Source organism: Artemia franciscana, chromosome 13 (assembly GCF_032884065.1).
Source record: "Artemia franciscana chromosome 13, ASM3288406v1, whole genome shotgun sequence".
Taxonomy (NCBI): domain Eukaryota; kingdom Metazoa; phylum Arthropoda; class Branchiopoda; order Anostraca; family Artemiidae; genus Artemia; species Artemia franciscana.
Genome location: NC_088875.1, coordinates 13,856,818 through 14,145,175, shown reverse-complemented (window position 1 = coordinate 14,145,175; position 288,358 = coordinate 13,856,818). Strand labels below are relative to the sequence as shown.

Here is a 288,358-nt window from a genome sequence, read left to right as displayed (position 1 = left end):
CAGTATAAAAATCTAATTCTTTTGTCGTATCTATTGGTATCAAAGTTCCAATTTTTAAAGTTTTGGTTAATAATGAGACGGGTCGCTCCTTAATTACAGTTCGTTACCACGAACTGTTTGAATACAGAATCAGCTCTAAGGAAGTAGAGACGTGAAGATATAAATTGATATTTAATTTCGCTTTTCTGGGAATGTTTGTGGTGTACGCTGTTACTATGAAAGTAAAGAGTAACATTAAGGCCAAAAAATAGTAGAATTTATTACCTATAGGATGGGGATGCCCCTCTCTCATCGCCAGCCATTAAGTCAAAAGTGATTTGAGACCAACCAGCCCCTGTCCTAAATCTGTTTTTGATATCTTGTCATTTTGTTGCCCCTTAGGACATCTGATCGACATTTTATTATCTATTTGTACTTTCTCTAATTTTGCGCGTGAGGGATTTTCCATCTGGGGAATTATCCGGGGCAATATTCTAAGGGGGATTTTCCCGGAGAGAATTTTCCTCAAGGGCGGGGGAGTTTTCCACAGGGATAATTTTTCTGAGAAATTTTCAAGGGGAAGGGAAATTTCCGGGGGAAGATTTTGCGAGGGGAAATGCTGGCTCCCCTTGAGGTATGCTCATTTGAGCTTTCGACTTTGTTGAATAAAATGAATATCTCAAAATCTTTATCGGATATCTTTGGAGTTTACGGGGGGGGGGGAGCTTAGTGGTAAAAAGGTAAAGGAGCAAGGGCGTAATTTAGTATGGGGCATGGGGAGCAACTGCCCCTCCCAGACCTTGGTTTGCAATTTTCAGCCTTATGCAAGCTATGATGGTAAAAGTTAAAGTTAGGTAAGATTATGTTAGTTTCGGTTGGGTTAGGTTAGATTAGGTTAAATTAGGTAAATTTAACATAACCCAACCTGACCTCACCTAACAAATCTAACCTAACCTGTCTTCATCAAACCGTGCGTTAAATTGAAAAAGTTGACTGGCAGCGCTGACTAAATCCACGGAAAAAAAAGTATTTCGGATATTCACCGGTGAATGTCGACATTCAACCATTTGCTGCCCTTCACGGTAACATATACTCTACATTGTAGGTATATCTTAATTAAATGTTTCAGTTTGTATTTTGGTTAGGTTAGATTTCAATAGCGACGAAGACCAAACTGCTTTTCCATCACAAACACCAAAAACAAGAAGAACAATAGGGAATTTTTTAAGACAGTGGGAAACAAATTAGAATGAATATTTCGGACCTATGTCCAAGGGCCGTCCTCAGCAATACAAATAAGGAAAAACAACTTACAAGAGGATAAAATCAATAAAACTAAAATAAAAAGTTTTTCAAGACCGTCCCAGCATCCTTACCTCAGCGAATTTCAACCAGGACTGATAAATAAATTGCGATGAAACGAGGCAATTCATTGAAATGAAAGAAAATGATTTAAAAATAAGTTTTTAGTTTTTAGCTTTTTTCACTGCTGATCTCACAGGTCTATTTGTGACAGGTTCTGTGTTAATATCTATTGGTTTTTTATAATATTAAATAAAAAAACTGGTTTTTTTAACTGAAAGTAAGGATCGACATTAAAACTTAAAACCAACAGAAATTACTCCGTATATGAAATGGGTTATCCCCTCCTCAACGCCTCGCTCTTTACGCTAAAGATTTTAATTGTTTTAAAAAGTAGAATTGTGGCAAAGAGTCAAACATTAGCGTAAAGACCAAAGGATTGCGGAGGGGACAACCCATTTCATATACGGAGTAATGTCTGTTCGTTTTAAGTTTTAATGTCGATCCTTACTTTCGGATAAAAAAAAAATTCTGAAAAACCTTCAGACATTAAATACAAAAAAAATAGCTTTTTTAACTGTAAGGAAGGAGCGACATTAAAACTTAAAACGAACAGCAATTACTCCGTATATGAAATGGGTTGTCCCCTCCTCAACGCCTCGCTCTTACTCTAAAGTTTGACTCTTCGCCACAATTCTACTTTTTAAAACAATTAAAAGCTTTAGCGTAAAGAGCGAGGCCTTGAGGAGGGGACAACCCATTTCATATACGGAGTAATTTCTGTTCGTTTTAAGTTTTAATGTCGGTCCATACTTACAGGTAAAAAAACTAGTTTTTTTTTTGTATTTAATTTCTGAACGTTTTTGAATTAATGCATGTTTGATTTTGGCTCTCCGCACATAAATTATTAAAATGAATTTTGCATATTAATTCTTTTTTTTGGCTAAATAGTTTTCTTAGTTTTGATCAGACGATTTTGAGAAATAAGGGGTGGTAAAGCAGGCCTAGTTGCCCTCCAATTTTTCGGTTACTTAAAAAGACGACTAGAACATTTAATTTTTAACGAACGTTTTTATTAGTAAAAAAATATACGTAACTTAAGAATTAACTTACGTAACAAACTTTTAGATTCTTATATTTTTGTTATGTATATGAGGGCGTTTGTACCCTCATTCATACCTCGCTCTTTGCACTAAATCATAAGTTTTGTCCCAATTCTGTAAGAATTACCCCTGAATAAGAAAGGCCGTAGAATAAATAGTTGAAATTACTAAAAATACTTTAGCATAAAGAGCGAGGTATTTATCTCCTCCTAAATACCTCGCTCTTTATGCTAAAGTATTTTTAGAACCCCTTATATGCGTAATAATCTCTGTTCGTTTTAAGTTTCAATGCTACTCCTTACTTTCAACTGAAAAAACTTTTACATGTTTATTTTTTCATTATTTTTTTTATAGCAATGCTAGAAAATCCTGCGCCCTTTTCATTGAATTTCTCTTCCCCCATGACATATTCCTCCAAGAAAAAATCCTCCCACATAGCCCCCTCCCCTCAACCCCACCCGCTGAACCAAAAAGATCCCCCTGAAAACGTCTGTACACTTCTCAATAACCATTACTGTATGTAAACACTGGTCAAAGTTTGTAACTTGCAGCCCTTCCCCCAGGGACTGTAGGGGAGTAAAGCATAACCAAAGACATAGTTATTATAGTTTTCGACTATGCGGAACAAAATGGCTATCTCAAAATTTTGATACGTTGACTTTGGGAAAAAAATTAGTTTGGGAGGGGGCCTAGGTGCCCTCCAATCTTTTTGCTCACTTAAAAAGGGCATTAGAACTGTTAATTTCCGTTAGAATGAGCCCTCTTGCGACATTCTAGGACCACTTGGTCGATACGATGATCCCTGGGAAAAAGAAAAAAACAAATAAACACGCACCCGGGATCTGTCTTCTGGCAAAAAATACGAAATTCCACATTTTTGTAGATAGGAGCTTGAAATTTTTTATACATGGTTCTCTGATACGCCGAAAGCGATGGTTTGATTTTCGTTATGACTTTTAGGGGGTGTTTCCACCTGTTTTCCAAAATAAGGCAAATTTTCTCAGGCTCGTAACTTTTGATGAGTAAGACTAAATTTGATAAGACTCATATATTCAAAATCATCATGAAAATCCGATTCTTTTGATGTATTTTTTAGCATCAAAATTCTGTTTTTTTTACAGTTTCGTTTACTATTGAGCCGGGTCGCTCCTTACTACAGTTCGGTACCACGAACTGTTTGATTTCGTAAGGTCGTGTTTAATTAAACTTGTGTATAGAGCATTCAGTGAATATTCTCCTAAATCCCTATTTAAGGAAATGTTATCAGACATCTTAAGTCTGATTTCAATTGCTTCTCGAACTACTCGCTTTATGTCTAGATCATTGCTAATAATGGCGGATTCTTCAAAAAGTATTTTGTGGCTAGGATTTTTGAAAACATGGCTGCTTAAAGCAGAATCAAAAGAAACGGAAGTAATATTAGAATTTAGAGCTTTGGTAATAACATCTTTATGTTGTTGTAGGCGTTTCTAGAAATTCTGGTGGGTTCCCCCTACATAGAATTTGTCACAGTCGCATGGTATTTGATAGACTCCTCTTTGGCGAGTAACTGGAGTCTTATCTTTACCAGAATTTAGGAGATTTATGATTTTCAAATTATTCTTAAGTACAACATACAGATTATTTTTTGCGCATACTTTTTTAAGATTTCTAGTAATTTTTGGGATATATGGGAGGTAAATTATGTTTTGGGGCTTATCGGGATTCTCACATGGTAAATTATCGTTGATTTTATGGAAGTGTCATTTTACTCTATGGGTAATTGTATTATTAATAAATAAAAGAGGATACCCATTTCCAAAAAGTATGTCCCTGATAAAGTCTAGTTCAGCTGTGATGAACTGCGATGAAATTGTTTAGAGTCATGAAACTATTGTTAATAGATGCATTTTGACTTTTGAACATCTTTTCTCTCTTGTAAAATTACCGCAAACTCACCATTATGGAATTATTATATGTTTGCACATTAGGGGGGGGGGGGGTAAAGCAGAGTATATATTAAATACAGCAATGGTTAGTTTACGCATTTGATATATGCTATGCTTTACCCCCACCCCCTTGATGTACAAATATATAGCCCAAATTTGCTTCTAAACTATTACAGATTCGCGATTTGAAATATCCGATCAACAAAACCGGAAATGATTGCAATTCTATATGTGTAAATACAGGATATTTGGGCCGGAATAACTCAGTAACGGTGAGTTTGCGGTAGTTTTGCAAGAGAGAAAAGATGTTCCAAAATTCAAAATCCATCTATTAACAATAGTTTCATGACCCTAAACAATTATTCAGGTAATAGGAACATTGACCCTGTGATGTAGGAATAAAAAAAATGTTTAGAGCACGATCGACGAGAGATATTACGACACCTCTTTTAACTTGTGGGGGGTGGTTTGATTCAAAATGTAAATATTTATTGTTCTGTGTTGGTTTTCTGTAAATAGTAAAATTCAGTTCATCTAAGTTACGAATAATTAGAAAATCTTGGAATTGCAATTCCAATTTCTAAGGTAAACTGTAAATTCCTATCATATGTATTAAGGTGATCTAAAAAACCCCTAAGTTCATTTTCCCCATAGTTCCAAAGTGAAATTACGTCATCCATGTAACGTCCCCAAAAGATATGTTTCAAAAAATATGAATTTAATGCCCAATTTTCAATATGCTCTACATAAATATTCGCCAGTAACCCGGAGAGAGGCGCATTTATTGTTGGCCATTTATTTGTTGGTAGAAAGAATTTTGGAATTGGAAATACATTGAATACTTGTTACAAAGTTTAACCAAGGTCATTAAAACGTCGCAATTTAATCCTGTTGCTGAAACTTCTATTAAGTTATAATTTTCATTTATTCTATTTTCTAATAATTTTTCGGATTCTGCTACATTAATATTTGTATACATAGACACAATGTCAAAGCTACTGATAATTATATTTTCTGAAATTTTTACGTTTTTGAGTTTTTCAACTTAATCAACCGAATTACACATATAAGATTTTTGAGAAAAAAGCGAAGGTTTGAAGACTGTAGATAACCATTTTCCAATGTTGGAGGCGGGGGCTTTCGTACAAGCTACAATTGGCCTTAAAGGAATGCCTAGCTTACGTAATTTTGGTAGACCATAAAATTTTGAAATAAAGCTGCCCCGGGGAAAAATTTATTATATAATTGTGGAGTAATTTTACCATTTTGTTTTAGATCTTTTAATTCTTTAATAATTTTGTTAGCACACTGATCAGTATGATCGTGGATTATAGTTTTATATGTATTTTTGTCATTTAGATGTGTATAAATTTTTGTGTCGTAATCTTTCGTATCCATGACGACCAAAGAATTGCTTTTATCTTTTTTAGTTATAGACAGAACCTGTCACAAATAGACCTATGAGATCAGCAGCGAAAAAAGCTAGGCTGGCATTAAAAACGTGTTTTTAAATCATTTTCTTTCATTTCAATGAATTGCTTCGTTTCATCACAATTTATTTATCAGTCTTGGCTGAATTTCGCTGAGGTAAGGATGCTGGTACTGTTTTGAAAAACTGTTCATTTTAGTTTTATTGATTTTATCCTCTTGTAAGTTGTTTTTTCTTATTTGTATTGCTGAGGACGGCCCTTGGACATAGGGCCGAAATATTCATTCTAATTTGTTTCCCACTGTCTTAAAAAAGTTCCCTATTGCTCTTCTTGTTTTTGTTGTTTGTTAGGTTAGATTATATTAGGTTTGATTAGATTAGATTAGTTTTGATTATAAGCCTTTTATATAATGCGTTCTGGGGGACCTAATTTCCAAAATTCTCTGCTGTTGTTTCCATAATTTTGTTGCTAAAGTATTTTATCTTCATCCTACTTAGTTATATTCCTTTAAGATTATTTTGGTCTTAAATTGTAAGGATTTCATTGATATTTCTAAAAATATATATCCATCAGAGCTTATTCTTGAGCCTAGTCATGGCGCTGGTCATGAAGATCATTTCTTAGATTTAAATATTAATATTTGTGATAATAATAAATTAAGTTTTAAAATGTATAATAAAACGGATGATTTTGATTTTGAAGTGATTAGTTTCCCATTCACTGAAAGTAATATACACTCAAATATCACATATTCAGCGTTTTTCTCACAGTTACTTCGTTATGCAAGGATTTGTAGTAATTATATTGATTTTAAAAATAGATGTAAAATCTTAAGCCAAAAATTGATATCAAGAGGTTTTTCTGCAAATAAATTAACTTGGCAATTTAAAAAATTTAGTTTTCATTATAACAAACTTTTAAATAAATATCAAAAGAATTATCTAGAAATACTTAAAGAAATTTTTAACTAATTTCGGAGGTTCGAGAAATGTTGTCACAGCGCCATTTATTTTGAATTGTGTTTCTAATTGAGCAGATTTTTTAAAAAATTAGCCACATGGTAAAGATGAATTCTATAATTGTTTAGTTCATTCAGGTTTTTTGCAATGTGTTAATATTTGTGATTTGGTAAAATTTATAATATTTAGTTTACCTATTGTTGCTAAAGAGAGGGATATATTAACAAGATAAGTTTGTTTTGGTTTTACTTGGTTGTTTTACATTTGCTGGTTTTTTTTTCATAGGCATGTATTTTGGGGGTGATACCTGACGCGGGGATGCCATGGATATTCTGTGGTAGCCACAACACTGTGCTGGGTAGAGAATTTAGAGTGGCGAAACCCTATATAGGCCAGTGTATTCTCCTGATGAGCCCTTATGTTGGGTGTTGCCTCTGAATTATTTGTCTATATTATTTTTTCTATTGTTCGGTAAATGACGACTTATACTTATTGACGACATGACTGCCTGTCCATGGATTATTCTTTATGGTTGATTGTGTGTGGCTATACTGTTTGACCTATGTGATTGTATGGATGAGTAGGGTTAAGGCCTCATTCAAGTGCTGGTCTATATTAATCACTAATTTAGGAAAACAGTCTTCCTTTTCTCCTTCTGTCTTTTTTTTTTTTTTTTTTTTTTTTTGTGTTTGTGCTGTAGCATTGGTGATTTCTCTTTTCATGATAAATTCACTTTTTAAGTGTTGTTGCTATAACAGATAAATGTTTTTTTTTCAGATAAATTGTTTTTTGTAAGCCCCCCCCAAAAAAAAATCATTTTTTACCCCCCCCCCCCCCCCCCCCCTGAAAAAATCCTGGATACGGCCCTGCCCTCCACCATCATTTTCCCATCGACTTTGAGCTCAAATAGCCAATTTATTGGACTCATTATTAAAAACATATGAGTTTGATGCATATATTGTTATTAAATTTATGGTTTTGTACTCATCGCTGATGGCTGATAGTTTTAGACTGGTGGCTGACTTATGGCTTTTCAGGTTTCTCCTGTAAAGGTTCGTATTTTACTTGCTTGTCATTACCTTAAACTATTTGAAAAGACTATTTTAACTTCTGTGCGTTTCTATAGCAGCCTACAGCATATCCACTCTGCCTATTTACTCACTACTCGTCTATGACATTAATTGAAAATCATCACATAAGCTAAATTTTTATTTACAATAATAAAAATTTTTCAGCTGATGTCACAAAACCTTTTTGGAATAATTAATTTAGAGCTTTTAAACGATTCAACCTTAAACTCAATTGAGCTTATCTTTACTAGTGGAATTATATATATATTCATTTTCATCAACTGATAGGGTCACATCCTCCACAACATCTTCCATGGTAATGCCAGACCCTTCTGTTAAGTTGTATAGCTCTTGCAAAACTTCCTCATAGCTACGAAGTACAGGAATAGAGTCATCAATAAAGCTTGATTTTTCAAAATCAACGGAAGTATCGTTTTCCAACTCAACTTTCGTTATATATGCAGTTTTATTGCTGTTTTTTATTGGGTTTACCATCTCCGTTTCATTTGTACTGATATTATCCGATTTAGTTATTATTTTTTCATCGCTATTGTTTCCGGCCATTTTTGGCATTCCTATCATCGATGCAGTGGCGTTTTCAGATTCAACCGCTATTTTGTCTTTGCTAATGTTTGTAGTTATTTTTGGCATATTCATCACTGATGCAGGGGCATTTTCAGAGGTAGCCACTATTATGTCACTACTGTTGGTTTTAATTCTGCTACTAAGTTGATAAGCATAGTCGAACACTTTAGTTATTTCGCTGTCATTAGCTGGCTTGTCTTTGAACTGCTTTTTCTTCTGGCAGTTTATTATATCTGCTTGTAGCACCTGTGGAAATTGAAAAGCATTAAAAGAGCATAATGGTTCACTCTAATTGCCGTTCATACTCCCAGAGAAGTTGATTTATAAGTCTTATCTAAATTTAATCTATCCACAAATCGTCTGTATAAAGACCCAAAGTGCTTATAAGCATTTTTAACCCTGGAAAAAGTAGAAAAAAACAACAAATTTTCGAAGGTAAGTAGGAAAAAGCATTTAGTATGGCTCAGTGACCAAAACGCCCACGGATAATCAAGGCCTGATCTGCCTTCTAAGGTCTACTAAATAAAAAAAAATAATTTTGAACTGAAAGCAAGGAGCGACATTAAAACATAAAGGAACAGAAATTATTCCGTATGTAAAAGGTGTTGCCCCCTCCTCAACGCCTCGCTCTTTACGCTAAAGTTTGACTCTTTCTCACAGCTCCAATTTTTAAAAAACTAAGAAAATTTAGCGTAAAGAGCGAGACGTCAACGAGGGAACAACCCCTTTCATATACAGAATAATTTCTGGTCGTTTTAAGTTTTAATGCCGGTCCTGTCAGTTGAAAAAGTTGTTTTCTATTTAATTTCTGGATATTTTTTAATTAATGTATGTTTTGATTTTAGCTCACCGCAAATGAATAATTAAAACAAAATTTGCATATAGTTTTTATTTGGCTAAATGGCTTTCTCATAGTTTTGATCGGACGATTTTGACAAAAAAAAGGGGTGGGAGAGGACGCCTGGTCGGACTCCAATTATTGGTTGCTTAAAAGGGCAACTAGAACTTCTATTTTTTTATCAACGTTTTTATTAGTAATAAATATAAATAACTTACGAATTAACTTAAGTAATCTATATATGTAAAAATAAGTTGTCTGTGTGTGGATCTGTGTGTGGATCAGGTGACGTCATGTTTGTCCGCATATGACGTCTGAATTATTTCACACTAATACAAAAGAAGAAAAAAACTAAAAAAGGTAAAAACTACAAAAAAACTAAAAAGAAAAAAAAACTAAAAAAGCTAAAAAACTAAAAAAAACTAAAAAAAGGTAAAAATCTAATAACTAAAAAAAAACTGAAAAAAATAAAAAAAGGCAAAAACTACAAAAAAAATAAAAACTAATAAAAAAACTAAAAAAGCTAAAAAACTAAAAAAACTAAAAAAAACTAAAAAAAGGTAAAAAACTAAAAAAAACTAAAAACTAAAAAAGAAAAAAACTAAAAAAAAGGAAAAAACTGAAAAATAAAAGAGAAAAAGAAAACTAAAAAAATATGAATAAATATATATAAAAATAAGTTGTTTGTGGGTTATGTCTGTCTGTCTGTCTGTCGAGTGACGTCGTGTTTGTCCGCATATGACGTCTGAATTATTTCACACTAATACAAAAGAAGAAAAAAAAAACTAAAAAAGGTAAAAACTACAAAAAAAACTAAAAGAAAAAAAATAAAAAAGCTAAAAAACTAAAAAAAACTAAAAAAAGGTAAAAAACTAAAAACTAAAAAAAACTGAAAAAACTAAAAAAAGGCAAAAACTAAAAAAAAACTAAAAACTAATAAAAAAACTAAAAAAGCTAAAAAACTAAAAAAACTAAAAAAACTAAAAAAAGGTAAAAAACAAAAAAAAACTAAAAACTAAAAAAGAAAAAACTAAAAAAAAGGAAAAAACTGAAAAATAAGAGAAAAAGAAAACTAAAAAAATATTAATAAATATAAAAAATATAAATATAAATATAATATAAATTAGCAATCAACAAAGCACCGAGACACAAATGACGACCGGGACACAGGGAGTATAAATGACGACCAGGACATAAGTAAAAAAAAAAAACTAAAAAAACTAAAAAAATGGTAAAAACTACAAAAAAACTAAAAACTAATAAAAAAACTAAAAAATCTAAAAATCTAAATAAACTAAAAAAGAAAAAAAAAGAAAAAAGGAAAAAAATAAAGGAGAAAAACAAAACTAAAAAACGAATGTATATACAGACCGGGACACCGGGATACAAATGACGACCGGGACACAGGGAATATAAATGACGACCGGGACACAGGGACATAACTACAAAGGGGACGCCGGGGTGCACAGGGGGATATATAAATGACGATGGCGACTCAGGGAATGGTCGATTAGCAATCACCATCAACAAAGCTCAAGGGCAATCATTAGAATCATGAGGTATAGATCTGAATACGGATTGTTTTCCCATGGACCATTATATGTTGCATGTTCAAGAGTCGGTAAACCTGACAATCTATTTATATGCACAGACAATGGGACAGCAAAGAATGTTGTATATTCGCAAGTTTTACGTAGTTAAAAACATATATATATATATATATATATATATATATATATATATATATATATATATATATATATATATATATATATATATATATATATATATATATATATATATATATATATATATATATATATATATATATATATATATATATCTATCTATATATATAAAAATAAGTTGTCTGTGTGTGGATCTGTGTGTGGATCAGGTGACGTCATGTTTGTCCGCATATGACGTCTGAATTATTTCACACTAATACAAAAGAAGAAAAAAACTAAAAAAGGTAAAAACTACAAAAAAAAACTAAAAAGAAAAAAAAACTAAAAAAGCTAAAAAACTAAAAAAAAACTAAAAAAGGTAAAAATCTAATAACTAAAAAAAAACTGAAAAAAATAAAAAAAGGCAAAAACTACAAAAAAAATAAAAACTAATAAAAAAACTAAAAAAGCTAAAAAACTAAAAAAACTAAAAAAAACTAAAAAAAGGAAAAAAACTAAAAAAAACTAAAAACTAAAAAAGAAAAAAACTAAAAAAAAGGAAAAAACTGAAAAATAAAAAAGAAAAAGAAAACTAAAAAAATATGAATAAATATATATAAAAATAAGTTGTTTGTGGGTTATGTCTGTCTGTCTGTCTGTCGAGTGACGTCGTGTTTGTCCACATATGACGTCTGAATTATTTCACACTAATACAAAAGAAGAAAAAAAACTAAAAAAGGTAAAAACTACAAAAAAAAACTAAAAAGAAAAAAAAATAAAAAAGCTAAAAAACTAAAAAAAACTAAAAAAAGGTAAAAAACTAAAAACTAAAAAAAACTGAAAAAACTAAAAAAAAGGCAAAAACTAAAAAAAAACTAAAAACTAATAAAAAAACTAAAAAAGCTAAAAAACTAAAAAAACTAAAAAAACTAAAAAAAGGTAAAAACAAAAAAAACTAAAAACTAAAAAAGAAAAAACTAAAAAAAAAGGAAAAAACTGAAAAATAAGAGAAAAAGAAAACTAAAAAAATATTAATAAATATAAAAAATATAAATATAAATATAATATAAATTAGCAATCAACAAAGCACCGAGACACAAATGACGACCGGGACACAGGGAGTATAAATGACGACCAGGACATAAGTAAAAAAAAAAAAAACTAAAAAAACTAAAAAAATGGTAAAAACTACAAAAAAACTAAATACTAATAAAAAAACTAAAAAATCTAAAAATCTAAATAAACTAAAAAAGAAAAAAAAGAAAAAAGGAAAAAAATAAAGGAGAAAAACAAAACTAAAAAACGAATGTATATACAGACCGGGACACCGGGATACAAATGCCGACCGGGACACAGGGAATATAAATGACGACCGGGACACCGGGACACAAGGAATATAAATGACGCCCGGGACACAGGGACATAACTACAAAGGGGACGCCAGGGTGCACAGGGGGATATATAAATGACGATGGCGACTCAGGGAATGGTCGATTAGCAATCACCATCAACAAAGCTCAAGGGCAATCATTAGAATCATGAGGTATAGATCTGAATACGGATTGTTTTCCCATGGACCATTATATGTTGCATGTTCAAGAGTCGGTAAACCTGACAATCTATTTATATGCACAGACAATGGGACAGCAAAGAATGTTGTATATTCGCAAGTTTTACGTAGTTAAAAACATATATATATATATATATATATATATATATATGTATATATATATATATATATATATATATATATATATATATATATATATATATATATCTATATTCACAGGTGGGACATAGGGACACAACTACAATGGCGCGTAACTAATATGGCGCGTAACGACTTACGCGCGCGGGGGGGCTTGGGGGGGGGGCGCGAAGCGCCCCCACCAACTAGGTGTTGGGGTGGCGCGAAGCGCCACCCCAACAGCTTGTGTACTTCTATATTTGTATATTGTTATTATTTATACAAGGGGGTTCACCCCCTCGTCAATACCTCGCTCTTTACACTAAAGCCTAATGTCTGTCCCAATTCCTTAAGAATGACCCTTGAATCACAGAGGCCGTAGAATTAATAGTTGAAATTACTAAAAATACTTTAGCGTAAAGAATGAAGTATTGTGGAGGAGACGAACCCCCTTATATACGTAACTATTTCTGTTTGTTTTGGGTTTTAATGCTGCTCCTTACTTCTTGATGAAAAAAACTTTTATTTATTTATTTTGCCATTGTTCTTTTAAATAATACTAGACAATCCTACAGCCCCTTCATGGAAATTTTCTTCCCTTGTGATAAATTCCAACATGGAAAGACCCTCCCACGTAAGCCAATCTTCTAACCCCCCCCATTAATGTGAAATAGTCCCCCTGAAAACGTCTATACACTTCCAAATAACCATTACTATATGTAAACAATGGTCAAAGTTTGCAACTTGCAGCCCCTCCCCCGAGGACTTTGGGGGATTTAGTCGCCTCGAAAGATATAATTATTAGTTTTTTGACTATGCTGAACAAAAAGAATACCTCAAAATTTTGATCCGGTGACTTTGGGAAAAAATGAGCGTGGGAGGGGGCCTTGGTGCCGTCCAGTTTTTTGGTCACTTAAAAAGGGAACTAGAAATTTTAATTTCCGCTAGAATGACACCTTTCGCAATATTCCAGGATCACTGGGTCGATGCAATCACCCCTGGAAAAAAAAACATCAAATAAACACGCATCCGTGAACTGTCTTCTGGCAAAAATACAAAATTCCACACTTTTGTAGATAGGATCTTGAAACTTCTACAGTGGTGTCCTCTGATATGCTGAATCTGATGGTGTGACTTTTGTTCAGATTCTATGACTTTTAGAGGGTATTTCCCGCTATTTTCTAAAATAAGGCAAATTTTCTCAGGCTTGTAAATTTTTGATGGGTTACTAAACTCGATGAAACTATATTTAGAATGAGCATAAAAATGCATTTCTTTTGATGTAACTATTGGTACCAAAATTCCATTTTTTAGAGTTTCGGTTACTATTGAGCCGGGTCGCTCCATACGTAATCAAGTCGTTCGTCCTTAAAATCAAGTCGTTCGTTGCCACGAACTGTTTGATTTTAGGCGTTTGGATGCCGAAACGACTAAGCAGGTAAAATAAATGGTGAAGAAATTTTCAGTTTCATTTTCAAGAAAGATTCATTTTTTCAGATTTTCAAGAAAGATTCATTTCTGGTGCAATAAAGAGCAAATGATAAGATAGTCTTTAGAGAATTTGGTGGTAGGGGGAGGGGTAGACTTTCTTTTATTTATGGTAATTTGTTTCTATTTAAATTTCAACTTAATTGTCCATTTTGATTGCTGTTAGTGTTAAGTTTGACTTGTTATACGACTTTATTTCTGCCCGTTTTATGCTTAATGCTGCTCATTTCCTGGCAAGGGGGCAGTTGCCTCCCAGTAATGTGGAGAAAAAAATTATATATCCCATGCTCTTTGACTATCCAGATATAGACCCCTCTTTCCCTCCCCCAACAAAAATGCTGGAGATTCGTCCCTGACTGTAGCTAATTTCAAACTCTTTGGTCCTGTAAAATTAAGTTGAGATCAATCCCACTGCTCCTCTATAGGACAAAAGCTATCAAACAGTTCGTGATAATGAACTGTAAGTAAGGAGCGATGCCGCTCAATAGTAACCGAAACTCTAAAAAATGTCTGATATCAATAGATATATCAAAAGAATTTCCTTATTTTGCTGATTTCACACATGTGAGATCAATTAGGTTTAAAATTAATCATCAAAAGCTATGAGCCTGGGAAAATTTGTCTGATTTTTGAAAAAGGGGGAAACACACCCTAAAAGTCAAAAAGTATTAATGAAAGTTATACAATCAGATGCAGCATATCTTACAACCCTGTTGTAGAAGTTTCAGGCTCCCGTCTGCAAAAATGTGGAGTTTTGTGTTTTTTGCCAGAAGGAAGATCACAGATGCGTGTTTGTCTGTTTTTTTCCCCAGAAGTGTTTTGTAAAGTGAAAATATTGGAGGGTAATTATCCCCCTCCCATCCCCTTTTTCCTCAGGGTCGTCCGGTCAAAATTTTGAAATAGTCATTTTGTTCAACATAGTCAAAAATTGTAATAACTATGCCTTTGGAGATAACATAACCCCTCTTAGCCCTTGGGAAAAGGTATGTAAGTACTAAGATTTTCCCTTTGGTAATGAATAGTTTTTTTTATTAGGAAGTATACCGATATTTTCCGGGGGTGAATTTTCCTGGGATACAAAATTTCCCGCGGGTACAAACATTTCATTGTGGGGGTGAATTTTCTACTGAGGGAAATTTCTATGAGGAGGGAAGTTTCCAGGAGATGAAATTTCCAGGTGAAATTCTACGCTGGGGGAGTTTGCCAGAATTCCGGTAAGAAATTTATTTTATTTGTTGTACTATCTAGGGGGAATATTCAGCTATAATAAAATTGTCTGGGGAGAATTTTTCTAGTGGGATGAAAGGGGATATTTTACATGAAAATTACTTTCTTTGGAGGGATTTTCCGTGGGGAAGGAATTTTTCATGGAGGGTGTGCCAGATTTCCGGCCTTATTAAAAAATGATCAACATCAAAACTTAAAACGAACAGAAATTATTATGCACACGATGTGGGTTGCCCCCTGATCAATACATCGCTCTTCATGCTAAATTTTGACTTCTGTTTCAATTATTTAAGAATGGCTCCTTAAACACAAGGGCCGTTTAATAAGAGCAACAAGCTTTTTTAAAAGTTATAAATAACTTTAGCGTAAAGAGTGAGGTATTGAGGAAGGGGTAATCCCCTTCACATACGTAATAATTTCTGTTCGTTTTAAGTTTCGATGTTACTCCTTACTTTCAATTGCAAAAACCTGTTTTTATTTAATCTTTAAAGAGACGTTTTTTTTACTATATAGATTAGGATTGATACTTCAGCTAAAGTTCAAAAAAGCTTAGATATAATGAAACTAGGTAACAAATCTAGATCCGTGCGTTTTGCAAACCAAAACGTTAATAATATTCACATCAAGAGATAAAAATTATATTCAAAATGTATTGTTTTTTTGTAAACATCTTTATAGACTACTATTTTGATAATCTGGCAACGTGAACCTTCTTTTGACTTACCTTGATGCTTAAATGTGAACAGATTCTAAGTTTTATAGCATCTAATGGTACCAAAACTATTAAGAACAGCCTCAGGCAAAGCATATTTAGCCCCCTCCACCAACGCAAAATTTAAAGTCCTCCTGCCTCTTCTCTTTCATTCTCCTACACTACCTGAAAGTCTTGACTCTATCCTCTGGGCCATTCTCTAGACGTTAAAAATATTGTATTTTGATAATCTGGATGTACATAGTCTCTTTTGATTTTCCTATGCCTTCTCCCCCAAGTCACAGCTCAACGTTCACTTGTTAACATTCCCCTTAACGTTCCCTAAAAGTTTCAAGTTGGTACTCAGAGCCGTCCTGGACATGCTTCCAAACAAGTGATTTTAATAATCTAACTGCACGTAGTTCTCTTTTGATACCCTGGCTAATTAACTCTGTATAGGTTATAGGTCCCATATGATGTTATAGTGTAAAACTTTTTGATGTATCAGAGATAAAAAAAATATTTAGCCCCTTTCACTCTTCCCCCCCCCAGGATGAAATTTGAAGTGTTGGTCTAACGAATGATTCCTAAGACCTTATCTATGAGACCTTGTCAGTGAATACTAGTCAACTTACATAGTTTTGGGCCATTGCTCATGGGGCTGGAGGGTTTACGATGACCTATGAGGCATACCTAATAGATCTAACAAAGTTTCAAAACAAAATAACTATCTCAAATTTGGATTCAATATCGTAGGACTTATAGGGATCTGGGTAGCAAAAAGGGCGTGAAAATGGGGCTGGTTGCCCCCAAATCGCCTTTCCATTTCCAATCAAACGAGTCCCCTCTCAAATCTTTATAACCACCCTTACATGAGAACTGACATGCAAAACAAGTTTTCGGCACCTTAATTGCCCTTTTTTAGGCCTGTTTTAGAGCCAGAAAGAGAAACACAGATGTATATTTCAAGGCAATCAGCAAAAAAAGGGTTTTTTGGTTCTTTTACAGACCCATTTCTCTCCTGAAGGGGTTTTTTAAACTAGATTGGTATTTCTAAGAGTGTTGGGATTATTTTAGTTTTAATGGGATTATTTTAGTGTTGATTAAATAAACTGTTGTCAATATTAGAATTTTGATGTCGAAGTTCCTTATCCTTTATAGGGCGAACAACAACTTTTACAATGAATTTAATACTAGTCCAGGTGCCAAGACCTAAGAATGTGACATCTCCATGACACATCTGTTTCACGCAATCTGAAAGCAGTTTATGGTCATATTAAACCCGCTGAATACGATTACAACTGGGAATAGCTACCTCCGAAGGGTGATTGACCCTTAAAAATGACCTGAAATATTAAATATTACTATCTAATGAGTTTTGCTTGTAGCTCATTACATTTTGGTCATTCTAGCTGCAGCTCAACCTTACTGAGCAGAAATGTAAGCCAGTTAGTAACAAAAAATCAAACAGTTCGTGGTAAAGAACTGTAGTAAGGAGCGACCCGGCTCAATAGTAACCAAAACTCTAAAAAATGGAATTATGATACCAATAGTTACATTAAAAGAATCTGATTTTTAAATATATAAGTTTCATCAAGATCAATTATACCCATCGAAAGTTACGAGCCTGGGAAAATTTGCCTTATCTTAGAAAATAGAGGGAAACACCCCCTAAAAATCATATAATCTTAACGAAAATCACACCATCAGATTCAGCGTATCAGAGAACCATACTGTAGAAGTTTCAAGTGCCTATCTACAAGAATGTGGAATTTCGCATTTTTTGCCAGAAGACAGATCACGGATTCGTGTTTATTTGTTTTTTGTTTGTTTTTTTGTTTTTTTTCCCAGGGGTGATCGTATCGACTGAGTGGTCCTAGAATATCGCAAGAGGGCTCATTATAACGGAAACGACAAGTTCTAGTGCCCTTTTCAACTGACCAAAAAATTGGAGGGCACCTAGGCCCCTTCCCACGCTCATTTTCCCCCAAAAAGTCACCTGATCAAAATTCTAAGATAGCCATTTTATTCACCATAGTCGAAAAACCTAATAACTATGTCTTAAGGGACGACTTACTCCCCCGCAGTCCTCGTGGGAGGGGCTGCAAGTTACAAACTTTGACCTCTGTTAAAACAGTTCTTGGTAACGAACTGTAGTAAGGAGCGACCCGGCTCAATAGTAAACGAAACTCTAAAAAACGGAATTTTGATACTAAAAGATACATCAAAAGAATTGGATTTTCATGCTGATTTTAAATATATAAGTTACATCAAATTTAGTCTTTGTCATCAAAAGTTACGAGCCTGAGAAAATTTGCCTTATTTTGGAAAATAGGGGGAAATGCCCCCTAAAACCCATAGAATCTTATGATCTTTTTTCCCAGGGGTCATCGTATCGACCAAGTGGTCCTAGAATGTAGCAAGAGGGCTCATTCTAACGGAAATGAAAAGTTCTAGTGCTCTTTTTAAGTGACCAAAAATCGAAGGGCACCTAGGCCCCCTCCCACGCTCATTTTTTTCCCAAAGTCAACGGATCAAAATTTTGAGATAGCCATTTTGTTCAGAATAGTCAAAAACCATAATAACTATGTCTTTGGGGATGACTTACTCCCCCAAAGTCCCTGGGGGAGGGGCTGCAAATTACAAACTTTGGCCATTGTTTACATACTGTAATGGTTATTGGGAAGTGTACGGACGTTTTCAGGGGGATTCTTTTGGGTTTGGGGGGGGTTAAGGGTAGGGGGCTATGTGGGAGGATATTTTCATGGAGGAATATGTCATGGGGGAAGAGAAATTCAATGAAAAGGGCGCAGGATGTTCTAGCATTACTAAACAAAAATGAAAAAATAAACATGAAAAAGTTTTTTTCAATTGAAAGTAAGGAGTAGCATTAAAACCTAAAACGAAAAGAGATCATTACGCATATAAGAGGTTCTTCTCCTCCTAAATACCTCGCTCTTTATGCTAAAGTATCCTTAGTAATTTTAATAATTTATTCTACGGCTTTTCTGATTCAGGGGTCATTTTTAAGGAATTGGGACAAAACTTAAGCTTTAGTGTAAAGAGCGAGGTATTAACGAGGGGACAAACCCCCTCATATACATAATAAAATTGTAAGAATATAGAAGTTTGTTACGTAAGTTAATTCTTAAGTTACTAATAAAAACGTTCGTTAAAAATTAAAAAGTTCTAGTTGCCTTTTTAAGTAACTGAAAAATTGGAGGAAAACTAGGCCTCCTTCCCCGCCCCTTATTTCTCAAAATCATCAGATCAAAACTAAGAGAAAGACATTTAGCCAAAAAAAAAAGAATTAATATGCAAATTTCACTTTAATAATTTATGTGCGGAGAGCCAAAATCAAACATGCATTAATTCAAAAACGTTCAGAAATTAAATAAAAAAAACTAGTTTTTTTTAACTGAAAGTAAGGAGCAACATTAAAACTTAAAACGAACAGAAATTACTCCGTATATGAAAGGGGCTGTTCCCTTCTCAACGCCCCGCTCTTTACGCTAAAGTTTTTTACTGTTTAATAAAGTAGAATTGAGAGAAAGAGTCAAACTTTAGCGTATGGAGCGGGACGTTGAGAAGGGAACAGCCCCTTTCATACACGGAGTAATTTCTGTTCGTTTTAAGTTTTAATGTCGCTCCTTACTTTCAGTTAAAAAAACTAATTTTTTTATTTAATAAATAATCAAAAATTAAAAAAAAATCACCTTTGTTGACTGAATGTTATTTTTATTTGGCAAATTGAATATAGTGTCAAAATGAGTCTATTGAAAAATCGTTTATAATTGTTATAATGTCTAATTATTTATAATCTACAAATGAACATTATAGCCAGGTTGCCAGATTCTGTATCGTGCACCCACCTATGCCTGAGGGTACAAAAAGGCTGAGGACTGATCCTAGGGTAGTTGACCATGCTGAAAACGAATATCGTAGGGCGCAGGTTTGCCGCTGGGGCGTTTCTGAGATATAGGCCAAAAACGTCAATTTAGCCTATAACTAAGTGTGACAATTCAGGATTTTTATCGCCTACCAATTTTCATCGTCCTAGCGTCCAGAAGCACCATACTCGCCAAAGCGCTGAACCCCACCACCTAACTCCCCCAAAGAGAGCGGATCTAGCCCGGTTACGTCAATCACGTATCTACGACATTTATAAGCGTTTTGCAAGATTCCTGGTTTCGCCATCCAACTCCCCCCAATCTCAACAGATCTAGTCGGGATTTGAAATTAGAGCTCTGAGACACGAGTTCCATCTAAATATCAAACTTCATTAAGATCCGGTCACCCGTTCTTAAGTTAAAAATACCTCGATTTTTCTAATTTTTCCAAATTAACAACCCTCAGCTCCCCCAAAGAGAACGGATCCGTACGAATTATGTCAATCTCGTATCTATAACTTGTGCTTATTCTTCCCATCAAGTTTGATCCCAATCTCTCCACTCTAAGCAGTTTCCAAGATTTCCGGTTTCCAAGATTTCTGTCTCCCCCCTCCAACCTTCTATGTCCTCGGATCCGATTCGAATTGAAAATGGAGCATCTGAGATTCTTCTATACATCAAGTTTCATTAAGATCCGATCACCCATTCGTAAGATACCTCGATTTTCACGTTTTCCAAGAATTCTGATCTCCCCCTTCAACTCCCTTCGATGTCACCGGAACTCGTCAGGATTTAAAATTGGAGTTGTAAAGCAAAATATCCTTCTAGATATCAAATTTCATTAAGATCGGATCACCCGTTCTTAAGTTACAAATACCTCATTTTTTCAAATTTTCCCAAATTGCTCCCCCCCCCCTCAACTCCACCAAAGAGATCGGATCCGATCCAGTTATGTCAGTCACCTATCTTGAACTTGTGCTTACTCTTTCCACCAAGTTTCATCCTGATCTCTCCGCTTTAAGCGCTTTCCAAGATTTCCACCCCCTCCCCCAAATGACACTAGATCCGGTCGGGATTTAAAATGAGAGGTCTCAGTTTCGAGGTCCTTTTAAATATGAAATTTCATTAAGATACGATGACTCTTTCGTAAGTTAAAAATACTTCATTTTTTTAATTTTATAGAATTAACCCTCTCCCCAACTCCCCCAAAGAGAGCAGATCCGCTTTGGTTATGTCAATCCCGTATCTAGGATTTGTGCTTATTTTTCCCACCAAGTTTCATCCCGATCCCTCCACTCTAAGCATTTTCCAAGATTTTAGGTCCCCTACCCCAACTTTTCCTTCACCGGATCCGGTCAGGATTTGAAATAAGAGCTATGAGACATAATATCCTTCCAAATATCAAATTTCACTAAGATTCGATCACTCACTCGTAAATTAAAAATGCCTATTTTTTATTTTTCAGAATTAAGCCTCCCACCCACCACCCCCCAAAGGGAGTGGATCTGTTTCGGTTATGTCAATCACGTATCTAGGACTTATGCTTATTTTTCCTACCAAGTTTCATCCCGATCCCTCCACTCTAAGCGTTTTCCAAGATTTTAGGTTCCCCCTCCAACTCCCCCCAATGACACTGGATCTGGTCGAGATTTAAAGTGAGAGCTCTTAGACATGATATCCTTCCAAACATCCAATTTCATTAAGATCTCATCACCCCTTCGTAAGTTAAAAATACTTCATTTTTCCTTTTTTTGAATTAACCGGCCCCCACTCCCCCCAGATGGTCAAATCGAGAAAAATACTATTTCTAATTTAATTTGGTCCGGTCCCTGATACACCTGACAAATTTTTTGTTCTTAGCTTTCCTGGAAGTGCCTAAAGTAGCAAAACCGGGACAGACCGACAGACCGACAGACCGACAGAATTTGCGATCGCTATGTCACTTGGTTAATACCAAATGCCATAAAAATATTGGTATTATTTCGCTATTTACTCAGCAAGCACTAGTTCGATTATTCTAACATAATTTAACATACTTTACCAGTTCAAATTTGTCATGCCTCCCGGCTTTGTTTATGTTTTTGATTATTATTATTATCATCAAAATCCGTTTTTGTACACGAATATTGGTATTATTTCGCTATTTACTCAGCAAGCACTAGTTCGATTATTCTAACATAATTTAACATACTTTACCAGTTCAAATTTGTCATGCCTCCCGGCTTTGTTTATGTTTTTGATTATTATTATTACTATCAATATCCCTTTTTGTACATGAATCCCCTTTATGCGATCCAAGAATTTGGAAATTCGAATTTGTGTTAAATTCAAAGCTGATAAAAAGTAGTTTTATGGCATAAAGTTCATTGTTTTCAAGACCGTTCTATATACGAATGATGTGCTATCGAATGTTTCTTACAACAAATTACGCTCTTTATTAAAAAAAAAAAATATTACAAAAGTACTACTTTCTTTTAGTTGTACTCTCAAATAAATATATAAAAAGGGACTAAGCAGCAAATAACTTTGCCTGTCGCTAAAAATTAAGTCCTTGACTTCCATGACATTAGTGTACTAATTTTGGTGAGAAATTATGAAAAACTGAATAAAGCTAAATCCCAATAAAGTGTTTTCTGTATAGCTAAGGCTGGAGGTCTCTGATTGATTGGCCTTAGATAAGTACAAAAAATCGATTAAGTATTACAGTCAAATGACGCTCTGATCTTTAAGGTTTTATGGGAAGAAGGCTTGTGTAAAAAGGTGCCACTTCTTATGACCTTTTTTATTTATTTTACTTATATTTTTTAGGATTATTTATCCATCTTATCTTTTAATCTGTTTCGATTATCAGTTTTATTCTGTTCCCTTTGCGTTTCCTCTATCTATTAATTCTAATTTGTATCAGTTTTAAGTTCAAGTTATTTTGCGAATTTATTTCTGCTCGCTTAGAAATTAATTTGACTCGTTACTTTTCTTTGAATTTTTTTTTGAAGACGTTTTATAACTTTGTAAAATTACCAAATGGATTATGTGGGGTATTGCTTATTATATCAGTCTCAATAAATATCTTGAAACTTTTTGTGCTGTTCAAATTTTTCACCATCTCTGTAGTGCTTTGATGGGTCAATACTTCAAAACTAATTAGTCTAGCAGAAAACTAATTAACAGGTTTTGGATTGGGGTAACAAAAACATGAACTGGTATAGGCTACCTAGTGAGTGTAGAGAGAAAATACTTACGAGAACCAACATCATGACAGAGAGTAAAGACATGTTCAGAGCAATTTGATCCACATTCAAAAAGACAACTGAAAAATTTAGAAGATGCTACTGCAATAGTTTTTCACCTTTAATTACCAAATCTAATCACGATTTTGATTTTGCGAATGAATTTTCGAGCAATGTACACCAAAAGCATTCCTAATTAGAAACAAAAGACTATGCTCAGGACATATCTTAAGTAATATACAGAAATTATACGAATAATGCCAAAAAGACAGAAATGGCATCAGAGCATTTCAAGAGGGGGAGAACAACTGGGTCATCTGTCTCGGGCGCAGCTCCTGCAAGGAGGGCTCTGCGGCTGGGGGTACCCACTTTGATCAAATTCTCACTTCGATTTGGCTTTTTTTTTAGCTTCTATTTGAATCAGAAGGGGGATCTTTAATTAATTAATCTTTCTCCGGGTGCCGCCAATCCTAGGAATGGCTTCGGATGGCATAGATCTTTATCCGTTAGGACCCAATGTGCCTAGAACATAACTTCATGCAGGTCGATGAGCTTGAACAGTGACGGCCTGAGATGGGAGGGGGATGATACCGATTATCCTTATACTTTAAAGTACTCTTGCAGTGTAGACTTTTTCTTTTTGCATTTTCAAGCAAATAAGAAGCTAATAAATCCCTTATCCAGCTCTCAAGGGTCCCGATATTGAGCTCCTTGCTGCTTCTTGAACGAACGTGGACTAACTTGAATTAAAAAAATGATAAATCTTTGTTTATGCCATTCATTCTGGGTTCCATTTTGACTATTATTTAAATAATAAACAAAAATATAAACTATTACAGATATAAATCACTACGCTAGGGAAAGTTGTAAATTTTGCCAACGCGTAGCGATTGACAACATAAAAACTCCTAAAGGCATCCTAAATAAATAATAATAATAATAATAAACCTACATAGATGTTCCTGGGAGCATCCTATCCTAATTAAAATAATAATGAAAAACAAAAAAAGAAAAAAGACAATCACCTTCTCTCAAACACCCCCATGGTAACAACTTTCGTCCAAACCATCCCTCATGAAAAATAAAAAACTAGACAAAAACTAGAAAAAATAATTCCCCTTTTAATCTTTTAATCTTTACTCTTTTAATCTTTTTTTACACTGTGGGAGTACTTTACACTCCCTAACGCTTACAGCAAGTGAATTCCATACAGAAAGGCCAAGATACTTAGAAGTAAAACAAGATCTTGCACTATTTGAATGTCCCCAACCAAGTTATCACATCTTCTTGCATCATGCTCATGAACAGAACTTCTAAAACAGTGAAACTCATTAAGAAATTTTGGGACTAGATTATGCACATAACACAACATAGCACTAACATCGCCGCTTGATAGTCCCTTATCTGTCCAGCATTGAGTAGCCTTAAAGACTTAAAGCATGCACTGATGACTTTAACATTTTTTGCGTACTTGCCCAATTATTCTTGCTGCTTTATTGTGTAGAATTTGCACACGCTTGTAATTAACACAAAAATTGCTGCTCTAAACTATACATCCGTATGATATATACAGGTAGATTATTGCGAAGAGTACATTCCGGCAGAATATACTTCGGTCTTCTGAGAATGCCAACTCAAAGTTCAATTTTGACGGAAATAATGTCGCTATGATGCTTCCACAAAAGATTGGGATCAATATGGAAGCCAAGGTACCGCAGTGATGTAACTTGTAGAATAGGCTTTTCATCTAATAGGATTTTACTACTTACATCAATACAATCACCCACTCTACAGAATGTCAGTAAAAACGTTTTCTTTACATTCACGCACAGCAAACTTAAACTTGTAAACACCTCTAATCTTTTGAGAGCATCATTAGCTTTTACTATTAAATCATCGACTGATTTCGCAAATACTGTTAGCGCATTGTCATCCGCAAAAGAAGTAATTCATAAATCCTGCAGATAAAAGCCTATCCTTTCCACGTAAACTAGATAAAATAAAGGGCCCAGCAAAGAGCCCTGAGGTACACCACACTTCAAAGGAATAGACGGTGAGACTACATCATTTAAAACTACTTCATGAGACCTACCGTAGAGATAGCTCTCATACCATCTTAGACATAATTCATTTATTTAAAACTTCTCATTCAATTGAGCAATAGTTGGTAGTCAACCGTGTCAAACGTTTTTTTAATGTCAATGAAAATAGACATAGGTACGTTACCTGAGTTTAATGCACAGTTAACACTTTGAACCAGGTGTTGTAAGGCGTGCGTCGTGGAATGAACCTTACGAAACCCAAACTCTGTCTGACTCAAAAGCCTATTCACCTAAAGTAAATTATAGAGCTGTTTATGTACCGCTTTCTCCAGTATTTTTGAAAAGATGGGTAGAATTGACATGGGTCTACAGTTTTCTGTATTTTACTCTCGACCACCTTTGCAAAATGGAATGACCGTTGCCACTTCAAACTGTACCGGAAAACTTCCCTTATTTAGAGAAGGATTAATGATAGAAACTAGACAGAGACCATCAACACCGGCAGAATTAGATTTAATTAACTGAACAACTTTACGCACTTCTTCACTCGTGCATGGCTGAAATTCCATATTTAAAGTCTCACCATGGACGTCATTAATAGTATTGCAGTTCATTTTATTATGTTTGTTGCTACCACTAGATTGCACCTCGGAGCCGATATTTGAAAAAAAATAGCAAGCTTATTTACAGTTTCAGTTGAATCATCAAGGTTACACCCATTCAATTAATATTTGATGTGGTCTCTTTTCCCTTAACACTCATGATCTCATTTAAAATATTTCACGTTTTCTTCATATTACCTTTACTTTCTTCCAGTTTATTTCCAGAATAATGTTGCTTTTCTCCTCACTTTATTCAACAGATTTCTTTGCTATGTAAATAAAATAAAAGACTCATCACTTTTGGAATCCAAATAAGTCTCATAAAGCTGATTTCTTAATTCTATTTGGTCAATTATCTCCCCTGTTATCCATGGTTTACGGGGAGCAAGCTCCTTTGATTTCAAAACTTTTACTGGACACATCCTTTCATAAATAGGGTAAATGACTTCCATCAGACAATCCAGAGCTTTAATAGGGTATTCATTCTCTTCAGATAATTGACTCCAGTCTATTACTCTCACTTCCCCTGAAAACTTTAAGAGATTTTCTTTTTTGTCGGTCGAAATTTTAGTTTTTTCTTCTGGACTCGTTTAACACTACAACAAATTTTAGCTTAGAATGGAAGATGTTCAGACACAGGAAACATGATTACATCGGAAAAACTTCGCTTCAAATTAATTGAACGAACAAATACATTGTCAATAATCGAACCAGATTCACTTTTGATTCTTGATGGAATATTGACGAGAGGATATGAATCATTTACTATCATAAAATTTAAGAAATCACCATTTTCACTTGATAAATCCAATAAATTAAAATTAAAATCCCCCATTACTATATGACTAAACACCATTTGGGACTTTATCAAGGAGCTCGTTAAATCCATCAGTAAACTCATCCAAGTAAGGGGTAGGAGGCTTATATATCATACTAATTAAAAGTATTTTTTGGTTATTGAGTTCAATATCTACTGAAAAAATTTCCACCTTACCTTCACTCCATATATTAAGACCATCCCTTATACGACTCCTAATCCCTTTCTTTACCAAAAGTGCGATACCACTTCAGCCTAGTGAAGTACAAGTTTTGATATGTAGGTTGTACCCTGGAAATGAATAAAGCGAAAGAGAGTGATTTGCACATAAAAACGTTTCACATAGCCCTACGACATCAAACTAAATACTTTCAGTAATAGAATCTACTATCTTGACTGCTGACCCTGCACTAGGCTTTGCCAAAATCTGACCCTGGTCTGACCATGCGTTTCGCTGACAATTCTTGTCTTTCGCTGCGTTCAAAATGTCCTAGCGACGTTTTGTTAGAGACTCCGATACAAAAATATTAGTTGAAGCAAGTCTAGCTTTTGCTTTAAACATTCTTCGGGCTACATCTTTGCTAGAAAATTTAACGAAGACCAGAGCAACTCCAATAGAACTTTCTTCGTACTGCACAGTCGGATTATTCAAGCGGAGATGGTATACATTAATCAAATTATGAAGACGAGAGGTCAGTCGCAGACATTATGCTATTTATGATACGAGATATTGTCGTACGAGTGTCTACACCAGGTAACTGCTTTACCCCATGAAATACAAGACTATCAAGGAAGGACTCTTCATCATAATCATCAAGTTTTTTTCTATTTGATCAATTCTCTCCTCCAAATTTTCAATTTTAGTTCTCAGACTACTTAGAGCCTGCTCAATTTTTGCAAACTTTGGATTAAACTCGAGCTTGACCGAATCATAACCCTGGCTGACTATCAGTTCTGTAGCCTCTTTCAGTGACTTTGGGTCATTAAATTAGTAGTCACTTTCTTTGTTAAATTTTTTGGCAGATCACTTTTTGTCTTCTCCAGCTAGGCTTCAGCTGCAACTAATTGCTCTTAAATCGGGGTGATACTTGAAGAAACCGAGTTAAACTCTAATTTATCATTTTTCTTTTAGGGCTAGAAAAGCCTTAGAAAAGAGTTTCGTAAATTTTAGGGATATTAGCAAGTTCCACAAACACTTTTTCAACAGCAGGCGTGGATGAATATGCAGTTTTAGGGTTGTAATGTTGAAGATTTGCATCTCTTAACCTCAATTCATTGTGACTACCGTAACAAAAGACTAGATAAGTGGGCTTTCCGCGCAAATCCTTTCCTATTTGCATAGCTCACACGGCCCATAGGGGGATGTTCTTGAATTTAGCAAGCACAACATCCAACTGCTTGAAATGCTGCATAATTAACAGTATTTTATTATTAGAATTCGATAAACAGAACAAAAAGACTTATCTTTGAGTAAGGGTCGAGCCTCACTAATGCATCCATGTGGATTCCAGTCCAACCTGTGCAAAGTCGGCCCTAAAGACTTTCCTGCATATCACTGAACAGTGCACGTTAACAAAGAGAGCTTACATCCTCCAAATATGTTTCGTCAATTTTCCTGGCGTTGAGCAGGGAAAAGTGCCTTTCATATACGGAATAATATCTGTTCGTTTAAGTTTTAATGTCGCTCCTTACTTTCAGTGAAAAAAAAACTTGCTTTTTTTCATATCACGAGAGGTTCTACTTACCAGATAGAAAAATGGAGTTTTTTTTTAACATATCAGCCCTGATAAGGCTGTTTGAGTCTGTGTCAAATGAATTTCACTCCCTGCGTTGTTCCATCTCAGTAACTGAAGCGTAAATTTGATGCCCTATGAGCAATGGCTCGGGACTATCTTTATCCTTCAATAAAAGTAGAATAGAAAAAGTAGATAGATAATAACTACAAACTATCACCTTCAAAACATGTTGAGTAGTCAGATTGTTACTTTAGAGGCCACTGACAAACCGAATTCTTAAGACACGATTGAGAGTTATCAGTGGAACAAAAAAGTTCATTAAACAAGTTTATAAAACTGGATTGTCGAGTCGCAACCTGTGGAACAACAAAGTTTGTAAGCTCAATTGACGACTGGGCAAAATCAACAATCCAAAGCCACATTCTATCTTTCGAGCAAAATTTTAAAATTCACAATCTAGATTATGAACTTGCATGATTGTCAGTGGATCAAAATTTTCATAATCTGGATTATCAGCGGAACAGCAAATTTACAATTCAGATTGTGGTTTTAAAATTTGGATTGTTAGTGGAAAAGGCCTTAGATCTGTCATGTTCTCTTCGACTGACCTTCCTACTTAAAGCTAGACACCAAACCAGGGATGTCAACTTGCAACCTTCGCGGGAAATGTACTCTGTTTTACCTCAGAGGGGATGCGGAAGACTGAAAATCACTCGTTTTGGGTGTCAGTTTTCGTTCTCTTTAAAAGTCAGTGGTTGGCATAAAAAGAGCATTGAAACCCAAGGAACGTGGTTACCAGCTTGGTCTTTTTTTCGTGTCAATGCGCTCTTTTTTATCACAGAGGGGACGCAGAAGCGGGTATGCGCAAATTTTTGACTTGCACTTTATTTCAGCAAAAGTACTCTTTTTTACCTCCATTTGCACTCTTTTTAGACGTCGGCTGTAGAATTGTGTATATTTTCACGGTGTACGCTCTCTTCTTCCTTTTCTTGATTATTTGTAGACATTAATGCATAATCTCCACGCAATCGCAGGTCCAGCGAAAGCCGACATTGAACTCCTCGTCCCGTATTGCCAAGCGGATATCAATACCACTATGATACCACAGGGGTTTACTATACTGTATGTTGGATTTGAATCTATTTCTATTCATCCAACATTTTTGAGCAAATAAGTGTACTAACTAGTCGCATAGCATATGGGAAGACAGGCATAAAAAAAAAAACGATTGAAGACCTACTGATCCTGATTGCATAATTAGGATATACTTGCTTCGTTGTATAGAGCTATGCGACTGTTTTCAGATTGACTAAGATTTTTGGACTGTGACTGTCGAAAATTTTTGGACTGTGACTTCTATGTGACTGTTTTCAGATTGACTAAGATTTTTGGACCCTTGCCAGCTATATAGAAGAAGGTGAAGTAAACAGCAGTTCCTTTATTTTAATCAGCATCGTCAATTCATAACCAACCGAGTTTAGGCCGAGAGACTTACCGCAACCCGGTGTAAATCTCGAAACACCAAGCATGCCGCAGTTCCCCCACGCTTGTCGTGCGCCACCTAATATACGTGATTTCTAAAAGCCGGTAATCCCTACTTTAGCCAACGGTTAATATTAATATAAGCTGTACTTGATATTAAAGGGCAGACCCCTTCCAAAATTTAATTTATTTCAAAATACGCAATGATTAGTTTTTTTGTATAAAGATATAAATTTTTAGTGTGAACATGATCATGAATGAACCAAGCCTCTAAATGTCCTCACAGTTGAGGAAACAAATTTAAAAATAAGGGCGTAAGGCATTTTCACAAGGTGTTAAATGTCACAAAATCAGTTTCGCCAACGCACTCACACGGTGAATATTTATTACAGAGTGAATAAGTAGTAGTGAAACAAACTTTAAATATTAAAACTACCTCTTGTTATTTGTCGTTATGCCCAATTTACTTACAGGTATTGTACAATTTGGGGAACAGATTAGACATTATCCGGCATTTCATGCAAGTTCGAAAAACCTGTTACTTTCTTGTCAAAACATGTCAATGATAACCATAACTCTGAAAAGCCGAATTTTGAAAATAGTATATACATCAAAAATATAATCTATACTGCATGCTGATTCAGCTAATGGATTTCTCACATAAAAATATTAAATTATCATTGTGACCATGATCATAAGCGAATCAAGCTTATTGTCAAGATAAATATTACGAAAAGAAGGACATATGACATGGTCGTTTCTAATAGCCAAACCAGGCATTAAATATGAAACAAATAATTTGACCAAACATAAAACCACACTCATGTCCAGAGTGAATAGGTATTGGTGAAAACTATAAATCCTAAAATATTTAGTTTTTTATCTCTTTGACCAATTATAATAGTGCTAGTATTACGATTTTTGGGAGGATATAGTTAGGGGTTGCATTTCCTCCTGAGGTTGAAAGCTGTGTCACTTGTCAATTGAAAGCCTTCAGTTGAAAGCCTTGTCAATAGTCATCGGAACTCTAAAAACCTTGTTTTGAAAGCGGTATATACTACATTAAATGAATATAACCTATACATATCTAGAATTCGTTAAGTTTTGACTTGAGCGAATGGGCTCCAGTAGACTTGGATAAAAAATACGAGCCTTTGTTTATTTTTCTTGAGCTGAAGGGTAACGGATGAATGTCTATGCAATGCATAATCTATTTTTCTAAACGGTGACTGTATCAAACCGGTGGTGGTAAAATAATGAGAGGGTGCTTAGTTGAACGGAAATTTTAATTTCTAGCGACTTCTTTGAGCATTAATTGAGATCGTGCAGCAATAATGTGTATCTTTCCACCATTTTGCACCACAAAACAATGATTTTAGTACAAAAAAGTTAATATTTCTTCTCGAGGTCCTTTAGTTGAAGGAAGATTTCGATTTTAAGCAAAACAAATGAATAAAGGGGGAGAGAAAGGTTACCTCTGATTATGTAAGGATTCCAAGTGTAAAGTGGAAGGTTAATTCACGTGCTTAACTGCACAAAGGAGGGTTGGACTGTTTGGAGACTTTGAGCTAATATCAAGACTGTTCGGATAAGATCAAGAAATTATAAAATTGAAATTCATTTTTGGCGTTTCGGAGCCCCCTTCCCAAAATCTTATTGTTTTAGAGGTTAGCGCATCCAACCAACTGTCATAGAAAATAGAGAGAGCAAATTACCACTTTTTCTTACAATTTTCACCCAGTGAGAATTTTCGCCTAAATTGGACCAAAACCTTATAATCAGTCCAATAATTATAAAGACACCTTTTTCAAGGTGTACAGAAGGCCATTAAAATTCATTCTTTTTGAAAAGTATTTTCCTTAATTCTTTTTTTTTTTTGAGGGATGGTAGTACCAAAGCTTTGGCCATAGAATTATGAAAAAGGGTCATTTGAATGGAAACGAAAAAATTACTTAGTGTTCTTCTAGCTAAAGAAACTGGTCGAGCCACAGCAAAGTGCCATTTTTGTGCTGGAAAACACCAATTTAGGTTCAAAAAGTGCCAATGCACCAGAAAACGCAAATTATGAGATAAGGAGTCGATTTGTTATGGGCTAAAACCCGTGACTGTAGGTTTCTAGCTCCCCGTTCTGAAATTAGAGGAAAAGCATATTTTTGGCTCACATAGAAGGCTAATGAACACTAAAAATGTTGACATGATCAATAAAGAATCTTACTTTGTTCAGATGCTGAAAGTCACTTTTCTGATTTGAAGTCTAAATTCACTGAAAACAATGTAAGAATGGCTCAAAAATTCTGCATCGAAGCTACTACTAAAATTCAAGAAATATATTTCCTTTCCATCGTAAAACTTAACGAATATATCATGTTGGTTAGTGTTAATACTTGTTGGTTGTTCAAAATTTAGAAAGTGCATTTTCTAGCCATTTTTGTGTATTGTATATCAATTTAAAAAAAAACTTTTTCTGTAAAAGAAATTTCTCAAAGAAAAGTAAAGAGCTACATTAAACCAAAGATGATCAAAAATAAAACCAAGTAATATTTCAAGTGTAAAACTAATATAAATCACCATCAGTAAATGAATCAGATAGTAAATATGTTTTACGAGTTTTCAGGCCACACTAAAACGATCCAACTACTTTTTGCACTTTTTGGGCCTTTGTGGAATGAAGCAAAAGAGAGTACCAAGGAATTGGCTCCCCTACAGATCCCCCTCTAGACAAAACGGATATTGAAAGGATCGACCCAGTGTTGTTCTGAAAATGGGTCACTAACATTGGAGCACCGAAAGGACGCAGAAAGTTAGGGGAAAATGTGTAAGTAGTCCAGTTTCTCTTTTGTATACCATTTTCTAATGTTATAGTCTAAAGACTTTTCGAGTATTTTGGAAGGAATCAAACGAAAAAGCCCAATTGACTAGCCAGTATTACACAGTAGGCTAATTTCTAGATATATGCTAATCTCCCGTCAAAAAAGGTGCAATAGACGGAGTAATGACTAAAGAAAACAAAAAGAAAAGAAAAGAAAAAAAGAAAAAAGGACACAAACTTACATTGAAAATTCAAATACATGACAAAAAAAAAACTCTTATTGCATACATTATAATTACATACATTACTTTAATATGACTATTGCGAACAAATTGATGACCAAGGATGATGAAAATTTCTTTTCAAACGAGATAGAGATTTACTTTAACTAATATTTGGATCTGCAAGCTTATATAAATGGATAATTTTACGATTTCTTGTCCTTGGAGAAAAATGTAAGAGATGTCTAGCAAATTTGAAGAAGATTGATCGTAGGTGCTTTTTATCTTAAACTGTTAAAAAATTCCAGAAAGGAGCAATGTAAAGCAGATGTGGAGTGGCTGTGGCGTTGGAGATGGATGCTAGAAGGCAACTGTTAAAGTGTTGTTGGCTTTTTACGATTCCACCGTAAGATATGCCAATTTAACTCTCAACTTGAGATATGAGTAAACGACGTGTGTGGCCCATAGATACACCAATGGGAAGGCTCAAGTATGTAATACAGACTTTAGCTTTGACGCAAGAACCGTCTATATTTAGGAGAGAAGTAGAGGGGTTTCGCCAATTGAAAAATACAACTTCGGTTTTCTCAGGATTAAAAGACAGTCCGATTTTTGAATATTCATCTTTTACTTTGAAATTCTGGTCAATGCGCTGGAGTGTACGGCTGAGATTCAAGATGTCATCAACATAACAAATGAGAGAAACGTCAATTCCCCCAAGAAAGTAAGAAGGAAGACATTTTTCCTGAGGGCCCAGGACACTATTATTAAACGGGATTGGGGAAGTGATAGCTCCCGTCTGGTCCCTTTCTTAAAGGGAATGGGGTAGAAAGGAATCATAGGCATATTCCACACGAGAATTAATGTAATTGTATTGGGATTGATGAAGCCGACTGCAGGGGTAAACGGAATGGGAGTCTTAAACGCACTCTAAGATTCCAATATAAATCCCTAGGAACACGGACTACTGATGAGTTGACGCCTCGCTTTGCCATATGAAGAAACGTGGACGAGTGAATTAAGGAATCGAACGTAAGCTTAACGTCATGTCCGCCGAGGATCAGACTTTCACCCGAAGATTCAGCGTCGGTGAGGGCGGTAAAAATTGCTGTAAGAACATGAGAACAGCCAGGATTAGCCTGAAAACCGAACTGATATGGGGGAACGTAACATTTCAGTCTTAGCTCATCGATAAAAAGGAGCTTGAAAAGTTTATAGAGCGTAGTAGAGATGGTGATGGGACGATAGGAGGAACGTCGCGACTGAGATTTTCCTTTTTTGGGAATCGGAGTCAGATCACCTATGACGATCGAGGAAGGAACAATACCTGTAACAATATCATTTACATGAGAAGGCAAGGTGACGCACTAGTATATAGCTTCCGGTACACACACACACACACACACACACACACATACACACACACACACACACACATATATATATATATATATATATATATATATATATATATATATATATATATATATATATATATATATATATATATATATATATCGTGTATATACGAATATATATCAAAATTTGTCTAATTTCAGTGGCGTAATTTTGTTAAAATACTAAAGGGGAAGAAGGTCGTTAAAGTTGAAGTCGATTCAACCCATTTAAGCGAAAACGATAAGTCAAACATGGAAAATAAGCCATATAGCACCATAAAGGCAAAGGTATAGTGAAGATACTGAATCGGTTCCTTTGGATGCTTGAATTATGTAGACCTATCTTAGTTTTGACAAGTTTTATGAAATTTCAGCTGGGAGATGGAGGCAAACAGGGTTATAAGGGGGGGGGGTCAGTTTACCCCTTGCTCAACAGCAAATTACACCCCTGCCGGAATTCCCGTGGAAACAGCAAGAAATAATATGGTTCACAACTTTTCAGTTTAATGAAGTTTCATAAGAACTATAAACATTAATAGTCATATTTTGTCCATGTGAAATTGTGGGTATCTCAGTTCTTTGAGCAGATTTTTCATTCTCAATTAGGTTAATCAACAATAAAAAGTGAAAGGAATTTTCGGTACTTTTTGCCATGACATTCAGTCATGGATTCACTACCTTCAAAACAGTCTTTATAAAAATATACTGAATAGTTTTGCAAAAGCGGGAAAATACATCGAATTTAGACAGGTTTACAAGGTTGGCAATGCAAAATTAGTGCGCTTGATATGTTATGAATTTTAAAGCCTATCCTGGGTCTACATTTCTTATGCATTAAATTGAAAGGTTAGTTGCTACCAAATAAAAGTGGTGAGTGAGATTAAAAACTTAAAACAAACAGATATTGTTGGATATATTAGTGGGTGTATCATCCTCCTTAGCCTCCCGCTTTTTAAGCTAAAGTTTGAACGGTGGGTCTCAGAACCACTTTAGAGTCCCAAAAATATGGTCCGTTGCTAGTCATAAAGTTCTTTTTACCAATTGCTTTTCAAGACAACAACAAATTTTATTGCGTAAAGCAAATCATGGTTGCAGCGGTATCTGCAGCCTAGTAAAGAGCGAAGGTAACTATTATTTCGGTTCGTCTTAAAAGTAAAAGTTTATTGTGAATAGAAATTTTTGGTGATTTCTATAAGAAGCCTGAAACCCCTCGAAAATGGTGCCAGATAAAATGAAAAGTGTACCATTGGAATCAGCATGGTCGAGAACCTATTAGAGGGAAATTATAATTCCCCTCTTTGAACAACAAGGAAAATCATTTTTTGCATCGGGAGCACTGATCTGTCTCCGTTTTTTTTTCTGTTCGCCTATTGGGCTACCAAAACTTCATAGAGAGATGCTTAATAGCTCATTCAAAAGCTATTTCTCCTATCTTCGTGCTTTTTATAATTTCTGCCATCTGCAAGTGCCATATGACACTAAAATGACACTTTTTGTGCTATTTCTCTAGGGGTAGCACTAGTAGGCTACCAGAACATCGTAGACGGATTTTGTATAGCTCATAAAAAAGACGTTGTTCATATCTACGTTCTTCCTATAAATTTCGTCGTATGCAAGTTCCCAATGGTATTAAAAACGGCACACTTGGTGCCATGTGTCAAGTGGAAAAGCTGGGGCTAATAGGCTAGTAGAATTTATAAGAATGATGTTTAACGGCTCGTTTGAAAGCCATTGCTCATATGTGCGTTTTTTTTTTTTTTTTTTTTTTATCAATCAAACAGTTCGTGGTAACGAACTGTAGTAAAGAGTGACCCGGATGGAATTTCGATACCAATAGTTACATAAAAAAAATAGCATTTTAACGCTGATTTTAAACACATAAATTTCATCAAGATTAATCTTATCTATCAAAAGTTACGAGCCTGAGAAAATTTGCCTCATTTTAGAAAATAGGGGAAAACACCCCCTAAAAGTCATACAATCTTAACAAAAATCACACCATCAGATTCATCGTATCAGAGAACCTCATTGTAGCAGTTTCAAGCTCCTATCTACAAAAATGTGGAATTTCGCATTTTTTGCCAGAAGGCAAATCACGGATGCGTGTTTATTTTTTTTTTTTTGTTTTTTTGTTTTGTTTTTTTCCCCGGGGGTAATCGTATCGACCCAGTGGTCCTAGAATGTCGTGAGAGGGCTCATTCTAACGGAAATTAAAAGTTCTAGTGCCCTTTTCAAGTGACCAAACAATTGGAGAGCACCTAGGCCCCTCCCACGCTCATTTTTTCCCCGACGTCACCAAATCAAAATTCTGAGATAGCCATTTCATTCACCATAGTCAAAAACCCTAATAACTATGTCTTTGGGGACGACATACTCCCCCGCAGTCCCCGTGGAAGGGGTTGCAAGTTACAAACTTTGACCTGTGTTTACATATAGTAATGGTTACTGGGAAGTGTACAGACGTTTTCAGGGGGATTTTTTGGTTTGGGAGGGAGAGTTGAGGGGGGTGTTACGTGGGAAGATCTTTCCATGGAAAAACTTCTCAATTGGGAAGAGACTTTCAATGAAGGGGGCACAGGATTTTTTAGTATTATTTAAAAAAAAACTTGAAAAAATAAATATGAAAAGTTTTTTCTACTGAAAGTGAGGAGCAGCATTAAAACTTAAAACAAGAAGAAGTTATTTCGCATATGAGGGGTTTACCTCCTCGTAATACCGCTAAAATTCCGTAATTCCGCTCGTAATAGCTCTTTCCGCTAAAGTATTTTTAGTAATTTCAACTATTTATTCTACGGCCTTTGTGATTCAAGGGTCATTTAAAGGAATTGGGACAGAATTTAAGCTTTAGTGTAAATAGCGAGGTATCGACGAGGGGTGAACCCCCTCATATACGCAATAAAAGCATACGAACATAGAAGTTCGTTACATAAGTTATTCGTTACGTATATTTTTTTCTAATGAAAATGTTCGTAAAATGTTCTTAAATAAAGTTTGACTCCTTCTCTCAACCCTTCTTTTTAAAATAGTAAAAAACTTTAGCGTAAAGAGCGGGGCGTTGATGAGGAAGTAGCCCCTTTCATATACGAAGTAATTTCTGTTCGTTTTAAGTTTTAATGTTGCTCCTTACTTTCAGTTGAAAAAACTTGTTTTTTTTTTATTTAATTTCTGAACGTTTTTGAATCAATACATGTTTTGATTTTGGCTCTCCGCAGAGAAATAATTAAAACGAAATTTGCATTTTTTTTCATTTTTATTTTTTGGCTAAATGGCTTTCTCATAATTTTGATCGAATGATTTTGAGAAAAAAAGAGCGGGGGAGGAAGCCTAGTTGCCCTCCAATTTTTTGGTTAATTAAAAAGGCAACTAGAACTTTTAATATTTTACGAATCTTTTTATTAGTAAAAGATATACGGAACTTATAAATTAGCTTACGTAAAGAATTTTTTATTCTCATGTTTTTATTACACATATCAGAGGGTTCGCCCCCTTGTCAGTACCTCTCTCTTTACACTAAATCTTAAATTTTGTCCCAATTCATTAAGAATGACCTCTGAATCACAAAAGCCGTAGAATAAATAGTTAACATTACTAAAAATACTTTAGCGTAAAGAGCGAGGTATTAGGAGGAGGTGAGCCCCTTATATGGGTAATAATTTCTCTTCGTTTTAAGTTTTAATGCTGCTCCTTACTTCCAGCTGAAAAAACTTTTTCATATTTATTTTTTCATTGTTTTTTTTTCAAATAATGCTAGTAAATCCTGCGCTCCCTTCATGGAAATTTTCTTCCCCCATGACAAATTCCTCGATGGAAAGTTCCCCCAGTATATTCCCCTCTTCTCAACCCCTCCCCCCAACCAAAAAACCCTCCTGAAAACGCCTGTACACTTCCCAATAACCATTACTATATGTAAGCACTGGTCAAAGTTTGCAACTTGTAGCCCCTCCCTCGGGGACTGTTGAGGAGTAAGTCGTCTCCAAAGACATAGTTATAAGGTTTTTCGACTACGCTGAATAAAATGGCTATCTCAGAATTTTGATCCGTTGACTTTGGGAAAATAATTAGCGTGGGAGGGGGCCTAGGTGCCCTCCAATTTTTGGTCACTTAAAAAGGGCACTAGAACTTTTCATTTCCGTTAGAATGAGCCCTCTCGCAACATTCTAGGACAACTGGGTCGATACGATCACGCCTGGGAAAAAAGAAACAAACAAATAAACACGCATCCGTGATCCGCCTTCTGGCAAAAAATACAAAATTCCACATTTTTGTAGATAGGAGCTTGAAACTTCTACAGTAGGGTTCTCTGATGCGCTGAATTTGATGGTGTAATTTTCGTTGAAACTTAAAACGAACAAAAATTATTATTTCACAGCCTATCTAATATATATCAATAAAACTAGTACAAATAAACCAAATAATTGTGTTTCCCTATGCTTTAGGATTGTAAAAAACTAATACTTTACTGAAAACACAAAAGTCAATTATAAAAGACAGAAATTTTGATTTGGGAGTCAAAGTGGGTATGTAGCCTGACAACAACAGCATACAGACACTTTGGATCGATTTATAAGGTAGTATTTTGGTCTTTCTAGCTATAATACCAATAGTGAGTAATATACAGTCTTAAATTGTAAGAAATATTTCTTGAAATGAAAATCAAATAAGACATAAATATGAACTCTGGAAATCTGATTATTTCTATTTCTACAACAGTGAATTTTAAGCTATGATACAAATTATAAAGCTAGTCTATAGTCCTAATACTATCAAGATGGCTTTACTTAGAAGTTGTGTGCAAACTAATTATGACATGTCCTTTTCAGAACCAACACGAGAGCCAGTCATTGAACTGAGCCATTGCGCAGATGTGATATCAAATTAAACATTAAAAAAAGCAAAACTTCTAAAACAGGCTGCTGCTTTATCTTAAAAGGATTGATCTTAAAATGGATTGATAATATTTTTTCTAAAAAAGTGTTCTTAATTGGTTTGCTTTTACTATGCAAAAACATCTGAAGTGCCTTAGTTAGTTTTATAGATTACGAGACAGCATTCGTTTTTGTTGATAGAAGAGCTTTAGCAAAGGTTTTATCCTTGTATGGTTGGTGGACTTTGTCTTAAGCAGCACAGGGAAGACTAAAATGGAGTGGATAAACTCCTCTGGACTTAGATTAGGCGATGAAAAGGTGACGTTGGGTAAAGATGAGATTGGCCAGGTGAACATTTTCATTTACCTTGGTAGTATTATTAGCAAAGATGGTGGGAGCAGTGAAAAAAAAAGAAAAAAAAAAAAATCAAGAGTCAGTGGACGCAAAAAGTTTTCAAAAACCAGCATCTCCAGTACTTATATGGTCCAGGGACAAAGTAAGTTCCCATTTTTTTTCGGAAAAACCAGTCAATGACAGGTATTTATCCTAGTTTTGTGTATTTTCGAATCAGGATAATCCCCGGGTTAAAACTCTCGATGAACATGAAGGGGACTTTGGGTTCAAAACATAAACTATGTAAGATGCTTTGACAAAAGTGGGGGCAGCTTTGAATAGTGTCAGAACCGTCGAATTATGTGCTAATATGGGAAATAATAAGGAAATTCTTTAGGTTTAGAAAGGCTATGTCGAAGACTCTTGTGCGTACGTATCTGAAGTGATATTTCAAACCTTTGGGATTTTCCTACTATGACCTCTACAAGTATTAAATAAAAAAAAAGTTTTTTCAACTGAAAGTAAGGAGCGACATTAAAACTTAAAACGAACAGATATTACTTCGTATATGAAAGGGGCTGCTTCCTCATCAATGCCCCGCTCTTTACGCTAAAGTTTGACTCTTTCTCTCAACTCTTCTTTTTAAAACAGTAAAAAACTATAAAGCGTTCGGCGTGGCTTTCTTTCTGTAGTTTACATAATTTCGTTTTTGCAGTGTTGTATTATCGTCATGTTTTCGTATATTTCATGAGGATTAACCTAACTTCACTTTTTAAGTGTGTTCCGTTTAACAGACAGGTATCTTCGCTTCATTTCGTTTTTTTTTATAGTTTCCTAAAGATAAGGAGGGTGCCACTCCTAAGCACCTTCCCCTTCTTTAAGCGCTAGAGTACCTCTTCCTAACTCATTACTTTGAATTGTTAAACCTACCACTTTCATTAAAAAAACCATCTGTGCACTATGGCCCCTCAGTCCAGATGTTTCGGTGCTCGGTCCGCATGCGCTTCTTCAAATGAGGGGAGTTAGTCTGACAAACTATCCTCTTCACACCAATCATAAAGACCTTCCATGGAATGTTAAAAATTTGGGTCTAAAAATACTCTAATGAAGTTTTTTAACATAAATATATGTTTAAGCAGGAGCACATAACTGTGCGACTGCGTGGCCTCTAAAAATTCAAGGTTATATGAACAGCTTTTACACATTTCTGAAGTAATTTGCCATGTTAGAATATTTGCTCGATAGTATCGTTTTGCTGTACAGCATGGCAGAAATAAGCACTTGGTAAAAAAGGTAAAGGATACGGCATTAGACTTTACAGTCCGTACCGGTGGTGCTGATCTCCGTTTCTTGGCCCTTCAGCCAGGAAGTGCAATGTGGGGTTGGGGGCCAGCCATCCTGTGCTTTTGCACACCCTTCCTGTTTACCTTCCACAGATTTCTCCAGGTACCCATTTAGAGCTGGGTCGACTCTGGCTAAGCTTACAGAGTCACGCCACTGACCCCCGTCCCAAACTGAAGAATTGGGTACACCGGGATTCGAACCCGCGTCCTCTCAGACAAGGGATCCCGAATCCAGCGCACCGACCCATTCGAATAAGCACTTGGCGGCTGTGTGACCTCTTCGGCATCTAAAGGGCGCTAAAATTCCAAATTTACGCTTGATTAAGCCCTCTCTCACCATTTATACTGCCATTTTTTGTATCAAGCGCAGTTGTAAAAAAGAACACACATTCAGGGTTGCATCTGTAGCACGAAAGTGCTATTTCAGCACTATTTCATCATTTATAGCACTGTAGGATGTGCTACATTGAATGTAGCACTTTTTCTCTTTTATGAAATTTTTTTTTAAATGTAAACAAACAAAATGCAATCACATGATGCGTCTCACATCAAAATATATGCAAGAACATTTTTTTATGCATGAAAATTATCTAAATACATTAAAATATAGGATATGCATGTGAGCGTACGTTTTACCATTCAGCTCTCTGATGGACACGAGATACGTATTTATTCTTTTACATTAAAGAAGATTTAAAAATTGATTAAAACTAATCTCAATCCACTTAAATGACCATGCAACCCTGCACGCATTCTTGACCATTCCTCTCAGGAAAAATACAGGGCTTCATTTTTGTGTTTTTTGTTTGTTTGTTTTTTGTCAAAAATGACTTAAAACCTTCACTTTAGAGTCCTCAGACATTTTGACGGAGAAGAATATTTTTAATCTGACAGGACTCAGTTAAAATATGTTCTTCGTCGTTTTAGCATTTTTATTAAGGCTTCTTAACCATATCTGTTAAGATAAATGAGGTCTTTGCAGAGGTATGGGTATATTTCAAGGCAACAGCAACTAGAGAATGCTTTTAGCAATTAAAGAAATGGCAATGGAAGAAATTTCTAATAGCTATAATGATAATAGTAACAAATTGATTATGACGAAATGTATGTGTCCTAATTTGAAAACCTCAGAGCTACTTTTTCTTTCCACTTTTCAAAAATAAACGCAAAACATCAGCCAAAGATAATCCTTTCTTCTTAATTTTGGCAGAGAGGCCTGAGCTCAGGAAAAAATTCCCAGAAAACTATGAAAAGGAAAACAGTCAGGAACTTCCCGAAAGGAGAAAGAACAATCAAACATTCAAGAAGAAAAGACTCCAAGGTACACAGTTGTATTTAAAGGGTCACACGTGTTTAATATCAATTGTTTTATCAAGAGCGAAAGTGAAAGTACATTTGTTTCAGAGTCTATTCTGCGGTTTGACGGTGACAAAACTATATTACGGGTCTAACTTCGTCTAAACATCAGTTATACATCTAAATGATGGCAATCGTTATCCTCATGGCTCATTGACTCTCTTTTCTTCAAATGAGAGCAAAAAAGTGAATCATGGGTTAAATTGCCATCATAACGATGAAATTACTCAACAATGTTAGACGGCTTGTTGTCATCTAACTGCTGAAAGTATTTCAAAATAGATTTCACCGCATTGGAATTGTCAGTTTTCAGCATGCATTTTTTGTATAAAGATGAGAGATTATGTATGTTATGACTGTTATATTTATTTTTTTAATAAACCCAAATGAACCGAATTGAACTGAATGGAGAGTAAGGGATATCTATTATGTATGTTTTTTTTTTTTTTTTTTTTAATGGATACAAGAAAATTATGCATGTCCATTGACAAACTTGGTTTCCTTCTACACTTGTGTAAGGTATTTGGAAAAATATCCACCATTTTTCTTTTAAAGAACGAATTTTGGTCTTACCCTGCAAGAAATACTTTTAGCGATTATGTCGGAAACTATTACCATCAGTAAAAAAAAAATATTTTCTTGTTGCTTTCCACTGGCTTAGTTGAAATATAATATTTGTATGTTTTTATATTCATTTCTATTTATTTGTAAATTGAAAGGCAGTATGGTGTAAGAGAATATTTACAGCAGAGACAGATTTTTTAATTAACTGTAAAATTCATTGCTAACAAATCGCAGACATGTAACAAATGAGCGGGACATTTAAACGCACAAGCTGAGAAATAAACCTGAGGATTTCAAGGACTGTTGTCGGGGCCAGATTGACCACCAGGGTAGCAAAATAAAATATTTGGCAGGCAAATCCAGGCAGGCAAAAAACTCCATCAATAGTACAAGCATGAAAACTAGTCATTATGCTTTGCTACATTGAATCATGCGCTTGAAATTCTCCAACAATGATTCGATTTGTTGAATTAATTGTCTAAAGATGTAACTAACAACCCTTGTTTGGACAGTGGAAACGTAGCTGTTGGAAAAATTGTTAGCTAGCAGTTTCGTATGTAAGGCGGAAAAAAAAACGAAAAACAGTCCTAATGAAAACTATACAGAATATTTGAAGAGAAAAGCTGAAGCACTGCTAGGAATGTAATACTTTAAAAGGAGCGGTTGTTGCAGCTAATTAGGCTAAAAAAAACTTGCAAAAAAAGTTTCAGTCTTACTCTGAAATTTATTAGTTATTTATGATTCTTCCTGTTTTGTATCAACTTAACATTGTTTTTACCTTTGCTACTCAACTTGACTGCTTAGTATTACCACCAAATAGCTTAAATTCTGTAAACACGATTGACTTATATTCTCCTGCTGACTTGGCTCCTGCAACGAGAGAACAGATAACATTCTCTTTCAGGACACCCGGTCTACAGCAGCCGCGAGTGTATCTTTAAATGTTATTTCTGCCTTGCCTTGGAGTTGAAGAAACTATTTGACCATCTCCTTCTTGGACGACCACGTGGTTGTTTTCACCCAGAGGCCAGGGGTTGGAATCTGTGACATGAGGTCTCTTTTGGTATTCAGGGGAGATATTCGTACCATCTCAGCGTAAGCTGCACTACTTGCAGGTAAAATGGAATCTAGTTTGCAAGGGTCAGGAGATTGACCTTGCTAATACAATTATGCAATCGGAGTCGCTCTATTTTTCGAAGTCCTCCGGTTTTATGCAAATGCTGCTTCTTCAGAGTCGTGGTGGTTGTTGTCCAAGTGTTCCCAACGTGTATTAGGACCGAGCCTGTGGCTGGCAACAGGGTTGCGCCAGAACGTTGACTCTTCCAAGGACGGAAGATACCTTGGCTATTTATGTATTTACTACGCTCTCGGCTGAACTACTATTTGACAGAATGGAGCCGAGGTACTTGATGTCATTCACGGCTTCTACTTGGTTTTGATGTGTCTTAATTTCTTAAGGGATGGTTACGATGGTAGACGCAATTGCGATAAGCTGTATTGATTGTGGAGAGGACCATAGGATTCACCAAACTGGCTGTCATCGACATGTTTAATTGGATTTTTTCCTGCTTAGATCAGGGTTGCCAACGGTCACTCTTTCGTGTTTTTGTTGCATTTTCTGCTTGACTTCACTCTTTTACTTGAGTGACAGGGGAAATCATTCTTTTTTCGAATTTCTAGCCAAAATCACCCTTTCCCTACTCTTTTATGAAATGATGATACAAAAACTTCCAAAGAAATAAAACACTTCATATTACATTACTCATATCCAAGGATACAACTACTCACCGGTACTTTTATTTGCATCCTGTATCTTGCCTAAGCCGTCTAGTTACTTTTCCGGCGTTCCGATTTAAGAAGAAGAAGGTCAATGACAACTAGAAAACCAAATTGAATAAAAGAACTAAAAAGCAGTTTTGCATAATCGTCTTATCTACCTGCATAGATGTAAAAGCAAATTACCTTTTTATTTAAAAATATTGAGATTTAATGTCTAGCTCATTATTTAGAAGTTCATTAAAAATGGAACCTTCCTAACTTTTTCTTTAAAGTAAAAAAAAAATGAAGGCAATGTTTTTTCTGTTTACTAGCCATTAGAAAGCTTAGCAGTAATTCTTAAACAAAACGGTAGGGGAGAGGGGAGGAGGGTAACCGTATGTTTTGAGGTCCCTAAATGGCGTATTTTTAAGGATACACTTCCTTTTTACTCGTATAGATAGCTTAACTATTCGGTTTTCTTGGAGATTTTTTTTCACTGACTTCCATCAAGTCGATCCTTGGTGGGGCCCAAAAATGCGTGACATCTTCAAGTGTCCGAAGTTGTCCAAACCATATGGTTGCTTCGGAAACGTATGGGGCATTTCCGGACATTCATTAACTAATGCTTTTAATAATGTATTCCGATAAAATTGATATTTAATTCAGTTAATGTACAAGTCAAATGTAACATTTAATTTATTTTATTGGAAACTGGGCCAAATCGCAGCCAAATACAAGAGCTTTGTCTATTCACCCAGTTACTCCTACTGAAACCGGTGCAGGGAGCTTCTTGATAATATCTTGAAAGTAAGTTTCTGCCCAATTTTGACATTCAGGGAAGATATGCTTTCCGCCAGTCTTCCTCAGGTAATTTATTTTTGTGACTGCTGCATATTTCTTCATTTTCACCAACATATTAAACAGCAAAGTTTTGCTTCTTTCCTGCTATAAATTTTACTAATACAAAATTTCCACAAGAAAATTTTCCGTAAGTCTCAAGCTCACTGTTACTTCCACTACTTAAAGACTCGTCATCCGACTCATTGTTGAGCAGCATATCTATGTCTGAAATACTGTATCTAGTTTCGTCAGAAATCAATGAAGTCTTTGATTTTTTTAGTGACTTTTTCTTTTTATTATAGAGCTTTAGCTCAGTCTCTGCTTCTAGTGCTCTTTTTTCTGGTGTTTTCGTCAGAATTCTACCTTTGCCTTTCCTGCAGTTTTTTTGTGGACCAATTTGCATTTTCGTCTTCGGATATTGTCTGATGCTTTTGGAGTTAGAGCCATGGTGTTGGCTGTGGATCCATCAAGACAAGAGATGAAGTACGACCTGAATCAGGGTGAGGATCAACCGTATTGGAAGGGTCTGAGGCACTCTCTTCAGCTGGGTATGGGTGGTTCGTGACTTTAGCTGGCAGAAAATTAGATTCTGTGAAAACATTCAGATTTTAAGGCCGAATTCCTGCCTCCTCGAAACCAGGTGCAATATTTTGAGGATTTGGATTTTCCAGAAGGGGATGCTTGCACAACTTTATTATTTCATGCATTGAAATTCTCCGGCCAGGGTTTAACTGCATCCCATCGTGAAATGACTCCTTGATGGCATATTTCAGTGGTACATACATTGAAACGTTAAGGGGTTAGAGACGATGGGAGCAGTGGGAAGGAAATTTTAGGTGGTGGATGCTGCTATCTTTGCAAAAGGGAACTACTTCTACTGGAATATGTCTCTCATGATTGTCAAACAAGAGTAAAACAGGGTCTGTTTTACTAAGTTTGATCTCTTCTAGAAAGTGTTCCATGGAACAAAGGAAATTTTCCAAGGTCGTCCATCCTTCCACTGCGATGTGCTATGCCAATGCATCCTGGCGGCCCATCTTGATAAATCCTACATGGAGCTTTGACTCTCCGAAAAACAAAAAATGGTGGAATCGTCTGATCTGTTGCAGATGCAAAGCATAATATTGTGGTATTTTCCCCTCTTTCTGCTGGCACACTCTGTGCCACCTATTTTGCCTTCATCTTTGGGGCCTGCATAACTTTGGGTACTCCTGTTTTGTCGCACTCCCAAACTCGACCAGGAGGAAAATGATACTTGCAAAACAACTCCTGAAGATTTTGAAAGAAGGAAGCAATTAAAACAGCATTAAAGGCAGTAGCATGAGCCTGGCTTATATTTTCAGGTTTTCTGACGGACAAACTCGCATTCCGTTTGGTGAACCCTTTTATCCAATCCACTCCTGTTCTCCCATTCATTTCCTAGCTTCTTCGTGCTCTCCTGAACACTGTCACTGTCATTATTGCTACGACTTGCTCTACTTTAATCGATATTTGTACCTACTGTATGATAACTTGCACCGTTTTGCGGAATCTACAAGGCAACTCTTTTTCAATGGAAATTCTTCTGCATCTCGGAAAGACGAATTCCCATTTGCGGATTAAATAACAGCACGCCTGACTAATTCTGGATTAGGCGCACCGCTCCTCTTTCAAATATTATCTGCAAACAATCAATAAAAGAAAATAATCGTCAGCATCTTCAGAAAACAACACATAATTATACAGATAACGCCATTTCATGCTTTAAGACATAGAATGGAAAGAAGCCTGCAGGGCTTCTATAACAAAACTGGAATACTTTGCAGTTTTTTGCCTCCAGACACCTCTGATTCCATTTTCTAGCTTAAAAAAAACTCTTTCGTCAGTACGGGACGGAACTAGACACTGCAAAAAGTGTCAGGAGTCCCCCCAAAAATAGCGCCTGGAGAGCCCCCTTGTTGACGCTACTTTAAAAATTTATTTTTTGTAGATAACGGCCCGTCGTTTACTGATGAAAATTGCCATGCAAATAGCAGGTCCATGTCTCGTCTGATCCTGCTAACTTATGGCCCAGGAGGTATTATAACTTAAAAATATTCGACAAAGACTATATGTGTCAGGATTTCCAGCTATATGTGTCATTTATATACCAAGAAGCATATAAATACTTCTTCACCTCTCTTCTCGATTGTCTCTTTTATTTAAGATCTAAAACTTACGGCAAATGTGTGTTATACTAAGGGTATCTAGTGGGAATTTTTTAATGCATTAGCTCAAAAACTTTAGGCACAAGGTCCAATGTACGGAGTCGTCCGCGTATAGTTTCATCTCCCTGATCAGGAGATTAACAGGGGCGGGGTGTCCAGCATCAGCAATGTATGGAAAATTTTTAATTGCACTCTTTATGGGTCTTAATTTTCACTCGCTTGAAATCCCAGCAGTTGGGAGTCGCAGTTTCAGCTGCTTAATCATAAAGAAATCAAAGAAACATTAATTCCAAAGCCTGCTCACAAGGGTTACCACCCTAGTGATTTATCACTATTTCTAGTAATTTTTCATGTTGCCTAGTGATTTTCTCCTTGTTAGTGATTCATAGTGATTTTTGCTCTAAAACTAGTGTTTTTTTCCTAATTTTTATTCCTATATACCGTTTAGATCCATGATTCAATCGAATAAATCATACAAGAAGCTAATTAATAGAAAAAAAACAGAAAATAGGGATTCGTTATAGTTCCTAAGATGTTCCAGATGAGCATTTATGCAATTTTAACGCCTCTAAAACTTCCGATTTTTCACCATATATCAATATCAGCTATAGACCCCAGAGCGTTATTGCTAGTTAATCGCAAAATTGCAAAAATATTCTTTACTTCCTATTTAACAACATTTGCTCAAATCGAATTTTTGTCTCCATATTAATGTTTTTCTCTATGTAATCTATCACTTCTAAATTAGATTTTCTTCTGTTAAAACATTTGAAAGTAGAGTGAATGGTGAACACGAACATACCCTCTATATCTGTAAATAAAATAGAAATGGAGTCATTGAAAAATAAGACGGTTGGTGCATATTAAATATAATTTTCCAAATTAAAAAAGAATCATTAAAGAGAAAATAGGACTTAGTGCTTTTTCTAATAGGATTTGTAACATAACTAGATGGAATAAATCAATTGCAGTTTTATGATTGAAGTTGGTTGGGAGTTAGGGGGTATTTTCTCTGGGAATTGTCTAATGATTTTAATCCTTACTTCTAATATCTAATCGTAACTCCAGTAATTCTCCAAATTCTCTTATTGGTAATTGAAACACCTAATAAGCGCAGATAATTTCCTATTCTTAAAATTTTTGTATTTATGTGCTAACATATCAAACAGTTTGTAATAACAAACTATAAGAATGTAGCAACAAGGCTTATTAGTAAGCGAAACTATAGAAACAGAATTTTGATATCAATCGATATATCATCGGCTTATAATGTTGATTCCAAATATATAAGATTCGTTAAGCTTAGTTTTACCCATAAAAAGCTAAGAGACTGTAAAATTTTGCCTGGCTTTTGAAAGAGGAAGGAAACACTCACTAAAGGTCAAAGAAATTTAATATAAATCAAATCATTAAATTCGGCACATCAGAGAACCCTACTGTAGAAGTTTCAAGCAACTATCTGTAAAACTGTTGAATTTTGTCTTATTTGCCAGAAGTAAAATATCGGATGCATGTTTATTTGTTTTTTTTTGCCAGGGGTGACCGTGTCGAACCAACGGTCCTAGACCAGCTGGAGAGGACTCATTTCAACAGACATTAAAATTATGGTGTTGCTTTTACATGACCAAAAAGATCAGACGGCTACTACCCCTCCTCCACGTCCTTCTTTTCTCCCAAAATCCAATCGAAAGTTTGAGATAGCCATTTTGTTTAGCATAGTTGAAAGGCTCCGAAATTATACCTTCAGGTTTAACATGACCTGCGCAGCCTCCGAGGATAGATCTTAGGAAGAAAGTATGCTAAGGATAACGGGGATAATGTACGATCTATAAAAATCGGTTTCATAGCGAATAAGACAAACAACGGGTGACAGAATGCATTGGAGTTGTAGAACTTGCTATATATTTGCACATTAAGAGGATGGGGGTTAAGTAAATATAAGTTACTTTACCCCCACACTCCCCTAATGTGCAAATATATAACCGGAATTATGTTGTCATATAAACTAAAGTATTATATTTGCATCATATTTTGGCACATTTCATTAGGATTAACACTAAATATTACTTTACTCCTTGGGTGTATTCTGTATAATTAACAAGAATCTCTTTTTTTTATTAAAGAAGCAATAAGAAGAACGATAATTATCGAAATTTGTGAAAGGTGGGTCACATTTTTCTATGAAAATATAAAAAGGCCATTTTCAAAATTGTTGCTGGTGTCCCAGCAATTAAATTAGCTCAACTAAAGTAGAAAGAAAATAGTTTCTGTATCTTTTGCGAAAAAAACTAGAGTTTTGGATCGACAAAAATAAAAAATTGAAAAGAAAAAGCAGATATTTCGATTAGATCACTGATAACCAAACCAATTATTTATAATCGGGGTATTATCCAAGGGAACCAAATTGGGAAAATACCAGGGAGGAAGCAAGGATTTTGTTCTATTCTCTGCAGAGAGATGCAAAAAGGCATTTTTCAAAATTTCAAGGGTATTTTTCGCTTGAGTAAAACAAGACATCAATCTAAAGGTATATTTCCACATCCAGCGGTACCCCCTTCCTGTAGGTGCGCTTGCATAGAACATGGTAAAGAAAAAAACAATTATTAACTACAATGATAAAGAGTATTATAATTCTAGGATTTCCAGTCATTTGTGGTCAATAATCTAGTGATTTATGTGCTGATTTAGTGATGTTTTCGAGAATCTAGTGTTTTTTTCAGCGGTTTGCAACACTGCTGCTCACCTTGTCTAACATGGCTAACAAGAATTTTAATGCTGTAGGAATTCATTAATTTTTGTTATAGCTGCTTAGATGATATAGGCCAATTGCAATTTTCCAGAGTAACCTTTTGGACAACATGAATCTTTTTAGCAGATGGATTTTTCTCGGTCCTTGCTTACAATTACTCCTCCTCAGAAGGAAGTGCAAATGCAACCTAGCCTAAATTTTCTAGTCTGTGTTTGCTATTAATGGGGTATGATTCTCTATTAGGACCAGTATTTTAGAAATTTAAAGTTGTCTTCCAAATTTATAGGCTAGTATTTTTCCAGACCAAGCACTAATCTAGGTGAAACTAAATTTTTGCACTTACTGCTATTTCAGAAAGTTATTACACTGGATAGCCCTATTTAAATTTTCAAGAATGAACTCAAAGCAGTGGGCAAATTGTTAATTTTCTCAATTTGGCTTGGTTCATTTGCTAGCTAGAAGATAAGGTAAATGTTTAGTTTCATCAAAGCCATCTAAAGTGTGTATTACTGCATATAGCAAGATTCTGATGATTACATATTGTTTCTTTGTCATTATTAGAGAAGCAAACCTATTTTTTAGCTTTCTAAAATCTCCTTCCAACAAGATTAAAAATGCATAAAGTTGGCTTGCTTACAGGTAACATTACCTATAGAGCAAAGTGTATTAGTCCATAAGTCCTGTGGGCAGCACCTTTTAATGTTCTTTTTAAGTGTATTTATCACCATTTTTGTAAATTTAATTTTAAGCCCTGGTAAAATTTTAGTTAATTGACTTCTTGCTATCTCAAAAAGGATTTAGGCTAGGAAAATGGATAAAATTCTAGTTAATTGACTTCTTGCTATCTTGGAAAGGGTTTAGGTTAGGAAAATGAAACTTTCAGGGATGGCTCTACAGGCTAAAGTATGTCCTGGGAAGGTATTTTAAAGCACCCATCTCCACTCCTTCTCCCTCTAGAGAGCCCTGAAATTTGCCTACATGACAGGTCTATACCTATTGAAATTTTGACAAAACAACATTTTACCCTAATTTTCAGTTACTAGTTGCTTTTTCTCTGCCTTTAGTTATGAAAATGCAATTCCTGTTATTTGAGTAGAATTTTGAGCTGTATTAATGTTTTTTTTTTTCAAAATTTAGGAAATGTATTTGCATATCTTAAAAACCTTATAAAATGGAATTCAGCTAAGTTATGAAGCTCAAAACAATTTTGTTGTACTTCAATTAAGCAGAAGATCTATTTTGCAAGGTTTCACTTTTATAACACATATTTTTAAAGGTCATCAAAGTGGAGGTAGTTGCTTCAAAATACCTTCCTGGACCATCCTTTAGTCTGTAGATTCATCTCTGAAAGTTTCATTTTCCTAACATAGACCCTTTCTGAGATAGCAAGAAGTCAATTAACTAGAATTTTACCAGAAAATAAAACTTTCAGGGATGAATCTACAGACTAAAGTATGTTTCAGGAGAGTATTTTGAAGCAACTACCTCCACTCCTCCTTCTAGAGGGCCCTGACCTTTGATGACCTTTAAAAATATGTGTGTTATAAAAGTGAAACCTTGCAAAATAGATCTTCTGCTTAATTGAAGTACAACAAAATTATATTCAGCTTCATAACTTTGCTCAATTCCGTTTTATAAGGTTTTAAAGATAGGCCAATGCATTTCCTAAATTTTGAAAAAAAACATTGATATGGCTCAAAATTCTACTCAAATAACAGGAATTGCGTTTTCAGAACTAAAGGTAGAGAAAAAGCAACTAGTAACTGAAAATTAAGGTAAAATGTTGTTTTGTCAAAATTTCAGGTATAGACCTATCATGTAGCCAAATTTCAGAGCCATCTGGAGGGAGAAGGAGTGGAGGTGGGTACTTCAAAATACCTTCCTGGGACATACTTTAGCCTGTAGACCCATCCCTGAAAGTTTCATTTTCCTAACCTAAACCCTTTCGATAGCAAGAAGTCAATTAACTAGAATTTTACCTTAAGCCCTTAGTAGGACACTAAGTTATATCTTGTTCCTTTTTTTTTTTTTTTTTTTTTTTTTTTTTTTTTTTTTTTTTTTTTTTTTTTTTTTTTTTTTTGTAGGCTCTGAGATAAAAAGATGTAGGCCTATTTTAATTCAACATCCAATGCAAAGTTGATATTTTAATGCCATGTATTCCATGTTCATTGATTTATTATGATAAAATATTATAAACTTAATGGTTGGCCTATGCATCTATTTGGCTAAATCTGTAATTTTTCTCAAAGATAGGCTTTAACTCTTCTGTGCTAATGACTAAAATTGCAATCTTGGCACCAGTTTAGTTGTTGACCACTTTTTAAGGGAGCATGCTAATAAAATAAAATTAGTAGCCTGTCATTGGATTCTTGATTTTATGCTATTTCTAAATATCATGGTTACTTTTCTGACAATGAATCCTGCCTAATGGTCAAATTTGTAACCCAAGAATGGACTGTATCCAAGATTTTTGTTCAGTGGAGAGGTGGGGGTGTAAAATTATGACCTTTTATTGGTAAGTACTAGAAACCCAGGTCACCTAGAATAGAAGGATGAGTTAGAATGTTACATCCTTCCTCCTTTCCAAACTAGATGACTGGTACAAAACTTTCATAAAATTAGACCTTTTACATTAAACTAACTAAACAAAGGTTCTTCCATATGACACTACACTTATAAGTTCACTAGTTATTCACGACTTAATTGTCACTTACTACAAATAGTTTATGGAAATTCTCACATGTCCATTCTCTGTATTGGCTTCACAAGCCGGCCACTACGGGTTATGTATGGGGAGTTTTGGGGTTCTTCTTGGGCTGGGCGACTGGTGCTTGATGCTGGAGGGAGTGTGCGGAGCGTTGAGCTACATTCGAAATTTATAGGTTGGGGAAGGGTCTCTATCGGTGTTACGGGTGGGACGGGGGCTATTGATGGTGGGCTTATAGGTGCTGGTGAAGTTTTGGCTTCAGGGCTGTCCTCCTCATGGTCTGCAAGGTCTGGTGATTGAGGTTGCTGGTTCAGTGTTTTTATGTGTTGCCTGTTGCGTTGGTAAGTTCCTCCATTGGTTGTTTCAATTATGTATGATCTTGGGTTTACATCTACTCTTTTAACGATTCCGGCTTGCCAAAGTTTCCCACAAATTTGAGCTCAGACCGGTTGACCAATTTGCAAAGGTTTTAGTTCCCTTGACTGTCTGTTATGATATTTTCTTTGGTGTGACTGTTGTTTTATCCGATTCTGTTGAAATCGTTTATGGTGAATGGTTTTTGGTGTGAGAAGTTGTTTAGTGCAGGGAATGACTGACCTTAGGTTTCTGCTCATCAACAGTTGTGCTGGGGATGCTAGACCATCAACCGGGGTGTTTCTGTATTCCAGCAATGCTAAGTTAAAGTCATGTCCTGCAATATCTGTTTTGATAAGCATATCTTTGGCTGTTTGCACTGTTCTTTCTGCTAGTCCGTTTGACTGAGGGGAGTTCAGGGATGATGTGGTTTGAGAGATTTCCCAATTATCAATGAACTTCTGGAATAGCGTGGATGTGAACTGGGGGCCATTGTCAGTTATTAGGGTACGAGGGATTCCGTAGCGTGTGAAATGCTTCTTAAGACAGGATATTATGTGGTGTGAATTTGCATTTTCCCCCAATATGTCGATTTAAAAAAAGCGACTGTAATAGTCAACAGTAATGATGTAGTATTTTCCGTTCTTGTAGAATAAATCGCACCCGACCTTCTCCCATGGTAGATGAGGTATGCTGTGTGGCATTAAGGGCTCTTTTTGGTTGGAATTTTGGCTAATGGAGCATGCATGACAGTGTTTGATGAATTCTTCAATATCTTTTGTCATTCCAGGCCAAACAACGATTACGCGGGCTCGTTGCTTGGTTTTTTTGATACCCAAATGTGACAAATGGATGCAGCTAAGAATGTCTTTCCGCGAATTTCTTGGAATGACCAAGCGATCTCCTTTCATTATGATCTTGTCTACAACTGTTAGTTCATGCCTGATGTTCCAGAATGGGGTGAGCGTTGGAGGGAGGTTTCTTCTGCAGGATGGCCAACCTTTTTGGATTGCTTGTGCGAGCTCAGCTAACTGGGGGTCGGAGTTTGTCTCCTGTTTCAGTCTCTCGAGTCTGGCGTTGCTGATTGGTAGAAGAGACATGACAGAGTGAATGTATGATTCTATTTCTTTTTCCATTTTCTTATCTTCTTTGGGAAGGTTTAGCCGCGACAGCGCATCAGCAACGGGAATTTCCTTGCCGGGGCGAAATGCTATTATGAGATCGTATGGTTGAATCCTTAAAAGCATCCTCTGCAGTCTTGGTGATGACTTTGATATTGGGCGATTTAGGACTACTTGCAGGGGTTTGTGGTCAGAGACGACCGTGAATTTTCGGCCGTAGAGATACTGGTGGAAATGTATACAGCCGAAAAGGATAGCATAAAGTTCCTTCTCTATTTGCGAGTAGTTCTGCTCGGTGGAGTTTAGTGAGCGTGATGCAAAAGAGATTGGCTTTCCATTTTGACTGAGGGTGGTACCGAGGCCAAATTTTGAGGCGTCGACTTGTAGCTCAACATTGCCTGCAGTTGGATCAAAGAATGCTAATGAGCTGCAAATGGATTCTTTGATATTAGTGAATGATTTATCATGCTGTTGTTTCCACTTAAATTGTTGCTGTTTTACTAGGTCACGGAGTGGCTGATTTATTGATGATAGATTGGGGATATACCTTGCAAGGTAATTCATCATTCCTAATATTGTCTGGAGTTCATCTTTTGTATTAGGGGTTCGCATTTCACGCAGCGCTCTAACTTTTTGTGGGTCTGGGTGGATTCCATTTTCAGATATCACATGCCCGAAATACGGTATGCTATTGCACTTGAATACGCATTTTTGGAGGTTTAGTTTGACTCCTTTTTCACGGGCCCTTATGAGAGCACTGCGGACGTTCGCATCATGTTCCTCAATGGTTTTTCCTGAGATGATAATGTCGTCAACAATAACAGAGAAGCCTTGGATGCCTTCAAATGCTTCTTCCATGCAGCGTTGGAATTCGTCCTGAGCTGAAATCAGTCCGAACGGCATTCTTTTGAACTTATAACAGCTGTATGGTGTGTTGAAGGTTGTCAGCTGAGATGATTCTTCGTCTAGGACCAGGGACCAATAACCATGACGAGCGTCTAATTTTGTGAAGAACTTTGCCCCAGCGTGTCTAAGTATTGCTTCATCGAATGTTGGCATGGGATGATGTGGTCTTTTGATAGCCTTGTTCAGGTCATGTGGGTCAATGCAAACTCGGAGACTTTTGTCAGGCTTTTCAATTACAACCACGGCATTTACCCAATCTGTGGGCTGCAGTATCTTTTCGATTACTCCAAGCTCTTCCATCCTATTGATTTCCTTTTTGAATTTCTCTTGGAGGGAAATGGGGATGCGTCTAGCTGGTACAGCTTTGGGTTCAGTTCCTTCTTTAAGTGTGATGCAGAATTCTCCTGCAAGCTGTCCGACACCATGGAATATGTCTTGGAATTCTTCTGTGAACGGGTCTGGGTTCAGGACTTTTGAATTTTCTACTGTCAGGATCAGCCTGATGAGTTTAAGCTTGCGACTGGATTCAAAGCCAAGGATCGGTATGGGGGCATCTCTTACTATGAAGAAGGGCTGTATTTCGCTGCATCCGTTAGTGTATGCGCATTTAAGGTTACATAAACCAAGTGTGGGGATTTTCTGACCTCCAAAACTGGTAAGTATTTGTAAGGTCTTGTTAATTCTTGGTCTTGGTCTGAGAGTATTGAAAATTCTTTCAGGTATGATATTAGCTTGAGCACCAGTATCTATTTTGAAGATGATATTGATTTGTTTGTTTATCAAGAGCTTTACATATGGTTGACCATCACTTTTATCCTTGTTTATAATATCAATAAATAGCTCATCACTACTGTCATTCCTGTGATCGTGATTTTGCTGTTGTTGGTTTATAAAGTTTACTGATTTTTTAGTGCTTTTGCAAACCTTTGCAAAATGATTTGGTTTGTTACAGTTGCTGCATATTTTTCCTTTAGCTGGGCATTTGTGGGAGGCTGAATAATCTCCACCACAGTAATAGCATTGTCTACTTGATGTGGAATAGTTTATTTTCTTTGATTTTTTAACAAAGTCGATCTCCTGTTTTATGTATGTTTCTTGATATGGTTGGCTTCCACTTGGATCGGATTGTGACATTGTTTTGAGCTGCACCTGGGTTTCTACATGTGTTCGAGCAATGTTAACTGCTTTTGACAAGGTAAGGTTGGACCCTACTTGGAGGAGCTTCTCTCTAACCTTTGCTGATGAAATTCCACATACAAATCTGTCTCTAATCATTTCCTCCGTAATAGCTGTCGTCGTATATGCACATTCACGAGCCAGAATCTTCAAATTGGTTATGTATTGCTCAACTGATTCGTTATCTCGCTGGTCACGTTTATGAAAAAGGTACCTTGAGAAGACAGTGTTGCTTTTTGGGTTGAAGTATTCAGTGAATTTGTTTATATGAGATTGAATTTTATCTTTCTCTTCTGTTGTGAATGTAAAAGTACTGAAGATGTCTCTTCCTTTATCTCCAAGCCAAATTAGTAAGAAGGCACACTGGACTTTTTCAGTTTTTTCACTCAGGGGGCCTTCAAACATCAGAGTTGCATGGTTTTTGAATCTTGTCCATGCTTCTTTAAGATTGTCACTTGTCCAGTCCATCGTTGGGTAAGGAACACTGATTTCCATTTTTCTTTACGAGGCTTCTGACACCATGTAAAATTTATGACCTTTTATTGGTAAGTACTAGAAACCCAGGTCACTTAGAATAGAAGGATGAGTTAGAATGTTACAGGGGGGGGGGTTACAAAAAAATCATACATTTTGCCATTTTTTACAAGTAAGCCAGGTTTTTTTTGGGGGGAGGGCATATTGAGTACCCCCTTGCATACAGTCCTGGCTCTAAGAATGCATTGATAACAAAAGGAAACAATGAAGTTCTTACCTTACAATATACAGCGTGTTTCTATTAATGAAGATATTGTATTTCTTTCCATTGTTATCCACTTTTTAGTTACTACAAATAACACTTTGATAAATATTGCAATCAGTTACAGACAAAATTTAAATCAAATTTCTTAAAGCTGGTTTTAACAGAGAAATTAAGAAATGCCACTATATTTAATTAATCCAGACATATATGGGCCCTTTGGGGAATAGAAGTAGGGTATATGCCCAGGAAAGTCACCAGGATATCTCAAAAGAGCATAAAATAAGAAATCCAACAGTGCTACCCTTATTTTATTAGACTATTTCCTTTAAAAGCAGCCAACCACTAAACTCATACCACAAGCTGTGTTGGATCAACAAAGTTGCTAGAAAATAACTAAATTCAACAAATCGTTATTAATTCAAGTCCCACTCGATAGTAATAGGACCAATCCTCCATCCACCAGCTTCAATGATGATAATTAATTGTCTGTAGCATCTGTAAAGGTATACCATGGCTTTTTGAACCACTCCTTGTTCACTGCTGACTTGAACACAGATTATGGGGTATTGTCCATCATGTTTGCAAAGGTTGTTGAATAGAGAATCAAAATATATTATCCCTTTGTTGATATAGTGTTTAGTTCAGAAAAGAAATCATGCCAAAAGATTGCACAATTGAAGTCTAAGAAAAGTAATTTGAGACTCATAACTTTGGTAAATCCAAATTTCTAGGGTTTTGAGAATTTGGAAAGATTACCTTAATTTGCACTTTTGAGCAAAATTAAGGTACATACTGAACTTGTTGTGCTCCATGTTGAACATAGTGATTTTTTGTCACTGTCTTATTTCCTAGTGACATGCTGTAAGTGAGGTCTACTGGAGAGATGTAATTTAAGCTCACTTGGTAATTGTTACCACTATGAATATATGACCTTTGATGGCCATTCTTTAGTTATTTAAAGCTGACACAACTGTCCAACAGCAACTTCAGATATATTATGCAAGATGGTTGGGTATGACAAGCAGCATCAGCTTCCCAGCAAGACGCTTATATGATGAAGTTTGCACCAGTGAGCCATTGAATGAGATGGACAGTTCCAGCAGATGTAGGTGCAATCACTGTTTCTGCTTGAAGACTATTCGAGTTTTTGCCAAATATGGGCATGGAAGATGTTTTCCATCTGGTGTCTACCTCTTGGGGAAAAAATCTGGCTTTAAATCCAGTCCAAATTCTGGAAACCACATTGGAGTTTAAGAGAAGCAGATTCACAGTAAAACTTATGTCCAAGTTAAGAGATGTGCAGGTCAAGTCATCTTATTGTGGAATTTTAAGGGTTTGTAGATAGGAGAAGAGGTTGAGGGGAGAACTTGAAGATACCATTTGAGGCCCCAAGTTTTGGCTGTAGGTTCATTCCTATGATTTTCTTTCACTTCATGAATCAGATTTCTAAGATTGCCCAAAACTAGAGTTTTTACCAAAGTTTATGCTGTGGCTTGGCTAGATACAATAAACAGTCTCAAACAATAGATGTTTATGATAGAGTAAATGGTTTCATCATACAATTTTTGCAGTCTAGTGAGGTGGCTAAGCTTCAAAAATTGTTACAACTGATCAATTATAGCTAGACAACAGCACATGTATTGGTTGGTATGAACATTTGACTACTCTTGACAGTTTGAGAAGCCAAGGCAAAAATTCCATCACTACTACATTAAATTAGTCTATAAAATTGTATTGACATATAAATCATCAGGCAAGTTAGGATGTGTGTTATTGGGGAGGATATATACTGGTTGTTTCTCTTTTAATGCCAAATCATTTAAATATCATAAATATTCAGACATGTAATCTATATTGTACACAAACAAAAGTATGGATAATAGATTACCTTACAAATAGAACCCAAGAGCTTGTGGTAGGATATTTTTTGTTGCCACCTATGCTAGTGATAAGGTAAGTATTGCAAGGTGATTGTCTTGGGCAATCACTCTTCTGCTTTATATGAATGATTTGCTGAATTTTGTTAAAGACTTGACTATAAGAATGTTTGCAGATGATGTGAAGATGTACAGCTCAGTAATGAATGAGCTTGAGATTTTGTTATGTCAGGATAATTTGAACACTATGTAGGGGGTATACTGCAAACTCTATGTTTATTAACAAAGCTAACTCCAGTACTATGCACTACTTGCACAGGCTCTTTCAATATTATCATTACCTCATTGATGCAAAATCTGTCTTAAATTTGGAGCATCTTTGAGACCTTGTGGTTTATTTTGACTCAAATCTCAAGTTTCAGAATCATGTTTCAGATGTCACCTATCAGTTGAATTGCTAATTATTGTATCTGAAGACACTTTTTGTGTCTACTGTACATCCACACTTAAATGTTGCTAATCAATACGGCATCCTCTTAATAAGAGAGATAGAGCAAGAGTCAAAAAGTGCAATGCAGTGTCACCAAATCAACTATCTTACCTGAGATATCTACTATGCCTCCAGAGACTGCAGTGACCTAGTCTTCAGTTCTGACATGATAGTGCTGACCTAATAAATAGAACATGCTTTGATTGGAGCATTGATTTTGTTACTCCAACTTGCTTCTTCACTTTTACAGAATATAACAATACCTGTCAGCACCAATTCAAAATATACCAATCCTTTGCCCAGAAAAGTAGATGTCGAAAATCTTTGTCCAGCTGTGTATAGAAGACTTGGATCACACTGTCACAAAAAAGAGTTGTACTTTAAAGATTTAAAGATTGACTTTGGAAACTGGATCATGATCCAGTCTCTAAAGTCAATTAGCCTCTACAGAGTTCCATACTAAGTCTTGTTGTGATCTGTTTTAAGAAAATTGTTGTTATATTTGTTGTTCTTGTAATGAAGTGCTGTCTTTAAAAGTTATCTTTAATGTTGTAATTTCTACTGAAACAAGTTTACCTCATTTGGTATTCATAAATAAAAAAGAAAACAAAGAAAAAAGGAAAGTGAAAATTGTGCTAAAACGAAAAGCCTGTAAATTCAGGATATAAATTGGGCCTCTGCCAGTGGTGGATACAGGGAACCCCCCCTTCCTGATGTAGTGGTGGATTTGTGGTTGGGACCACTTGCTCTGGTTTGGAATGGGAAGAAAGTTATTTTTTTGGTAATTGGTTTTAATAGTTGTAGTTTATAATAAGTTTTTAATTATTAAGACTTTCTCTTTGCAAACAAGTTAGAAAGAAGGTTTCAGTTACTTTGTATGGTCTCTGCTAGATTTTACTAATGCCGCATACTGCCAAAAAGTATTTAATTAAATTTAGGTTTATCAAGAGAGTCTGTTTGTGTCAAACAGTTCATGGTAAAAAAACTGTAGTAAGGAGCAACCCAGCTCAATAGTAACCAAAACTCTAAAAAATAGAATATTGATACCAACAGTTACATCAAAAGAATTGTATTTTCATGTTGATTTTAAATATACAAGTTTTATCTATTTCAGTCTTACCCATCAAAAGTTACAAGCCTGAGAAAATTTGCCCAATTCTAGAAAAAGGGTCATATAATAGGATCATATAATATAAAAGTCATATAATCTTAACGAAAATCGCACCATCAGATTCAGTGTATCAGAGAACCCTACTGTAGAAGTTACAAGCTCCCATCTGCAAAAATGTGGAATTTTGTATTTTTTGCTAGAAGACAGATCATGGATGTGTGTTGATTTGTTTTTTTTCCATGAGTGATTGTATCAATCCAGTGGTCCTAGAATGTCGCAAGAGGGATTTTTTTTTATCTAGCTGGTATAGATGGGTCTCTGAATTCTCACTTTGAATCAGTGGGATGGCATCGATTTTTTTTTCAAACATTCACTAATAAAATGTTGATAAAAGTGGAAATTCACACAACATGAGTTAACCACAGAAACGGATTGCAACAACAATATTACTACAGAATTTTTCACCTTCTCAATACCAACCAGTCACAAAATATAGTTATGTTTTTGTAAAGGGGTTGTATATATTTGTCCATAAAATTGTCTGAACTGCTACATATACAGCTGAGGATTTTTATACTTATTTTGATACATGCCATCCAATCATATTTCCACGATTAGTTATTTATAAATCAGAATTTTTACAGGACAAATTTCTTAATTAATGCTAAATCTGAGTCGAATCTCAAATTTATACTTTTGTGCTCAACAGAAATATGGACATTTAAACTTTGAATTCAATATCTGAAAATCTAAAGATAAAAAAAAATATAAATCTACTACAGCTTGAAACCCTGAGAATTAAATCACCAATCTATCCTATCAAATACAAAAAATAACAAGCAAATAATTATTTGTCTCTTAAGAAGTATTTCGACTCATATTCTTAGTTTCAGATTAGTCTTTATTAGAGTTCATATTTTTCTGACGATTTTGGTCTTTGTTCGAATATTTTAGGATGAATAGAAGAGGAAATACTAACAAAGAGCTCTAAACTGACTGGACTCTAGACTGATAGGACAAGCCATTATAAAGCGGCGGTTAGTGGAAATACAGAAATGGAATTTTTCCTATAAAATTGTGAATTTTGTAATTTAAGCGAAATATATCAAACTCTAAAAAGTGGAAAGATACGCTACGTTGTTATGAAAAGTAAAATTTTGATTATTAAATTTTGGAGATGACGTCAAACTTGACACTATTTACTGAAACAATATTTTTAAAAAAACAGTGATTAGTTAATGCTTTATTGCCTTTACTTAAAACCCTCGTTTTAAATGTCTTCTATCTCTTCGTTCTGGTTTTTATGTCACTTGGTATTAACCAAGTGACATATAGCAATCGCAAATTCTGTCGGTCTGTTGGTCCTGGTTTTGCTACTTTAGGCACTTCCAGGTAAGCTAGGACGATGAAATTTGGCATTTTGGCGATTTGACCATCTAGGGGGGGGGGGCGTTAATTCGGAAAAAAAAACACAGAAAAATTGAAGTATTTTTAACTTACGAACTGTTGATCAGATCTTTATGAAATTTGATGTTTGGAAAGATATCGTGTCTCATAGCTGTAATTTTAAATCCCGACAGGATCTGGTGATATTGGGGGAGGGGGAAGCCTAAAATCTTGGAAAACCCTTAGAGTGGAGGGATCAGGATGAAACTTAGTGGGAAAAATAAACACAAGTCCTAGATACATGATTGACATAACCGGAATGGATCCGCTCTCTTTGGGGTAGTTAGGGGGGGGTTAATTCTGAAAAATTAGAAAAAATGTGGTATTTTTAACTTACGAACGGGTGATCGGATCTCAATGAAATTTGATATTTAGAAGGATATCGTGTCTTAAAGCTCTTATTTTAAATCCCAACTTGATCTGGTGACATTGGGGGGGAGTTTGGGGTAGGGGAACCTAAAATCATGGAAAACGCTTAGATTGGAGGGATCGGGATGAAACTTGGTGGGAAAAATAAGCAGAAGTGTTAGATACGTGATTTATATAATTGGAACGGATCGGCTCTATTGGGGGGGGGGGTTAATTCTGAAAAATTAGAAAAAATGACGTATTTTTAACTTACGAAGGAGTGATCGGATCTTCATGAAACTTCATATATAGAAGGACCTCGTAACTCAGATCTCTTATTTTAAATCTCAACCAGATCCAGCGTAATTGGGCGGGGGGTAGATGGGGGGGGGGACCGGAAATCTTAGAAAATACTTACAGCGGTGATATCCGGATGAAACTGGATGGGAAGAACAAAAACCTGTCTAAGATACGTGACTGACATAACCGGACCGGATCTGCTCTCTTTGGTGGAGTGTTGGGGGGGGGGTAATTTTGAAAATTGAGGTATTTATAACTTACGAAAGGGTGACCAGATCTTAATGAAATTTGAAATTTAGAAGGATCTTGTGCTTTAAAGCTCTAATTTTAAATTCCGACCAGATCCTGTGACATTGGGGGAGCTGGAGGGGAAACCGGAAATCTGGGAAAACGAGAAAATTGGGGTATTTTTATTTTATGAATAGGTGATCGGATCTTAATGAAATTTGATATTTAGAAGGAATTCATGTCTTAGAGCTTCTGGACGTGCTAGGACGATGAAAATTGGTAAGCGTGTCAGGGAGCTGCACAAATTGACTTGATAAAGTCGTTTTCCCAGATTCGACCATCTGGGGGGGGGGGCTAAAGAGAGAGGAAAAATTAGAAAAAAATAGGTATTTATAACTTACGAGTGTGTGATGGGATTTTAATGAATTTTGATATTTAGAAGGACATCGTGACTCAGAGCTCTTATTTTAAATCCTGACCGGCATTCAGCCTCTTATTTTCCTTTTAAATCAATCTATTGATTCATAGAATTTTGTTCGAGCTCATACCATATGATCTCTTGGCTCTTAGCTCTTCTTGCCTCGTCACAAGTGCCATATGAGCTCTTAGCTCTTGTTCTTGTTACACCCCTAAAAGAACTAGTATTTAATGTTTATTATATTTTTTACGAATATACAAGTTGTATCTTTATTCTCATTTCCCACTCTTCATTATTATCATAGTTACTAAGCGATGCCTTAGAGTTAGGCAACATGCTAAGTGGTTTGACCTGTGTCACAGAGTGCATGACCCCAAAAGATGGTTTAAGACCATTTTTTTTTTACAATAAAAAGATTAACTCACTTGCTATAGCAGTCAGAAGTGCAAGGCAAAAAATTATGCAGAAATTATTAAATATCATTTTTTTCTAGATGGTTTTATTTTTTTTTATGGTGGGGTGGTTTTTATAACCTACTATTTTTGTATCAATATTTCTGTACTATTTTAATTTCAACAGATTTATTAGAACTTTAACCCTCGCCAGATTTTAAATTGAATTTACGAGCATTTTCACTAACTACCTACAACACATAAGTGTCAAGGCCCCCTTTAAATTGCAGTTATTTCTTTTTTCGCAAGTTTATCAAAGCAACCTATTATGCCCCCCCCCCCTAAAGGAAATCCTGGATCCGCCTCTGGCCATTGCTTTGCTGAAAATGTTTCGATAGGAATGCTAAGTCGGCCACAAGAAGATTGTGAAAATATAATTGTATGTAGGAGTAGAAAAAGGGGATTAATAGCGCACAGAGCTTGAAATTGAAAAAAAAAACTTTGTTATGGTTGACAATTAGAAACAAAACATTGAGAGTAAGACCTAATTCCATGAACTTACTTTTTTGCAAAAATAGAATCTCTCTTTGTTAATGGTCCAGTTACATGTCTTTCTACCAAGAGTGAGCTGCAGAAATGCTGTTTCAACCTTCTTGGTAACTGCAAACCGCATGTATCAATGATTGTTCCTCTGCAGATTAGTGTTAATATGACTTGACAACGTCAGTTTTGGGTTGAGTTTGTGGTAGTTGCTGTAGTGTTGCTTGTTCAGTGAACTAGTGCAAAGCTAGTTTTATTAGTGTTACAAAAATCTCTATTCTTGTTAGGCATATTAAGAAAACATGGCTTAAATCAGAAAAATGACAAAGCTAACTATGAATTCTTTTTTACTTTTGTTGGTACTAGAGCCAGTAGAGAGCAATTGTGGGTATTTCTGGGAGTAAATGGCTAAGGGTTGTATCTTCAGAATAAATTTGCCCAGTTTTAGAACTAGTTCCTTCTGCTTCTCAGACAGGGTCTTTATTTTTAGGATATGTAATGTTTCTGTGTAATCAAAGAGTTTGTGGGTGTATTCCATAAATCGCTATCAATAAATAAATTAAACTCAAAGCCAATAGAAATTAGCCAAGTCAAACTCAAGATGAGCAAAAATTAACATGAGTAGGGTTGATAACCCCCATGCCTTCTCAAGACCAGAACACAATTTGCGCTTTACTAAAAAAACAAAACAAAAAAAAAACAAATGACAGTGGATTGTCAGTTTAATTGACATTGGCATATACTGATGTTTATTCCTTAAATGTTTTGATAATTTTTTATTTATGAAATTAAGAAAAGTGAAAAAATTTCATATGTGTTTTGTTTTTCAGTAAAGCACAAATTTCTTGTAATCATAGGCAGCGCTGTTGTGCTGCCTATGATTACAAGAAACAATATATGGGAAGTTGTGCTTGTATCTTGAGGGTTTGGCAAACTGTTCCAAAATCACATGGGACGTCATGTCTGCAATGTTCTTTATAATTAACAATGCATTTAATACCTCTTACTAAGAAAATCTCTTATTTTCTTCGCCAAAATCGAGTTTTGTCTACCTGAAAATTCTAAGCCACCCTCCCCATTTTTAAACTAAAAACAGATTTACTACCCTAGGTAGTCAATGATTTGAACAAACAGTTCAGAAACATGGTCAATTGATATTTGTGACACCTTGGAGAGCTGCCTTGACAAAGACTAGAATGGTAAGCCATGGAGTTTATGGTAGGATTCTCCAACGACATAGCTCTGTAAGAAACTGTCATCAAAACAGAGCACACCAGATTTCACACGAAAATAATCAGGTTTAAGTGTTAATAAGAAGTGCTCAGAGTTTGTATGTATGGGAAAGATGGATGTCTCTATAATCCTATGAAATGAACAATCTGGTCTCAAGGAGGCATGTAAATGGTACATTGCCCCTTTTCTTTGATAATATTGTCAGTGGGGGGAAAGTTGATGAGAAAGAACTTCTCAAATTTTTATTTTGCACACCATAGTCTAGACTTGATATTATTTAGTTGATGGTTTTTTGAATAATATGCAATTTTTTTTCAGGTTAAATTGTAGGCCTAAAGAATTATCATATCCTAAGAAAATAATGTGCTAATTATTTTATGCTAACATCTCTATTATGCAGATTATTTTTTAAGTTTTGATTGATTGTTTCAGGACACTGATGTCCATATTTTGGAAGAAGATCAGCAGAAAATCAACAAGTTTGCAAGACTTAATGCCAGATTTGAAGAGTTAAAAGATGAGTTGAAAAGTATGCAGGTAACTCAAATTACTCTTGATTCTGCTACTTATGGCCTCTTCAAAATACGCAAGTGACCAAAAACATAGGCGCATACTGATCGCTCTTGGGACTGGAGCCAAAAGTACGAGTAGCTTACAAGAGTGGGAACTAGTATCAACAAAAAAAAACCTTCAGTGCCATCTAGCATTTGGTGTTACTTGACATTTTTAAGCGTAATCATAGCAATCACTAATTTAATTAGTGTAATCGTAAAATTATTGTTGTAATAAGCGTCTCGTCTCAGTTTCTGACAGGAAAAAACAATTGCAAAGCTTGAAAAAATGTCAAGTGTCACCAAACGCTAGATGGTATTGAGGATTTTTTTTCCAACACTATCAGCAGTTTCCACTCTTACAAGTTACCCATTCTCTTGGGACAGGAGGGTATATGGTCTATACTAGGGGATGTGTGGGGGGAAATTGGTAAAAGTGCATTTTTGGGCCACCATTTTTCTGTTTTTCAGGTGATGGCTTCAAGTTTCTACAAAATCTATGGTCATAAATGGTGGTAATCTCCAACCAAATAAAACTATATGTGTAGCTTTTATCCTAATTATGTTTTTTGATATTAAAAATACCAGTAGAATTTTTAGGTTTTTTCTAATTTGTTCAAAAAAAGAAAATACAAGAACAAAATACAAACGTTTCTTTCTAGTTTGTGTTGAATTTCACTCCTATTTGTGAAATTTTGAAGTAAATAATCTTACTTATTTCTTTCTAATAAAAAACTAATATAATATCTTATTTTTCTAAGATTAATATTGAAATTCAATCACCTTAATGCTTATGGGATAATGATGCTAAGAAGGATGGACTGGAGTTCTTTTTATCCAACATTTCTGAGAAATTTTTTTAAATGATATTGAACCATTGATCCATTATGCCTGAACTAGTCCTTAAATAAAAAGGATGCAAACCCTGTTAAATGCTCTGTAATGACAAATATTGTTGTTGACGACACTCATAATAAAGAAAATAGGAAAAAAAAAATGATAAACTATAATAATAAAAAAAAACCGTAAGCAGAAGAGGATATAATAGAATATTGGCTTAATAATAGAATATTGCCTGTATAATAGAGGAATATTGGCTTAGAAATGCACGTTTCTCTTATTTTGACACAACATCCTTGGAAAAAGAGGACTATATAACAGTTGCACGACAGAAAAAAAATGTTTCTCATAAATAAAAATAAGTTAACTTCCAGTTTAATAAAATGCAAGAAATATAAACCATTTCAAAGTGGCTGCAGTGAGAAATTTGAAAATATAAAATTTTTCACGTTTGAAATTATATTAAACAGTTTATAATTGCATCAAAGTAGATGTCATCAGTTTTGAATCCCTGACAGCTGGATACAGCGCTTAGCTAAAAAGGGATAAATAAACATAGGTTGACTACCAATGAAATTCAAGAAATATATATCATTTCAAAGTTGATGCATTGTAGAATTTGAAAATTTACAATTTTTACATTTGAATTATCAAAAATTAATTTTTAGTTGTACCAAAGTAGTTTTCATTTATCTTGGACTCCTGCCAACTTTAGAAAGAAATCAGCTCTAAAGCTGTTTTATAAAATAAGACTGGTAAATTCTGAGTTTAAGGCAAATAAACTATAATTGCAGCTCCTCTGCATATTGGAAAAATAGCAGAAAAGATTCTTAGGTATTTAGAAAACTCATAAGATGATGCTCATTAGACAGTGACCTGGTCAGGTAAAGGCAATTAACTTATAAACAATTTTCGTAGAATTTTTCTTTTTTCATATAATTTAGCTAGGAAAAAAGTGATGACTGAATCTCTTGATGATTTTTTTAGGCCCTTACCGAATATAATTGCTCCCAGAAGGGGATTCCGTGTTCAGCTCTTGAAGGGGCCACAAAAGGTGACTTATTTCTGTGACCACACAAAAAAAGTGACATCACTAGAAATGGGTTTAAAAAGTGGTAACAAATATACCGTTTGTTCATAAGTTAATTAATCAAAAGTGATGTAGTCCAGACGCTCTGATTTATAGGAACTGGATTCCACACAAGTTTTTGAACTTATTAATATTATTCTAAAATGTCAAAGTTTCTCCTCATGTTTGTAGTAAAAGGTGCGTTTTATGCGTAATAAATTTTGCCGCAACCCATAAATAGTGAATGACATTTGTTGATGCTATGACAAGGCCTGTGACATTATTATGAAGGATATACACAAAAACATTTGTGATGGTATGACAAGGACTATGACATTATTATGAGGTTAACTATTATGAAGGGTACATAAAAACACATTTAAGGGCAGTGACATTATTATGAGGGTAATTATTATGAAGGATAAAAGACATTTGTCATGCTATGAAAAGGGCTGTGACATTATTATTAGGGTAATTATTATGAAAGGATACCCCAAAGACATCTGTTATCGTTATTAGGGTGATTATTATGAAAGGATACGCACAAAGACATTTGTGATCTACGACAAGGACTGTGCCATAATTATGTAGGTAACTATTATGAAGGATGCACACAAAGACAATTATGATGCCATGACAAGTAATTATTATGAAGGATGCACGCGAAGACAATCGTAAAGCTATGACAACATGATGGATGCCACATGTAAAGATTGTTGAAAAGGCGTTTTTTTCCTTTTTTTTATTTATTTATTTTTACAATGAACACCTTTTTGGTATTCATATTTGAAATATTTTTCTATCTGTGCTGTTTATATTCGTTTTTTGATTTGCTCAAAGTTTTATTTTTTGTAGAATGATCTAAAGAATATTGAGGATGCCAGTGATGATATAATGTTGTTGGACGAGGCGGCAGGGCCAATACCCTTTATGATTGGTGAAGCTTTTATCCATTGCTCTCAGGATGAAGCTCAAGTAAGACGGCTTTTTCTTCCTCTTCTTCTTCATTTTCTTCATTAAAATTTCTTCGGTTTAATAATTAATCTGAACATGTTCAATGACAAACCATAAAAATTATTCTTGTAATACAAATAAACAATCCCATCATAAGTGTCTGTTATGTTTATCATTATGATGAACATATAATGGATCGTTATGATTTATTCCAAAAAATGAAGAAGAATGTATCATTCAGTTTATTGAAAAATTTTCAAAATAATAAAGGCTCCTTTGAATACCTATCGAAATAAGGGTACCATTTGTGCATTTTAAAATTTTTTCCTGAAGTTTTTAATTATTCTCAGCTGGAGTTGTGTTAAAGAAAAATCCTACTAAAAGAATATGCTTTTTTTTACCCTTTTTTATTCTTTTTTTTTCATTAAAATTTCTTCTGTTTACCAATTGATATAGATTTGTTGAATAAAAAACTATAAAAATGATTATTAAAATACGTATAAATGATTCAATCATAATTTTCATTTATTTTCATCGTTATGGTCTTTGGTAGCTATGAAAGATGTAAGATTTTTTCAAGGTTTTGTAAGGGTCGGTATCCTTAAAATATTTCTTAAAAATGTGTAAGACATGTATTTCCTCGAAATCTTGAAATTTGACATTTTTGGAAGAAGAGGCTGCGAAAACTGATCTGTCAACCCTTCTGTAGTATGAATTTGAGTTTACTCGAAACTTTTCAGATTGTATAAAACTTTTGAGATTTTTTTTTTTTATTTTGTTTGTGTTCTCAAAAATCGAAGAATTGCGTTCTTTTCTAGAACATTTTTTTTTGTATTTTTTTGTATCTCAGAGTAAATTGTAATTTTATTTTTACCCGAAATTACAATAATATTGCCCGGAAAACCATTGATAAGGGACGGATGTTGGTCGGATTTCATTTTCTATTTCCGTTCAGGGCTATATGCGTAAACATGGTTAAGCCCCTCGTTTGACTTCTTTTTACAACCAGGTTAAAGCGACCAAAGTCATCTCTAAATACGATTATAATGTCGACAGGGGTCTAGATATGAGTTTGTTGGAGGGAAGGGACTCATATTTGGAGGGTGATTTCCCAAGTTACATTATTAGCTCATGCCTTCGATCGAATAAGGAAGGCAAGTTCAAGAGCTCAAGGGTACTTTCGTAGTTGCTGAAACTAGGTCCGAGCATTATCTTAGTAGTGCGTTTTTCAGCTTAACATCTTCTAGTTAAGCTGCCATGTAAGCTGTGTTCTGAGTTTGGAGACCCCAAATGGAACAGCAATGCTCGAGGATAGGCCTGATGTAGATTGTATACGCCAGCAGGACCTGACAATCAGACAAGCCTAACCTCTGCATACTTGTTATACTCTGGATCGAGTAGTGTCCTTTGTGCACACTATTGTCTACATGCAGCTCAAACGATTGTAAATGTTACGTCTAGGACTGTTGCAGAGTAAACCATTGGAAACGGAACATCAGGGATTGTGATATCTCGCTTGAGTGCATTAATTAGTAAAACTTTTGATTTCTATTCATTCACTTGTAGACTATTCGACTTACACTGCTTGATGACGTCTGTGAATAAAGTCGGGTCTGACTGCTGGTTTGCTACTGCATTTTCGACTATATATTTGGTAAGTACAGACAAGTTATCAACAAACTTGATACGCTCAAATTCTGCAAGGATGGGGTTGATGACGGCAAGAAATAAAACAGCAGCTAATTTCGTTCCTTGAGGGCAGCCGCAGGTTAGTTCTAACCACTCAGAGTAGGTATCTTCTGCAAACGAAGGGTAGACTGGTTGCCGTCTCCCCTGTAAAAATTTTCTAACTAATAATAGTGTTCGTTTTTAGCTCCCATTTCTTTCAGATTCGTTAATGCGGTCATGTGTGTAATAAGGTCGAACGCTTTTCGATAGTCCGCCAAAAGTAAGTCGACAGTGCTATTAGAAGTGTCCAACCACTTGACGATTAAGTGATACATTCGCACTAGATATATTGCCGTGCTGCTGCATCGTATGCAACCATATTGATACGGATCGATCGGAGGGGCAATTTGTTCTAACAAAGAACGGGAGATAAAACCCTCAGCTACTTTTGCTAAGTTAGAAGTTATCGATATTGGTCTCAGTTGATCACGTGATTGGGGTGTCTTGACTTTCGGTAGGACACGGACATATGCAGCTTTTCACATCTTCGGAAATGATTGTTCTAAAAAACTAGGGTTTATCACTGATGCGATAGGCTTGAGAAAGGTGAGTACTCTTTCAGTAATTTCACAGGGCGTCCACCTGGGTATGAGGCACAGTTGCTACGTTGCTGCCTGATTGCATAGTGGATTGCCATTTCTGATCCCTCTCCGATTTCATCTGTACTACTGTTGTATGTTGTTCGTCACTTACGGTTGGGTGGTAGTACAAACATGAGTAAAGGTTTCCTTGACTTCTGAGGCTTTTTTCAGACTACCATCTGGGTTATCGATTCGTACTTCGTTTCCTTTCTTTTTTTTTTTCTCTAAGCCGTTTTACTGCGTCATGCCACTTGCGAGAATCTGACTTGAGGAGTGGTGCTATTTTTTCCCGGACATATCTTTTTCGGGAAGCTCGGAGGGCTGAAACGACTTTGTTTCTCATCTTGTTTGCATTCAGCGTGTCTCCTGCAGCATTGAGTTTACGTTGTTCTTTGATAATTTTTTTTTTAAATTTATATTCAGTCACGGCTTATCCGTCTCACATGTCGTGCGTTCCTTACCTGGAAAAAATTCAAGGTATATTTGTTGCAGAATCGAGTATAATGTCTCAACTTTTTCATCAATATTTTTTATAACACAGATTAGATCGAAGTCAAAGTTAGTGATCCACCTCCCAAATGCTTGGATGGAACTTTTACTGAGGGGTCTGTAAATAATTTTAACCTTTTGTGGTTTCGGTATATGCTTTCTGCTCTTTGGTTTCCACCAGAGAACGTTGTGCTCTGACTTAATGAGTGGTCCTAGGGAAACTGTTGGTTCTTAAAACACCTCAATATTTGTTAGTGTGAAGTCCAGTATGCTTCCACTTTCATGAGTGGGAATATCGACAACTTGTTGTAGATCCAACACACGTGAAATCCACTTTTTGTCGGTTAAGTTAAAATCTCCGGCTACAATGAAAGCTGGATTACTGGATTGTTTCTGAAAGTTATCAACTTGATTCTGCAGAAACGTAACTAATTTGCGTCTGTTCCAAGCACTTTCGAAATGGTATACTGCTTCTAGAATGATACACGAGTAAGTTCTTGGTAACCCTCTCGATCTGCACCACAGCCAGATTGTTTCGTGACAGGAATCTGAAGGGTTATTAAGTTATCTCCTTGGCAAGTTTTCACGGCAATAGATCCCTGCTCCACCTCCACGTCGTGTGTCGTCTCGTCACACCTGCTATTGAAGAAGTTCAGATTTTCTAAAATGGCTAGGTAATTTCCCTTTTTTAAAAACCATATTCATAATCTTTACTAGTTTATATCTAACTTCATAACCACCATATTAAAAGAAAACTCATTTATTACGCTATCAGCACCTGGGGCCTTATTATTTTTTATTCCTTTTAGTGCTGTCTCTAATTCTTCCTCACAAAATAAATATCCCTTCCCATCCAAAGTGTCACATACTTTTTGAATATTTTTTATAAAGCAACTGGATAAAACATAAGAAAATGAATATAAAATGAATTATTTATTCGTGAAATAATCCATTTGTCGGCATCCAGTGCTGTAATTCTTCTTGGTCTTATATTTATTCTAGGCCCCTGGCAATTACGATGATTATTACGATAGTTAACTATAGGTTCACTTTAAATAATGTCATAAATCGAGTCAATATTTAAATTTCCCCTATCTCTATTTGTAGAAAAATTAGCAGTTTTTTTCATCATTTCAATGGCTTCTTTAGCCCATTATGTCAAGCCTCTATCATTAGAAATGGACGTATTCCCGTTTGTTTTGTTTTTCGTCTTGAGATTTTTTGTCGCTTTGTTTCCTCATGGCGGGCTTGTTCGCTTTTACATTTTATATATATAAATATTGTATATATATATATATATATATATATATATATATATATATATATATATATATATATATATATATATATTTATATATATATATATATATATATATGCATCTTTTATGTATGATTTTATTTCTCAGGAACGCTTATCGAGTTCAAAGACTGGGCTTGAAAACCAAATGAAGAGTTTAGAATATGCAATGAATGAGGTGAAATCCAACATGTCCGATTTAAAAACTCAACTCTATGCCAAGTTCGGCTCTAATATTAATCTTGAAGCTGATGAAGAATAGGAATTCATCACAAATTGTTTCTTTTTGTACGTAACCCAAATAAATCAGTTATGTTAAATAATTTTGTTTTCATTTTATCTCATCTTTTTCGATTTCCCGGGCTCAAAGTGCAAACGTCCGTGATATTAAAAAAGTGATAGACTTATTGCCAAAAGTAAGAACCGTACAGAATCATAGGCTATGCAATAGCGCTATATAAGCAGAGTATGATGGCTTCAATGTATTTTTATTTTCCCCGGACCACTGTACGGAAGGAATTGTCTTTGAAACTTCAAAGGGGGCTCATTTAGTTAAGAATTGAAAGTTCTGGTAACCTTTTAAGAGTCAAAAGTGACCTGCGCTCCTCCCACGGCCGTTTTAGCTACTCTTCCCCTAAGAAGTCTGATCAGAATTTTGATTTAGCCATCCTGTTCAAAATAGTCGGAAGGTCCATTAACGGGGTGGAATGACCCCCTACAGCCCTTGGGGCAAGGGTTCCAGGCTATGCAAATTGTCTATTGTTTACACATAGGGTTTGTTATTGGGAAATGGAGGCGTGTTTGATCCTGTGTCTCCAGAAAGGCTTAGGGTCTTGAGTTGAAACTCCGGGACAAGTCGATACTTCCGGGGATGTTTGACTAATAAGAAAGTATGTTGATCTAGGTTGTCAAAAGAATATATCTGAAATGCCTTAGGATGTCTAATGGTATTAGACTGAAACTTTAAGGGCATATTGAGTGGAATTTAAAACAATATGCAGTCATATACTGAAAACGCCACATTTGAAATATCGCAGAAACTGCTAAGGATATAAAATGGGAACTTTCAGAACATGTTGAATTAAATCAAAGGAGACTGTGTGCGTCCAGGTTGTCGAAAGGACATATATGCAATATTTTACGAAAATTTAAAGGTATTAATTTGAAATTTAGGGAATATTGAGGAAGATATAAAACTAAACCAAAAGAAACTGCGTATCCAAGCTGCCAAAACGACATTTGTGCAATGCCTTTGGAATAGCTAATGATTCCAATGTGAAACTTTTAACGGAATGCTTAGGAAATGATGGATTTAAAAGACAGTATGTGCATTCAGGTTGTCGAAACGGCGTATCTGTGACCACGAACGGGACAGGGTATTATGTTGAAACTTCCAGGGAATTTTGAGGGAGATGCTCATCTAAATCAGATGACACTCCATCCATGTTGTAAAATACGGGTATATGCAGTATAACTGGAACGACTAAGGGTAATAAGTTGATATTTTCAGAGAGTATAGAGTTGGATATTTAACTAAATCACAAAACACTAGCTGTATCCAGGTTGTCAGTAAGGGACTTTTGTATTTAAACGAACAAGCAGTTAAACCAAAATATAACACAATAACATTACAAAATTGTCTATCAATATTCGTCTTTACTCAAGATTTTAACAGTGGGGGGGAATTACTTCAGCGCTATAGAGGTCCAACGATTATGCTGATTTTTCATTTTTTGTTTTGTTTAAATAATATTCTCCATACCCACTCATCCAAAGTTCTATGGTAACGGCTATTAAAATTCGGTGCAATATTTTGTCCAAAATATAAATAGCAAGCCAAAATCCAGATTTTTAAGGAGATCAACCGAAAAAAACACCTTTAAAAATATATCTTTTATTAAACAATCGAAAAACCATGTCTATTAAAAACTAACGAAAATTAATTTTAAAAAAACTTTTTCCACAAAAGAAGTTTTAAAAAAAAGTAAAGAGCTACTTTAAATCAAAGGCGAGCATAATTCAATTAATAATTCAAACTTAAAACAAACATAAATCAGTGTCAATAAATAAATGAAACCCGAAACGAACAGAAATTACAATAAATAACCAAGTGTAACTTAAAATGAACAGAAACTAGCACAAAGAGGAGTAGGCGGAATGCCCGTAAACCTTGTAATAGCTACTTTTTTTTTAACGTTAATAAATCCCAAATTTATGAGACTTTCAGGATTGAATATCAATATATATTAACTAATTCTGCATTCGTTTTCAGTAATCCTGGTTAATATGGGGATTTCCATTTTTTGTCTGTGTATGTTACGTCAGATAAAAACATACGGGTCTAAATAAAACTATTTTCAATTAAGCACAAATGACCTAGTCTTTAGAAGTCTTAGAAGATATTAGTTCTGTTCCTGTTTGGGGTAATTTTCGTTCGATTTAAGTTATGATTGATTATTTAGTGTAAAATTGTTTGCTAGATGTTTTATTGTATTTATATTGTAGATTGCTTGCTAGATGTTTTCCAGAGAAATTGCCTACGGATTGGTCTAGGTACCCGGCTGACTGGCCATACTTCAAACAATAGGCTGTACGAAGTGCGGTTCATTCCCGCTTTCTAAGGTTATAATGGAAAAAATGTTGAGATGGCTAGGGTAGCTTCTGCGGATGAAGGATGACAGATTGCCGAAGATTGTCCTTTTCGGCCAACCTCTAGGGCTAAACGGAAAGCAGGTCGTCCGTGGTTGGGGAGGAAGGATGTTGTAAAGAAAGATCTAAGGTAAATGAGAACTTCCTTGGGAAGGTGTAAAGAGGGAGCCTTTGAGTAGACTAGGATGGAAGATGAGCGTGCATATCTATGTTTACCTCAGGCGGCTTTGTAGTGCGGTGAGTGGTTAGTAGCAGTAGTAGTAGTAGTATTTATTGTAATTTCTTTTCGTTTCAGGCCTAATTTATTTATTAATACCGATATGTGTCCGCGTTAAGCTAGAATTATTATTTGACTTTATTTATGATTGTCTTTGGTTTAATGTAGCTGTTTACTTTTCTTTAAGAAACTTCTTTTGCAGAAAAGACCTTTTTAAATTAATGCCTCTAGCGTCCACAATGTTGGAAACATACTTTCAACACTAAGAGTAAAATTCCAGTGCGTAGTCTCATTTGACTGATAACTGACTCGAAAACCGAAAATCGAATCATATTACATCTTAGGGACCTTAAATATTATACGCTTTATACCAAATAATTTATATTATATACCAAATAATATATTTAATAATAATATAATAAAATTAATAATACTAATATAATATTATTAATATTATTATAATAATATAATGTTATAATATAATGATATAATATAATAATAATAATAATATAATAATATTTATACCAAATATTTTTTTTTGGATAAACAAGATTAGTTCACAACTCAGAATAAGAAGCGACTTTAAGCCAAATTGAATTGCCGGGCAAGGTATTGATACAAACAGATTCCATATTTAGCGCTGATTGCAAATATGTAACGTCTGTCAGGATATGAAAAACACACACAAAAATAATTTACTAGACGGTATGTTTGATTTAGCAGAATAGGGGAGGGAAAGGAAGATCCTGAGGAAGTAACTGGACTTCTGTAAGAATAATACAACTGATTTGTCTGTTCTTGATAATTCTACGTTTAACATTTCAACTCTTAAATAACAATAAATTTTGAGCTTTTCTTTTAAGTACAGAAAAGGGCGACTTGTGGGAAGTAAAATGAAGTGGAAATCGTATTTATCAGTAAAAAACTAAAGATGTTGAAAAATCGATGATTACCAAGATTAGTGAGATTTATTTGGCTTTTTCAAGCAAAATTAGAGTTAGTATTGATCCGGTCGTAAGGAAAGATTAAAGGAAAAGGTGAAAAAAAAAACAACAAAAAACTCGAGGGTGATTTATCTTACCATATGTTTTATCCCATATTATATTTATTATGAACAACTTGGCTGGTTCAGTACTTCTATGAATCAAATACAGAAACAGGCAAGTGAGTAGACACCATACTTATTATTTTAAAAAATGTTCAGATAAATTGATGATTGCGGAGATTGGTGAGATTTATTTGGGTTTTTCAAACAAAATTGGAATCCAGATCAAATCCAGAAAGAAAAATTTGATAGAGGCTACGAAATCTTGGAAACAAAAAAATATAACCAGCCAAGAGGAACTGTGAGTTGTAGGGTTTTCCTCCAAGGCAGTTTCAATGGTGTGCTTTTGTTTCGATCCGACGCCATTTCTTAGGGGGTTCCAGGCTTTTTTTCAAAAATCCCATAAATTTGTGTGTGAAATATCATGTTGCTAATTTGTGTGTGAAATATCATTTTACCTTTCCTGAATCTTCAACAAATTTCAGTTTTTTCAAACTAGCCAGTTCTTTTTATTAAACGTATTTTAATTTTTGGCTACTTATTAATTTTTGGCGTGGTTCGTTCTTCACTAGGTTGTAGCTGCCGCTTAAACCATGATAACTAGGAAGCCTGATCTTGCTTCTTAACCAGTTTACTTGGAATTACACAACTTAATCTGGAGGGTGTTGTGGTGGGTGGCTGGTGAATATGGACAAGGATTTAGAGGCCCCTCCCCTTAGATAGTTAAATCGGGCACGAATAAAATTGTACCTTTACTTTTAGTAAAGGTTCACCACGACACCATTTACTTTTAGTTCCAATATAATTTGATGAAGTCTGATGACCTTCAGGTTGATTTCTTAATGACGCGAATCTAGAAGTTCCCATCCCTGACAGAGGTCAGAATGGGCTAAGAAAGGGTTAAATGAACGCCTTATTTTATTTTCCACTGAATTCGGCTGCGATCTCATTGTCACTTTTACTAGGTATTCTTATGACACGAGCCTAGGAAACCCTGTTCTGTCCCTCTATATATAGGATTGGGTCTGGACACCCAAACGGCATAACGAAGACATTAGATTTTGTTTCTCACCAAGTTTAGTTGATATCGAAGAACCTTTTTTTGGTTGATGTTCTGATGACACAAAGAGACACCTCTTTCGTTTTGCAGTGATCGCATTTTGCAAAGACACCATTAAATACAACTAAGATGCTTATTCTTGTACCCCACCAAGTTTAGTTGGGGTCCAATAACCCGTTACGGTAGCTCGCCTTAGTTCACAGACTGACTCTCTCCCTAAAGAGGTTTGATTGTTTATTGACATTCGAAAGGCACAGGTAAAAACTAGTATTTACTTCCTACCAATTTTGGTTTAAATCTGAAAGCGACTTGTGGTACATGTACTGATGGTAAAATTCTAGACCCCCACTCCTATCCTAACTGTGGTTCGAGCTGCTGTTGATCTTGTTTCAGTCTATTTTTTTATCCAAGATTTGCATGTATACACTATCCCAAGAAACTTTAAAAATCAAAGATTCCACAGAAAGCCATAAGATTGTAATTTTAGAATTTAAGATTTCCTTTTTTTATAGAGTTATGTCCAGGAAATCTAGAAAGAGTTTGGAATTTAGTTTTCATGATTTCAAAGGAAAAATTCCAAGTTTCAACGTCTGAACTTACATGATCTCTATGTAGCTTATTTTGGAGTGGACAATTTGGTTTAGTATCTTCGTCATACTATTTTGCTGGCTAGAAAAAAGTAGTTTTCCGAAAATTGGTTTGAAAATTAGCAAATTTTTGAGGAACACTTCTTATCCGTTTTTAGATCCTAAAAATCATTGTAACCGTAGTCCATACTACTGATTACAATAAAAACTATGAAAGCAGTATTTTTGCTTCGCTGCACAACGAGATTGAAAAAAAAAAGTTCCTGGAGACATTCTTTGAAGATTCTTTGAATATAGCGTGTATCTGTCCGTTTCCATTGACTACAGTTTTAATCTCGGCGGCAAATTACGACAGATCTTCAGTATAGATTAGATCTTCATCTGTGATTTTAAATTGCCCTATAATGTCTGATATGAGACCTCATAGTACTGGTAATAAACGTATGCTATATATATATATATATATAATAAAAATAAAATTTACATTTGAAGCAACTCTTAATGCCTTCTTTTCCCTACGTGGATCAGTTGCGTTGTTTTAGTCTTTCATCTTTTCTCTCTACTGGCTGCAGTCTTGTTTTTTGTCTTTTCATTGAGTTTTATCTCTCTTTGTTGTTATATATATATATATATATATATATATATATATATATATATATATATATATATATATATATATATATATATATATATATATATATATATGAAGCCACAGAAGTTCTAAAATCCTGATGCTTCGTCAATTAAAAATCACTTGACGTTGAGAAATATTTTAATTTACAAATTTATGGCTATATCAGCGGTTATGTTGCCTTTTTTTTTTCGTTGATTCCATCAGAAACAAGGTTGATTCACAATCGTGACTATAGTTTAGCTTGTACATAAAACAGATGATCTTTTTAGAATGTTCTTGAAAGCAGAAAAAAAATGCTTTTATTTTTTTTTTGCTACCAAACTCAAAAATAATTTATGTTGTTTGTTTTTCTAATTTCAGCAATCAAGTGTTTGAATTTAAGAATAATTAACGTATTATAACGCACTGAATCAGTGGCGTCAATTTAAAAAATGTGTGTGTGGGGGGGCACGTTTTTCAAAATGCATGAGGGAATTTGTTGTTTAAAATTTTTGAATGAGAATACCAAAAAAAGGTCAATAAAAACACACAAAAAAGAATATTTTCGAAATCTGAGGGTAACTGCCACCCCCCCCCTAATTGAAGCTTCCGTTCTAAATTAAACTTGTGGTTCTGTTGAAAGTTAAATATTTGCTATTAAAGATTGAAGGTTAAGTGGGTAAAAGTATATTCGGACAGGGAAGTGTAACATGGGCTGGATATGGATAACGAATCCTAAATGAGCCACTTTGAATCATTAAAAAGGCGCTTTAGCAAGAAATTTCCTGTTTCAGGCTTCAAGATACGTCCCTCCCTGTTTTATCTAATACTCTGAATAAAAATAAGGAGTGCAGTAAATTTGTATTATTAGAGCAGAAAAAATCACACAATTTCTGTCAATAAAAAAGCGTGAGTAAATTTCCCAACGTACAGGAAGTATAAAATAACCAGATAACGACTTATGAACGACGACTTAACGAAAATGCCACCTATTTGAAGCAAAGTATTACTTACTCACGAAGTCACTTTGATTTTTATAGTCACTTTGATTTTTATAGTACTAGTAGGTGGGGCAATGGTTTCAACAGAAGTTTTTTCTATTTGTAGCAGGACCCTGACAAAAGATTAAAGACCTAGTATTTATACCATGTTTGCCACATATACTGGATTTACTATTATTGTTGACATTTATTGAAAACAAATTAGTCTTGGTATAAGCTCTTCCAACTAATTTCTTCCTATTTTAATTTTTCGTTTCTAAAATACAAGTTTGAAGTTAAGAGAAACATTATGTCATTCATAAAAATTTGACTAAGGGCTGTCTCGGGCATGAACTTATCTGACTTATGTAGATATCTCGTTTTCAAAACATGTATGTTGATGTGACAAGTAAGGTCGTATCCAGAAGAAAGGTTAGGGGGTTTGAACTTTTCCTTCCGAAATGGTTTTCCTACTTGTAAAAACCTAATAAAATACATAAAACGCATTTTTATGTGTTTTTTGAATTGTTTTTGGCAACCCCCCCTAAACAAAAATCCTTGATACGGCCTTAATAAAAAGTCAAGATCTTGTGGAATACTTCCATTTTTGCAAGTTATGAAAGGAGATCAAATGCTGGCTTCTGACAAATAAAAAAGACATGTTAAGGCTGCAAGAAAGCAAAGATGAGCAAGGTTTGACCGAAGGCAGTCACCAGCATATGCAGTGCTGCTAACTTCACAAACATTTTATCTATCATTCACTTAACGTTTTGTGCCCAACAGTTTACTAGTTTATCGTTTTATATCTGCTTTTAAAAATGTATTCGATTAATTAGAACTAAAGAAGTAACTTAGTCTTTTCTTGTAAAATATGCAAAATATAAAATATTTATTAACATGAATAAATCTCTCTTTTTGACTGTATTGAGTCACATTTATGTTCTTTCGTAAATAAATTTATTGCTGTTTTAAAACCGATTTCATAAAAATAAAAAAAGCTAAACTTTGAGAGATCTTCAAGAAAATTAAAGGATGTCAATTTACAGATGATTGCATTAAAGTGGGAAAGTTTTGCATAAATATGCCACAATCTGCAAAATCGATAGCTGTATTTGAGTTGAGGTATTACCCTCATTTTAGCTATTGTTTTATTGAAATATGCATCAAATCTTGTTTATAATCAAATGACGAAAATACTTCAACTTATCATGAAAATGGTTTGACGAAGGGTATATAAAAAATAATTCGTGTGGCAAAAAATTGGCTAGAACTAAAAATTTGCATGAAATTATCTGATTGGCATCAGAAATTTTACGAAAAATCCGATTTAGTCAAATTGCTACTAGTCAAGTCCGGGTGTTGATAAAATCTTATTGTGAATTGACCTTAATGGATATGAACAAGGTTGTGACGTCCTGCACTTAGATTTCCGCAGATGTCTCATAGCCGAGTTACATTGTTGATAAAATGAAAATTACACAGGATTGCAACGGTGATCATATATGCCGTTTATGATTTCTCGAATTGGGCCTTGTGAGCATAAAATTTGGGATTGACGAGTTAAAATTAAGAATTAAGGCATAATTCGTTGAAACTAGAAAAGACAGAACGTTGTAACAGTGGCTTTTCTATCCGTAATAGGAGTCTGACAAAAAGTACGAAGACATAGTATTAGTATGGAATAACTAGGAACAATATGCCGTTGACACAAGCTTTTCAAAACAATATCTTATCATTAGTGATCACGTCTCTGAAATACGAGTGTAATGTTAAAATAAATGTCATTCATAAAACTTGGCTTTTTAGCAGAAGGATGTGATAGGAAATAAAATCTATGGCAAATATATATAATAGAATATATGGTTTTTGATATGATATATCAAAATATGTCCCTCATTGACCCTTATTGGTCAATCTTAAAGGTTACCCTTGGAGGTTTTAAATTACTCAAATTGATCAATTGTCAACGGGGTATATCATTTGCGCTGTAGCCGTACGTAATTTTGATCTTGTCCATAAATGTGAATGTAATGTAGCTAGGGTAATGGTAATGTAATGGTATGATGGTGTAATGGTATGAGCTAGGGTATTTCCCAGGAAAATGTATGGTAATGTGTTTTCTCTGTTGTGTCATTTGTGTTGATTTGTCTACATGGAGTCTTGTGTTTGTGTGTATGTATGCTTGTTGCTTGTGAGGTGGTGAGAACGTAATTTTGATATTGCCCATTAATGTGACTGTAAAGTGACAAGGGTATAAGATATTCCCGTAAAAATATATGGTGGTATGTTTTCTCTGTCATATCATTCGTGCTGATTTGCCTACATGGAGTCTTACGTAGAGAGTCGTGTGTGCGTGCTGGTGAATCGCTGATAAGTGTCATGTTCTAAGTTAACTAGATTAAATTTCTTTCACTTAGTTGTCTGTGCTGAGTCTCGTGCTTTTGATATGTTTAGTTTCGTATCTTGATTTGAGTTTTGGCCTATCTGAGTATTATATTATGGTGTTGAAAGTAGCTTATGTTACTTTTATTATTTCTTGTGATATCTGTGAACTAGTATGACGAATACTTGAGTAAAACAGACCCTCACTAAAGAATAAGTTTATTTTTAATATGAATATGTAAATGCAATAAGTTTTGCGCATAACTGAAAAACTGTGCTGGAAATTGCTCCCTTTTAAATACGGCTCCCTTTTTAATTGCTCCCTTTTTTTCCCTTTTTTAAATACGGCAGTTCTGCCTTGTAGGCAGAACAATGAATCAAAAAGCTCTGATCTGTGTTTCTAAGAGGATCGCCCGCTCAGCAAAAATAAACATAAGAAGTTCTTTATGTATGTTTATATTTTTAAAAGAGTTGCAGCTGTCCAGAGAAATGAAGCACATACACAACAAATAATTTTAATTATTTTAAAAGCCAATAAAAAAACAGCAAAAATATTTTTCGTTACGGTGCTACAAACCTTGCAAAAAAGATTTAAAGTCTGCCTTGTTGGTTTTTGGAACGATTTTCCGTTCCATATTTTAGTATATCCAATTAAGTTTTAATGTATTCATCTATCCCATCTGCTTTTCTCCCCCTCCCACGTCTAATAAAAATTAATTAAGATACAAAAAACATAAGTGACAAAAGAGAAAAAAAGTAGAAGAAAAGAAGAAAGCTAGGACAGAATAATATTCAGACAAGTAGGGGTTGAAGAAAAAGAGAGGCCCAGGGAAAGAAAGAATTAACGAAGAAAAGGTTTAACATTGACGCAACTAAGAAGCGAAATTGCGACAAATCAAGCAAGTGCAATCAAAAACTAAAACGCAGCTTTATATATAAAATTGACAAAATTAAAAGAAAAGAGACAAAAGGAAAAAACCCTGAAAAGCAGGATGAAGATGAAAATTAAAAATTCAAAAAAGAGATAAAATAAAAGCGTGCGTTAAAAAAAAGTTGCTGAAACAAGCAAAATAAGAAGCAAGAACGTATGATTTCGGAAAGCTAAACAGTAAACGAAAAATTTAAATGTAAACAGAAACAGAGTAAAATTAAAATGAATGTAAAGGAAGCGAGAAAATAGATACGAGAAAATACGATAAAGTAATACGATAAAAAAGGAAAAAACTGAAAATTGTTTTCTAAAAAAATAAGAATATTAAATACTTGATATTTACATAGAAATGAAATATGGTTAAACGCAGACAACAAAACTAAAAAAAAGGAGGACAAAATATGAGAAAATCAGGCACTAATAAGCTGAAAAATTGCTTAAACAAGTTACTCGTATTTAAGAACCAGGACCCATATTTGGGATAAATTAAAATACGATGAATAAAAACGGAAACTGAAATATTACAGAATTAAATGCATATAAAGGAAACATGAAATTTGAAAAAATATGAGAAAAGTAGGAAGAAATGAGAACGCAAAATCTGACAAAAGAGCAAGAAAGATAAAAAGTAATAAAACTATCTCACGGCGTCGACTGTATTTTAGGTTTGAAAACCAACCTGGCAAAAGAAATTCGACCAGTTAAGTCTGATTATGGACTCAGGAAAAGGAAAGATCAGTGTGCTGCTCTGACAATACCTGATGCTGATGCTAATTTAAAGGATGACACTTCAAGAGGTTCTACACCTTCAAAAATGAAAATCCCAGCGATTTCTCTCGATTCTTCAGACTCGCCCTATCAAACACAAATGAAAAAGAAAAGGTACCAGCGTTACAACTCCGTACCCCCTGAATCCAATTGTGGCGAGGCCCCAGAACTAAGGTAATGGCATAATAAAATATGTTTTATATTAATGTATTTCATATTAATTAGTTTACATTAAATTATATTTTACATTATTTTGAATAATATTAATATTAATGTATGATGTCTCCATCCTTTCTAGCATTTTATTTTGGAAAAGCTAACACAAGCTTCAGTTCTTAGAAGAATGAAACACCTATTTACAACAATTATACTACAGCTCACCGTAGCAGCAAGCTGCCTGAGGCTAACACCGCTACGCACCCTCCTCCGCCATCCCAATCCATTCAAAGCCTCCATCTTTATAGCCTCCCAGGAAGCTCCTATTTCCTTTAAATATTTCTTTATGACATCCTCCCATCCCAGACGAGGACGACCTGCCTTCCGTTTAGTCCTTGACGGTTGGCCGAAAAGGACAATCTTCGGCAATCTGTCATCCTTCATCCGCAGAACGTACCCTAGCCAACTCGACCCTTCTTTTTTTTTATAGCTCTAGAGAGCGAGATTGAACCACAATTTTTGTGCAGTCTTCTGTTTGAAATACGGTCAGTCATCTGGGTATCAGAACAATCCGTAAGCAATTTCTCTGGAAAACATCTAGTAAATTTTCATCCACTTTTGGGAGCGCCCATGCTTCAGAGCCACATTTGACCACTGATATCACTGTACCATACAATATTCTAATCTTGGTTTGCAGAATTATCTTCCTATTCTTCCAAACTTTTTTTAACTGTGAAAAAATACCCTGAGCCTTGGCCATTCTACTTTTAACATCTTCACTGCTCTCACCGTCTTTACTAATAATACTACCAAGGTAAGCAAAGCTGCCCACCTGATCAATCTTTTCGTTACCCAACTTCTCCTTTTCATCCTCACTTATTCCTAGCCTTAGTGACTTAGTCTTTTTAACATTAATTTTCAAACCTCTCTAGCATCTTGAACTCGCAAAACCTCTAAAATTTCATTCATTTTGCTCACACTTTCATCTAGGATGCTTAAATCATTAGAATAATCTAAGTCCTGGAGAGTTTTTCCTCAACATTTCATTCTGTGGTCTCCCATTGCCTAAGATAAAATATCACCACTCAACACAGTATAAATACTATAAGAAAAATTATTTTATATTATATTATAATATTTATATTGTACATCTCAAGCACTGAGGAAATGCCACGTGTGGTTTCCTTCTCGCTTCCTTTAAAATATTTTGTAGAGATTATATAAAATTCGATATTTTTTTTTTATTTGATGCTAAAATTTTACCTTTAAAGCTAGGGCAATTTAAATCCATAAAGTCGGATTTATTCTCAAATGTTAATTTCAAAATCAAATGCACTGAAGGAACTTCATATTTTTACAACCAGCAAAGGTTTCATTTTTTTTTTAATATTAATATCTGTTTGCTGAGAAAGTGTTTGTTTCATATTTGAATACGGGAGATTTTGTATTTTCTTGCTTGCTAATCATAGTGTTACTCAATTATAATATAATAGGAGCCAAAACTCAAAAAAGTTGAATTTTTTATTCCGAAATCGATATTCCCTGTATTAATTCCCAAAAATCTGTCAAGAATGTATTATTTTTTTTTATCAGAATGTCGAAGATGTAATTTCAATTGACATAGCTGTCTAACATGACCTGCTTTCTAAAATGTTTATCCCTTATAGATATTAATTAATTGATTTTATTTTTCACCCACACGATACATAAAGTAAATATGGTGGAGTAAGAATAAATATAAAAAAAAACACAAAGAGAAAAACAAATACACACACATAGTCAACGAAAAAAACGAATAAGACGGTGATGAGGGGATAGGCGCGCAGAAGCTGTACTAGAGAATTTTCTGTGAAGAATCTCCAACTTTAAAGCTATATCAGGAACTGAAAATTTTCTAACAAGAGTCTAGTTTCTTTTCCAAGGTGGAAGATACAGAAAAAATTTGCAAAATTTGAAATAATTTATCCGAATTCTTTTTAAATTACCATTATTAAGAAGTGGGAAAAGACCTGAAGCATAAAGGACAGAATGATCACAAAAAGTAGAATAAAGTTTGGCCAGCGCACGTCTATTATACTTCCCTCTGTTTGCAACAATTTTTGCATAACCAATCTGAATCTTTTTGCTTATATCACAAACAGTACGCTGACGTAAGCTCGAAAGATTGTTAGTAATAGAGATACCAAGCCAACAAATACAATCAACAAGAGGGATAGTGAAGTTATTACAGTGAAGGGGAGTTGCAGTAGTATAGTTGTAGGGAAGAAACTCACATTTATCTATATTAAGTGAAAGGCCAATATCAGAGAAAGCATCAGAAACTATAGAGACCATTTGGGAAAGACCCTTTTTGAAACGGCTAATCAGAAGCAAGTCGTCAGCATAGGCAAGATAAGAAACATCCGCAAGACCAGAAAGGTATGTACCTGAAATCTTAGCCAGCATAATAGAAATACAAATCTTAAAAAGCGTAGGGGACAGAACACCACCCTGCCTAACTCCTCTTCGTATTCTTATAATAGTGTCTGGTGCAGATCTTAATTGAAGAAAAGAGTTTGAATACCAAAACCTAAGAAGCATTATAACAGAGAGATTGACCCCAGAATTATACAAGGAAAAAGGAGCTGACTATGGACCACACTATCAAACGCTTTCGAAAGATCCAAAGCACAAATATAAAGACCATTTCCCTTGGAAGAATTATCTGCCAGTAGAGAAGACAGAATCTTATGCACATGCTGACAACCCACCCCATATCGAAAACCAAATTGGTTCTCACCCTCAATAATATTTTTAGTCAAAAAAGGTAGAAGGATATACTCAAAAACCTTACTAATATTACAAGATACAGTAATAGGTCGATAGCTGGAACAATCAGTTGATGACTTTCCCCTTTTTAAAATTGACGAAACAGTGCCACACAGAAAACTCTCAGGTACGTATGAAGTACATAGACACATTTGAAAAAGAAGCTGGAAGTGAGATATAAGGGGGATGCATTCAATCGGCATATGCATCTTAGAAATACCACCCTTATCTATTGAATCAGATTTTAAACTTTTCACAGCATCAATTACGGAAAAAAAAGATATGGGCACTATATGGCGTTGCGAAAGCGTACTAAAGAGGGGGGGGGTAAGAAGGCGAATATATACAGAATGCACTGAATAGTTAATCACTGAAAAAATCGAAGAATAATGTTTATACAAATCTGAAGGTGGAAGGCAATTACCTGTCATAGTTTCATCATTTAACTTGTCAGAATTGATCACTTTTCGCCAATCCTTCCTACTCACAGGGAAGTCCATACCGCGGTAACGTACCGACCTCAGATAACGTTTATATTTGGTTTTAGTTTTACGTTTGAGATCAGCGACACACCCAGAACTTGGCCGACCACATTCATTCCATATCTGGAGCCATAGTTTTGCTTTATTTTTTATCGACTTTAAACAAGGGTCCGTTGACCAGATAGGTTTTTGTGTTCTTTTACGAATAAGTTGCCGAGGTACGGCGGCTTATTCTGCCCTTTTCATACACATCACAAGTTGGTTATAATAACAGTCAATATAGGCTTTACCATAATGTAATTTACCATAAGTCATATATGACTTTTTACTTAGTTTGGTTGGTACTGTTGCAATAAATTTAATTGGTTACTATTAATTGCAATAAATTAATGAATAAGTCTAATTATTGTGCTCCATTGAATGTAGTTTGAAGATCAAAGAACCTTTGAAACCAACCAAGTGTAGACTATTGTTAGCTTATGCTAACGGATAAATATTCCAAGAAATTTCTGTCTATAAAAGAACAAATTGAGCTCTCAGGCTTAAAAAGTCATAATTATTGAATTAGGTCTCAATAAGGGCCTTTGAAAGCAATTCTATAATTCTAATTGGCTATTGCAAATATTGCGAAAAAATTACAAAATCAGTTACAATAAGCATATTGAACGCTGTTAATTTATAGACATACATTAACTGGAATAATTTTCATTTTTTACTATAAATTTCACTGCAAATGTGTTTACAAGTCTTATTCTAAAAAAAAAAATCTTTTTCATCTTTTACTGCTTTTTTTGTTATCATATTCGTCAAAATTATTCACGATTGGGAACTTTTTATGTCAGGGTAAAATAAAACTAATGAATTCTTTTATTTGTCAGTTATCAACTATTTGTGAAAAGAAAATTCGACTAAAAACAAAGAAAGTCGAAAACTGAAGAATCTTACGCTTATTAGTATGTCAACTCTAACGTCATACAGTAAAACTGTAATGGGAATGTAAACATCGAGCCATGGGAAAGTTAAAGAAAATTCAAAGAAAATTAATAAAATTAAATAAATTTAAGAAATTGTAAGATTACACATGGAGGAGGAGTCAGAGACTGGGCCCCAATGCCCACCTTCTCAGAGGCCGGCTTAGGATTATCAATCCTGCTAAACCAATTAACGACATATACGAAATCATGAACTGCAGTAGGACTGGAAAAGTCCAATATGCACCGGCATGCAAATGCAGTAATACGGGGGACAACTGTCCCTCCAGACCCCACTGTGCCCCAGCCTCATCTGAAATTAAGTGTGTTCAAAAATCTCGTCAAAACTAAGGTAGGCTTACATAATTAAAACATCCCAAGAAACAGACCAGTTCTCGGTATACCTTAGCCTTTATGGTATTTTGTGGCTCATTTTTCATTTGATAATTCTCATTTTTCGTTCGAAAATGGTTATTTCAGTGGTGTTATGTTACTTCGATTTGGTATCATTTTTGAAGGTTTCTAACTTCTTTGAAATTCTCAAAGCTTTCTCGTCGTAAAAAAAAAAACTACAATTTCAATTCAATCTGGCTGAAATTTGGAAATATTAACAAAGAAAATTATTTCATTAATTAAATTAATTAATTGGAAATATCAACCCTTGGAAACATTCATCACTAGACAGCTTCTTTAAAAACCCGCTATTGAAATTTCTAATGCTATGGGCCATGGCTCGCACTTTACTATGCTACAGCTACTACTGGAATCATGGCTAAGACCTGTGTAATGGATCTCTCGTCACTCAGGAAGGTCCCAGATCTACCTTTGGAGAGGAGACTGAGATGTAATTTTGAGCACAGCCATTCATTTTTAGTTTAGTAGAGTGATTTTGACTTTTTTTTTATTGTCTCTTTTTCTTCATTTACACGGTTTTTAAATTAACTCATGGTACCAGAGTCACATATCACGTGTCATAAAAATTTGTCTTTTTTTAAATGGAAATAAAATTTATTCTCAGAATGCGTCATAAAATCTAAAATAACGCTCTAAATGTTTTGCAATTGTTGATTATGATGAAGAAATTATCCAAAATAATTGGCTTTTGCCGCCGGTTTGCGTAGGGGAAACTTAACGGTGTAACAACCTACAAGAAAACAAAGCGACCAAGGAAACACATCTCTTGTAGCTAATCCGAATCGAGCTTAGCCCAGAATTTTAATCTCTAGTTTTGAACCCCAAGGCGGGCAAAAAACACATACACAGGAGAGGGGATTGAACCTTTCTGTGGATTCATCATCATCAAGATTATATTCCGCTACAAAACACTAAGTTCTTACCATTTGCAGAAAGGTCTCGATTAAGCAACAACAATGTCTTGTCTTCTTCTGAATTCTTGGTATAGGGTGTGGATACTCTTAGGGGACCATTACCAGCGCGAGCGGTCCCTCCCTAGTAAACTTATTGCCTCCTCTAAAAATCCTAAAATCGAGGCTGAAGCTAAGCGAAGGAAGAAAGTGGTAAGTTTTTAATTTCAGAAAATACCCAAGCCTCGCCTATGACTGGGAATAAAGGCAAGATAAATACGGTTGAAGACTGTAATCAATATGCACAAATACTTATAGAAAAGGCATACACTCGCTCCATTAAAAGTCTGAAGTCTGAAGTCTGAGAGTCTGAAGTCAGATTGGAATAAAAAAGTTGTCTATTGTGAAATCAGGAAAAATGACTCTTCACCAACTATCATGGAAGATTCTGTTGCTGCGACTTTTCACACATTAGAGTAACAGCATGTCGTGCTGGTGTCTGCAGAAGCAATCCCACGATTCGACTTTAACTATTGTGGTTTTGTTAATTCTGGTATCACTTTAATAGTTTTTACTTCTGAAGATGTGTTTATTTCTGTCTTTTTAACTGCTATTTTATCTGTAGGAAATACAATTTATAGGTCATCAATTCTCCTTTTGGTATGGTTTTAAACATTTTTAAAAATCAATCTGTGAAAAACCAAAAGTTTTCTTTAACATTACTACCAATCCAACTCATTGACTTTTCTGAATTTGAGAAATCAGAATTCGGCAGATTCTGCAATAAATATATAGTTCAAGCATTTATTATTTAACTAATATTACACATCTTAGCTAAAGAATTGTCTACATCTTTGATAATTGATACAAGACATTGGTTACAATCATCAATAAGATTTACTAGCCCATATAACTACTATTTTTCAAAAAAGAATAAAACTTTGAGGCTGATAAAAAAACAAGAAGAAATAAAATTAAAAAAAAAAAATTTTTTTATGAAGATTGTGGACTGAACCTAAATTTAAAACCAGGAAAATTTTCTAATTAGAAGGAGCGTGATAATTTCACTTGTAGGATAGTTTTGCCGTCATAAAAAAGTGTTGACCCGTCAATTTCAAAAGCTGCTAAATCGCATCCACTCCATTTTCAATTAACTGGTGGTGGGTGGAAAAGAAAACCAGTAATGATCTTAGGATTTTAAGATAATTCGTGAAAACAGTTGCGAATATAATTGCATCTTCAAAATTAGCAGTTTAGAAGCATCTTCTGAATCAAATTAGAAGCTGTGGTTTTTTTAATTCCATTGTCACTTTAATAATTTTTACTTCTAAAAATACGTTTACTTCTGCCTTTTTAAGCGTCGTTTTACTTTTACGAACTAAATTTATAGGTCATCAAACGTCAAAAATAAGATATTTTTTGGGACAGCCAGTAGTTATTTACATTTTTGGGTGGAGTATCCTAGGTCTATCATAGTTACAAAATGATGTTTGTGGAACCGTTCAGTTCTAAAATGGTTCTAAAAACCTATTATTGATTCTAATCTATGTTTATTTTGTTTCAAGTGACTTCATTGAAAAATCTCCGTTTGTATCAGAGCAAATTCACAAGCTTGCAAAAGCATTTTTTCAAAGAGCAGAGTCTGTGAGACAGCGACTAACTCAACCGCCTACTCCTTCTACAGATGCGTCACTAAAAGGTTGCTCTTTTTTTGTTTCTCTCTTCAATTCTTCCTCTGGTATGTTTTTCTCGCTTGTTAAATGTATTTACTATGAACAGTGCTGCTTATAGCGAAAATTATGGTAGAGTAAAATAATATTTTATATAGGCTATCCCAAGCCCTGAAACCTTCCTATTACTGTTCAAGTAAATATTTCAACTTGCAACGACGTTTTTTGATCTTGTGGGGCGTCTTCAATAGACTACGGAAAGTTTGGTGATCCCAAAGATTTTCTCTACGGTTGAAATTTATAGTGTTTGATAGCAACGTCATGGCAGTTCTGCCTTACGCAAGACAAAACCTGACACTTGAACCACGAACAGTAGAGGAGAATCCTTGCTATCGAGAACACATGTCTCAGAAGAATTCTCAACATCAACTAGCAGCAAAGGATAACTAACCAGTCCATCCGTGATAAAACGGGTCAGCCTCTCGTGCTAGATGTCATAAGAGTTGGTCGATGGAGAAACCTTGGCCACGTAATGCGTATGGACAATCCTCAGCTACCAAATACAGCTCTCCACTGGCAATCATCGGGTTCACGCCGTAGAGACAGCCCAAGAAACACCATGGACCCAACGTACCAGACATCTGCGAAACCTAAACATGTCAATCCGGCCTCAGTGGGAGGATATGCTGGCAGTAAGAAGCCTGCGGGAAGATTTGCAGCCCTCCTTGATGCCCTGTTTGCCTCTGAAGGCAGAAGTGGATCTAAGGTCTATGGTAAGCGATCACAGTTATCTTAATGCCCCGATTTTTGTCAAAAATTCTATTTTATGTTTATACTAACTGTTGTTGCTGATGAAAAGCACGTAAATGTAATTGTTAACTTTAATTCTTTAAACACCTCTCTATGTATTTCAGTTCCCTTCTGCCAGCGAAGAAGAAAAAGTGGTGAAAAAAGAGACATATCACTGGTTCCCATGCGAAAAAGTTATTTTTCTTGTTGCTTAAAATGGGGGCCTGTAATTGTCCTAAATGGGGTTTTTGGCTGTGGTGGTCGCAACGTTACAATTTCCATTTCGATCAAACACTATACGTTTACTTTTGCAATTGTTTTTCCTTCTGATGCTGTAGCCATCGTTTTGGTAATCACTTTAGCATTAGAGGTTCGAGAGTGGATGTTCTTGCTTTGGTTATTGTCTAAGCCCGATTGACTTCAAAATTTTGACAGGTCTGATTTTGAGGTCTTTTGTGTTTTCTTTGTATTCTAGTTACGCTGGGAGGGAATTTGCAAGTATGTAACTAATCTGCTTGGGGGTGTATCAACTATGAAAAATGTATATCACAAAGCAAAGGCTTTGCGATATGTAACCACACATTTGTGATACATAATCACATATTTGTGATGTTTAATCGCAAAGTACCGCATGCTATCATACTTTTTTCTACAGGGTGGAATATGAATCACCCAAACCTATACCTTAACGAAACTACCTTCTTTCTACTTAAATTTCGTGATCTGTGTTTACGTCGGTGTTATGATATACTCCCCGTTTCTTTCTTTCTTTCAATGTAAATTTTTATATTCTGTTCCATCTTTTTTCTTATTTTTCTTTTCACTTTTGCTGTCCTACTCTTTTATTATGTCGGCTTATTCGGCGTAATTTATTAAATAATAATAATAGCGTATTCACAGGAATAATCGATATTAATTTGTGCCTTAGAACTTCAATGTAATCGTTTGTTTTTTAATGAATTCAAATGGTTTTCCAAGAAAATAAATCTAAAACTACGCAGGGGTCTACTTGAATATCAATGGTAGGGGCACGAATTCGAAAAAAGTATCAAAAATAGTTAGATTATATTTAAAACAAAAAAAATAGGAGACTGTTGTAAAAATCTAATTTGGGAGAGTTTAGCCCCTTAGCTCCTCTTGGTGGCTTCAAAATTTCTTAAATCCCTTTCCTTAATCTTTTCTTATTCCACTTGTTATTTTCTTATTCTTATTCTTTTCTTAAATCTCTACCTTTGCATGCGTCTTACAAAAAAAGATGCAAGTGTTACTACCGCTGCTGATACAAATGAGCCAAAAAGCGAATGAGAAAAAAAAAATGTTCCAAAACATTATGGATGCAACCTTAGCTTCAATCTAACATAGAGTAAGCCTACCCCGCTGTAAATATTTAAATAAGTGTCTTGAAAAATTTGCTTTCTAGCGAAAAAAAACCGATCTAATTCAAAGTTAATCAGGATTGATAACTGTTATATAGCTTTACATTTATAGTAAAAGTTTATTGCAAAAATAAATATTTGTGAATTTGGAAAAAGAGCTGAAACTCCTCAAAAATTACGGCGGGTGTTAATGAAATGTGCACCATTGGAATCGCCATGGTTGAAACCATAAACCTGAGATTTTGAAACCCTACTGAAAGCAAACTGAGAGCCATTATGTGATCTTTAGTTAATACTCAGTAAACTTAGATCTCGGGTCCTCTCAACGGCTATTGTGATAATCCTGGATTTTATTGGATCAGTGTGTCGGTAAAAGAAAAGAGACATTCGACAAACTTTCTTAATAATTCTGTCTACTATATAATCTTTTAAACAATCTTATAAATAGTCATATAAATTATCTATTTACTGTGAAATATTTTCTTTCTGTATAACGGATTGAGAGTCCCAAGGAGAATCTGTTGAAGTTGCCATGATTGCGAAATACGATTATTGATTTTATATTTCTTACAAAATGGAAATTTCTGAGAAATTTCAGAACTTTAGGTTAGAGGAAAAATCTCTAAAACTCACTATTGCAAATTTGTCCCATGGTTTGCCTTTTTCAAAAGACAGTCACGTTTTAACTTTTGCATTTGTTTTTGTATGTAAATTTATAGTTTGACCCCCTTTAAGTCATTCTGAAAGTATTTTTTTTATTTTTAACATAATAATTACAGTTAAAGACTAGAAATTTAGCCAAAAAAGAGTGAGACTAGAATAAGTAAAAAGAAAAGAAAATGTAAAAACAACCTGGGACCTTTACAGAAAATAAGAATCAACAGGAAATAAAAAAATCAAACGACTTTTACATTTTGTTAGCCTTCCCAGTTTTATCAAAGTTTCCGAAGTCAACAGGCCTTCCCTGATCGTTAAGTTCTCTAGCCGGGGCTCAATTTTGATAATCTGCCTAGCAGGAATGCACACTTGATTTTGGGGCTGGAGGTATATTGGAGAAATAAAAACCAATCAGGCAAATTAAGTCTTAAATATGTGGAATGAACGGCCATGTCCAGTGATAGGATTTGTGGGTTTTAACACCCTCCCCCCTAAAATGTTTGCCCAACTATTAAAAACGTAACAAAATGCATATAAACAAAGTTTTGATATGTTTTTTAAAGTTTTTTGTGTAACCCCTGCAACTCAAAAAAATACGCCCCTCAAACAAAAATCCTGGATACGGTTCTTTTCGAATGCAAGTGAAAATCATAAAAAAAGCTTAATTTAGGGAGTGGGATATGCCGGAGCTCAATTTTGATAATCTACCTAGCAGGAATGCACACTTGATTTTGGGGCTGGAGGTATATTGGAGAAATAAAAGCCAATCAGGCAAATTAAATCTTAAATATGTGGAATGAACGGCCATGTCCAGTGATAGGGTTTGTGGGTTTTAACACCCTCCCCCCTAAAATGTTTGCCCAACTATTAAAAACGTAACAAAATGCATATAAACAAAGTTTTGATACGTTTTTTAAAGTTTTTGTGTAACCCCTGCAACTGAAAAAATACGCCCCTCAAACAAAAATCCTAGATGCGGTTCTTTTCGAATGCAAGTGAAAATCATAAAAAGAGCTTAATTTAGGGAGTGGGATATGCCGTAAGCTTCAACTCCTGCAAACTTAGAAAATAGGCTCTTAATTGAAATCATTAAAACTTGTTTTGATTTCAGGATATACATCGTTTTCTCCTCCACCGCTAAGTAGCCGATATGAGCTAGAATCTTTAACAACAGCTTATGAAGCAAAAAAAGGCAAAAGAAGATGGCGGTGGGGCCACCTAAGGTTTCCGAAAGCGATTGATCGTCAAGGTAGAAATTACTTTTTTTTAAATATTCTTTAGAAATAAGTTCAATTTGTCAATATTTTTTTTAAATTGACTTTTTATTTTTATTATGTTTAATTTTTCAAATAATTTTTCAAGAAATTTGTTTAATGCTTCCAAGAAATTAGTTTATAACGGGAATGTGCCAAAAGTCAAATACCATTAAGGAATATTAAATATTTTATAGCTCATACTTAAAGCTAAATAGATGTGAGTTTCAACTCCTTCAGCTCATTAAGAGCTAAAGCAATCAGTATTTCTTATGATCATGCATTTTTTGATAAAAATAGTCAAATAAAAGTCAATCAAATCTAATTTGTGGTATTTTGAAAATACCAGTTTTTCAAATATTTCTTTGTATTCATGAATGTTTGAGATCTACTTTGTGCAATGGTCACCAAATTTTAGCAGTTTATGAAGGGCTATGAAAGCATCTTACTTCTATTCATAAAGAATCATCCAAAACTCCTGCGAGTTTCTCAAGAATTTTTCTAGAAGAACTATTTTGAATTTTTTCAAACTCTTATTTTGAAAGTATAATATATGACAGTTTTATGTCTTGTAAAGCATAATTTAAGTGTTTACGACAAATCAACACATCTGTGACATGTCAACATTTGTTGACATCTAGATGTCAGCATTCGTTGACATCTGTCAACAAATGCCAGTTCAAATTTCTGAGTAATTTTTGACAAATAGATAAAATCTAAAATCTAAGTAGGACAAACATTTCGGGGAGGGGGTTCAAACCCCCTAACCCCTCCCCTGGACGCGACCTTGGCTGAAAGTATCTAACTCACGGGACCTTCTATTGAAAAAATCTTATTTTAGATAATTGATAAGTGTCGTTAACTCCCACCGTTCTCTAACCTGAACACAATCAGAGTCAACAGCCAGTAGGCTTTTGATTCTCATAAGTGTTTCATAAGTTTTTTTTTGTTTTCTTGCAAAGTTGTAGCTTGTGTATCGATTACTCACTATCAAACAGTTCGTATCTATGCTGACTTCAAATATACAAGTTTCGTCAAGTTTAGTCTTGCCCATCAAAATATTCGGGCATTGAAATGCGTTCTGTTAAGTATCTGGCACACCCCCTGCCTTTACAATGACCCACCATCTTCCTTTATAACCTTTATCCTTTATCCTATATGAACTTTGGATTGACTTTATTTAACTTCCAGTTTGGTAATCGAATATTTCCGATGTCTAAGAAACGTTACTATGGAACAAAGGATAAGGCCGGAAGTTAATGTTTAGTAGACATCTAGCGACTCGTAGTTTTTGACAGTAAAATCGGCTGAGGCACACAATTTCAGACTAGATAGACATAGACCTCTAATCCTTTTTCCATTTCTGGATATTGAGTAGTTTTAATCATAGAACATTTGAAGGAAGAATAGTTTTTTGACTATAATGTAGCGAGATGAGCCTGAGCAAAAAGTTGTCCGAACAGGGATATGCTGGTCGACCGTACAACAAAGCCTCATAGGCGCATCCCATCTGACAGCTTTTGCTGGTAGAATGTTTACCTCTGGGAATGAGAGCAAATTGGCAATGCCTTTTCAACTATTCAAAACAAATTGCTCCTGGATGTTTAGGATGATCATATCGGATTTACCGAATTCTAAAATTCAGGTACTTAAGGGACTGCCTAACAGAGGAAATTTGAGAAAACTTCAATTTCCTAGGCAAGTATATCTTTTCAAAAAAGAAGGGGAAGAACCCATTCTATTAGAAAGGGATCAATTTCCTTCGAAAAACCTTGGGATCAAGAAACACTTCAGACTCTTTTGTTACTTGGATAAAGGTCTTGTCAAGCTCTTTCTTGGCAGCAGACAGAAGATTGTACCTTATGTACACCTCATCTTGGAGATGTGTGCGGTTCTTGAATGTTTATTTACAAATAGGGAATTGATTGCTGAGATTCCATGCGGACATTAAAATTTTATATGACTAATTTGATTTTTTTTATTTTTTTTATCTAATTTAATTTTTTTTTTATAGAAATTTATTTAAAAAAGAAATAGTCTTGTCGCATTTAGATTAAATAAAAAAAAAGTTAGATTCAACTGAAAGTAAAGAGCAACATTAAAACTTAAAATTATTACGTATATGAGGGAGGTTGCTCCCTCTAAATAATACATGAGGGGGGTTGCTACATAATACAAGGTAACATTATATATTAAAGACGGATGTAATTTGAAAACATCTGTATCATAAATGTATGCAGATATTGTATGCAGATATATATGAAACTCGGAAAAAAACATTTTTATGCCGATATTTCTTTTATTTTATAAGAAGAGGGAGGGGACTCTTAGGCCAATGTCAGGTGAAAATTCCCTCCCCGTTGCAGGTAAGCTCCATACTATATCAAACAGTTTGTGGTAGTGAACTGTAAGTAAGGAGCGACTCGCCTCAATAGTAACCGAAACTCTAAAAAAAGGAACTTTGATACCAATAGATAAATCAAAACAAACGGATTTTAGGCTGATTTCAAATATATAAGTTTCATGAAGCTCAGTTATACCCATCAAAAGTTACGAGCCCGAGAATATTTGCCTTATTTTCGAAAAAAAAGGAGGAAATACCCCCTAAAAGTCAGAATCTTAATGAAAAATCACGATTTTTGATATCATGATATTTTGATATCAAAAGATGCATCAAAAGAACCACCTTATTACGATGATTCCAAGAATATAAGATTAATCTAGTTTAGTGTTACCCATCAAAAGTTACGAGCCTGAGAAAATTTAACTGAGTTTTGAAATAGGGGGAAACACCCCCTAAAATTCAAGGAATCTTGATGAAAATTACGTAATCAGATTCAGCCTACGCGAGAACCATACTGTAGAAGTTTCAAACTCCTATATACAAAAATGCTGAATTTTGCTATTTTTGCCAGAAGACAGATCACGGATGCGTGCTTATTTATTTTTTTTCCCCAGGGGTAATCGCATCGAAATAATTGTCGTCGAAGATCGGGAGAGGTTACATTCAAATGCAAATTAAAAGTTCTAGTGTGCTTTTTAAGTGACAAAAAAGATGGGAGGGCAACTGGCACCCCTCCCACGCCCATTTATTTTCCAAAGCTATTTGATTAAAATTTTGAGATAGCCATTTTGTTCCGTATAGTTTAAAGATAAAATAGCTATGTCTTTAAGGGTAAAATGAAAGTATACAGACGTTTTTTTTTTTGGGGGGGGGGGGAGATTTTGTGCTTCGGGTGGATTTATATTGGGAGAATCTTCTTTGGTGAGAAAAATCTTCGGGGTGGGGTGAGAGTTCCAGGAAAAATTTTACACTGGGGGGATTTAAAAGAATTCCAATACGAAATTCTTGTTAGTTGTCTTACATTATCCTTGCCAACTCAATTTTGCACGTGGGCTATTTTCCGCGTGTTTTGATTTCCGGAAAAATTTCTACGGAAGGGGGCATTTCCAGAGCGATCGAGAAACCGATTAGAGATTCAAGTCTTTTTCAAAATGAAAGTATGCTAAGTATAGTTTTTCAGGTTGAATCGTACGCAAGAAATTTTACGGGGAGGGGGGATTTTCAGCGAAGATGGAGCTATCTGGAGGGAAATTGAAGGGATGTGCACTTTACACTGGATCGAATTTTCACGGAGGAGTTTCCCTTGAGGGGGGGGGGGTATATTTCATGGAAGTTGATCCATATGTACCTGCATTATTTGAAAAATGAACAGGAATCAAATTAAAAAAAAACAAGTTTTTTTTAACTGAAAGTAAGGAGCAACACCAAAACTCAAAACAAACATGAATTATTCCGTATATGAAGGGTTGCCCCCTCCTCAATTCCTTGCTCTTTACGCTAAAGTTTGACTGTTCGTCCCAATTTTTAAGAACGGATACTGAAACATAGGAGCAGTTTAATTAGAATAGGAAGCTTTTTTAAAGTGCCAATAGCTTTAGCGTAAAGAGCAAGATATTGAGGAAAAATTTATGTTCGTTTTGAGTTTTAATGTTGCTCCTTACTTTCAGTTAAAAAAAACTTGTTTTTTTATTTAATATGTCATAGAGGTGGAAGATTATACGGTTTTTTTTTCAATTCCGGCAATGAAAGGTTGCTTAAATTTGATTTCCAGGGCTTGTGATTTACAGTTGTATCACAAACATCCTCATCTTTGAAAGATGATCATCATCCTCATCTTCATCCTCATCATCCTCATCATCTCATCTTCGATTCCTGGAGTCCAACCATTGTACTGAACAATAGGTTTTCACGGTGTTAGAGATCTTTCATGTAGTACAGAATTAAACATTTTCTTCCTCCCAAGATTTGAAACGAATATGCTCTTCCCCTCTTTCCCATACTGGTTCGTTGAGCCACTGACTCGCATTAAAATAGACCTGCTAATCCTTGTAGATAGTTAGAATTCTAATATTGACCAACATTACAGTCACATTTGTTGACAAAAATAACCTTATAGTCGGATTATCACTATACTGCATGCTTAATATCCTAGCTTCAGACATTGCTAACGCAGTCATGTTGGGAATTTGAATGATAGTGTATTAAAATTGATCCCCCGCTTCCCTCCACTGGAAACCTTGAGGTTTTTTCCATTATATCTAAAATTACCATTATCCACATTAACCATACTTTTCATACAATTTACCTTGTTTTATTTGCCCTTCCCTTCTTTCCTAAACTCATAGGTCGAGCCAAGGCTGTATTCAGGGGAGGGGTTTAGCTTTTGACCTCCCCCCCCTCCGCGAAGTATTTTTCCGACTCTTAAAAACGTAATAAAAATGTATTAACACACATTCTGATTAGTTTTTGAAGTTCTGTTGTAATAAGTTTTTTCTGCGACTTGTAAAAACGTAACACAAATGCATGTAAACAAATTTGACGCGCTTTTTTAAATATTTTTGTGTAAAGCAAACAAACTGAATTCAAATTTTTTTAGCATTATCGATTAGGGGTTTTTTGATTTTGTACCCAATGACTTCAGTTGATAAAGTTAAATATTATCCTTTGAAAGAGGAAATTAAGATACATTTTATGTTTTGGTTGTTTTGGTTAACCCCTCCAGGAAATTTCGAAATTTGATCCCCTATTTTTCATAAAATGTGTGTTATTTGTTTCTTACTTGATTTGTCCCTCTCCTCCTCCGCGAAGTGATCGGCCTAACTGCTGGAGTAGACTCTTCAGTATAGACCTGATCCTAACGATGAAATCCATTAATGCACTGGCCTTATCACGCAAAAATGCTAATGTATCCATAGAAAAGAGAAATTGATAGAAGAAAGAAACGAAAAAGACAAATATGTAGCAAAGAGTTTTTTAGAAATTAGAAATTTAGAAATTTATATTTTTTAGAAATATAAGGAGCGTTTAGAAGGTATACTTAGAAAAACTAGTCAAACTTTAGCAACTAGTCAATATAATTGCAAATTTGCTCCCCCAGCGTGACTTAGCCGGTTAGAACCTCAACAGGTTGACTCTAGTTCGGCATTGTGGAGTGACATGCATGAGAGAAAAATTTTCAAGTAAACTACTGTCAACCAGCGTTTTTCCCCGGGGAGACCCTCCAACAAACTTGACTCTAGTTCGGCATTGTATAGTGACATGCATCATGAGAGGTGTAGCATAAGTGGGAGACAGTAACAACGGCAATGAAAGGGGTATTAACCGTGACTTGATGCCCACTTAATTGGACAATCTTTCTTGGCTTTTTCTACAATTGGCCAATACTTGACTTTTCCCACAACTATTCTATTTTCAATTCAAATCGCGTTCCTGCTTTCTTTTGGAAGGTATTATGACTTCCTTAAAACTTTGGCTTTCTGAAACCGCATCTAAACTTATAATTGCTCACAGAGCCAAGCTTTAGGAGAAGGTTATCAGATGACTTTCCCAGATTTTGAAATAGCTGTTGAAGGGAATTTTCTCTCTCTCATCATGTGAACATATGTGCAAATTTATACAGTAAAGTTAATAGTAACCGTGGTGAAAGTTTTCTTTACTGATAAACAAAATCTTACTTCAACCTCGTCGAAACCTCTCAGACGACAGATATAGAAATCGAACATAAACTCTCTTTTGAGGATCGGAGAAAAATCAAAAAGGGTTTATGCCGCTAAATAATTCCGTGGGGTTTTTGCAATTTAATTCGTGTTTACTTTAAACTTAATAGGAATTAGCTGCAAATTTGGAACGGTTTTTTAACTAAAGCCTTAACTCGCAGTACAGTTTTTTATTAAAATATGAGTATTTTTAATGGTTAATGAGTAAAATATTAAAAATAAGAGTGTTATTTCTTAATTTGCCACCATTTTCCCCAATTTGATTATTGTTGATATATATTTTATTGTGGTGGGTATATTATTGGTGGTGTGTATTATTGTGGTGGGTATATTATTGGTGGTGTAGTCGTACACAATATTGCCTTATTCATAAGTGTGACTATTTTTTTGCTCGGGAATAACTTCATTGACATCCTAGTGTTGTCCTTACAACTGAAATGGACCTAAGCCCTTTGAATTGGCTATAAACCCTTTCGAATTAATCTATCTTATGCATCTAACCCAGTTTGTTTTCAGGTTGGTTTTACATATTTTGGCTTACAATTGTATCAATCACGTTTGTCTATAATTCCTGGTGTATAATTTATAGGATGTGCTTCGTCAATGCAAATGCCAAGTATTTTATAAGATGGATGTTTTTTGACTATCTGTGTGATTTTATTTATGTATTGGACATATTCGTATTTAAGACACGATTAAGGTTTCTTAGGGACGGAAGTTGGGTTGAAGACCAAAGAGATATGATGATAAACTACGTGCGAACACCTATGTTTAAGGTTGGATTTTTTTTTCTTTTTTAAATCCTTTTTTTTAATTTGAAAAAAAGTTGTGAATGAACAATTTATAATTAATTTTTCAAAGGTGCATCTTTTTTTGTAAAAAGATATCAACATCCATTATATTATATGTCAATTTTATATATATCATTGTTAAATGTTAAATATAAAGTATTTTATTGATTTTTTTTTATTTCCTTTGTGATTTTACTTATATATTGGACACATATTTGTTGTTATGATTGGATAGTTTTCTTTAATTTTTTCAAATCTTTTTTTTTCAATTTGGAAAAATACTTTGAATGAATCATTGAATCATTGAGCCTTTGAATCTACTCTTCAAAGGCTCATCTTGATTGTCAAAAATGTCAACATCTAATAAAACATGTTAAAAATGTCAATAAAAAATACATCAGTGGTAAATGTAAAATATGAAGAATTTTATGGATATTTTGATTTTCTGTTTTATTTTATTTATATATTGGGTGTATTTGAGTTTGAGTCATGATTGAGATTTCATACGGATGAGAATTGGGCTTAAGACTTCTGTAGATATGGTTGGATAGTTTTGTTTAATTTTTCATTTTTTTTTCAATTTGGAAAAAAGTTTTGAATGAATCATTGAATCATTGAGCCTTTTAATCTACTCTTCAAAAGCTCATCTTGATTGTCAAAAATTTCAACATCTAATAAAACATATGTTAAAAATGTCAATGTAAAATACCTTACCTTAGACCTTAGATCCTCCTGAGCCATCGGTGGCGCACAGGGCGTCGACAAAGTCTCTCCATTCATCACGATTCGTGATCCATTCGTGATGAATGTAAAATACATCAGTGTTAAATATAAAATATGAAGAATTTTATGGATGTTTGATTTTCTGTTTTATTTCATTTATATTTAGAGCGTATTTGAGTTTGAGACACAATTCAGATTCCTTATGGATGAGAACTGAATTTAAGACTTCGGTAGTTATGGTTGGATAGTTTTGTCCTTTTTTGTCAAATATTTTTTGAATTTGAAAAAAAAAAAACAATTTAAAGGAATAATAAATAATTAAGACTTCATATGCAAACTAATTAATTTATTATAATTTGTATACTAATTAATTTTATATAATTTTTATATGAACAAATTTAAGTATTCAAGAGAAGGCATAACTGTAACATGTGACTTGTTCTATTTTGATTTTTTTTTTGCCTGTTATTTGCTCAATGATTGTCAGAGACTTAATTCAATAGTATACAATTCATCTCTACGCGTGCATCTTGTTTGTCAAAAATGCTAAGTTCTAAAATATAAATTTTCAAGATAAGGCAGAACTATAACATGTTCATAAATTATATTTTTTTTTGCATATAATTAAGTAAAAGACTGTCAGAAAAAGGATTCGGATTAAAAGTATTAATAATATGTTTAATTAATTAATTACTTAAGCGATTACTTAATTAATTTTATTAGTTATTAATTGATTAATTTACTATCATTAGGTTGGTTACTTTTACCGTACTTTTGCTTCATTTTGGAAAGAGAAATATATAAAACATCGTAAAGATTATAAAATTCAAATAGACAAAGTGAAATTATTCGAAGACTATTTAATGCTGATTAAATTTATGAAATCTATGTTTAGAAATCCCAATAAAATTTACTTTAATTAGCGAATTCATTCTAATAATGTTCCTTACAGAACAATCAAAATATTTCCTTCCCAGTGTTGACAGTAGTATAGCTAAATCAATCATTAGTATACGGTTTTTAAGAATGAAATTTAACCAAAGGTGGTTTTATCACATGGTTTTATATAACATGGCTGCGGGCTCCTCTAACAGCCATAAGACTATATGTTGTTCTATATTTTGATGTTGTATCTTTTGTGAAAAAAATATCAATGAAAAATGGTCGATGTTGCAATTGTACAATTATAATTAATTAGTGTGCATTAATTTGTGCTTTGTATACAGCGCCACCAATCGAATCAGTAAAAAAATATATATATTTTTAGATTTAGAAAAAATGTTTTTAAAATTTAAAAAATCTTTTATATTTAAAAAAATATATCGGTAAAAAATATATACCAATCGGTAAAAAAAATATAAATCAAACACCTTTATTTTAAAATCGGAACCTCCAAAGAGTATTGTTTTAACTTAAATATCGAAGTAAAATAAAATCATCTTTTCAATACGCAAATAAGCCCTTAACTCTCCCCCCTCTTTCTTGTTTGGTGCTATTGCCTTGTTATAATATCTTTAGTGAAAACTGTAGGCTATAAACTTTATATGACCTTACTAGAAACCAAAATAATAGGGAGCTAAGCCTCAACTTTTGTCCTATCGATGTTGCTTTGCTACTACATCTTTAATTTTTTTGTTTAAACCTTTCTTTTATAGTACGTCTTTCATGCTTTATTATAAGAATATTTAAGTCAGTTTAATAAGATAAGGACAAATAATGTGACAGTGATAATATAATAATAGTAGTAAAAGTGGCATCAATTAACGAAAATGGAGAGAGGGGGGGGGGGGGGGGCAAAGTGTATTTTTCAAAATCTAGACGAGAAAGCAATTGTATGGTTTTATTTCGATTTTTCAATTAAGATACTACAGACGCTATTCAATGAAAACTCCTAAACAAAGGTATTTTCAAGAATCTATAAGGGAGGGGTAAATCCCCCTTGTCCCCCATTTGATGCCCACTAAATAGTACCAATAATATGTTTTTAACAACAGCATATGTCGGTCACCCCAAAACTAAAACGTACTGTACAGTAAAATTTGAGAAAAATGTATTATCATCATTTCTTCTATATTGGATTATTTTTTTAAAATAGTCTCTCAGAGTGTTTAATTTTTTTATAGATGGATCTGCTATGTATTATACCATTTGACCTGTTTTATACCATTTTGGGAGCCAACGCAGTCTTCTTAAGACTCAATCGAATGCTTAAGGTTAGAGACATTTCATTTAAGACCAATTCTTAAAATGTATTTTCTGTAAGAAAATGTTGGCTTAAAGTCTTAGTGTTTTTTCTCGTTCGAAATAATACAACAACGTTATTGGAATTATACAGCAACGTTAACACGACAAAGTTTTGTGGTATTATACAACAACGTTAATAAAAAACAACATTTTCGGCACTATACAACAGAGTTAATACATCAAAGTGTTTGGAATTATACAACCATTTTATTGACATTATAATAATGCAACGGTAAACACTAGAGTCGTTCTATAATATCTGACCTCGAAAGAAGAAAGTATTTTTCGGGGTGCAAAATTTGTTTTATTTTTTAACATAGTCTTTTTTTTGTCAAGATATTGAGCTGTTTCAATTTTAAAGCCTTTCTAAGAAGAAAAGCGTATTATTTAGCAATTTTTTGAATTAATTTTTATTTTCACTAAAATGTAGAAGCAAAATCACAATATACAATGTGCTCACGAAGAATACGCTTTTACGAGGAACCCATGAGCTGAAGTATATTCATGTAAGTTAAATAGAACACGAAGTGAAATAAAAGAAGAAAATATAAGGTGAGGTCAGAATGAAATAAAATGAAAGAAATGAAATAAAGTAAGAAAATAAAAGGTGGGGACAGAATTAAATAAAATGGAATGAAAGAAATGAAACAAAATAAGAAAATAAAAGGTGAGGCCAGAATGAAATAAAATAAAATAAAATAAATGAAATGAAAGAAGAAAATTAAAGGTGAAATAAAAGAATAAAATAAAAGTCGAGTCAAGAATGATATAGAATTAAAGAAATAAAGTGAAAGAAATGAAACAAAGAAATGGAATAAAAGAAATAAAATAATGTTTCTTTGTTACCTTCCAAGATACAGTCAAACACAATGAGATGATGACATGGGAAGACTATTGTTTCAGGTTTCAATACTAGAGGTATTTTTAGAGGCTAAATACGAATAACTTACAGATATAGAAATTGACCTTTTGAAGCTCATTGCTTTCACTGACCGTGAAATTCAAACTAATTAAGTATTGTTGAAAGTTTAATTCATGAATAATAGTATTGATCTTATATTCGTGACATTGTTAGTTGCCAAAGTTAGGTACTTAAGAAAAACTACATCTAATTTATATTAAAAATAATAGTGTTTTGCAATAATACGCTTATGCTAAAGTGGTTACATGTAGGGTCATAGAACTTTTGGAATTTCAGACGGCTATAAAGACTATTGATTTTTTTTCATAATATTTAACATTAGAATAAGCAAAATATCATTCCAGTGGGTGCCACAGTTGGCACCAATACCCTATTCCACTTGGGATACTCCAGTTTCCAATTGGTAGATGAACCACTAGGGTTGCCAACCCTAGTGATTTGTCACTATTTCCTTTACAGCAAAATAAAAAAGGTCATTATTTCTTGTTTTCTTTTTTTTAGGTGGGAACTTATTGTTTTTGTTTTTTTTATAAGAGGTACCAATTTTTGGTCGTAATTGCGTATTACAAATTACGGTTGTAATATGTAATTTTTGGTTTTAATGGCTGCCAACGGCTGCCAAGAAGCCAGCCTCAAATCCTAGTGAATACACTATATTTGTTACCACTACTGTTAGCAATTTATCTCAAAACTAAGCCTAAGCCATCTGAGGCCAAAGCCTCCTACCTCCTTGACATATTTCTCAATAATCTCTTCCCATAGCATATGATGATTTTCTGTCTCGTTTAATTCCTGTTGGTTTGCCAAAGTCCAATTTTTGGCATGCTGTAATTCAAGAGGCATTATGTTAAATTGCTTATGAAATCTACCCTGCGTTCAATATTGTAATTAATTGCATTACTTATTGAAAAGTAATGATTATTTTACTCTACTGAACGCCGTTTGGACCGTAAAATTGATTCTACGTGAGTAAAATGAAAATTACACGCACCGTACACGGACATAAAGTTTCTATTGTAACAGAAATTACAGTTGAAACGAAAAAAATCGTCAGAGTTAAATACCTTGTAGCTTTGTTGTTTTTATGATGATATATAAATACACCAGTAGTTTTCTATTTAGAAAAGAAAAATGCTACTAATCAAGCCCTGATGCGTAAAAAGCGGATAATTAATTTAATAAGTTTCAATAAGCGCTATTGAATGTAATTCAGTAGTTATAAATGGTCAGTTGATCACTAAAAAAAAATGCAACAAGTTCATTGAATGCCGGGTTAGATTTGAAGCCTGTCCGTCCGAATAAGCAAGCTCTATCCTTTGACCTGTTCCAAATTCTTCGATCTCATTTAGTTTCATTGTTTTAGTGGTTAGATGGTTAGTGGTTAGTTGATTGGTTAGATTTGAAGCCTAACCGTCCAAATAAGTAAGCTCCATCCTTTGATCTGTTCCAAATTCTTCGGTTTTATTTGGTTTCAATGTGTTAGAAGCGTCTGTTGTGTTTTTGTGTTGCGTCTAATGGGTAAGCGTCTGTTGTATCTTTATACGTAAAATTCTCTTTTCTTACCTGCAGAAATCATTAAAAGATGGCACTTTTGATGTCAAAATAGCTTTTTTTACATGTTGGATGCCTGAATAACCCTTTCTTATCCAAACTAGTGGCCTCTATCAACGAATAAAAGATCACATCTCTAACAGAATAAAACTACATTTTCCATAAAAAATTTTGTTGTTGGATTTAACAAAAAGGAGAAAAATCGAACTCTGTTTCGTTATACTAAAAAAAAAAAAAACTCAAAAAGTGTCTTTCTGTCTAGAATTAAGAAAAAAGATATTTTTGTGGCCTTTGCTCCTTTTTGAATGGCTCAAGTCTCCCTCTTCCTAGAAAAAATTCTGACAACAATCAAGCGCATACGCAGGGGGCCTTCCAACGTTTCCAGTTCTGTAGGATTTGTTGCATACTTTCTTTTAGTTTTCAAATAATTTGTGAAATAAAATTTGTATTTTTTTTATATTAGACCTTTTGAGCTATTGCAGCCAACCTGTCATTATTTATTTGTAAATAAGTATTCAGCTTGAAATACTCAGTAAGTATATCAGTTACACTTTATTTTTTTGTGTTTGAAAATTTAAACCCGCCTCCCTTTGGCACCTAGGAGGCGGTACCTCTCAATGGTACCAACATCTTTAAGTTCCAAAACTAAAAAACTCTTACCTCATCAATTAATCCTTAAGTTTGAGCAGTTAAAACTGAAAAGATTTTATTTGTGGGTGTTCTTCAACAAATTAGCATTATCAAACATATTCCCTACTGTTTTGCATGGTGCCGTTCTGTAGGGTGCCGTTCTCTGCCGTTCTGGTGCATTCTGCCGTCCTTCCACGACAGAAACAGAACTACAAAAATTCAATAAAGACCCTTTTCGTTTACTCCAATTATCTCTCTATTGACGTTAAATATCCGTAAGACAAGAAAACATCTATTTACAGAAGGATATCAATACCAATAATAGACCCGAATTCGCTTCTCACGTCAAAGTAAAAGAAAACAAAACAGAAACAAACAAGACAGCAAGACATACGTTAAAAATTAATCAAACAGAAATCTATCAAACATAAAAATAGCCCATAAAAATCAAAACAAATTAGTAAATATAACATTCAAAAATTTAGTGGTCAGAAATTAATAATAAACGTTGCACAATTAATGGTTGAAAAACAAACATAATACACTAGCAGTTGCATAAGATTTTTCATTTTAATCCTATAATTAAATCGTTTCACAGAACCCTTTCTAGCTGATAAAAAAAGATGTTTTAAATTTTATAAACCCACAATATGTCTAAGCGATTAATGATTAAGCTTGCTTAAATGAGTGTCTCTTAAAATTTAGATGTTAGAGATTGGTAGCTTCTCTTAGATATTGGAAGAAGAGAGGGAGAGAAGAGAGAGAAAAGAAAAAGAAGCAGAGAGACAAAAGAGAGTGAGAGAAAGGGAGAAGGGCGTGGGATCAGCTTGACAAGGAAAGTGGTATGTTGTATGGGGTCAATTAGGTTTTCAAGTCTTTTATCACTTTAACCGAATTTATCGTTTTGACCGGATCTGCCTGTCGTTCCTAAAGATATATGCTGTCCACAAAAAATGGACAATTATGTTTCTGCTTCTGTTAACCGAGTTGATTCCTTTGTAGCTTCATCAAAATGTGCGCAATAGTGTAAGTTGTATCCCTCTACTGTATTTATTTTAAATTTCCTTCCTCTAAATTTACTCACAAACAATTCCTTATCCATAGGGGGGGGGGGTAGGTGGGGGCTTTGAACTACCCTCCCAACTGATATGTTTGTCTGACTCGTAAAAACGTAACAAAAATGAATATGAATAAATTTTTGATACGTTTCTCAAAGTTTTTCTTGTACCCTCCCCCAAAAAAACAAAATTCTTTTATAATATACCCCTGAAAAAAAAATTCTGGAGACGGCCCTGCTCACAAATGGTCCAAATTCATCCAAATAAAAAATATACGTAAAAGAACAAAATCATTTTACACAATGAAACAGTTAACAATTAGATAAGGCTTTTTATTTGATTGTTTTCGCACATTTTTTTTATTTAATTAAATTGCTTTCACACAACCCTTTCTGACTGCTTAATAAAATGTGCTTTAATTTTTATTTACATACAATATTCCTAAGCAAGTAATGATCAAGCTTGCTTAAATCAGTGTCTCTTACAGATCGGAAGTTACTGGGAGCTCTTTGCTCGGCTCGATGTAGTTTTAGCATCACCTTTTCTAGTCCGAATTGGAAAAACTGTCGCTTACATGGTTTTTCTTATCCATGTTAACGCATGCGCATATTATGCCTTTTCAATAAGCGAGGGCGTTGGCACAACTAGCTTTGTCCTTCAGAGTGATAAAAGTCAGTAAGTATTTCAAACCCTTATGATTGTTTTGTGAAAATTCCACTGATAGTGGAAATATATGGGAATCATTGTGTAATATTTTTTTGATTTATAAAGATTGGATTTGATCCTAACTTTCTTTAACCTGGCTATATCCTTTCCTCTATGTTATTTTGTTAACAAGGTATTAATAATAATAATAATTTATTTTTGCTCAATCATACAAAAAAAGAGAAAAGCGGAGTAATACAAAAGAAGAAAAGGAAAAACAAGAACATTCAACATCAAAGAACAAAATTAAGTATTAAATTTTTCATTCTCACTCGTAGGTCAGATTTACAGGCAAAAACTCGAACAATGTTTCCAATGCCTTTTTTTCTGCACTTGTTTCAATAGATTGCACAACGGCAATTGGGTCCACCAAATTTTGAGATCTGTGAATGATCTCTGAGAATGTGTTTCTCTCATAGAGCGGGTATCGAAGCAAAACTGGTATTTGCGAGGTATTTACAGTATACAGATCGGAGTTTTAGTCTGTCAGTTTGCATGAACCAGTACCATAGCGGAGATACATAAAGCAGGCGAGGGAGATCAACCGCTGCGTAAAGCTTTGCAAGAATCTTCCTGATTAAGCTAAATTTCAGAGAGACAAGCTTCCCATAACTTGAACGAATACTCTTGGTAATTTTCCCGATTATTCGTAAACGAGAACTTCTGACATCACGACTGTACGTTATTGCCCGGTTCTTCATCGTATTTCACGGGAAAATTTTCATTTGTCCAACTGTCACATATTTAGGGCCACTGCTATGCCTTCTCTCACTCAAGGAAATATTTTAATGTTGTTTTTGTTTCATATTGAATGCAAAAATAATGTTTTCTTTTACAAGTGACTGGTTACAGTGGTGCCAACTCATGAAAATAATTGGTAATTTTGTAATTACCAATTACAATTTTTGGAGGAGGAGTAATTTTGTAATTTTGGGAGGAGGTAATTTTGTTGTTGTTTCAATTCTTTTTCTGTTAAAACTGAAAAAAATTGGTATTTTTCAAAATCTAGGGAAAGGTCAAGAAATATAGGGGGGCATATATCCCTTTGGTTCCACTCCCCCTCCATGGGTGCCGTTGACCGGGCATTAGAAATATATGTTTTCACTCTGGTGTAAAATTTACTTTGTGCAGCGTAACAGCAATTGAACTACTGTATCTGATGTAATATCTTCTTTATAAGAAGTTAAATAAGAAAAACAAGCTTTTTTAACTGAATGTAAGGAGCGACATTAAAACTTAAAACAAACTGAAACTATTCCGTATATGAAAGGGGCTGTCCCCTCCCAATGCCTCGTTCCTTGTTGAGGAAGGGACAGCCCCTTTCATACACAGAACAATTATCTATTATTTAATATCACTCCTTACTATCAGTTAAGAAAACTTTTTTTTTTTTTTTTAATATCTGAACGGTTTTCAACTAGTGCAGGTTCGAATTTGGCTCACCGAAAATGAAAAATTAAAACAAAATTTGAATATTAATTTTGGCAGATTTATTCCTTATACGAAGGGTTTCCCCCTCCTCAATACCTTGCTCCTTACGCTAAAGCTGTTAGCACTTTTAAAAAAGCTTCCTATTCTAATTAAATGGATCCCGTGTTTCAACTTTAGTAAACGGTCAAACTTTACCATAAAGAATAAAGTATTGAGGAGGGCAACCCTTCATATTTGGAATAAATTATGTTTGTTTTTCAAATGATGCCGGTAAATCTGGCTCACTCTCTATGAAATATACCCCTCCCCCTCACAAAAAACTCCTCCGTGGAAATTTCATCCAACGTAAAGTGCATCCCCCTCCCTGTCAATTCTCTCCAGACAGTTCTATCTTTGCTAAGAATCCTCCCTCCCTCTAAAATTGCTTGCGAACGCTTCAGTCTAAAACATTCTCCTTAGCATCCTTTCGTTTGAATAAGGCTTCAATCTCTAATCGGTTTTTCGATCACTCCAGAAATGCCCCCTTGTTTGGAATTGATTTCCCAGAAAACAAAACACGCGGAAAAAAAAACTCCTAGATAATTCTCCCGGAATATCTCCACATGAAAAATTTGACAAAGAGAATATAAGAGAATTAAAAAGAGTTTTGAATGGTTTTTCTGTAAAAACCCCTTATTGTAACATTTTCCCTAGAATGTTCACCCACCAGAAATTTTGCGCCCCTAGTACGATTCTCCTCATAGAAATCTACCCTAAGCACATCCCCCCCCCCAATGTCTGTATACTTCCCAATAAAAAATACTATACGTAAGCAATGAGCGAATTTTATAACTTACAGGCCTCTCCCCACGGAATGGGGGGGGATAATTTTGGGGGTAAATGCGCATGGGATGGGGCCTAGTTGCACTCTAATTAAAAAAGGGCTCTAGAACTTTTAATTTCTGTTCAAATGTGCCCTCTCCCGATATCCTAGGACCACTGGGTTGATATGATCACCCCTGGAAAAACAAACAAAAAACAACAACAAATAAACACAAATTTGTGATCTTTCTTCTGGAAAAAAATACAAAATTTCACTTTTTTGCATTTAGGAGCTTGAAACCTATATAGTAGAGTTCTCTGATACGCCAAATCTGATGGTGTGATTTCATTAAGATTCTGTGACTTTTAAGGGGTGTTTTCCCCCTTTCTCGAAAATTAGGCAAATTTTCTCAGACCATAACTTTTGATGGGTAAAACTAAACTTAATAAAACTTATATATTTAAAATCAGCATAAAACACCAATTGTTTTGATATTTCTGTTGGTATCAAAATTCAGTTTTTTACAGTTTCGGTTACTATTGAGCCGGGTCGCTCCTTACTTACAGTTCGTTACCACGAACGGTTTGATAATTATAGATAAAAAGAAAGAAGTGGCGAAATATAATCAGCTTTTTCGTAAAAGTTTCTGTTTTATAACATTATCTTATATTATGACACATTCTCTGGTGAAAATCCTTGTTTTATAGTACCTCTCCCCCAATTTTACCCACTTTTTTTGTGGTGATGAAATAAAATTCTTCCTTATGTTTTCTGTTTTACATTATGGAAGCTGAAAGTCTTACAACAGTTGCTGTAAGAAATAAGATATTAGCATCCCAATCTCAAATCAAATGATTTTATTTTCAAACGCCATACACGGTCATGCCGAAATCTAATTTAAGTCCTCATTTTCATTATGCCTAACTGTCAAAATACTCGAATAGCTTTTCAATGTTGAATAGCTTTATGGGAATTCTGCGCTTCCCATATCACTCCGCCAGAACCAGATCCTCCCATTTAATTTAGTTTCGGGGGCACAAGCTATAAAAAAGCTTAAGTCTAGCTCTATTGATTGTGATGGTATAAGTGTCAAACACCTAAATGTTGATTGTCCAGCTCTAATCCAACATTTACAACTTCTGTTTCAAATATGCTTATGCACCTCGGCTGTGCCTGAAAGTTTTTTGTGCGGAACAGTTACTCCGATCCTGAAAAGAGGAAAGATTCCGACTGAGTGTGCATCTTTCAGGCCAATAACGGTTTCCTGCAATATAAGCAAAATTTTTGAGTATCTTCTCCTCCCATCAGTTAATTCTTCGGCATATTTTGGTGAAAATCAGATTGGGTTTTCAGCTGGGGTAGGTTGCCAGCAGGTTCATCAAGTTTTGACTACTGTTCTTACTGAGGCTACTAAAAAGGGATTCGAGTTACATTTATGTGCTTTGGATCTCTCCAAAGCCTTTGACACTGTTACGCATTCCCAAGCTATCTTTTCCCTTTTTAGTCACGGTATCAACATATTGGTAATTTTTCTTCTTAGATATTGGTATTCAAATTCCTTTTTGCGGATTAAAATGGATATGAGTGTTTCAGATAGTAAAATTCCAATACGACGTTGGGTCCGGCAAGGTGCTGTCCTCTCCCCCTCTATTTTCAAACTTTGTATATCATCTGCCCTTTCCTCTATCCCACCTACTTGCATCCTTAATTCTGTAAATATTTCTTATCTTGCCTATGCAGATGATATTCTTTTGATCAGTAGGACTAAAAAAGGGCTCCCTTTGTCTGTTTCAACAGTAGCATCTAAACTTCATGCGATTGGACTTTCTCTTAATCTTTGAAAGTGTGAATATCTTTCATTTAATAGCAATATCACTACTCCTCTAATCTATGGATCTTTTTCTATCCCGTCGGTTTCTTCATTTCGGTGGCTGGGAATTAACGTTAGTAAAACTCTAAAATCCTTACGGACTCTCACTGTTGCTGATTGCAAGAAGAAAATCCAATTAAGTTACTCTAAAATTGTTGCTAACCGAGGTAGATTCAATAGAAAGTCTCTTGCTAAATTATATTCGGTTTTTACAGATCATTCGGTTTTGTTTCTTTCTGGTATTTACCCTATTTTTCATAAAAAAGATATCAGTTCAATTCGTTCTTATTATTTCCGGTTTTCCCGTTTTCTATTGTATCTGCATCCATGGTATAGGAATAGGAGCCTCATATCTATTTATAGTTTCCGGATATTGGGTCGAAGCTCACAGACCTTGCTGGCAAAATACCCCAGTCTACTTATAAGTATCTGCCCGCCCACGGAGGCCTTACTCGTTTGCTTTAGTTTCTTGTTTTTTTCTGTTTTGTGCAGTGTTTGTTTTGTTTCTTTTATTGATACTCCGCTTTGATTTTTGTAGCGGGTCAAAAATAAATTATTATTATTATTAATGTGTATTTCACAAGACTATGCTTTGGAATGAAACTGAGACTAAATAACACAAAATTTTGTCACCAGAATTGTGTCACCAGCTGTATCCTCAGTTCATCACCTTAAAGTCAATTGGGTTTGGCAACTTCCCAAGATTGTGCAAGGCTAACATAGAGCTAAAGAGGCTCCATTAAAGCCACTTTGCGCAGACTGAATTTTGACTTTAGATAACTCTTAAAAAAGAAAAGAAGAAATTGCCGAGTATTTCCAACTTACAGATGGATTCCAACTTATATCAGTGAATCCATTACAAATTTCAAGCCGTAAGCCATTGTATATTAATTTTATCAAAAAGTCAATGTTTTATGCTTTGTACGTTTTTAATGAAGTCACCACACACTAGGCCACCAGTGGTGCTATTAGCGTTTACTTTCTATCTTTTCATGTTAAATTGCTGAAGACCCAACTCTTATATGTTCTGGTAATAAACTTCAGAGATAATGATATATTGACAAACATTAGTGATAACGAGAGATGCAAAATTTTCAATTTTCTACTTTTCCCAGTTACGACTGGTCTCTTCAAACTATATTTCTTCTAACGGAATCTCTGGTAAACAAACCTTTGCCATACAACTGGTAGAACAATGAGAGGAATCTTCGCTGTCATAGCAAAGGCATGGGGACTGTATTTCTCTGAAAGTATTGACCAGGTAAGAGATCTCAACTCAAGCTAAATCGGAGTTTCTGTTGCAACAGTCCCATCTATACTACAATCAGTTGGGAGCTATGGCCGATAAAGACTGAAGTTGCAGGCACTTCGGATGTGTTCAATCACCATTTCTTTCGTTGCGTCCTTCACATCAGCTGATGGAACGCTATTTTAAACAGTCAAGTCAGGTGTCGATTTGGTTAAGCAGAAGAACTTTCTTTCAGCATCAAATGACATCACATGAAGCTCCCTGGCTATACTTCCCATTGTTTCACAGGCATGATATTTCAACACGCTCGTCTTTGCGAAGCAGAATCTGAAATGGAATGATTATTACATTTATTCAAGAAATTTTGTTTATGTTTATTGTTATGTTCCAGGTGATTGGATCCAATATATGTACCTACTAACTGACGTATCACTAACCAAACGAAGAGTTTGGTTCAGAAATCAGCATGGATAGCACACAAGCCCCATCAATCAATCGGTCAAGCCCCAATCTCAAATCAGAATGGAGGAAATTCAGAAGGCACTATGAGCTTATGTTCTCGGGTCCTAAAAGTGGCAAATCAGATGCAGTTAAATGTGCATATATACTAATCTGGACTGGAGAAAAAGGACAGGATGTGTTCTGCACATGGACCTTTACTGACATAGAACAAAACAAGCCAAAGATATATTTGGATAAATTTGAGAACTATATCCAGCCAAGTACAAACCCTATTTTTGCCAGATATATCTCTCACTAACGAAACCAAGGTGAAGGAGAGACCATTGAGTGGTACATCACCAAGTTAAAATTATTCGCAAAGGAAAGTGAATTTGACACTCTGGAAGGCCAGATAGTTAAAGATCGATTCGGCTTTGGAGTCAAAAATGCAAAAATCCGTAAACGGTTCCTCAGCGAGAGAGCAACACTTCCTTTGGCTAAAGCAATTGAGTGCAGCCATGCGATAGAAACTGTTCAAGAGACCCAAGCACTGATGGTAAAAGAAAATATGCAGGCTCCAATCAAACAAGAAGTAGAAGTGGTTCAGAGACAGAGAAATTCCCCAGCATGCCATTTCTGTGGTGGTTCGTACTCTAGAAATCACAAGTGCCCATCTAAAGGGAAGCAGTGCATCAAGTGCAGGAAGATGAACCATTTTGCCAAAATGTGTAAGAGCAAAGCAGCACACGAGCTTGAAACAAGAAGTATGGCAGAAGAAGAGATGGAATTCATTATCGAGTCCATCTCCAATGAAGAGAAGGTGGAAAAGCCTTATGTGCTGATAAGACTTATGGTGCTGAGGCAAAAATTTTGCCATCCAAAGACTTTAATAGATTGGTAAGAAAGTCAGCACTGTTGCCAACTGCTGATGTGCTTACTAGCCACATTGGAGAACAGTTGAAGGTACAGGGGACAGCAAATCTAAAAGTTCAATACAAGAACCAAAACCCTCAGACTCATATACCTTCCATGTGGTATGTACCGATAAAGCACCTATCCTCAGTCGCCAGTCCAGCGGCCGACTGTACCTAATAAAATTTTTCCCCAGTGTCAACAATCCATCCCTTATCAGACAAAGAGTCCAAAGTCTTTTAGACGAATTCTGTGAGGTATTTGAGGGCATAGGAACATTGCCCGGAACCTGTAAAACTCATCTCAAAGAGGATGTGACGCCTACGGTACAGCCACCAAAGTGAGTTTCGTTTACTTTGCAAGCAAATTTCAAAGAGGAGCTGGACAGGCTGGAGTCACTTGGGGTCATAGAAAAAGTGACCAAGCCAACACAATGGGTGAATTCAGTGGTCCTAGTTAAAAAGGCAGATGATGTCGCTTAGGATCTGTTTGGACCCTGTTGACTTAAACAGAGCAATTGAGAGGCCGTAATGCCTTATACCCTTATTTGACGAAGTAGGAGCAAAGTGCAAAGGCGCCAAGAAATTCTTCAAGATGGATGCTCGAAACGGATACTGGTCGATGGTATTGGACGAACCCTCCTCAGGGTTGACAACATTCAACACCATGCATGGCCGGTACAAATGGAAGGGATACCCTTTTGGATTGATTTCAATACAAGACGAATACCATCGCAGGATGCAGGAGGTCTTTGCGGAACTAGATATCCCTGATTGTATATGGCATAGCAGGCAATGGCCGTAACGACGCTAAACATGATGTAAAACCGAGGGCAGTACTTCAAGCCGAATGAGACAATGGAGTACGGTTTAATCGATAAAAATACGTATTTGACGCTACCTCCATAACCTACTTTGGACACAGATTGAGAAGTTGTGGTATCGCCCCTGATTCAAAAAAAAACAAACTGTTAGAAAACATGTCTGCTCCACGAAGCCAAGGAGAGGTACACACATTACTAGGAATGCATAACTACCTATCGAGATACATTCCCAACCTGGCTACGTTGAATCAGCCACTTCGAGACCTTTCCAAACAGCAGAAATTTTAGTGGAATCCTAGTCACGAAGAGGCAAAAAGAGCGATTCAGGATTCAGTCTGTCAAAACATTTATATTTTGATCCAGAAGCTAAAGAAATCGAGGTGACTACAGATACCTCCCAGCATTGCCTAAGTACACAACTGATACCGAATGGAGCAACTGTTACGTTTTCGTCGCGTTCTCTAAGCGAAATAGAGCAGCGCTACCCGCAAATGGAAAAAGAAATGCTTGCAATAACTTTCGCTTGCAAAAGATTCCACCAGTATTTATTCGGGAGAAAGATCTGTATCACCATGGACCACAAACCTCTCGAAACAATCGTAGGGAAGTCCATACAAAAAGTACCTCCAAGGTACTTGACTACATGAGTCGATTCTTTGAGTTAGATCGCCTGACCAACTACACCTTACGGCAAGTTATTAACAAGCTGAAATTTCATTTCGTCCGACAAAGGATACCCGAGTGACTCATAACCGACAACAGACCCCAGTTTAGGGCAAAGGAATTAGATTAGTTCATGGTCGACTTGGCAATCAACCATTCAACCTCGAGCCAGAACTATCTCCAATCAAACGGAATGAGCGAAAAGGCTGTGCAAATAGTGAAAAGACTACTAATGAAAGTGAATGAGGGCAAGAACGATCCATACCTGGCACTATTCGAGTATCGAAATACACACCTATCGATGGATGTTCCCCCACTCAGATAAGGATAGGACGCCAGCTGAGATCGTTTCTATTTAATATCACACAAGCTTTGCAACCCGGAATGGTCCGTTTAAAATAGTTTAAACAGAGAAAGATGGTGCAAGAGGCCAAAAGCAAATACTATGACCGGCATGCAAGAAACATGGAACCGCTGAAGATTGGTCAGAAAGTGTGGGTCCAGTTAATGGACCATGAACCCTGAAAGAAAGCAGTAATTTGCAAGGCCGATGACAACCCTCGCTCATACTATTTTTGTCTCGAAGAAGGAGGGATATTCCGCTGCAACAGGGTACACATTAAACCGGGACACGTTCCGACAGTGAGTTGCCGAATGAAGGTGCAAACTGTCAAACTCTAAGCTCCAAACCTGCCGAGGATCCCACCAGATCAAGAAGCATTCTGCCCTCAGAGAACGCACTTGATCAGCACACGGATTTCCGTGAAATTGCTTACCCCCGTCCGACAGAGCCTATGCTACCAAGGCAAGGCGCAACAGAAGTGGAACCATCAGATCCCGCTCATATGGAAGAAAACAACTACGGGAGAGCCGGGACTATCACCCATTCTGGCTGTCAGGTGAAAACTCCGACAAGGTTAAATTTGAGCATCTACAAAAGCCAGCATTAGATGTGATGAAGAAAAGAAGGAAGGTGAAATGGAATGATTATTATGTAAATTCAAGAAGTTTTGTTTATGTTTATTTTTGTGTTCCAGGTGATTGGATCTAATATTCGTACCTACTAACTGACGTATCACTAGCCAAACGAAGAGTTTATTGCAGAATCCTAATGGAAACAAATACGATGAGAACAAAAGAAGAACAATTGGCAAAATTTAAAGAGAGATATTGGGTCGTAGAGTGAGAGGGGGGGGGAGTGTTCTCCGGAGACATGGCTGGAAGTGTTACAAGGACTGTTTGAAGATCACCAGTGAGGATGCACTCAGTACATCAAAATGGTCTTCGAAAGTCACTCCAACGTCGTTTTAAAGGAATTTTCGGCCAGTAGTTAGAAGAAAGAACAATAGTGTAATGAAAGAATACTTTTTATTTGTCTATATTTAATGAAATTATTTTTGTACCTTGACTTCCCGTTTTTCCTTCTTCTGTTAATGATTGTTTCTTCGTCAGATCTTGACAGTTACATTCTGATATGCCATTTGTCTTGAGCAAACAATATGTTATTCCCTTTTCCTCTTTTCTTGTCTAGGTACCTCAGATGTTTTTATTTTGCGCTGAAAACAGCAACTAAAATTGGCAAGAATCCACCGCCAGAAAATGATAAAGAATATACCTTCATGATATTCAATTGGATCATTGGTGTTTTTGCTTGCGCTGCTCTTATTGGCCAGGTAAATTTTATTAATTTTAGAAAATTCTATGGTACTCATTATTTTATTCTCAAATTGTCCAAAATTCAACAGTATTCTAAAACCTATTTTTTAGAGCCTTTAAAAATTCCTTTGTAACTCCTTATATAGTTGTAACAGTTTGTAACAGAAATTGTACTAAATACACAATTCAGTTTAGAAAATTTCCAGCTTGACATTTAAGTAGTAGACATTTAATCGTGAGAATTTTGTCATTTTCGGCAAGGGTAAGCCCATAGCCTCCCTTTTCTCTTGCTATGTATGTGATTATAAACTGTTTTATGCAAAATTTTGTTTATATGCCAGGTTTTATTTTTATTATAGGCATTCCAGACCTGAATTTATCCTTTTTCGAATAATAGGTGGAATATTTCTTTTTTATTTAATTAGTTCTTTGATGAAAAGATAATTATTTTAATAAACGAGTATTGAAGCAGTACAGGGCACAGATATAAGTGACAGGTTTGATGGGGGAGGGGGATCGAAAACAAAACATTGAAAATATTAGGTCTATCCTGTCGTGGAAAAAACCTGAAAGTCTTTACTTAAGCTTGAATTAAGAAGGATTCAATTAAATTCAAAATTATGAGTCCCAGCTTACTAACGTTAATCTAGTACGCAGGTTAATGCCCTTGGTTATGCAATTCGAAAGTAAAATTTAATGTTAGTTAAAGTTGTATAATCTATCTTGGAGGATTTAATATAATCCCCTGGTTCATAGTTCTTCAAGGGTTTGAATCTTGAACCAAAAGTTTTGAACAAGAAATATTAAAGAGCTTTGTAAAAGCTTTTCCATTCATTGTTGAAATTAAGTCTATGGGAAAGTTCTAAAGTGTTTTTAAAATTAATGTAGTTCAAGTTCTTTAATGCTCGATAAAAAATTCAAAAAGCTATTAAATTAATTACCTATAGTGAGATAAACTCGTGTATGGGTAGATGTGTTTTTTGTTGTTCTATGGGTTCAGTGATAAGAATACACCTGGTATCTAGTATCTACAGTTGTGAAGAAACCCAGAGGCTTAAGTAAAGGAAAGAACAGAGGCAGTAAATAAGGTGTTTTATAAAAAAAATATAACACAATAAATTGTTCTTAAAAAAAGATTATTATTTATTAAAAGCACAAAACTGTAATGGAGGTAAATACTGGGATTGAAAAACAAGACAAAATAATTTGTTGAAAAGAGCTTGGACGGGTCTTTACTATTAGAGGATTTTTGAAAGTCTTGTTGCCAATTAGATATGTTGCCAATGTTGCCAATTAGTCTTGTTGCCAATTAGTTAATGCTAGGATGTCGGCGCAGTGAAGCATTATTTAATGAATCTAATGTCTCTTGCTAGATAAGAGATATAATCACAGCAAAAGAAAGGAATGAAAGACAGTACCGGGATCAGCTAGACAGAGTAGCCTTGCACATGCATAGAATTCGTCTACCACCAGCACTTCAAGATAAGGTAAAACTATGGTTCACTTTCAACTGGGAACAACAAAAATCACTGGGTAAGTCTTAAAGTTTCTTTACAGTGAGAAATATATCGTCCTTGTTACAACTAAGCCGAACATTGCCGAAGATTGTCCTTTTTGGCCAACCGTCTGAGGCTACACGGAAAGTAGGTCGTCCTCGTCTGGGTTGGGAGGATGTCATAAATAAAGATGGGAACTTCCCATCTTTATAGGAAATAAGAACTTCCTGGGAGGGTGTAAAGAGGGAGGCCTTGAACGGATTAGGTTGGAGGATGAGCGTGCGTAGTAGTGTCGGCCTCAGGCGGCTTGGAGCTACAGTGAGTTATTATTATTAGTAGTAGTTGTAATTGTTACAACTAAAGTGTGATTCAAGTTTAGTTGTTTTAATAATAAAGGTTTGATTGAGGGTTTAATTGTTGTAACAACTAAACCTTGTTACAACTTTCTAATTTCTGAAATAATTGCCAAGTATTGTTTGCTGATTGTATTGTTTGCATTGTTTATTTGTATTGTTTGCTGTTTGATCATACTTCAATTCTCCTGATCTCCATTACCCTGCTGATCCTCCCTTTATGAATAGCTTAGAAAACAGCTTCTGGCAATTACTTCTAAAGTAAGAAAATGTAAGATTCAGGGAACAACAAAAATCACTGGGTAAGTCTTGACGTTTTTTTTACATTGAGAAATATACCGTCCTTATTACAACTAAAGTTCATGTCTGACTTTTCCTTATTTCTGAGATAATTGCCAGCGAGGCGTTGAGGAGGGGACAGCCCCTTTCATATACAGAATAATTTTTGTTCGTTTTAAGTTTTAATGTCGCTCCTTATTTTCAGTAGAAAGAACTTGTTTTTTTATTTAATTTCTAATCGTTTTTTAAATAATACCATGAAATCTGACCCCACCTCCACGGAGAAACCCCCTCACCATGGAAATATCCTCTAGACAATTCAATCCCGGAGAAAATTTACCCCGTACTTTTACTCTTAACCACTCCGCGCGTAATATTGAGACGGAAAAGAGAAAGCAAGACATATCAAAATAATTTTATCTAGGAATTGTGGCAAATTCCTGCAGTGTATAATTTTCCCTGATAATTTCACTCCCTGGAAACTTCATTCCCCATGGAAAATTTCCCTGCTGAAAAACCCCCAGCAGAAAATATCTCCCCCCATCCGAAAATAAATGCATGCATCCCAAATACTATGCTTTAAGAACAGGCATTTTTTATAATTTGAACACCTTTCCCCGGGGCAGTGGGGGGTCATCTTATAATTAAAGGCATAGTTATTGGGCCTTTCAACTATGATGAACAAAATGGCTATCTCAAAATTTTGATAGGACGTTTTTGGAAAAAAAAGTGGCGAAGGAGGTGGCCTAGTTGCCCTCGAAATTTGGGTCACTTAAAACGAGCACTAGAACTTTTAAATTCCGTTTGACTAAGCCCTCTTCAGATATTTTCGGACCACTGGGTTGATTTAGTCACCCCTGGAAAAAAAAGAACAAGCAAACACGCATCCGTGATCTTTCTTCTGGCAAAAAATACGAAGTTTCACATTTTCCAGATATGAGCTTGAAACCTACATAGTAGGGTTCTCTGATACGCTGAATCTGATGGTGTGATTTTCGTTAAGATCATTTGATTTTTAGGGGGTGTTTTTCCCTTTTTTCGGAAGTCAGGAAAATTTTCTCTGACTCATAACCTTCGATGGGTAAGACATAAACGTAATGAAATTGATATGTTTGAAATCAGCATTAAAAGCCAGTTCTTTTAACATATACATATTGCTATCAAAATCCCTTTTTTTAAAGCCGTTTTTTAGAGTTTAGGTTACCATTGAGCAGGGTCGCTCCTTATTTACAGTTCGTTACCACGAACTGTTTGAATCGCAATTTTCTCAGATTTTTCTTTTGGTTTTTATATGAGAGAGTTGCCCCCTCCTCAGTACCTCACTCTTTACGCTAAAATTTTGGAGAATTTGTTAAAAGCTAATTATTCTAATTAAACGGTCCTTGTGTGTCAGGAGTCATTCGCAAAATAATTGGAACAAAGAGTCAAACATTACCGTAAAGAGTGAGGTACTGAGAAGGGGGCGACCTTTCATATAGGTAATAATTTCTGTTCATTTTAAGTTTTAATGTTGTTCCTTACTTTTAGTTTGAAAAAACTTGTTTTTTTTTATTTAATAACAGCCATAAGCCGAAAATATACAATATCTTTGGTTTATTATCATACAAAAATTATAATTAAGAAGCTGTTTAAGATAATATTTAACACTAAGATTGGTCGGAAAACAACACGAATAAATTATTGTTTATATCGGCCATTATTTAGCAAAATTCTGACTTTAGCGTAAAGAGGAATATATTGACGAGGGGGTGAACCCCCTTATATACCTAATAATTTCTGTTCTTTTTAAGTTTTAATGTTGCTCCTTAATTTCAGTTGAAAAAACTTTCCCCCTGAGAAATTCCCTCTGAAAATGTCTGTATTAGCCAATACAGACAATCTGTATACCAATAACCAATACTGTATGTAACCAATGGGTAAAGTTCATAACTTGCAGCCCTTCCCACGGGGAGTGTGGGGGGATTAAGTCGTCCTCAAAGACATAGTTATTAGATTTTTCGACTATGTTGAACAAAATGGCTATATCTCAAAATTTTGATCCGGTGACTTTGGGAAAAAATGAGCGTGGAAGGGGCCCTAGTTGCCCTCCATTTTTTTGGTTACTTAAAAAGGGCACTAGAACTTTTAATTTCTCTTTGAATGAGCTCTCTCGAGACAGTCCACGACCACTGGGTAGATACAATCAACCCTGAAAAAAAAAACGCATCCGTGATCTTTCTTGTGGCAAAAAACACAAAATTCTACATTTTTGCAGATAGGAGCTTGAAACCTCTAGGCCTATAGTAGGATTCTCTGGTACGCTGAATCTGATGGTGTGTTTTTTATTAAGATTCTATGATTTTATTTTTTTTTCTCTTTTTTGAAAATAAGGCAAATTTTCTCAGGCTCGTAACTTTTGATGGGTAGGAATAAACTTGATGTTTAAAATTAGCATAAAATTCTAATTCTTTTGATGTATCTGTTGGTATCAAAATTCCATTTTTTAGAGTATGGTTACTATTGAGCCGGGTCGTTACCATGAACTATTTGAAAATATTGTTTTCATATTAAAAAATATTATTGGAATAGCTACTACTAGGAGAATTTGGATAATGAAGTCCTTGGGCATTAGCAATTTTTTCTTGCGGTCACTTCTATTTTGCTCGTTTTTCTCAATTCATGCTTTTTGTATATAAATGTATCTTGTTCGAAATTGTGTTTGTCAGCATTAATTTTTCTGTCATACTCTGACAAGCATTGCCAATATTGCTTTTATTGCCAATATTGGTCAACAGGCATACAAATGCACATGTATTCTATCCAACTTGAATTAATTCTGAATCAATTCAAAGGGAAAAAGATATTTTATAGTTTTTTGTTTAGATTCATTGTATTTTTTAGATGAAGGGGTATCACTGAAGTTTCTACCGATTAAAATGCGGAGAGACGTCGCACTTGATGTACATGTTCATACACTTGCAAAAGTTCAGCTTTTTCGCGATTGTGATCCTGCCATCTTGCGTGAATTGGTTTTGAAACTTAAACCAGTTCTGTTCCTTCCTGGGGATTACATTTGTAAAAAGGTAAGGTTGCTTGTGTATTTTTTTATTTTAATTTTATTGTCTTTTATTTATTTCGTAAGCTTAAGTAAGTTGGTTTTAATGTCCCGTAAACCTTAAAAAGGTTGAGGGTCTAAATTCTGAAGCCTGTCGGGAGTGGACATGATATATTTGAAGACACAATCAGCCAATCATGGCAATTTAAACTATCTAGGACTTAGAATTACAAAAGAGGAGTCGATAATAGTAAACGAAGTTGCAATTATTTGGAACTGATTTTCACGGTTTATTTTCTGTGCCAAATTTATATAAAAACAATTATTGAAAATAATTACAGCGAAAGGGCTAAGCCCTATGTTAACTTAGGCCTTTTTCCTGTGTTATTATGTAATGGCTACATTTTATTTGGTAAATTTGTTATTGACATCGTGAATTTAGCTATCATGAAAGTCAATGCACCAAATGATTTTTTTTTGCTCTTTCATATCTCAATGATTTCTTCTGGGAGAAAATATAGTTCAAGCCCCTGAAGAGCTAAAAGTGCTCAAAACAGTCTGTACTAACCTAAAGGTTGAAAATGTATTTACAAAAAAAAAACCGGCATAGTGACAGAGAATTGACATTTGTAGCCGAGTCAGGAATGGTGATTTGATTATTATTCTCATTGGTCTTAATAGCTAACTGTTATTGTGAAAAGAAATATGCCGATTTAAAAAAAAAAGAAGACAGTAATCCCTCAAAGTAATGTCAGTGTTGCTAGACATCATTTTTGAGAAGTTTCAGGCTATTTTTGAAAATTTCAAAAAATGTGTTGAAAAAATTACATTATACTATGAGGACTAATGAAAATAAAAATTTGCTATTCCTGAATCAGCTATCAATGGTGATTTTTTCTCACTAAACATTTTTAGGAGTTTGTTTTTTGACTTTTAGATGCTATGAATTGTTTTGCTTTTTAGGGCCCCATTAAGGACTTGAAACTTAACTTAACCCAGAAGCGATTATTGCATTGTGAAAGAGGATAAAAGAAGACATCAAATGATGTATTCACTTTCATCCTAGCTAAATTATATTGTCAGCTATATATTTACCCTTTGTTTTATCCTATTTATTAGTGTTTACAGAGAATTAAATTGGCGATCATTTAGAGGCCTAGCTAATGTCTTTTTATATATCAAAGGATTATGCAGAGTGGCACTAATCTATTCTTATAATTTTCAGTTATACTGATTCATAAAGTTGTCTAATAGTCAGCAAGCAAAAACTGAGCCCCAGAGCAAGTATAGATACAAATAAGAATTAGCCCCTCTTTTTTTAATTTATATAACATTAGTGCCGAAAAAGGGAAAGGTAAGAAACAATAGCAAAAAAAGAGGGCTAAGGCCCACACTAACCTTTTTTTTGTCGTCATTTATATTTTTTGCTAAATAACAAGTGTTTAAGGGGTGACGAAAGTCAGAACAAGTAAATAACAGAACTTAAAATGGAGATCCATTTGAGCAGCTTAGTGTTTATATAGATTAATGCTTATTCCAGCTTAAGAAGCTTAATTGCAGCTTAATGGAAATTAATGGAAATTACCCAGCATCGTGCCAGTATATGATTACCCAGCATCAAGGAAAAATAGCTAACAAAATATCCATAGAATGGCAACTGCACATTAGACCGTGACTAGTAGGCTAAGTTTAAATACCAAACTAAACAAAAGATAAAACACCATAACCCCCATACAAAAGAATCTACCAATCGATCAAATCTTCCAAGAATCTTCAAAATCGTTGCATAAATTGTTATCTGGATTAATGAAGGGCATTTTAAAGTTAATATGTATTTTGTTCTTACTGAATGTGTTTTCAAGGAAAATAAAATATACGTAAGAAAATCTAATTAATAATATATGCTAAACGAGTTTTCAGGTCATATGATCAAGCGAGAGACTAAAATCACAATTATGTCATACTTGTCAATTTTGATCAAACCTTAAATTGTATACAAAAACTATGTAAGTATTAAAAAAGTAATAAAATTGTTCATTTGATCAAACCGTAAATTCTGTACAAAAGTATGTAAAAGTATAAAAACAAATCTTGTATGTTCAAAATGCTAAAATATTTAGCTTCACAATACTAGATTTTTTAGGGCGAGGTTGGACGCGAGATGTATATTGTTCAATCAGGAAATCTGGAAGTTATGGGAGGTCCAGATGGACATACTGTGCTGGTCACTCTTGGTGAAGGCAGTGTTTTTGGAGAAGTCTCACTACTCGCAATCGGTGGTGCAAACAGAAGAACTGCAGATGTAATTTCGAAAGGCTTTTCTAATATTTTTGTGCTACACAAGAAAGACTTGTATGAAGCAATCAAAGATTATCCTGAAACTCAGATGATACTTCAGAAGAAAGCGCTGTAAGTTCTTTTTCTTAAAAAAAAAAAACAAGGGAATAACCTAGAATAATTTCAAGGTCAGTGGACATAGTTCGTCGCGCGTCAACCCAAAATCAGTCCTGTCATTCATCCCTTAGCTCTATGACTATCTATTTTAGTTCTGCACTAGGAATGACTTATGGACGGATGATAGATAGACTCATCTGTCAACAAATGAAATGACATCATTTTTATACAATCCTAAAAAGAGCTTATGCCAGATTTGCCTCGTACTCACTCGGACTATCTGTCTTAGCTTTATCTACAATTAGCCATGGTATGATGCCCAAAACTACCTGATTAAATCAGGTTATTCTTTTAACAGGTTTTCTTTTACCAGATATTCTTTGAAAGATGGAGATCCAGATATTCTTACAAGAGTGTAAAATTATCTTGTTTAGTCAAAAATTTTCGTGTTTTGAAATCCAAAAATGTAGTCGAATTTTTCAAAACTACTAAAAATAGTTTCGACTATTACTTTTATTTTAATTTATGCTCCGCCTTTTTGAGGTTTTTTTTACAGGTTAAGATGAACATTATACAAAACACTGTTGTTTTTTTTTCAGTTTTTTTTACATAGCAGGTTTTGTTCCTCTCGTTCTTAATCCATCGATTTTCTTTTCCAGCTGATCACTTATCAATACATTAAGTCAATGGTTTCCAACCTTTTTGTACCGGTGCCCCCCTTTAAACAAAAAATTGGTGCGCCCCGTTAAAAAAAAACAACAAATTGTTGCATCGTGTTAATTTATCTAAAAATCAAATTTCATAAATACTCGACTGATACTATAATCCATTTAATGGGCTACAAAATAAAATACAATATTACGTAAGAATATCGTATATTTATTATGAGAAATATAATAACAAAACAAATAAAGAATATATAATTATATAATACTACTAGCTGTTGGGGTGGCGCTTCGCGCCACCCCAACACCTAGTTGGTGGGGGCGCTTCGTGCCCCCCCCAAGCCCCCCCGCGCGCGTAAGTCGTTACGCGCCATATTAGTTACGCGCCATATTAGTTACGCGCCATTGTAGTTGTGTCCCTGTGTCCCACCTGTGAATATAGATAGATTTATATATGTGTTTCAAACTACGTAAAAATTGCTAATATACAACATTCTTGGCTTTCCCATTGTCTGTCCATATACAAAGCTGTATGTACTAATAATGACTACATATGCAAACGCTCTTTTTACAAACAAACAAACATGCATACACACAACTCGTTTTTATATAGATAGATAGATAGATAGATACAATACAAATTAACTACGTAAAACTTGTGAATATACAACAGTCTTCGCTGTCCCATTGTCTGTGCGTATAAATAGATTGTCAGGTTTACCGACCCTCAAAGATGCAACATACAATTGTACATTGGTAAAGCAATCTGTATTAAGATCTATACCGCATTTTTCTAGTGATTGCCCTTGAGCTTTGTTGATGGTGGTTGCAAATGCTAATTGAATTGGGAATTGCAATCTTTTAAATTGAAAAAGCAGATCCGTTGGAATCATGGGAATGCGAGGAATAAGAACAGCCTCACCCTCATAAGGCCCTGTCAAGATTGTGGCATCTATTAGGTTTTCCATTGTTTTTTTTTACGGCAAGTCGCGTGCCATTGCAAAGCTTTGGTGGGTTGATATTTCTTAAAAGTATTATTGGTACGCCTATTTTTAGTTGTAGCAGGTGTGGTGGACACCCTGAAGGATCTATTGAATTAAAAAATTCAGATGGATAATTAACCGCTTCATTTGGTTCCGAAATACAAATTAACTGCGTAAAACATGCGAATATACAACATTCTTCGCTGTCCAATTCTCGCTGCATATAAATAGATTGTCAGGTTTACCGACCCTCGAACATGCAACGTACAATTGTCCATGGGAAAAACAATCAGTATTAAGATCAATACCACATTTTTCTAATGATTGACCTTGAGCTTTGTTAATGGTGATTGCAAATGCTAATCGAATTGGGAATTGCAATCTTTTAAATTGAAAAGGCAGATCTGTTGGAATCATGGGAATGCGAGGAATAAGAACAGCCTCATCCTCAAAAGGCCCTGTCAGGATTGTGGCCTCTATTAGGTTTTCCATTGTTTTTTTTACGGCAAGTCGAGTGCCATTGCAAAGCTTTGGTGGGTTTATGTTACGTAACAATATTATTGGTACGCCTATTTTTAGTTGTAGCACGTGTGGTGGAAACCCTGAAAGATCTATGGAATTTAAAAATTCAGATGGATAATTAACCGCTTCATTTGGTTCAAAAACTGTGTCGACTGACTTGTAAAGGACTGCCTGGTCTTGAATCTTGGTCAAAACAATATTGTTGATTTCGTGGACGTCTATATTTTTGGGTGCGAGAATCGCTCTTTCACTTAGCCATTTATTATTTTTATAATTTTTTAGAATATTCGGAAATACTTTTTCAATCAATTCATTTTTGGACGTCACTAAATTACAGAAATCAGCAGGTAGTTGTATACGTCCTGAAATTGAGTCTACTGGGAGCTTTCCGTTTCCCATTGCCAGCAATTGATCTGAAAATGTTTGACCAGAGTCATCGTTTTGCAATCGGACACGCATATTTGTAGTTAATTTTAATGTTTTTACGTGTGCCCATAAATTAGAATTTTTCAGGCAAGCATTCATTTCGTCTGCAGGAGTTGATCTAGGTATTATAGGTAATGTTTGCCTGAAATCTCCCGCAAGCAATATTAAGGTGCTGCCAAAGGGTTTCGACTTCCCTCGCAAATCTTTCAAGCATTGATCCAGAGCCTCGAGCGATTTTTTGTGTGCCATTGTGCACTCATCCCAAATAATAAGTTTGCATTGCTGCAATACTTTACCCATCCCAGATGATTTGGAAATATTGCACGTGGGAGTTTCTGTAGAATGCAAGTTCAGAGGCAATTTCAAAGCGGAATGAGCAGTTCTTCCACCAGGCAGCAATGTTGCGGCTATTCCGGACGACGCAATTGCCAACGCTATATCATTTTTAGATCGAATTGATGCCAGAATCAGTTTTATCACAAACGTTTTACCAGTACCTCCTGGCGCATCCAAAAAGAAAATTTCTCCAACGTTGTTATCGACACAATGCATTATCGTATCATAAATGTCTTTTTGTTCCGACGTTAACTTGGAAATGTTATTTTGTACATACGACAATAGATCACTCGTACTGTAACTTTGTTCACGATCCAATTCTACACATGTCGAAACAGCAGCGATACGGTTAGGTGAAGGCATTCCCAAACCCTGAAGAGGTTTGTTTGCCATACTTATGCAAAAATCTTCTATAACAACTAAAGTGTAGTTATAAATTTCTGGTGTAAAATCAAAAGTCATGTCTGACGTCTCTAACTGTTTTCGATGAAGTATATCTTCGGACATTTTTGACTTATATTTTTCCCATAAATCTGTAGGAGCTGATGGAGAGCAAGTTGTTAAAATGATGCCAAACAATGCACGAATTTGACTTGGGGTTGACGTTTCGCACGCGTCATTGATGCAGTTATCCCAGTGTTGGTCATTCTCCAATAAATTCAGAGCTTGGCATGCACTACGGTAAGTGTCATGTATAGTACCATTTACAGTCCTCAAATACTCAAAGGATGTCGGACCGGGTACATTCACCAAAAGCAGGCGTAGAAAGAAGCATTCATGTTGATTGGGGTGAACGGTGTAGAGTCTTCCTATCGTGGTATCTTTGAAGATGGTAGGTTGGCCGTCGACTGACTTACCCTGTTTTCGACGTTCAAATACTTTATTTTTAGTATTCCACGTGTAATACGAAGGCACTTCAGTATACAGCAGTTTTTTCGCAAAAGAATCATTTTTGCAAAGTGAAAAAAAAGCTGTTAATGTTGTATCCGGTGGATTCAGGACTCTTTGTTGCACGTTGGTTTCCGTGAAATAAACACGTTGACCATTCTGTAAATGTACCGCTAAGTGAACAACAGCTGGACTACGTTCATGTATCGGAAATGAAAGAATTCGCCAAACAGCTTCATTACTGCTTATGTATCTTCCAGCCTGATATTCTACGATTTCATCGAAATCTTTGATTTCGGACTGCAAGGCAAAAACTGCCATGTCACTGCCTTTGTTGACGTATTTACATATGTATTTGATTGCCTTTACGGAGTTACAGTATTCAACGTTTATGTGTGCATTAAATGTTTTTGATAATAAAGGGGAATATGGAACAACCCACTGGTTATCTACTTCGATGGTGGTACCGTTACGCTTCTTTATTATTGCTGTTTTACCGCCATCTTCAGTAGATCTTCTTCTATATTGTGGGTAACCATCATTGCCAGTAATTGTTTTGGGTACTAAAAGTCGAGGATATTGCTTTGTGCACCTTCCTTTGGCCATGCATGGTGAATTTTCGTTCAGTGCACCGCAAGGTCCATGTATCATATTTTTTACAATAATATGGCATTTTAAAATATAATTTTCTTCATCCTGCCGAATCATTAGTCTATAGGAATAATAATGCATTGCACTGCATTTCTTATTCATTTCTTTGTTAGTGGCTGGATTCATCAATTTAATATTAAAGTGATAGCCGTCGGCTCCATCCCAAAAAATGATAGGATATTGTAGGGCATCGTAGCATCGATGAGTTTCAGCAATTCTTAACAACTGAGCGTTTCGCTTATGTAGAATAATATCTCGAGGTAAAAACTGATCACCGACCATAACGATTGCTACTTCGTCGATAGTCGGAGCATTGTATCTACGCACATGTTGGTCAGGAGGCGTTTTGTCAGCGGAAATAACAATTTTATGAGTATCAGTAGGCATCAAATCGATGGCTGTTTTGAACAGACGCACTATCTTATTATTTTCGTGGAAAAGATGTTGCAATTGGGAAACGATTGTCCTTTCAACGTTGGGAGAAATTTCGCAACGTGCATTTAATTCAGAATTTCTATCACTGATGAAGTACAATTGTAAAAATTTATGATTCTCGCCTGAGAATGGTAGAAGGGACCCTGCTTTATGATAAATTTGCCCTTTTACTTTGAAAGTAGACATAAATTGATCTGGATTTTCGATTTGGGCTCCAAACGACGTCATTTGGAAAAATGAGTTGTATTTTCTGATTTTTGACAAAAAAAAGCTTAGATTCTGACGTAGTTCCAGTAAGGAAAGTCTTCAATGGCTCTGGTGGTGCAGCCAATAGAGGAAGTTTAACTTTTCCTGAGGCGCAACACATTCCCATTGTTTCACCATTGAATTTCAAGGCCTTGCAATAGGGACAAATTTTAGACATTGTCCCGATTTGAACACATCTACTCAAGCTATAATCATCGACTGGGTTGTACCTGAATGCCAGGCGATAACTTTCAGATTGCTCTGATTCCTCGGCACGCTTTCTTTTCTTACTTTCTCTATCAGCAGCAAGCCTGTTTCCCTGCTGGTCTTTTGATTCCTCGGCACGCCTTCTTTTTTCACTTTCTCTTTTAGCAGCAAGTCTGCTTCTGCGTTGCTCTAGTAGTTCCTCGGCACGCCTTCTTTTTTCACTTTCTCTTTTAGCAGCAAGTCTGCTTCTGCGTTGCTCTGGTAGTTCCTCGGCATGCTTTCTGTTCTTTCTTTCTCTATCAGCCTCAAGCCTGTTTCCCGGCTGGTCTTTTGATTCCTCGGCACGCCTTCTTTTTTCACTTTCTCTTTTAGCAGCAAGTCTGCTTCTGCGTTGCTCTAGTAGTTCCTCGGCACACCTTCTTTTTTCACTTTCTCTTTTAGCAGCAAGTCTGCTTTCGCGTTGCTCTGGTAGTTCCTCGGCACGCTTTCTTTTCTGACTTTCTCTATCAGCAGCAAGTTTTTTGGCATAGACTCTTTGAGCATCTTCATCAGTCATTATAAACTTAAGCATTAATAGAATTCTACGCGAACATACGTCTTATATAACTTGAATGACGTCACGCCTTCAAAGCAAAAATGATGGCAACTAATTTCATGACGTCAGCCGAAATATGACGGCGAACATATGTCTTATATAACTTGAATGACGTCACCTTCAAAGCAAAAATGATGGCAACTAATTTCATGACGTCAGCCGAAACATGACGTCACCTGATCCATCCACAGATCCACACACAGACAACTTATTTTTATATATATAGACTACAACATAAAAATTTAATGCAACGTTTGAGCTTGTTTTTCAGTACAAATTTTCTCAAACCGTGGTATCATTGAAGAAATCGCGGTTCTCAGTTCCTTTTCAATCATTAAGCAAGATTGATACTTTATTTTTAAGACAGCTACTGTAGAAAAACAGTCTCACATAGGTAATATATTACAAACGGCAATAAAATGTCTAAAACTTTGTTTGTCTAAGTAGGTAAAATCATCCTTTACTCGTAACCAACACGTGTGGATTACGTATACTACTGATTCATTTTTTTTACACCTATTGGACTTTTTGGTTTGTATTTGAAAATGATATTTTGGAAACAGCCTCATGCCCCCCTTGCAACAGTCTCGTGCCCCCTCCCCTGGGGGGGGGTGCGTCTCTTAGGTTGGAAACAAGTTCATTAAATCGTAGCCCACTTCAATTTTTGACAGCTGATTAAAGATTATATTTACCTGATAGATGAGCTCATATGCTTTTTACGTATTTTCGGAAATACGTCTCGAGGTCAGATCATGAACTTGTTACTGATGGGCTAAATGATTTTTTAAACCACGATTAAAAGGAAATAGAAACTAGACCACAATTAAAAGGAAACACAATTAAAAGGAAATAATTTTCAATTAAAAGGAAATGAAAACATAGAAAAGTGCGGGTCGGTTTTTCGATATGACAAGTGGAAAATAATAAAAACTCCTTCAAAAAGCCCAATTTTTCGGCTTCTTGTCTGGAAGCCTTTATGAGTGGAAAAAAAGAACAAAGCAAACCAATGAAATATACAAAACGAAAAAGAAGGAGAAAAAAGAAAACAAAAGAAAAAAACATCTATATATATAAAAATAAGTTGTCTGTGTGTGTGTGTGTCTGTCGAGTGACGTCATGTTTGTATGTCGACTGACGTCATGAAGTTAGTTGTCGTTATGTTTGTTATGACGATGACGTTATTAAAGGTATTTAAGACATTCGTTCACGGAAAATGTTTAATTGTAAAGTGACTGAAGAACCTACAATGGCAACAGCAGAGGAAGCTGCTCAAAGAGTCTATGCCAAAAAACTTGCGGCTGATAGAGAAAGTAAGAAAAGAAAGCGTTCCGAGGAATCACAAGAACAGCAAGAAAACAAGCTTGCGGCTAAAGAACGCAAAACCGCACAGTTAGATGAAAATCCACCTGGACAGCGGGAGTCAAAACATATCAAAACTGAAAATGATAGCGATGATGATTGGGTTTGGGATTTTGACTTGGATAAGGTCATCAATGCCTACCAGATTTAAGTTAAAAAAACAAAGGTTCGGCGATATGTACTTCATAGTGACGCTGAAAAATAAAGAAGAAAAAGAAAACTGAAAAAAGGTAAAAAACTAAAAAAAAAACTGAAAAGAAAAAACACTCAAAGAGAAATTACAGACCGGGACACAAATGACGACCGAAACAGAGGGAATATAATTGACGACCGGGAACCTCAAAGAGAAATTACAGACTGGGACACCCGGACACAAATCACGACCGGGACACAGGGAATATAAATGACGACCGGGACACAGGGACACAACTACAACGGGGACGCCGGGGGCACAGGCGGGATATATAAATGACGACCGGGACACAGGGATTGTTCGAATAGAAATTACAGACCGGGACACCGGGATACAAATGACGACCGGGACACAGGGAATATAAATGACGACCGGGACATTCAAAGAGAAATTACAAACTGGGACAGCGGGACACAAATGACAACCGAGAATATAAATGACGACCGGAACACAGGGACTTATCATTAGAATAATGAGGTATAGATCTGAATACGGATTGTTTTTCCCATGGACAATTATATGTTGCATGGTCAAGAGTCAGTAAACCTGACAATCTATTTATATGCACCGACAATGGGACAACGAAGAATGTTGTATATTCGCATGTTTTACGTAGTTAAAAACATATATTTATATCTATCTCTATTCACAGGTGGGACACAGGGACACAACTACAATGGTGCGTAAGTAATATGGCGCGTAACGACTTACGCGCGTGGGGGGGCTTGGGGGGTGCGAAGCACCCCACCAACTAGTTGTTGGGGTGGCGCGAAGCGCCACCCCAACAGCTAGTATTTTATAAACGTCCCGCAGAGGATGGAGTATTTACGTTCGTTAATAATGCAAGTTTTTCTTTTGTTTTTATTTATTTTTTGGCGTTATATTATTCTAGAAAAAGTAGACGACGCCATTTTACTTTTATTTATAAAGTCAGAACCATGTTTTCAGGTACTAATTTGTATTAATGGTACTAACAAGTATTAATGTCAATGAATATTTGAATTGGCGATGTTTTGAAATGGATATTTGTTTTAGCCTTACCCTAGGACTGCACACAATATTTTGCCTCTGGGGCATATGTTTTTAGACTCTTCGTAAGCTTTGATCACTTTAAATTTTCATCCTAGATAGCTGAGCAGCTATCTAGAGGATAGCTGAGCAGTGACATCAGCCAAATTTGTAGATGTGCCTGACACCCCAAAATATGTTCCATTATCGCCTGTAATGAAAGTAGCCTGTTTAAAGAAAAAGTTGATTTACGCTGCCTAGACAACCTGAAGTGTTAACTAACCCTTTGTTGGCTTCGCCCACAAAAGTGTCGCAACAGCAACATTTTGCCCGGGAATCCGCGCATGAAGCCAATTGAACCTTATTCATTTTAATCTCTCGCGTTTTTACGATTTAGCATCTAAAACATAATCAAAAAAGCTTAATTAGTACTATGTATTGATCCTTAAGTTTTAAGAATTATATTGCTGATGGTACTCTTTACTGTAATAACTAAGAACCACCTCACTGCGATATTTTTATATAAAATCACTGCGTATTTGCATTGATAAAAATATGCATTACCCGCATACGCATCGCAAAAAAAATGTGGAAAAATCACTTATTGTTAGCCTAAAATACATATTAGGAAAAAATCACTGGTACACCAACCGAAAAAAGTTGCAAGCCCTTTGTCGACAAAAGTGACTACGGTCTAACAGCTGAAAGTCATTTTCAAGTATCTAAATAGTTTTGGACTTTAATCTTTGAAATCTCGGAAATCTTTCTTTCCATGTGTACATAAAAACTGAAGATGGTAATCTCTCCATTAAATAATATATCAACCAGTTTGTGGTGACGAACTGTAAGTAAGGAACGACCCTTACTTAACTAAACTTACTTAAACTAAAAAATAGTTTCGACCTCTTTGGCTTTTCTGTTACTATACCTTACAAACTTAGTTCCGTCCAAACGCAAGGTTATTGGTACTTCGTAAGAGTGGAAACTGCTACTGGTGTCGACCAAAAAAACTATCAACGTCATCTAGCATAAGGCGACACTTGTCATTTTCTCAGTGCAAAAATAAGAATAATTGTTCATCAGTATAATCGGTAAAATTATGGTAGCAAGAAGTGTTTGATCTCACCCCCTGATAGAAAACAATTACCAATCTTGAAAAAGTGCCGTGCGTCGCCGGACACTTGATGCCATGGATATTTTTTTTTTATTTGGCGCTAGCACTAGTAATTACCCATTCTGTTTTGAGAGAACTTCCTACAAAAATCAAGAGGTTAGACCCTTACCATTTTCTAGCAATAAGCTGAAATTGACGAACTAGAAAAAAAAACAGGACAAAACTAAAGCGTTGCTCCTGCAATATAATAATCATTTAAAAAAATATAAGAATAGAAACAAATCTCTTGTTTATGATTATGCTCTTCCACTCTCACTCCTGAACAAACTGCTGGGATAATTTGTAAAATTGTAGGTTTTCAGCACTTTGTTCAGTTATCATTCCCAGAAATTAATATTCCTTTTTAATGAAATATTCGTCTCCTCAGCTTGGCGTCTTAGCACTTCTTTTGGTTGAAAATTTCTCTGAAAGTTTCTTAGATAAAATTTGGGAACATTTTAAGCTTTTTTTTATGTATTTTATATGAAAACAGCCGTCGAAGCATTACCCAATAAGTGGATTACTTATGCCCAGCAATTCTTTTGTTCACAATATAGGAGTGCTCATGATTACCCCTGTGCTTTATTACTCAAGTGACACCTAATTTAATCCCGGCACAAAAGCACACAGAGGAGAGGACGGAGAGGAGCTGTAAACCCACCTCCTGTATGAATAAGGCATGATATAAAGTCGATACTTTAGTGTGACACTTTTTAGGCAAATGATGCTTGTTTACATTGTAGATCGTTCCACATACTTGTTCCCCTCCCCTCTCTAGCGTAATGAACTCTGTAGCTATCCTTGGTCATTTGTCCCATGGAAAGACTGGAAGACCATAGGCTATCCAAATTAAACTCTTTGCTGCTATTAGGACGTTATCAAGGCATGTTTGCTCTTCTGTAACACTTTGATTGCGTGCCATGACTAATGCTACTATGTGAACTTTCAGTTTGGCGCGTGACTCTCTCTCTCTCTCTCTCTCTCTCTCTCTCTCTCTCTCTCTCTCTCTCTCTCTCTCTCTCTCTCTCTGTTTACCTCTGTGTCTGACCTTCTGTTTTTCTGTCTGTCTCTCTGTGTGTGCGCGCGTGTGACTGTTGTGTCTGACTATGTCATCTACATAAGTATACGTTAGACTACTGGTTTGAGTAGGTACTAAGATCATTTTTTTTTACATGCGGGGGTTCCCCACTTGACTAGCGACTTGAAGAATACCTTTGAGTTTTTTTTGACCGGGCACGTAGGTTTTTGAACATTTAAATTTGTATAAGTAGACAATACAATCTCCTAAACCATAATAAAACAACCATATACGTGCAAAATGTAAACAATAATACCTGTGTTTCTTGGAAAATGCATTGGACAGACTCTGCCAGGTATCCCTTAGCTTAAGAAAGTGCTGGTACCGGGATTCGAAGGGGTACTGTGTCATGAGAACTGAAACCCCCTCACTAATAAGGAAGACATTGAAAGTTTATTTTGAACTTTGTAGGATAGAAAACTTAATAGGAGAATTTAAAATTTCTTTTTTTCAAATGTACCTGGCGATCTTTACAATTTGTAAACTTCCGTTCAACGGAAGTCATGGCCAATTGTAGAAAAAAGCCAAGACAGATTGTCCAGGTTAATTTTACCCCTTTGATGGCCGTTGTTACTGTCTCCCATTTATGCTCCATGCAAACGTGTCTTTTTACAATGACGAACTAGAGTCGTACCGGTTGGAGGTTCTCGCTGGGGAACAATCGCAGGTTGACTACTAGTTGACTTGGATGAAAATTTTCCTCTCATGCATATCACTCCACAATGCTGAACTGGAGTCCACCCTCTCATGCTAATTCACGGTGGGTTGGGTTCAAACCTGTTGAGGGGGGAACAGGTTCATTCACGGCGAGTGAGACAATATATTGTCTCAATATTATATTATTTAGCATAAAGGTATTGTGGAGGAGACGAACCCCCTTATATACGTAATATTTTATGTTTGTTTTAAGTTTTAATACTGCTCATTACTTCCAGTTGAAAAAAATGTATTTGTTTTCTCCTTGTTTTTTAAATAATGCTAGAAAATCCTGCATCCCCTTCATGGAAATTCTCTTCCCTCATGAAAAATTCCTCCATGGAAAGATCCTCCCACGTAACCCCCTCCTCCCAACCCACCCCTACCCCAACGCAAAGAATTCCCCCTGAAAACGTTTGTACACTTCATAATAACCATTACTACATGTAAACAATGGTCAAAGTTTGTAACTTGCAGCCCTCCCCCCGGGGACTGTGGGGGATTAAGTCGTCCCAAAAGATATAGTAATTAGATTTTCGACTAAGTTGAACGGAATGGCTATCCCAAAATTTTGATCCGATAATTTTGGGAAAAAATGTGCGTCGGAGGGGGCCTAGGTGCCCTCCAATTTTTTTGGTTACTTAAAAAGGGCACTAGAACTTCCATTGGAATGAGCCCTCTTGCAACGCTCTAGGACTACTGGGTCGATAGGATCACCCCTGAGAAAAAAACGCAAAAAAAAACAAATAAACACGCATCCGTGATCTGTCTCCTGGTAAAAAAAAACAACAAAATTCCACATTTTTGTAGATATGAGTTTGAAACTTCTACAGTAGGGTTTTCTGATACGCTGAATCTGATGGTTTTATTTTCATTAACATTCAATGACTTTTAGTGGGTGTTTCTCCCTATTTTCTCAAATTAGGCAAATTTTCTCAGGCTCGTAACTTTTGATGGGTAAGACTAAACTTGATGAAACGTATACATTTAAAATCAGCATTAAAATGCGATTCTTTTGATGTAACTATTGGTATCAAAATACCGTTTTTAGAGTTTTGGTTACTATTGAGCCGGGTCGCTCCTTTACAGTTCGTTACAAAGAACTGTTTGATAATTTGGCCCATTGGTAAGTTAGCTGATTACTGGTCTTGCGACTAAGCTTAAAAACAAAACATATATGATACTAAAAGTTTTATTTGCAGCTGTGGAAATATAACAAAATTTGGTTAAGAATAATTATTCTTAAACGCTCTGATTCTTCTTCTCAACTCCTTTTTCAGCTAAAATTTAATATAAATGCTTCTTAAAATATAGCCCACACTAATGAGCGAATTTGCACTTGCTTCTATAGTGACATCGCTGTCCGTATCTACAAGGTTGCCGAGAAGACGAGGTATTTCTCTTCTTGTCTGTTTCAGCAGAATCATTTGAGTTCCAAACAATGGGTGTCCACTTTTTGTGGACTAATTCCTGTGTCACTATAGCTGGCGATGGTGTCAGTAAATTACTTGATGACACAAATTTGTTTCTACCTTGGAAGTAAGCTTGTGTATTTGTAGACTCACTTTTTCGAGATTTTATATCTGGTTTGCCATCTGAAACCGAAACTATTGATTTCTTCTTTGTCGGCACACATTTGATTTGCTGAACTAATTCAGAATTTTCTTTCGAGATACAGTGTTTTTCTCTTTCCTTATAATTTGAGTTGAATGACGATTTAGCTAGAAACCCAAGATCTAAAAGATTCTTGATACTCATTTCCTTGTGTTCAGGCTTAAGTGGCCTTATGGCCTGTTCATTATTGCATTCTACATTCAGTATCTTTTCTAACTTCCTCTTTTCTGGCTTCAATTCTTCTTGTATTTTCTGTTGTGACTCCTCAGGTAAATCAGGTTCAAACATATCTTCACCTAGCAAGCCCAAATCGTTAACATATTGTTGAAGGGTTTCATGGGAAATTAATTCACAATCATCCGCCAGGAGGGCTTCTTCATCAAAATCTTTAGAGGTCATTTCAATTTGCAGTAATTAACACTTGGTAGGTCACAATGAGACTGTAAAGCTCACGTACTTTTCGTGTTTTATATATGCAAAAAAGCAGGATGACGTCATATTTTTCTGTACTATGGAAGAGGGGTCCTGAGGTCATGAATTATTCAGTTGTAAAAAGATCGTGACGTCATGCCATTTTTCTATTCAAAAGGAAAAAAGATGACGTCATTCTATTGGAGGTTTTCCCGGTTTATTATCTTGTTATAATAGCCACTTAGATACTAACGCTTTCAAAATTTCTTTCGGAGGAAATAAAAAATAATAAACATAATAATTTCTTGAAGTATTTTATATGATAAAAATTGTATTTTTTTATAATACGAGTTTTACCTCTGCAACAATATACGCATGAGAATTTGAAAGGTCTCCTCTGGTCAGAAGGAAAACAAGTTGCAAAACAGCTTTCTTTTCGTCAGTACCGCTTATATCATTGACAATCAAAAAGTGATCCAATTCCTCAGTAGGAAGTGGTGTAGTCTGAAAACTCACCTGTCAAGTTCCATTCTTTTATTGTTCCAAAAGTTTGAAAATTCAATGCACTTTGTCCACTTTTTTCGCCTTTAATCATTTTCGCTACTTAATTCTATTCCAGATTGTCCTCGGCACCCGTATTAAACTTTTTTTTAACTGTTTAATATAAGCTACATATTTTTTCTAAACATGTTTATTCTCTAGACAATAGTTACAAAACAACTGGACTAAACTTCACAGAAAACATGAGATTTAGGATAATGCATTTATCCGATGATGCACCAATTGACATGAATAATCATTTATCCGATGCATTTATTGCATTTGTTGGTTATAAGCACAGAAACTAAGGTAGCCCTAAACTTTTTAGCTGTGCGTTTAATGGGCAAATGATTATAATACGTAACAAAGTATAAACCTAATTCTTTTTTGCCATGAATTATTCAAATATTTTCAGTTTGGCTCTAGTTGTAGTTGATGGAAAGTTGTAGTTCTAGTGCCTTTATTGTACCTTGAATTTTATTTACAGTTTTTGCTCATAAGATTTACTTTCCGTTTGCTTGATTTCCTTTCCTTATGATAAGATTTGATTTCCTTTTAATTTTAATGTGAGCTTTTAAAGTTTAAAACAAAAAGAAAGTAGTTTCTAAACACCGGTTCCGAAAACCAAAACTAATTCTACTGCGGTAGCATTTATAAATGCGGCATGCATTTATCCGATGAATCATCAATAGCAATTGACAGCATAATATGCACCATTGCTAAAAACAATGCGGTGCATTGGCGTGTGTCCATTACAATGAAGCACATGGGTGACTATTTAATTACATACACACCAAGTCCTAAGTTACTAGCAATATTAGAAGCTCAAATATACTATGAAAAACATTTTATGTATAAAACTGAAAATTTAAAAATCGTGAATTACAAAACTTTCTAGGAATTGATATTTTAAAGAAAAAATGTTCAATTTTTTCATTAGTCCTTTCGTCATCTTGATCAAAGCCGTGTCCAGGATTCTTGTTCAGAGGGAGGGGGATATTTTTTCTGAGTGGGAGGGGGTGTAAAAACATAAAAGACGCATCAAAAATTTGTTAATGCTTATTTTTCTTACTTTTTAATGAGTCAAACAATTATTTTTTTGGACGTGGGAGTCGGGCTGAAACTCAGTATACCTTTTCAATTCTTTGTTTTTGTATCCTCAGAAAAATTATTTTAAGTGTTTATTAAAAAACCTCCCCTCCTCCAATAATTTCGTTAATTGGTGCCCCTGAACTACACAATAAGGAAAAGCGAACTTACTTCACTAAAAATCTTGTCCAAATTAATTATGGTTCTAACTGATCACTTATGAAATCTCTTGCTCTTTCGTTTTGTTGTTCAATATCAAACTTCAATTGGCAATTGACATTTTTTGTTGTTCTGCCAAATAACATAGCATAATGTGACTATTTATTTAAGCATCTGTGATTTATACAAACCTTTACTAGGAAGAAGGTGCACTACTGGTCTAGATTATATACCATAAATGGTCGGATGGACAGAACGTTATGATTTTTTCTTCCTTTTTTTTTTTTTTTTTTTTTTTTTTTTTTTTTTTTTTTTTTTTTTTTTTTTTTTTTTTTTATAAGAATTAACGACACTTCTTGACTACTAAGGTCCCTGCGTCGGCTCTGCATTTTTTCTTCCTTTTTTCGGTATCGAACTAATGTTTGAATGTTAGACCCCCCCTATTTTGTGGTTGTTTCATCATCAACATCTTATAACCAGTTCGAAAAAAAAAAAAAAAAACAACAACAAAGAGCACAATTAGCAAACCAAGTCTTGGCACAAGTTTACCTTCATAATGTCTTTTTCACAGAATCGTAGAATAGAAGGTTGATCTTCGACTCTCGAATTCAAACAGCTAAACCGAAAGGCACAGAATCAGAGACAGTGAGAGTCACATTAAAGGTAAAAAACAAATGTTGCACAACGAAATATCTGGCTAGTAGACATCAACATTGTAGTAGAATGGAAGAACATGTTATTTTAGTGTTTGCGAAGGGTAAACAGAAAGGAGGGGTTGAATTTATACCAGAAATCTTTAATTCAATTGATTTTGCCGATTTGCATCCCTGTGACTTGGAAGTGCAGAATGTCACGATCATTATATTGATGCGTAATTTAGATGCTTTAGCTGGTGCATGTAACGGAACATGCCTGGTTGTTACTGAATTACACGACAGTACCCATAGAGGCATATACTACTTTCAAATGGTGTCAAATTTTTTTGTCGTATGGACAGAGATTCAAACTTAAATGCTCTTTTGAAAACCTGTGTAGAAATAGCCTGTTCTTTGTTCTTGCTCTTCCGACTTTGTTCTTTAGAGTAACACTTTATATTAAAATCTAATTTACTTTCTCCTTTGGACCTTTTTTTGGCCTTTGGGAAAAAGCCCTTGGCTTTCCTTTGCAGAAACCTATAAAGAACGATCTACATTGTCATCACTTTGGGCGTTTATCCCCCCTTTTCAGGATAAAGTACAGATTTTAATGGATCAATTTTGAAACTATCATTTTTCATTAAAATCGACGTTTTTGCAATAGAAGAACTACCCCCTGCAGCACCCTTTTTGCACTGTTAACCCTAAAATTTCCCTTTCAGTGGGATATAATAGATTAATCACTGGTTCTAAATCGCTATGAACATAACCTGAGCCTAAAACGTACTTTTGAGGCTTCAGTCTTCTTTCCCCCCATCCGCTACAATACTACAGATTAAAGTTAGTCTGTATTTCCTGATATACGTGCTTTTTGAATTTATTTAGTTACTAAATATAAAAAAAAATGTTTTTTTAATTACAAAGGCAGCAGGCGTAGCAATTTCTTTTAAAGTGAGTCCTCAAACGGCTCTATGATTTTCTAGTGCCATGCTTGCTGTGTAGTAGGAAAAACACCGAACCCTCCCATGTAAAAAAGCCTATAATGGCAATTTTTCTCACTTGACAATTAATTATGGTTGTAGCTATAGTTACATAGCTACAAAATATTAGTGACGTAGAGCTTGTCCACTGTCGTAAAAAACGACATTGTTCCTAACAATTTAACAATAATTGTAGTGAACCAATGAAAATCGTCACGAGCAATCAGCAAAATTTTCTAATAATTAGAAATTTTGTCGTAAAAACTATTAATGGACTTTGAAAGCAAAATTCAAGGAATAAGTTTAACGATTGACGATCCCTGTGGAATCACAATGTGTTTTGCCTACAGTCTGGGTCTACCCGACTGTAGAAACATGTTGTAGGCCAACGCAGGGATCTTAATAGTCGAGAAGCGTCGATAATCCCATTACTTCCTTACTTAAAGATAGACGATAATTGCAAACGAATTAGTACATTTGAGTTTTGAAATGATGTTGTAAACCTTATTTTTCGCATTAAAATCCCGTTTTCAGTTTTTCTTCTATTAATATATTTCTACGAAGATTCATTAAAAAAATTTTATTTAAATATTCTCTTTTCTTCTTCTATTGCAGGAGGACCAGGCAACTTCCGCCTCATACGGAATCTCTATTTTAGATGTCACTTAGGATTGTTTTTACCGTAAGCTCACTCTGAACCCAGAATTAACAGCATTAACAATTTTGTTTCTGTGAGCTAATTCGAAAATGTTACTAACAATTGAGAAGCTTAACTAGGCCGAAAATTTTGAACTTTTTGAGAACTAGATAAAAAAGGTGTTTTCTCATACAATATCTGACCCGTCCTTCTCTTCAAGGCTTTTTTTTTACCCAACTATGCATATAATAACTGTTTTCGTGGTATAAACATATTAGTAATTATTTTTTATTTCCTACTTCATCAAACATTTACTATTTTATGAATTGACTTTTACCCTCTTCATTAGTTTTGTGGATATTAAATTGTTTTAAAATGTAAATTAAACACCAAGTATTATGAAAAGCAACAGTTTTACATTTTATGAATGTAATTCTTGCAGGAAAGTAATGAAAGAGAGTCAAGCCAAGCAAGGTTTATTTGACAGCTCCGAATCAGCTGTAATTGTATCCAACAGAAAGCAAGCATCTCCTAGACTACTTCAAGCTGTTCTCAAGGTATGACTGTCTTAGGCAGTTTCGAAGACCACAATGTCTTTCTGTGACGATAAATAAAAGTTTGATTAGGGATTCTTCCTTGCATTACACAGCGACAAAAACAGTCACAAAATATATTGGATACTTCGGTGACAAGTGCAGTAACTGTCATCAGCAGACCGAAGGCATGTGGCCGAAATATCCATTAAATTTTGGGATTGTTATTGTCTAATAAAAAGATCTATCCCTATTCCAACTTTTATTTATAGTTATGACTGTTTTTTCTTAAAAAGCCAAATTGATTATGTTTGCTTTTAAAATTTTAACCTTTGCTTTCGCATTAAAAGTACTGGAATGATTCGTAACTCCGTCAGTTTTCAAAAATATTCTAACAAAACCGGGTGCTTTTATATCCCCAAAGTATCCCCCAATCCTCTGAAAGTTTCAAATTTAAATTATCAGTAAGTTTCTAATATCACCACTAACAGTTCTCGAGCCACTATGAAAATGAATGTTTTATTAATTTGTCCTTGGAATTACCTGAAGGTGGTGTAAAAACTATCAAGGCCTATATACAGGAGTCTCGTGGATAAGAACTAAATAAAGGTTTTCCCGTACAATTAGCGTATTTATTCAAAGAAGGAAATGTCGAAAAAGACTGGTCTATGGCTACTAGGAAGAAAAAGAAGAAGTATCAAGCGAACAGTTCGGCTATACGAAACAAGGCATCCATTGTTTTGAAAAAGATAGAAACTAAAGCAGGAAAACTTAAAAAAAAGACAATATCTAAAATAAAAAAAAGAATAACGCACGGTTAAACCTATTTTTTTATGACCAAATACAGAAATAAAAAATAGACATTTTTGACGTCTATTTTTAAGAGAAATGAAAAAGACAAATAAAGTAGAGACTAATGAAACGAACACGCAAATTCTTTTTTCATGTTTTGCTCCTCCATTGGAGAGGTGGGGCTGGTCATAGCGCATCCATAAAGTCAATGCATCCTACCTAGTGAGTCCTTCTTGTAGTTTGGCTTATAGACTATATATATATTTGACTTTTGAGTAGATGAGGTTTTTTCAGTACATTAATCGCACTCTTTGGAAGTGGTCTCTGGCAATTTAATTTATGTGATCTCAGATAATTAAAAAAAATTCTATATGCGCAATAAATCAAACTATAAATGGCAAAACTGAATCGTCTTAAATTTTTTTTTTTAATATTTTTTTTCTCTTATAAACAAATAATATTACAGTTTATTATAGATATAAAAATAAAAAGTCGAGCGTCTACAGTCAACAGGTTTTTATTCGAACGAAATATGGTAAATTTAAGACATAAGGTGTACTGGGAATATTTAAAATAATTTTAAGTCACTATATCCTATAACTCCACATCATTGATCTGTTTAAATGACGTAGATGACCATATTTTCCTTTTTGCATCATTTGGCCCGTTCACTCGATTATTGTCTTTTCTGATGTCCAAGAATGTTCGGTGATTGATAAAACTGGTTCCATTAAGAGTGAATACGATTAATCACGACAATCCTTTGGTGTCAGTAAAGACGAAAACAGCCAAATAAATCTTTGTTTTTGTTTTTTTTTACTATTCACATAAATTTGATGTATCATAAATTTTGTGTATTCTAATATAAATATAAAATATCCTAGCCATTTGTGTTCTTTGGAACGTGGTAATGTCTTTCAATTTATTTTAGCTCCTCCCCATGGATTCTGGAGCGTCACGTCTTCTGCGAAATGGATCTAATGCTAGTATATACTCTTCTCTGACACAGCAAAGAAGCGAAATAAGCTCTCTCACTCCCTATCGACATTCTACGACAGAGGTAACCCCAGTCGTGCCACGTCAGCCAATTTCAACTTATGAGCATGAAGAAGAAGATAGTGTGAGTTCTTAAAATTCTCTTATTGTTTTCAATAGGTCTATCCTATTTATAGGGTATCATAATAGAGCTATATATCTTATAATAGCCCTATCCTTTGTCATACACTATCCTATTTCCTCTAATTATCACTATTGCCTCTCAAAGAACTTTAACGACGGTCTTCCTAGAATTTATTTTTCTAGAAACTCGTTCCTCATATCCACCGATCACCTGCTTGTCGTATCGATAGCATCAGCAAATGGGTTGCTACTTCATAGACTTGATATTTCTTAAAAAAGGTAAAAGTATTTCCCCTTTCATCAAAGAATAACAAGAACTGCCAATAAAGCCAAAGTTTTGAGATCCTAATTTACAGACTTTTTGAGAGTACTCGTGCTAAACTTTATGAGAAATGGTTGTGAAATCTCACAACCTTTATGAGAAATCTCATAAACTTTATGAGAAATTGTGGCACTATGCGGCATTATGTGGCTAAAATAAACCGGAACTTTGATATAAATTAACAGTAAATAAACATAAAAATAAAGTGAGGGAAGGCATACAGAGTTATTGAACTGTTATGATCTTACCTAAACGTAAGAATTCTGTAATTTCAAGGGGAGATTCATATACACTCGTGTAAAATACAACAGAACGAAAACGACCAAAAAGGAGAAGAATAAGATAAAAATTGACATGAAATAAAAGTTTATTTAAAAATATTTATGATGTGTTTTATTTGTAATATCAGTCCTGTGGTGGCGCATAATACAAAAACAATACAAAAATTTATAATATAAAACAAAAATACATAAAGAAAATTTAAATGTTCTGTTCTTCACAGCTTGAGATTTTCTATGAATAACTCTCAGTGGTTTATGTTCTTATTGATTACTTTATTTTTAGATTGTTTCGAAAAGTCACAGGCTATTCAGCATTTTGTTCTTCAACGAATGGTACCAAGAAAGTTTATGTTGCATTTCCTTAAGGCCCCTCGCTTTTTATCTGCATGTTTATTGCTCTAAACTTTGAGTTTTTAATTGGCACTAAAAATATTACATGTTGGAAATTTTCAGTTATAAAGAACAAGATTTGGTCTTGAGTTTTTGAAAATATACTGTCCTTAAAAATCATGAAATTCTAAGGTTCAAGATAAAGATCATTTAAGTTTTATGCGAAAAGTCCGTACAACGTTTTAAAGCAAAGTATTTTTTTTTCAATTTATTTTGGATTTCAAAGATGGCTCCATTGGTACATATATTTCATGCAAAATTCAAAATATTTTCTTCTCAAAATTTTAAAGAAATTCATAATAATCTTTCATACAAGTTTCTAGATCTAAATATGGATTATAATACAAGAGGTGCTATTTACGAATTCGGTATCGCAAGTTCACACTTTTCTGAATTACGAAATTTTGCAATCCGAAATCACACTTCCATCTTGACTGTAACAGCTTTTGAGCATATATCTCAACAAAGTCACAACCAAATGCTTAGTTACTTTGTTATTTATTAGTTGAATAACATTCCTGCATGTACAAATGGGAGCTATCTTTTGACTATTTGACTATCTATAGCTATTTGTGACTATAGCAATAAGACAATAACTACACAAGCAAAAATAAATGCAAATAATTCGTCAACTAATGGGTCACTTTGTCTAATTCAATTTCTCTTTGTTTTTGTTAAAATTTTTATTTCTCATTTGTCCATTTTTGATTGTCAGTCGCTTATCATCCTTAGTTTCTCATTTTGTTCTTTTCATTTATATCTCATATCTTAATTTCATTCCTTCACAAATAAAAGCTGCGCTGGTAGTGGGACAGTTCAAGCGTCTGATTTTTCATTTTTACAGGTAATAGTGGTTGAACAACAACAAAATGACAAAGAAGAAATCACAAGTATATTTTTGAAATACTCCCAAACAACTGAGGCCAAAGGACAGATCCAAAAAACATCGCCCCCCAAAAATGCTCTTGCTGCACTCTTTCAGAGCAATAGGGTCTGCCCCATATCTAACGAACCTATGCCATGTGACAGCTTTGAATTAAAAAATGATATTGAGATAGAAACACCTGTAATCAAATTTGAAAATTAATGATGATTTTTTGATTGTGATAGGTGAACCCTAGATTCTATGTTATTTTAATGTTTACTGCAAGGAGCTTCTTAGGTGAAACTACTTATTGCTAGACTAATACTGTTATGCTTAATATTTTTTGAATTTTATTAATTACGAAGTGTAGCATTAAGATGATTTTTTTCTGATAATATGAATATGATGTGAATGATATAAATATGATTTGTTTGGATGATATGAAAATAATATTTTCTTGGGGGAGGAGAGAGAGAAGTCACTCCTGGTTTATTTTTCTTCTCCCCCCCCCCCGCCCAATCGATAAAATAAGAAATCGGAACATACACACGCACACACACACTCGCACAGACACAAACTCACGCTTACACACACAAACACACATACACACATAAATTGAACAGATTAGACAGTAGCACTCAACACTTTGAAATCATAACTTCCGAGCCTCTAAAATTTTTTTTTTTATAAAACCTTCAACCACAATTAGTTCCATAGAAGAGGTCTCCAAGATACCTGGGAGTCGTGGTGCATCCCCCCAAATAATTATTACTGAAATTCTCCAAACTTTGGCAGTCATAAAATGTTCCAGGTTATCTTCATACTCCCAAAAAAGGGTATAGGCAAAATTACCTCCCGGGTCATCAGCATCATTAGAATTCCTGTGTTCCCTCCCTAATGGGACACAATTTGATCGCACCTGTACCAAACAATTTATCGCTTTCCATGGTAGGTTCAGTCTCAAGTAAACATTTCATTATAAGAGTGCCTGTTTTGCAGTTTCCATATAGCCTAGAACTATGTGTGGGTCTGTTAGAGGGATGAAGGAAGGGATCAATTATCAAGGAAACAATCATTATATTTGGAAACGGTGTTGATACACAAACTCAACGGTACTACTCTTTTATTATTGTTTTGGCAAAAATAAAAAGTTCAATATTTTGTAAAAGGGAGCTTGAAACCATCCTGGGGTGGCATAGTGTGTCAGACTGCAGCTTGGTAAAACCAAATTTGCAGTTTGAACCCAGTTTGCCACAATTTTAGCCACACCCTATTAGGCCAACCCAAGGACCATTGCAATCGAGAAGCTCTGAAAATATGATTCAAAACAAGAGCTTGAAACCATCCTGTGGTGGCACAGTGGGTTGGATCTCAGGCTGGTAATACGAAACATGCAGTTCGAACCCAGTTGTAGCCACACCCTGTTGGGTCGACGCAAGGACCATTGTAGTCAAGAAGTGTTGAAAACCCGACACAATAAAGTAGCTTGAAACCTCTACAGAAGAATTTTCTGATATTCTGAATCTGATCGTGACATTTTCATTAACTTGACTTTTTGGGACTGCCCCCCTCCCCCATTTTTTCTAAACTCGAGATAATTTTTTCAGACTCATAGCTTTGGACTTTTAACATTAAAATTGATTATATTTGTATTTGATGAATTTTGTATCTTTGGAGTCAGCATAAAAATCCAATTCTATTGACGGATCTAAGAGAATGGCAGCACTCCCTTATGTCCCTCTATATTAATGGCATCAGCCTTTGAGGCGATATTGGTAAGGAATAATAAGAGCTTGCTACTGTACCAAGATTTTACCCTCCCTAACTTGTTTTGACGGGCAAAAAACCTCAGTCAGTTGGACTATCTGCCTTGGCTTTTTCTATAATTAGCCATGACTTGATGCCCCTTGATGACATTAGCCCCTTGATGACATAAGTCATGGCTAATTGTAGAAAAAGCCAAGGCAGATAGTCAAATTGAGTGAGAGTCAATTCTGGCATTAACCCTTCCCCCCTTATTAATATTGTATAAAAAAGATGTTAGTTCATTTATTAATAGATATGTGATAATAGATATATGTTCATATATTCTTTAATAAAATAATTCTTGTTACTCTGGGCCGCTGTTTGTCCCTTACTAGGTTGCAGTTACAGATGCACCCCCGATAGCATCTGGGCATTGTCATTGATGTTTTTTTAATAAAACCTATATTAAACACAAACAAAGTTAAACATAAATTTTCCAGCAGAAAATAAGAGCCTTGGAAACAAAGGTAATGTTTCTTTTTTTTTAAATTAGATTAAAAAATTTTGCATTATGTCTGTTTCTTATTTATCTCATTTCCATTATGTTTCCTAATTTGCAACTCTCTTTAGTTGCTCCCTTATGATTCTGGAGAAATTAGTTAATGAATAAGGAATATATGGGATTTCACTAATTTTCTTTGACTAAAGCGCAAAATTTAAACGATTGAGCAATTTCTCAACTGTTAACGCTGTTTCTGGATGAACAAATCGGGGACTGAAAAAGAATGGAGATTCCGTTGCACTTTGGGCTCGGCTCGTTTGGCTGTATAAATGAGCCCTTTCCACATTCGAAAATTTGTCGGTATTCATTAAGTGCCCCTCCCCACAGTAACCATTAGTAAAAGGTGAAATATTAACTCGATATAAGAAGAGGCCAAAGCAATAAAGATTCTTAGTGTGGACTTGGATATATAGAAGCAATTCAGAGTAAATAATTACCGTTAAGAAAAAAACAATTTGAAGGTCTAAGAAATTTTTTGTTTAATCTAGTAAAAGCAGGCAAACAATGGTTCAATGACACGAAAACATTTTCAATATCCAATGCCCAAAGGGCAACTTTTACGACCTGTTACTAAAATTGCATCCAAAGAAAGTTATACAAATAATCAATAGCAATGATCAAAGTAGTATCAGCGAGCAATAATTGTATATTTTTCTCGAAAAGGGCTAGAATTTTTTTTCTGAAAATTGGGACACTAACATTATCTGACCAAAAAAAAAAAAAAATCTAGATAAGCAACGACTTTAAAAACAATTAATTTAGTTAATTTAAAAAAAAACAATTTAAAAAAAAGTTATTTAGGTTAATTTTTAAAAAAGTTAATTTAGTCTTAATTTTGTAAAACATTCTTCTCTTTGAATGAAGTGAGTAGCTTACATCACCTTTACCAGAGGTGATCTTATCATTTTTGATATCTATGACGCACGAAAAATTATACAAGATGACGAATGAACCCAAACCGCTAAAGCAAATGGCATGGAAAAAATGTCTAAAGTAATGGTGAACGACGATAAAGCGCAACGAGATTTGTTGCTAGAAGATAAGCAACAATGAGCATCAAAATGAATCAAATGAAATCGTAAAAGAAAATGAGCACAACAAAATCTACAGTTAGAAGCCAATGAAAAAGGAGAAAGTCGCAGACAGAAGTGACAAAATGGAATCTGCTGTTAGAGGACAATTGAATAAATGAATGCGTTACATTAGCAGTGTTCAAAAAACAAGCAAGTAAAATATATACTGAGATTATCAATTGACTCCCAAAAGAATACAAATATCATAAAAGTTGTGATTCTGTGAAGGATAAACAGGAAAGAGGAAAATTGAATTTGCACCAGTTTCTTAATGTAACTGTAATTACTGATTTGCCCCCCTATGACTTAAAAGTAAAGAATAATACGACAGTTATGCAAAAACAAATTTAGATACTTCACAGGGTATGCGAAAAGAAACATACCCCGGTATAACTGAATTGTATAACAACGGAATTAAAGTAAAAATATTTCCCCAACCACGAGGTTTTACTTCACAAAACAAATTAATTATTTCACCACAACATATGAATTTCTGCCTTTTAACTTTTTTTCTTTCTTTCGGTTGGTGTCCCTCTAGTAAGTTCGGTGTCTTCATGAGAATCATTTTGAGAATTATTAGCGCCAATAACAAAAAGAGCACAAGACTTCCAAACTATGAAAAAATAGAGGCAGTAACATGAATATACGAGAAAATACTTCCATCCACATTCATCTTCTCCACTTGTCCCGCATCTTCTAAGACCTCTTTTGCTTTTTGGCGGACTTCCAACTTTCCCAAGTCACCTCGAATAGACATTAGGCAAATCAAATGATCTTCTGCCAAATCCCTGTACTTCTGAGCCAGGGTTCTAAGGGAAAAAGATAGAAAATCGACATTATCTGCACTAATGACGTCAGCTAATTCGTCAATGGGACTCAATTTAGATTCGTCAGTATCTTCAGAAATATGACGGAATAGCATTAGTAGTTGTTTCTTTTCTTCACAAATTTTTTCGCCAACTTGTTTCCGTTCTTCGGCGGTACGAAGTGATAGTTTTTGCTGAAGTAGAGCAGTGATGTAGCGTTTGGCAACTCCTAGCTGAGCCTCTTCGGCAACAAATTTTAAATTATCGGGCCGGAGCATTCCATAATCCTAAAAATGAACAAGATACTAAATCGGAAAGGTTCGATAGAAACTGGGGAAAATCATTTAAAACTGTAAGTTTTATTCCAATTTATTTATTTTAAATAACATTATATTAAAAAAAAGTAATAATAAAAAAGAAAACTCACAAGGTTCAGAAGCTATCAACAACTAAGAACATGTTTTTACTTTAAATCAATTTCGGCCTATACATCACCATGACACTATCTGTAAAATTGTGAGAATGGTTTTGAAATTGACTATTTAACAACATTGTCATCTAACTTTAAATTGCTCCAATGCTTACGTTATCTGAGAACCACCTCACGGTGCCTCCCACCAACTTTTGAAAATTCTGTGTTCTACAAGTAGCTATCGCATCAATAAGAAAGTGACAATCATAGGCAGGAAACAGATAGAAAAGCATTTTTTGCCAGTTTAGGGCACTTCATTATTTCCCTTCGAAAGGGCTCCAGTCCGACGACTCAGATGAAAGCTCAGATCAAGCTTGTGCAAATGTGGAAAAACATTTTTTTTTTGCCATTTCACGAATAAAATGAGATGCAACTTTAGAAAAAACCCATTCCACAATTCATTGAAAGCCAAAACCAAACAAATTGAAACTTGGCAGATTTTCAATCATACCAAATTAATAAATTGGAAATGAAAAAAAGAAGAAAATAAAAGAGAACTAAAACAAAAACTTCAATTTCCTAAACCAAAGTTTATTCTTTCTCAACTTTTTAAGAAAATCAAAATTTTTTGGAAAAATAATGCTGACATAATTTAGTTATGCAAAAAACGAAATCGAAATATAAACTCAAAATCGCACTATATTATTTAAAAAAAAAGATCTAGTAAATACAATGATAATATTTCGTTTCACACTCGTGCTAATTTGGACTAAATCAAGCTATCGTTTATTAAATTGTGAACTTTAAACAAAGTAATGGCATACTAAAAAAAATTCAGACCAAGCAAATTAAAACTTGGCAGACTTTCAATCGTACCAAATTAAAAAAATCGAAACAAAATAAAAAAAGAAAAAAAAGAACCAAAACAAAAAACTTAAATTCTCGAAACCAAAAGTTTATTCTTTCTCTACTTTTTTCACCATTTTAAAGCATATTAAACAATATTTTTTAGAAGAAAAACACGCACACAGTTTTGAATTATACTACAAATTAAAACGAACTGTATGCTTCAAGTCACATTATATTGCTTTCCTGTTTCGCAACAGCAAATTTTGAAAATCTAGTTGCTTTTTTTAAGGAAATTTTCACAAAAAGATTAAGAAAGTTTTTGAGTTACCGCTGTAATAGAACATTTTTTTATTTCTGTGTTTGTCAATTACATTTCTTAAATTTGTAGGCCACTTTTCGACCGTTGCGAATATTCAACTGCTTTCAACTATTACCAGTATAAATAATAATTTTGTTCTTAGAGAAGACTAACGACTTTTTTATTTCAGAGAAGGCTAAACAGCCGCAAATAATAAATATACGAAATATAAAAACACTCATTTTCTAAATAGACTGAAAAGTAGGATACAATTTAATTCTTTCTCACGAATCTACAAATAAAAGTGACAACCTTTGGCCCAAAATAAATAGGGGTTTTGGATAACTTAGATAACAAATTGCTGCAAGCTATAAGTGCAAAACTTTCAAATTGCTCGCTACTTATAAATGCACAACTTTCAAATTGCTTGCAACTTATAAATACACAAATAAAAAAAAGTCGGTGGGTTGTTAAAATTAGTCAAAATGATCAAATTATGTAAAGCCCCATCCGATTTGTCTCACCCGTTTATACTTAATTCATAGATTTTCAAGAAAAAAAAATGTTTACTTTTTATCCCATTTTGAAAAAAATAAAATAAAAGATTATTTTCAATACGTTTTTTACAAGTTAGCAATAGATTCAAGATTCAAGATTTTTATTTAAACTTCTGTACAACACTCACAATATAAAAAAAAGGTCAAGCCGGAGACTCAGGGTCGATTGACAAGATCTGGTATAACAATATAGCACACCTATTTGACAAAAAAAGAAATAAAAACAAATGCATAAAATAAATATAAATAAATCCACGACTCACCACTCACCTACAACAAAACAACTGACACTCGGCAAATATCAATCGCGAAAAAAAAAACAAAAAAAAAAACAGTGTTTAAGCGAGGGTGACCGATGACCCGCAACTTATTTGAAAAAAAAAATTAACCCACCTTATCAACATCAAACAAATCAACTATTCAACATCAACTATTCACTTTAAGATTCTTTTTTATCACTGATTCTTGAATTTATTTATAAGGATAGAATGAAGTTGCTTTTTTATATTTGGCAGAGATTTACTGTGGTCAATATATAGTAGATAAAGATGCCATGAACCCATGATCGAGAAATATGGCGAGCACCGTGATCTCTCAGTGGGTAATTTCAGGTGCTGCATTCTCCATTTACTACGGGTTTCATAAACATGGTCAGGTTGCTCAGGGAAAAATTTCTCGTACGAAAGTACGACGGCAGTTCTGAGCGGTTATATTTTACCTTGAATAAAAAAAGAATGAAGAGTGAATAATTCTGAAACAGGCAAAATATTAGTTAATAAATATATAGTTTCAGTTTTAGATTTATTTGGATAGGAAGAAGGCGACGGTAAATATCTTCGCAAAATTCGAAGAGCCCAGTTTTGAAGAGTCTGTATCGGTTTTATATGATATTTGAAAGTTTCTAAATAAATCAGGGGACAGTACGTAAGATGGGAATGCACCAAGGCAAAATAAATGAGTAGTAGAACTTCATAGGGGAAAAACGCTGAAGCCTCCTCATTACACCAACTCCTTGTATCACCTTTGCTTTCTTAAATGAATCCGGAAAAGTTCCCGATCTAAATGACAGATTTATCAAATGACACATTACTTTATTAATGCTCGGTAAAATAGCTTTCACAATGTTCGTAGACGATTCATCAATTCCCGGGGAATTCCCATTTTTTAAAAGCTTACCAATATTGGCAATCTCTTCCTCTGTTACCGGTGTTAAAAACGTAGATTTTGCAGAAGGCTTTACTAGGTATGTACGATAATCACATCGACCATGGGGTAGGTTATGTTGTAGCTTGTTGGCTACCGATTGTTAAATTGACGCGAAATGCAAATTCATGTAATTAGCTATTTCTCGCTCCTTTCAAACAGTTCGTGGTAATGAACTGTAGGAGCGACCCGGCTCAATAGTAACCAAAACTCTAAAAAGTTGAATTTTGATATCAATAGCTACATCAAAAGAATCGCATTTTAATGCTGATTTTAAATATACAAGTTTAGTCTTACCCATCAAAACTTACGAGCCTGAGAAAATTTGCCTTATTTTAGAAAATAGGGGAAAACACCCCCTAAAAGTCGTAGAATCTTAACGAAAATCACACCATCAGATTCAGCGTATCAGAGAACCCTGCTGTAGAAGTTTCAAGCTCCTATCTACAAAAATGTGGAATTTTGTATTTTTGCCAGAAGACAAATCACGGGTGCGTGTTTATTTGTTTTTTTTTTTTTTTTTTTTTTTCCCAGGGGTCATCGTATCGACCAAGTGGTCCTAGAGTGTCACAAGAGGGCTTATTCTAACGGAAATTAAAGCTCTAGTGCCCTTTTTAAGTGACCAAAAATATTAGAGGCCATCTAGGCCCCCTCCCACGCTCATTTTTTCCCAAAGTCAACGGATCAAAATTTTGAGATAGCCATTTTGTTCAACATAGTCGAAAACCATAAAAATTATGTCTTTGGGGATGACTTACTCCCCCACAATCCCTGGGGGAGGGGCTGCAAGTTACAAACTTTGACCAGTGTTTACATATAGTAATGGTTATTGGAAAGTGTACAGACGTTTTCAGGGGGATTTTATTTTGTTTGGGGGTGGGGCTGAGGGGAGGGGGCTACGTTGGAGGATCTTTCCTTGGAGGAATCTGTCATAGGAGAAGAAAAATTCAATGAAAAAGGCGCAGGATTTTCTAGCATTACTATAAGAAATAAGCATGAAAACATTTTTTCAAATGAAAGGAAGGAGTAGCGTTGAAACTTAAAACGAACAGAGATTATTACGCATATGAGGGGTTCCAAATACTTAAGCATAAAGAGCGAGGTATTTAGGAGGAGATAAATAACTCGCTCTTTATGCTAAAGTATTTTTAGTAATTTCAACTATTTATTCTACGGCCTTTCTGATTCAGGGGTCATTCTTAAAGAATTGGGACAAAACTTACGATTTAGTGTAAAGAGCGAGGTATTAACGAGGGTACAAACCTCCTCGTATACATAATAAAATATAAGATTATGAAAGTTTGTTACGTAAGTTAATTCTTAAGTTACGTATATTTTTTACTAATAAAAACGTTCGTTAAAAATTAAAAGTTCTAGTTGCCTTTTTAAGTAACCGAAAAATTGGAGGGCAACTAGGCCTCCTTCTCCACCCCTTATTTCTCAAAATCGTCTGATCAAAACTAAGAGAAAGCCATTTAGCCAAAAAAAAGAACTAATATACAAATTTCATTTTAACAATTTATGTGCCGACAGCCAAAACCAAACATGCATTAATTCAAAAACGTTCAGAAATTAAATAAAAAAAAAACTAATTTTTTTAGCTGAAAGTAAGGAGCGACATTAAAACTTAAAACGAACAGAAATTACTCCGTACATGAAATGGGTTGTCCCCTCTGCAATCCCTCGCTCTTTACGCTAAAGTTTGACTTTACGCTAAACTTTACGCTAAAGTTTGACTTAAAGTTTTGACACAATTCTACTTTTTAAAACAATTAAAAGCTTTAGCGTAAAGAGCGAAGGATTGCGGAGGGGACAACCCATTTCATATACGGAGTAATTTCTGTTGGTTTTAATTTTTAATGTCGCTCCTTACTTTCAGCTAAAAAAATTAGTTTTTTTTTATTTAATTCAATTATACGACCATGAGCGTCCTTTATTTCTGATGGTGTAGAAGGTTTTTGTGATCGATTTAAGCATGAATTGATTAGCTCCCAAGTTTTCTTTGGTGACTTACTTACTTCTCTAAAAGAATCAAAATAAAATTTTGTTTTAGCATTACGTATTATTTTTGAAAGTAGATTTTTGTATTTTTTGAAAGTTGTTTTATTTTCTTCGCTTGGGAATGATAACAATTTTTTATATAGACAGTTTTTTGTTTTATTGAGGTCAAAAGGGAGGACGATATCCACGGTTGAATGGGTTGATTATATTTTCCTTTTTGTGCGTTTACTCTGAGGCATGACTCATCAAAAGCAGCGTTAAATTTTTCAAAGAAATGAGCCATTGCAGAGTTTACGTCTTCAGCATCAAATACACGAGACCAATCGATAATATTCAATTTATCCTTTAAACAGTCCATATTTTTTTATTGATAATCCCGGAACTCCCGTATGTGCCTTGATTACTCCACATTACTCCTTCTCCGGGTCTTTCTGTACCCTGCTCTGGCTTCCTTCGAACGTCTCGCACCCCAGTTGAAAGAAAAATAATTCTTAGCATCCTGAGTGACCTAAGCAATCCTACTCTTTTTCGTGACCCTCCACACAGCCAGATTTCTTTTTCTGACAGGAAAACCATACATGCCTCACGAGGCTGGGCCTAAATAAGTCGGCCCTGCAATTTTCCGTGGCCCATCCCAGCGCCGAGATCTTGAAGTTCTTTCCGAAGACTCAACACACGTGTCGTACCAATCCAGTGAATGAAGCATGGATAAATCTATTCAAACAAACAGCGTCACGGCAGCGCCCTCCTTACAACCAGAGTTTATAAAAATATTGACTTTAAAAGAAAAGTTAAAGGATATGTTAACGTTTATTACATATTTTTTTTTTATTTATGAAAGTGATTCAAGCAAGCTGCATTCTTAGAAATTATTCTTGATAATAGTGTTATGAGAAATTACAAATTTTTAAGCAAGGAAATCGCAAATTAGGTTCAAAGTGCTCCTATAGTCATGGATCAAAAACCCATAACCTCAAAAACGAAACGAAACTAGTTCAAGAGTTTGTTCCCGTTTAATATATAAAAAGTGCGAAAAAATAATTGCTCGTTACTGCACTTATGTCGTTTTTACCTCACTGGCGAATGTACTAAAGCAAAGTGAAATTTTTATCATGTTCCTTATGTAAGTTAGCATCAAGCAGGCGTTGTTTCGGATGTGATAACCATATATATATGGTTATCACCATAATATATATATATATATATATATATATATATATATATATATATATATATATATATATATATATATATATATATATATATATATATATATATATATATATATATATATATATATATATATATATATATATATATATATATATATATATATATATATATATATATATATATACATATATATATATATATATATATATATAATATATATGTATATAAATAATATATATGTATAATATATATATATATATATATATATATATATATATATATATATATATATATATATATATATATATATATATATATATATATATATATATATATATATATATATACATATATAATATATATGGACATAACCACATATTTATGTCCCCTCTTCCTTTTTGCCAAACAAATCTAGCTGCAACCAAAAGCCAAGTGAACAAACTTGGGCAGTCCCAGCTGTTACCAGTCAAAGATTTCACACGGGAAAGACCCTTTTTAGGCAGCACTACGGATCCCATTCCTCCCTTGTTAAATACCCCTTATTACCTTCCTCTCTAATACAAAGCGAAATTTTTCAGATATCTTCTCACCAAAATGCCCCCCCCCCCCAATCAAGAAATTTACTCACGACCAGTCAAATAACCATCGCACCCAAACCCCTCTTACTCATATCCCTCCAAGTCACAAACCCCCTTGCATACCATATATGCTCCACGCGCCCAAGATGTTGTTGACTGGTTTGGGACTCCACCCATCATTTACCAAAGTAAAACCAACCTCCCTTCTCCTAGAAAGTTCCCACCCCACTTTCCTTTCCAAGCACCTGCTTGCATTCCCATGTCCCCCTTTCCTTTCTATAAAAAATTCCTCCCAATTCGACTCCTTCATACCCTGTCTCTAGGAAACCCCACCTCCAGCCCATATGTTTTATCCCTCGTGCCTACCCTGTCAACGTGACTCAGATCTGAGACTTTTGCATTTAAAAATTGTCTTGTTATAAATCCAGATTGTTCTCACTTCCCGTCAACTGGAAACAAGTTGCATTTTCCTCATCATGCTTCGTCCATATCCTTCCCCGTCACCCCACCTCCAAATCTCCAAGGAAAATCCTTTTCTTACCCTTTTTCTCCAAAGCATCATAATATTAAATTAAAACCCCACCTAGGAAATTCTCAAACTCATCAAGTCTCCCTGGCACGATTCCCCAATCGGTTTGCTTTTCCTAAACTTTTAATTATTAATGCTGATAGTCTTAATTTTGAAAATCTTACCGAACTCGAGGTGCTTTCAGAATGAAATCTAATAGATATTACAGCCATTACTGAAGTACAGTCCCATGACCCAGGGTCTCTGCGCCTGACAAAGTATTGAGAGTTTATTAAACTCCGTCCTTTATACCACCCACTCGGAAAAAAAAGGTGACGGTGTTTTGTTATTTACTAAGAGTACCTTTACCCAGAGGTTATTCAAGTCCCTAGTTTGTCTGAGGTTGATAAAATCCTCTAGCTAAGTATTAGACCAAAAGTACTCTCTCATCCATTTAATATTATTGAAACAGCTGTTTTCTATTGCTCTCCAAATCAAAATACCGATTCAAAATGTAAATTCATCCAGCAATTGCAGACAAGTGCTGATTTTGTTATTTCTAAGTACGCAAATACTGGCCTTTTTTTAGTTGGTGACACAAACGACCTTAAAATGGATTCTTTTTGCTCCTCAAATAAAAGAGAAATTCGTGAATCGGAACGATCGTACAATGAAAATAAGATCAAAGATTGTTCCCTAATAAACTAAAAAAATTAGTATTCCGAGGTTAGAAAGATGTGTGGCGGGAGGCTTGAGCAGCTAAACTTCAATCTACCCGAGTCCCCTGATGTTACTGCCCATAATCTACATAAATTCCTCGCTTCCATTGTCCGAGGCCTTCCAGCATTGTCCGGCCAATTACCAACAGGAGCCTTACCCCCTTCAATCCCTGCTGTTTCCCCGTCTGAGACAGAAAAAAGAACTGTAAAACTAAGATAAACAAGTGTTTGTCCTGTAGACATCCCGTTTCCTCTTATTAGTGCCTTCTGTGACTTCCTTTCTAAACATTTATCTTTCCTGTTTAACGAGATTACTGGGTCTGGGCAAATTCCAACAACTTGGAAAGAGAGTTTCATAGCCCCTTTGAAAAAGAAGACTGAAAGCCTGGTTTTGAATCTTACTTTTGGAAGACTGAAAGCCTTTTAATCTTAATTCTATTTTCTCGAAACCTTACGAAGGATTCCTTGCAGATTGGCCAAAGGAAAAAGTCCTACCTCTTCCTGACCTGAGGCAAATCCAGAACCAAAAATACACTTCTACTTCTCACTACCTCGCTTCTCTTATTGACCACATCGGGAAAATCCTCGAAAAGCCTAATTCCTGGCTAAAAATAATTTACATTGACCTTCAGAAAGAATTTGACCTTGTTAACTACAATATTTTAATTGATGAACTTGTCAGCGAGTTCAATATTGATCTTTTACTAGTGAAATTCTTAAAAAAATAGATCGCAGGCTGTCAAATACCAGAATCATTATTCAAATACTCCCCTTGTACATAATGGCATAACCCAAGGTACTCTCCTAGGTCCCCTCCTTTTTTCAGTCATAATTAACAGCCTCGCGAAGGAATTTCCTGACCGATGAAAATTTGTTGATGACCAAACTGTTGTTGAAACTTGTTTCAGATATTTAATAGGCGACTCTATGAGTATCCTCAATGAAATTAGAGATGAGGCCTTGAACTTAGACATGACTGTAAACCCCTCTAAAGCCATAATAACGCCGATTTGTTTCCTCGAATCCTCACCCTGTTTTCTTAATCCTATCCCTCCTGAAAATTCTGTGTCCTCATTTAAACTACTTGCCGTCACAATTTCTTCAAATTTAAAGTCGGATATCAACGTTAAAGACATCATCCATAGAGTTGATATGTCTATTGCCCTCCTTAAGCCCCTTTTTGTTTTTTTGCATTTTTGCCAATTTTAGTGCAATCACATGATTTGTCGATTCCGAAGTCCAAATTCGGCTTTTTTGTGGGATTGTGATTAAAAAAAAAAAAAAAATCTTATCTACATTACCCCAAATACCCACATTACACCCATCGAAGTAACATTACACATTCACGTAGTGTAGCCTACTCTTTATGAATATTTTCCTATTCCTAAAAAACATATACACATACATATATAAAACTGTGGAAGAAAATAGATATACAAATTTGATATTAAATGATAAAAAAATTCCCAAAAGACTTCTGTTTCTCAGCATTCTAGTTTATTGTGAGAGCACCACCCGAATAAAGTCACTTCAAGAAACTCTGAAATTCTTCATTTCCTTAAACCTCAATGGTCATCTACCAGAGGTTGCCCCGTTCATTAAGCCTGCCGCACTTTTCTAGGGAGTTCAAATTCGAGAAAAAAGAAAGATGGCATTAACGCAAAATAACTACAATACAAAAGTTGGTAACAAGTAAAAGTTAGTATCGAAAGTTGGTAATTAGCTCTTCATTAGCCAAAATTTCCTAATGACCTGCTTGAAAGATGAGAAGTTGTAAGAATATTTGTGTATTATGGGACTTAAAAGTTGACTAATTTCAACAGGCTCTTGACTCCAATTTCCCAGGAGAAGTAATGTAGGCGATAATATATTTTCGGGGGAGGGGAAATTTGATAATAACAAAATATCTGACCTTAAATCAGATTTATGTTTAGGTTTTACATTATAATAAATGTCTGATTTTCTGATTCCTTAGAAGCGAGTGAGTTGTGATTAAACTTTGTGACGAAAGGGCCTTCACAGTCAAGAAGTGTCGTTCATTTAATACATATTTAAAATACATACAAGTGAAATATTAAAAGAAGGTTGATTTACGTTTTAACGTAAGGGTTGTTAATGTCACGGTTATTAATAACTGTTAACGGTAATTAAACAACGAATTTTCACAGTCAAAAAGCGTCTTTAATTAATACATTATACTTTAATACGTTATAATTAATAAATTATATTGTAATACGTCGTTAATTTAGTTTTATTCACTTTTGTAGGAGGTGTAAATAAATATATAAATATAACAATACATACAAGTGAAATATTAAATGAAGGTTAATTTACGTTATAACGTAACGATTGTTAATGTCACGGTTATTAACAACCGTTAACGATAATTAAACAACGAATTTTCTTGCGTGACTAAGTTATCAAGCGACATTCAGTGAATGGTTCAAGGATGTTTGACCCTTCCTGCGGACCTCCATTGCAAACCTTGGATTGATGACTCTCCATATACTATGTATATAAATATTAGAATATGCTTTATTTAAAAATAATACTCACGCTGAAATAATCTTTAAAAGTGACGCAGATAGTTTGAACTGTTTCACTCGATGCTAACCATTCTCTAGTCATGATGCCATCAAAGTAAATCTTTGTATCTTGAAATGGTTCTTCTAATAAATAGTCACAAAATTCACTTGTGACTTTTTGATAGGCGTCAGCTACTGATGTAAATAACTTGGCTACTTCATCAACAGTGTCGTTGTTCATCCTCCAGAATCGCAGTTTTAGCTGAGATGTCAGTTCAATGAATTCTGAGCAGGTATTAACCAAAGCAACCATGAACTCTGTAAATCGAGGAATCTGAAATGTAAATACAGGTTCAGGTTAAAGTGACACTGCAGGCCGAGTGGGACGGGAATTTAACAAGAACGAGAAATCCAGTCAATTATTACTATCTGGCTATATTATGTAGAAGCAAACAACCAACCTAAAAAAATGAAAGAAACTAAAACACTACGTTTGAAAGTCAGCTATTGCTATCTGGCTATCAAACAGTTCGTGGTAACGAACTGTAGTAGCCGAAACACTAAAAAATGGAATTTTGATACCACTAGTTACGTCAAAAATTCGCATTTTAATGCTGATTTTAAATATATAAGTTTCATCAAGACTAGTCTTACCCATCAAAAGTTACGAGCCTGAGAAAATTTGCCTCATTTTAGAAAATAGGGGGAAACACACCCCTAAAAGTCATACGATCTTAACGAAAATCATACCATCAGATTCAATCAGATTCAGCGTAACAGAGAACCCTATTGTAGAAGTTTCAAGCCCCTATCTACAAAAATGTGGAATTTCGCATTTTTCTGCCAGAACACAAATCACGGATACGTGTTTATTTGTTTTTTGTTTTTTTTTCCAGGGGTGATCGTATCGACTCAGCGGTCCTAGAATGTCGTGAAAGGGCTCATTCTAACGGAAATGAAAAGTTCTAGTGCATTTTTTAAGTAACCAAAAAATTGGAGGGCACCTAGGCCCCCTCCCACGCTCATTTTTCCCCCGAAGTCACCGGATCAAAATTCTGAGACAGCCATTTTATTCACCATAGTCGAAAAACCTAATAACTATGTCTTTGGGGACGACTTACTCCCCCGCAGTCCCCGTGGGAGGGGCTGCAAGTTACAAACTTTGACCTGTGTTTACATACAGTAATGGTTACCGGGAAGTGTACAGACGTTTTCAGGGGTATTTTTTGGTTGGTGGGGGGAGTTGAGGGGAGGGGTTACGTGGGAGGATCTTTCCATGGAGGAACTTCTCATGGGGGAGGGACTTTCAATGGAGGGGGCGCAGGATTTTCTAGCATTCTTTAAAAGAACAATGAAAAAAAAAGAAAAAGTTTTTTCTACTTAAAGTGAGGAGCAGCATTAAAACTTAAAACGAACAGACATTATAACGCATATGAGGGGTTTACCTCCTCGTAATACCTCGCTCTTTACGCTAAAGTATTTTTAGTAATTGCAACTACTTATTCTAGGACCTTTGTGATTCAGGAGTCATTCTTAAGGAATTGGGACAAAATTTAAGCTTTAGTGTAAAGAGCGAGGTCTCGACGAGGGGCGAGCCCCCTCATATACGCAATAAAAACATACGAATACAGAAGTTCGCTACTTAAGTTAATTCGTAAGTTACGTATATTTTTTACTTATGAAAACGTTCGTAAAAAATTGAAAGTTAATGCCTTTTTAAGTAATAACAAAATTGGAGGGCAACTAGGCCTCCTCACTCGCTTCTTTTTTTCTCAAAATCTTCCGATTAAAACTATGAAAAAGCCATTTAGCCAAAAAAAAATTAATATGCAAATTTCGTTTTAATTATTTAAGTGCGGAAAGCCATGATCAAAACACGTATTAATTCAAAAGCGTCCAGAAATTAAACAAAACAAAAGTTTTTTTTAAATGAAAGTAAGGAGTGACATTAAAACTTGAAACGAACAGAAATTACTATATATGAAAGGGGCTTTTCCTCCTCAACGCCCCGCTCTTTACGCTAAAGTTTTTTACTGTTTTAAAAAGAAGAGTTAAGAGAAAGAGTCAAACTTTAGCGTAAAGAGCGGGGCGTTGAGGAAGAAAAGCCCCTTTCATATACAGAGTAATTTCTGTTCGTTTCAAGTTTTGATGTCACTCCTTAATTTCATTTAAAAAAAAAAAAACTTTTTTTTGTTTAATATTATGTAGAAGCCAACAACCACCCTAAAAAATGAAAGAAACTAACACACTAAGTTCGAAAGTCAGCTTTTGCTATCTGCCTATACAACCACCCTACAAAATGAAAGAAACTAAAACACTAAGCTCGAAAGTCAGTTGTTGCTATCTGGCTATATTATGCAGAAGCAAACAACCACCCTAAAAAATGAAAGAAACTAAAACACCAAGTTCGAAAGTCAGCTGTTGCTATCTGGCTATATTATGTAGAAGCAAACAACGACCCTAAAAAATGAAAGAAACTAACACACTAAGTTCGAAAGTCAGCTTTTGCTATCTGCCTATACAACCACCCTACAAAATGAAAGAAACTAAAACACCAAGTTCAAAAGTCAGTTGTTGCTATCCGGCTATATTATGCAGAAGCAAACAACCACCCTAAACAATGAAAGAAACTAAAACAACAAGCTCGAAAGTCAGTTGTTGCTATCTGGCTATATTGTGTAGAAGCAAACAACGACCCTATAAAATAAAACGAAAAACCAAGCTCAAAAGTCAGTTGTTACTATCTGACTATATAATGTAGAAGAAAAACAACGACCCTAAAAAATGAAAGAAACTAAAACACTAAGTTCGAAAGTCAGCTGTTGCTATTTGGCTATATTATGTAGAAGCAAACAACGACCCTAAAAAATGAAAGAAACTAAAACACTAAGTTCTAAAGTCAGCTGTTGCTATCTGGCTATATTATGTAGAAGCAAACAACCACCCTAAAAAATGAAAGAAACTAAAACACTAAGTTCTAAAGTCAGCTGTTGCTATCTGGCTATATTATGTAGAAGCAAACAACGACCCTAAAAAATGAAAGAAACTAAAACACTAAGTTCTAAAGTCAGCTGTTGCTATCTGGCTATATTATGTAGAAGCAAACAACGACCCTAAAAAATGAAAGAAACTAAAACACTAAGTTCTAAAGTCAGCTGTTGCTATCTGGCTATATTATGTAGAAGCAAACAACCACCCTAAAAAAAATGAAAGAAACTAAAACACTAAGTTCTAAAGTCAGCTATCACTATCTGGCTATATAATGTAGAAGAAAAACACCGACCCTAAAAAATGAAAGAAACTAAAACACTAAGTTCTAAAGTCAGCTGTTGCTATATGGCTATATTATGCAGAAGCAAACAACCACCCTAAAAAATTAAAGAAACTAAAACACTAAGTTCGAAAGTCAGCTTTTGCTATCTGGCTATATTATACAAAAGCAAACAACCACCCTAAAAATGAAAGAAACTAAAACAGTAAGTTCGAAAGTCCGCTGTTGCGATAGCCAAACCGGAGTAGCCACAGTAACCAAAATCTAAACGCTAAGAATCTAATCTAAATCTAATAATCAAAATCTAAAAAAATCAAAAAAAAATAATCAAAATCTAAAAAGTATTAAACTTCTAAACGCTAAGAAGTCAGGTTAGCTTCAAGTTATGTTGATAGAGCAGGATGAGTGGGCCGCTGGTTCTATGAGAACTCGAGGTGATTTATGTTATCTGCAAATTTTTATTTTGGTACCCAAAACAGGAGCAAAAAACAAACCAATCATCACTAAACGAATTCAATTTCAATTTTACTTAAATTGCATGTAATATTTCCAAACAAATCACTTATTTTTAATGCAAGTTTCCGTATAAGGTTTAATGAAATCTTTCCCTTAGATTTAGATTTGTTTTAATTTTATATTAAATTATTTTTAAATTAATTAATCTGTTAATAATTAAAATGGATAATTAATTATCGATAATTAATTATCAGCTTATCATAAAATGAATTTGGATTTAGTTTTAGATGACACATCTTTTCAATAACACTGAGCATATGCTAGCTAAAATTAACATGTGCTTTTTAAATCAAACAGCTTATGGTAACAAATTGAAAGAAAGAAGCGTTTCGGGCCAATAGTAGCCGAAACTCTAAAAAATATTGTTGCTTTACAATTAATACATCAAAAGAATTTACTTTTGCTTGATTTTGAAAAGAGGGGTAAATATTCTCAAATAGGCTGATGATCTTAATGAAAATTATTCCATTGAGTTCAGCATATTAGAAAACCCTTCCTTTTTGAAAAAAATAGAATTTTGCATTTGTCCCAGAATTAAGAACAAAAAATGTGTGTTTATTTGTTTGACTTTTTGTGAGTTTTTTTCAAGGGGGATCGTATCGAACCGATGGTCCTAGAAAAACAGAATATGGCTCATTTGAATGAAAGTTAATCCTTTTTAAGTGACTAGAAACATTGCGTCATTGGACTCTAAAAAAATGTTTTTTTTTCTTTACAATTAGTACATCAATGGAATTTATTTTTGTCTGATTTTCAAAGATGGGTAAAAATCCTTAAATAAGTAGGTGACCTTAATGAAAATTACTCCATTATACTCAGCCTATTAGAAAACCCCTCTGTAGATATTTCTAATCCATTTTTGAAAAACATAGAATTTTGCATTTGTCCCAGAATAAAGAACAAAGATGCATGTTCATTTGTTTTACTTTTTGTGAGTTTTTTCAGGGGTGATTGTATAGAAATGATGGTCCTAGAAGAACTAAACATGGCTTGTCTGAACGAAAACTAAACCTTTTTAAGTGACTAGAAACATTGTGTTATTGGAAAATGGCGTTTTCGGGTACTAAACTATGGTTTTGCCCTAAAGAAGATCAAATAGCTATCAATTGAAGATTTTGAAATAGCCAATCCATTTAAAAATATTACAAGGCTATGTATTCAGCTTCTCAGCTCCAGAACAAGTAATGCAGCATTTTGACGCATTCGTACCTGAAAAGTCACCAAGCCCAAACAAAATAGGTGGTTAATATGAACATTTATTTTAATGCTTGATTTAACTAAGTCGATTCACATGATTTTTGTGTAATTATGCTCAATGACGCATAATTGTACAACAGCTATTTTGAAGGTGGAGTGGTGGGTCATTGTGTATGTGGGGGAACGTGTCATCGAACATACTTTTAACATACTAGGGCGGGGGGTCATTGTGTATAATTTAACCATTTAACAGTTGAAACGGAATACGAAAACATCCAATAATAACAAAGACAAATGGTCTAATATTTAAAATGGCGTCATATAGAAAAACAGAGTAGACCATTGGAATCACCTTTCCCGAAACCTCCCTATAAAGTAAATTTTCAGCGCCTTGACTTAAAAAACAAGGAAGGAAAGTCCATTGTCACACAATCACAATATTAACGTCGAACATAATAAAACATAGTTAACTAATAGTTGCTAGAGCGTAGCCGGTACTAAACTCTCCTCGGGAGAGAGAGAGGATCGTAGTCCGAGTCGCTCTGTAACAACGAAGTATAAGTACCCAAAAATACGGAAGGCCCGTGGGAATACTTACCTTGTCATCAATGGCTGTTTTTGACATCTTTATATTGAGTAACAACACCATCGTTGATTCCTTAATCTAGAATCCTTTTATACCATTCCTGAAGTCTCTTGTTTGTTCGGGTGGGTGACGATAAAAAGTATATCACTTTTCATCTTTATTTGGAGGACAGGCTCTGATATGTGCAGAAGTGAAACCAAGCCTTTAACATAGTCGAAGCATCAGAGTAAAATTTCTTGGTATACAAGGGTTCTCAGTCCTTTAGATCTGAAGAAAGGAACTGAATCTAAATACGCTATATACAGTCTTCTTATATTTGCCTCTGGTGAATCTGAACCACATTCCTGGGCCATATTTTGGCGAATAGGAGCCACAACTAAGTTGATTCAATTGGTTTCCCCTGATAGTTGTCAATTATTTGCACAACATCTATTATGAGGGTGGAATGAAGAGTCATTGTGTATGCAGGGGATGCATGATGCCCAAAAGAGCGCATTTCAATGCCGAAATTGTCTAGCTCTTCATCAGCCTCCAGATAAATATAGAAAGGTGCAAGTATGTGTGTGGGAGGGGGGGGATAGGAATCAATGTATCACCTCCTGTAACTTAGACTAAGCCCGAATAAGGACGCTGCGGGATGATACCTCCCTACTTACACAAAAATGTTTCTGATATTTATTTTAAAACTTTATTTAACTAAACTAATGTGCTTCATATTTTATAAGACTATATACAGTGATGTATAAGCGTGCATCAGCTATTACGAAGGAAGAGTGGAAGAGTGAACTTTTAATGAGACAGTGGAGGGAACAGTAAGTTCACTGTCTTAATATACATTTTAACTATTGTTCTATTTAATTAAATCTCATATTTTTTAGGGCTGTGTCGCCTAAAATAATATATAGGAATTTTTCTGGGAGGCAAATTGTTGATGGGGATTTTTCTTCAAGGTGAATCGCAGCTAAAGCATTTGTTTATCTCTATCCTTTCAACCATATAAAGTCAAGAGTCTCAGGGCCGATACAGAATTCATATTGGGAGGCGGAGAGCACCAATTTTTTTTCATTTTCCCCCTTGGTATTTTTCTCCCTATTACTAGTACAGCTTTCACCCTCTGAGGAGGGGGGTGCGTCCCTCTAAAACTACCCCCTGGATCCATCCGTCAAGAGTCTATCAACTGCCTTAACTTTAACACAAAAAACCAAAAAAGCTTGTCTTAGAGCACAAAATAATACTTGAAACGTACAATCCCCCCCCACAAAGACACTAAACACTAACCAAACAAAAAATACAAGTTTTGAATGAACTTTACAGATGAAACTTGGTTCATATATGAAATTGCCTCCCCCCTCCGTAGATTTTCGAAATATCCTTTTTAGTAAGAATGAGAATATACATTTGTTGGAATTGACAATGATAAACACCCTTTTATGCATTTTCATTGAAACAAATACAGTAACAGCAAAATTACCCCACCTCTCTTCCTAAAATTTGAAAAATATATTTTGTTTCTTCGGTAATTTTCAGGAATTGGCACCCCTAGCTGTAAACGTGTTTAAAAGTAGATTTTAAAACCAACTGAAAATTAAAATATTAATTTAAAAAATGGTAAAATAGTAAAGTACATATACTTTTGCAACCCAAACTTTCAAATTAATAAAAATGAGTTGGTGTATTTTTTTTTGGGGGGGGGGAAGGATTTTTGGAGCCAAAATACGCTTCTAAACTATAGTATCTATTATGGGCTGCATCCCCACAATAGCATAGTATTTTTAGGCATGAATAAATACTGAGCCGGAGGCTTGAGATTGCTTGTGCAGGATTTTAACTCTTGTTGATAGGGGAGCATCGTCAAGTGTGGAAAACCATGTTGTGACCAAGACGGGTCCAGGATTGCACAAAGCTTCCATTCATACTGGAGATACAAGGGACTTTTTGCTGTCTGGTTCTTAGCTAGGTTAAGGGCTTCCCGTAGTCTTGAGAAAATATGTTAGTCCCCATCCTGCACTGGTTCTGGGACCATTGATTTTCCTTAAGCCATAACCATATCAATGATTTAAATAGTATGAAAATTGCAATTTTTAATACCAAAACGTTAAAAAAACTGTAGTATGCAAGAGGGGTTGAATCTCTGAAACCCATCTCTGAGGGGTTTCAGAGATTCATACGCAAGAGTAGGAAACATAAAATTAGGTAATATAAAATTTATTCATTCAGGCCTGGAATAATGGGGTACATAGGCACGGAGTAGAGTTCATGATAAATAAGGAAGCTGCTAAGTCTTGTTTAGGTTGGGCCGGTATTAAAAATAGAACGGTAATCGCTCATTTTACGACTTCAAAATGCAGGGTATCAGTCATAGTAGTATATGCCCTGTAGAATCGACTGATGAAGAAAGTAGAGACTCAAATGAATTTTACTTACAGCTACAGAAACAAATAGATAGGATCCACGGTAGAAATGTGGTATTTATATTAGGGATTGGTTAGGGAAAGAAAACAGTAACGGTTATAGACTGCTGCAACTTGGTAGGCATAATAATCTAGTAATAACTAATAAAGTATTTGGTCATAGAATAGCCCATAAGTTTATACGGTATTCAGAGGATGGTAAGATGGCTAACCTAATTGATTATGCTATTGTACACCAGCGACTGGTAAGATCAGTACAAATACTAGGGTATGTAGGAGTGATTTTAAAAGTAAAGATTACTATCTAGTCGTATTTAGCGTTAACCTCAAGCGGAAATTAAGGAAGTCTAACTACGAGGCCAGTAACTACTAAGCGTAGGTCCAATCCGCAAAATGTACCTGATAAAATACACTAAAAGGAATAGTGCAATGTAAGAAAATAGCATTGCTTCGTTTAAGGTAGGAAATGAGGTTAGTAGGTGGTTTCGTATTGAATCAAGAGTTAAGCAGCGTTGCGTTCTATCCCCATTTATATGAATCATTTTGATAGACTTAATGGGAGAACGCGGAATCAAATGAGAAAGTAAAACTCTAGACTTAGATTATGCACATGATTTAAGAGTTGTAGATAAAAATATTAGCGAAGTGAATTAATTTCCAAGATTTGAGAGTTTATGGGGCAGAATGGGTTTGAAAACTAAGGTTATGATGAATAAGTAAAGATGAAAAGATGATGTTGGATAATAAGAAGATTTATTAAGCAGAGAGCTTCATTTACCTCGGTAGTATTGTTAGTACAGAGGGAGGGTACAGTGAATATGTTAAGAGTAGATTAGTCGAGGTCCAAAGGGTTATTTCATAGTTGAAAAGGTTTGGAAGAAAAGGATGATACGTCTACACAGCAAGAATAGAACATTGAAAACTAAATTAATGACAGTGGCTAAATATGGGTATAAAGCGTGGGCGTTCGAAACAGGAGGGAAGATTTGTTAGAAGTTTTCGAGAGAAATTATCTGCGGATTCTTATGGGTACCCGTCTCACTGACCGTATTTCAAACGGTAAGTTCTATGAAAAATGTGGTTCAACTCTCCTTTCTACGGCTATAACAAAATAAAGGTTGAGATGGCTAGGACATGTTCTACGGAAGAATGATGACAGATTGCCAAAGATCGTCCTTGTCGACCAAACATCTGGGGCCAAACGAAAAGCAGTCCGTCTCCGAATGGGTTGGAAGCATGTCGTAAGGAAAGACTGACGGGAAATCAGAGCTTCTCTGGAGGTTTTAAAGAACGAGGCTTTGAATAGACTGAAATGAAGGAGGAGCTTGCGTAGCTGACGTGGCCTCATGCGACTTGGTGCAGTTGCAAGTAGTAGTAGTAGTAAAACAATAAAGAAGAGAAGATGGACTTATATTCGGATATTGCCAAATGTTAATCAATAAGAATTTAATGGTTATTATACAAGGAAAGATTTTGACCCTAAAATGAAAAAAAACATAGCTTTTTTCAAATCTCAACTATTTTTACATATGACAAAATGATGTAAAACGAATTTGAAAACGACAAAAGAACCTCAAATTATCCTTTGAAAAAAGAAATATAGAAAAACGGATTTCTTTCATCAATTTAACGTAAACAGCTGCTCATACACTCAAATGGCTGAATTTGTAGCTGAATCTCGCTGAAGAAATGTATAGACTAAAACGGTCAGCAGCAACATAAAGTACCCCTATACTCAGCTCACGTTAATCACACATTCAGGCAACATTGCCTGAATGTTTTTTTTTTATAAAAAAAAGAGAAACACAAAATTATCACCCACTACCTGCTTTTGTTACCCTACCCGACAAAAGAGGGCATGCACATTTTCCATACCCTCCACTACCTCTTCTTTTTGTACCGCTCGATAAACGAGAGCATAAATATTTCTTAAAAATGCCATGGGTAGTCACTATAGCACAAAGGACGTCGATTTTCTATTTTCACGGTGATTTCGAGGGAGGGTGAAGTGGGGGAACCTACAAGAAACCCAATTATCAGAAAAAAACCTTAAATCCCAAACGTTTTACAAAAAGCCTCCCTCCTCACAGCTAGAGCCGTTTATTTGAACATAGCAGGAAGAAGGTGTGTGGGACTTGCCTTGACTGTATATTATACTTAAAGCCTCTTTTATATGGCCTCAATTTTTTCTGTTTATGCACTGATGATTACGTTTAATTGGTCGGGTTTGGGTAGGCCTACTGCTGAACAATAGCCAAAGAGCTGGATTTGCAGCAGACATTTAAGAATTTCTCCACGCGTTTTTTCAATAATGGAACTGATGCTTCTCTTATTCCTAAAGTCACAGCTCCAGGTATAAATATATATTTGATTTACTGCTAATCTTTTAGCCCGGTTTAGATGACGATTGAACCTTCATTTGAAAGAGTCAACAGAGAAACATTTAAGGATTATACCTCCAGGAAGGCTACTCTAAACCGAATTACAACTTCGAATAAAGCCTAAGATGAATGAATCAAGCTATCTGCCTTCCTGTCTTTCTTGTCTGTTCTATCCCGCTATTTCCTCCCTACATTCCTCCACAAAAACAACTAATAAATTTTTGCCTTCTCGAAAACTGGCTTGGTTAGTCATAATTCCCAATATAAACAAATCAGATAGTGAAAATGACGAGCCTCCCTAGAAACAGTTGGCCTGACAAGTGTATTGTTTTGAGTTGGCCTATCAATCGCTAATTTCCAAATATATAAGGTTGTAATTGAAAACAGTTAAATATCTTGAGGGCACAGTAAGATATAGGAAAGCAGATTCAATCCAAATGATTGTTTTGTTTCGGTAAGTTACTGATAAAGAGTTTTACGTATCGTCTTTAGACTTACCGATTCCAAGATACAACCTTACCTGATTTCTGTCCATAAAATGCTTCATTTTATAACTGTAAACTAGAGCCTTAAAAGTGTCTGCAAATTCAAGAAGAAGCTTCAGATTTAGGAGTAAAACCTCTTTAAGCATGTCTTGACTGACAATCTTCGCATTTTTCAAATGGTCTTCAATATTTTTAAATATAAGGGGTGCAAGCTCTGTCCTGGTATAATTCTTCACTATTTCTGGTGGTTCATTCTTTTCCCAATCATTACTCACTGTATTCAATGTTTTCAGAAAAAGACCCTTAATCTTTTCCGTTAGCTCCTAGAAGAGAGGGTTACAAAAAGACTTTAAAAAAACGCATCAAAAGTCGGGGGTTATTGGGTTCAAACCCCCTAAACCCACAATAAGACTTAGCGAGGATTGGTTCTCAGTGTATATTCATCGTCGCTGTACGTAACGAGCATTCTAAGATTACCATTATACAAGAGGTAATTGAATACCACTTTTAATATTTGTATACCTGTAATATTTGAATACTTGTAATATTTGTATCAAAAGAACGATGCCCCCATGAGATTACTTTTCCGAATTTGCCCGCATGAGATCAGAGCATCGTTCTTTTGATGCAAATATTAAGACTCCAGCTTTAGCTCTGTAGCGTATGCTATTCAACAGTCAAATAAACTATCATAAAATTAATTTACATTTAATGCGACATTTCTTCTTTTTTTTGTTATCTATGATCCCAAGTTACAGCACAACAATATTCTTTTTGATGGGGTCTTCTTTTGCACAAAGAGAGACATTTTAGCCATCTTCTCCGAGTCGTATTTTTTCTTGAAAATTCTGACAAAAAGCATGTGACACAGGATTAACTCTACCTCCACGTATAGATGGTTTGGTTCAAAAAATATATTTGGTTCAAGTTATTAAAGTTTGTTTACGGTATGTTTGTTTTGTTTGTAAATATACACCCTCGCTCATGTATATTCTTGTTTTGGAAGTAGGTTTTTGATCTTTGAAAATTTTTACTTATAAAAACGTTAGCCCTTTCTGTTTAATTAATCAATTTATTTTATAACCCGTCAAAAGTACAAGGCAATGACGATGGAGTATAAAAAAAGAGAGAAAATTTTAAAACAAACGAAAAAAGCACATATATAAACAGGAGCAAATACGTACAAACTAAAAATCGGATAAATCAAACATTTCGGAAAAAGAAACCACTCCGAGGGTGGTAAGCCTCTTTAAATGAATCATACAAATAACTACAATATAAAAATTGTAATAACCCCGCTAAAAAAGCAAACTAGAATTAAAACAAAAAATCCTTCCAATGATGGTTCGACGGATAATCTGTAAGCTTGGAAAAAAGCTTATCTGCAGCATCAAGAGATTCCGGCAAGCTGTATTCCTAGGAAAAGCCTGAATAAGGAAGTTTAATATTTGGAATAAGCCCTCCTGATTTCTATTTTATCTAATTGGTTAAAAATGTCCCGGAAAGGAACCAGGTATAGGACATGAGGGAGAGAAACAGCATTATATACCTTCCCAAGGTGGCGCTTACCAAGATTCAGCTGCGATCCAACTGCATCAGTATATGTATGACGGATGTTGAATTCAGTTCGAGCAATAAGTGACTTTCGAGTTGACTTTAGGGATGTACCAAGGTAACCCATAGGCAAACCCAGGTACACAAGTTTTATGGGTTTTTTTTCATAAACTTTCGGCTATATATTATTTTGATTCTTTTCTTTTTTTTTTAGTTGAATCACCAGCTATAAGCTATTCAAACCCGGTTCAAACCATGACTGGTCGTTTCTTGAGTGCGACAAAGCTAAGTAAATAAACTATGAAATAAAGTTAAATAATAGAAAAAACCAAAGACACATTCGGAAAGCAAGTAACAAAACCAAGATCATGCAAACTCTTTAGTGAAGTCTAGGTTATGCAAAATATAATATCGTCCTTCGCAACTTATTATCCTTCATCCTCGAGTTTAATTATTTGGCATTTGACCAGCACTTACGGCAAAGACACTTAAATCATCAATATGATCTCAGTTTAGAAGAATTAACATTCGAAATTATAAAACTAGATGAGCATCCATTATCAAATGACTGACTTGTAATGTTACTTGGCAACTGACTTTTAAGAAGCTAAAACTGACTTAAGCAAAAAAAAATAAAAAATCAAGAAAGCTTGAAGTGTCAGGGATCGGGCCCAAAGTCGTCCCTGCCTTTGACTCTAAACAAATCGAAGCCTATTTATCATATATAAACAAATAAACGTTAATCCAGTTTATGCGTCCTACAGTGAATATTATTTTAACAGAATTTGAATTTATTTACATTAAGAAAGTTTTCACGTACTGGAGTTCAGACTAGCTTGTAGTTTAACTGCCCCCCCACCAATACCGGTGCGTGTAGTAAATTCATATGAATATAAGAGAGAGACATTTAAATACACAATCTTATTGCGCCGTTTCAGATCTAATTATGATCGACTGATGTTGGGACGGTTAAGTGTTTACCGCCCAGTGTGGAAACGCTAGAATAGGAACCGTAAAAAGCGTTGGGTAAAAACACCAAGTGTGTCTTTGGCCTTAGCTTCAGTAATAGCAATAGCTGTAGCAATAGCATTAATAGCAGTATGCACATGAGATCTTTTATTTTTTCAACATCTCCCTAACCATACGCTGGAAATTCCAACTTAATACCGTAAGCAGTTCCAGGGACAGTGCTGATACGTCCTTTTGACAACCTGTATGCACATAGTGTTTTGACTTAGTTCAACATCATTTCAAAATCCGCTGAAATTTTCACCTTTATACCCTTAGCCTTAGCAGCATTATAGCAGTACTAGGGGAGTAGCAGTAGAATTAGTGGCGGCTGTACTATGTGTACATACATATATTACTTTTTGGTCAGTTGAGCATTCCCATCATCATACCCTGGAAAGTTTCAACTTAGTACCCCAACCTTTTCCTAAGATATTGCTAATATTGCTGGGAATCTGTATCCACATAGTATTTTTTTATTTAATTCACCCAGCCCATCTTAGCCAAGTGTTTAACCAGCCAGGCTTGAAAACTTTTGTCCATTGAGACATGGGTTCAAGTCCCGCTGTTACTGGCAATTTGGCTTGGGACAGGAGTTAGTTGCTTAACTCTCTAAGAGCAGCCTTTGCGTGACCTGGTGAAACATGGGGAAGGCAACCAGGATGGGTGTGAGAAATCACAGGATGGCCCCCCTGCACTTCCTGACTGAATGGCCATAAACGGAGATCAGCACCACCAGTTGGAAATATGAAGTCCAGTGCTGTATTCTTTGCTGCTTCACCACTTAACATTTCCGGAAATTTACACCTTAATATCAGCCTCAGTAGTAGTAGCAATAGAGGTAAAACTTGTAGCAGCAGTAATAATAAATAATAATAATTTATTTATAACCCACTATAAAGGAAATGAAGCGGAATAACTCAAGAAAAGAGAAAAAAAATACATTTAACATCAACACAAATAAATAAATATTACACTCAATGCGCTATGGCTACCCGGATAAGAGGGTGGTAACACCCAAGGTGTCATAAATATTCTCTTGAAGACGGCAACTTTGACTGACAAATCAACTTACAACATCTAAAGCAACAAAAATCCACATAATCTTTCTATTACAGTATCTGCGAGGCAGATACAATAAAAACTTGCAATATCGTAAATACATAGTTCTAATATCGCTAATATCCCCTGGTCGAAAAATGATATGAAGGCCAGCTGGGAACAAAACCACACGGTCACAAAAACTCGAGTACAATTTAGCCAGTGCTTTTCTGTTATATCTTCCCCTCTTGGGGACATTTTCGCGTACCCAAGTGGTAAACATATTCTCTTTTGTTCAATTTGTCATCCTTTTTTATCATTCCCATAATTTCTAACTTACTACGCTAAGCCATTACTGAGATATGCCTTGTTATGCGGAATAACTCAAGAAAAGAGAAAAAAAATACATTTAACATCAACACAAATAAATAAATATTACACTCAATGCGCTATGGCTACCCGGATAAGAGGGTGGTTAACACCCAAGGTGTCATAAATATTCTCTTGAAGACGGCAACTTTGACTGACAAATCAACTTACAACATCTAAAGCAACAAAAATCCACATAATCTTTCTATTACAGTATCTGCGAGGCAGATACAATAAAAACTTGCAATATCGTAAATACATAGTTCTAATATCGCTAATATCCCCTGGTCGAAAAATGATATGAAGGCCAGCTGGGAACAAAACCACACGGTCACAAAAACTCGAGTACAATTTAGCCAGTGCTTTTCTGTTATATCTTCCCCTCTTGGGGACATTTTCGCGTACCCAAGTGGTAAACATATTCTCTTTTGTTCAATTGGTCATCCTTTTTTATCATTCCCATAATTTCTAACTTACTACGCTAAGCCATTACTGAGATATGCCTTTTTTTATAACCTGCATGCCAATAGTTTGTTTTACACTCCCAGTCAACGCTCCCAGAAAGCTTCGCCTGAATGCTATTATGTTATATGGACACCAAGGGTCAAACATGCTCTTCTTCCCGACAACAAAAATTATATGTAAACAATGGTCAAATTACACACTTAGAACTCATGTCGACTAAATTTCCCATTGTATTTTTCTTGTAAGGAATTTTAGAAATTATTTAAACTATCAATATTTTGACAGTAAAAGCACCAAGTTCACACAACATATTGACATAACTCAATATTGATTAGGAAATATGTAATGACCAGCCCAGAATTTGCAGTTTCAAAGCCGTATAATAATGATAATAATAATAAAAAAAAAAATCGCAGGTCACCTAGGGTTTGAATTCTTAGTTGATTTATATTTGATTTGCGGATTTTTTTTTCCTTGTAAATATAGATTTTTTTCTATTTTTATTGCATTTATTCCAGTGAATTTCTAAAGCTTAATGTTTTATTTTCCCTAGCAATACCGAAGCCTCATACATTCAAATCAACCTTAAGACTGTATTCTTTATTGTAAACTCTTAAATCACAATTTACTTTGAAACTTTTAGTCACGAACAAAAAAAGAAAAAAAAATCAGGCACGTACAGCTGAAACACGGTAGAATGGCATCCAACCACAAACTATATAAACATAAATTAACAATTTTGTAGGGCTTATATGCATAAAAAAAGATTAGAAAAGTCAACTAGGCCAATTTACCTTGATGTACATGTTAATTAAACTTTCAATCTGTTCTTTCTCCAACAATGGACGTATTTCGAGGTTCTCCATCTGACTCCTGACGCTGTGGTGATTCATGCACTCAGCACTGGGATAAGTGTTACAAGCCCAATTCAGAAGGAAGAGATACTCATCGTCTACTAAACCGTTTCTGACCAGCTCTTCTATATTGTCTCTTAAAAATAAATTACAACATTACTTTATGATGTTTTATGATGTTTTGAACATAACTGCGGTAATCCAAGCATCTGCAACTGGGGCAAGTGCCATCTAGCAATACTGTTATTCTATAGCTGCATAAGTGGCACTAGTATGCCCAATTCAGAAGGAAAATACGTGAATCGTCAGTTCAGCCGTTTCTTAAAAGCTCATAACAAAAAAAAGGATTTTGTGTCAGCTTTGTACAGCTTCGATGATTCAAGCATCCGAATCGCCGTAGCTGTATGAAGCGTCCGAATCTCAAATAAGACTCACGCGCCACAATTCAGAAGGATTACATTTTCATCATCTTTTAAGCCAATTTTGGTGGCTCCTCTATAACGCCTTTGATTTTTTCTTTTGAAGTCACCTCATGTTGTATCTATAACACGACGATGATTCATGGATTTGAAGATGACATTAGTTTTGAGAACACAATTCAGAAGGATAAGCTATTCATCACTTATTAAGCCATATTATTTATTTTAAAAAGATAGTGTTATTTAGACACAGCATTAAATAGTTTCTGACGATTATAAATGATAAGGAAAATATATGAAATCAATGAAAATTGATTGCAAAGGAAATATTTGAAAACTGTTTGCAAAGATTAAAAAGAAACAATGAAACTCATACATCATTATAAAGAAATTGAAAGAGCTTGACAATTTAAGGTTCCATAGTATAATCGTTGAATATTACCAATCTATTTAAAAACAATATATATCCATATTATTTTGAGTTGATGTGACCTTAATTCATAACTAATTTGTTTTCTTTGTTAACTCGATACGTTCAATATCTTACAAGCCGCTTTGTGTAACGAACTAAAAACAACTAGGTTATAAAAATAACTAAGCTATTCAAAAACTATTTATATCTACATTATTTTGTGTTTATGTGTACTTAATGCATAACTAATTTGTTTTCTTTGTTAACTCGATACGTTCGATATCTTACAAGCCGCTTTGTCTAACGAGCTAAAAATAACTAGTTTTTCTTCTGTCCTACGAATGACGCATGGACGGACAATAAATAGAATTATTTATTAACAAATGAACTAACATCATTTTTTATTCAATTCTAATACAGGGGTTAATGCCAGATGTGCCTCTAACTCAATCAGACAATATGTCTTAGCTTTTTCTACAATTAGCCATGGCTTGATCCCCACAACTATTTGATTTTAATTCAACTTATTCAACTCAAGATAGACTTATCTATTAACAAATGAACTAACTTCCTTTTTATACAATCCTAATAAGAAGGTTAATGTCACATTTACCTCTCATTCAATCAGACAATATGTCTTAGCTCTTTCTACAATTAGTCATGGCTTGATCCCCACAACTATTTGATTTTAATTCAACTTATTCAACTCAAGATAGACTTATCTATTAAAAAATGAACCAACTTCCTTTTTATACAATCCTAATAAGGAGGTTAATGTCACATTTACCTCTCACTCAATCAGACAATATGTCTTAGCTTTTTCTACAATTAGCCATGGCTTGATGCCCACAACTATTTGATTTTAATTCAACTTATTCAACTCAATATAGACTTATCTATTAACAAATGAACTAACTTCATTTTTATACAATTCTAATAAGGAGGTTAATGCCACATTTGCCTCTCACTCAATCAGACAATATGTCTTAACTTTTTCTACAATTAGCCATGGCTTGATGCCCACAACTATTTGATTTTAATTCAACTTATTCAACTCAAGATAGATCGACATTTAGAGTATGCTTGTCCTGTTTGGCATTTCCCTCAAACGAAAGAAGAAAGCGAACAAGTTCAGAAGAGATCATTAAGAATCATGAATGAAAATTTCCTTTAACCCCACTCTTTTTATTAATAACCATTTAAACTGACCCACTTTATATCAATCGTGAGAAACTGTCCATGAAATTTGACCCAACGCTCCTCCTCCTTCCCATCTACAAAAACTTCTTTCTACAGAGAAGCGTCTGTGAAAGTTCCAAAATTGACACCAGTTCACTCCAGGTCACAGAACTATTCACGGTTTTTGTGTCGAGTTTAGTTCGTGTTTTCAATAACTCATAGTTTTGTATAATTCTTTGGGTATTGACCTAGTTTAATTAGCCTATTAGAGTGTCTTCTATAGTTTTAACTAAAACTTGAAGTCGTGACCTTGCATATTATTATTTATTTTTTACTCAAAGGTACCATGTTTGGGCCGTGCCTATGAAAGTTCGTATATTATTTTCAATAAATGCTTTCATTTGATCAATAAAGTAAATATCCATCAGGCATCAAACGAGCATATAGTCAGTCAAACATATAATAAAGAAAAAGACTTACATAATCAATATAATCACTTGGGAAGAAATATTTGTTAATGGCAGGGAAGAAAAAGGGCAATAAGCTTTCAAAAAATGCCCTCTCTACAGTATGTTATAAATCAATTAGTATTGACACGAGCACAAGTTGGATTCGTGCATACTTGGAGAAGACACTATTCCTCACAGTAAGACCATACGAACTTTCACCCATCTTATGATCCGCTACGGTAATAAATGCTTATATGTATAAATTCTTTACAAATCTGCAATTTCAGATACTACTGTGCCAAACCTAAAATATCAAGAGTCTGATTTCGTATACTTTTAAGAGAATTTAAAAAGTTTTCATTGACATAGCAACATTAGCAATTATGCACAGACGCAATAGATGGCGGAAGACGATTTTCCTTAAAATAACTTTTGATAAGTTGAAATCTTGTTATTTTGAGTTATTTCTGCGGTATAAGCCATATGAAGCATTAGCGTTTTTACGTATGGTTTTAAGAGCAATTAAACTCTATTAAGGGACGAGTAAAATTAGATACACAGTCAGTGAAAAGGTCTGATCTCTCCATGAATGTTGCAAACGCTGCCTTGATTTTTTTTTTTTTCAGTCATAAGATAGATTCGCCATTGGGTAAGTTGATTGGCGTTTTGTCAGCGAAACGCCAAATGAAAGTAGGTTTAAGACTATAAGTCTGAAAGCCAAAATAACAGCCTTTGTCTTGCCAACACCGACGATGAGGACAGAGTGAAAAGAAATCCTTGCTATATTGTCGGCAAAATTACTGTAATAATTTTCAAAAACAGTTCTAACCACAAGTTATCCAACGTGATCCTGAGATGCTACTTGAGATGGCTACCCCCCTCTTCCTCTTAAAACGAAATTAAAAGAATCCTATATAACCTTTTTTTTAATTCAATATATTGTGATCTAATCAAGGTCAAAGCCACGAAATCGGAATTTCATTAGAAAAGTGAAAAATCAGACCTCTAGGAGAATCAACAACTAAAATTAAGATCGGGAACAGATCAATTACGTACAGCTCAAACCGACTCAATTACAAAAGAAGAGCAACGAAATTTAAGATAGGGATCAAATCGATTGCGCAATGTTCAAGTCCAAACAAAAGCAACAGAAGAGCAAAGAAAATCAAGACTAGGAGCCGATCGATCACGTATTGTCAAACCCAATCAAATATTAAAGAAGAAAAACGAATATTGAGATTAGGAGCGGATCGATTATGTACTTTTCAAACCCACTCAACTACAAAAGACGAGCAACGAAAATTAAGATTGGGAGCCGATCGATTGCGCAATGTTCAAGCCCGCTCAAATGCAACAGAAGGGCAAAGAAAATCAAGACTGGGAGCCAATCGATTATGTACTGCTCAAACCCACTCAATTACAAAAGAAGATCAACAAATACTAAGATCGGGAGCCAATCGATTACGTACTACCCAAACTCACTCAATAAAAAAAACGAAAATTAAGATCGAGAGCCGATCAATAACGTACTGCTCAGACCCACTCAATTACAAAAGAGCAACGAAAATTAAGATCAGGAGTCAATCGATTGCGCATTTTTCAAGTCCACTCAAATGTAACAGGAGAGCAAAGAAAACCAAGACTAGTAGCCGATCGATTAAGTACTGCTCAAACCCACTCAATTACAAAAGAAGAGCAACAAATATTAAGATTGGAAGCCGATCAATTATGTACTGCTGAAACCCACTCAATTACAAAAGATGAGCAACGAAAATTAAGAAAATAAGATTAAGTACTACTGAAACCCACTCAATTACAAAAGAATAGCAACGAAAATTAAGATCAGGAGCCAATCGATTATGTACTGCTGAAACCCAATCAATTATAAAAGAACAGCAACAAAGATTAAGATCGGGAGCCGATCAATTACGTACTGTTCAAATCCACTCAATTACAAAAGAAGAGCAATGAAAATTAAGACCAGGAGCCGATCGATTATGTACTGCTCAAACCCACTCAATTACAAAAGAAAAGCAACGACAATTAGGATCGAGAGCCGATCGATACGTACTGCTCATACCCACACAATTACAAAAGATGAGTTATTAAAATTAAGATAAGGAGACAACCAATTGTGAATTGTCGAAGTCCGCTCAAATGCAAAAGAAGAGCAAAGAAGATCCACTAGGAGCCGACCGGTTATGTACTGCTCAAACCCACTCAATTACAAAAGAATAGCAACAAAATTAAAATTGAGAGCCGATCGATACGTAATGCTCAAACCCACACAATTACAAAAGAAGAGTTATTAAAATTAAGATAAGGAGCCAACCAATTGTGAATCGTCGAAGTCCGCTCAAATGCAAAAGAAGAGCAAAGAAGATCGACTAGGAGTCGACCGGTTATGTACTGCTCAAACCCACTCAATTATAAAAGAAGAGCAACGAGAATTAAGATCAAGAGCCAATCGATTACGTTTGTTGAAGTCCGCTCAAATGCAACAGAAGAGGAAAGAAATTCGAGACTGAGAGCCGATCAATTACGTACTACTCAGTTATAAAAGAAGAGCAACGAAAATTAAGAACGGGAGCCGATCGATAATGTACTGTTCAAACCCTCTCAATTACAAAAGAATGGCCAAGAAAATTAAAATTGAGAGCCGATAGATACGTACTGCTCAAACCCACTCAATTACAAAAGAAGAGCAGTTAAAATTAAGATAGGGAGCCAACCAATTGTGCATTGTCCAAGTCCACTCAAATGCAAAAGAAAAGCAAAGAAAATCAAGATAGGTAGCTAATCTATTATGCTCTGGTCATGTCTCCTCGACTGAAACAACACCTAAGAGAATCACGATTTCATGCCGCTATAGTACACATTGCCCACACCCGTTCAAATGAAACAAGTGACCAACGACTGGCAACCAAGTGAGAACACAATATTCGAACCAGATGGACAATGCACGCTGATTTGAATTTTACTGCGTTCCTTGACGATACTGATTATGATTACAGTCTTCATTGCAGTCTCGTTATTAGAAAAATGGGTAAGGTGTTGCCATGCATTAAAGTTCTAGACTGAAACCCCAAGGATGTGCTACGTAGGTGAAAAAGGGAAATTACTAGAATTAAATTTACTACCAGAAACATTATCAACGTTGGTGTCGGGTGACACAAACCAGACAACGCATTTCTTGGGAACATACGCAAGTATACTTCATGTTTCTAAATGACATCGCCAGGCGCAACCGAAATTTCCCTGAAAATTGCATGCTAATTTTCAAAGGCCAAGAAAAAAATATTCATCGTGCAGGATCACTTTTACCATTGTCGGAAACAAATCATAAATTTCTTCAAATTTATTATATGGGAACCAGTGATGAACAGATTTATCGACGTCGTCGTAGCAGTACCAACATTAATCGACAAGTTGTTGCTGAAATACCAAGTTCATTCATTCAACAAAAAGAATTAGTTCGCCTGTTCACAACAGCCTTCGAACGGATGCCAGCTGATAATTACGTTGTTGTCATTACAGCTGACAATACGCCAGCCAACAAACGCAAAAGACATTTAAATGTACTAACTACAATGAAGTGGCGATAGCCATACTTGGTACAGAATTTAACTCACATAACATAGTTCTTCGTCGGAGAAATGGTAATATTCAGAGAGCCTTTAAAAACATAAATAGTATGACGCATTGCGATATTCAATTTTATTCTGGCAAGGAGACGGATATCTTTTGGAACACCAAAATGAACAAGAGCTAAGAGCTCATATGGCACTTGTGACGAGGTCGGAAGAGCCGAGAGCTCATATGGTACGAGGTCGGAAGAGCCAAGAGCTCATTTGGACGAGGTCGGAAGAGCCAAGAGCTCATTTGGCACTTGTGAGAAGGTCAGAACCTAAAGTTAAACTTTATAGCACAAGATCCTTCTAAATATCAAATTTCATTAAGATCTGGTCACCCTTTCGTAAGTTACAAATACCTCAATTTTCAAAATTACCTCCCCCCTCCCAATTCCACCAAAGAGAGCAGATCCGGTCCAGTTATGTCAGTCACGTATCTTAGACAGGTTTCTATTCTTCCCATCCAGTTTCATCCTGATCTCACCGCTTTAAGTATTTTCTAAGATTTCCGGTCCCCCCAACTGTCCCCCCCCCAATTACGTTTGATCCGGTTGAGATTTAAAATAAGATATCAGAGTTACGAGGTCCTTCTAAATATGAAGTTTCATGAAGATCCGATCACTCCTTCGTAAGTTAAAAATACGTTATTTTTCTTATTTTTCAGAATTACCCCCCCCCCCCCCCGCAATTGAGCGGATCCGTTCCAATTATGTAAATTACGTATGCAAGACTTTTGCTTATTTTTCCAACCAAGTTTCATCCCAATCCTTCCAATCTAAGGGTTTCCCATCATTTTAGGTCTCCCCACCCCAAACTTCCCCCAATGTCACCAGATCCGGTCAGGATTTAAAATAAGAGCTTTGAGCCACGATATCCTTCTAAAAATCAAATTTCATGGAGATCCAATCACCCATTCGTAAGTTAAAAATACCTCATTTTTTCTAATTTTTCAGAATTAACCCCCCCCCCCCCCAACTACCCAAAAGAGAGCGGATCCGTTCCGTTTATGTCAATCATCTATCTAGGACTTGTGTTTATTTTTCCCACCATGTTTCATCCCGATCCCTCCACTCTAAGTGTTTTCCAAGTTTTAGGTTTCCCCCTCCCAACTCCCCGCCCCCATCACCAGATCCGGTCGGGATTTAAAATAAGAGCTCTAAGACACGATATCCTTCTAAACATCAAATTTCATTGAGATCCGATCACCCGTTCGTAAGTTGAAAATACCTCATTTTTCTAATTTTTAAGACTTACTCCCCCCCTCCCAACTACCCCAAAGAGAGCAAATAAGTTCCGATTATGTCAATCATGTATCTGGGACTTGCGCTTATTTTTCCCATCAAGTTTCATCCCGATCCCTCTACTCTAAGTGTTTTCCAAGATTTTAGGTTTCCCCCCTCCAACTCCCCCCAATGTCATCAGACCCAGTCGGGATTTAAAATAAGAGCTCTGAGACACAATATCATTCCAAACATCAAATTTCATTAAGATCCAATCACCCGCTCATAAGTTAAAAATACTTCATTTTTTCTATTTTTCCGAATTAACCGGCCCCTTCTCCCCCCCCCAGATGGTCAAATCGGGAAAACGACTATTTCTAATTTAATCTGGTCCGGTCCCTGATACGCTTGCCAAATTTCATCGTCCTAGCTTACCTGGAAGTGCCTAAAGTAGCAAAACCGGGACTTTAGGTTTTCCCCCTCCAACTCCCCCCAATGTCATCAGATCCGGTTGGGATTAAAAATAAGAGCTCCAAGACACAATATCATTCCAAACATCAAATTTCATTAAGATCCAAATACCCGCTGATAAGTTAAAAATACTTCATTTTTTCTATTTTTTGCGAATTAACCGGGCCCCCACTCCCCCCCAGATGGTCAAATCGGGAAAACGACTATTTCTAATTTAATCTGGTCCGGTCCCTGATACGCTTGCCAAATTTCATCGTCCTAGCTTACCTGGAAGTGCCTAAAGTAGCAAAACCGGGACCGACAGACAGACCGACAGACAGACCGACAGACAGACCGACAGACAGACCGACAGACAGACAGAATTGGCGACTGCTATATGTCACTTGGTTAATACCAAGTGCCATAAAAATCCACAACCAGACGAGGAGACGAAATCAGTGCCATGGATCACTGTTCTCATCAATTCATGATTCGTGAAAACCAAGACAATGAGATTTAGAAATGTCGGTGATTGTTCAATCAATACATTGTCAAAACATAAAAAAAAAATCAGACAAATCGACTATTTTTCACTCGATTTAACTAGACCAAACTACACTTAGAAAAATATATCGATTAACATGACGCAGTTGCCACTGACTGCAATCCCAAAGAACTGGAAAAATGGGCATACTGCTAGCAACTTTCACAGAAAGCCCATGCCACTTACATGAATACGCGTAAGATGGAATGACTTATGCTTATGCATACAGCCGTATAGATTTTTATTAGCATTCACATACAATCCTAAGCGGAATAAAATAAAAGAGCTTCTACTGCCTGGAAATTCCTCTTCTGATTGCCATTGTGCGTGCATTAAAAAAAAAAATTGAAGCTTATGATGAATTTTGCGGTCACAGATCCTGTTTTTAGGGAGACACACTGTTTGATGTACTTCATTGAATGGTAGAAAAGAGCTTGGTAGAAAATGGTAGCATTTTCTACCAGTAACAAATTTTCACTCCTTCCTCCTTAAAGCTGCACGCATTACCACCTTAAAAGAAAGGAGGGAAAAAATTTGCCTGCTTTTCGCTAAATCAGTCATTTCCAATCCCCGTACTGGACTTACTCGCTGATTTTCACAATCCCATTAGACTCCGACTCCCCCGGTCAGCCTCCTTAGCAATCCCAACTTACTCTCCGATCCATGCTGTTATAGAAAGGTTTCTTAAAAGTTTTATCCCCTTTATTCTGGAACACCTTAATAATAATTCGTGATTATGTACTTGCCAAATTCCCCCTTTCCTCTATTGCCGTTTCTATTTTTTTTTATTTACTGCAACGTTTTTGTAATTTAATTGTTGAGTTTACTGATTTGCCCTTTATCGTTGATGATTTTGCTTTTTTAATTTCTTTTTATTTTAAGCATTTGACTTAATGTACTGTTTTTTTTCTTAGCTTTTACTGACGTATGAAGCGAATTCGGCTCTATAGAGCTTATGATAGTCTTTTGAAAATAAATATTATCTTATCTTCAGCATTTTCTACCGTATTTTAGAAAAGTAATGAGAAGTAAAGAACAGAAGTAAAGAAAAGAATTAAAGAAAAGACATAAAGAATAGAAAGTAAGTACAGAACGAGAGGTAAAGAAAGTAAAGAACTACCATTTTCAATCAAACCAGCTCTACAAGAGCTGGTTTGATTTCTATGCACTGATCATTTGCTCCCCAAGATATTTTATGGTGATTCCCTAGCGTCTGAGTATAGGATTTCACGAGTTTAATGAGATTTTACTTAAACCGAAATTCAACTAGCGCTAATTCGTGCCGATAAGGTTTTAACTGACTAAAATATTATGCAAAAAATTATGATTGGCTAATTAGCACTAACTAATTTTATTAAATTCCTGGTATTAGGCACATATTATTAAATTCCTGGTATGAATGAATGAATGAACTTTATTACCCGTAAAAGTATAAAAATCACAAAGTACGGAGTATTATAAATTAACAAAAACAAAAACGATAAACAGCGAAGAAAAAAAAAATAGTAGCAAAATATAATTGTGTGTGCACCTTATGGAAATATTTTTAAGCGTAATATAGTATAGAATTGGTCAAAACAGCTCATATTATTAAATTTCTGGTATTAGCAAAATATAATTGTGAGTGCGCCTTATGGAAATATTTTTAAGTGTAATTTAGTACGGAGTTCGTCAAATCGGCTCATATTATTAAATTGTGTTTCTCAACACAAATGAGATTGTGTTTCTCAAATTTTTCATTTTCAATTTTGCTTACCTTGTAAAATTAGTTAATTTACGAGTCAATTAGATGTTTTGATGGAAACATAAAAGTACAGAAACCAAATTTGGTTTTTAAATTTTTTAAATTATTTTACACTTAAAGGTTTTTAAATTGAGATTACCCATTTCCTTGAGGCAGGACTATGGATTCTGATGGAAAGGAACACATTTCAGTCTTAGAAGCGTGTTGTCTCCATATTCTGTATAATTTCATTACAAAACACAGTAAAAGTCATATTGAGATTCTTTCACTGATATTCACACTGAAAGAAAAATTAGCATTTACTAAATATTGTTCAATTTTTGTTGTACTAAGAAGTCTCTTCTATTCGCTATTTTTAACAACTATTTTGTGTCATAAGCGACCTTGTAGAAAAGTTTCTTTTTGCATAGTAGGGAACAAAACATGTGTAAATGCTTCACAAGTAAAGCTAAGGAAAAAACCGAGCAAATACCTCAGGGCATCATGATAAAAATCTAGAAACATTTGACAAACATTCCAATGAGGCGGAAAAACAGGAACACACAGCTGATTGACGACTTTCAAATCTTCTAGAATCAAACTTCTTATACTTTCCAAATATAAAGTTAGCCACGTTTTGGTCGTCTCTCGTTCAGCCGGTCTGTTTCCTATAGATGAAATACAAATTAACAAATACCACTTACAATTTACTACCCCCCTCCACTTCAATAAAAAGAAAAATTATATGAGAAAAACCATTTTTCTACTCCGTCTTGTATAATGTAAATGTGCCCTCGAGAATTCTAGTCGATAAAGACCACTAGATTTGAGGGATATTAGAAGTAAAACAGCTCATTTCTTCCAAAAAGAGGAAGAAACTGTTTTTGGGACTGTTTATTGTTTTTGGGATTGTTTCCGAGGAATACACCTTTTTTCAGGGCCCAAATAATAAACAGTCTTTTTTCGGGAGAGGGAGGTGGCAACAATAAAAAAAACAAGTTTTTTGACAATTCGAATAGGAACTGCCCAGAAATTCAAAAAGATATAATTTTGGAAGAGGAAAACTCCCCCCCCCCCCTCTTCTCGCAATTATAAAAATAATAGTTGGTAAAAAAAAATCTTTTAGAATAAGACAGTTATTTCTTCTAGTAAAAATCATTTTGAAACAAAACCTTAATAAACAAAAATTTATTCAACTAATGATTACTAGTTAAACATAAAACGATTATACGGTAAGATTCCCCACATAGGCAAAACCTTATCTTAAGATTTAACACAAAGGATCCACACTTCAGGTTTAAATTTCGTTCCAAAATTTAAGGCAGAATGTATGGTGTAAAATATCCTGTAATGTTTATTTTTACCTTTTTGTCCAAGTTAAAACTTTTTCGCATTTTTGGCCATTAAGTTGTCATGGTAGGGTAAGATAAAAGTTTAAAAAAATGACCTAGCAATATGAAACCAATGGCAACTGTAGAAGAGTTGCCCTATGATGGAATTCCACAGAGATAACAGGCTTCGGAATTGTCTTCAATGTGCGAAGACTACTCCTATATTTAGATGTGGTGATCGGTCAAATCCATATAACCTCAGATCTATTTCATAATTATCAGTGTTTTCTAGGATTATTGAAAAAGTTTTTTAGGAGACTGACCAGTTTTTTGAAGGCCCAAATTTTTTTTCATAATAACCAATTCGGATTTCGTAATAACCTGTCAACGAAACAGGCACTTCTTTTTATGAGAGCATCAATAAATGATTCACTAGATAGCAGTATGACAGTTCCTTCATTGTTCCTGGGTATTCTGAAAGGATTCGACAGTGTTAACCACACAGTACGGCTTCGGAGGCTGGCCAATGCTCATGCATGTGTCAATGCGTTGGGAATTATCCAATCTTCCTCACTAGTACAATACTGTGTGTGGGAGTCAATGGCGGAATACTTGGGTAAAGAGGAGCGCTTTGCATTAACGCTTTGCATGATGCCGTTGATAGTATAGAAGTTGAACAGTCATGTGGATGGACAGAAAGTTCAATCTTAGTTAAGAAAATTCTGGCTACGTTTGCAGGGGACACACAACTCACACTTGCAGCTAAGACTGGCAAGAGTGCCATCAGACCAGTTATAAAACTTGGTCAGTCATCATTTATTATTTATAGTTGTTCTAAGAATAATTATCCATGGATTCATTCTTCCATGGTTATTGTTCCTTGACATACTGAGGTTAACTACTGTAGATTGTACGTGGATGAAATATTGTGGTAATTAGCAGCAATATTTTCGTAATTTTCAAATGCTGCGGAAGATGAAAAATATATTTCCAGCTGTGATTATTCGTATTTTTGTTGTTGTTGCTGTCTGGTCGAATACATTTCCTTTCCGCCTCCGTCCTCTCCATGTATTGCATGTCACCAACCGTATTTCACTCAGACAATTCCATGAAAAAGACAATCAATAAAAATACTATAAATAGTAATACTCCTATGCTCACAAACATCTAGATGGGGTAGCGACATATGTACAAGCCTAAAACACATTTAAATCCATTCTGTAAGTCAACTTTCCAATATATTTGCCACTCTCCCGACACACTATTCAATATTTCCCAACTATCAAATATATTGGAAACTTTTCCATTATAATGGAGGAACCGAGCGTGCTGAACCTGAAAGAACCTCAACACAACTATTCCATTTTAATTCAAAAATCAACGGACTCGGTTTAACCGAATCAATCAACCGTGTTTCATTCAGACAATTCCATGAAAAAGGCAGAGTGGTACCAGTGTTTGCTTTGCTTTTTTACAGTAAAGTAGAATAAATTTGATGAGCTAGACTATCAGTAGTGATTTAAGATCTTGTTTTAGTATTATGTTTCAGCTAGGAAATCAAGTTCATAATTATTCAACTAGGCAAGCTCTAAATGTCCGTACGCCTATTGTTCCGTCGACATGATCTACTTTTTCTTTTTGGAATTCGTAAGAGCGAATTGTTGACTAGGTGTATCCAAAGAAATTAAACACATTAAAGAATCATCTGAGTTTGCGATTTGAGTTACAAGGACTTCGTTTTACTATTCGTTTTACTGGGGATTGCTCTCCAGTTATTTATTGAAAAGGCCAAAACAGAATATTTTTTTTCCTATTTAAGTGGTTTACTATTAATGTATATATTTAGGATAATGCACAAAAAAGAGATTAGATCATAAAATAGTCTCAACAAATCCCTAGAGACAGACTGATGGCTACTTTTAGTATTTATCATTTATTTCAGGTATTTTGTTTTACTTTAATAAAATTTCTCTTTCTCTAGTTATTTATATTTTTTTTCTTATTTGTCGGCCTTTTCATTTCATAATTTATTACTTCACTTTTTCTTGTTGTTTAAAATTGACCCAAAACAAAGTATTATTAACATTTATATTAATTTCATCAAAATAAAATTGCATATCAATGTCTTAGGGGGAGGGGGGACACCAGAATTTCAACCTAATTTTAACATCAAAATTTCAAATGTCTAAGCGTATTCAACCCTTCATGTTCTCCTCGTCCAGTCATATATCATCTATGTCAGAGAGAGGTCATGACTTTAAGAGAGGACGTTACTTTGACATATTTCCTCTACATGGTATCAACCCTGAAATCAACGTCTCAAAAAAAGAGACTAAAAATCAAGTATGTTTTTTCTTTTTTAATCATGTACAGGAGGGAGGAAAATAACTAAATATCAGGCACAGTCAGACTAAAACTATTGCATACTGCTATAATCTGCCTTTAAGACTTAGCGACTCGTCCAAGGGCCTAAAAATGGAAACAAAATGACAAGACACAGCCACAAAATTCATCAAACTGAAATTTTACAAACTTTAATTTCCAATTTTTTTATTTTCAAAAATTTGCCCTAATTAGGCCCTGGGATCGTCTCAGGTGATAGCATTGTGAACAAATTCGGACCTTAAGGAGTGAAATCATGGCAAGCATTGCCCAATTACATTTTCAAGAAATACTTTATGTTAAAATAGATCACATTTGAGCACAACGACTTTTATTTAAGGAAAAAAGTTAAATTAGTTTTGACTTATTCCTTGAAAATAAATAAATTAGAAATAAACAACACATTATTCTCCTGAAATCGTCTGAATACAGCAAGTCTTTTCAATAAGTATAACATAAGATATGGCCTTAAAAAGCTTTGCTAAATTATAATCTAACATTGTTTTAATGTTAGCATTCGAAATGAGATGGCCGTGCCTGATAGCAGAGATTAGCACAACAACTGGGTTACAAATGAAAAAGTCAGAAGAAAACGTAGTCACCAGACACTAACCTAAACAAAGTCAGAAGACAGCAACTTAGCTGTTTTCTAACTGTCTGATGTCTGGGCTGTCTGAGCGGCCCCAAAACGTTCTTTAAGGATGGACGGAACATAAGTGTTGTTCAAAACTATAAGGTAACGAGCTAATTTCAGACCTTGAATGGCAAAAACTTCAAGAGGTACCGAAACTCAATGTAATAGAATAATAAAGAAAAAAAAACGTCCACACAACTGTTGGCATTTTGGCACTGAATTATTTGCTTTTTAGCGTCACTATCATTGGGACCACTTTTTGAAGTTATAGACACAGTTTTCTTTCCTCCTACCCCCCCCCCCTAGAAACTTTAGTTTTCAATTACCTTCAACTCTATTTTGAACAGCAGATCGCAATACACTCATCGCTTCATCCTTCCACATTTTAGGTCTATCAGGGGGTAGGAACCCCGTCTCATTCTGGCAGGACAGGGTCATCCTGTCGATCGCTTCTTCTCTTTCCACCAATCTCAATGCCGTGACGACTAGTTTTGGCTCTTTTCTTACCACATTCAATGTACGCACCAAAGTGAGCTTGATTTGCTTCAGCAACTCCTTAGACAAGGCAGACACATCGGCGAAGTAAGATATTAAAAGCCGCTGATCACCCTGAGGAGCTCCAGCGTGTTTGTGAAGCTCAAATAAAAGACTATCTCGAGAGTTTTCTAGATCCATAAGCGACTGAAATTAAAAAAAAATATTTGATAACAACAAAATATTTAAAAAAGTAGTATGATATTAAGAAGACAACTAAGAAGCAAGAGACATCAACATAATCAAATACTAAAAGACGCTGTTCACCCTGAGGAGCTTCAGCGTGTCATATGTGACTGAAATTACGAAAATTATTGATAAAAAAGTGAAAACAAACCAAGATGTTCCCGTCGTCGATTCTCAAATTTAAAACTTATACTTTTTGCGTGTATGTCAATGACATCAGTTTATCATAGATGACAGTAAAATAGAATTGCTATTCGAGTTCATTGATGCAATTGTCAGGTTAAAAGAAAAAATTCGGTCAATATTAAAAGACACTGATGACCCCGAGGAGCACCAGAGGATTTGAGAAACTCAAGATATCAATGTATTATAAATGATGGTAGGTATAGAAGCGTCACTTGAGCAAATTTAGGTAGTTATCACATAGCCAATGAATCTGCAAAAATTACTTTATAGTGGAAAGAGGTTACCATATAAAGGTTATCAGCTTTACCGTAACGTGATCTTAATATTTTATCACTTTGTAGTTTAATTAAAAATCGGATCGGCATCCAAAAGGTGCGAATATCAATTGTTAAACGCCATTAATCTATGAGAAAAAACAGAAATTCAATTGTGCACTTTAGTTTTTAAAGAAAAAACTTGAAAGTATTCAAGTAATGAAGTAGCATAGAGATAGACACTGTTTTGTGGCTACATACATTATGCAACATTAAGTTCCCTGTTATTTTTCTTTATCTATTCAAATTTAAATTCATAAGAGCCTGATCTCCAGAACTGTGTGAAGTAAAGCAGTTAATAGCAAAGACCAGTTTAAGGGTCTAAAAAAGACATTTTGATCAAAGGGTCTGTCAACAATCCATCGAACAACTAAAGATACAGAAATTCATCGGTATTACTATTCTAAAACATTAATATTATTGAAGACTTGTGTTAAAAAATTATCTAACGTAGATCAACTCCATCTTTCTCTTCTTTTTGCAAAAAAGTTACTGAAGCTTTGCTTTGATGTATCTACATACAGAGGCATTAAGCTAGTGATCAAAGCAAATGTGTCATTGTAAAAATCCATCTCTAAACGGAGTGATCTATTTAACAGAAAAGCTCGGTAAAATATAGTTCCAAGCTGATCCCCCCCCCTGAAAATTTTCTCCACATGTAAGATTGAGCAGCCAAAGGGAAAGTATGACAAATAAAAGAATGAAGAAAAGGAGGAATTTTCTAATCTACCATTTCTATTTTCTATTTCTTTTAATTCTTTTTTTGTTGGGAGAGAGTTGAGTTATCAGAGAAGAGTAAGATAAAAGCTAAGAAAAAAAAAATTCAACAGTGGAAGGGGTGCCCTATGATGGAAGTGCACAGAGATACAGGCTGGGACTGAGAAGTTCAATAAGAACTTCTGCTGGGCTTAGTTTGGCACCAATATCTATAGTTCACCGGTTAAGGTAGAAATGAGGTTAGTTACAGGTTTCGTTTTGAATTAGGAATAAGTGGGGTTGCGTTCCATCCCCTTTTATATGGACCATTTTGATGGACTTTACCCTAAGGAGCACAGCAACCGCTATGGGCAAACGCAGAATCAAATGAAGAAGTAAAAACTCCTAGACTTAGATTATATTGATGACTTGAGCACCCTAGATTAAATGTTAGCAAAATGAACTAATTTTTGGGGGGTTTTGAGAGTTCAGGGTGCAAGAATAGGCTTGAAAATTAATTTTAAAAGGCTAAGTCGCTAAGACTGGGTATAACTGAAGGTGATGAGGTAATGCTGGGTAATGAGAAGATCGACCAAGTGACAGCTTCACTTACCTAGGTACTATTATTAGTAAAGACGGTGAGTGCAGTTAAGTCAAAAGTAGAATAACCAAGACCTAGGATATTTTTCCACTGTTGAGAGAAATTTGGAAGAACAGGAAAATAAGTTTGCGAGCCAATATTATAATATTGGAAGCTACAGTGACCAGAGTGTTCTAGACTTGCTCTGAAGCGTGGGTAATCTGAAACCCGATGGAGGATTTGTAAGATGTTTTCCAGAGAGCATTTGTCAAAGGATTATTTTGTGTACTCTTCTGACTGACCGTATTTCAAACAGTAGGCTGTACGAAAAACGTGGTTTAATCCCCTTTTATAGGGCTATAGTAAGAGAAAGGATAAGATAGTTGGTACAAGTTCTGCGGATGAAGGATGACAGATTGCCAAAGATTGTTCTTGTCGAGAGGACTATATTAGAGAGTTTTAAGAAGAAGGTTTTTAATAGATTGGGATGAAGGAGGAGCGTGCGTAGCTGTGTTGGCCTCAGAAGGCTTGTTGCTGCGGTGAGATTTTAGTAGTAGTAGTAGTAGGGCTCTTCTTCTAAAATAAAGTTTCTACAAAGATGCATAACTTCTACATTATATTTTAGTGTGAAGACTCTTCGGTTCGTCTTAATATCTGACATTTTTTGAAGAGTACATCAAGAATGAGCTTACATACATTAAGTGAGTCTCTCCAGTTCTCTTGACCATGGACCTATCTTAAATACTTTTACAAAACCCGATCAATTCCTCTGGTTCCATAAGATTATTTCAGTTTAATGTAAGAAACGTCAAAAAATAGAAGAAAAAAAAGAAATATCCATATAAAGGAATGCGCAAATTCTTTAGGATCGTGACCTTTCCCCCAAGATTTTGATTTTGCTTTAGCTAGCCATTTTTCATATATTCTGCCCATTTCTGTTTCAAAATACCCCTCCCCCGCTAAATGAAAACAAAATATGAGCACGTGAAGGATGTGGTCCCCCTATACGCTTCTGAAAACTCAGTACACGTTACTTAAAAACAGGGCAACAATTCCGACATTACGATTTTTTTTTCAAATTGGCTCGAGTCCAACCTTCTATTTTAGAGAAGAAGAAGCAAAACAAAAATGTTATTTTTACAAACATGTGTATATATATGTAGTACTAAGCTTAAATATTTAAAATGGTATTCACTCATACCACGACTTTTCATTTCATATATATTTTCGTGCATTCTAATTTAGCTTTTTATGGGGAATACAGAAATTTAAGAAAATAATCAAGAGTTTCTTTTATTATTTTTTTTTCAACCTGGAGTAACCATAACTTTAAAAAAATATCTTCCTAGGCTTAAGTTTGTTTGAGGATGGACTACTATTTCCTTTTAAAATTTCTTCAAAAATAAGATGGAAAATTTCCATAAAAAAAGTTTTGCTTAGAAGTCAAGATAAAAGAGAGTTGAAATTCTTATGCTTTGACTTTTCGAAATTGAAAGTAAACTTAAATTCTCAAAAATAGTAAAATGGTAACGAAACTACAGTCAGAATATTTCCTGATGAAAGCTGTTTCTCAACCAATATCCATTCCCTTTTTAACTGCAGACTTGTTTATCTTGCTTAGGGCCCATTAACAATGAGATAGACACGACTAATGTCGGTGCATGGCTACCGCTATTTTAAGCCAGTCTGATATTTCACGGAATTTTCTTATTGGCTGAAAAAACTATGAAAAATTCTGATTGGTTCAAACTAGCGCCAGCTAGATCCCTATATTGGTAAAAACCTCATTGTGAAGGAGCTTTCACTTTTTGCGAGAGAAAATACCCTTAGAGACTGAGATATAGGAAATGCCTAATAGAAAGCCTAACCAATGTCATATATTACCTGATGGGCATAAAGGAGTTTCCCATCCGATATCCATTCCCTCGTCTTTTCAACTGATTCTGGAACTGTGAATATATGCTTCAGGTTTTCCATGGCAGCAGCCAATTGAGAGTGCTTAACGTGCTCTTTTCTAACTTCTGATAGTTTTTCATTCAATGCATCTACATTTTTTAGAGCATCTTTTATACCATGCAGTCTAGAAGAAAACAATAAAAATCACCTTCTTGACTAGAGAAAATCCCCCCCCCCCTCAAAGTAAGATAATTTGGTGGTCAAAACGATTGACCAGTTCAGCGGTATTCGTTACTATCAAAACAACTGCAGAGCATATAAAATTCTTTTACAGTTGATGATGGGCATCTTACTTTTTTATACAGGAAGATTGAAGATTTCATGTTTTACACATACAGTCTATCTTGGTAATATCGATTCCTTGCCAAAATAGTAAAACATGTGATGATAGCGAGAAGGGAGGGGACTGATGTGAAGATGTCCGTGTGACAGTACTAGGTGTGCCACCCTTAGTATTATATCACTATTTCTAGTGATTTTTTTATTGTCTAAACAAAAAACCACTCAATTACCACACAAATCACTAAATTATTAACTAAAATCACTAAAAAATCCCAAATATCTGGTGCTTTTTGTTTCACCGGGCGGCAACCCTGGACAGTACTGAACCGGAATGAAACGAAATATGTCACCAATCGCAAAACTAGTCGTTTCACAGCTCTGTACCCATTGACACTTTGTACTAAGGATTTCATTTATCTTTAATTACAAATTCAGCTCTTTTTCGTCTATTGGGCAGCCTTCTTGAGTTTGTTTTGGTTTCTAAGAGGCTTAATATGATTCAACCAAGTACTCAAGATGAGAGAGTACTCACTAATGCAAGTACACTCTTCAATAAGATATTCTACCACACAAATATGCAAGGCTTCCGTACAGAAATCCTTCAGAATAAAATAAAAGGCTTAGTAAAAGCAACTCATAGATGTCAGGCTTAAGGTTTGATTACTTCAAATGTTCTTATACATGCTATTTTTTGAAACATGGATATATATATATATATATATATATATGGCACGTAAGTCGTTACGCGCCATTGTAGTTCTGTCCCTGTGTCCCACCTGTGAATATATATATATATATATATATATATATATATATATATATATATATATATATATATATATATATATATATATATATATATATATATATATATATATATATATATATATATATATGTGTGTGTGTGTGTGTGTTTTTAACTACGTAAGACTTGCGAATATACAACATTCTTCGCTGTCCCAATGTCTGTGCATATAAATAGATTGTCAGGTTTACCGACTCTTGAACATGCAACATATAATTGTCCATGGGAAAAACAATCCGAATTCAGATCTATTCCTCATTTTTTAATGATTGCCCTTGAGCTTTGTTGATGGTGATTGCTACTCAAACATTCCCTGTGTCCCCGTCGTCATTTATATATCTCCCCTGTGCCCCCCGGCGTCCCCGTTGTAGTTGTGCCCCTGTGTCCCGGTTGTAATTTATATTCCCTGTGTCCCGGTTGTCATTTGTGTCCCGGTGTCCCAGTCTGTAATTTCTCTTTGAGTGTCCCGGTCGTCATTTATATTCCCTGTGTCCCGGTGTCCCGTCTGTAATTTCTCTCATTGTTCTAATGATTGCCCTTGAGCTTTGTTGATGGTGATCGCTAAAACATTCCCTGTGTCCCGGTCGTCATTTATATATCCCCCCTGTGCTCCCTGGCGTCCCCGTTGTAGTTGTGTCCCTGTTTCCCAGTCGTCATTTATATTCCCTGTGTCCCGGTCGTCATTTGTGTCCCGGTGTCCCGTCTGTAATTTCTCTCATTTTTCTAATGATTCCCCTTGAGCTTTGTTGATGGTGATCGCTAAAACATTCCCTGTGTCCCGGTCGTCATTTATATATCCCCCCTGTGCTCCCTGGTGTCCCCGTTGTAGTTGTGTCCCTGTTTCCCAGTCGTAATTTATATTCCCTGTGTCCCGGTCGTTATTTATGTCCCGGTGTCCCAGTCTGTAATTTCTCTTTGAGTGTCCCGGTCGTCATTTATATTCCCTGTGTCCCGGTCGTCATTTGTCCATGGGAAAAACAATCCGTATTCAGATCTATACCTCATTATTCTAATGATTACCCTTGAGCTTTGTTGATGGTGATTGCTAATCGAACATTCCCTGTGTCCCCGTCGTCATTTATATATCCCCCTGTGCCCCCCGGCGTCCCCGTTGTAGTTGTGTCCCTGTGTCCCGGTCGTCATTTGTGTCCCGGTGTTCCAGTCTGTAATTTCTCTTTGAGTGTCCCAGTCGTAATTTATATCCCCTGTGTCCCGGTCGGAGCATCTTACGTTCCATTGTTAATACCTTCCGAACCTGAGTGAGACTAGGAAGCTTCCTCATTCATAATGTGCCCTAAATCCTGTCTATACGCCTTATCAGTCCTGTCTGAATGTTTAAATTCAATTTCATCTAGTTTTATGTTTTAAACCCCTGGGATACGAGTTCCTGAAACTCCAAACAAGTCTAGATCAAAACATCTGAATCTGTCAGCCAAATGTAAATAATATAGTTGTTTTTAACGTTGTACCGTTCCAAGTTGTAATTTTAATATTATTTAAATAATTGAAATTATTATAGCCTCAGGAAAAGTAAGTATCCTAACTAGTCAAGGACAGGGACTAATACATCTTCCCAAATCAACACGGAGCGTTTAAGTCGGCTTAGAACCGGACCTAAGCCTATTACCTCTGACTCACTATATATTCACGCCTTAAAGTATTATCCAACAACAGGGAGTTAGCCCATAAAAGATAACTTTGCTAGAAAGAGGTATTTCAATCAGCATTAGCTAAAACAACATTTTTAACATAGTTTTTTTTTCTCCCATATCTTAGAACCGAGTCTAATACACCTAGGGAGATCAGAATAGCAAACAAATCATGTCTATCATTGCCACTCATAAGTCAGGGATAGACCCCTTGAAATTAATAGAATTACTTATGTGTATAGTATGGAAGTTTTTAAGCTGCTTTTATATATTTCTTCATTTTGACTGACGAATTCAGACGGTTTGAACTGGATTTATTAGGAGTTTCAGAAACTCATATCCCAGGGGTAGGAAGCATGAAATTAGGTGACATAGAATTTGTTTACTCAGGAAGGAAGGATGGGGTACATAGACAGGGAGTAGGGCTCATGATGAATAAGGAAGCTGCTAAGTCTTGTTTAGGCTGGGAAGGTATTAATAATAGAATACTAATTGCTCATTTTATGACTAAAAAGTTTAGGGTATCAGTTATAGTAGTATATGCCCCCATTGAACCAACTGATGGAGATACTAGTGACTCAGATGAATTTTACTTACAGTTACAGGAGCAAATAGACAGGGTACCAGGTAGAAATATGGTGTTTTTGCTAGGAGATTTTAATGCCCAGGTTGGTAGAAATAGGGATAGATGGTATCCTAGCCTAGGTAATTTTGGTGTAGGAAAAGAAAACAGTAATGGCTATAGGCTTTTGCAATTTTGTAGGTATAACAACCTAGTTATAACCAACACGGTGTTTGGTCACAAAATGGCCCATAAGTTGACATGGTATTCACGTGATGGTAAGACAGCAAACCTTATTGATTATGTTATAGTAAACAGAAGACTAGCAGGATCAATACAAGATACGAGGGTGTATAGGAGTGCCGTTATTGATGTTAAAAGTAAAGATCACCATCTAGTAGTGTCTAAGGTTAATTTAAAGCTGAAATTTCGGAAGAGTAACTCCCTCCCGGAAAGTTATGATGTTGGTAGACTTCAGGATGAAAATTTAAGAAAAAAATTCCAGGAACAGTTGAGTACTAAACTTGAGGGTTTAAAATTTGACAATGTGGAAGATGGATGGAATAATTTCAGAAAAACAATTTGTGAAGTTGCTGATGGTGTCCTAGGGAAGAGTGCTAAGACAGCAACTAGGAATATTAGTGAAAAAGCTTTAGGTTTAATAGAGAGTAGAAGGGGTTTGTATAAGAATTATCTGAGCGATAGGTCGTATGAAAACAAAAGGAATGTAAAGAAAGTGGAGAAAGCATTAAAATATGAACTAAGGAGATGTGAAATGGAGGCGATGGATAAAATTGCTGAGGATCTGGAAGATGCGGCTAGACGGCATAATAGTAAAATATTATACTGGCATGTTAATAAATTGAAAGGGAGTAGCCGATCCTGACTAGTTCCAGTTAAAGATAGACATGGGGCCAAAATTAGTGATAAGGAAAAAGTTAAAGAAAGATGGGTGGAACATTTTGAGAATGTGCTAAATCGAGATACAGTTGCAGGAGAAGATATAGATGAAAATGAAAAAGTTTGTGATACCTTGGATGTGAAGGAAGATTTGTTTAGTGAGGAAGAATTAGCGACAGTACTAGAAGGATTAAAAAATAATAAGGCCCCAGGTGCTGATAGTATGATTAATGAGTTCCTTAAATATGGTGGCTCTGAGGTTAGGAATAAGTTACTGAAGATTATGAACATGATTTTTGAAAAAGGGGAAGTACCCAATGATTTTAGGAAAACCTTAATTAAACCACTGTATAAGAAAGGTGACAAGAGTGAATGTCGGAATTATCGAGGCATTAGTCTGGTCTCCGTAGGTAGCAAATTACTGAGTAATATGATACTTTTTAGACTGAGACATGCTGTAGACAAAGTTTTAAGGGAAGAACAATGCGGTTTTAGAAAAGGTAGAGGATATGTCGACCATGTTTTCACTCTTAGGTTAATAATTGAGAAGTCCCTTCGTTGTCAAACACATTTGGTCCTTAGTTTTATCGATTATGAGCAAGCTTTCGATTCTGTTGATAGAACAGCATTAACAAAGATCTTATCGTTATATGGTATACCAGAAAAATACATTAAAGTGATTTGCGCTATGTACGAGAATAATACCGCTGCGGTTAAGGTAGGAAATGAGGTTAGCAACTGGTTTTGTATTAAATCAGGAGTTAAGCAGGGTTGTGTTCTATCCCCCTTTATATGGATCATTTTGATGGACTTCGTCTTAAGGAGCACAGGAAAGGCAATTGGAGACCATGGAATCAAATGGGGAGGAAGAACGCTCCTGGACTTAGATTATGCTGATGATTTAAGCATATTAGATGAAAGTGTGAGCAAAATGAATGAATTTTTAGAGGTTTTACGAGTTCAGGGTGCTAAAATAGGCTTGAAAATTAATGTTAAGAAGACTAAGTCACTAAGGTTAGGAATAAGTGAAGATGAACAGGTGACCTTAGGTAACGAAAAGATTGATCAGGTTGGGAGCTTCAGTTACCTTGGTAGTATTATTAGTAAAGATGGTGGGAGCAGTGAAGATGTTAAAAGTAGAATAGCTAAAGCTCAGGGTGTTTTTTCACAGTTAAAAAAAGTTTGGAAGAATAGAAAGATAAGCCTACAAACCAAGATTAGAATATTGGAAGCTACAGTGATGACAGTGGTCAAATATGGCTCTGAAGCATGGACACTCCGAAAAGCAGATGAAAATTTACTAGATGTTTTCCAGAGAAATTGCCTACGGATTGTTCTGGGTACCCGGCTGACTGACCGTATTTCAAACAGTAGGTTGTACGAAAAGTGTGGTTCAATCCCGCTTTCTGGGGCTATAATGAAAGAAAGGTTGAGATGGCTAGGCCACGTTCTACGGATGAAGGATGACAGATTACCGAAGATTGTCCTTTTTGGCCAACCGTCTGGGGCTACACGGAAAGCAGGTCGTCCTTGTCTGGGTTGGGAGGATGTCATAAATAAGGATTTAAAGGAAATGGGAACTTCCTGGGAGGGTGTAAAGAGGGAGGCTTTAAATAGATTAGGTTGGAGGAGGAGCGTGCGTAGCTGTGTTGGCCTCAGGCGGCTTGGTGCTGCAGTGAGTTATTAGTAGTAGTAGTAGTAGTATGGCTTTTTAACTCAGATTATTCAAACTTATTTTACAAACTTTTTAAGAATAATTCGTTTGGCTCAGAAGGTAAAAACATCTTCTATTTTCAGTTTATCGAAAACAAAGCTTATCTTTTTAGTTCAGTTTAGATGAAAAGTATTTTCTTTTTACTTTATTGAATAGCTAGTTTATAACTGTGTTAAAACAGAACAAAAAAACTTAACAATTTTCAAGCTTACAGGGATTGTTTGTTATTTCTGTTTGTTTTAAGCCTTTAATTCTTCCTTCACGGTGATTTCTATTTGTTTTGAATTTCGCTTCTTTATAAGAAAAAACAAACAAAGAGGAAATAAATTGAAATCAACTCATATAATAAGTTCATACACGGATTGACATTACTTTCTTTTCTGTTTTTTTTTTCTTTTATTATTAATATTATTGATCCGTAGAATGAATCCATTCTAGTCCCATCCATCCTTCATTCCATCCGTCCTCGAAGGTCATTTGGGTTGTTTATCACCTTTAATTTAGAGGCTAGAGTTTACCTGGGAATCAGGATTACGTAAGCAAGGTTCGTTTTCAAGGTTCAGATGGTCATCCCACCGAGGTTGACGGTCGTGTGGACAATGTTGTCCAGGGATTGGAGATCACAGAGCAACTCAGAAATTAGGGCTATATCTTCAGCTAAAGCAAGTCTGTCCATCATTACCCCTTCTACAAGGTCACCAGAAGGGCTATCCTCAACTGAAAAAACTGCAGTTAAAAAGAGACTGAAGAGCTCCAGTCATAACAAGCAACCTTATAGAACACTAGTCAATGTTTCAAAGTTTTTGTTAAGTCCTTCTCCAGTCATGACATGGCTCCTGAACAATGTATACATGTCCCTTATCAGGCTGACTAAATTAGATGGAATTCCAAAGTGAAAAAGAACGGGTCATAGACCTTCTCTAAACACATACTTACACCATATGACACATATTTTCACCTACCAATATGCAAAAAGGTAACATGTATATTGTTTAAAACATAGTTTGATATATTTACCCTAATTCAACTTCCTTAACATGTTTAAGTGCTGTGTCAAGGTTCTCCATACCAGTACGTATTCCATCCATTTGACCTTCCATTGCATTTTTTAGCTGTGCGTCTAATGAAGCTTTTTTGTATGTGACCTTTTTCAGCATCTGTTCCACCTTAAACAAAATATTAAAAAAATAGTCAAAATTAAAACATATTACATGTCCTAATTTCTGAAAGGAATAAGTCATCAGATCTTCTGAAAATCCAACATACTGGGCATCATAACATCACTTTCACTTTATCTATTGTTGATTCTATTTGACATGGCTCCAATATCAATACCATTATTACATCAAAATAGCACAAACTTCCAATATAAATTTCTATTAAGAAATGAACAAGTTTCTTACAGAAACATAATCACTTCAAAAATAATTATTGTGATGACCTTGAAAGGCTAAAAACTGCTTTGATTTTTTTTTTTGCTGTTTTTTTGAAGCTCCAACATTATTTGACTAATTTTCGTAGATATTGAGATCCTTATGATAGTATAAAGCTATTGCAGCAATTAAAAGTATTCAATTCCATTAACCAATTACAAGTTCAATTATACAAAAAATCTTATGAAACAAGACCTTAGAACAAGGAAATTCAAAAAAAAAAAATGAAACATGAATTAACATAACCAAAAACGTGTTCATAGTGGAAGTGAAAACAAAAGTAAAAACAAAGTGGCCTTCAAAAGAGAAGATTTAGAGTATAAGAATGAAGGACAAGCAGAAGAACACACACAAATTACAGAACGAACGCAGAACAGAGATAAAATCATCCCAATATTTAATTCAAATATGTACTGAGTCAAACCAGAATCTAACTAAAATCAATAAAATCAATTCTTTAACAGAAGGAATTATAAAGTTTTGAGAGATCACTGAATCAAGAATCGAATCGTGTGTATCTTATTTCCCTACCTGATTTCTGTCTTTTATGTAATCCCTGGTAATTATGTACAAAGATTCCTTCTGGTCAGAAAATACTAAAACATTATTTTTCATCATTGCAATGATGACCTTGTGACCTACTAACCGATGATAAATTGATGAATCGATGACCTAATAACCAGGAAAACTGTAGGCTACTGCTAACTGCTCTATAGCAAGAAATGAATGAAAACAGTTGGTTCAAACTAAAGGAAAATATTGAAATAATTTTAAGGTAAGACTGTTAATTACATAGTAAGGCTTTGTAAAAAAAAAAACTTTTTGTATAAACAAAATAAATGAAAATTTTGCTTTGTATTTAGGATCTATTACAATCAAAAAAAAAAAGAAAATGCACAAAAATTATACAAAAAAGAAGAAGATAAACATCAGTAGAATCAATACATGAGAATGTAGAGGGGGGAGAGCAAAATACAGAGTTCAAAGTTTTAGGGGGAGGGGGGTAGTTTTACTGTTTGCCTCAGTTTTTCAATAAAATTGAAAAAACAGGCTTCCATAAGAGATCTAACTCAAAATTTAAGGGCAAATGCCCCTACTAGCCCTCAAGTTGATGCCCCTAGTCCACATAATAATACAAGGCAGTATGACTGCTATGTGCAGCTGAATTATCTGAAATATATTCTGTAGAGGCTGAAGATATTTTAAGAGAAGAACAGACCGGTTTTAAAAAAGGTAGAGTAAGCAGGGTTGTTCTATCCCCCTTTATATGGATTATTTTGATGCACTTTGTTTTAAGGAGCACAGGAAAGGTAATGGGAGACCATGGAATCAAATGGGGAGAAAAGGCTCTCCTTGACTTAGATTATGCTTATGACTTAAGCATCCTAAAAGAAAGTGTGAGCCAATAAATTTTTAGAGGTTTTGCAAGTTCAGGGCGCTAAAATAGGTTTGAAAATTAATATTAAAAAGACTAAGTAACTAACGCTAGGAATAATTGAAGATGAAAAGGTGACGTTGGGTAACAGAAAGATTGATCAGGTGGGCAGCTTCACTTACCTTGGTAGTATTTTTAGTAAAGATGGTGAAAGCAGTGAAGATATTAAAAGTAGAATAACAAAGGCTCAGCATGTTTTTTCACAGTAAAAAAAAAGTATGGAAGAACAGGAAGATAAGTCTACAAACCAAAATTCGAAACATTGGAAGAAAGATTAGAATATTGGAAGCAACTGTTATGACACTGGTCAAATATGGCTCTGAACCATGGGCACTCCAGAAAGCAGATGAAGCTTTGCTAGATATTTTCCAGAGAAATTGCCTATGAGTTGTTCTGGGTACCTGGCTGACTGACTGTATTTCAAACAGTAAGCTTTACAAAAATATGGTTCAATTCAATAATCTTTCTAGGGCTATAATGAAAAAAAGGTTGAGATTGGTTTTGTGGATGACACATTGCCAAAGATTGTCCTTTTTGACCAACTGTCTAGGGCTAAATGGAAAGCAGGTCGTCCTTGCCTGGGATGGGAGGATGTCACAAAAAAGATTTAAATGAAATGGGAACTTCCTGGGATGGTGTAAAGAAGGAGGCTCTGGATAGAATGGGATGGAGGAGGGAGCGTGCATAGCTGTGTTGGCCTTAGACAGCTTGGTGCTGTAATGAGTTGTTAGTAGTAGTAGTATATCATATGCAACCTTTTTGGTAGAAGTTTAGCAGGTCCATCGCATGAAGAAAAAAACTGTTCTAACTTCATTATATGCCTAAAAAATGAAGTCAATACATCCTCCCTATGTAAACCACTATCACTACCACTTAACACCAATATCCAGCTTAATACCCATAAACTGAAGCAGTTTTGATGAAATCGCAGGGAATAAATAATTTGAGCTAAATATTTGCACATTAGAAGAGGGGGGGAGATAAGCACAGACAATTTATTGAGTATTACTATATAGTTCAATACTGTTTGGTATTGAACTAACTGTTAAAGCATAAACACAAACTATTGTAACTGAATTATCTTTGCAATTTATAAGGATAACCTATTACGCAACTAAATTTTATGAGAGTTTGGCGAATGTATTTGAATTATTTAGCTAGTTGTTGTGCTGTTTGTTCTGGGGCCCCTCTTATTTGGATTTATGAAGAAGGGGGCCAATGCCCATTCACTTTGAAATGACATTGTGATTGTTTAACAAAGAAGCAAAATTATTTTCTATTAGATGTGTCTACCACCAAGAAGCATTTTGACAAGCCAATGGATGATTTAAAACAATTAATAGTAGATCTTTGAAAGGATAATTCAACTTTAAAGGTAGAAAATGCTGGCTTGAAAGTCACCCTTTGGCTCATTAAAAATCAATGCTTGAATACAGAGTAATACACTAAATGAAAGAACCTGTTTATACATAGAATTCTTAATAAGGATGATGAAAACATTGAAGAGTCAGTTACAGATTTTCTCTCAGGAATGGGAGTGCCAAATTACAAAGATGCCCAGTTTACATCTATTTACCATATTAGAAATAACACCAAGTGCTCCACCTCCTTAAACTCGTGCCCAGCTGCTGACCCTATTATTGTTTCTGCCTTGATCCTAAAACACAAGGAAAGTATCCTACAATATGTTGGTAACCTACAAGGCTCTGGAAAAAGTATCAGCATTGACCTTCCTTCAGAGCTAGCAAAACGTCCGAAGGATATTATGGGTTTGGCTTAAAAGCTACAGAATTCTAAAGTAGCCGCTGAGAAATTACCATGAGCCAAAGTGATGCAGCAGGGCACTAAGCTTTGGTTAGAAACGAAAAAGACTTCAAGTTCTAACTGGGTCAAGTTCATTGATGGTTGTTATAACCCCCTGGCCCTGGTCTTCTCAAAAGACAATGGTGGCTAAAATTCCAATGTGTGATAGACTTTATATTTAAATTATTCTTGCTCCTGATTAGTGAAATGAATTGTTAGAAATTGTGCTGTTTTGTTTGCTATATCTATTTCTATGACTATTATTTTTTACCTCGTGTTTTTCTTTCTTTCCTTCCTTTCATCTCTATCCCACGTTACTTACTCTTTTCTTTAACTTTTTACTTGCATTTGTTTTTTCTGTTTCAAACTTAAAGAAATCAAGTATCTGCCATAGTCTATATATTGCAATTTGATTAGCTTAAGCTCATCTACGTCATGAATGTTCATTCAACTACCACCTGATCTCTGCATCACTGTATTAGTAAGTGATTATGTGTGATTTTGATTGTGCATTAAGAACCAAAATAATAAAATTAAAAATTTAGATGCATATAAAATTAGAAGAGTTGATTTTAATAAAATTAAGAATAACCCAGTAGGGCAAAATCCAAAAAAAAACTATGGAAAAAATTTTGAAAAAATAATTGATAGTGTGTTTTGAAGGAGCTGGGATTTATGGGTTTTGGAGGCTGGTGGGGGGAAATCTTCCCAATTGTGCATCTTAAGGTACAGAGGCTGATTTCTTTATTTGACAATATTGAGCTGCTGTGTAGGGGTTCAAGTCCTGCAGTAATTGGCCTGTGTGAAACATTTTTGAGCAATGAGAATCTGCTGCTTATGGATATTCCTGGATATATATCTATGTTTTTGAACTGAAAGACAGCAAAAAAGGGGGGCTCGGGTTTCACATTTTGAATAATCTACCAGCTATCCAAAGAGATGATTTATTTACAAACAATGAAGAGGTTTTTGAAACTAGTGAAAAGGTGATATTTGGTAAAATATATAAATTTCCAAGTAGATCTATGAATTTTTTTTTTTTTTTATTTTGGAAGAAGTTTTTTGAGATAATCCTAATGGGTGACTTCAACATTGACTTAAGATATGTCATCTAATCAAACTTCCAATCTTTTGTTGCTGATAATTTCATTCAGACTAGTACCTTGCATAAATTTGCTGACATGGATTTCGAATCAATCAGCAACATTAATAGATAACATTTTTTCAACAATGCACAAAATTGCAAAATGAAAAATCCCGCACAGAATGAAGTGGTGGTGTCTGAATTATTGGATCACTTTCCAATTGGAGTCATGTTTCCACTTCCCTGGATTTCTAAATGACAAATAATTTATGATAAACCAGCATTCCAATACACACCAGCCGAGCTTGACCTACTCAACAAAACTCTGAATACTACTTTGTGGGATTTTGTACTATCTGAAGAAATCAATTTAGGATATCATGATACGATATTTGATCAGTTTTATTATAGTGTCAAAAATCTATAACTAGTCAGTCTAAAAGATCAACACCCATAGCCCCATGGACAATAAGTGGAATTCTAACTTCAATGAAAAGAAAGCAAAATCTCTGGAAAGCATATAAGAAAAGACAAAGCAACAGTAAGCTATAGACATTTTAATTATACCAAAATATACGAAAATCCCTGACATGCCAAGCTAAAGTGGCATATTTTACTAGGACACTTGTAGAATCTGGAAATAATATGACAATGCATGGGATATGATAAAAGAAGCTACATAACAATCAACAAAACTGCTAGGTTGCCCCAAATCTCTGAAAATAGATGATAAGTTGCTTATATATGAAGACCAAGTTTGACATCAGCTGATGAAACTTTTTTGCTGAGGTGTGGTAAAACAGCAGAGAGTTTTCCGTCCTTCTTCTAGAGTTTAGTCTTGGAAACAGTTTCTTGGTCCACCATGCTCTAAATCAATGGTTCTCAAGCCAGTCACAGAGCAGGAATTAGCAAAATAATTATATTACTCAAGAATTCTTCAGCCAGTTTTAACAAAATTCCTGCTAAGTCATTAAGTTCATTCTTTCATTAATTATAAAGCCACTGCATCATTTGATTAATAAGTCATTCCAAATAGGAGTTTTCCCTCAGCAACTGAAGCTGGCACAAGTGATATCTCTTTTTAAAGGAGGTGTCTGTGAGGATTCAGGGAATTACAGGCCAATCTTTCTCCTATCCATCTTTTCCAAAATATTTGAAAAACCAATGCTGAAGTGACTAATGAGTTATCTTGATGCTAAACAGGTTTTCAATAAGCATCAATTTGGATGTCATGCAAAACATTCAACAAAACATATGTGCAATGGGTTTCTTCAGTTCATACTAAAGTCATTGGATTCTGGTCTCATACCAGCAGCCATTTTCCTTGACGTGAAGAAAGCTTTTGACAGTCTGATGCAAAAGATCCTTATTGAAAAGCTTTCTTGTCATGGAATTTGTGGGGAGCAGCTGTCATGGTTTTCTTCATAGCTCACTAGGTGTTCCATAACTGCTGAAGCTTCAGATGAAAAAGTTCCACTTACTTATAGAGAGCCCCAAGGCTCAATTCTTGGGCTTTTACTATTCCTTATTTGCATTAATGACCCAACACCAAATCTCTGCTATGGATTATATCATAAATATGACTACCAAATTATACAACTAGCTGCATCCAATAAACATGAAGGACTAATTGCATTTGATGATGACAATACATTAGGTGCATTAGCTACAGATGAAGGATCCCTTATACCAAAGTTACAAATGACAACTGAGAAAGTTTATCATTGGTTTGGTAGTAATTGTTTAGCTATGAATGTAAAAAAGTCTCAACCACTTACTTTTCTTGTATAAGTAACAGCTGTCCAATAGTAATGGAGCTTTTTACTTCAAGAGGTCCTATATGCTGACCACCTGACCCATATGTGCAATTCCTAGGACTTCTTCTGGTCTAAAATCTAACATTCAGAGCATAACAGAGCATAACAAGCAGCATATCCAGATGATAAGAGTCTAAGTTTCAAGAGGACTGGAGATCATAAGAAAACTCAAACAAACTTTCCCTGTTCCTATGCTCTGTCTCTTATACTTCTCTCTTATTTATCTTTATCTATATTACTGCTTATCTGCTGGGATAACTACTTTTCCATCTCTACTTTCCCCCATTGGTAATCTCCAACTGAAAGCAGCAAAAGTCCTCCAGTCCACCACTTATACTCCTTTCCAGCTCTTAAAGCTGAAAGATATCTATACACTTTTGCTGTGTTCAATGGCATTCATTTATTTCCATGGAGATCTCCCAGAATGTTTTTCTGGCACTTTTCCAACAAGTGAGTGAAGTCAACCCATAGACAGTTCAAAATCGAGAGGATATACAAGTTGCTTCTGCCCACTCAGAGCATTCAGCCTTTGGTTTTGCTGTTGTTGTGGGACATCCCTGGAACTCTATTCTTGTTGGGGGTTGGAATTCTTATACCCTGGTCCTTTGAAAAAAAAAAACTACCAAAACAGATTTCTGCTGGAGAAGAATAGATGATTGAATTATTTTCTAAATACTGTGGTTTTATACTGGATTTTTATTGGTTATTTTAGTATTAGTTCTTTATGTAGATGATAAAGTATGATTTGTTGTTGGTGTTAGGCCATGTGGAGATTGGTTGTCTTCATATCAGCATTTGTATGAGCAGCAATTTATTTATTTTTGTCTAGGCCTAGTTCAGTAACCTGCAAATGATTAATATGTAGTTTTTAATTTTTTTTTTCCAGTTAACAGGCCTTAGGGCCCTTTGAAATCTTTTTTGTATTGAAGAGTTTTTTATATTTATTGAATAAAGTAATTTGAACTAGACTACATTTTTAAGGCATATTCTAAATTAAGACTAGCTTTTGTTTATCATTCCTTATTTGGAGTGGACCTGCTAAACTGACACCATTTTGCTTTTCTTTGTACAGCATTCCCATGTTTTGCTGTTGTTTCTGTTTTCCTTTACTTGTCTTTCTATGTCCTAAGCTAGTTTTCCCTTTTATGTTCTTGTTACTGAAAAGACTTTGACTTGTCATACCAAATTATTCACATTTCTACTAGGTTAAAATACTCAATAGTTGGAAACCTAATCACCATTCAAAATCATATTACTGTAAAATCTTAATTATACAACCTAGAAATTTGATTGTTTCCCCACAGAACTTGAACAAATTTTCTTAACCATTATTTAACTAGCTTGAAGATTTTAGCCATAACCATTGCTGAGTATTTTAACAGTACTGATAGTCAACATACATTTAAAGCTTGAGCCTGACCTGAAGAATATACTGAAAGCTTTGACAGAGGATGTTAAAATTACAACAAAGTATCTAAATCATAAACAAACTAAATCTTGGACATATTTAATTGAAGACAAATGTTACCTTAAACTGCATTGTCCAGCAAATAAGCAAATAATAGTTTTGCAAATACTACACATTTTAGTCAGCAAAGTTTTAATGCAGTGAATGTTGACAGTCTGTCTATTGAAGAAAGCACAGACAATTCCTTCTTCAGTGATGAGTCACATACTAATTCCAGTTGGACTATTACAGACACTACTACCTATCAGTCACACAACATTGCCAGTGCTAACATAATTGGTGGATTAGAACTAATTTGCTGTGGGACAGAATAATTGTAAGCACAATGGCCAAAGAAATTGTGAAAACAATTATTTTATTTAAAAAGTATGAATTTAAATAGATTAAATTATGAAACTCTGATTAACAGAAAGTTTTTTGCATATTAAAGCGCAGCCTAGGAATTTCACTGTTTTTGCATAAGGCCTAAAGGATTTGTCAGGCCTTATGAGGAGTAGCACCAGGACACAATTGTGATGATAGTGACTATTATATTTGAAAAGTGTTGACTATAGAATCAAATGACACTCCTGCTAATATTTAGCTGTTAGGCTACTGTGTTGCCTTCACAAGTATAATCCTGATACATAGGCTAATTGCTATATCCTTGATTGAAATAGTAGTTGGTTAAGGAAGCAAAACCAAAGATCAATATATACAGGCTTCCATAACTGACAGAATGACAAGGTTAAAATACTTAGGAACTCTATCCTTTTTTATACTCTTTCTATAAATATAAATAAATTCCCTTACAAATGTACCCCCTCCTCCTGAAGATTCTCTACTTATTGTAATAATATATTTCTCTATTATATTGGTGCAATCATATATCATAGGCTATCTTCTATAATGTGTTAAAGGTATTTATTTGGTTTAAAAAAAAAACAAAGGAGAAAACAAAATAAAAAAGAAGAAGAAAAGAACTGTTTAGGCTACCTACTTTAGCAACTGAGATAAATAAGCACTTGAACAAGATATGGAAGGATCTAAATCCATGCAAAATTATCATTAATAGCTGTTTTATATTTATAAGTAAAAGCACCTCAAATCTAATGAAATATTCCCAAGTGACCACCTCTCATCAGCATTCCTTAGATGAAAGCACACCACCCTATATGGGTTTCAGCACATTAAATTCCTTACCCAGCAAAGTGGTGCATCTACCATAAGCCATTGTAGTAAGTGCTGCTTGTAAAATAAAATAGGCTAAGCTGCTTTATTGGTTTCTGGGACCAATTATAAATGAAAATGAAATACAACTTTATTTTTGATTGAGTGGATATTTCATTAAAATAACATTTGAGATGATTAGGCCTATAAAAAGTAGCCCAGCCTATACACCTTGGAAGGAAAAATGATAATTTGCTTAATAAAGCATGATGCATTTTAACAGAATGCATTCATTGTTTTGTTGATAAGGACAAGAGGGAAACTTGGTTATCCTTCGTTCACAATTCAGCGCGTAATTTAAGATTGAGATTATGTAATTCAGATGAATCCAGGTATGTACAGAGTAATTAATCTCGGGGATGGTGGGGGAGATTTTAAAATGCGAATCTAAAGAGTTACGCAGAAATTGATTCAGAAAATCTAAAAAAAACTGTCAATTTTCCACACCTGAAGACACCCCCCTCTCCCCGTTTCATTGTTTTGTTTTTCTTAGGGCTACACGTGGGACTTTCAAGAGAGGGTGCATTTGTGAGTGAACTGATAAGTAGCCTATGTTTAGAGAGAACTCTGAAGGAGAAATCCAGCAGCGTCTTAAGCTTGACATTATGCCATTTATGGCATCTTGTCCATTTTGATCACATGAAACTATTTGCAAAAATTTAGTTTACTCTCTTAGAGCTACAGATAACTTAATCTTTAATTTTTTGGTGGCAAAGCCTGGAATACCTTTGGTATTTGGTCACTTCTTTGAAAACCTTCTAATATAGGCTTAGGAACTACCAAACAATTGTTATGATTTGTTTCAGTTAGTTTGTTGGGTTTAAAGGCCCCCAAATGACCTGGGCTCACTTCCATTTCAAAAACCAATGTCCAATCTATTTGAATTTCAGTATATATATTTATGACGTTGTCAAAAAAGGATCTTCTTTTGCCGAGCGAAGGCAAAAGTAACTCAAGCTTTTGAGTGGTAAGATTAGTCAATGACTTCACAAAAAGAAATAGAAGGTTTGATACGCGGGCTGGTAAAACTTCCAAAAATAAATAATCTCTATGAGTAAACTATATTTTGAGCCCAAATAAAGACTGAAAACAATCCATATTGACCAAAGTTAAAAAATGTGCTACTAAAAAAGTATTTAGTGAAAAATAACCAGTTGTTGCCGATTCAGGAATGGTAATTATTATTTTCATTAGTGTTAATAGTTAAATGTTATTTTTAAAACAAGTAATTTGAAAAAGAGTCTGAAACCCTTAGCAATGACGTCAGTGTTTTTGTTGTAACGTTGTTTCCGAAGGGTTATAGTGTGTTTTTTTTTTTAATCCCTAAGAACTTGTTTTCTAAATAATATTTTTACCAGTAAGACTAATGAAGACAGTTATCACTATTTTTTATCAGCTACATATTAAAATTTTTCTCACTGGACATATTTTTCTGTCATACTGATAAAACAGCTTGCATTAGACAATTTTGGGGGGTTTCCAGCTTTTGTTTAAATTCCTTGAAAATTTGTTTTCAAAATAATAATTTTCACTATTGAAACTAAATGAAAATAATAATCACTATTCCTGCATCAGCTAGAAATAACAATTTTTCTCGCTAGACAGCTTTTTCACAATCGCGCTTTTAAAATTTGGACAATATGGGCAGTTATGAGCTGTTTAACCAATTTATGGGCTTAAAACGCGAGCAGGAGCAATAATTGTATTTGGAAAGAGCATAAAAAAGCGCATGAAGTCATATATTCGCTTTCATTTTAGTTAAATCATTCGAAAATTAAATTTCCTCCTTTTTGAGTTAATTTTTGTACGTATGTGTTACGTATGTGTACGTATGTGTCTAAGAGTCAAAATATCCGTTTCTAATTTATTAGATCTCATTAGTGTTTCTATATTTATTTCAAAATCCACTCAAGTCCTGAAAATTTCAGCCACGTGCAAATCAGTTATTCCTAGAATAATGCAAATGCCTCTTTAAGGCAACTAAGAGATACTCAGTACCTCTTGATTCAGTTTGAAGGCATTCTTTGAAGAACATTCTTTGAAGGCTTCAAATTAACATGTTTACTCTTCCTAAGATATTGCAAACCCCATTTCAAAAAGCTGTATGCAGGAAAGGACCGAGACATTTCTTAAGGGTAAGGGGACTATTCTTCGCCCCCTCCCCCACATGGTAAACCGAATTATAATTATATGCCCTTAAATTAAGGTCCGCAGGGTTTTCTAGTAAAAAGTGTAACAATAAAAGTAAATAAACTTTTATGGTGTAGTATAATTCTAACTTAAATATTAAAATGGAATGCGTCAATAAATAACAAGGTGATTTATAACTCGGAGTTTTAACTCGGAGAAACTACTTTCGTCACTGGCAATTGATGCTGGAAGTGTTCATAAAATTCTCAGTGCAATGAAAACGTTTGGGAATGTGCTCATATAACAATATTTTGTTATGTACGACAAAGCTTGAGCTGGGGGACTCTTAGAGGACAGCATTTCTGCGAAAATTTGTAACTCCACAAACAAGTCATAATCGTTCACATCGTAATCTTCTCCTTCACTTAAAATGATTTGAAGATATTTACAGGCTTCCTTGAATTCTTCTTTATCCGCAAAATTCCGTCTGAAGCTTTGAATGTCATAGATAAATTTAAACTTTCACAATGGTTTTCAATAAGTTCAAATCTCTCCTTGTCTGAGGGTATTGCAGTGTCTAGTAATACAAAGAAGAAATTGATCTCAAGTTAACGTTCTCCAGTATTTACAGTTTCATTTTCCTCCTCAAAATATTTTTTTTTCTTTCCTTTGACGGACTGTAGTTTCTTTTTCAAACTCAGGAACAATGCCAATTTTTTTTGCAATATCCTTAGCATCGGGGATCACGTTGTTTATTCATCCATCAGATCTCATCTTGGTTAGAAAAATCACAGTCTTATTATTAGATCCATTGAACTTTGCAATTTATTCGTGATTTTTTGCAAAGACTTACTCACCATATTTGACTTTTGCAGGATCTTACACTATGATACTAAACAACACAGAAACTTGAAGTTCTGTAGCTTTTTAGAAAGTCCCAGGGTGGAGTTCCTGCCAAATACATTTAGTTTATGGTCTTCAGAAGCTTCATATAAGGCATCGTATACTTCTTCAATATTGTACCGCAAAGTCAGCAATGCCTAAATTCCACTTTCCCACCATGTGCTACAGAGTAGTTTTACTGTAAGACTTGCAACATTACTAAGCAAAATACTCTGTTTGAGTAGAAGTTAAAAAAAATGAAGATTTCTTAAAGTGCGCTGAAATAGCCTACTGCAGCATTACAAGACAGAGCAGCATCGTTAATTACAAGGTTCAGTGAGTAGCTCCCACATGCTATTTGAATATTTAAATAACAGATCCTCTTCTGAACTCGGTTATGCTTTGCTTTCATTGTAGAATCATTATCATATTCCTGGCCTCTCATGTTATTTAAAGGAATGCCCCGTGTTTGTATTTCTTTTAGTAATAGTCTGCGAGGGCTTCACCAGAAGAATTGGGAGTAGGAAAAAAGTCTAAAAAATGTTCCCTAAGGAGCACATCCACTGCAATTTTAACGAGAGAAGAAGCTAATTAGGTTAAAACGTAGAAAGAAAAAGCTAATTAGGATTAAACAAAAAAGTCTAAAAACAGGAGAAAGTGAATTTCATCTTATCCAAAATGAGAACGTCATAAGTAGGTTTAAGAGCTTAAACAGAGTGCTGAGATTCATTTTGTACAATAGCTGATTGAGTAGGATTAATCATAATGATGTACTAAAGAGGCGAAGATACTAAAATACCTTTTCTAAGAATTTTTCACGTGCTGATGAAAGTCTGCCAATGCAAGAGGTCCTAGGCTCTAACATTGAAAACTCATATTGATTATTGTTTTCAGTGAGCTCGGTTGATTCATTGCTATATTAAATAAAAAATAAGTTTTTTCAACTGAAAGTAAGAAGCAATTTTAAAACTTAAAACAAGCAGAAATTACTATGTATATGAAAGAGTTTACCTCCACGTCAATACCTTGCTTTTTACGCTTAAGTTCAAATTTTGTGCCAATTCTTTAAGAATGAACCTTGAATCACAAAGGCTGTTTAATTAGAACAAATAGCTCTTTTGAAAACACAAAAAAAATTTAGAGTAAAGAGTGAGGTATTGACGAGGGGATGAACCCCTTCATATACGTAATAATTTCTGTTCGTCTTAACTTTTAATATTGCTCTTTACTTTCGGTTGAGAAGACTTTTTATTTATTTAATTTCTTATCATTTCTAGATAGTACTGGGAAATCCCGGCAAGCCCTTCATGATAAATGCTCTTTGCCAATTAAAAATTTCTTCATGGATATATTCTCCCAGGTAATCCTCTCCTCCGATCCCGCTCGACAGAAAACATTCTCCCGGAAAGTGTCTGTATACTTTCTAATAGCCAATTCTATATTTAAACAATGGGGAAATGTCATAGCTTCTAGCCCTCCCCCCGAGGACTGTAGGGGATTAAATCATCTTCAAACACATAGCTATTAGACTTTTTGTACTAGAAAAGTACAGAACTCTATTAAACCAAAAACGGGCAAAAAATAGAATTAAGTAATCTACCAAGCATAAAAATACCACAAACCAGTATCAATAAATAAATGAAACCCAAAACGAACAGAAATTACAATAAATAACCAAGTCAAACTCTAAACGAGCAGAAATTAACACGAGTAGGGCTATAACCCCTATGCTTTCACAAAGCCAGAACGTAATTTACATTTGGGTGAAAAAATAAATTTTAAATGTTTTAAAAATAAAGTAACTTCAACATTTTAAGGAACATATATAAGCATATGTACATTAAACTCACAATGCACGTTCTTTTGTTGTTGTTTTTTTCAGTAAAGTGCAAATTATGTTCCTGCCTTAGGAAGGTATAAGGGTTTTGAGCCCTATTCATGTTAGTTTCTACTCTTTTTGAGTTTTACTTGGTTATTTACTGTAATTTCCGTTCTTTTTGGGTTTCATTTAGTTATTGATGCTGATTTGTTGCTGTTTTATGCTTGGTAGATTACTTGATTCTATTTTTTGCTCATTTTTGGTTTAGTTGAGTTCTGTATTTGAAAAACTTGTTTTGCGGAAAAAGTTTTTTAATTAATTACTATATGACTCGCCTTGGGTTTAGCGTAGCGTTTTACTGCTCAGTTTAAACTTATTTAGTGGAAAGTTTTTTTTTAAATTAATTATAATCAAGAGACATGGCCCACAATTATAATCAAGAGTCATTATGGAATTTTTCTGGAGGGAAGAGATATGGTTCCCTTACTCAAAACTGCACCTTTACGCCTTGATATCTGTTTAATATTCTTGATACCCCTATGGAAAAATGATACCCCTATGATACCCCTATGGAAAAATGGGTATAACCGAATGTTTCCTTTATATGTTTAAGTTTATTTGAAGTGAAAAGTGAGGTTCCACATTTAAACTCAGCGTCGGTAATGTAGAACTGTTTAAAATCTGGTGTGATTACCAAACAAAAGAACAATGCTTCTTAGTTTCCCAATTCGATTGTAATTCCACATTTTATCAATTTGAGAAATAAGTCATGTAAAAATTAATGAATCATGGTGACGCTGGGTGAACAAGAATTAGCTTACAAAATCGTGACTATCGAGTCCAATCGAGACAGTCAATTCCTTGCCTTCTAATTAGAGATAACAGGATTTCGTTGAACGTGTTCTGGTGAGTTTCTATTCTTATATTTATATTTTTCAAAACATAGTATTCTCGGTGTAAGATTCCTTTTTTGTACTAAACTTTGCGGTATAACCTAGATTAAGACAATTGGGAATGAAATATGTCGAAAAAAACAATTTTTACTTCATGATATACAGAATAATAGTAGTTGACCCATTTAACTGCAGACCCACTTTTTTTTACCCTCAATCCCCTCTAATGGGTGAATATTAGCTGAAATCACATATTTCCCGTATATTTTATTTTTTTTTTATTTCGTCTCAGTTGATGCTAATTACGGGTACAGGGGTTGAATTAAAAGGATCGTTCTCCTTTCTATTGCGTGATATTGGAAGATAACCAGAAACTATATCATTTGGGCTATATAATTGCACTTTTTTTTGGGGGGGGGGGGGTAAAATATTGTGGAGGTGCAATCAAATGTGTTAGCAACAATTATTCTATATTATTCAGACTATGCTTACAGTAACAATTTAGACTAAACTAACGATTATTCTGACTGTACTTATAATTTATGTCTCAACAATTACGTAGACAGTTGTCGCCTGAATGATTTCTTACTAGAAAATTAAATTTAATAAAACCAGTTTTTTTAATTGTAAGTAAGGACCGACATTAAAACTTCAAATGAACAGAATTTATTCCGTATGTGAAAGGGGTTCTCCCTTCAGTAACGCCTCGCTCTTTACGCTAAAGTTTGACTCTTTGTCACAACTCTTACTTTTAAAACAATAAAAAAACATTTTAAAAAGTAGAGTTGTGAGAGAGAATCAAACTTTAGCATAAGGAGCGAGGCGTTGCGAAGGGGAGAACACCTTTCATATAAGGAATCATTTCTGTTCGTTTTAAGTTTTAATGTCACTCCTTACTTGTGTTAAAAAAAACTTTTTATTTATTTAATTTCTGAACGTTTTTCAATTAAGGTGTGTTTTGATTTTGGCTCACCGCACATGAATAATTAAAACGAAATTTGCATATTATTTTTTTTTTTGGCTAAATGGCTTTCTCATAGTTTTGATCGGACAATTTTGATAAAAAAGGGGTGGGGGATGAGGCCTTGTTGCCCTCCGATTTTGGTTGTTTAAAAATGCAACTAGACTTTTTAATTTTTTGTATGAACGTTTTTGTTAGTAGCAAACGTTAATAATGCTAGTAGCAGTAATAGGTTGTTAGTAATGTACGAACGTTTTTGTTAGTAATAAACATACGTACCTTACGAATTAACTTATGTAACGAACTTCTATATTTTTGTATTTTTATTACGTATATGAGGGGGTTTGACCCCTCGTCAATACCTCGCTCTTTACACCAAAGTTTGAATTTTATCCCAAATGTATAATAATGACCCCTGAATCACAAGGGCCGTAGAATAAATAGTTGATATTGATAAAAATAGTTTAGCCTGAAGAGCAAGGTATTGTGGAGGAGACGAACCCCTTTATATACGTAATGCTTTATATCCGTTTTAAGCTTTAATGCTACCCATTACTTCCATGTGACAAAATTTATTTATTTTCTCATTGTTTTTTTTTTAAATAATGCTAGAAAATTCTGCGGCCCCTTCATGGAAATTCTATTCCCTCATTATTAATTCCTCTATGGAAAGATTCTCCCATGTAACCCCCTCCCCCCGACCTAACCCACCCCAACGCGAGTAGGTTCCCCTGAAAACACTTGCACATTTCAAACTAACCATTATTATATGTAAATTACTCCGTATATGAAAGGGGCTGTTCCCTCCTCAACACCCCGCTCTTTACGCTAAAGTTTTACTTATTCTCTCAACTCTACTTTTGAAAATAGTAAAAAACTTTAGCGTAAAGAGGGGGGCGTTGAGGAGGGAATATCCCCTTTCATACACGGAATAATTTCTTTTCGTTATAAGATTTAATGTCACTCCTTACTTTCAGTTTTTAAAAAAAACCTGTTGTTTTTGTTTATTTTCTGAACGTTTTTGAATTAATGCATGTTTCGATTTTGGCTCTCTGCACATGAATAATTATAACAAAATTTACATATTAATTTTTTTTGGCTTTATGGCTTTCTCACAGTTTTGATCGGACGATTTTGAGAAGAAAGAATCGGGGCAGGATGCTTTGTTACCTTCAATTTTTTGGTTACTTGAAAAGGCAACTAGAACTTTTAATTTTTTATGAACGTTTTTATTAACAAAAAATATGCAAAACTTATGAATTAACTTACGTAATGAACTTCTATATGCCTATGTTTTTATTACGTATATGAGGGGGTTCGCCCCCTCGTCAATACCTCGCTCTTTACACTAAAACTAAAATTTTGTCCAAATTCCTTAAGAATGACCCCTGAATCACAAACGCCGTAGAATAAACAACTGAAATTATTAAACATGCTTTAGCGTAAAGAGCAAGGTATTAGGAGGAGGTGCGTAATAATTTCTGTTCTTTTTAAGCTTTAATGCTGTTCCTTACTTTCAGTTGAAAAAACTTTTTCTTATTTATTTTTTCATTGTTTTTTAAATAATACTAGAAAATCCTGCGCCCCCTTCATGGAATTATCTTCCCCCAAGACGAATTCCTCCATGGAAATATCCTTCTTTCAGCCAACTGAAAACGTCGGTACACTTCCCAATAACCATTACTGTATGTAAACACCGATCAAAGTTTGTAACTTGAATGTAAACATTGGTCAAAGTTTGCAACTTGGGGGAGTACTTCATCCCCAATGAAACAGTTATTAGCTTTTTCGACTATGTTGAATAAAATGGCAATCTCAGAATTTTGACTCGGTGACTTTTAGAAAAAAATGAGCATGGGAGGGGGCATAGGTGCCCTCTAATTTTTTGGTCATATAAAAAGGGCACTAGAACTTATGAGTTCCTTTGGGATGAGCCCTCTCGCAAAATTCTAGGACCACTGGGTTGATACGATCACCCCTGGGAAAAAAAACACAAAAACAAACAAATAAACATACATCCGTGATCTGTCTTCTAGCAAAAAATACAAAATTTCACACTTTTGTAGATAGGAGCTTGAAACTTCTACAGTAGAGTTCTCTGATACGCTGAATCTGATGGTGTTATTTTCGTTAAGCTTCGATAACTTTTGGGGGGTCTTTCTCCATATTTTCTAAATAAGGCAAATTTTCTCAAGCTCGTAAGTTTTGATGGGTAGGACTAAACTTGATAAAACTTATATATTTAAAATCAGTATTAAAATATGATTGTTTTGATGTAACTATTGGTATCAAAATTCCGTTTTTTAGAGTTTTGATTACTATTGAGCCGGGTCGCTCCTTACTGCAGTTCGTTACCACGAACTGTTTTATATACGTTCCTCCCTTTACAATATTGATTTCTGTCTCCTAAGAATAAAGTTTTTTAATAATATTTGTAAATTTTTTATTAATAAAATTGTATATATACAAAAACTCTTTTCTTCTTCCTTTGATTTCTTCTTGTACGTATAGGTATTCATCAAGAACATCTAATGGTGGCTGATCATTTGAACTCACTGTGTATAGGTCGTATAGTACAAATTCAGGGTTATATTTTATACAGTACAACGTAACTTCAATCTTATTGTATTTCTTTGTGAAGTCAATGATTCTTTTGTCATTCACACTGTAAAATGCACGTGTTTCGATTTGCTTATTTAAAGTGACATCAAACACAATATTCTCAAATTAGGATTTGCTCTCTGTGAAAGCCAAATAAAAATTCGTAAACTTATAATGATAATAATCATTGTCTTCACTACGATGACTATTATCTATCTTATCTTATTATTCCAGATTATCTTTTTATTCCAATATTTGAAGCTTATACCAGATTTTTCCTCCCAAAATAGTTTAAAACCACGAAGATACCAATCTTGAAAAATAAACTAAGATCTCATTAGGATTTTTTCCTATCATACCAGGACAGGTATTTCCCACAGGATAGGTATTATTACTGCTACTAAAGCTAAGGCTGCTATTATTAACTCTACTCCTACTGCTTCTATTGCTACTATTATAACTACTGGTGCTACTACTACTGCTAATAAGCCTAAGGGTATTAAGGATATTAAAATAAATCAAAAACACTATGTCCGTAAAGGTTGTCAATAGGACCTATCAGCAATGCTTCAGGATCGGCTGATGGCACTAAGTTGAAAATTGCATCGTGTGTTGAAGGGGATGCTGAAAGAAAACAACAAAGGTGCTATCTGCATACTGCTACTATACAGGCTAAGGATATTAAGGTTAAGCTTTGAAGGAAAATTTCGGTGGATGTTGAACTAACTACGCTTTGATTTAGTTCTTTGATTAGTTCTTTGGGAAATTACTTCGTATATGAAAGGGGCTGCTTTCTCATCAACGCCCCGCTGTTTACGCTAAAGTTTTTTACTGTTTTAAAAAGCAGAGTTGAGAGAAAGCGTCAAACTTTAGCGTAAAGAGCAGGGCGTTGATGAGTAAGCAGCCCCTTTCATATACGAAGTAATTTCCCTTCGTTTAAGTTTTAATGTCGCTCCTTACTTTCAGCTAAAAAAAAACTTGTTTTTTTTTATTTAATTCTTAAAGAAATAGGAATAGCCACATTAAAACTTATAACGAACAGAAATTATTCCGTACATGAAAGGGGATGTCCCCTCCTCAACGCCTCCCTCTTTACGCTATAGTTTTTTTTTGTTTTAAAAAGTAGAGTTGTGAGAAAGAACCAAACTTTAGCATAAGGAGCGAGGCGTTGAGGAGGGGACAACCCCTTTCATATATGGAATAGTTTCTGTTCGTTTTAAGTTTTAATGTCGCTCCTTACTTGCAGTTAAAAAACTTGTTTTTTTTTATCTAATCCGAGCTAGCGCGCTTTGGTTTTGTATCATTTTTGGAGAAACTTCTTGCTTCTGTTCATTAATAAATTTAAAAAAACAAGTTTTTTCAACTGAAAGTAATGAGCGACATCAAAACTTAAAACGAACAGCAGTTATTACGTATATGAAGGGGGTTCGCCTCTTCGTCAATACCTCGCTCTTGACGCTAAAGTATTTTTGGTTCTTTCATAAAGGTAATTTATTCTAATTAAACAGCCTTTGCGATTCAGGGGTCATTTTTAAAGAATTGGGACAAAATTCGAACTTTAGCGTAAAGAGCGAGGTTTTGACAAGGGGGCGAACCCCCTCATATATATAATAATTTTTATTTGCTTTTAGTTTTAATTTCGCTCATTACTTTCAGTTGAAAAAACTTGTATTTCTTATTTAATATCTGATATTTTTTAGATAATGCTGGGAAAACCGGCACCCCCTCCATGAAAAATTTTCTTCTCCCATGAAAAATATCCCCCTAAGGATTCCTCAACAGAACGATCCTCCCACTTAACCCTTCCCCCTGAACACCCTCCCCCCCACCAGAAAAAAGCCCCGTGAAAACTTCTGTAAACTTCCTAATAGCCAATACAAAACAATGGGGAAAGTTCAAAGCTTGCAGCCCTCCCCCAGGGACTGTTGGGGATTAATTCGCTCCCAGAGACATAGTTATTAGATTTTTGGGCTATGCTGAACAAAGTGGCTATCTCAAAATTTTGATCTGGTGACTATGGGACAAAATGAGCGTGGGAGGGACCCTAGTTGCCCTCCAATTTTTTGGTCACTTAAGAAGGGCACTAGAACTTCTAATTTTCGTTCGAATGAGCCCTCTCGTGACATTCTAGGACCACTGTGTCAATCCGTTCACCCCTTGGGGAAAAAACAAATAAACACGCATCCGTGATCTTTCTTCTGGCAAAAAATAGAGAATTCCACATTTTTGCAAAAAGGAGCTTGAAACCTCTAAAGTAGGGTTCTCTGATACGCTGAATCTGATTGTGTTATTTTCATTAAGATTTTATGACTTTTAGGGGTTTTTTCCCTTTTTTTGAAAATATGTCAAACTTTCTCAGGTGTGTACCTTTTGATGGGTAAGACTAAACTTGCTTAAACTTATATATTTAAAATCAGCATAAAAATCGATTCTTTTGAAGTATCTACTGGTATCAAAATTCTCTTTTTAGTGTTTCGGTTACTATTGAGTCGGGTCGCTCCTTACTTACAGTTAGTTACCATGAACTGTTTGATATATTCCTGATTTGCTCTACGGCTACTACTGCTGGACTTTGACTTAGCTTTGACTTACTTGACTTATGTTTCCTGGCGGGCGTGGCTCAGCGTAGAGAGTTATGTCAGCCTCCTCCTTCTGGTGCAATCAACAGCTAAAGCTGGGGCATCGTGGACATCGATGTTTGTAAACTTCAAGCATAAAAAAAAACTATGGGACCATCGATGTTTCGGAAGGCCGCGGGATAGTTTCCAGCCGGCTTCTGCTGGGTTAAAGTTCGGCACAATTTTCCAGGTAGGTTTGATAGCCTTTTAAGGAGATGACAGTGCTATCGTGGTGTGAGCTCCGTAATTCGGATTGAAAACAGTGTCTCCTGCGTTGTCTGTAGTAACTTCTCGTTACTGTCGAAGTTGAACCATCTCAGGCCTTATATCCTCCTAAGACTTTTCGTCTCGAACACATCTACGGTCTTGAGAGCTGTGATTGTCGCCGGCCAGGTTTCTGTTCCACAAAGAATTACAGACCAGACCAGAGCGTTGAAGATTTCCTGCTTTGTGTTTCTTTCAACTAATACTTGGTTTCCTCCATAGGTGACGATTTAACCTCCCCACGGCAACAGATGCCTTGGCTATTTTTGCTTGTAGTTTAGGGAGAAGCGGAATTAGTGCTGGAGAAAAAATATAAAAAAGAAAACATGTCTGGATATCAAATGTGGACATGTCTTCTTTTTCTTTCATAATTATTTTTAGCTTCTAAACTAAAATAAATAGAATCAATCATCAGAGAATCAGCTTCATATTTGAATAAATTTCTTTCACTTGATAGTTTTTTCAAAACTTTTTTTTTTGTTTCCCTCTTTCAAAGATTACAGGGAAAGGGAGTATTAAAGACGGGGTTTTAAACTCCAATTTCCGAGCACAGGGATTTCAGTGGCAGATCTTTTATGGTTTTAAGCCTTTACACTCTTCAAATGACACTAAAATCCCGTTTTGGTGCCATAAGACATTTTATGATGGTGTTTCCATGTTGGAACTATAAAAAGCGCGTAAATGTAAATATTAGCTTCTAATTTACCTTAAACAGCTCTCTACGATTTTTTAATGCCCTATTAACGCTGAAAGAATAAAATTGAAAAAGAGAGAATTTCAGCGTTTCCAGCTATTTAAAAAATTCCCATAAGTTTGTCTCTGTATACTTTTACATCAAAATGAATGTAATAATAGCGATCACTCCCGAATCATCATTAACTGCAAGTTTTTCTTCAAAGGAGGATTCAGTTGCACGGAGATTGAGTTGCATGAGTGTTCATTTGAAAGGGGTGGATTTTCATAGGGTTTCAGTTTCACGCGGGTTCAGTCAAGTGGTGGGTGAGTCGCAAGAGGACTGAATTAAACGGGGCTTGAGTTGCACATGGGCTCAGTTGTAGAGGGCTCAGTCAAAAGAGAGTTAAGATGCACGGGGGTTGAGTTGCAGGAAAGTTCAGTTGAATGGGGTAAAATTGCATAGAATTCAGTCAGACGAGGGTTTAGTCGTGTGATTGTTGAGTCACACGGGGATTGATTTAAACGTGGATTCATTGTCACCTGGGGTCAGATCCAGGAGGGTTCAGGAACATGAGTTCAGTTGATTGGGCTTCAGTTAGACAAGGGTTTAGTTGCATTTAAACTCAGAAAAACGGAGAACCTTTTTCATACAACATTACATACCCCGCCCCCACAGGGCTATATGACAGGGAATACAGGGAGAAGAAGAAAAACACAACAAAATCAGAGGCAACGAAGAGCCGTAAAACACAACAAAATCAGAGGCAACGAAGAGCCGTAATGCTTCAATGCTTATGATTTTTTTTTCTCAGAGAAACTTCATATGGAAAGTTTAGTCGTATAAACTGTAAAGGGGGCTCATTAGACTGAAAATCGAAAGTCCACGTACCCTTTTCCAGAGTGCAAAGTTATTGAAGGGCAACCATTCCCCGCCCCTCTTCCACACTTTTTTTCCCAAATATGTCCCATCAAAATTTTAAGACGGCTGTTTTATTCAAAATATTTCATATGTATGTTTGCTGTACTGAGGAAACTCCCCAAAGCTCCCTTGGGCAATGGCTGTAAGTTATGCAAGTTACCCATTTCCAGCAAATAAGGTTTTTTGGAGGAGATGGTCGTAGAAATTTCGGAGGAGTCTCATTCGATTAGAAGTCAAAAGTTCTAATTCCTTTTCTGAGAATCAAAAGTTATCGGAAGGCAATTATCTCCCCCCCCGCACGTCATTTTTACCCAAACACATCCAATCAAAATTTTAAGATAGCCGTTTTGTTTAAAATAGGCTAAGATCAAACATACGTTCCTCTAAATTGACCCCCCAGCTGTTGGGTCGAGGACTGTAAGTTATGGAAGTTGCCCATTGTTAACACAATAATAAGTTTTTTATGGTAAGGGGGTCTAGAACCAAAATTAATAGAAGAAACTTATTTTTGCAAGATTAAGAAAAACTAGATCTAAGTTGCATGGGCAACGTGAGGTGTTGCGGCAACCTTTGCTCGGCTTCGCCGAGTAAAATGTTGCGAGAGCAACACTTTGGTTTTGTTTCCTCGCTGCGACTAAACGCTGAAGTTGTTAATCTGTAAGGATGCTAAAATACATACTAGGTACACCAACTCGCAAAAGTTGCAAACTCCTCATTGCTAAAGATGATTGTAGCCTTACAGCCGATTATTACTTACAAGTCCCCTACATGTCTTACCACTGGAACCAAATTGGTCTTACCATCAAATACAACGGAAACAAAAAATAGGTACACCAACTAGTAAGAGTTGCGAACCCCTCATTGCCGAGGATGATTATGAGCTAACAGCCGACTGTTGCTTACAACTCCCCTATATGTCTCACAATTTGTATCGGCCTATTTTTGGTTTCAGTGTGTACCTTACTACTGAAGTTGTCAACCCCTTTAAACTTTCAAACTGGTATATCTCATGAAGGAATTTTTGTACAAAAAAATGGATGACATATACTTTGATCAGCTCATCAAAAGCTATCGACTGCCGTCGAAAAAAAATCTATCTGTCTTAGTTCAAAAGTTGACTTTTTTGCCGTGGGCCAACTTTCTAACGTCATCACTTAGAAAGGAGCAAAGGATAAACTCTAATTTCTTTAGCAATGAGAGAACTTTTAAAGTTTAAGAGACACATCTGATACCATTTCTCTACCGCAATCCCAAGTGCGAAAAACCGAATGATAAACTCAGCTGAAATCACGAACAGAAATGGGTAGAAACAATAGATGGCAGCACTTTCCGACCCGTGGGAAAATGCCGCTTTTTCGCTTCTCTAAATTTTTCTATTTATCACTCAAAGAAGATATATTGGCTGTGAGGCAGGGTAACTGTCGCATATATTTAACACTTATAGATTTTAGTCCATCTTCAATTTGAAACTGGTGCCTGCCTGCTTGCCTGCTAGAACGGAGCTTTCCACTCGAAAGCAGAAACATGGTTTGATGAAACGAAAGCTTGGCTGCATAACTTCAGATAGTCCTCTCTGACATAGGCTATACAACTCCTCTTCACTTCACACACTATAGGCTCTGGCTCAAGGAAAAGCAAAAACCATCCTTTTTGGCCCCAGGCAAGAGTTCTACGAAGCTTTCCAAAATGTAAAGTCATATTCATCAATCCGGCCTAAGGTCCACACTTTCCGTAAAAACCGCAGAGGTTAGACCCTTACCACTTTCTAGCAATAAGCTGAAATCGGGGTGCTAGGAACAAAAAAAAAAAAACACGACAAAACCAAAGTGTTGCTCTCGCAACACAATTAAGGCCTGTCTTTTGAACAGTTTCTAGAACTTTCTTTGAGTTTCTTTCAGTTTCTTTGAACTTTAGCGTTGAATTCGTTGGTGAAAATTTCATTCTCTGAACATTGTTATTTTTCGAAAGAGGAAAACTCCTCTCGAATTTCTTCTTATTGTAGTCAGGTAGCAAGACTAGAAAAGACTCTCAATGATAACATAGATTTTTTGCATTTTATTTAAGATTGTTTCTTTTGGAATGTTAAATAAAAAAAAAACAAGCTTTTTTAACTGAAAGTAAGGAGCGACATTAAAACTTAAAACGAACAGAAATTACTGCGTGTATGAAAGGGGCTGCTTCCTCATGAACACCCCGCTCTTTACGCTAAAGTTTGACTCCTTCGCTCAACTCTACCTTTTAAAACAGTAAAAAACTTTAGCGTAAAGAGCGGGACGTTGATGAGGAAGCAGCCCCTTTCATATACGAAGTAATTTCTGTTCGTTTTAAGTTTTAATGTCGCTCCTTACTTTCAGTTAATAAAACTCGTTTTTCTAATTTAATTTCTGAACGTTTTTGAATCAATGCATGTTTTGATTTTGGCTCTCCACGGAGGAATAATTAAAAGCGAAATTTACATATTTATTTTTTTAGCTAAATGGCTTTCTCATAGTTTTGATCGAATGATTTTGAGAAAAAAGAAATGGGGGAGGAAGTCTAGCTGCCCTCTGATTTTTTGGCTACTTAGAAAGGCAACTAGAACTTTTAATTTTGTACGAATATTTTATTAGTAAAAGATATACGTAACTTATTTATTAGCTTACGTAACGAACTTTTATATTCTCATGTTTTTATTACATATATGAGGGGGTTCACCCCCTCGTCAGTACCTCGCTCTTTACACTAAAGCTTAAATTTTGTCCCAATTCATTAAGAATGAGCCTTGAATCACAAAAGCCGTAGAATAAACAGTTGAAATTACTAAAAATACTTTAGCGTAAAGAGCGAAGTATTAGGACGAGGCGAGCCCCTCGTATGCGTAATAATTTCTGTTCGCTTTAAGTTTTAATGCTGCTCCTTAATTCCAGTTGAAAAACTTTCATATTTATTTTTTCATTTTTTTTTTAATGACACTAGAAAATCCTGCACTCCTTTTATGGAAATTTCCTTCCGCCATGACAAAATCCTCGATGGAAAGTTCCCCCAATATATCCCCCTCTTGTCAACCCCACCCCCAACCAAAAAATCCCCCTGAAAACGTCTGTACTCTTCCCAATAGCCATTACTATTTGTAAGCACTGGTCAAAGTTTGTAACTTGTAGCCCCTCCCACGGAGACTGTGGGGGAGTAAGTGGTCCCCTATGACGCAGTTATAAGGTTTATCGACTAAGCTGAATAAAATGGCTATCGTGGGAGGGGGCCTAGGTGCCCTCCAATTTTTCGGTCACTTAAAAAGGGCACTAGAACTTGTCATATCCGTTAGAATGAGCCTTCTCGCAACAATCTAGGAACAGTGGGTCGATACGATCACCCCTGGGGGAAAAAACAACCAAAAAACAAAAACAAATAAACACGCATCCGTAATCTGCCTTCTGGCAAAAAATACAAAATTCCACTCTTTTGTAGATAGGAGCTTGAAACTTCTACAATGGGGTTCTCTGATATGCTAAATCTAATGGTGTGATTTTCGTTAAGATTCTATGAATTTTAGGGGTTGTTTCCCCTATTTTCTAAAACAAGGTAAATTTTCTCTGGCTCGTAACTTTTGATGGGTCAGACTAAACTTGATAAAACTTATACATTTAAAATCAGCATTAAAATTCAATTCTTTTAATGTAGCTATTGGTATCAAAATTCCATCTTTAAGAGTTTTGGTTACTATTGAGCCGGGTCGCTCCTTACTACAGTTCGTTACCACGAACTGTTTGATATTTAGGTCGGCTCAGATCTTAAACGCTACAGTGTTATTGGCATGGTAACTAGACTTGCGAATTTTCAAAGTTCCAGGGCGCGGAAAATTGTTAGGTTTTTATTACGAATGGAATAATTGAAAATGCCCAAAATGAACCTTAAAATTTTATCATGGAATGCCCAATCAGTAATGAAAGAGAAAAAAGACCTAATTTTACAATATTGTCAGGAGAATGAAATTGATGTAATATACATACAAGAGACATGGTTGCAGCCATACATAAATCTGACTTTTAAAGGATATAATATGATAAGAAAAGACAGATCAGAAGGTACAAAAGGTGGAGTACTGACCTGCGTGAAAAAGCATTTACATTTTACTGAATGGGAGATTGAATTGCAGGATCATCCAGATTATAAAGTTGAAATCAATGGCTGCAGGATACTTCAACAAGATGGATCAACCATTAACATTATAAATGTATACAATGCAAATGGCAACAATAGTGAAATTGGTGGCATTATTGATGAGTTATCAAAGAATATTCCTACTAATGAAGGACTGATCATAACAGGTGATTTTAATGCACACAGCAAGGTTTGGTGCAAATGCGATATTGTGAACTCATCTGGAAGGAGTATGGAGGACTTTCTGTTACAATCTCCAATTTGCCTGGCCACTCCTAATGGATTGCCAACCCGTAAAAATCATTTCACTGGTGGTCACACTACAATTGACCTAACATTTGCTAGCCCTAATTTAGCCACAAGGACTACTGTTACAATTCCAGATCATACATTGCTATTTAGTGATCATTCCCCCATAATAATCTACATTGAGGGTCATAATAAGAGTAGTAGTACAGCCCAATTGGAAAGCACAAGCACCCCTCACTTCAGATTGAAAAAAGCAAATTGGCTTAAGTATAGAGAACAGCTTGAAAACATATCAATTCAGGTATTAGTGGAAGCAGAAACATTGATTGACGATAAAATCCATGTATTTCAAAGCAATATATTAACAGCAGCTAAGAAAGCTATTCCACTAAAAGGTAACTCAAAAAGGACTCACAAAAATAACATTTGGTGGAATACAGAATGTGAAGAAGCAAAGAAGGACTATGTGAAAAATGAAAGAATTTATGCCATAGCAACAACTGTAGAAAATCTGATTAATGTAAAACGATCCTATGCAAGGTTTAAGAGAACAGTGTCCATAGCAAAAAAGAGCAGTATTAGAGAGTTTCTTGAAAATCTAAATTTCAGAAGACCAGCAGCTAAAGTTTACGGGTTTATACGCAGGATGCAAAACAAACAGCCAAACAAAACAAGCAACCCACCTCTAGTTTATGAAAATGTAATTCTGGCAAGTGATCTGGACAAAGCTAATGCAAGCGTCAAACATATGGAAAAAATAATTGGAAAGGAGGATCCAGATGAAGAAGCAGTATCAAGAATGGCAGCAAAAGTGAAACGGCTGACTAATAAAGACCAGCAAGAACCATACAATCAGCCTTTCTCCTTAGTGGAAATAGAGGATATCATCAGGTATTTGCCAAATACAGCCCCTGGTGCAGATATGGTGTATCCCCAACTAGTTAAAAATCTCCCACAAGAATGGGTAGAAGTGCTGTTAGAAATAATAAATATTGCCTGGAAGAGTGGATGTTTCCCAAAAGTGTGGAAGGCGGGACTAGCAGTGATGATTCCCAAACCAGGTAAAGACACTTCAAAGATCGAAAACCACAGATTTATTACTTTATTACCCGTGTTAGGCAAAGTTTATGAAAGACTTGTAAAGAAAAGGCTAAACTGGGAAGTGGAAAAAAGAAAAATACTTAAAGATGTGCAGTGTGGGTTTAGGAGAAACAAGAGTACTATTGATAACCTGGTTTGTTTTCAAAGAGATGCTGCCTATACTTTACAAAACGGGTTGGTAATGATAGCTGTCTTCCTAGATGTTGATGGTGCATTTGATAATTTGGTACACAGACAGATATTACTGGGACTAATTGAGGCGGGGATCCGTGGAAGAATGCTAATGTTTACGAAAAATTATCTAGAAGATCGTGAAGTGCATGTTAGGGTGGGAAATACCATCTCCAGCCATTTCACCAAAAGAAAAAGGGGAGTCCCTCAGGGATCAGCTTTGGGTCCAGATTATTATAATCTGGGTGAACACAACATACCTTTAGATGATGGTGATTCTAGTGCAGGAATTTTTGCAGATGACAATAACCTGTGGGCAGTTGGAAGAACAATTGAAGATGTTGTGCCAGTAATAAAATCCGTTCTTGAACAGCTTGAAATTTGGGCAAGTGACATTGATTTAAGCTTTTCGGCTCACAAAACAAAAGCCATGCTTATCACAAGAAAGAAGTCTATAGAAGTGCCATCTTTAATCCTAAATAAAATGCCCATCGAATTTGTGGACCAAATAAAGTTTCTGGGATGCATAATTGAAAAACGTTTGAACTGGAATCTACACATTGAAAGCATTAAAGCAGCCTGCATTAGGAGAATCAACATAATGAAGACACTAACAGCCATCACATGGGGAAGCAAAGCTGACTTTCTAATTAAGTTTTACACAACATATATCAGGTCAAAGTTAGAATATGCAGCAGTTGTATATCACCCTGCAAATCAATCATCCCTTAAAAAGCTAAATGTTATACAAAATACAGCATTGAGGATTGCATTTGGAGCTAGGAAAACGACCCCGGTTTCATTCATGTTGGCAGAAAGTGGCCTGGATGATCTCGAAACTAGAAGGAACACTGTTACACTAAAATATTTAGCAAAAGTATGGGGGTCAGATGAAACAAATCCAGTGAAATCAAGGATTGTAAAACGAGGTCTGCATGCAACAGCAAACAAACACAGAAAGCAGAACCAATTAAACTTCCTTGAAAGGTCCATTCAAATATGTGCTCAATTTGACTTAGAACTAAAGATCACAGAAATGTTACGTGTTCCAGACATGGACTTACCTTCACCATGGGAGTGTTGCAAAATAAAATGCTCAATGGTCATGGAGAAAAAAGAAAACTTGGACTTCGCCACTAGCTTCAAGTTGCTGATTGAAGAAGCATTTAGGGATTTCCTTGATATTTATACGGATGGATCCAAAGTAGATGACTGTAGTCCAGTTGGAGCTGCATTTGTTATACCAAAAAAGAAAATTACAGCACAGTATAAGTTACCCAAACAAACGTCGATCTTTCAAGCTGAAGTTATAGCAATAAAGAAAGCAGTAATATATACAAAAGAAAATCTGAAAGAATATCCTAAAGTATTGATTTGCTCTGATTCGAAGAGTGCACTGGAAGCACTCACCAACATAAGTAGAAGTGGGACACGGTCAAGGGAAGTGGCCAGTTGCTATAAAGAATTAGTCACAATACCCACAGGTCAAGAAATCGTTTTACAGTGGGTTCCAGCTCATGTTGATATACATGGAAATGATATAGCTGACCGAGCTGCAAAAGATGGCACCACTATTGAGGACCCCTTCACATGTTGTGAAACTCCAATTCAGATTATGATGATTGAGGAGGTTATAAAAAAGCAGCAGCAATACTATTTTGAAGAAAATCGTAACCTCTCGGGAAATTGGTTTACAACACGAAAAACAAGAAGGAAGTCAGAACTGAAAATCTACAGGAATCTGACTAGAAGAGAAGGAACCATAGCTTTTCGTCTAAGGTCCAGACATGCAGGTACTCATTCATACCTTGCAAGATTTTATGGAGATGATAATATCTGTGATCACTGTGACAGTGAAGAGACAGTTGAACATATTTTAATTGATTGTGATCATTATATGCATCAGAGAAGACACATAGAATCATTCTTCAAGGAACAAAAGGAAAATATTTCAGTAAATTTACTACTTGGTGGTTTCTTAAGTGATGAACTAAATACCACAGTCATACGCTTAGTAGTGCAATTCTTAGAAAAAATTGGATGTGACAAGAGGATGTAATTAAAGACGCTGGGAATCATTTAATTTCCAGCGTAGCAAGCAAATATTCGAAGAATATAGAGAGAGGACCTGAGTGACCATGTAGTCAAGAGGGGTCCGAAATTCATCTCATCATCATCATCTGTTAGGTTTTAGCATTATAAGTTTGTTTTGTTATTTAGCTGAATCATTTTTTTTTTACTGCTGTTATCTGTGACAAAATAAAAAATATTACACCTGGCTTAAGCTTCTTAAAAATATTCAAAGCTGTCATGCTGCAATAGCTTTCAGAACTACTCTGTTAAGTGATAGCTTATGCCAAAAGATAGAAGGCCTTATAATAAATTTATGATGTAGTCTAGGAATAAAACTAGATACATGAAAAAAGAAATTCACTATTTTATCCAGTTCTTACAGCTTTTAAAGTAGCTTATAATTACCATTGTCAATTCAAGGTGCATTGCAGCCCCTAGCCTATGCAAAAGCTTACTGATTATGTTGTTGCTGTTTTTTTTAACTGGCCTTTTTGGTATTATAAATTAACAGTAAAGGTCAGAATTCAGACCAGTGAAACAAAATCATGCTAAGAAAACAAGTCTTCATAATATGTAGTAGCCTATAATTCTAGATAACACATTTTGACTGTAGCTTTATATACCCCCTACTTTGCTCCCAACCCCCTCCCTCTAACATGCAAATATATAGCCTATTTGTATATTTTTTAATGTTTTCCATAATGCATTGCTCTTGTTTCAACCCATGTAGCCTACCTATAAATTGAAATTACTGTGGTGAAACAAGAACTTGAAAAAACAAGAGCAATAACTCAGCTTAAAACAACTTGACTCTTTGCAGATGACTCAAAACCTCTCAGACCAGCCTTGTTGTATAATAATCATATCCTTTTACAGAACTATCTTGAACTGCTCAGTCATTGTGCTGAGGATTGGCTATTGGAATTTAATATTGGCAAGTGCCATGGCATTCACTTTAGCAAAAAAAGAAATCTTCTTGCTTTTATTCTATTTTTGGCCAAGCAATCTCTTTTGTAAATTATGAGTAATATCTTGGTGTTATTATTCATAATGAATTAAAATTCAGTACTCAAGCTGAGAAGTCTACTGCTGTTGCTAGCCCAACTCTGGGGCTGATCAAGTGCACCCTTTCAACATCCCCCAACATCATAAGTCTTCTATATAAAGGTCTAGTACAATCTTAAGCTAAGCAAGACTACTCTACTACTACTAACAACTCACCACAGTACCAAGCTGCATGAGGCCAACACAGCTTTGCAAACTCCTCCTCTATCCTAATCTATTCAAAGCTCTTTACACCATCCCAAGAAGTGCCCATTTCATTTAAATCTTTCTTTATGACATCCTTGTACCCCAGATAAGGATGAACTGCTTTCCATTTAGCCCTAGACAGCTGGCTGATAAAGACAATTTTTGGCAATCTGTCATCCTTCATCTGTAGAATGTGCCATAGCCATCTCAACCTTTCTTCCATTTAAACCCTAGAAAGTTGGATTTAACCACATTTTTTGAGGAGTCTACTGTTTGAAATACAGCCAGTCAGCCAGGTACCCTGAATAATCTGTAGGCAATTTCTCTGGAAAACATCTAGTAAATCTTTATCTGCTTTTGGGAGTGCCCTTGCTTCAGAGCCATATTTTACCACTGTCATCACTATACCTTCCAATATTCTAATCTTGATTTGTAGACTTATCTTCCTTTTCTTCCAAACTTTTTTCCAACTGTGAAAAAAACACCCTGAGCATTGGCTATTCTACTTTTAACATTGTCACTGCTCCCACTGTCTTTACTAATAACACTACCAAGGTAAGTGAAGGTGCCCACCTGATCAATCTTTTTGCTACCCAATGTCACCATTTCATCTTCACTTATTCCTAGCCTTAGTGACTTAGTCTTCTTAACATTAATTTTTAAACCTATTCTAGCACCCTGAACTTACAAAACCTCTAAAAGTTTATTCATTTTGCTCACAGTTTCATCTAGGATGCTTAAATCATCAGCATAATCTATGTCCAGGAGAGTTTTTCCTTTGCATTTGATTCTGTGGTCTCCTATAGCCTTTCTTGTGCTCCTTAAGACAAAGTCCATCAAAATGATCTGTATAAAGAGGGATAGAAAACAGCCTGCTTAACTCCTGATTTAAAACAAAACCAGCTGCTAACCTCATTTCTTATCTTAACCTCAGCTGTGTTATTCTCATACATAGCACTAATCCCTTTAATGTATTTGTCTAGTATACCATACAAGGATAAGACCTTTGCTAAAGCTCTTCTATCAACAGTATTGAATGCTTGCTCATAATCTATAAAACTGAGGACCAAAGGTTTTTGACTACTAAGGCAACTCTCAATTGTTAGCAAGCAAAAATTTGGTTGACACATCCTCTACCTTTTCTAAAACCACACTGTTCTTCTCTTGAAACTTTGTCTACAGTATCTTTCAGTGTAAAAAGTATCATATTACTAAGTAATTTGACTCTCACTCTTATCACCTTTCTTTTACTGTGGTTTAAATAAGGTTTTTCTAAAATTGTTAGGTACTTCCCCTTTTTCAAAAATCATTTTCATAATCTCCAGTAACTTATTTCTCACCTCAGAGCCACCATATTTAAGAATCTCATTTACTACACTATCAGCACCTAGAGCCTTATTATTTTTTTATCCTCTTGCCATTGTTGCTAATTCTTTCTCACAGAACAAATGTTCCTTCACATCCAAGGTATCACATATTTTTATTTTCCTCTATATCTTTTCATGCAACTGTATCTTGATTTAGGACATTCTGAAAATGTTCCACCCATCTCTCTTTAACTTTTTCCTTATCACTAATTGCAGCCCTGTTACTATCTTTAACTGGGACAGGTCTGGTCTGACTACTCCCTCTCAATTTATTAACTTGCCAGTACAATATTTTATTATTATGCCATTAGATTGGTTCACATTTTATTTTATTTTTTATTATTATGCCATTCCTTCACTCAGATAATTCTTATACAAACCCCTTCTCCTCTTATTAAACATGAAGTTTTTTCACCAATATTCCTAGCTATAGTCTTAATGTTCTTTCTTAAGACACCATCAGCAACTTCAAAAATTGTTTTCTAAAATTATTCCAACCATCTTCCACATTGTCAAATTTTAAACTCTCAAGTTTAGTATTCAACTGTTCCTGGAAAGCTTCTCTTGAATTCTCATTCTGGAGTCTACCAACATCATAACTTCCCAAGAGGTAATTACCCTTCCAGATTCTCAGCTTTAATTTAACCCTAAACACTAGCTAAAACTCCAAACACTTTTGTATAGGAGAAGAAAAGGTGATGAAATCCTAAGCTACAAGCTAATGAAGGCCAATCCTCTCAGCATTACTTCCTATTGTCTGTGCTTGTTCAGTAACCAAAGGTAATTGGCTGAAACAGATAAAGCAGTCTACCATAACCAGTGCCTGCACACAATCCCATTCCTCAAAGATTGCCACTGATTAGAACAAATTCTCTCAAGATACAGTTACTTCTGACTCTGTTGACATCAACAAAGACAGGTGCTGACTGGTCCTCTAGAAGGTAAAAACTCAACTGGGAAGCTACTGATCATCCAACAGAACATTATCAATAAAAACACTAAGCAACATATCAATCACCAACTCCAGATCTTCAGAAGGAAACATCCTTAAATTGCTCCAAGCTGCAATTTAAGGCAAGGTAAATAGGCCTGTTACAAACCCCAAAATCTTTTGTATATCCTTGGTCTAGACCTAGCCTATATCTGGCCCCATTATAAAAGGGATGGGGTGGGGCTGGGATGTAATTACAGTGGCAATGACCATTGCCATTCAAAAGTGTTTTAAAACAGGGACTCAAATGGTATGTTTCTTGGTAAATTTTTCCTTCTCTTGATGAATTTGCTAGCTATCAAATAATCATGTCACTTAATGTATCTAATAACACTCTTTCCGAATACACTAATCGATATCCTTGTATACTCTATTTGATCCCTTAAAGTGACAGATTGATGCATTTTTTATGTCTTATAGAAATGAAGTAAATACTTGGCCCACCATTTGATTCAAAGTTCAATTGATAATTGTTTTCTCATTTCCAATGAATTTTACTGAACAAATGCAAATTCTAGTCTATCTTATCTGTACTACAGAAACCCCTGCATGAGAAAAAAAAATGGTGGGATTGCAATTTAAGGTAATTTAAGGTAATTGATCAGGAGAAATCTCTGCATGCAGAATGACTGACTGTGAGGTATCAACTTAGCATTACATTTTGAATTGAATGTATGTTTTCATCTTGGATCTATTTGCAGGAAAAGAATTAAAAGAACGTGATACTTTTTGAGCCCTTTAAGGGCTCAAGATGGAATTTGTAAGGTTAGCAATTGGTATTGGTATATGTAGAAAGATCATTACAAGTGCACCAAATGATGTGGTCACCTTCTTGCTAGAAAATTAATCAAGAAAGGGATTAATCTACCTGTTTCTATTTTCCTATCTAATTTTTGTCCTATAGTGTAAATCTATCAGCCTTGTTGAATCTAGCCACTTAAATTTTATAGAATTAATTCATTCAGAAATGGAAAAAATATGGCCTAGCTTAGGTTTGGCTGCCCTCCAAGATAAGCAAATTGACTCTCCCAGGACTAATTTTAAGACACCTTCAGTCTACAAAATGAGCTTGACAGATGTGATATGAAATTTGAACAAGTTTCTATCTATTTCATTGGTGTCAATTCATAAAAATATAATGGAGGATTTTTTTCAATGAAAATGAAAAAAATATGTATTTGTCAAATGCCATATATTACCCCCTTAATTGGTGCCACTGGCTTATCTATCAGTATTAGGGTGCAATTCCAAATTATGAGATTTTTGGTACACTTCAAGACATTGGGCATTTTGCTATCATAGAAGGCAGTTGATTTGGTTAAGGGAAACTTTTAGGAAAACATGTACAGCTCGAAGTGTTTCTTTTGAAGGTATTATCTAGTTCCTAGCTGCATCCCATCTCCTCCACCATATACACTTTTGAGCTATCCAGTTGCTTTTATTTGTATCTCATCTTAGGCTATATGAATATTAAAGCATTAATCAATTTTTCGCTTGTTATTGAATTTGCATTATTTGCCCAACTGTTGCCTAGAAACAAGGTGCACACTTTTTTGAACAAGCTGGGGGTGTATCCCTGCAATAGGGTAGGTGGAGAGGGATGGCTGGAATGAAATTGGAACAGTTTCAATAAATTACATTTTGAAAGAATTTATCATAAGCTATAAAATACTTATACTCTTTTGGTTTTACTATTACTAGTTTAGAAGTTGGATTCATGCACCAGGTTCACCCTAAGTCTTTTTTTTTGTAATATAAATCATCACTTTTTCTGGTATAAAACCAACTAAAGAAATCATGTTAGCTAGGTAGCTGTAAATTATGATCAATAAGGTCCTTAGCCACAGGGCCATAGATTCAAGGCATGGACTTTGTTCACAATTTTTATTATCTGTTTAAAACATTTACAAATGCTGAACACATATTCTGTTTGGCGTAAAAGTTGCTTTTGTAGATTAAAAAGTCCCTGTTCAATTAAAAATGTATACAGATTGATGAATAATTCAATTTAAAATGGGAGGGGGGTATCTTTTCTCTTCTAAATGAGCATTTTGAAGCTATAGTTTTGGCAATTCTTTTGTGTTTGGTCTCAGAGTTAGGAGATATAAAGTGAAACTATAAGGAAAAGTCTTGTCTGGTCTATGGGGATGTGGGGGGGGGAGGTATCAGGTCAATTTTGCTCTTTTATGTTCAGAGGGACAGGACAGTATAGTTTCACTACTATCCCCAGATAAGAGTATACACTATGTTTTTTCCTTTTTTTTATGTCTGTTTCTTAACAGGCATTGTTGCTAGTTCATTATGTAAACCATCTAGGAAATTTTCCTTTGTTCCATGTTTCAAATAGGATATCTGTAAAATTTTAATGAAATTTAATTAAACAAGCTTTGTTAAATGAAACATTAGTTTGATTTGTTAAACTAATGAAGGTTAAAATTTGCCCATTGTAGTAAATATTAGTAGCCATAATGCTAAAGCGAATGGATGGATTTAAATTTTTACTATGCCTTTTCTTTGGTTCACAAAACCAATGACTTTCCCTTCGGAATGTATCTAACTGCTCACACTAGGGCTGGTTTCAGGTTCATTAATTTTTTTAATCATACATATATAACATATTAAGTAAACTAATATCTGGCAGAGAGACAAGCTTATTTTGCAAAGATAAAACAGCTAAAGTAATAAATAACTAAATATATGGATAATCAAAGAAAGAGAACAAAAAATAATAGACATAATATTAATTACTTACCACACCACAACAGACATCCCACCTGACAATAAACAATTTTTTTTTCAACCAGGCCATGCAAGACTTCTTTCAACTTTCTAGGCCATACTTTCAACTTCTTATATCCCTACATTTCCAAGAAAATGAGTTATCATGAAAGTAAAAGCTGCTGCAGTAAATGATTGATACCCTCAGGAATAGATCCATAGCTTAAATTAAACAATAGGAAGGTAGTTTCTAGTTCATAATCATATCCTTTCTTGGATCTAGGGATAGTAATATTTCTTGAAAAATTTCTCTATTTGCCTTCATTTAAGTAAAATCAGTTCTGGAAGTCCTCTTGCCAAGGAGGCAAGGAGACACTTAAAATGTACTACTCAATATCTAGGGGGCAAAATTCTAGCCGCCTAAATGCGTTCGGATCAGTACTAGCTGAAAAGCAATCCTTTTTGGAAAATTCAAGAAGTGTGTTATAACAGTGGTTGATTTCTTGTGGGTTGATGCAAAATTTTGCTCAAAATTTTGCTCAAAATTTTGCAAAATTTTGCTCAAAAAAAAATCTCTGAATGAGGAATTGATAAATTTTGAAATTTCTATAAAGCCTTTCATGCTTGATTGTAGCTTGAATCTTTTATCTCTATCCTGCATTTTTATTTTTTTTTATAGTGTGCATATGATAATTGCGATGACCCTAAACAATGAAAATAATGGCAACATGCTTGTTGCGTTACCCACATAACATTCGACTTGTTTAAGTGTGAAAGGTTACACGTAACGTAACTTCACCAGTTAGCATGGCCTATTACGTATGTAATGTGAAAGTCACTTTACAGAGAAAATTTCTTCCATAACAAATGTAATGTAAAGTAGGCTCAATCTCAACTTAGAATATTAGTTTATTAAAGTTTATGTTGCATTAGGTAAAAGTCAATATAGCAGCAACAAAATTGAATTTCTTGATGAACAATGTAGTCCAGGAGTCACCTCTAATTGACTCAGGACTCTACAATTTTGGCTCTTGGATCACTAGTGAAAATTGGTCCCCTGTGTACCAAACAAATGATGTCGACTTCAAGGCTTTGTCCCTCCAAAGTTTATTGAGGAATAATTATGAAACCCATTTTCCGGTGAAAAAAAATAAAATATGCTCTACCGATAAACCTTACATTACTGCGACTTTTAAAAAACTAATAAGGAAAAAAATCAATTTGTTCAAGCAAGGACATATCTCACAGGCTAATGATCTAAGAAAGTTCCTGAAGAGAAAATTGAGAAAGGCAGCTTCTGGGTATTACAATAGTAAGGTTAAGGATTTGTATTCTAACAAACCCAAACAATGGTACAGGAAAATCAAAGAGATTTGCGGAAAAAACCCTGTTGAAGTTAATTTTCATCTCCCTGAGCCCCCTTCCAAGATAGCCAACGATTTGAACCTGCATCTTGCGTCCATAGTTCAAAGTCTCCCCCCTTTCACTGGCTCAGGTCAAACTATTCCTCCCTCCACCTCTTTCCCCCAAATTTCTCCCTCTGATATTATAAATAAAATCCAAAAGCTCAAAAAATCAAGTACTTGCCCATTAGACATCCCAATTGACTTGATTAAAGCCTTTTCAGACACAATTGCTGGACCTTTATCTGATATTTTTAACCAAATTACAAAATCTGGTAAATTCCCAAGTTGCTGGAAACTAGGTTTTATAACACCCATCCCAAAGAAATCTTCCAGTCTGACTATAACCAACATGCGTCCTATTACACTCACTCCAGTTTTTTTCTAAGCTTTACGAAGGGTTCCTTTGTGACTGGCTTAAAATTAAAATTATACCACGCATTGACATCCGACAGTTTGGTAATTTAAGAAAAACCTCCACCACCCATTACCTTGTACACTTGATTCACACGATCCTAAGTGAACTAGAGAAACCAAATGTTTGGCTAAACCTGGTTTTAGTCGATTTCCAAAAAGCGTTTGACTTAGTTGACCACACTATCCTAATTCGTTTACTACATGATAACTTTGAAATTGACCCACTCTTAGTAAATATTGTTATATCGTTCCTTTCAGACAGATCACAAGTTGTAAAATACAAAAATACCTTCTCTAACCCCCTCCCTAGGTACTGTGGAATACCTCAAGGAACCTTATTGGGACCACTATTATTTCTTGTCATGATTAACGAAATTGGCAAGGAGTTCCCCCAACGATGGAAATATGTTGATGACTTGTCGATCCTTGAAGTATGTCATAGGAATATTAAAAGAGACCCCGTTGAAATCCTAACCAAATGTTCGGATGAATCCAAAAATCTAAATATGACAGTAAATCCCACTAAATCACAGATAATGACAATCAACTTCTTGAAATCTACTCCTGCTTTTTGCGATCCGATCCCAAGCAAAATGCTAGTGAAACATGTTAAGCTTCTTGGTGTCACAATTTCTAATGATCTTAAGTGGGAAACACATGTATCCAACATTATTAAACAAGCAAATGTTTCACTATCCATTTTTAAGCTACTAAACAAATTTAATTGTCCTAAGATACATTCCCTCCGTGTTTACTTATCCTTTGTCAGACCGTTATTGGAATATGCATGTCCGGTCTGGCATTCGCAACTTTCAAAGGAACTTAGTGACAAAATCGAGTCGGTCCAAAAGCGTTCGCTCAGGATCATTTACAAAGAAGGCAAAATTCCATACTCCTTCCTCCTTAAAGCTGCGCGCATTACCACCTTAAAAGAAAGGAGGGAAAAAAATTGCCTGCTTTTCGCTAAATCAGTCATTTCCAATCCCCGCACTGAGGACTTACTCCCTGATTTTCACAATCCCATTAGACTCCGACTCCCCCGGTCAGCCTCCTTAGCAATCCCAACCTACTCTCCGATTCATGCTGTTACAGAAAGGTTTCGCAAAAGTTTTATACCATTTATTCTGAAACACCTTAATAATAATTCGTGATCATGTAATTGCCAAATTCCCCTTTTTACTGCAATGTTTTTGTAATTTAATTGTTAAGTTTATCTTTGATGATTTATTCTTTGATGATTTTGCTTTATCTTTGATGATTTTGCTTTTTTAATTCCTTTTAATTTTAAGTGTTTGACTTAATGTACTATTTTGATTTTTTCTTAGCTTTTAGTGACATATAAAGCGAATTCGGCTCTTTAGAGCTTGTGATAGTTCTTTTGCAAATAAATATTATCTTATCTTATTAGTCCATAGGATGGTGTATGCCTGTTCTTGTATCCTTGTCGGAAGCTCTGAATTCTTGCGAAGCATGAACATTTTTTTGCCATCTAATTGAAGCTTAGAAGAATACATTGTTTGCCCAAATTTAGCTCTAGTAGCCTTTAGTGTTTTCAAGCTTACACATGTGCTACAGTCTTATTTCAGATACAAATAAATAAGCTTGTAATCCTAATTTAGTAAAATTGTTTTTGTGATGTGACATATAGATCCAAAGTTATCAATTTGGATGTTTTGATTGCCAAAAAATTGCTGTGCTTAACTTTGCAAGGTCTAACTAAAAAGAAAAAAAACATAACCTATATTCAGTAATTGATGAAGTTTACACTGTTTTGTAGTCCCTTTTTAAGGGCACATAGATAAATGCAAAATTTTGCACCTCTGAATTGTAGTGGTCAGTGATCTAAATGTAGTGATTAGTGGCTTTCTATCACTTTTTCCTCTCAATTGTAAAACCAAATGCAAAAGAAACCAAACAAAAGATAATCTCAAAATATTGCCTCTTTTTATCAATAATGTTTTTATAAGCTTAATCATTACCTTGTCTAATTATCCTCTTTTGATAAAATCAGATTTTCAAAAAAGGTGCAAAATCGCTACTCCTGGCCAAATGACTTTTTCTTATCTTGATTCTATTTACTCGTAAGGTAAAGTTTGATCCACTGGATTTTCAATTATTTGAAAACCATCCAAGGTAGCATCTGTGCTGTTGCTGAAACATAATATAGTCAAATTTTCTTTTTTGCTCTCTTGAATATGATGTATTTTTGAGTTGCACTTTGAATGTATTTATTCCTTACATCATATTAAATAATTTACTAGATTTCTTTCATTTTAGGTCTTTGCTTTTTGACAATGAAACAAACAGATGAAGAACAGATTGAGAAGGAAGCCAAGGTGAAAAACCCACTCTTGAATTATTTGCCCCAAAATTCACAAGAAATGGTAGATTTAGCTCTCAAATGTAAAGACTGGGCTACTATGCATGGTAAGGAACTGTAGGCCACATCTAGATTCGCTTTTGCATATATATATATATATATATATATATATATATATATATATATATATATATATATATATATATATATATATATATATATATATATATATATATATATATATATATATATATATTCTTATTGTCTTATGTTTGACATTTATCATCTTCAACTTGTTTCTTTTTTTTAAGTTTCATTTGGGTTTTCTGAGACGTAACGGAAAAACCCTGTTTTTATACTGTGAATTGAATAAATAATCCAGTTTTTGGCTTCCTCTAGCATAGCATTGCTTTTTTTCAGCAAAATGCGAATTTTTGCCATATTCAGGTCCAAAGTGTATTTACTTATTTATTTTTGTCTTTTTAAGTAAATCATAAATCGGGTTAGAGACAGTGCACTAGAGAACAAGAAAACAATTACAATCATCCACAGAACCAATTGGAAATTTAGATATGTATTTTTGAAGCCATGCAAAGCTGCAGTTGTAGGAGACCACGGACTGGTTAATCTTTTCTTATATGCCACTATATAAATTTATGAGATGTTGTTACTGCTGGGATTTCTTTGTCTATAGATCCAGAACTAACTAATTCTATGTTGCCAATCTCCAATGTATAGTCACAACCCGGCGTGAAAAAAGTCGGGTAGCATGGTAGCCATGCTACTTGGCAGTTTTCATGGCCTAGTGATATTTGTTGATAGATTTTGTCAGAAAATGCCTGTGCTTCCACTATCCCCAAATTTGTGGTCAGCCTTTAGAATTTTGTCAAGTTCTGCTACTGGCCGTTTTGGAACTTTTTGCATACCTGAGCACATTGTTGTATTAATTCATACCTGCTATCAAATAGGGAATTCCCGATTATCAACTGACCTGGAGTATTCTACTAGGAAAGTTTGAGTCTAAAACAGATTTTTTTTATTACTACCCCCCCCCCCCTTACAGTGGCTAGTTTTTTTTATGGGTAGGAATTATAAATTTGGTTATTGAATCATTTTTAAGATCTGCTGTCTTTTAGGTGCTTGTATGAGATCAAAAATAAACTTCTCAAGGGATCAGTTGCAATATGCTCCATTTGCTATGCTGCCTTCACCATTTCCCAGAGATCTTTTTGAAAAAGCCTGCAGATTACAGCCGTTAATCAACGAATTGATGTTCAGCGTTGCAATAAACGATGAATTTTTGCTGAAAACCCTTGAAAGGTAATATGAACTGGTTTCAGGGTATTATTCCAGGGTATCATATGGTATCTAGCTTTCCTGGTGACTATTGCTAGCTTATATTTTTGCACATGAAAAAGATATACTTCTTCCATGGGTTTTCTTTGCAGGCTTGCTAAATTAGCATTTCAGGGAAAAAAAATCACTGAATAAAAGTTATAGAATAATGATTAAACTGGCAAGAGAAAGTTGCTGTTAAGAAAAATGTGTCTATAAAAAATGGGCAAAAGTAAAATTAACCCAACTAGAATTTCTACATTTAAAAATGGATAAAATTACTAGATGATTAAAATGACAAGCCTGTAGTACTGAACATATGTTTTAATATATAAAAGAGAATAAGTTTTAAGTTTCATATGTGATCTGGAATAAGAGTTAGAATATTTAAGTAGGAAATAAAGAATGTAAGCTGTCTGAAAGTCCCTCAGTAAGACCTAGATTTGGTTGGAATTGTGCGTTGGCCTTGGTAACCTGAAAAAAGGGTATTTTCTAGACAATAATACCTCAATTTCAAGAAGAGGTTCAATTGTCCTCTAATCCATTCATGTGTGCTTAGTTACTGTCGTTGGTTGTAAACGACATATGTATGGCATTTCATTAAGTATCCTTTAGTAACACACGTTGTAAAATTGGAAATGTGGTTTCCATGGTTTTACAACAGTTCTCTCAAAAATTTAGTCAGAAAGTATCCAATGCTAGACATATTTCAGATATTGAATGATTTTCAGCTATTTAATACTGATGTTTCCGCCTACTGTTTCCGCCGTTTCAAGTTCAAGTTCTATTTATTTTCATAAAATAACAATAACAAAAATAATATCCCAAAGAGCTCTATGGCCCGTTATTTGGGAAACGGCATACAATAAATAAAGAATCATAAAACTTGTCATAAACATACTAACCAACATCTAAATATAAATATATAAGGAAAAGAAATCAACTCACTGGCAGTCCCACGATACAGCACATCACGCTGTTCGTTTGCCGAACAAACACAAACACGATACAGCACAAAAGCACAAAACGCTGGAAAACAAGCACAAACACGATACAGTCCGGTTACCTACAAGAGGAGAGACCATGCACTGAGGAATTTAGTCCTTTAATTGTTATACACTCAGGAAAAATCATTTGGCGTTTTTTAGCTGAAACTTAGTAATGAACAAACGAAAGGGGATCAGGTAGCAGAGGAAAATCGAATATGATATCATTCTATTGGAAGAAATTTTTCAAAAGATACGTGTGTTACATTGCCTTGTCATAAGAAACGCGTGTTATGCCATCTTGTGTATAAAGATGCAGTTTTTTGCCTAAAATAACATTTTATTTAAGTATTGTCTTTCGTTACTTACAAAAGGCACTAGTGCCTTTTGTATCTAGTTAGATATAGCAATTTTCTTTCAAATGAGCCTTTAAACACCTCTGTATGATTTTTTAGTGCCTCACTAGCAGTGATGAAAAAAGGAGGCACATCACTGCTTCTCATGCAAAAAAGTGATTTTTTGTTGCTTAAGATGCAAGTATGTAAGTAGTATAGTAATTGTTGATTCTGTACCACCTAGATCACCCCATCAATTTATATCATTTTCAGTCCATTTTACTTCATTTTAACATCAAATATCAAACATATTGAACATTTTCCATCCCGACATTCAGCATAAAAATAGGTCGTTTGAAATCAAAGTTTGGTCTCATTTTTATACTTTTTCACAATGTGAAAACGGGAGCTGGACCACATCAATCAAATTTAACCCATTTTCAGTAGAGTTCACACGATTTTAAATGAAAATTTCTGACTTTTTTACAATTTCCCATCATGAGCTATAAGATCAAAACAGGTCTTGTGAAATAAGAATTTGATGCATATTCTACTTATATTCAATACTTTATATAAACTACTGGTAAAATATAATAATTTAATAATATTTAATATTTAGTGGATTGTTCGATATCAATGTCTAAATAATTGTAGCTATCTTTCCTTTTTCTTTCAATAACCTTTAAAATTTATACCTTTATCTAATTTTTTTCAATTTGTTTTCAAGATCAGATGCTTTAGAATCAAAACGTCTAGGTGCAAATAGATCAACCATTTCACCTTTAAAATCAGTAATATAACGATTTTCTATCCATATTTAATTGTAATTCATTTCATTGCTTTAATTCTATATTCCTTTCCAATGTCTAAATCTTCTTTCCTAATAATTCGATTATATTTGTTTTCTATTTTCATTTCGCTTAAAAGTTTCTCCGTTTATTTGTAAATAATTTTATTAAGCAAATTTCCAAATCGAAAATAATTTATATATAAACATATAATTTACTATTAATGACTTCCATAATTGCTTTTCTTTCTGAAAATATAACGCAATAAATGTTGGATGGATTAGCAGGTACTTCATCTAATGACAGTTTAATTTCTATATCAGCAGTTGATCCACTTCGATAAATATTCGATTCATGCTTTGAAACATCAAAACAAAATAAAGGACATACTGTTTTAAAATCATTATAACTTACTATTTTTCCACTATCAACATTTTTTTGTTTATATCCTAACTGTAAAAATCGTCAGATGAGTAAGCGTTAGAATAATGTTCATTAGTATCACTGAAATCACATTTAAAAGCTTCTTGTGGATTTTTATATCCATTTACTCTCACTTCAATTCTATTACTGTTCACATGGTCGAATACCATATTGTTTTGCGTATAACTGTTATCTTTCTCTGAATCAGATCTGGTTGAGGTGAGTGCTCTATAAAAAGCAGCTGACGGATGCATTCCAATGAAACTAAAGTTAGAATAAAGTTACATCTTAGGCTGAACTTTCTAGGGAAAGGAATCAGATCCGATTGAGGTGGGTGCTCCATAAAAAGCAGCTGACGACTAAATTCCAATGAAACTAAGGTTAGAATAGAGTTACATCTTAGGTTGACCTTTCTAGGGAAAAGGAATCAGATCCGATTGAGGTGGGTGCTCCATAAAAAGCAGCTGACGACTGAATTCCAATGAAACTAAGGTTAGAATAGAGTTACATCTTAGGTTGACCTTTCTAGGGAAAAGGAATCAGATCCGATTGAGGTGGGTGCTCCATAAAAAGCAGCTGACGACTGAATTCCAATGAAACTAAGGTTAGAATAGAGTTACATCTTAGGTTGACCTTTGTAGGGAAAAGGAATCAGATCCGATTGAGGTGGGTGCTCCATAAAAAGCAGCTGACGACTAAATTCCAATGAAACTAAGGTTAGAATAGAGTTACATCTTAGGTTGACCTTTCTAGGGAAAAGGAATCAGATCCGATTGAGGTGGGTGCTCCATAAAAAGCAGCTGACGACTGAATTCCAATGAAACTAAGGTTAGAATAGAGTTGCATCTTAGGCTGAACTTTCTAGGGAATAGGAATCAGATCAGATTGAGGTGGGTGCCCCATAAAAAACAGCTGAGGATTGAATTCTGATGAAACCAAGGTTAGAATAGAGTTACATCTTAGACTGAACTTTCTAGGAAAAAGAATCAGGCCCGATTGCGGTGGGTGCTCCATAAAAAGCAGCTGAGGAGTATATACCAATGAAACTAAGGTTAGAATAGGGTTACATCTTAGGACGAGCTTTCTAGGAAAAAAGAAAGGGATCCAATTGAGCTGCGTGTTCTATGAGAGATCAGTTGAGAAATGAGTTCTTGAGACCCCAAGTTCAACAGGTCTGTTGGTGGCTTCATTTTTAAGTTGGATTCGGCCTGACAGCTTGGGGCTTTTGATTGGGTGATAAGTAATTCCTATGATTTTATTGCATGGAATTTGACCATTCATGTGTCGCACTATTTTCATTTTTCAAAGCTGCTTGAAGTGATAGGGAAGCATTTATTGCTTTTAATGTCTTGGGTAAGAAGATCTGTCTTTGCTGAAGAACAAATAAAGCTATAGAATTGATCTTAATCTTGTGGCGTCTATCGGATCGGCTTTCTAGGCCTAAGGATTGTCATAAATATTAAGAAAAAAAATAAAAGGTAATTGGTTACAAAAATACATTACAGTTCTAAAATTGAAGCTAACAAAATAAGTACCTTCCTATCTGTCAATGAATTGTAATGTGAAGTAAATTGTGTAATTCCGATTTATTTAGAATTCGTTGTTACATTCATTAAAAATTTTCCAAATTCAATAGATTGCTCTGTTTTTTCTTTTTAGTTATACATTTCATCAAATTTTGCAGTACTTGGGATATATAAACTGTTTTGTCAAGGAAGCAACAAACAAACGATATTTATCTGATACAGCATTATATTTATTCAAGTAATCGCTCAAAGTCGTTTGTCTAAAAAGGATGTTCACGTTCTATTAACTCATGTATAGTTCCCCAGAGATGCCTAGAACTAGGCATAGTAGTTATAATTTGCTACTCCTTCTCTTAATTGCTTGGATATATTTTTATTAAGATAACTATATAGTCACCTAAAAACTTTTGCTCTTTCTTCCTTCTGAGTTTCCCGGTTACACCAAACGAAATCACTGATCATTTTCAAAGTATTTCGTCTTAAATGACAGTGTTAAACTGTCTAGAGGTGTTAGAATTCGTTGTTTATTGCACGGGAGTGCTACCAACCTAAATGGTGCATTCTCTAAAAAATACCGAGTTATGCTACCCATAAAAAATACCGAGTTAAAATACCCAGAGCGCAAAATACATAATTGTAGAAGTGTGCTGAGATACTAGATTTGATAAAAAAAAACTTGGATCATACTAATATTCCAACTATATTATTATATTTATAAAATTTAAGAATTATATTGTTTCTTTTAGACCGGGATGCATAGATCCAGCTTTTAGAGGAGGGGGGGGAGTTTTACTGGGTAACGTAAAGGGAAGGTAAATAAAGAGAAAATAATGTTTGGCTAGGAAGTTTATAATATGAATGCAGAATGATGGAATCATATTAACGACAAAAATAAATAAAGAAAGGAAGTAAATTTAAAGCTCTTGAGTTCTTTTTAGGGAACAAGATAGGATATGCATCAGAAACAACGCTTCCTACTATTTTTTGCCAAGACTTTACAAGATTAGGCTAAATATGAGTACTGGTCCTCACATTTTTCTAATTTTATTGCTATTTTCCTATACTTTCTATATAATCCAGCTATTTTGATGAATTAGTCCCCGCCCCTTGTGTAAATGCCTCTGTAATTGGCAGGTAAAACTTCCTATGCATAAATGATTGCTTTTTTAAAACTTTTCTAATCTCTGACTAGTAAATTATGATTGTGATTAGTAGGGTTATTTCTTCAAAAAAAGAAAAATAATGTCAGTGCAGATGCTATCTAAGTAACATTTCGAGAAATTCATGTACACAGTAACTACATGGCTACGAAAGAAAATAATCGACGACACTCAAACAAGAATAGAAAAAAAAAGTGCCAGAAAAATAAAAATTGAAAAAAGAGTTTCTGTTGAATAGGATGATGTAAATATCAATGATAATAATGAATTCAAAAATAATTTTCATCTTTCTTTAACAGAAGCCCCATATAAACCTCTTGTGATCTTTTCAATCACAATTCTTTTCACTTTTAATCGTTTTATATAAGGTTTGAGAAAGGCCATTGAAGTGAAAAAATTTACCAGACTTTATCAGATTGTTTCAGAAAATCTGAATTTATTCAGAATTTTCTGATTTTATCCGAAAATTTTACCAGATTTTTACAATAAATAGAGATGCAGTATCCATATTGATTCTGTTTGTGATAAAGCTAGCCAAAGAGAAATGCCAAGGAGGTGAAAAAAACTTGTGGCTTCATCTATAATTTGTGTAGCAAAAGTCTGCTTCGTTAAGTTTTGTCACCCTTCTCTGTTCGGTTTGCTCTCTGTTGCTTTATTTGGTCACTTTTTGAATATGAAAGGGTAACTACATTGTACTTTCTTTTCATTTTGATTTAATTATCCCCTCAAAATTTCAGGATCCTTCCTTTTTGTTTATTCCCTGCAAGTCTATAGTGTTTTTGTTTGTCATTGCTTTATTTTCTTTTTGTCTTCTATCTTTGCGTTGAGGATGATGCCTATAATTAAAGTCGGAATATGCTCATTTTCTTTCTGATAAACTGTTGAGATGTTAAAATATGCTCTTCCTTTAGTTTTTGGTCACTAGTAAACGGGCCCTGGCAATTAAGTTTCAATTTTTACAAATTGGTATTACAATTTTTACAATGTGCTTTTTTACATCACATCAGACTGCAGCTGTTTTGCTACCGATGAAAGTTTTTTTTTCGCATATTGGGGATTGAGGTATATTTCTGTTCTATTTTTTAAATATATGTGCTTTTAGTTATGAATTTTTGCAAAATAAAGTCCCCATTCTTATCTTCACTACTGTGGAAATCACAATCAAAGAAATTTGAACAATAAATCTGCTTTTCATTGATGACTGAAATTTCGTTATTAGTTGTTAACTATTTTTTATTTTACACGTATTGAATACCATTTTAATTTCCCCCATTTTTGTAGACTAGTCGACGTGGACCCCTTTTCGGCACGTATTGAACATTATTTTAATTTCCCCCCATTTTTGTAGACTAGTTGACGTGGACCCCTTTCTGGCACGTATTGAATACCATTTTAATTTCCCCCCATTTTTGTAGACTAGTCGACGTGGACCCCTTTTTGGCTCGACTGCTTCGTATTTACAGGACTGTTTTGAGTGAAGGAGTTGGACAGGTAATTCTATTTGATTGTTTATTTTTCTACTATAGCAACCATAGAAACTAGGAAACGGAATTTAAAGGGAACTATGGCGCTTCAATTTGGCGCCGTAATAGTAATTAAAATTAAAAACTATTAAGATTAAAAAATAAAAACTACTATCAGCACTGACATTGCATTGTTACCCATCAAATTAGACAGATTAAAAATAAGCTTATATTACATTTAATATCAGTTTACTAAGATTGAAGTATCGATGAATGGTCCAAGGCTCTTTGGATTAGACTTAAAGATTTTTATATTATTTAAACTCTGTTTCCGAATTTTAAAACAGTTTCGGCTTGTCCACCTTTCATATCTTTTTGGCAAACTAGCATCTCTCGTCTTTGCTCAATGTAAAGCAAAATTAGAAAAATCGAATTTAAATTACAATATTGAGAATTTCCACTGATGTTTCAGCTTAGATTTTTGTGGTAAGGTTTGTGCTTAGTAATGCTCGACAGGGCTAAGTTTTGGCTTTTTTTTTGGCTAGTTGGCTGTATTAGTTAATTTTCGGGACTTATTACGGTGTTGAACTTGAATATCCTCTCCTATTAGTTTTCTACACTGATTTCTAGCCGTTGGTCTATTTAGGAGGTGGAGAGGAGAGGTGTTGCTGTGCCGCAGAAACGCACACTGAAAGTTTTGTAGAGTAAAATTGTGAAGTGGGTTTTCCGCAGTATGTTTAGAAATCTTGAAACACTGTACCATTTCTAGTCTTTTTTCGTTTTCTTGTGTGTGATGTTGTTGATAGAGCAACCAATCGCTAGTATAATAGTTGTATTGGCAAATAACTCCTAGTATGCTGCTAGGTTTTTCTGCGCTTTTGACATATTTATTATTTATTACATTGCTTTAACTGTTCTTAGTCAACCTCTTTGATAAAGACTTTATTGCTCTTTTCTTTTTTAAGTGTCATCATTTTTATGGCACTTGGTATTAACGAAGTGACATATAGCAATCGCAAATTCTGTCGGTGTGTCGGTCCCGGTTTTGCTACTTTAGGCACTTCCAGGTCAGCTAGGACGATGAAATTTTGCAGGCGTATCAGGGACCGGACCAGCTTAAATTAGAAATAATCGTTTTCCCGATTTGACCATCTGGGGGGAGTGGGGGGCCCATTAATTCGGAAAAAATAGAAAAAGTGAAGTATTTTAACTTACGAACGGTTGATCAGATCTTAATGAAATTTGATTTTTGGAAGAATATCATGTCTCAGAGCTGTTATTTTAAATCCCGACCGGATCTGGTGACATTGGGGGGGGGGGTTGGGAGGGGAAACCTAGATACATGATTGACATAAAAAAAAGGTAAAGGATATGGCATTAGACTTTACAGTCCGTACCGGCGGTGCTGATCTCCGTTTCTTGGCCCTTCAGCCAGGAAGTATAATGCGGGGTTGGGGGCCAGCCATCCTGTGCTTTCGCACACCCTTCCTGTTTACCTTCCCCAGATTTCTCCAGGTACCCATTTAGAGCTGGGTCGACTCTGGCTAAGCTTACAGAGTCACGCCACTGACCCCTGTCCCAAACTGATTGACATAACCCGTCCCAAACTGATTGACATAGCCGGAACGGATCCGATCTCTTTGGGGTAGCTTGGGGGGGGGGGTTAATTCTGAAAAATTAGAAAAAATGAGGTATTTTTAACTTACGAACGGGTGATCGGATCGCAATGAAATTTGATGTTTAGAAGGATATCGTGCCTCAGAGCTCTTATTTTAAATCCCAACCGGATTCGGTGACATTAGGGGGGATTTGGGAGGGGGAAACCTAAAAATTGGAAAACACTTAGCGTGGAGGGATCGGGATGAAACTTGGTGGGAAAAATAAGCACAAGTCCTAGATACATTATTGACATAACCGGAACGGATCCGCTCTCTTTGGGGTAGTTGGGGGTGCGGGTTAATTCCGAAAAATTAGAAAAAATGAGGTATTTTTAACTTACGAACGGGTGCTCGGATCTCAAAGAATTTTGATATTTAGAAGGATAGGTATTTTTAACTTTCGAACGGTGATCGGATCTCAATGAAATTTGATATTTAGAAGGATATTGTGTCTCAGAGCTCTTATTTTAAATCCGGACCGGATCTGGTGTCATTGAGGGGGGGGGGGGGGGTTGGGAGGGGGAAACATAAAACATGGAAAACACTTAGCGTGGAGGGATCGGGATGAGACTTGGTGGGAAAAATAAGCACAAGTTCTAGATACATGATTGACATAACCGGGACAGATCCGCTCTCTTTGGGGTAGTTAGGGGAGGGGGTTAATTCTGAAAAATTAGAAAAAATGAGGTATTTTTAACGTACGAACGGGTGATCGAATCTCAATGAAATTTGATATTTAGAAGGATATCGTGCCTCAGAGCTCTTATTTTAAATCCCGACCGGATCTGGTGACATTGGGGGGGGGGGTTGGGAGGGGGAAACCTAAAATCTTGGAAAACACTTAGATTGGAGGGATCGGGATGAAACTTGGTGGGAAAAATAAGCACAAGTCCTAGATACATGATTGACATAACTGGAACCGATCTGCTCTCTTTGGGGTAGTTGGGGGGGAGGAGGGGTTAATTCTGAAAAATTAGGAAAAATGAGGTATTTTTAACTTACGAACGGGTGATCGGATCTCAATGAAATTTGATATTTAGAAGGATATCGTGTCTCAGAGCTTTTATTTTAAATCCCTAATAGTTCTGGTGACATTGGGGGGAGGGAGAGTTGGGAGGGGGAAACCAAAAATTTGGAAAACACTTAGAGTGGAGGGATCGGGATGAAACTTGGTGGGAAAAATAAGCACAAGTCCTAGATACATGATTGACATAACTAGAACGGGTCCGCTCTCTTTGGGGTAGTTGGGGGGGGGGTAGTTCTGAAAAATTAGAAAAAATGAGGTATTTTTAACTTTCGAACGGTGATCGGATCTCAATGAAATTTGATATTTAGAAGGATATTGTGTCTCAGAGCTCTTATTTTAAATCCCGACCGGATCTGGTGACATTGAGGGGGGGGGGGGTTGGGAGGGGGAAACCTAAAACATGGAAAACACTTAGCGTGGAGGGATCGGGATGAGACTTGGCGGGAAAAATAAGCACAAGTTCTAGATACATGATTGACAAAACCGGGACAGATCCGCTCTCTTTGGGGTAGTTAGGGGGGGGGGGGGTAATTCTGAAAAATTAGAAAAAATGAGGTATTTTTAACTTACGAACGGGTGATCGAATCTCAATGAAATTTGCTATTTAGAAGGATATCGTGCCTCAGAGCTCTTATTTCGAATCCCGACCGGATCTGGTGACATTGGGGGGGGGGGGGGTGGGAGGGGGAAACCTAAAATCTTGGAAAACACTTAGAGTGGAGGGATCGGGATGAAACTTGGTGGGAAAAATAAGCACAAGTCCTAGATACATGATTGACATAACCGGAACGGATCCGCTCTCTTTGGGGTAGTTGGGGGGGGGGGTTAATTCTGAAAAATTAGGAAAAATGAGGTATTTTTAACTTACGAACGGGTGATCGGATCTCAATGAAATTTGATATTTAGAAGGATATCGTGTCTCAGAGCTTTTATTTTGAATCCCTAATAGTTCTGGTGACTTTGGGGGGGGGGAGTTGGGAGGGGGAAACCTGAAACTTGGAAAACACTTAGAGTGGAGGGATCGGGATGAAAATTAGTGGGAAAAATAAGCACAATTCGTAGATACATTTTTGACATAACCGAAACGGATCCGCTTTCTTTGGAGTAGTTGGGGGTGGGGGTTAACTCCGAAAAATTAGAAAAAAGAGGTATTTTTAACTTAGGAACGGGTGCTCGGATCTCAAAGAATTTTGATATTTAGAAGTATATCGTGTCTCAGAGCTCTTATTTTAAGTCCCGTCCGGATCTGGTGACATTGGGGGGAGGGAGAGTTGGGAGGGGGAAACCTAAAATTTGGAAAACACTTAGAGTGGAGGGATCGGGATGAAACTTGGTGGGAAAAATAAGCACAAGTCCTAGATACATGATTGACATAACCGGAAAGGATCCGCTCTCTTTGGGGTAGTTGGGGGGGGGGTTAATTCTGAAAAATTAGAAAAAATGAGGTATTTTTAACTTACGAACGGGTGATGGGATCTCAATGAAATTTGATATTTAGAAGGATATCGTGTTTAAAAGCTCTTATTTTAAGTCCCGTCCAGATCTGGTGACATTGGGGGGAGTTTGGGGTGGGGGAACCTAAAATCATGGAAAACGCTTAGATTGGAGGGATCGGGATGAAACTTGGTGGGAAAAATAAGCAGAAGTGTTAGATACATGATTTATATAATTGGAACGGATCCGCTTTATTGGTGGGGGGGGGAAGTTGATTCTGAAAAATTAGAAAAAATTACGTATTTTTAACTTGCGAAGGAGTGATCGGATCTTCATGAAACTTCATAATTAGTAGGACCACGTGACTCAGATCTCTTGTTTTAAATCTCAACCGGATCCAGCGTAATGGGGGGGCAGTCGAGGGGAACTGGAAATCTTAGAAAATACTTAAAGCGGTGATATCAGGATGAAACTGGATGGGAAGAATAAAAACCTGTCTAAGACACGTGACTGACATAATCGGAGCGGATCTGCTCTCTTTGGTGGAGTTGGGGGAGGGGTAATTTTGAAAATTGAGGTATTTTTAACTTACGATAGGGTGACCAGATCTTAATGAAATTTGATATTTAGAAGGGTCTTGCGCTTTAAAGCTCTAATTTTAAATTCTGACCAGATCGTGTGACATTGGAGGAAGCTGGAGGGGGAAACTGGAATTCTTGGAAAACATTAAAATTGGGGTATTTTTATTTTACGAATAGGTGATCGGATCTTAATCAAATTTGATATTTAGAAGGAATCCATGTCTCTGAGCTCTTATTTCAAATCCCGACCAGATCTTTTGACATTGGGGGGAGTTGGAGGGGGAAATCTTGGAAAACACTTGGAGTGGAGGAATCGGGATGAAGCTTGGTGGATAGAATAAGCAAATTTCCTTGATACGTGATTGACGGAATCGTACTGGATTCGCTCTCTTTGGGGGAGTTGGGGGAGGGGTTCAGTGATTTGGCGAGTTTGGTGCTTCTGGACGTGCTAGGACGATGAAAATTGGTAGGTGTGTCAGGAAGCTGCACAAATTGACTTGATAAAGTCGTTTTCCCAGATTCGACCATCTGGGGGGCTAAAGGGAGAGGAAAAAATAGAAAAAATTAGTTATTTATAACATACTAGTTGGTGATCGGATCTTAATGAATTTTGATATTTAGAAGGACATCGTGACTCAGAGCCCTTATTTTAAATCCTGACCGGCATTAAGCCTCTTATTTTCCTTTTAAATCAATCTATTGATTCATAGAATTTTGCTAGAGCTCATACCATATGATGTCTTGGCTCTTAGCTCTTCTTGCCTCGTCACAAGTGCCATATGAGCTCTTAGCTCTTGTTGATTTAAGATAACAATACTTAGAGCCAATGCTTTGATTGTTCTTCTGGGGTCCTCCAGGGTTTTGAAGTCGCTTCTGGCAAAATTTTCATTTCTTCTTAGTATACAGATATGTTTATTCTAGAAAGATTTAAATAAATACAGAAAGAATTACTGCTCTCGATTAAGAATTTAGGAACTACCCGCGATCCACATCCTTAAATTTCAATAAAAGCTTTATCTAATGAATGAATATTTCTTTATTCCCTAATTATGCAGTACAAGCTTTTTTTTTATTGTACTTGAAAACACAGCACTCTGTATCATAATCAACGCGGCAAAGTAGATTTAGTAAAGAAAGATTAGTCTTCCGTGAGTTATCATTCTTTTTTCCCGATGTCACATTATAGACTAGACTGTCGTAGAAATTTGAGGGCGGTACCATTTGATCACAAGTAAAAATTAAGTGCCCTTCTAGGGTTGGGGGTCAAAACTAATAGAAGGCAACCCTCTCCTGTGCCAAATGTGGCTCGAGTCGCCTTTGTATCCTCGCATGTCACTGAATTTGTATTTCAGAAAAGTCACCTTGATCACAATTTTCAAAAGGTTCAAAGGTGCGCATGATACGTTTAAGTGTAATAAGGAAGAAACATGGAGAGGAGAAGACGTGAGAAGTGAAGGATTAGGGGCTGGAGCCTGAAATTTTATCAGATCTATCATATAAAATACAAACCTCATACATTTTAGAATGTAAGTGTAGACATGATAAGGAGGAGGTATGATAAGTGTAGTTGTATTGATTAGGGCTTGAAATTATGTCAGAAGGGCTTTATAAAACTGAGCTTTCTCAGATACATTTTAAAATTGATACATTACACCTTATTGAAACGTTTTTCAGAGTCATACAAGAGCCTATGAGTTTTTGGGATTGAAAGGCCCAAATGAGGCCCCTGATTTGCCCCTCTAACTCCGCATCTAAGTTAATCCAACCCACAATTTTATAGACCAAAAAAGGTGTTTCAAGTTATATAATCTTGTTGACTTTAAATCTGAGGTTAATTGTTCAGTATATAAGTAAAAAATCAAAACGTATTTAGTAAATATTTCAGTAACTATGGACACGACAAACCTTGTTGAACTCAGAGCCATTAAAAAATTTACAATGTTGACGACTGAAGTTAAGCAGGGCCTCCCATATGATTCTCCAACCTTTCCTAGAGAGTCATTTGGCGCTTAGATCATAACAGTACTCTAGCCTTTATGAGGATTTGTGGAGCGGCAACGCCACTTCTATTTGTGGCACTTGATGTTTTTTAAGTTTGATTCTACTCTTTTATTTTAATGTTTCTTTATTTTAGGTTTTATTTCATAAAAGTTTTGTTACTTTTTTAACACCTAAATAAAAACAATGGCTGCTCGTTTTAAGCTGTAAGTTTGCTCTTTACTGTCTATGAGGAAAGTTATTTTGTATTCTAATTTTTGTAGATTTGATGATAAGACCCTCAATTTACTCTTAAGGCTTCAATTTTGCAGGAAGCTGTTCTTATGATTTTTTGACAAATACCTCTTTATTTAGTTACTTTCGCTTTTTCTCTGGCTTTTTTTGTGTCACAGACTGTCAAACTATTGCGATTGCAGAAGCCACTCTTTACCGTGGATAATATGCTGTCATCTAGCAGTACTACGCTTTTTTTATAGTTCTTATCGCTCATCTTTTATGTTACTTTAGATACCAAGCTGTCAGAAATAAAAGGTATATCAGGGGATATAAACCAGATCATTATAATGCATATTTGGTATATATTTTGAATTAATGTCAACTCACATTCACGCCTGTTAAAATAAATAGTTGAACACAGGAATATTAGATGGCAGATATGTTTTTCCTTTTTGCAGAAATCACCAGTGTGAGGAATCATATTAGTTTGAATGACCTATGGTTACAGTATGGCTTTTAATTTTCAGGATATTTTTCTTGGCTTAATTCGAAGCGATTACATGATAGAAAAATCACAAAATGGTGAATATAAGCTATCCATGGTGGAGGTAAATACTATTGCTGCTGGGTTTGGATGGATGGGTCCTGTTTCAGGGATGATTCACAAGTGAGTTTCTGCTTTTCGTGTTCAATTACAGCTTAATAAGGTTTCCAACATTTATATATTTACGAAGAGATGAGTAATAGGGCTTAATATTCTTAATAGAGGAATGCGTGACCTTGTAGTATCACCAACTGAACGGCCGCGCCAAATTTGAATAGTGAATGGTTCTGAAGTACTTGGGTGGTTTTATAAAATTTGTTAGAAATGTTGTAAGTATGGAACTTATCACAGGATTTATCATAAACTATAAAGGGTAAAATAATAATTGTAAAAGCTATACTTTCTTCTGCAAACGGATCAAAGACAGCATCAATGTAAATGCCCAGAGTAATTGCCTAAGAATTGTTGAAGCTGATCGTTTGGCTAACCTCATATCAAACATCAGCTTACGAAAAATGAAATTTGATTCCGATTTCTGTCGTTGTAATTAGAGAATGGATGAGATGGCTTGGCCACGATTTAGGGATGAACAATTATAATTTGCCAAACCTTAGGCTTTTTCGCCATCCATCTGGGGGCAAGTGAAAAACAGATCGTCCTCAAATTAGGTGAAAAGAGGTCATAAGAACAAATTTAAAGGAAATTAAAATTTCATGGGAGAGGGTAAAGAGTTAAACTTTGAATATATTTGGGTAGAGGAGGACTATGCACGGCTGTGTTGGCTTGTTGCTTTCATGATTTTTTGTAGTAGTAGTAGCAGTAGCTTAATCAGTAGCTTGTATGTTTTTCTTTAAATGTTGCGTTTTTAGCTATGATTTTGTTTAGATGGATGGACTCAATTTCAGGAGCCATTCACAAGTTTAATCATTGTTTTGTTCTTTGATTTTTGGCGGTTTCTTGTGGACTTGCAGTAAGCTGCCAGATCGAGAAGACAAGAATGGACTGGAAGTGAATCTTGGCCGCTCATGGATGACTTTTTGGCTTGTGGTTTTAGTGTCAGATTCAATTTATTAGACCCATTGCTTCAAAATAATCTACAAATTTCACTGCTGTCTTTATTTTGTAAACCAATAACTTCTTGAAATGAATAGTATTTTGAAAACCTTGTAGAATCGTAGCTGAAACTCAATTACAGTTTGGAAGTATACTGATACAAGGTAATATGGTAGCGTGACCAGTTTTCGAATAACTTGTTTAAGAACGTATCCAGGATTTTTTTTCGTTGGGGGGGGGGGCACAAGAAAACTTTTAAAAACACCCCAGAAGTTTGTTCATACTCATTTTTGTTACGGTTTCACGAGTTGGACAAACTAACCTCCTCCCTGGATATGACTTTGATCTTTTATTGTCAGTGGGTATACGGGATAGCTTTCACTTTTTGGTCTCACAAGGCAGCTTTGCTTTTTATGGAGGTTTTGCCATCTAGACACGCTTTCTGGCTTCCCGATTTCTGGAAAATACTTTCTGGTTTCTGGAAATATTCGCTTTTTTGTAATATCTAGCCGTAAAGATACGGTGTGTCTCTTTAGTAACCTCAGGCGGAAATGCAATCTTATTGACCTAATTTTATTGTCAAACTAGCTTTATTAAACTCATTAGCGAAAAGTTTAAATCTCTCTGGCAGCTCATTCATTCTAACATGAAAAATAATTTTAGGGAGGATTTAACCTTTGTTCAGGTAATGTGAGTATGATTAGTTTAACTTGCATATCTTAGATATTTCATCTCACGTCGCTTTTTACTGCTGGTTGACTTTATTGACTCTGGGAAAGAAAATTGAATGCAATCCGTTTTCCATATTTAATCTCTTAATTGATTATAATTCCAAACCATTTAACTAACAAGCGTATTACATATTAGAATAATATTAGTGTGGTTTATAGGTACCCAATTATATTATGGATACCCAAGTCAAAATGTCAATACTGTAGTGGTCTTTAGCGTTGTAGCATTCTAAGTTGCAAGTCCGAAAGGTAGAGGAGGATTTGCTAGATCTTTTACTGAGAAATTGCTTACGGGTTGCTTTGGGTACCCGTCTGACTGACCGTATTTCAAACAATAAGCGGTACGGAAGATTTTGATCAATCCCGCTTTCTAGGGTTATAATGAGAGAAAGGTTGAGATGGCTAGGAAATGTGTTGCAGATGAAGGATTACAAAATATCTTCCTTGTCGACTAACGATCTCGAGCAAAACGAAAAGCAGGTCGACCCTAAGTGGTGTGGGAGGCTGTCGTAAGAAAAGATTTAAGGAAACTGGAACTTCTTGGGAGCATGTAAAGATGAGGCTTTGATTAGATTGGGATGGAGATGGAGGGTGTGTAGCTCAATTGGCCTCGGGTGGCTTAGTGCTGCAGTGAGTTGTTAGTAGCTGCAGTAATAGTAATTATGTTAATATCCAATTGAATTAATACCCAATTGTATTGACTCCCAATGGATATCCAACTATATTAGTAGCGATTATACCCGAAAGTAATTATTCCCGCTTATGCCCAATTAGATAACAAAAACAAGTTTTTTCAACTAAAAGTTAGGAGCAACATTAAAAATTAATACGAACAAAAATTATTATGTATATGAGGGGGTTGTTCCTCCTCAATATCTCGTTGTTTAAGCTAAAGTTTTTTAGTACTTTAAAAAAAGCTTCGTATTGTCCTAATTAAACGAACAGTTTTAGGAGTCATTCTTAAAAAATTGGGACATAATTCAAACTTTAGCCTAAATAGTGAGTTGTTGAGGAGGAGCAACCCCCCTCATATGCGTAGTAATTTCTGTTCGTTTTAACTTGTGATTTTACTCCTTACTTCCAGTTGAAGTTTTTTTATTTATTTAATTTCTGATCGGTTTTTAAATGATGCCAAGAAATTTGGCTAAACCCCCGAAAAAATTCCTTTTCCAGAAACACTGCGGGGTTTGCAGTGTTTGCAGAGGGGGTACGCGAAAACAAAATTTTAATTGTGGATTATCAAAACGTCATTAAAATAAAAGATAAAAGCTTTAAAATAAAAGATCAAAGCTTTTATTTTATTAAAAAATAAAAGTGAAAACAATATTGCAATGGGGGATTTTTAAAATGCCATTAAAATCAAAAGCAAAAAAGAGAAAACAAACAGCCCAACTATACCCTCGCCATTGTAGAGATAGGTATTCTTAATATCCTTTACACTACGCGTCAATAATAGAACCGGCTTTTCGTGAGCACCTCATAAACCAGCAAGTGGTAGTATCTGTATATGACAGTGTTGAATTAACCGACGTTCATACATAGGCTTAGCACTTGTGAAGTTTGAACGATAGTGATACTGAAACTGTCAAGTTCTCATGCAAATTATTTAATAATATTAATTTAATTGTTTATTATAGCTTAATTTTATATAATGAATTGATGGTTAAAAATGGGCCGTTTAGAAACGAGACATGATAATTGAGATAGTAGTACTGAAAGTATTGATGAGGTACCGTTTCACCAGACGAAAAACAAAGGAAATGATGATAGAAAAGGGAAAAAGTGAAAATGTGATAGAGACTATCTACAATTGGGTCTTCATTTTCTTGTAATTCATTTCTAAGAAAATGAATTCCGTCTTCATTTTTCTCTGAACCCAAACCGCTTTGTGTTATACGTAACGAAGTTCTTTCCAGCAGCAGTTTAAAACCATCACTTCTTCTTAGACAAATTGAAACAAAACATCCGACACTCAAAGATAAACCTCTTGAATATCTCAAAAGAAAATTAGCATATTTCAAAAAGTGAAGCCTTTCTTCTTTCTTGACTTCAAACAAAGATTATAAAATAGCCCTTGAAGTGTCATTTCGTGTAAGTTATAGAACTGTTCAATCTGGACAAGCGCATACAATTACAGAAAATTCAACTGGACCATGTGCGATACATATCACCAAACGTATGCTTGGGGAGAGGCAGGAAAGAAAATGGAGCCATGAAATAAAAAAAAACGAAATAACAAAGCAGATAGAGGAAGGCAAAAAGAGAGCAATACGCAAAGAAGAGCATAATCTACATTTTAAAAATAAGCATATGCAGGTAACATATGCTGTTTTGGTTTGGATGTCATTTGTCTTTAATGTTTACGTATAAATATTGGCAACATATACTTCTTAAGCCAAGTGCAAGAAAAAAAAATATTGCTTAGGACTGTCATGTTTTTTAGTGTAAACGAAACAAGACTATAATCCAGGAGCCTGCGACAGTAGCGTGTTATGCGTGAAAACTTCGACGTGAAAATGTGCCAGTTCCTTTATCAGACAACACGGTGTCGCGTAGGATTAATGACTTGGCTAATTATGTTGAGAACGAACTTTTAAATAGAATTAAACTGAATTATTTTGCAATTCAACAGGAAGAATCGACGGAGGTAACAAATCCCACAGTCTTGTTTGTTTACGTTAGATATCTTCATATGAATATTGTTCCAGAAGAAGTGCTATTTGCAAAACTTTGGAAAACCTACACAACTGGCGAAGAAATTTTTGATATGATCAATGAGTATTTTGAAAAGAATGGAATAAACTGGTCTTATTGTGTGGGTGCAAAATCAATGACAGGAACGTATTCAGTTTTTGTGCCACGGCTGAAGAAGATCAACGAAAAAAATTCAATAGACTCATTGTTTTATCCATAGACAAGGTTTAGTACGTAAGAGTATCCCTGCAGTCTACTACTTTAAGTGATGCTCTGAAAATCGTGAACTTCATAAAGTCGCGTGCTATGAACTGCTGTCTATTCCCTACACTTTGTGAGGATTTTGTGAGGACACTTTGTGACGTACCCCAAGGTTCTTTCTTGCTTCACACAAAAGTTAGATGGCTTTTCTCTGGCAAAGTTTTGTCGCGTTTGTTTGAATTGAAGTCTGAAGTCCAAGCATTTTAATGATCATCCGTTTCATTTGTCTTCTTGTATATCCGATGTTATATGGCTGCAAAAGCTTGCATATTTAGGTGACATTTTTTTGTAAACTGAATGAATTAGATATCATTACAAAGCTAGGGTGTCACCATTTTCAGTGTACATGATAGAATTGAGACTATGTCGAAAAAGATCAATTTTTGGATTCAATGCCTGCAGATGAATGAGTATTGATGTTTTGATGATGTCAGCACTATTTATCAGAAAATTTAATTAAACTTGACGTAATCACTAAAAGAATTATGTTTGAACATCTGAACTATCTTTGACTTACTTTTAATTGCTATTCATTACTATCTTTTTGCTTTAATTACTTTTAATTACTATCTTGGAATTGCTTAGTGACTATTTACCCAACGGACACAATACATCCATCTCAAACAACTGGACACGTTCTGACTCAGTATAAAAAATTAATATCCTGTTCTGTCACTCCTGTTCAATATCTATAAGAGGAAAGGTTTTCAACATATACTTATCTGAAAGATGAATACTGAAATAGGTTAATTCGAGAACCTGATCTAAGACTGAAATTGTCAGATATTAAGCCTAACTGAATTGCTTTGTTCTATACAGCAGCCACAAATTATTCCATTAAGAGTTTTTCCAAATGTAAAATATAAGAACCAGTTTGTGAAATTTATCTTCTTTTCATTTTTTCTAGCCATCATTTTAGTCTTATTAATGTAGTATTTAAACGTCTGTCAAATTTTCTGTCAAAATGTCAATATTCTGTCAGTTTTTTTTTTACCTGGCGTCACCGACTACATAGGAGGCTTGTCAAATATTTTGAGACCTTTTTTTGGTTCTTGGGGGAAAGCACAATAAGCTAATTCTTTTGATGTATTGATTGGCAACAAATTCTGTTTTTAGAGTTTTTTTTACCATTGAACCGGGTCGCTCCTTACTTACAGTTCATTACCACAACCTGCTCGATATTGGAAACCGTGAGATCAGAAAGAAGAATGTTTTCTGTGATAGTAACCTTCAATTGCTGTCATCTTAACATGAACAATAACTTTAGGAAGAATTTCAACGAAATTTTTTTTTAATATGATCCTTTTTTTACTACAAATCATTTTTGTGGAAACTATTTTTTATGTTTAAATATTCTTATATGTTTTCTTCAGCTATAAGAGCAATATTTTTGTAATTTTTGGGCACTATGTGATTGGCTTATTGAATTTTGTCATGAATCTTTAATTTAAGGGGGTTTGTTTTCTTCCAGGTTTGTGCTGTCAGAATTGGATGCTGATGAACATATTCCTAAAGTAAGTATTGACCAGACTTTTAATTCTAAAAGAGAGTATAATCTTGCTTATTAGCAAATTTTTTTTTAACCATTAAACGCTAGATGTGTCTGGGTTTCTCACACGCACAAAATACCAAATTTCTTTAGAAAAAAAAGTTTTTGCCTGGTATCTTATCAAAAATAATCAGTTATATCCGGTGTTGCAAATTAAGAATATTAAGACATCTAGTTTGTTTCCTTGATTGCTATGATATTACTGGTATATACTGGTTTTCTCAACACTTTTTATGCAAATGACAAACAAGTGTTAAAAGATAAGTCTATGCACAGAGTATTTTAACTATACTATCGGTAGCGCCATCTATGGAAAGGAAATTAGAGTTTAAAAAATGTAAGACTACGACTTAAAATCAGCTATAGAATTCACAACTAAAAAAGAAAAAAAAAACACACTTAAAAAAAGACAAAGAAATAGCCTCAAAGATCAAATTTATCCTTATAATGATACAATTATGAATGAAGAGTAAAAAAAATAATTAAGGTTTATTCCTCTAAAGTATATGATTTTGTATTGCAAAATCACATATGAATTTCCAATTAAAAAAAAGTCAGGGAAAATATATTTTTTGTATATTTTGCTTGTAGAGGAAACAAAATGGCACGTGTATAAACGGGGGATTTACCATAGCCCCCATTTATCAACAGATAAGATGGAGGCAGGGAAACAGCAGCTCGCCGCGATTAATAACTGTTTATTCACTAGTTATCTTGGTTCTTTTGAACACCACTCAGTAATGCTCCATGCTTTAAAAGTAAATCATTATCATAGAAGCACATAAAAGATTTAAAATTCAATCTCCACTTTTAAGCCACGGTGCAAAAAAACTCCCCTTTTTGGGGTTATATGGAAGCCTTATGGTAGACATATGTTTCTTAGTCACTGTGGAATGTTTTATTCTTGTCGTAATTATTTGGAACTTCTTGGCAAGAAGTTTTGAGATAAATTTTAGCTTTTTTTGGTAAAAAGTTTTGTTTGAAAGTTCTCGTATCGAAAGCTGTTTAAATTTCTTCTTAAAAAGGTAAAGGAGAATGGACAAACTAAGTCTTTCGAGATAAAGCTTAAAAGCCATTTATAAGATCATGCTGTGTTAATATTTAAAACAAATGAAAAAAAAAATAAAAGAAAAAAATGAGTTAATAGCTTTTATTAAAAACAGCATAACTGCGATGCAGCTGGGTATTGGGTAGTCTTGCTGCTGTTTATTTTGTTGCTTGAAATTTAGTGTTATTTTTATTGATATAAATCTTAATTGGCTTTATATAGTTACTAATTACGCCTAAAATACTTAATCAACATACGTCTTTTATGGTAAGAACGGTGGTATAGTCGACTTAGTTGATAATTGAAAAGCGCCGTACATAAAATTACTACTTTATCTATAAAGTACTGATAAAGGGTAGTGCTAGATAATTGAGGAGATTTCCAATGGCAGTTCATCTTTGAAGAACTGCCTATTTCACCCTCCTGACAAGAAAAACTATTCATCTGGTTTTAAAAATAGTACATGTCGGGATTCAGTTTTGATAATTGACACCCCTTTTAACAGATAGAATGGCACAGTGTATTTTTTTTCTCTTTTCACCAAGGCACTTCGTATGAAAGGAGATGACGTAGAGACTTTGGAAGGGACTCATTTGACGGGAAATCGGCAGTTTTAGTGTCCTTTTCAAGTGTCAAAAGTGATTGGAAGGCAACCATCCCCCCTCCCAAGCACCTTTTTTTCCAAATTCATAGAATCAAAAGTTTGTTCAACAGAATTCAAAGGTCCAATAACTATGTCTCTTGGGATGACACCCCCTCAAGGCCCTTAGGACAAAGGATGTAAGTTATGTAATTCACCCATTTTTTGCATCCTGTGGTGTACCTTAGGCGTCCAAAAACGTCAAGGGCAGTCAGGTGAAGCTTTCAAGAAATGTTGAAAGGGGTGTGTGTCAAAATCTTGGTTTCATTTAGTAACTAATCACGCCTAAACTACTTAATCAGCATAAGTCTTTTATAGTGAGCACGGTGGTATAGTCGACTTAGTTGATAATTGTTGTTCCTTTTTCTAGCTACCTGTTAATAATGCATTGGAAGCCATAACTGATGGAATGCATGAAGCTTGGATGCACTATCAGTCTTCCTACAAAGCTCCAAGGTGACAACATCTCTTCTGTAAAGAATTAATAATATGATCGAGCTAGGGAAAATTTCAATTAAGAAGTCTCGGGAAATTGATTAGACGAAATAAAAAACAACAAATAATACAAAATAATTAAATACACGAAGAAAATTGACTAACCTTGAGGGTTTTGGGGGAGGGCTTCACTTCTTCTCATCATAAACTCGTCACAGCTCTATATCATTTGGAACCGACATGATTGTGAACACACCCCATTTGAATTCACAGGTGAATGTGAATTCACCTCTGTGTTCTAAAAACCAAGCACCCACTCGCACTGCTTATGCCTGTAAATGATAGCTAACTGTCGTGATCAGTAGAGTGTATCTCACATTTTATTTATGATAATATAAAATTTAAAACTCTGTAGGAAAAAGCTTTTGCATAGTTAAGCAAGAAGAAAATTTTGTAACCAATGAAGGTTGCTGCTAAAAATTTGACCTTATTTTTTTAATATTGCACGGAATATTGAAAATAAACTGTTGAGACCACACTTGCTAAGCATGGTAATAAGAGAAATGTAGGGCAATGGAAAAACGGAGGGAAATTTACAACCAGTGAAAACAAGAAAAAGAAACGCGTCGTTTTAGCCTCCGCTCAACCGTCCTCAGTATAAAACGAATAAAAAAATATAAACTGAAGCTCATGAAACGATTTAAAAAAATAAACTTCAAAGACCAAACATTAAAAAGAATAATAAACTTCCCAAGTAAAGAGGCGTCCATTTTATTTGCATCTTCTTCTTGTTTTCACATGCTCTGAATTTTCCTCGTTTTTTTTTTCTTTTTTTTGTATAGTCCACATTATCTGTTTTTGAAATAGTAATGAATAAATTACATCTGTTAATCTTTGTACTGCAGGGATTCAAAGACTTTGTGTCCCGATTTAGGTTGCTCTTTCCTGTTCTCTATAAATTAAAACAATAAATTAAAAACGTTGTGGAGTTACTGATCTGCTGATTCATTCCCTTCAGCCGGAATGCGGGAATGCAATGCGTGGTTGGGGGCAAATCATCCAACGCTTCCCGTGTTTACACTTTAGATTTCTCCAGGTACCCATTTAGAGCTAGGTCGACCCTGGCTGAGCTTTCAGAGTCACACCGTGGACCCCAGTCCCAAACCAAATAGCCAGCGATTGTGATGGACCGAGTAATGATTGGAGCGAATAATTAACCGAGGGATTGGGGAAGGTGTATAATGCTTAAAACATTATGTATATGCCCAACATACCCAGATTTTATTAATTTTAGTGCAGTCTTTTAATAAATAACCTGGGTTATGAATAACAAGCACCATTTGTAGAACATCTTTTGTCTGTCTAAGATGTGTTGTTGTGTTGCCCTAAATTTTCTGCTACTCACTTTAATCGTACCTAGGCAGTGGCTTCCAGTGTGGGTTTTCCTTCTACACCGACTTAATGTGGTGGTGAGAGGAGTGACAGGCGATCTGCAACTGTACTATTTATTACTTGCAACATGGCGATAACTAACTCTAAGTTTAATATCACGATTAACCACAACGACTAAAGACTATAGAATACCAAAAATAGAAAATCTCTATATAAATAGAAAGGAAGTCTCTTGTATTTAGTTATTAACTGATAATAGTTAGTTGTCAGCGTTGTTTCTCAAGAAATTGTGAAACTGAAAAGAAGGGAATTATATTTGCTTTTATATGGACTTGATACAAATTAAAACTAGTAGTGCCATTCACAATATATTTTAACCCAGTAGAGTTAGAACAATTTTAAAGTAGCTCCAGTTGAAATTAATTGAAATTTAATTCGGATTCTAAATAGAAATTTAGATTTTATTAAAATGTTAATAAAATTTTAATTTAATTTCAATATTTAAGAATCGAAACATTTAAATTTAAATATTAAATCTATTCAATTTTGGATTACAATCTAAAGTTAAAACTTAAAATTTGGATTTCAAACAGTTCGTGGTAACGAACTGTAGTAAGGAGCGGCCCGGCTCAATAGTAACCAAAACTCTAAAAAATTTTGGTACCAGTAGCTACATCAAAAGAATCGCATTTTAATGCTGATTTTAAATATATAAGTTTCATCAAGTTTAGTCTTACCCATCAAAAGTTACGAGCCTGAGAAAATTTGCGTTATTTTAGAAAATAGGGGAAAACACCCCCTAAAAGTCATAGAATCTTAACGAAAATCACACCATCAGATTCAGCGTATCAGAGAACCCTACTGTAGAAGTTTCAAGCTCCTATCTACAAAAATGTGGAATTTTATATTTTTTGCCAGAAGGCAGATCACGGATGCGTGTTTATTTGTTTTTTTGTTTTTTTTTTCAGGGGTGATCGTATCGACCCAGTTGTCCTAGAATGTTGTGAGAGGGCTCATTCTAACGGAAATGAAAAGTTCTAGTGCCCTTTTTAAGTGACCAAAAAAATTGGAGGGCACCTAGGCCCCCTCCCACGCTAATTATTTTCCCAAAGTCAACGGATCAAAATTCTGAGATAGCCAATTTATTCAGCGTAGTCGAAAAACCTTATAACTATGTCTTTGGGGACGACTTACTCCCCCACAGTCCCCGTGGGAGGGGTTACAAGTTCAAAACTTTGACCAGTGCTTACATATGTAATGGTTATTGGGAAGTGTACAGGCGTTTTCAGGAGGATTTTTTGGTTGGAGGCAGGGATTGAGAAGAGGGGGATATGCTGGAGGAACTTTCCATCGAGGAATTTGTCATGGGGGAAGAAAATTTCCATGAAGGGAGCGCAGGATTTACTAGCATTACTTAAAAAAAAACAATGAAAAAATAAATATGAAAAAGTTTTTTCTTCAGCTGGAAGTAAGCAGCAGCATTAAAACTTAAAACGAACAGAAATTATTACCGATACGAGGGGCTCACCTCCTCCTAATACCTCGCTCTTTACGCTAAAGTATTTTTAGTAATTTCAACTATTTATTCTGCGGCTTTTGTGATTCAGGGGTCATTCTTAATGAATTAGGACAAAATTTAAGCTTTAGTGTAAAGAGCGAGGTACTGACGAGGGGGCGAACCCCTCATATATGTAATAAAAACATGAGAATACAAAAGTTCTTTACGTAAGCTAATTTATAAGTTACGTATATCTTTTACTTATAAAAGATTCGTAAAAAATTAAAAGTTCTAGTTGCCTTTTTAATTAACCGAAAATCGGAGGGCAACCAGGCTTCCTCCTCCGCTCTTTTTTTCTCAAAATCATTCGATCAAAATTATGAGAAAGCCATTTTGCCAAAAAAAAAATAAATATACAAATTTCGTTTTAATTGTTTCTCTGCGGAGAGCCAAAATCAAAACATGCATTGATTCAAAAACGTTCAGAAATTAAATAAAAAAAACAAGTTTTTTAAATGAAAGTAAGGAGCGACATTAAAACTTAAAACGAACAGAAATTACTCCGTATATGAAAGGGGCTTTTCCTTCTCAACGCCCCGCTCTTTACGCTAAAGTTTGACTCTTTCTCTTAACTCTACATTTTAAAACAGTAAAAAACTTTAGCGTAAAGAGCGGGGCGTTGAGAAGGAAAAGCCCCTTTCATATACGGAGTAATTTCTGTTCGTTTTAAGTTTTAATGTCGCTCCTTACTTTCATTTAAAAAACTTATTTTTTTTTATTTAATTTCCTTAAAGGCTTAGGATTCTTTGGATCCAATCTGACATTTTCTGAAAATGAGCAAATTCTTTTCTTTTTATAGACTATAAAATGATCGGGGTTAGGTTAGTATGCTGAGCCTTAGTTTGTTGAATTGCAATTTGCTTCTTTTTCTTTTTTTTGGTAGTTCTGCCAAATACTCGCAAATTTCTGCTATAGCCCAATTTTTTAGGCTTTTGTCTTTGGCCAAATGTGCTGCAAAAGTAAATAAAAAGTTAAACAAAGCATATTTTCTATTTAGTTTTCTAACTTTGCAAATAATCAGGTTTTAAATACTGGGTATAAGCTTTCATCATATTTTTTTAGTTTTATTTCAGATTCTATAATTAGCAGTATGATTTTATGCGGTTGCAGTAGATTTAGATAACTTCGAAGACCACACTGCCTTTCCATGACGAAAGTAAAACAGTTTTATTAGACAATAGAAAGTATATGTAATTAGTTTATTAGGTATAAATTTTGTTTAGTTTTATTCATGTCTTTTAGTTTTACTGCTGATGATGAACACTGTATATGTGTTCGAAATATCCAGTTAAATAATTTTATATCTATTCACTGTCAATTAAAAGGTTTCATCCCTATTTTGAACTGTTTTACTTTCGTTTCAGTAGATGGTGCTGCTTGTTTTTGTTTTTAAGAGATGAACTTTGATGTCTTCCATTGTATGTTTTCTGCACTCTGGTCGTTTTGGTGGTGGTCATGAAAAAAAAAAGAAGAAAAATCAAAATCTCAAAAATTGCCTGAAAATTGAAGTTTTCAAAGGCTCTTCCGTTTGATCGAAAAAATATCCTAACATGAAAACGTGCGCTTATTCATGGCTTATCAACGTTATAAATATATCTTAAACGACATGCCTAAAAGTCGTATCTTACATTTTCACACTTCCGAAATGATTGGCAAAACTGTTTACTAAGCTGTTCTCAAAAGGAGGCTTAGAAAGGCATTGTGTGCTGAATTATACTTTAATATTCTTGATCTGCTCTGATTGTGTAATGCCTTTTAAGGATCAGTACGGCGATTCAAGTTTCATGCTTTTATCCTTCAAGTCTACATTGCTCTTCTGAATTTCTCATCTTTCCTTTGAGAACAGCTTAACGAGCTGTTTTTGGATGTTATATTAGAAGTTTGAATGTGTATGGTCTGAATTTTAGCTGTGACAATGACAATATAGCAGAACTGCGCCCTAAAACTTTTAACCTTTGAAATAGGAAAAACACTTTTCTTCTTCCAAGTATGAATTCTGTCTGAACTGCATTTTATTTTATTTTATTTTTTTTTTTTTAATGGAGACCTAATTTGTTCGAAAAATAATCAACAAAAGAAAGCACGAACCCCAGTAACCTGGGTCTGTATTTTTACTCCAAAAAAGGTATTAATTTACATCAGTGCATTCGAGTTCCTATTTCACAACAAAACAAAAAATTTATAAAACATATAGAACTACTTGAGAAAAAATCACGATTCATAAATCTGCAGGCAATTTTGTCTCAATTGCTCACGGAAGCCAGACCTTTCAAAAATATTCCTAATAGAAGATGGCATCTGAGACCAAAGCGCCGGAAGAATTTGACGAGCAGAGAAATCAGACCTCGCAAACACTCTATTCAGCCTTCCATACATTCCTTTAAATGCTTATTCATTTTAAGATACTTTAGACTTAGTATCTCATAATTATCCGATAATGCATCAAGTAAAAAGTAAAAACGACCCCCTGAAGGCCTGTTCAAAGCCAGAACACCCCCGTAAAATTCTAGGAGGAATAAAATCTCTTAGGAATTTTTATATTATTACTGTGCTTTAAGAACTTTTGTTCTAAGCTATAAAATTTTAGGACCTAGCACCCCGTCCCCTACCCGTTTACGTGTGTCTGTTTACTAGTCCAAGTGATAATGTCATTTACAATTCTGTTGCAGCTCAGTCATAATGATAATTGTGGAGGATGTGTCTTATAACATATGTGATCAAAGGTTTCACGAATTCGAACTGGCCAAGAAAAACCCCAAGGTTCGAACAATTCGGAGGACTCTTACTCAAGTTGGTGAACAAGGGTGGCTCGATAATTCCGACTCTAAATCACGTTTGAAAATGTGAGACTTTTTATTTTCGACTTTTTTAGAAATATTCAATTTCGTGTTGTGCTTATTCTTTAATTTGAGCATCAAACAAATATTATGAATGTCTAAATGAGATGTACACGCTAATTTTAATAGTAAAAAAGAAGGCAATGTTCAAATTACTAATTTGCTAAGGCATAATACTTATGATAATAATTAATGTCTTAAGTATTTTACTACTAAATAGTACTGATCTTTGTTGCTACTTCTTAAATAGTGACAATCACATTTGCAAATAGGATGGACTGAAGGAGCTGGGTAGTATGTTTAAAAGCATATTTTAAAAAAACGTCAAAAAAGGAGCTTGTTCAAATTTTGAAACGCTGAGGCCTAGCGTTTGTGACAGTAATTAAAGCCGTTTTAAATATTTTATTGCCGCATAGTACTGATTCTTTTTGCATTTTTTTAAATAATGACAATCTTATCTATACTTACCTCAGTTAGGGTGGGATTTGCTTATCCCTTTAAAGAAATTGAAAGCAACCTGGCCATCTTTTAATCCTACCTGAAACATTTAAGTACAAATGATGTATATAATTAAAAACGCTACTTAAAATTTACTCTGTTCACGTGATTTTACTCATGATAAGTTCTGTATGTTCTAAAAAGTACACACAGTATGTACAATTTTCGATAAGGGAATTAATATTTTTGAAAGGCCTTACGTATGCGATAGTCATTAAAATTGTTTTAAATATTTTATTACCAAATTTTAATTAACCTTATTGGTGCTTTTAAATGATAAAAATCATGTCTCTATTCATAGATTGGAAAAGAGGGGCGATGCCCCCCCCCCCTTAAAAAAATAACCATCTGGCCGTCTTGAATTCTTCCTGAAACAATATAAAGTAAATAATACATACAATTAAAAATTGTTATATTTTTCTTTTATGATTTTTGGCAATTTTTGACATTAGTTGCGTGCATATAAAATATACATTGAACACATTTATAATATATATATATATATATATATTAGTTAAGCAATTTTGTGATAAAAGTAAAAATATTTTATTTGCTCCGAAAATTTACAGCTGGAGAGAAGAGAATCCGAACCCGTCGTGGGATGAAACCGGCCAATTCCAATTGGTCTACGTCAAAAGACATCTGCTTATAGTCCATGCAACACGCCCCCCCCCCCACCCCACGTCCCGTTCCCGAGAAATCTTTAGCCCCGCTTCCCTTCCCTTATGATAGTGATTATAGAATGGAGGAAACACCTTTTTCTTCATATGTACGGACTGTTTGGAAATCTTGGACGTCGAAACTTTGTCTAGTCGTTCTAGATTCTACTTTATGAGTGAAAAATATGAAACTGAAAATTACTTCCGTATTATTCGTCTTGCGATTGCTAATTAGGCATGGGTAAATTGCTAGGCGATTGAAGAATTATAAATAAAAAGTAAAAGAGAAAATATATAAAAAAGAGAAAGTACTTAATTTTGCTGCATTTGCTGGTGACTTTTTGCTTGCACCAATTTTGTAAGATAGCGAAAAGTGAGCCCTTTACAAACTGAATCGATTGATAACCTATTTTATATTGTTTAAAAATTTTGTTGACTCTTACTTTTTCTGTTGATAAATGCGCTCACTATAAGTAAGTATTAATACTAAAAAATTACAGAAAAAATCATGGTATAAACTGACGCATCATTAAGCAAAAAGTTATAAGGACATCGAATTAAAGAAGCTTTTTCAGTGGTAAATTTGTCAAATTTGACTATATTGCCATATAATTTTCTCTGCTCAAAGAGCTTGGCTGAATTGGACCAAAAAAGGGTAAAAAAAAAAATGCCAAATCATGTCAGATTTTTTTTTAAAAGATCTACTTGATCTTAGTCTACAGTATAGTGAAAACCAGCATAGCTTCTGATAATTGATTTAAATCACGGGTTGGTTGGATTTATATTCTGAACAATTCAAATGGTCAGTTGCTTATTTGAATGATCAAAAGTAAATAATAGCCTCACTAAAATTAATAAACCTCACTTGAATAAAATACCTACTTTATATGCATTAATTTCTACTCATAATACCTAAATGTCTACTTTAAATACCAACCCTTATATAAAATAAACTACTCTTAATCAAGGAAACTCAGCTCGGTAAATTAAATTATTAAAGCTTAACCAAAATACTGCAAAGCACCGTGCAGCCAAATCAGGGAATATGTTTTACGTGCATAATGCTTAATTTATGGTTATAATGAAAAGAGAAATCACCAATGCAACAGCACAAACACATTTAAAAAAAAAAACAAAAAAAAAACAAGATTTTGTTACATTAGTGATTAATATAGATCAGCACTTGAATGAGGCCTTAACCCTACTCATCCATACAATCACATAGGTCAAACAGCATAGCCATACACAATCAACCATGAAGAATCCATGGACAGGCAGTCGTGTCGTCAATAAGTATAAGTCGTCATTTACCAAACAATAAAAACAAAGTGCTGTTCCAGCCAAAGCAGGGAATACGTTTTACGTGCATAAATGCACATATTTGATTTTGATCCCTTTGAAACAATCATGCCAAGTTTATCTCAACTGGTCAGAACTTATTCTGTTTACTTGTCGACTTTTTGTACAAAGCTCTTACATCTCTTAAGGTCTAAGTGGCTTTACTCTTATACAAAACACTGTGCAGCCAAAACAGGAAATACTTTTCCGTATTCAAATAAACGCGCCAAGTCCATCCCAATGAAAGTGTATGTTGGGGAAACTGATGTAAAGTTAAATTTTAGTAACTAACCTACCTTACCTCCCTATGTAGAGACCTCAAAATTCTGCTTCAATTGAGCAACACTAGTTCCAGGATGAATATTCTGTAAATATATCATATTGTTCATCAGATAGGCACCATAGATGGTCCAAGCAGTCGGGAAGAATGTGTATAAAAATTATACGGAAACAAGAGGTTTATCGGACGGACGCAGAAAAAGGTTATCTTTAGACAGAGTTAATCTCAACAAGCGTGGTTTGCATGAAGAAAAGAATAAGGATTACTGTCAGTGTTAAAAAAACTGCTAGGAATATAGCTAAATGTGGCACTATTAACTGACTTCGCAAATATATCCCTTATCCTGATTAGTTGAAGGGAAAAAAACATCCAGCACATCTTAATTGAAAATATTCTTAACAGTTTATCGAACTTGCCTCTCGTGGTTATGCCTTTCGATTACCTTGATTTAAATCAATTATTTTATTTCAGAGGTGAAACAGAAGTTGCTGTCATTTATTTTCGATGTGGCTATGCTCCTGAACAATATCCAACAGAGAAAGAATGGGAAGCTCGTCTTTTGATAGAGCGGTCGTTGGCCATCAAATGTCCAAGGTAATTGGATCTAAGGTTTGACCATAAATAGTTTGAAAAGTCTATTTGTCGAGTCGATGATTCAGTATTACATTGTGTCAATTTTTTTGTATGTATTATTTGTATATGTTTTCAGTATAGTGATACCAAAATGTTTATATTTTTAAAGCGCCTATACCAAAATGCTGCAAAAACTCTATAGTTTTTATTGCGTTCATATATCAGGTTGTATTTTACAAATTTGCCTTGGAGTATCAGCAGTCCCTGAAGTGCTTTAAAATAGATTAATAATCTAAAAGCCTGATAGGCGCTTCATTTAATTTACATATAATCCCCAGATTTTCATCTGACTTTGTCTTAGGTATAAAATTTTAAACTATTTACAATTCAACCTTTCTAACATTTTCTAGAAAGGCTCAGTTTTAAGTTAGAAATGAGCATTTCTAAGTTTCCAATGAAGCGGCGGTGTTCGTATCTGACATTTTCCTGACATAAAGCTTGGCTCGGTGGAAAATTTAAATTTAATGGAAAAATTTATTAAAATTTAATGGAAAATTTAAGTTATATTCGTTTGTCTAATGGCTGGAGAAAGTCTAGTATTGTGCTGTAAATTAACATCACTGGGTGGGCCACATACATCGGAAGCCATTTTCCATTGTATCAAAACAAACCGGTTTTGTTACGTTCTAAAAGCAATCCAATTCTATTTATCTTCGAACGATATATTAGATTTACGCAGTTACAACTACATTAAGTAGGCTATGGATTTACTGTCCGTGGTCATTTATGGGCGACTAGCAACACTTAGGCTATTTTTAAGTTCAATGACTCACGGACGATTTCCAAAAAAAAAAAATAATGAAAGGGTACTGGATTTTGTGACAGTGATTGATATGGAGATAGGGTAATTGGATGATTAATTTGACAAAACTAGATGCTGATGCTTGCGATTAAATGTATATTATATGGAATTCTGGTGGGAACAGTATCAGGATTTTCCTTGATATAATTAATACAAAAAAAATATTATCTATGAAAGGGAAAGCTCGGCTCTACGACTTTAAACGAGTATAAATTGGCCTATTAGAAAGCTGTTGCCAAATATTCAGAAGAAAACTTAATTGTAAGAGTGGAGACGCCATGGGAAGCCATTCTCCATGAATTGGAAACCATTTTTAGGTGCGATAAATTGAACCTAAACACATATCGAAAGCTCTGTTATCCGATCTGATTAGATACCGTATAACTGTTTTGGGCTGAGAAAATATTAATATAGAAATATATCTTGTTATGTTACCCGGTTAAACGGAGAAAGTGTCTACCAGTTTACCCCACCTGATTAAGGTAATCAAGTCCGTTGGTCTCTGAATCAGGAATTTTCAGATAATAGGTTTGGTCAATGTTGTCCTGTTGAGGGACTTCTTAATTCCGCTTAGAAGCGCTAAGTTAAACTTCTTTTTTTGGGGGGATAACCATTTCAAAACGTCATCTACTATTAAGCTACCTCCCAGATCTGCTAAGAAGCGCTAAGTTAAACAATTTGCTTAAGAATATCTAACGTTTTTATTTTATCTATGTTTAACGTTGTGTTAAAATGTTCAACTCAACAGAATCTGCCGGCGAAATGTGTATTTTAGTTAATTTCTAAAAACCTAAGTTCGGTCTTTGGTGAAGGATGAGAAATCTTTCAAAATTGTATTTTCCCGCAGCAACCTTTTCAAAATGTTATAATATTGAGCTACCTCCCAGATCCGTTAAGAAGCGCCAAGTTAAATAATTTTGTTTTAAAATATCTAACGTCTTTAGCTTTTTATAGTGTTTAACATAGTGATGTTTGACACGAAAAAATTTGGCTCTATTTTTTGGATTCAATGTTGAAATTTCTTAAACTTTTTCTTCCTCGATGGTGCATGGAAAATCTTAGCTAAAATTTTCCTATTGCTGCGTTTTCAAAACGACGTTCTTGGGTATAGCGGTATAATTGCTTTGTTCCAAGTTCAAGTGTAATGTTGGTTCACTGGGTGTGTCGAAAATATTTAAACTGGGTCGCTAAAAACAAGCCCATTCTAAATTTCATACAGACTTGCCTATTTTAAGAGTAAATATAAGGCAATTGTTGTTATTGTATTTTTTTTCTTTTGATCATTTGTGTTTCGACAGATTTCCAAGTTCATTTTGACTGTAATAATTTCTCTGTGTTGCTGCATCCGTTATGTGTGTGTTTTTCATTAAGAAGAGAATGTAGTTATGTGAACTCAGAGTGACTTATCCCACTCTCAACAGATGTACTTTGACTTGAAATAAGCACTGTTTAAACAATTTTTCTTACTGAAATGAAGGGTGGCTTTCAGAAACTAACAATGTCTACCCTTCTTATTAAAGTTATTAGTGCTATGTGCGAGAATAACGTTGCTTTAGTTAGAGTAAGAAATGAGGTTAGCAGCTGGTTTCGTATTAAATCAGTAGTTAAGCAGTGTTGTGTTCTTCGTTAGTATAATGTTGTTCATTAGTATCCGTTGATAGCAGTTCATGTATGTTTGGATTTTGTGCAAATCTTGGATATTGGCGAAAAACCCACTTTATTGTTGTTAGGTATTTGATTTTAATTTTTATTCTTTTATTGAATTTTTTTGGCGTTTTTTTATTGGTTTTGTTTTGTCCGTGTTTGTTTTTTGGTTTTAGTTTTTTCCTTTATAATATTATTTTGTTCGCACTGAAGAAGCGAGGCGATTGTTCTCTCGAAATATTCGCTTTCTGTGTTTTCTTCAGTATTTTCTTTTGGCCTTTAGAAACTCCATTGTTGATCGTTTTCTTGCTTTACGTTATGGTAGGCTAATGAGGCTTGGAAATTATCGTTGTGTTCTATTCCCCCTAATTTGGATTATTCTGATGCATTTTGTCTTAGGGGGTGCAGGAAAGGCAATGGGGGACCACGGAATCAAATGGGGATGAAAAACTTAGCTGGAATTAGATTATGTTGATGATTTAAGCATATTAAATGAAAGTGGGAGCAAAATAAATGAACTCTTAGGGGTTTTGCGAGTTCTTGTTTCTAGAATAGGTAGGAAAATTAATGATAAGAAGACTAAGTCACTAAGGCTAGGAATAAGTGAAGCTGAAAAGGTGAAGTTGGATAACGAAAAAATTGATCAGGTTGAGAGCTTCACTTACCTTAGTACTATTGTTATTAAAGACGGTGGGAACTGTGAATATGTTAAAATTAGAATATTTAAGGTTCAGGGTGTTTTTTTTTAGAGTTATAAAATGATAGGAAGGGTAGGAATATAAGTGTGCAAACGAAGATTAGAATATTGGAAGCTACAGTGATGACAGTGGTCAAAACTATGGTTATGGTTCTGAAGCGTGGGCTCTCCGAAAAGCGAATGAAAAAATGCTAGATGTTTCCAGAGAAATAGGGCTATAATTAGAGAAAGTTTGATATTGGTAGGGCACGTGCTGCGGATATAGGATGACAGATTGCCAAAGATTGTTCTTTTTGGGAAACCATCTAAGGCTGAACGAAAAACCAGGTCATTCGCGGTTGGGGTTACAGGATGTCATAAGCAAAGATTTAAGCGAAATGGGAGCTTTCTGGGAGAGTGTAAAGTGGAAGGATTTGAATAGACTGGAATGGAGGAGGAGCGTGCGTAGCTGTGTTGGTCTCAGGCAGCTTGGTGCTGTTTTGAGTTGTTGTTAGTAGTAGTAGTAATTGTATTAAAAAAATAAATAAATAATGCGGTATCTTTTCTTATGGTCCCTTTTTCCCTTTTCTCATTTATATTGATTCAATCGAATTTTTCTTTTAGTATACGTTGCCATCTAGCTGGCTCCAAAAAAATTCAACAAATATTAAGCAAAGAGGGTATGATTGATACATTTTTACAATCCCAAACTGAAGATAAGGAGTCGAACGAGAAATCTAAAAAACGAAAAGATGATATCCTTGCACTATGTGATACCTTCACTGGGCTCTACTCTTTGGATTTGGTGAGTTCCTTTATTTCATTTTGAAAATAAAAATATTTTTTGGTCCTTTCATTATTTCATTTTTGGCTTCTCAAATAAGTAGCAAGCAGAAAATGAAAAGAAAATCCTTTGTTAAGGAGTGTTGAAATTGGGGCCCATGGAGGGCTTTACTTTTCATTTCACCCCTGTGATACAAATAACAAGCTACGACCCCTTGACGCTCTTTATTTAAAAAGTGCCGCGTTTATCTCTTACACTTAATATGTATACAAGTAATGTAAAGTTCGAAAAGTGTAAAGTAGGCTATGGAATATTGTTTTTCAAATTGTGTTTGCCTGTTGCTTTCTTGGGCCAGCAAAAACTTACGAAAGCGAGGTTCTCATTAATTAATATTTGTAAGTATCTAGGAGATTTCTTCTATCTTTAATATGTTGTATATCACTTACTTTTAAGAATTGTCTATTTGTGTATATAAGGTAAGTATTTGATACAAACTGGCGTTGAGGTTTTAACTGGCTAACGAGTATAGGAAATTTAAGGTTAGTTTCTCTAAGATTAAGGGGAGCTAGTAAAGGGGTGCAAACTATGGAGGGAGGATGCGGACAACTGCCCCTTTCTCCTTGAATTTTCCGTCTCTCTCTTCCTTAATTTTGAAAATAACTTTCTGAAAAACACCTTTTTTAGTATATTAATTGAAAAAAAAAAACTGAACAAGTAACAAAATTACCCCCTTTTCTAGATTTTGAAAAAATATACTTTGCACCCTCACCCCTTTACATATTTGTAAAATAGCAAGTTCTTTTGGGGTTGTGCCACTGATTAGAAAGTTAATACGCAATTGGAAGGCAGATTTGGATAGTGCTTTAAAAGCCAACTTGGTTTCTAGAGTCAGGGTTTTGTGTTAAGCAAATGAGCCCCCAAACACGTCTTTGGTGTTTCAACGTCCCGCCAATGGCCACTAAAGAAGTAGAGAAAATAAAATAAAAAAGGAGACACTTCACTGCATCCCATGTGAAAAAGTAATATCCCTCTTTACTCAGGATGGGTCAGTTCTACTAAATGGGGTTTTCGGCTATGGTGATTCCAATGTGTAGTTTTTTCTCGATCTGATACCATTTTATGAAGTTTCAGGGTATTTTTTTAAATTCTACATATCTTTTGGCAACAAACTTATATCACGAGGATTAATCGAAATAATAATCACCATACCTGTATCAGTTGATTCTTCCTAACTTGACAGTTTTTTTAAACGTCTTTTAGCTTTTTGCTCACTTTAGGCCAGAGTTTGTTCTTGACTAGGTTGCCAAGGGGCGCAATTGCCCAGGGGTAGGTTGCCCAGGGGTCTCAACTATGACAAAATATCGAAATGACGTTCCAGATTTTCAGTTAGAAACTTTAATTTTAAAATTATTGAAGCCCCGACCCTGAAGAACTTGTCTAATAATCCCACCTCTCAAAAGTTTAGCTATGGCTTTTTGGTGACTTTTTAATGGCTTTTTGACAAGCATTTCACAAATTGTAATTACTTCCTTTGGGTCAACTGATCCTTAGGGTGCAATTTTGATGACCCTTTTTTTTTCTTGAGATTTGTTACTTCTGTCAATCAACTAAGTTTGCGAGCCATCTGTGACACGCGTGTCATAGGTATTCCATCATTGACTTAGAGTTTAAAGGAATTTGTAAAGTACTCACAGTACAGTGATAAATATTTTATTTAGGAATATTAAGCCCCTATTTATTACTATGGTGTAATTATGAAAATATTTATATTTCTTCAAAGTAAATATTTTACAGTATTTAGCATGTAGCTTAATTATCAGTATAAGCATGAAATATTAATGCTGTTATTTGGTATTCGAAATAAATATGACAGTATTATAGTATCTATTACTATTTATTGTAGCTAGAATGTCTGTAATTAATATATAGAAAATTTTGAAGTATGCAATAATAAAACTAAAGTACGTAAAGGTATAATATTTAAAATCAAGTATCTTTACTGTTATATTTTCAACATTGACACTCCGTTGGGACTACTTTCCCAAACTATCTTTCATCAAGTTTTGATTCAAAACGTAATTTTGGCGTATTTTAAACTTACACAACGTACTTTTGCGTCCTCTAAACGCATACAGCGGCCTATGTGTCGTTTTATCTGATCGAAATATTTAACAATGTTCCCTGTGTCAAATAAGTCCTCAGTGGTTCGACACAAGTAATAAGTGTCTCACTTTTCCATATTGTTTTCTTAAACAAGATTTCATTCCAGATTTGACGAAACGTTAGTATAAACTAACTTTTTCACTACAGCTAAAATTGTCGTAACAATTGGAAGCGTAGCTTTAGATTTACATTTTTAGTAACTTTACTGAAGATAGTTAATGCGCATGTTTAGTGAAGTAAATCTATATCAATATAATTACCGGTATCACTATCAAAATCAAACTTATGGAAAACATTATCTGAGTAAAAAAGAAGTAGATATAATCGAAACTTACGAAGAATATGCTCTTATAAGCCCTTAGTTACTTTTCAACCGTTCCTGGTGATCGTCAACTTTAAGTAGCTGCTGTAGTTAATGTGAAGCTACTGCGGCTTACAGCCTGGAATGCAACCTTTATCCTTGGGTAAAATCAGGCAGATATTAAAGTACTGACTATTTTTTGACTGTATGTGACTATATATTACTTATTATATGTTGCAGGATGAGGAAGGAGATCGAAATGCGGCCATGGGAATAGCTAACCCGCTGTTGTATGTTCTAAAACCTCAAAGAGAAGGTGGAGGCAACAACATCTATGGAGAGGACGTAAGCATTTCAAATATTTCTATATATATAAATATACAAATATATATAATTTTCAAATTATATCTAATTTCAAATATAAAATATAATAATATTTTATATAGTTATAATATTTATATTTCACAATATTATAATATCATAATATTTCATAATATAATATTAATTTCGTATTATATAATATTCTATATAAATTTCAAAGCTCTGATTTGCATGGATTGATTATGCTATTGGCTAAAATGAACAGCAACCTAGGGCACATAAAACAAGAATGCTGAAACATTTTTAATGTTGTCTTTTTTGATTCTCAATGCTTAAATTAATTTGGATTTTTACATTAAAAGGATATCATTGAATGATAGCATTAATATATTTGATGAATATATATTTTCATTCCTTCATTCATCTGAAGGTTTCAGTTGGAGGAGGGAAGAGGGCTAGGTGCTCCCTCCTTACATTACATCATTTTTTGTTGGAGATCCCTCCCCACGAAAAAGAATACCTTTATTTTCTATTCTCATTTAAAATGTCAATTCTTTAAAAAAAATGAAAAAAATAAACATCGCCCACCTAGATTTTGGAAACACGTTTGCCCCCCTCCTCCTACAGTTTTGTGAATTGATACACTGTTCTTGGTGTCAATCTCTAAAGTTTTACTTTTATTTACATCTTTCTCTAAAGCTGCTTTGCATAATTTGATGTATTATACACCAAGTGTGTTTCAAAAGCGTCAATGTTTGTGTTGCCAAAAATCTTGTAGTGTGTATTCCAAAAAAATTCAGTAGCTTTCACTCACAGGTTACTGAACATAATT

At 35.0% G+C, this 288,358-nt stretch overlaps 5 protein-coding genes and 1 non-coding gene across 14 annotated transcripts in view; 3 read left to right on the top strand and 3 right to left on the bottom strand.

Moving 5' to 3' along the window:
* Positions 1-7,892: 7,892 nt before the first annotated feature.
* LOC136034559 (uncharacterized) lies at positions 7,893-23,205 on the bottom strand. The gene is made up of 2 exons (XM_065715799.1): positions 23,084-23,205; positions 7,893-8,602 (listed from the first exon to the last, which is right to left on the bottom strand). Exons 1-2 carry the CDS (start codon positions 23,114-23,116, stop codon positions 8,000-8,002), a joined length of 636 nt encoding a protein of 211 aa, XP_065571871.1. The 5' UTR covers positions 23,117-23,205; the 3' UTR covers positions 7,893-7,999.
* An 18,744-nt stretch (positions 23,206-41,949) lies between these two features.
* On the top strand, positions 41,950-73,389 carry LOC136034560 (prefoldin subunit 4-like). Of its 3 annotated transcripts, none has more exons than XM_065715800.1 (4): positions 41,950-42,039; positions 65,990-66,094; positions 68,873-68,992; positions 73,176-73,389. In XM_065715800.1, exons 1-4 carry the CDS (start codon positions 41,965-41,967, stop codon positions 73,326-73,328), a joined length of 453 nt encoding a protein of 150 aa, XP_065571872.1. In that variant the 5' UTR covers positions 41,950-41,964; the 3' UTR covers positions 73,329-73,389. The 3 variants fall into 3 exon arrangements, with proteins under 3 accessions (XP_065571872.1, XP_065571874.1, XP_065571873.1); XM_065715802.1 differs by lacking the exon at positions 41,950-42,039 and adding an exon at positions 49,988-50,006; XM_065715801.1 differs by lacking the exon at positions 41,950-42,039 and adding an exon at positions 50,047-50,199.
* A 2,195-nt stretch (positions 73,390-75,584) lies between these two features.
* LOC136034558 (cyclic nucleotide-gated channel beta-1-like) lies at positions 75,585-150,342 on the top strand. The gene is made up of 14 exons (XM_065715798.1): positions 75,585-75,845; positions 84,196-84,472; positions 91,585-91,718; positions 95,623-95,760; positions 102,341-102,600; positions 105,462-105,551; positions 110,231-110,418; positions 120,171-120,312; positions 121,669-121,828; positions 125,304-125,485; positions 127,601-127,866; positions 145,800-145,914; positions 147,614-147,802; positions 149,639-150,342. The coding sequence occupies exons 2-14, from the start codon at positions 84,345-84,347 to the stop codon at positions 149,879-149,881; spliced, it is 2,235 nt and encodes a 744-aa protein (XP_065571870.1). The 5' UTR covers positions 75,585-75,845; positions 84,196-84,344; the 3' UTR covers positions 149,882-150,342.
* A 1,892-nt stretch (positions 150,343-152,234) lies between these two features.
* LOC136035125 (U5 spliceosomal RNA) lies at positions 152,235-152,348 on the bottom strand. Its single transcript, XR_010619345.1, has one exon. It is a non-coding gene; the product is annotated as a U5 spliceosomal RNA (small nuclear RNA).
* Positions 152,349-152,421: 73 nt separating this feature from the next.
* On the bottom strand, positions 152,422-216,696 carry LOC136034557 (exocyst complex component 3-like). Its single transcript, XM_065715797.1, has 9 exons — positions 216,522-216,696; positions 206,564-206,712; positions 199,563-199,758; positions 195,509-195,863; positions 191,329-191,503; positions 180,748-180,943; positions 175,552-175,839; positions 164,701-165,003; positions 152,422-154,133 (listed from the first exon to the last, which is right to left on the bottom strand). The coding sequence occupies exons 1-9, from the start codon at positions 216,648-216,650 to the stop codon at positions 153,654-153,656; spliced, it is 2,271 nt and encodes a 756-aa protein (XP_065571869.1). The 5' UTR covers positions 216,651-216,696; the 3' UTR covers positions 152,422-153,653.
* Positions 216,697-221,472: 4,776 nt separating this feature from the next.
* LOC136034555 (glutathione synthetase-like) overlaps positions 221,473-288,358 on the top strand; it is a 100,193-nt gene continuing 33,307 nt past the window's right edge. For 4 of the 7 annotated variants that reach the window (XR_010619205.1, XM_065715795.1, XM_065715794.1 and 1 more), the window contains exons 1-11: positions 221,473-221,532; positions 247,713-247,862; positions 248,892-249,075; positions 255,724-255,799; positions 263,213-263,352; positions 269,440-269,482; positions 271,576-271,661; positions 277,260-277,433; positions 280,674-280,796; positions 284,582-284,762; positions 287,446-287,550. Coding sequence is in view for 6 of the 7 variants with exons in the window: in XM_065715795.1 (XP_065571867.1) it covers positions 247,730-247,862; positions 248,892-249,075; positions 255,724-255,799; positions 263,213-263,352; positions 269,440-269,482; positions 271,576-271,661; positions 277,260-277,433; positions 280,674-280,796; positions 284,582-284,762; positions 287,446-287,550 (1,245 nt within the window). In the remaining variant the exon portion in view is untranslated. Of the gene's footprint in view, positions 221,533-233,358; positions 233,401-240,495; positions 240,517-247,712; positions 247,863-248,891; positions 249,076-255,723; positions 255,800-263,212; positions 263,353-269,439; positions 269,483-271,575; positions 271,662-277,259; positions 277,434-280,673; positions 280,797-284,581; positions 284,763-287,445; positions 287,551-288,358 lie in introns of those variants that run through there. The other 3 variants (XM_065715790.1, XM_065715792.1, XM_065715793.1) reach the window with 3 other exon arrangements.

Coding starts and splice junctions, on each gene's coding strand:
- LOC136034559 (XM_065715799.1), bottom strand. CDS start 23,116: ATGTCTTTACTCTCTGTCATGATGTTGGTTCTC. Junction 8,603..23,083: donor CTGTCATGATGTTGGTTCTC/GTAAGTATTTTC, acceptor CAATTTCCACAG/GTGCTACAAGCAGATATAAT.
- LOC136034560 (XM_065715800.1), top strand. CDS start 41,965: ATGAAAAGGAAAACAGTCAGGAACTTCCCGAAAGGAGAAAGAACAATC. Junction 42,040..65,989: donor CAAGAAGAAAAGACTCCAAG/GTACACAGTTGT, acceptor TGATTGTTTCAG/GACACTGATGTCCATATTTT. Junction 66,095..68,872: donor ATGAGTTGAAAAGTATGCAG/GTAACTCAAATT, acceptor TATTTTTTGTAG/AATGATCTAAAGAATATTGA.
- LOC136034558 (XM_065715798.1), top strand. CDS start 84,345: ATGAAAATCCCAGCGATTTCTCTCGATTCTTCAGACTCGCCCTATCAA. Junction 121,829..125,303: donor GGAACAACAAAAATCACTGG/GTAAGTCTTAAA, acceptor TGTATTTTTTAG/ATGAAGGGGTATCACTGAAG. Junction 125,486..127,600: donor GGGATTACATTTGTAAAAAG/GTAAGGTTGCTT, acceptor TAGATTTTTTAG/GGCGAGGTTGGACGCGAGAT.
- LOC136034557 (XM_065715797.1), bottom strand. CDS start 216,650: ATGGAAGTGAGCCCAGGTCATTTGGGGGCCTTTAAACCCAACAAACTA. Junction 199,759..206,563: donor GTTAAGGAAGTTGAATTAGG/GTAAATATATCA, acceptor GTTTTCTTCTAG/ACTGCATGGTATAAAAGATG. Junction 175,840..180,747: donor TAATTAACATGTACATCAAG/GTAAATTGGCCT, acceptor CCTCTCTTCTAG/GAGCTAACGGAAAAGATTAA.